The 288,358-nt window shown below is 37.6% G+C and overlaps 2 protein-coding genes and 1 long non-coding RNA gene across 11 annotated transcripts; 2 read left to right on the top strand and 1 right to left on the bottom strand.

Moving 5' to 3' along the window:
* Positions 1 to 33,942: 33,942 nt before the first annotated feature.
* Positions 33,943 to 35,055, top strand: LOC108138433. Its single transcript, XR_001774108.1, has 2 exons — positions 33,943 to 34,071; positions 34,131 to 35,055. It is a non-coding gene; the product is annotated as an uncharacterized LOC108138433 (long non-coding RNA).
* Positions 35,056 to 74,628: 39,573 nt separating this feature from the next.
* On the top strand, positions 74,629 to 237,099 carry LOC108148487 (gamma-interferon-inducible lysosomal thiol reductase). 9 transcript variants are annotated; one of them, XM_041708891.1, is made up of 4 exons: positions 74,629 to 74,941; positions 122,362 to 122,709; positions 193,344 to 193,431; positions 197,485 to 199,316. In XM_041708891.1, the coding sequence occupies exons 1-3, from the start codon at positions 74,837 to 74,839 to the stop codon at positions 193,395 to 193,397; spliced, it is 507 nt and encodes a 168-aa protein (XP_041564825.1). In that variant the 5' UTR covers positions 74,629 to 74,836; the 3' UTR covers positions 193,398 to 193,431; positions 197,485 to 199,316. The 9 variants fall into 9 exon arrangements, with proteins under 9 accessions (XP_041564825.1, XP_041564821.1, XP_041564824.1 ...); XM_041708887.1 differs by lacking the exons at positions 193,344 to 193,431; positions 197,485 to 199,316 and adding an exon at positions 236,774 to 237,099; XM_041708890.1 differs by lacking the exons at positions 193,344 to 193,431; positions 197,485 to 199,316 and adding an exon at positions 234,190 to 234,295.
* A 19,857-nt stretch (positions 237,100 to 256,956) lies between these two features.
* Positions 256,957 to 260,013, bottom strand: LOC108150555 (meiosis regulator and mRNA stability factor 1). The gene is given in 7 exon segments (XM_041708898.1): positions 256,957 to 258,226; positions 258,228 to 258,626; positions 258,628 to 258,780; positions 258,782 to 258,938; positions 258,941 to 259,003; positions 259,006 to 259,638; positions 259,641 to 260,013. Coding segments are annotated over 7 exon segments (1,608 nt in total). The 5' UTR covers positions 259,753 to 260,013; the 3' UTR covers positions 256,957 to 258,135.
* Positions 260,014 to 288,358: the final 28,345 nt, after the last annotated feature.

Here is a 288,358-nt window from a genome sequence, read left to right on the forward strand (position 1 = left end):
GCATCCTTTTCTGATTCTCTCTCTCCAATCGCTGAGTTACTAGTCCGACATTTTCATGTGATGTACCTACACACTGGAGTAGATGTTACGTTCACAAAACTTCGTCAACAGTAATGGATTCTGGGTTGGGCAATCGGAAAGGTATGGTTCGCAATATTCGTTTTCCTAGTAACTAAGGCACTAGAAGCTGTGAATGACCTAACTACCAAGGCATTTACCGAAGCGTTTCAACGATTTATAGCCCGCTGATTTAAACCAACTGATCTCTACTCATACAACGGCACCACATTTCATGGCAGCAGACGATCGTTGAAATAAGGTTACTGGCCATGGAGCAAAGCAAGGAGGAAATGTAAGCTAATTTCTTTGCCACCAAAAAAATCATCTGGCACTCCATACCGCTTCTACGCCACACTTCGGGGGAATATGAGAAACAGTAGTTCGATCTATCAAGTTGCACATGAAGCGAATAATGGGATCGTCAGCCTTAACCTTCAAGCAACTGTCAACAGTTTTAATACAGGGTGGCTTACGAAAGATTTACGTTTTAAAATCGCTATAAAAAAACAACGATGAAATATTTTTCAAAATTTGTATTTTGTTTGGATAGCTTCATAATTGTGGTTTATGAATAAAACACCACATCGTTCATATGGGTGCCTCGGCTGGTTTTACAGTAGCCCATTCGGTCGACCCAATTTTTAAACACCTTTTCACCGAAAAATTGTGTTTTCAGATGAGGCCCATATGGTTCCAGCAGGACACAGCCAACGTCACAATCGATCTTTTGCGCGGTACGTTCGAAAATTGCAAATCAGCCGAAACGGCGATGTCAACTGGCAGCCTCGCAGCTGAGATTTGACCACGTTGGACTATTTTTTGGGGGCGCCGTCAGGGATAGCTGTTACGTCAACCTCCCAAAGACGATTGACAACCTAAAGTACGAGATTGAAGTCGCCATCAGGGGCATTCAGGGCCATACCATCGGAAATGTGATTAAAATTTGTACTGCCAAATCCGTCGAATTTGCGTTTGTCAACCCTAAGTGAGAGCTTTTCCCAAAACAATTGCTGAATTTGTTTTTTTTCGTTCATACACCACCACTTTCTTAATATAGATTTGTAGCCTGCGTGTAAAACAATCTTGGTTAAAAACTTTTCGCATCTGAAATTTTTGTTGTTGCTCCGCAAATTGAACATGTTTGGGTTGACCTAGTGTCAGTCAAGGCTTTAAGCACTTTGCCGCCGATCACTGTAAGGTACAAATGGAACTTTTTATATACAAACTTTCCGATCTCCAAAAAAACGTTGCATATTTTTAAAAATTGTATCTTGCCTGATGTGGCTATATTCGGCAATGTTTTATTCCCTCGTCCTTTAATAAACTTTAACTTTAGGGGTCGACAAAATCGAATGGGCGTTCAGTTGTGCCATATAACATTGCCAGACGAATCTACAAATCTTAACGGAGTTACGGTCGGGGCAAAGTTGCAACCTTTTCGTAAGAAGGATACACATTGCAATGCTATTCGACTGTTCCCTTATGGCACAATATTGATCTTTGGTAAGGCTTTGAGAGAGAAGCTACCTTTGGTGTTACTTTGTGTTCAATTAATGCCCTACGCATTGTTTTATCCTTTTCCGGGCTAATCGATAATAGATTTAACAAGGATGCAAGATCAGCTTTTAAACCATTCGTGCAGCTACACTAGCAGCTTGGACCAATAAAGTAACGTTTCCGCCTTCAGATACAGCTAAATTTGCAGTTTGCCTTCTGCGGGATATAGTTCTGCTTGTCGGGTATCTAAGTTGTGGACTGCCCACTGATGCTGCAGTTTTAGGAAGTACTATAACCATTTCTGGATTAGGCCAATTTTTATGATTTTTTTAAATAGTTTTAAATTTGACTTTCATTTGATCCAAATTTTGTGTAAGCAATAGCAAAATTTTCTGCACGCTCTTACCAAAGTCTTCTGCCGTTTGTTTGGGTCAGAACTCCTTGAAGCTTTTTGTTGCCTGTTCTTTCCATATGGAAAACAACTCAACGTTGCAAAACTTGAGGTTATTATTATTCTGAACCGTAGCATTGCACGTTGGTCTTTTGTTTGTGCATTATAAGAGAACATTTTTTTTGGAATTTTCTTGTATTGCTTTCGCAACCTTCTTGCTGCGCCTACAAAATTTGCTCCGTTGTCAGAATAAATAGCAGCCCACTTTCCTCTTCTTGCGATAAACCTTTTTAGCGCCTTCTTTCCCAGCCGTACCAATGCTTGTGGCTTTGAACCCCCTAAGGATGTATCGTTTAAATGGAATACTAACAATATACTACCACTTGAATTAACAGGGGTAATTTAATAATATTGCTTTAAGAAATTACAGTTTTTATGTCATTCCCAGAATCGTTCATACCTTTCTTTAAAATATGTGTAAGTAAAGCTTCTACATAAAAGGTGCTGCCAGGGGACCTTTTCATCACGGCTGCTGTCCGACTCCAGTCAGGGTATGGACCAACTTGCCAGCTCCTGCAAGGGAATTGCCGGGGTATCCACTGTCGAAGCCGCTCCAGTTGTGGAGCAAGCAAATGAAGATTAGGTTGGGTATCTGGGTACCAGTTACTAGCCTTGTGGCTTAGCAACAATAAATAAGAAGATCAGCTATAGCTGGTGTACAAGTTTATTTCAAGCTTCTGCTTGCTTAACGTGCCAAGTTCAACTAAAACTAGGTTACAAAAATAAGTATACTTAAACTATGCTATGAAGGGAGATTATGCTAAGAGAGAGAGAGAGAGAGAGAGAGAGATAAAGATATGAGCATAAGCTACCAAGTGTAGTCGGCCAGCCGACTTAGCATACGTGATAATAGCTGGTGTACAAGTTTATTTCAAGCTTCTGCTTGCTTAACGTGCCAAGTACAACTAAAACTAGGTTACAAAAATAAGTATACTTAAACTATGCTATGAAGGGAGATTATGCTAAGAGAGAGAGAGAGAGAGAGAGAGAGATAAAGATATGAGCATAAGCTACCAAGTGTAGTCGGCCAGCCGACTTAGCTCACAATGCTGCTCTCGCATTGGGAGCGAGCAACAGTATATCACAGCAATTCACCTGCTAGCTCAGCGCAAGGGTAACTTGTTTACTATTCCCCCCTTAAGTTTAGAAAACTTATCGATGCATGTCAAAAAAGCTTTTTATCAGTAGAAAAGACATCGATGTGGAGAATCTCACCAGCATAAGATGGTATTGAGGTTACACCTAGCTCCTGTTTTTTAGGATGTCTGTCGTATTTGGCTCTATTGCAGACATTACAGTTCGATATTACCTCTGTGACCAGCTTAGCCATTTTTGGGAAATAGTAATCGCCGAGAATTTGCTTAACATTTTCTTGTGCCGCTCTATGAGCGCGACTGTGTTCGGCTATAACTATCTCTTTTTGTTCGGTCCTGTCAGTTATATCGGTCACCATTGTCTTACAGTACCAAAATTTTGTTCCCGGAAAGGTTTTTACGAGCTCATGCTGTAAATAAGCCAAAATGTGCAGATTGCAACGAATCGCGTTTACGAGGTTTGGCTGAACCACCTTTTTTGCCTCTTGAAGTGCTTCATCATCGTGAGTGAAATATATGTGATGTCGCACCTTTTCGCGAAAGAGTACAAACGTGCGCTTCAGAGGAAACTGCGCTTCCTCCAGAATTATTTGGTTTCTGAAGCAATTGAGCGGCTTATCTGTAGTCTCGATGGTATAGGTCTGAGACACTTCGCTATGTACAGTAGCGGCATCAGATTGAACCTCATTTTGTAGGGCATTCAGGTTTTGCGAGACATGGCATCAGCTACGGTATCTGGGTACCAGTTACTAGCCTTGTGGCTTAGCAACAATAAATAAGAAGATCAGCTATAGCTGGTGTAGAAGTTTATTTCAAGCTTCTGCTTGCTTTACGTGCCAAGTTCAACTAAAACTAGGTTACAAAAATAAGTATACTTAAACTATGCTATGAAGGGAGATTATGCTAAGAGAGAGAGAGAGAGAGAGAGAGATAAAGATATGAGCATAAGCTACCAAGTGTAGTCGGCCAGCCGACTTAGCATACGTGATAATGCTGCTCTCGCATTGGGAGCGAGCAACAGTATATCACAGCAATTCACTTGCTAGCTCAGCGCAAGGGTAACTTGTTTACTATTCCCCCCTTAAGTTTAGAAAAGTTATCGATGCATGTCAAAAAAGCTTTTTATCAGTAGAAAAGACATCGATGTGGAGAATCTCACCAGCATAAGATGGTATTGAGGTTACACCTAGCTCCTGTTTTTTAGGATGTCTGTCGTATTTGGCTCTATTGCAGACATTACAGTTCACTATTACCTCTGTGACCAGCTTAGCCATTTTTGGCAAATAGTAATCGCCGAGAATTTGCTTAACATTTTCTTGTGCCGCTCTATGAGCGCGACTGTGTTCGGCTATAACTATCTCTTTTTGTTCGGTCCTGTCAGTTATATCGGTCACCATTGTCTTACAGTACCAAAATTTTGTTCCCGGAAAGGTTTTTACGAGCTCATGCTGTAAATAAGCCAAAATGTGCAGATTGCAACGAATCGCGTTTACGAGGTTTGGCTGAACCACCTTTTTTGCCTCTTGAAGTGCTTCATCATCGTGAGTGAAATATATGTGATGTCGCACCTTTTCGCGAAAGAGTACAAACGTGCGCTTCAAAGGAAACTGCGCTTCCTCCAGAATTATTTGGTTTCTGAAGCAATTGAGCGGCTTATCTGTAGTCTCGATGGTATAGGTCTGAGACACTTCGCTATGTACAGTAGCGGCATCAGATTGAACCTCATTTTGTAGGGCATTCAGGTTTTGCGAGACATGGCATCAGCTACGGTATCTGGGTACCAGTTACTAGCCTTGTGGCTTAGCAACAATAAATAAGAAGATCAGCTATAGCTGGTGTAGAAGTTTATTTCAAGCTTCTGCTTGCTTTACGTGCCAAGTTCAACTAAAACTAGGTTACAAAAATAAGTATACTTAAACTATGCTATGAAGGGAGATTATGCTAAGAGAGAGAGAGAGAGAGAGAGAGATAAAGATATGAGCATAAGCTACCAAGTGTAGTCGGCCAGCCGACTTAGCATACGTGATAATGCTGCTCTCGCATTGGGAGCGAGCGACAGTATATCACAGCAATTCACCTGCTAGCTCAGCGCAAGGATAACTTGTTTACTATTCCCCCCTTAAGTTTGACCGTCCCGGGCAATGCCAACCATTATCGGCCATCTGGATCTCCGTTGCAGTTCGTTTCCATCTTATTCATGGGTAAAGGAGGTTTGAGCCTTTGAAGACCAGGAGCCACTGCAATAGCCACAACTGATTCTTATATGACTCGTCAACTTTCGTCAGTATTTATATTCGACGTCTTGGAGGACCTTTTATTTCATTCGTGGGCATCCTTGCTGCGTAGACGTAATGCCGAGTCATGTGCAATGATATTGTTAATGGAGAGACGACAGATCCTCAAATTTATGCAGACACTTCACGAAGACATAAATATCTTGGTGCTGATAGCTATTCCCGATCGTTTAAAGATATTGAAAGGCAGATCGCTCGCACATCTTCTCGGTCCTTCATAGGTTTTATGTCTTGCCAGTTTTTCTTGTAACAGGATCGCTCTCTCTTCACCATTGTAATCGATGTGATATTATTTGGATACATGTAGGATTCGGTCAAACTCCGGCATACAGTCGACGAGTGGAAACGTTTTGCGATATAGCTAAGTATGCAATTAGTGGTTCGCCAGTCTCTTACGGCCAGAGTTCCGTTGACGCATTCAGCTACAGTGTCGCCTATTTGTTGCAGCACGGAGCTCTTATGTGCCACCAGCAGATTTGCACCCTTTAACGGACAGACTAAAAAATTACTGTGAAATGTTCTGTAAATTATAACTTTAAATCGCTTTGGCTAAAAATAAGCATTTGATTCTGTGAGAGTAAGCATTAGAAACCGCATTCAATTCTTGGCCAACAGCGTTTCACGTAAGAGTCATTTGCATCGAGTATGCCATTCCTCCTTTTCCCTTAAATTCTTTCATAAGCTTCATTCAGTGTTTCTGTGTTCAAGTTTACTAATTTATCCTAACTTTCAATAGATATGCGATTATATTAAATTGTCCTTGTGGACCACCCTCCCCTTTATTAGAACAGACGTTCCCAGGTCTGCCTGAACTTTCTCTTCAGAAAATAAAGGTGTTAGCTTGTTGCCTAATCTCTAGTTGTTTTTTAGGAACACCTTTTCCCCTACCTCGAATATCCTGTTTTGTCGGGAAGGGTTATTTCTTTCTAGTTGAGCTTGCTGAGCGTTTATTAACCTGTTCTTGATGTTTTCTTTAAACTCTTCACTCGAAGCGTGAATTGCGTCTATAGGCTTTATTCCAGTAACCGAATGAATAGTCCTATTATATTCTACAGTCGCTTGCATAATACTCTCAATTGTATCTTCAAACTTCTTTTCCAACTTTAGGCACCTTGCGATCTCTAGTAAAGTGCTGTGGAGGCGTTCCACTTGCCCATTTGACGAACTATGCAGTGGAGGTGCGTTGACAACGTCGATACCAAACTGATTTTTTAAGAGCGACCTAATAGTTTCAGAGTTAAACGCTGCTTCATTGTCACAGTAGATTACTTTGGTTTTGGGAAAGACGTTTACAAGCTGAACAATAGGGATCTTAATATCCGTTATTGACCGAGATACTATTGGCTGAGTAATAGCAAATTTAGAAAACTTATCGATGCATGTCAAAAAAGCTTTTTATCAGTAGAAAAGACATCGATGTGGAGAATCTCACCAGCATAAGATGGTATTGAGGTTACACCTAGCTCCTGTTTTTTAGGATGTCTGTCGTATTTGGCTCTATTGCAGACATTACAGTTCACTATTACCTCTGTGACCAGCTTAGCCATTTTTGGGAAATAGTAATCGCCGAGAATTTGCTTAACATTTTCTTGTGCCGCTCTATGAGCGCGACTGTGTTCGGCTATAACTATCTCTTTTTGTTCGGTCCTGTCAGTTATATCGGTCACCATTGTCTTACAGTACCAAAATTTTGTTCCCGGAAAGGTTTTTACGAGCTCATGCTGTAAATAAGCCAAAATGTGCAGAATGCAACGAATCGCGTTTACGAGGTTTGGCTGAACCACCTTTTTTGCCTCTTGAAGTGCTTCATCATCGTGAGTGAAATATATGTGATGTCGCACCTTTTCGCGAAAGAGTACAAACGTGCGCTTCAAAGGAAACTGCGCTTCCTCCAGAATTAGTTGGTTTCTGAAGCAATTGAGCGGCTTATCTGTAGTCTCGATGGTATAGGTCTGAGACACTTCGCTATGTACAGTAGCGGCATCAGATTGAACCTCATTTTGTAAGGCATTCAGGTTTTGCGAGACAAGGCATCAACTACGAAATTTTCCTTTCCTGGCTTATAGAAAACTTTGGCATTATGCTCATCAATAAAAGCTTTCCATCGCTTAATTTTTGCGTTCGTGTTTCTATCTGAGACCGCAAAGGTAAGCGGTTGATGGTCGGTGAAAATGTTTATATCCTTGGTGCCGTACAAAAAATTCTGCAATTTCCCCAACGCCCACACGATTGCCAAAAGTTCTCTTTCATTAGTAGCGAAGAGTGACTCGCTTTGTTTAAGAGTTCGGGAAATCATAGTGATCGGCCTACCTCCTTGGTATAAAACAGCACCAATACCATTTGGAGAAGCGTCAGTGGTAAGGTCAAAAGGCCGTTTAAAATCGGGGTACATAAGAATTACATCCTCAGACGCTAAAATGTTTCTCAAGCGCTCGAATGCGTCACGGTGTATTTCATTAAATTCAATTTTGACGTTTTTCGAGACATGTTTGCTAACCGTACCGTTTTCGCCTTTAAGCAAGTCTGTCAATGGTCTTGCGATTGATGCGAAATCTTTGACGAATATTCTATAATAGCTAGCGAGGCCAAGAAAAGATTTAAGGCTAAAGAGATTTTTTGGTTCGGGGAACTCTTGTATGCACCTAACCTTTTCGGGGTCTGACTTTGTGCCTGCCCTAGTTACTATAAAGCCCAAATATTCGACGCTTTCTTAAAAAAATTTTGTCTTCTCGCGTGATACTCGCATGTTAGCGTCACAGAGGCATTTTAATACCGTGTATATGGTCTTAACGTGATCGAGCTCATCCTCAGAGAAAATGATAACGTCATCCTTATAGACGTAGCAGATTTTTCCTATCTGGTCCCTTAAAACGTCATCTATTGCTCTCTGAAAGATGCTTCCCGCATTCTTTAAGCCGAAGGGTAGACGACAATACTCATACTTCACGCCGTTAACTGAAAAGGATGTCTTCTCACGGTCCTGTTCCGCAAGGTAAATTTGATGGTACCCTGACCAAAAGTCTAGGGTGGTGAAAAACTTGGCCTTTCCCAGGTTTGCAAGAATCATGGGAATACTTGGCATTGGGTAGCGATCAGCACTGGTTCGCTCATTTAATTTGCGAAAATCAATTACCAGCCGCTTATTTCTGTTGCCACTGGCATCAGTTCCTTTATTGTCTACAACCCATACAGGGCTGTTATATGGGGATCTTGATGGCCTAATGATGCCATCTTTCAGCAATTGCTTAATTTCGTTATTCACGAAGTGCGCAACTCCCATAGGGTAAGGGTATAATTTTGAATAAATTGGCTGGCTGTCTTCTGTGCGAATTGTAGCTACTATCGATGTGTTGAAAGGCAGTGCCTCATTGGGGCTCGAAAAAACTTTGATTCTGTTAAGAACTACGCTTCTGAACTCCTTACGCACGGTGTCTGGCACAACTATGTCATCGACATGGGTAAAATTGACATTGTCGCAGCTCTGATACTGTAACTTTTCTGCTACATCCCCATATACTATTAAATCTTGCTTCAAATCCAGCGTTGCCCCCACCTGTGTTAACAGATCAAGGCCTATTATCTCATCAAACGCTGTTAACGAATTTAATAAAAAGAAAGGAGTTTTAAGTCCAAAAATATGCATCTGACACTTTTGCCGGATAGCGTTAGAACCGTGTATTGAACTAACGGTAAATGGAGAGTCGACTTGAACTATACCTTTAAGGCCACTATAGGCTTAATATAGTTTTTCACCGCTCCAGTGTCAATCAGTATTCTTAATTTCCTCCCAGCCAGTTGCCTCTCGACAAAAGGCAACCGGGAGCGTGCACTAAAAAATTAAGTGAGTCACGTTCACTATCCGACTCAAGGTCGTCAACAATAGCTGCAGCTGCCGCTGAAGCCACCTCCCCGTACTTCTGGGTGTCCTGCTCTTGGGCTTGTTGATTGATATTATTCAATCTCTGACGCGTTTGATCAGTCACACGCTCGGAGGAGTTTCGTCTCTTGTAGGTTTGTACAGCATTAGACTGAGGTTTCCCGAAATCAGTGCGCTGCCTAAATTTGGAGGACAAGTCTATGTCCATTGGCTCTGGGCTTTGAACTTGGGTAACCACAACATTTTTTTCTTGTTCATCGCTGCCTTGCTGCTGTTTCTTGACAAAATGAGGGTTTCTTTCATGGCCATGACCCCGTTCATCCCTGAAGTTTTTGCCATGCCTAGCCTGTGAACGACTTTTTTCAATCCCTTGAGCCTTTTCCTCTATAGCTTTGGCGTACGAAGCCGAAAATACGCTACGCTCAATACTGGCTTCTGCTTCTCTAGCCAATGCCAAAGCGGTTGGCAAGTCTTTTGGCTGAGCTGGAAATACTACCGATTTTAAAGACTTTTTTAATCCTGATATAAACGCGTGCAGCGCATCGACTCTGACCTCTTGGTTGAGCAATGCTGCTGCCTGAGGCTCGTGGGACATAACGATTTTATTGGTTACGAGAGTCAACTTCCTTTCCACCTCATCATAGTACTGCATTAGGCTCGAATCGCCTTGCCTTACCATGTCTAATCCCTGCCACAGAAGACGCAAGGAAGTCTTATCTGCATACGTGCAGTCCAATCTGGCTATAATAGCATCGAAATTGAGCACGGTGTTGTGTGACACCAACAATGCTCTTGCCGGACCCTTAATTTTATTCCTAATAAACGTAACTGCCTGATAATGTGCACAGCTACCACTAAAAGGTGCGAAGAGTTCGTATGCGTCTGTGGCTGATTGCCTCCACGCCACATACTCATCTTGCACGCCACTAAAGTCTGGGATAGATTTGATAATGTCAAGCGAGATGTCGCACCTCACCGCTGGGTCTACTGAAATCCGTTGGTATGTTTCAACGTGTGGCGCCTCCACACGTAATTCATTCAATTGCCTTTGCATTTCATTTAAACGCGCCTGAAAGATTGCCTCTTGATCGGCTAAGGCATTGTCCAAAAGCGCTTTCACCTCGTTAGCGTTCATGTTGGCTTTTTTTTCCAAATATTTATTAACTTCCAATTCAACACTATCGCCACTTTCGTACTCGCTCCTAACCTCTCTATACGAATCAGCCCAGCTCATGAAAATCACTGTTTCTTTAACATAAAAAAAGAGAACGAAGCAAATTAAAGATAAGGGGAAAGAGCGGCGAATTGCAAGAGCTTTTCGAACTGCCTCGAAGACACTAAACTGTACGTTTCCACGCTGCTGCTTTAAACAAAAAAAAATGTGATCCACGCATGCGTACGACGATTTGTGCTTTTATGTGACCATTATTGAAAATTTGAGCGATTAAAAGTTTTGTTTCAGAACAAATCACGTACAATTTCTTCTCTAGGTGTGGGTAATAAGTGTTGGGCGCCAGTAAAGCTTCTACATATAAGGTGCTGCCAGGGGACCTTTTCGTTACGGCTGCTGTCCGACTCCAGTCAGGGTATGGACCAACTTGCCAGCTCCTGCAAGGGAATTGCCGGGGTATCCACTGTCGAAGCCGCTCCAGTTGTGGAGCAAGGAAATGAAGATTAGGTTGGGTATCTGGGTACCAGTTACTAGCCTTGTGGCTTAGCAGCAATAAATAAGAAGATCAGCTATAGCTGGTGTAGAAGTTTATTTCAAGCTTCTGCTTGCTTTACGTGCCAAGTACAACTAAAACTAGGTTACAAAAATAAGTATACTTAAACTATGCTATGAAGGGAGATTATGCTAAGAGAGAGAGAGAGAGGGAGAGAGAGAGATAAAGAAATGAGCATAATCTACCAAGTGTAGTCGGCCAGCCGACTTAGCATACTTGATAATGCTGCTCTCGCATTGGGAGCGAGCGACAGTATATCACAGCAATTCACCTGCTAGCTCAGCGCGAGGATAAATTGTTTACTTGTATATAAATCTGCTCCAATACATACAACAGCACGGCATGGCTTATTAAAGTTCAGGTCAGCTAATGAAAAATGTTGCCATATTGATTTATATATATTTATTTCTCTATTTTTGTATTAATTTTGGCAATATGTTTGCATCGGTGACAAATGGCTCTTTAGAAATAGGGGATTTAATTACCATTTTTATTCTTTATTTTGATACACATGTACCTTCAGAAGATATCCCACTAATCTCAGTATTTGCGCTGCCACTTCTGAAATGATAGTGCCAATCAGCGCTCTTAAGCTTTCAAAATCGACTTTGACAGATTTAACTTTCATACTTGCTGTTGCTGAGTTGCTGTTTTTTTTTTTTTTTGGCTATTATTTTATTTTAGACGCCACACAAGGGTGGTCTTTGTTTTCGTGTATGCGTAGGGTATTAAGTGCAGGGCAGGTAAAAGCTTGTCAGTATTCTTGTGTTGTTATAAGAGGCGCCCGTGTCTATCACGACCAATAATCCACAGGACCGCTGGATGCTGTCTGCGAAGACGTCGTCTACCCAATGGTGTAGCAAGTCGTCTAGCCAGACGGTTCGTGTGATCCAGCAAGCGACCGTCGGCACTCCCGTGCCCTGAAACAACATATGATTTTCGAAATAATGGTGATATTTCACACCCAGTATCCTCCTAATCGGCTTTGATATGCACGTTTTTACCCTTTTAAGGGATGAAACACAGGCAGTGCCCCTGCAAGTTATTCCCCAATTTAACGTTGGCAGGACAACAGCCTTGGAAGATCCGACGTGTAAACTGTATACAGGACTGCCCCAAGGACGCTTCCTTGCGGGACCCCAGCACGAATTGATCGTAGTCCAGAACGATGTCTTTTTATCCAAGAATGACACGATATTTTCCATAATACCTAAGGCAAAAGTGGCATTAGTCGATGGCCTGGGGAGTACAGGTCCGATAGGAATCTGGGTAGTACAGGTCATTTAATTTTTTTGGTACCACAATGACGTTGAGCTCACTATTGAGAAGCTGCAGCATTTAAAGTCCTGCTTGAAGGACACGCTATGGATACAGTGCGCTCATTAGAAATTTGTTATGGCAACTATGCTGTAGCCTAGGATTTGTTGAACAACCGTTTCAATAATAAGCGTCTAAATTTCCAATATCATATAATGGCAATTTTGGGTCTTCCTAAAGTGGACATGCGGTTCGCAACGAAGCTGAGAGATATATCCGATAAAATAAATGCTAATCTACGAGCTCTTCAGTCAATGGGTTCTGGTAAGCAAATTTAAAATTGTTTTCTTGTTCATGTATTACTCCAAAGATTATTTATTTATTTATTTATTTATTTATTTATTTATTTATTTATTTATTTATTTATTTATTTATTTATTTATTTATTTATTTATTTATTTATTTATTTATTTATTTATTTATTTATTTATTTATTTATTTATTTATTTATTTATTTATTTATTTATTTATTTATTTATTTATTTATTTATTTATTTATTTATTTATTTATTTATTTATTTATTTATTTATTTATTTATTTATTTATTTATTTATTTATTTATTTATTTATTTATTTATTTATTTATTTATTTATTTATTTATTTATTTATTTATTTATTTATTTATTTATTTATTTATTTATTTATTTATTGGCGAATAAATAAATAAATAAAGATTAGATAGCAAAACTCAGGCCAATTGGGAAGAATCAGGAGCTATTTATGAAATTCTTTCAATTGATAAATTTACTACAAGCTTTGTCAAAAATTGGAAAATGTGGAGCACACTGCAGCATCGTACTCAAATAATTCACAATCAGGAAGAAGCCGCAACAAAAGCGTTTTAATTATAATAAACACTTTGGGAAATGGATGCGTTGTGTGTGTCAACAGTGACCTTGCAATTTATAGCTGTGGTCAATACGCCAATCTGTCAGTACTAAAGTGTTTTCGAAAGGTAAAGGAATAAGCGGTCTGTTTTAATTGCCTAAAGAAGGGGCATCAAATGCGCAATTGTAAGTCTAGTTGCTGTCGAACTTGCAGGTCCAAGCATCACACCCTTTTGCATCTTGGCACTCAGTCTTCGACCCAGGTTCTGCGAGCTCCCGCTGAAGAACAAAGCACGCCAATTGCAATTACTTCAAGCCTTTCTATCTCTTTGCTGGATCCTGACATTGTCTTCTGCAACTGCAGTCATAAACGTTCAAGATCGATAAGGTGCTTGGATCCCATGCTGTGCCCTGCTAGACTCGGGATCTCGAGTCCACATTATGACTTCCCGACACGCTCACCAGTTGCAATTGCATAAAACGAAGTCTCCCGTATCAGTTGCTGGTCTTGGAGATGCTCGAATTGACTCTAAAGGAGTCTCCGTTTGCATTAAGTTAAAGTCGCGTACCTCTGATTACTTCGCTTGCCTATCTGCTCTTGTTGCCCCAACGATTACTAACAATCAACCCAGATTGACCGTTAAACCGGATGATTGGAAAATTCCCTCGAATATTCAGTTAGCCGATCCTGAATTCTATAGATCTCAGCGAATAGATCTTCTTATTGGCGCAATCATGTTTTTGAACTATTATCAGTAGGGAAGATTAATTTAACTGCTGGACTACCCCTATTGCAGAAAACGAGGCTTGGTAGGATCGATACAGGATGATCATTGCAACTGCAATACATGGTCAAGCTGTGCAGCGTGAGTTAGTTGCTGCTGAAGTTCATATTGATGAACTAGTCTGTCGCTATTGGAAAGTTGACAGCTGTGGTAACAGCCACCAAAGATCAACTGGCTTGTGAGGCTCAGCTCAAGAATTACTTTCGTCGATTAGACTCTGGTGAATATTCCGTACGATTGCCTGAAAAGAACACTCTAGAATTACTGGGTGAATAGTACAATGAAGCTTATCGTTGGTTTCTCAATTAAAGAGAAAAAGCTAGAGCGCAAGCCAGAAATCAAGGTCCCATATTCGGCATTCATTCGTCAATATTTGAATTTGAATCACATGTCCGTCGTGCCCAGAGTCTCCTTGAGTCTTTGCTAATATTTTCTGCCCCACCACTGCGTTTTCAAGGAGCACAGCACCACGACTAAATTGCGAATCGTTTTTGATGGGTCTACCAAAACCTCAAACCACATTCGTTGAACGAGGTTCTCATGGCAGGATCTACCATTCAACAGAAGCTGTTCAGTTGCGTACTATCCCTGTTGAGTTGACTGGTGACGTCTGCAAGATGTATCGGTGTGTTCGCGTGGCTGAATCCGATAGCTATCTTCAATATATTCTTTGGCGTGACTCACCGGACGAGGAAGTGCAGGTATTCAAGCTTGATACCGTGACTTAAGGCGCTAAGCTAGCAACCATTTTATCCGTTCGAACGATTCATCAATTGGCCATTGATGATAAGAGCACATTTCCAATCGTTGCTCTACGTTGTTGATGAGAAAACTAAAAAAAAATTTAGATATAACATTTATTTTGTTTAATATATTGATTACATCTGGGGACTTCACTGTTATACAGATACTTGCAGTGATTAAGCAAAGTGCGGCTAGCTCAGAGTGTGATCGTTCCACCAAATTTATATTGGGTGATGTCTTTGTCTAAAAGATAACGCAGGGGTTGTGTTGGGATGGTAAAGGTTTTATTTGTCTCCTTAAACATAGTCTCTCGGCCCTTTCGCTTCTGCTACTGCTGTTCCTTTGTCGCTGTCTGGCTTGAGACGACTCCACCGAGACTCTGGAGGTTATGCGAACCTCACTGTCGGGACCTGCGATGTGTTTCGCCCAGGCACCTTTATCGCAGGCTCTCTAAGATCGGTCTGGATTGTGTCGGCAAGGTGTTTCGCCTAGCAGGTAGAACTAGGTTCTGGCTCTTTGCCCAGCCACCTTTATCGCAGACTCCACGCAAGGGCTCCAAGACCCACATTTAACCACGACTTAGCACCCGTTGGATCTCAGCATTGAAGTCTCAGCCTGTTGGACTCGTCATCGTTCGGCGTCTCGACTTTGCGATCTTGATCTGGCACTTGGCACTTGATAAAATTGCTTACTGGTCTCGCCGACACGCACTTGCTTTGATTCTCGCACAATTATTTCGGTAGCCTGTGATGTGTGTGTCCACGTTAGTTCACGGTGCGTTCTCTTTGTGCAGTTCCGAAGTCCGACAATTCTCCGTTCGACCTTGTTGCCCTTGTCGTGTGAGGGTCCAATGTCCAGCGTGATATCGTTAGTTCACGGTGTCTCCACCTTGCCTGTGTCTAAGTTCCGTTGTTCACAGTTTGACGTTGCTGCCCTTAACTCCTCGGGCATTCTCAGCTCCTTCAGCAATGCAGCTCTCATGCATCGGGATTTGTGGCGAGTTTTAAGACTCCTCACAAGTTTCGAGCAAAAAAATGTTTTGTCCGAATTAAGCTTCCTTTATATGAACAACAGAGCAGATAAATATTCGTCTGCATTCAATGAACGTTTTCCGATGTAGCCATAATAATCGAAGTCAGATAAGAATATTCTGATCTTAAAAAATGATAAAGTAATCAAAAGGTCAAATTTTTATAAGAGTTTGCGGGTACTAAGAGTTTTAGAAAATCATTTGGTTTCAGAAAAATGAGGGTGAAAGTTCAAAAAAAATTTTGTATTTTACTGGAGCTGTTGGGGCCGGTGGAGCAAAAAGTCTTACTTATATGACATGACACCGAAATTATCTCAATCGGATACTCCGTTAAAAAGATATTCAATAAGCAAGACAAATACAGCATTTTCCAAATGAGAACGTTTTCCCGTTATTGGTCCGTGCGTATCAAAGCGATGTTTTAGTAAACAATTTTACTGTATTAAGCACTCGAGCTGAAAAACTTTTGTTCTATCATTTTTTGGAAAGCCCGCTTTTTCAGCGGAAAAACCAATAAAAATAAATAGATTTTACGCCCACAACTTCCAAACGACTTAAGCTACGGTTACGTGCAATATCTCGTTAAAAAGGTAAACGGTATCTTAATATTTTTTCTTCAAGTAAAATAATTACGGAATTATAGCCAAAATTATGTTTTTGTGTTTACATTTTAACGATATATTTGAAAACGCAAATATAGATTTTTTTTTATTTCCGAGTCCTTATAGCTTTTGAGAATACTCAACTTTGGATATATATTACATATTTCTCTTAAAATTCGCTTTTGGGAGTTATTCAGCGTTTAAAAATGCAATCCAATTCATATCTGTCTTATCTCGGTATTGTATGGCACCAAGTTATAATATTAATTAAATTCCATTTCGACGCTGCGATGTCCATCAGTCCAAGATTTTCAATGTTTACCATCGTATTATTTTTCAATGGTGCATATTTGTTTTTCCGCTATCCGATTTTGTTAATTTAATAAGAGATAACATTAAAAGACAATTTATTAAAGCTGATGATTTGTTGTCAGGTCTCCTTCTATCTACCTTTTGATCCGTTTCCAATGGACATAGTTTTACAATGGGTCTTTTAATAACTCCACTTTGAGTTTTAACAGAAACGACTCTGACCTTTCCATCGTCTCCAGGATGAGTTTCTACTATCCTTCCAAGCGCCCATTTAGTTGGACTTGTACTTTCATTTTTTTATAAGTACCACTTGCCCTTCTTTCAAATTAATTTCTTCACCCTCCCATTTTGGTCGTTTCTAAAGCGTAACGAGATATTCGTCCTTTCATTTCTGCCAGAAATGAGTCTTCATTTTTGGTTAACAGCTTCCATCTATCAAGATGTGCCAGTTAAAAAATGCCCTGGTGTCAAAATCTCTTCAAGATTGTTTCCATCGTCAATCGGATACAATGGTCTGGAATTCAATACAGCTTCAATTTCTGCTAATAATGTGCTCATTTCTTCATAAATAAGTGTGCTATCTCCAATGGTAAAATAATTAATTATATTGTTTCGTTTAATAGCTTCTATGAGGTACATATTTAATTTTCTTTCTGCACCAACAAAGTTAGTACCATTGTCGGAATATATATGTCTGCATCGTCCTTTTCTTGCTATATAAAGATAAAAGCTTCGGTAGTAAACTAAACGTATCTACTACAAAGCAAGACCAACGATTAACAATTTTTAACTGATGTCAACTAAATTAACTAAGTTTAATACAAACATTAAATTTCTTCTAAAATGTAGGAAGACAAAAATAATACCCAAATTCATAAGAGACAGCACTTGGAGCAACAAGTTATTTACAGATGATAAAGACATACATTTTGAAATAAACAAATTACTGGACAAACACACACATTACTACCATATGAAAATATTAAGCTTGCTAATAAATCATAAACATCATAAACAAAAAAGACTAATCAAAACGAGAGAGATTAAGAGAACGATGTTACAAAAAGAACTAGACCCGAACGACTTCACATCATTTATGGAGAGCGAGCAGAACATTGCCAAAAAACTAACAAAACAACCAAGATGAGACAAATAATGAAACTAGAGAGACTGCAGATGGAACGGAGCAATGTTCTAACAGACAACAAAAAACAGCTGATTGGTTTGTAAACAAAACGGAACCGAGTTCCCGCCAGCAATAAAGTCACTATTGGCGAAGGGTCTAAAGTTCGCTCTCAAAAAAGAGAAGAAGAAATGCCCTCTCTTAAAATACATTGCGGACGGAGTGGAAATCCTCAAAACTATAATTGACAAAGAGAAAAAAGAAGAGGCGCGAACCCAATTCTCTTTACTTATCAAAGACCATAAAACATCAAACAAAGAAAGTGTATTTGATCGTGCAATACTAGACACAGTGGGACAAACAAGGAGATTTCTTAAAGAAAATGACATTTTAATATTGACCTCAGACAAAGGTAACAAGAAAGTAGCTATGAACAAAAGATGACTACAACCAAAAAATTAAGGACATATTAAAGGATATGAACATAAACAGGACATTAAGGAAAAACCCCACCTCGAGACTACAAACAAAAAATAACGAAATAGTGGACAAACTATTAAAAATGGAACGATCGAAAGAAATAAGTTGACAACCACCACAGCAATACCACCACAGCAATACCACCACAAATATATGGACTACCCAAAATTCATAAAGAAGGAACACCTCTACGACCATCCTTTGCACTATGCAAATACATAATTGACACATTAAAAAACATAACAACAGACTACAAACATAACATTTCATTTGACGTAATTTCATTATTTCCGAGTATACCGACAGATCTAGCCCTGGATATAATTAAAAACAAATGGTCAATAATACAAAAACACAGTAAAATACCGCAAACAACATTTATGGACATAATAAAATTTGTATTCAAGAAAACAGATATTTCATATTTGAAAACAATTTTTACACACAATTAAAAGGAATGCCTATGGGATCGCCAGCCTCGCCGGTTATTTCAGATATTGTAATAGAAACTCTCCTGGACAACACGTTAGAAAAACTAAGACGACCTCCAAGATTACTGACAAAATACGTAGATGACCTGTTTGCAATCATTCAAGAGGATGACATTAAAACTACACTGACCATGCTCAACTCTTTCGCCAATAATATAAAATTTACAATGGAACTAGAAAAAGACGATCAATTAGCTTATTTGGACTCAGTAATAATTAGACGTGGAAACCGATTAAATTAAAATGGTATAAGAAACCAATTACGTCCGGACAAATCATCAATTGTAACTCCAAACACCCAAAAAAAATGATAATAAGTACAGCTAGAAGCTGTATACAGAGAATGCTCAAAATTTCAGACACGGATTTCCACGAAGAGACTCAGGTGATAAAATCAATGTTGACAGACATTGAATTCCCAAAACACATAATAAAAACATTATTATCGGAACACAAAACAACAAAACAAAATAGCGTTAAAAACAATAAAAAACATTATCCGAACGTGTAGCGAAATCGGAATGCTACGACAAAGAAAACATAAGTATCGCATATAAACCGGACCACACATTAAAATCAATATACAACAGAACAAAATCAAAGATAAATGAAACTGAAAAAAAAGACGTGATATATAAAATACCGGGCAACGGCAATAGCAACGAAATATGCAACATGATATATATAGGAACAACAAAATCGAAACTAAAAACTAGAACTAGAACTAGAACTAGAACAGCATAAAACGGACTTCAAAGCTAGACACCATACGAACGCGCAAAAAAAAGCACTCATGTCCACTGTGCCAAGAGTAATCACTCACCGAACTTCGAAGAGGCGAGTATTTTATCACAAGAACAACACTATGCCAAACGATTCACCATAGAAATGCTACATATCATAAAAACACCTACAGACATACGGATGAACTACACTGACAATTGCGCTCATTAATATAGACATTTACTAGGGAAAGAAAAATTAGTTAACAACTCCACTTCACCGGACGCAGACGTGTAAATTAAATGTAAATTATAAAACCGTCTGGTATTAATTTTATATTTTTATTTATTTCCATACGCCCGTAAGGGCATAGGTAGAGTTAGTTCTCTGGAGTACAATTTTTGTCTAAACTAAAGAACCTATCCAACTGCAGCTTGAGACCTTTGCCTGACTGCAGCGCTGTCGCCAAGGTGCCGGGTCAGCGTTTTGTCCCTGCTCGTGGCGATCACTCGCTCCGCGAGTGCTCTGTTCTGACTCCGGGCACTTGCACCCGGAACGCGCGGTCAGCGGTTTCTTCGCTGCGCGTGCAGGCCACCGAATATGGTCTGCAACTCGGCAGTTTCTTCTCTTGGGAACTGCCTGTGTTAACTTCTCCCCCCTTCAAGTGGTCGACGTCCCGGGGACCCGCTCGTTCCACATCGTTGTCAGTCCCTGGTTTGGTGTGACTTCTGGCCCTTAGATAGCGATAGCCGAGCCAAATGGTGGAACACAGAAAGAAGGTAGCAAGTAGGGCAAAGGAGTTGCTGAGGAAGGACCCCAGTGTAAGTTCTTCTCTGAGGGTCCCGATGTGGTGGAGATTGCTCAGACTCCGCTCGTGAAGAAATGGGAGACTCAGTCGGTTCTGGTGGGCCGTGATGTTGACTATGGCCATGGCCGACACAGCAGGTTTTCTCATTGAACTTCCCAATTGATTTACGAACCAAGTTCCGTTGACGGCTACCTTGTCAGAATAGGTTACCAGGTAGGTTCCGGATATTTTTTTCTCTCGCCCTTGGTTATCGGTTATGGTCACATTGGCATCGTTCACGATGAGGGTGCCATGATCCACAATGGTAACCGGATCCAGGTGACCTGGGAGTGTGGAGCAGTGCGCAATAGCCCCAGAAACCATTTTGCAGCTCCCTGCAGAAGGTGGCGCCGACCGTCGTTTTGCAATGACCGATGTTAAGGTTTCGCGCTGGGCATTCGGCGACAAGGTTCCCATCTTCAAAGTCCAGGATTTTTTTCTGGTGCTGAACTGGATAGACTGTTATCTTCTTACATATTAATTTAGGGCTAGGGAGTTTAATGAGAAAATTTAGAATTTCAGAATTTTGAAAAACACTAATACTAGATACCTCTAATAATTCTATCAAACTAACGTTAATAAGCTGCCTGTCCTTGAATTCGCCAATATCGGAACTATCCAAAATTGCTGGACTTACGATGTTTAATTTTGCCAGGGTATACGTAGGACTCCCAGATGACAACTTCGTTGTCTTCTATCGGGATGTAGTCTGCGATCGTGTAGTCATTAAGTTTTACTGTCGCGTCCGTCTTGACAGCCGTAAGTACAAAAACTAAGACGAATTTTCCTAACCTAGAAAAATATAAAACTAATAGAAAAAGGGGTTCAGTAATCTCGCGAAGATGGTTAGCGTAGATTGTCCTTGTGGACCACCCTCCCCTCAATTTGGGCCGTGGTCCCCAGGTCTGTTTCAATGATTTTTTCCGAACATAGTGGGGAGAGTTTGTTTCCTATGCGTTTGTTTGCCTTTAAGAAAACTTTTTCACCAGCTTGATAGCCCCTTTGGATCCTATCTCTGTTTACCTGGTCAAGGGATTTTTCTTGAGCCTGTTGGATTCTCTTTCTAATTCTGCTTTCGAAATCCGCGGGTTTTGAGTGAACAATCTCTATGGGTTTTTTGTTGGTTACCGAGTGGATAGAATTGTTGTATTTGTTTGTTGCCAAAAGAATTAGTTCGGTCGTATCGCTTAAGTTGCCCTCTATTTTCAAGCATCTGGCTATTTCCGCCAGGGTGCTATGAAACCTTTATACTTGACCGTTTGAGGTGCTATGTAGGGGCGCGGCGTTGGCGATGGTGATATTGAAATGATTCATGAGTATCGACTTAATTGCTTCGGAGTTGAACGACATTTCGTTATCACAATAAATGGTTTTGATTTTTGGGAAGAAATTTATTATGTGCAGTATAGGGGATTTTACGCCCTCGATGCGATAGCCTGCACCGTGGCGAATTTTGAAAATTTATCAATGCATGTTAGACAAAGGGTTCCATCTGTTGAAAAAATGTCGATGTGGAGAATTTCCCCCACAAAAGAAGGTATCGGTGTTTCTGCTACCACTTGCTTAGATGAATGGCGTTTGTATTTTGCCATTGAACAGGTCTTGCAATTCAAAGTTGTTTCTGTTGCTAACCGAAGTATTTTAGGGAAAAAATAGTCCCTCAAGATTTGCTTTACATTTTCTTGTGCTGCTCGGTGAGCCCTGTTGTGTTCTGCTATGACAATTTCCCTTTGCTCAGTTGTATCCGTTATGTCCTGCACGAAGCTTTTCGTATATTTGAATGACGTGCTGGGGAACAATTCGACTAGTCGATGTTGAATAAATGCCAAGATCGGTAGGGAGCAATATATTGCGTTTACCACTTCAGCATTAACTAAATCTTGTAAAGTGTTAAGCAGATTTTCTCGGTTAGAAATTTTTATTACGTGTCGCACCTTGCTTTTAAACAAGATGAATGTGTCAACAGAGGAGCTGTTTCCTTCCTCAATTACTATTTGGTTCCGGAAACAGTGTACTGGGTTGGCCGTTGTGTCTATGGTGTATGTCAGTGATTGTTCGCTGTGTATGGTTGCTACGTCTGATTCTATTTCGTCTTCTAAGACGTTTATTTTCTGGCGAAACAGCGCGTCTGCCACAAGGTTTTCTTTGCCAGGTTTATAAACTAAGTTCATAAGTATTTTATGAAGCACCTATAATAGCTTGCTAGTCCCAGGAAAGATCTGAGTTCGTATAACGTTCTAGGCGGGGGGAATTATTTTATTGCTGTGATCTTCTCAGGTGAAGTTCGTAGCCCTGTTTGAGACACTATGAATCCCAAGTATTCGACGCTTTTCTTGAAGAACTCTGACTTTTCTTGGGACACTCTCATGCCCGCCTCTAAGAGTTTCGGTAAGACCCAATCCACGTCCTCTTTTGTTTTGGAAAATTTTATAGCGTCATCGACATACACATAGCATATCTTTGAAATTCCTTCCCGGAAGACATCGTCGATGGCCCTCTGGAAAATGCTCGGGGCATTTTTAAGTCCAAATGGCAGTCTACAGAATTCGTATTTGCCGTCGTTGATTGAAAAGGTTGTCTTTTCCCTGTCCTTTTCTGCCAGCTCTATCTGATGAAAGCCTGAATTGAGGTCGAGTGTCGTAAAAAATTTCGACTCGCCCATATTCGACAGTATTGTCGAGATGGTAGGGATAGGGTATCTATCGTCTACGGTTTTTTGGTTGAGTTTCCTAAAGTCGATAACCAATCGCTTCTTTTTAACCCCATTTTGGTCAGTATCTTTTTTGTCCACAACCCAGTTAGGGTTATTATATGGGGACTTGGATGGCCTTATTACGCCGTAATAAGAAGTTGTTTAACCTCTGCATTGACAAATTCGGTTACACCCATGGGGTGCGGGTATGACTTAGAGTATACCGGTTCCCCATCCGTTTTAATCGTTGCCAATCTGTTTATGTTGAAAGGCAGCGCTTCGTCCGGATCGGCGAAGGCTTTATGATTTTCTTACAATCATTTTATCGAAGGTGGCTTTAATTGCCAGAGGAACGTCCTCGTCATCGATTTTTATGAAGTTAACGTTTTCCACTGTAGCAAACTGGATCTTTTCAGTTCCATTGCTAGTGTGCAGAACATTTTTAGTAAAATCGAGCTTCGCATTCACTTGTTTAAGTAAGTCGAGTCCGATAATGCCGTTAAAATCCTTAAGGTCGTTAAGAATGAAAAAGGGTGTTTTTACGTTGAACACTGAAACTAGACATTTTTTATCTATTTTAGTAAAGCCATGGATCGACTTTACTGTGAAGGGTTTATCCGCTGCCACGATGCCTTTCAGCCCCGGGAGTGGAGTAATGTAATTTTTAGAGGTGCCTGTGTCGATTAATAGTTTTATTTCTTTTCCTGCTACCGTACGTGTAATGTAAGGAAACAGGGATTTTATTCTAAAAAATTGCACGAGTCTTCTCCAGCTAACTCGTCCTCTATCTCCGTGGTGCTTGCTTGCGCAACGAAGTCATATTCCTCATCGTCGGTTTTTTCTTCCGGCATGAAGTTTATTTTGTGTTGGGATCGTGTCGACTCCCTTTGCCACGCCGTGGGCTGCTTGAACCTGGAGGAGGTGTCGACCTCCATTGGTTCTGGTGCTGGTTGGCTTGGTTCCTCCTGCGCTATTATATGGTTTTTGTTTAAAAGAACCGCTCTGATTAGTTGCTCCCTTTTGGGTCCTGACAAAGTGAGGATTCTTTTTTATCGCCCCATGGCTTTGGCTCTGTTCATAGTTTTTCCACCCCGCTTGTCTCTGGTTGCTCGGCCTAAATATCTTTTCCTCGCTGTGGCGGGCGAAAGTGGTACTTTCCTCAGCTTCTTGAGCTAGTGCCAAGGCAGATGGTAAGTCTCTTGGTTGTGCCGGAAAAACGGCTATTTTCAATGACTTTTTTAAGCCAGATATGAACGCATGTAAAGCGTCATCTCTGTGCTGTTCATTTAGGACTGCCGCCGCGGTGGCGTCGTGAGTCATGATTGTTTTGTTGGTAAGAAGCGTTAGCTTTCGTTCGATCTCGTCATAGTATTTAAGACGGCAGTTCTTCCTGTCTTGATAGACTTAACTCTTGTTTAATTACGTGTGCTGGAGTTTTGTCCGCATACGTAAAATCCAACCTTGCCAGTATGGCATGAAAGTTAAACACTGTGTTAAATGAGGCTAATACAGCCGCTGCCGCGCCCCGTACCTTATTTTTAAGTATTCCTACAGCCTGGTAATGTCGGCTGCTGCCTTTGTATGGCTCAAATACCCTATATGCTGCAGTAGCAGCCTGCCTCCAGGAAACATAGTTTTCCTGCTTCCCGTCGAACTCCGGGACAGATTTTACCATGTCCAGGGGTTCGTTACATTCTTTTCCCGGTTCTATTTCTATTTTCAGAAAAGTCTGAATTTTCGGAGTTTTATCCTTTAATGAGCATAACTCCCCCATAATTTTGGCTAATTTTTCATCAAATAATTCCTGTTGCCTTTGGAGCGCGCAGGCTATGGCAGCTTCCATGCTCGCAATTTGTTCAGCCTGCATTTCTTCTGTGTTCTGGGTTCGTGCGTTTTTAAAGTCAAGAACACTGTCTCGGATGTGTGGTACCCTGCTGGTCGATGGGTGACAATCTCTTTCAGATTGATTCTGTTCTGATTTCTGCCTTTCTACTCCTGTCTTCAAAAGTTTTTTGTATTCTTCTAGAACTTCTTCGTCTGATGAGACGTTGTCGCTATTTCTATACATGAGTCAGAATAAAAAAAAATATCGTGGGTGCCACAAAATTCAATCAATTGTTAAAAAAATATTTTTGCACCTATTATTTTTTGCAACAAAATTTAAATATCAAAAAGAACGTTTTATTAAAAAAATGTTTTGTATTTTTTTGTGACGGAAATCAATCATCAAAAATAAAAATTTTTATTACTAAAAATTCTCCAAAAAATATAACTGGTTTATTTTATTATAGGAAAATTTGAAATTTATTCGTTTTTAAGTGTCAATGAGATTTATTTTTGAAATCTTTGCATTAGCGAACACTTTGGACAAAAACCCTACTCAGATGTTCTTATATTTAATTCGTCTCCGAGTTCTATTTTAGATTTTGGATTGCAGATTTTGAGTTTCTTCCACTTAGATTTGGGTTGCAGATTTTAGATTTCTTCCACTTGTTTAGATTTTGGGTTGCAGACTTTGGGTTTCTTTCAGTTGTTAAGAGGAATTTTTTTCAGTTTTCCTTCACTTTGTTAAAAGTTTTGGGAAATGTTATGGTTTGATTTTCGTAATTATTTTTCTAGTGCCAGTTCTTGACCGCACTTTAAATTTTACTTGCACTTATTGCACTGAATCGCATGTGTCGTTGATTTTAATTTTACTTTTTACTTTCACTTGCAATTTCTTGCACTTGGATCGCGTGAGTGTCGTTGAGTTGGGCGACAATTATAAAACCGTTGGGTATTTATTTTATATTTTTATTTATTTCCATACGCCCGTAAGGGCATAGGTAGAGTTAGTTCTCTGGAGTACAATTTTTGACTAAACTAAAGAACCTATCCAACTGCAGCTTGAGACCTTTGCCTGACTGCAGCGCTGTCGCCAAGGTGCCGGGTCAGCGTTTTGTCCCTGCTCGTGGCGATCACTCGCTTCGCGAGTGCTCTGTTCTGACTCCGGGCACTTGCACCCGGAACGCGCGGTCAGCGGTTTCTTCGCTGCGCGTGCAGGCCACCGGATATGGTCTGCAACTCGGCAGTTTCTTCTCTTGGGAACCGCCTGTGTTAACTTGTATGTCAAATGTAAATTGTTTTCTGTTTGTAAAGAATATTAAAATCGTTGTTTTTATTTTATAGTTGTCCTGAAGACGGTTCCCGAAACATCCAAAATATATTGACAAATAACAAAAATTAAAAAAATTGTGTAAAATTTTCAACATCCTGACCTCGAGCCGACTAACAATTAATATTGCTGAATTTATATTCCATATAATGCAGAACATTTTCCTATTTTACCGTGCTCAAATTTTGTAGTACTGTATCCTCTTTTTCCAAGGGCCAGTCTTTCTTTTCTTTACTAAGCCACTTCGGTCCTTTCCACCAGAGTTCAGAGTTTCCAAGCTTGTCCAATTGTATGCCTCTCGTTCCGAAATCAGCAGGATTTTTCTTTGGCCCTATGTAAGTTGCTTGATTTGTTCTACTTTTGATCGTAAAATCCAACTTAACGCAATTGTTGAATCACTCCAAGCATAAACATCAGTTTTCGTCGCTATGGTCGCAGTAACTAAATTCAACAATTTTGCTAGCAGAGTTTTCAATTTTTTATTGGATTAACTTTTGTTTTGCTTGCAATTATGCTATTTCCACTTGATGTATTCCCATATACTACTGATGCATATGCTAGCTCCGATGCGTCTGCAAACCCATGTATTTCTATAAGCTCATTTCCGTTGAATCTCCAGTTAATCGTTGAATCCTTATGTTTTCTATTGCTTTTCATTTTGCATTAAATTTTATCCATTCACCTTTGGATAAATAATTTTGCTATGATTGACGATGGTGCCAACCATCTCATTGGATCAAAAATTCTTGCTAGGGTCGATACAGTTCTTTTTGTTATAATCCTTTCTTTTGTCATATTGATTTTAACCCCAATGATTAGTTTCTGAATTATTTCTTTTATTCTTTCGTCGTTACATCTTTTTCCAAAATCTAATAGAGTTCTCGTTGCTAAAAATGAAGCAGATGCAGTTCCATATGTTACCGTTTTTAGCTTAAATTTCTTTATGTTTTCATTTGATTTCCTCCTCATCAATATTCGTAAGTAGTCTTGATCGTCTTTATGTGCCCTTATTTGTCTGTACATTTTTTCAACATCAGCTGTTATAACATAGTTCCAATTTCTCCATTTCATAATTATTTCCAATATATTTAGTCTTCTGAATGTGTGGTCCAGTCAATTTAATATCATTTAAACTTTTTCCATCTGTCGTTTTTGACGATGCGTCAAACACCACTCGAAGTTTAGTAGTAAGACTATCCTCTCTTATAACTGGTTGATGGGGAATATAATATTTTCCTACATCATCGACCTCTGCTTCCTCCATGTGTCCTTGTCGTATATAGTCATCCATTAATTCCGAATATTGTTGCCTTAATTTTGTATCTTTTCCAAACTTCTTTTCCAAATTTATTAACCGTGCCATTGTTTTTTTCCGGGATCCTGCCAACTCTTTATTTTCCACCAAGGGCATTTTGAAGACAAAAAGCGCGTCGACATCAATCATCGTCGTTTTTTCGTATAATTTCATACATTTCTCATTATCTGTTGTTATTGTTTCAGGAACTTCTTCCAATTCCCAAAATTTCTCCAAATTGACTGCCGGGTGAATGCGCTTACTACCTGGTATTTGCACCATTCCTGATAAAATTCATTCCTAGTTTAGTACATTGACCAATCATGGTTTCTTCCTGCTTCAATCCCTGAGAAGTAATTTCGGCTAAGAGATCTCCTCCTGTCAGCACATCAATCCTGCTACGCTTGTTAAAAGACGGGTCCGCTAAGGTTGTATCTTCCCATTTTCGCATATCGTACTCAAATGACTGCGCGGTTGTGGGCTTAATAACTTCGTTAAAACCACTGCTTCGGTCTATAATCGATCATTGCTGGAAAATCTGAAACGAATTTTTAGCTGGATCTACGCTTAGGATAGCCCAACCAAACTTTCTCCTAGTCCATGTATTTGGGGTCTCTTTTTCTTTTTGGGTACTTTTAACATTTGAACTGCTTCTTCAGAAACGTCAGTAATTTGAGATCCTTGGTCCACTAATGCTCGAAGGTTTATCCATGCTCCACTCGCATCTTGGACCTCAATCTGCGCTGTGGCCCACAAGGTTGTTTTTCCCGTTTTTGATATTAGAGTTGCTTTAATTTCTTCTTGCCCATGTAACAACTCGTGATAGGGTCTACCACTCTGCGAACAACCTTGTTCCACTTGACAGACGAACAAAATTCCACTTCTCCGTAATAGCCAGTTGACATTATTTAATGCAATCTTGTAATTTATGCCCTGGAGTTTTACAGTATGGGCAGTTGCCGCTCATAACCGCAGCCAATACTCTCGGAGTTTCTCGAGTCATGTGTCTGGGCTGCCTTACTGCTTTTATGGCTTACAGATGTTTCCCCAAAAATTCCAACACATCTTTAAGCGTCTGAACCTCTTTTGTTGTTTTCGAAGAATGTTCGTATTGTTGTTGTTCTTGTCGATCAAATTTCCTTAGTAATATTCCAGCGATGAAAACATCGGTGTCATCTAATGCGATACCCATGCTCTTGATGGCATGAGTGCATTTTTGCGCTGTGTCCAGCTGATTCGCTGTTCATCATAGGCAAATCAAGAATTTGATGAAAATTTGTTCATAAACAACTGATTTCTGTTCTCGTATCTATTTTTTAAAATATCCAAAGCTATTTCATAATTTTCATCACATATCAGCAGATGCTTTATCAAATATGATGCTTCACCCTTTACAACTTCCTTCAGTCGCATTAGTTTCATCCTAGGCTACATCATTTCATCGCTGTCAACCATTTCCTTAAACATGTCAACATATCCAGATCTCCCTAATAGAAACTCGACGTTCTTCGAATTAATTCTGTTGCATCCAAATTTCTTTATTTTTTTTCCTCTTTTATCTTCTCATACCCCTCTAAAATCGTTGGGATAATTTGTCCATTTAATTTTATTTCTTTTAGATTTTCAGTAAACCGCTAAAAACCTTCAAAACACAACAGTATTTCGTTAGGAACTGATCTTTATTTGGCGCTCATCGTGTCTTTTATACCCTACTCCACTTATGTACTAGTTACAGTGTTCTTATGTATAACCGATTCTAGGGGTTAATTCTAGGAGTTTATATGTATGCTCTATTTCGAGGACAAGTGTATGTCATAAATGTTAATTCCTTGAGTTATCCCATCCTATTTATGTGGGAAGGGAAACATGCTTCTCAGGTCCCAAATGTAATCTGAAGTGGTGTTGCACCAACAACCTAACCTGTTCAAACGTGAACATTGATTGTTTGCATTTTAGATATAAAAAATATTCGTCAGATTTCAATCAAATTTAAACATAATTAACAAAACAATTTTAAAACAGCAAAGTTATAATATTCTTTCCTTTTTTATCAAGATTTTTCCAATGGGAGCTACATGAAATAGACGTCCAATAGATACTTTTGTGAAAATTTCCGGCAGATAGATTTAAAACTTAGAGACAAATTGAGGAAATGATAACACAAGGTATTATAAGAAAATCTCCTTATTGTAGCCCTATTTGAAAAGTACCAAAAAAAGAAGGATACATCGGGCATTCCCAAATTTTGTATGGCCATTGATTATAGAGGACTCAATGAATTAACTATTAATGATAAATTTCCTAATCCAAACATGGATGAAATATTAGATAAGGTATAAGTCAATACTTTTCAACATTAGACCTGTCTAAAGGATTCAATCATATTGAAATGGACCCGGACTCTTTACAAAAAACTGAATTCTCCACTAAGAAAGGACAATATGAATATACTAGAATGCCACTTGGTCTTAAAAATGCCTCCACAACATTTTAGCGTTAATAAAACTTAGAGAGTTTGATTACAAAAAGCTTTGTCAATAATTACAAAAAAGGAAACCAATGATAACAAAGTTTAAGAAATTTTTCAAAATGAAGATGAATTAGAAACTACAGCAGCAACAGTGCATAGTGCACAAGAAAATAATGGTAATTGCATATAGATAACTGAATGATCCAATTACGTTTTTAATCACCAACTAATATTTGAAAAAGGAAATCAGAACATGAACGAACTTACTCATTACTTTAACAACATTATTAACAAAATAATTTAAAGCAACATGAGCTTAGCAAAAGTTATAACTGTTTTCATATATGTGGACACAATATATCATGTACATTAATAAGGACTAAGACTTTGCTATTTTTCAACAAGCTTATATGGACTTAGTTAAACCAAACCCCGCTACAAAATTAATGAAAACTTAAGCAATACTTTCAAGCTTGCCACATATGCAGACTTTCCCCAAACCATATTAGAAATGCACGAAAAGACTATAATTCAAGTCATTAAAAAGTCGCATGACGACTTAAAAACTAAATACTATTTCCCAGACGCACAATAACTTATTCAAAACATTATAAATAACTGTGAGGTCTGTAACTTATGCAAAGCAGAGCACAGATAAGTTGCACTCCGTTTTGAAAAGATACCTGAAATAAAAAATCTTCGTGATAAACATGTTATTGGCTATTATTTCATTGACTAACTTAAATTTTAGACATGTATCGACATTCACTCAAAATTCATTACTATTATAAAAAAAAATAATAATTAATTACACAATTAATCTAAACAATTAAGTTCCTAACTGACAATTAATTCGACGGATTTCAAATCAAATTAAGCTTTTAGGTGGGAGAAATAAGTTCCCCGGATATTGGATGAAGTGTGTGCTACGAAAAAAAAAACAAATAAACCAGAACAACCACATTGCTCTTTAGCATTCCCACTAGCATACAATTTAAGAAAAGCCAATGCCAAAGCAACGTCGTATGAACCAGCGTTTGAATAGCTACGTTTCTCCCGTAGCATTACGTTTTGCTATTGCTACCGCTCTCACTTTGACGACAGCCGTAGCAGAGCCATGCAACACAACGAAAATGTAAGTGCTCTTTTCTGTTCGTCGCATAAAAACTATAAAAAAAGCAAAAAAATTAGAGCGAGATGAGAGCAAGTGATATTTTTCTTGTGCTACGGCTGTTTTTGCATTTTTCTACTTTTTATGTTTCTTGTCCACCGTTATTTTAAACTGTCGAAAATAGCAATCACAACTAAACCTCTAACCAAACACAGAAAAGACAAACCAAGAAAGCTCACAATTATGTACTAAATACAACAAAACACAAGACATATTACATATACTTTTCGTTGTAAAGAGGAAGTTAATACCTTTATTTAAAATATTAAGCACTTCCATTGCACAAACACTTGTTTTTAATATGCTTAAAAAAATGAGCTTCCCTTGCACGTTGCTTACGCTGAAATACCCAATACCCAATATCATGCTCTCTCTATCGATGCTATTCTAAACAATGAGAGTGTGATGAGAGCAGAGCAAGTGATATTTTTCTTGTGCTACGGCTGCCGCATGTGATTGTTTTTCTGTTTCTTATCCACCGTTATTTTAGACTGTCGCTTGCTGTAAGAAACAAGCAATAATGAGGTAATTTTAAGAAAGCTATTCTCAAGCGATTTTGATTCAACATTTTTTACCAAAACATACACTATAAGAAACTTCGACTTTTTTATATTACAAATCACAGGGTACGAACCATTCGTTTTATTTTGATATATATAAAAATCCGTGAATAAGGGGAGCTTAAGAATGCTGTTCTCAAGCGATTTTGAACCTTTTTTTACAAAGACATACACTGTAAGAAATGTCGATTTTACATTTATTTTTAATTAACAGGGTATGAACAATTCGTCTTCTTTTGATAAATATAAAAATCCTGGAACGAGGTCAGCTTAACAATGCTGTTCTCAACCGATTTTGATGGTGTAACGACATAATTCCACCGACATAATTCAGCCGTTTTAAAACGACATAATTTCGCTCGATCTAATGACGTTTGAGAACGCCATAAGTCCGCCGTAGAAAAAACGACATAATTTCGGTAGCCGCAGAATAAACTGCTAAGCGACATAAGTTCGCGCGAAATTATGTCGTTTTAAAACTATTTGTGCCGGACTTATGTCGTTTTAAAGTGACCTAATTTCGCGGGGAAAAACGACATAATTTCACCGGCCTCGAAACTATAAATATATATAAGTGACGTATTACCAAAAACTCTAGACATCAAGCCTAACACCCAGCCTGTATATCCCGAGATACCAATTACTTCATTTCTCAAACATAACTTTAACACCCAGCCTGTATATCCCTAGATACCAATTACTTAATTTGTCAAACATAACATAACAGAGCCTACTATAGGAGTTATTCAAGTTAATCAGACATAACATTAGATATAAATTTTTCCCACGTCTGTTATCAACAGTCCCCTTATTATAAACATTTCACGCGCCGTTACCGACGACAACAGACATAAGCAAATTATAAATTTTAAACAAAGGGTCCAGCATGAGAACCCATTCATCAGCATAAAAGCTTTGACCAATCAAAATTTAATAAACAAAAGATGCAGCCTGACAATCCACTCAACCCAACCAATCGAAATCTTCTGATCGAAGTCCACTTTCGCTGCTAGCGTCGCTGTCACCGATAAAAGTCATAGTTATAAGAATAATGCAATTGTAAAAACAGTTCAATTTTGGGAATCTAATTATAAAGACATTACCAATAAAACACCACAGTATATTAAAATAATATTATATCTCAAAGTGAAAAATCTAATTGGCGTAGCCGGTAGGATACAAGTAATATCCTCGCGAGTGACTACCTAAAAAGGACTTCAAAAATCACTTCGTGAAAAAAAAAATACTTGTATCCGCAAAACGAACTTACTTAAAATCATAGTGAAAAAATAAAAACATTACTCAAATCACGAATGAGAATTTCTAGTGTCTAATTCAGCGATAATAATCTAATAACTGAAATATCAACATCAGCAATTCTCTTCTGGAACTAAAACAAATAAACAAATTAAATGGAGACCCACTCTACTTGGCTCTCTTCATAAAGAAAGTCGACGAATTAGTTTACCATTACCCGACAACATCCGAAACCTTCTAATAGGACGAGTCCGAAAATTATTAATGAGAAATGTAACAAAGGAATTAAGGACTTAACTAATCAGCGAATACAACAGCGGAACCCCTCCACATCGAATGATTATGGAATTACGTGAGACTAAATATAAAAATAATTTACGTATACACGGTATTAGTTTCAAGAACTTTGAACGATACATTACAAACATAAATTACGTTGAGCAAATTTGATATATCAACTCATCTTAAATTAAAGCAAGCTGCCCAAGCTGTAGGATTGTTTGATGATAAACCCTTAAATACCTGCTCGCATACGTCCCAAAACTCTAATGATGACGACGAATATCCACATTGTAAATCATCAAAAAACTTAAACCCAAATAATCAGTCAGCTAACAGTCTAGGAGATAGATTCCAAAATACTAACTACTAAAGTCGATATAATAACAATCAACAGAGACAGACTCTAATAGGGGTAAAAATAGCAGTTATAATAATAATTCGTCTGGTAATCAATATTATCCTAGATCCTTCCAAAATAATCAAATAAAAAATACCCAGACTATTCAGAGTATTTATATTCCCCAAAAACGTGCCGAACCTCAGATTCATGTCAACAACGTAAGACTGAGCCAATGTACACAGTTGAAAATTTTCAGACAACAGCCTCGGAGGAAACACCACCGCAATAAAAATTAAAATTGATAACAAGCTATGCCTCGGTCTTATTGATACAGGCTGAAGCATAAATTTAATAAACGAATACTTTTTAAAATATCCTGCTAAAATATTTTGACATAAGTCCAAACGATAGGAGAATCAGTAACTTTAGAAAAATCTATCGAATTTAGTATTCCAAAATTATTTTCATCTAAACAAACATTTTTCTTAAAATACTTTTCAAATTATTATGATATTCTTATAGGAAGAAAAATCCCAAAAGAAAGGAACGTAAGCAAACTTTTTCAAGTAAAGTAAGTGATGACTAATATATTTATGCCACGCAAACTGACTTGACGAATAATTATTTAAGAGACGATCACTTAAATAATGAACTATAAACTGAACTTTGTTGGACACATAATTACAACTGAAGGAATCAAGGCAAATCCAAATGAAATAAAATCTATTCAATATTTTAAAATTTCAAACTCTCCGAAATAAATTAAATCGTTTTAAGACCTTTGCCGATTTTATCGCAAACTTAGAAAAAACTTCGCAAAAATCGCAAAACCAGTGAGTCTTTTTGTTTAAAGGAAGGAGCCAAAATAAAAATTAAAGATCCCAGTTATAACGAAGCGTTTGAAAAATTAAAAACTTTAATAAGTAAATACTACCCGGATTTCGAAAAAAAAAAGTTTGATTTAACTACAGATGCAAGCAATTATGAATTAGGTGCTGTGTTATCACAAGAAGATAAGCCTATTTGTTACGCCAGTAGAACTTTAAATGAACATGAATTACGCAACTATTGAAAAAGAATTACTAGCTATAGTATGGGCACCAAATATCTCTTTGGAAGACGTTTTAAAGCTCAGACCATTCGCCGCTTGTTTGGTTACATAACAAACAACAACCTAAAATGAAGTTACAACGTTGGATAAAAAAAGTTAGAGAGTTTGATTATGAAATAAAAAAAATTAAAGGAAAGAATAACCACGTAGCAGATGCTTTATCAAGAATTACAAAAAAGGAAAGTAAAGACAACAATCTTAAAGAAGTTTTTCAAAATGATGATGATTTAGAAACTACAGCAGCAACAGTGCAAAGTGCACAAGAAGATAATGGCAATTGCATACAGATCACTGAACGACCTATTAACGTTTTTAATCACGAACTAATATTTGAAAAAAGGAATCAAGACACTAACGAACTTACTACTTAAAAACAAACTAATAACAAAATAATTTACAGTGACATGACTGACCTTTTAGCAAAATATATAACAATAAAATTCATATGTGGACACCATTTTTATTATGTTCATTAATAATGACGAAGACTTTGCTATCTTTCAACGGGCTTATATGGACTTAATCAAACCAAACACTGGTACAAAATTAATGAAAACTTCAGTAATACTTCCAAACTTGCCCACATATGCAGACTTCCACGAAAAAAATAAAAATACGTTTGACGACTTAAAAACTAAATATTATTTTCCAGACGCACAAAAACTTATTCAAAACATTATAGATAAACACGAGGTCTGTAATTTATGCAAAGCAGAGCACAGAAAAGTTGAAAAGACTCCTTAAACCGAAAATATTCGTGATAAATATGTTATTAACTATTATTTTATTGACCAACATAATTTTTGACATGTTTTGACATTTATTCAAAATTCATTTCTATTATAGAAACAAAATCCTCAGACTGGATTGCAAATAAATAAGAAAGGAAGCAAATTTTGGCAAGCCGAAGTTCATATACTCTTGCAGCTATTGCAAAAATTAAATATTCTTAAAGACATTACAATTATGATAACTAACGTACATGCTTAAAAGCATTGAAGCTATGATGATTTCAGCTCAATTATTTAAGTGCGTATGGCAGCTATATGATATCGTTTTCCGATATTAATAAAATTAAAAGCGTAATTCTGAACTGTCAAATAATTAAATAATCAAAAAGAATTTCTAAAAAAAATTACAAAATAAAAAAGTTACATTTTTAAAAAAAAATGTTTAATATTATTATTGCTCCCATGGGATTTTAATAGTTTTCGGTTTTTTAATCACACATCAATATATCTCTCAAGTTACGATACTGGGAAACAACATAAAACATTAAAGTAACATTTAGAAATAAATAGAAATATAAAATGTACAACTTCAACAACTTTTGAATGGTAGCATTTTTTTTTTAAGTGTAAGTAACGTATTTAAGCTGTTTTCATTCCAATTATATTTTTTTCTCCAGGTCTGAAACCGAAAATAATTGTATCACTTTTTCTTGAAGATGGAACATTCAACCAGCTATTAACTTCAACAATCCGGTAAACCTATTTTATACAGATTTTGTCGTCTGCGAAAAGGAGGAAATGCGGAGTAAAAGGAATATTGTCGTCTGTGCGACACATATGACCTAAGAAGATGTACTCTTCCATAAAATTTTCTTTAGATCAGGGTTTCGCGACAAACTTCTTTAAGATGACAAAAACAGACGTTTTTAAACTTTTCAAATAAATTACCTACCCCATTGGGATAAGATTTAAACGGCAGTTTTACTTCAAACCAACCTGATCGTACTGCATGAGTAGTTTTTTGGAAATGTTCTCATGCTCAGGTGACCAAATTTTTAGTGGCGATGTTGTTTCCTCTAGTGATACTTGCTGTCAGAAAATGGAATCGAAAGACCTTCTCAAAGTGTTTTTATGTTCAAAGTGTTTTGCTCAGAGACTGAGCATTTCGGTTTGCTTTGTTTAGGAGCCTGTTTTTTCTGGGACACTTTGCTTTTCAGATTCTGAGAAAAGTGTTTTTTGTTCCTTAAATTATTTTAGCTTAGTATTAAAATGAGTTCGCAACTGAAAGTACATTTGTTTTTCCAATTTGAAAGAGAGGACAATAAGTCGATATGTTACTTATGCGGCTAACACCTTTCTGGCCGCCAAATTACAAACCTCAGGCGGAATTATGTGGACAAACACTGTGACGTATACGATGCTTTATACAAAGAAAAAAGTGAAAGCATCAATTCAGAAAATTTAGGCGCCAACAATTGCATCTCTTGTAAAAATAGTCCCTTTCACTTTGGAAAGGAAGGCTGTTGCGAAATTATAAATCCAATTTACTCCGCCCTTGATATGACACCCATTACTTCCCGAAACATCATGAACCATGCCCGAAAAAAGGAATGTTAATAAGGGAAGAAATAAGAACTTTGGTAAAGTGCAAGCTTTTGTCTTTGAAAAGCGATGTGGTGACAAGATTAGAACAATCTATATTGGTAGTTAACCTGCATATGTTCACCGAGAAAATTTGAGAACGAAAAAAACCAGAGCAAATCTGCTCTATTTCAGTATTTTTACTTCTCACTTTATCGAGGAGAAATTGTTCTTTTTGTTCTAGATTCTGCTGATCGAGAAGAAAAGATCTTGAACTCGAGAATAAAAGACCTTCAACCTGGGAAGAAAATAGTCTAAGACTTTATTGAAAGAAATAAAAATTGTGAGAGAAATCCTCTCTCAAATTGTTCGGAAAGTTACCGAAGTATACTTGAGTGTTGAAAAGTGGAAGGATGGAGACGGAGATCGCAATAGATGACCGGTTGTTAGACCTATTAGTTTCATTTGATTTGTTTGAGGCCCAGCGATACTTGCACGGTAAGTATTTAATATTTTGTAAAATTAAAAGTAAGTATATAATTATTATTATTTACATATATGTAGAAAAAATATTTTATATAATTTAAAAAAGTGACGCTGCTGCAGTTCATGTATGTATGTGTTTTTTTGTTTCCTTTGATTCTTATTCTTGTTCGACTTGTAAATGCTCGCACGTCACAGTCGTAAAAGAGTTAGAATCAAAAGAGACAAAAAAAAAACATACATATGTACATAGACTGCAGCAGCGTCACTTGCGGTTAGCAGAACCACGCTTCAAATTTTTTTAACCAGTTTTTTTCAGACAATTTAGTTTTGAAATTCGAATATTTAAATTGTTACACTGTTTAATCATTTTTCTTTTAGGGCCGGAGTTTATTTTGAGTGCCTTGAATTCATCACAGCAGAGGAGATAAAAGAAACTATTTCGCCCCCATTCATATGAATGTTTTAATTATTGATAAGAAAATTATAAGATTAAAATACATTTAGCTATATAATTTCAAATGTAAAATGTATAAAAAAAAATAAATAAAAGAAAATAAAAAAAACACTATATTAAACCAGTTAAATGGCATTTCTGGCATTTCTACTAAAAAAAAACGTTCTCAACAGTCTCGGTTTCAGTATTTGCGTGCTCAATAGTGAGCCAAGAACGGATTTTTTATTCTTGCTTAGAGAAAAGGTCTTCTTGGTTCTAAGAACCAAAAGGCCGAACGTTTTACTCTCGAGGCCGAAAAGACATATTCCGAATTCGAGTATGTTCAGTCTTAAAAAAGCATTCTTGATCTAAGAAAATGTTTTCTTGATTTCAGTAAATCCGTTCTTGGCTCACTATTGAGCATGGAAATACTGAAATCGAAACTGTTGAGAACGGTTTTTTTTCTCGGTGTTTGATTCGTCAGTGTCATAAACGGAGCTCTTCGCAAGGGTTAAATGAAAAGGATATATCATGTTATTACATGGCTTAAGCCATTTATTTTTGTGTAGCATTACATCGGACAACGGGAAAAACATGGCAAAGTCTATTGAGTTGCTTAATGATAAGAAATGATAGACATGGATTTTATGGATTTCCGGATATACAGCATGTGCGTTGTACAGACCACACACTCCAACTGTGTGTGTATGATGTCAATAGACATTGCGAAATTATTAAAAAAAAAACATGTTCTTGTCGTAAAATGTGCAAAAATGTACGTAATTACAAAATTCAATATATCTGATATTACGCAGACGTACGTTGATGAAAAACCACAAAAACGTACCAAATCTCGATGCCATCACAAGGTGGAATTGTACTTGTATAATGCTTCAAAAGTTATATGACTTAAAAGAATATATTTCAAGTAGCATGGTGGTTGAAAACGATTGGAAATGTGTTGAGCTGTATATTGACTATTTAAAAGATACTTCTGAAGCTTCGCTGACCCTGCAGCAGAAGCAAATTGTGTTTTCGGAATTCTTTATATTGTGGATGGAGCTCCGGCTAAACTGTGAAAAAAGGCAGAAAGAAATTAACAAAAAGCTTTTAACATTTCTTAAAATTCGTGAACGCAAGCTGGTCGAAAAAGATGCATTGCTGTCAGCGATTAAGATGGACCCACAAATTAAACTGATTTTAACTGACCAACAAAAACTGTTGGCAAAACAAAATTAAAAAAAAAATGGTATCGCATATTTAATTTAAATCAATTGAACCAGGTAAGTATTAAAAATCTTTTTTGTTATGTATATTATAATACACATCTTATATTTAAATAAAGGTTAAATCAATTTTTGGAGCAGATGACATTTCTATTACAGATGTACCTGGCCGATCGAGTAGTATGGACGCTAGCAAGGACGATTCATTGTTATCATCACTTTTGGGTAACATAGATAAAATCCCTCGAGTACAAGATGAAGATGTTTCAGAGTATCAGGCAAAATTGTTTGTGGAAATTGACTATTTTCACTATGTAACATATATGGCCGTTTTGCCTTAAATCGTGATATTCAACAATGAAGTTCAAGTCCCCAAAGCAATGCGAGCTCACTCCGGTCATGTTGGCCACACCGGCCAACCAAGTGTCGGAGGAGAGAGCCTTCTCAGCCCTGAACTAAATTTTAAATAAGAATAGGTTCTCCTTGACAATGTTAATTCTTTGTTAAAAGTAAAACTTAATAAAAAAGGGCAACAACCTATATTGGTAGTTAACCTGCATATGTTCACCGAGAAAATTTGAGAACGAAAAAAACCAGAGCAAATCTGCTCTATTTCAGTATTTTTACTTCTCACTTTATCGAGGAGAAATTGTTCTTTTTGTTCTAGATTCTGCTGATCGAGAAGAAAAGATCTTGAACTCGAGAGAAAAAGACCTTCAACCTGGGAAGAAAATAGTCTAAGACTTTATTGAAAGAAATAAAAATTGTGAGAGAAATCCTCTCTCAAATTGTTCGGAAAGTTACCGAAGTATACTTGAGTGTTGAAAAGTGGAAGGATGGAGACGGAGATCGCAATAGATGACCGGTTGTTAGACCTATTAGTTTCATTTGATTTGTTTGAGGCCCAGCGATACTTGCACGGTAAGTATTTAATATTTTGTAAAATTAAAAGTAAGTATATAATTATTATTATTTACATATATGTAGAAAAAATATTTTATATAATTTAAAAAAGTGACGCTGCTGCAGTTCATGTATGTATGTGTTTTTTTGTTTCCTTTGATTCTTATTCTTGTTCGACTTGTAAATGCTCGCACGTCACAGTCGTAAAAGAGTTAGAATCAAAAGAGACAAAAAAACATACATATGTACATAGACTGCAGCAGCGTCACTTGCGGTTAGCAGAACCACGCTTCAAATTTTTTTAACCAGTTTTTTTCAGACAATTTAGTTTTGAAATTCGAATATTTAAATTGTTACACTGTTTAATCATTTTTCTTTTAGGGCCGGAGTTTATTTTGAGTGCCTTGAATTCATCACAGCAGAGGAGATAAAAGAAACTATTTCGCCCCCATTCATATGAATGTTTTAATTATTGATAAGAAAATTATAAGATTAAAATACATTTAGCTATATAATTTCAAATGTAAAATGTATAAAAAAAAATAAATAAAAGAAAATAAAAAAAAACACTATATTAAACCAGTTAAATGGCATTTCTGGCATTTCTACTAAAAAAAAACGTTCTCAACAGTCTCGGTTTCAGTATTTGCGTGCTCAATAGTGAGCCAAAAACGGATTTTTTATTCTTGCTTAGAGAAAAGGTCTTCTTGGTTCTAAGAACCAAAAGGCCGAACGTTTTACTCTCGAGGCCGAAAAGACATATTCCGAATTCGAGTATGTTCAGTCTTAAAAAAGCATTCTTGATCTAAGAAAATGTTTTCTTGATTTCAGTAAATCCGTTCTTGGCTCACTATTGAGCATGGAAATACTGAAATCGAAACTGTTGAGAACGGTTTTTTTCTCGGTGTTTGATTCGTCAGTGTCATAAACGGAGCTCTTCGCAAGGGTTAAATGAAAAGGATATATCATGTTATTACATGGCTTAAGCCATTTATTTTTGTGTAGCATTACATCGGACAACGGGAAAAACATGGCAAAGTCTATTGAGTTGCTTAATGATAAGAAATGATAGACATGGATTTTATGGATTTCCGGATATACAGCATGTGCGTTGTACAGACCACACACTCCAACTGTGTGTGTATGATGTCAATAGACATTGCGAAATTATTAAAAAAAAAACATGTTCTTGTCGTAAAATGTGCAAAAATGTACGTAATTACAAAATTCAATATATCTGATATTACGCAGACGTACGTTGATGAAAAACCACAAAAACGTACCAAATCTCGATGCCATCACAAGGTGGAATTGTACTTGTATAATGCTTCAAAAGTTATATGACTTAAAAGAATATATTTCAAGTAGCATGGTGGTTGAAAACGATTGGAAATGTGTTGAGCTGTATATTGACTATTTAAAAGATACTTCTGAAGCTTCGCTGACCCTGCAGCAGAAGCAAATTGTGTTTTCGGAATTCTTTATATTATGGATGGAGCTCCGGCTAAACTGTGAAAAAAGGCAGAAAGAAATTAACAAAAAGCTTTTAACATTTCTTAAAATTCGTGAACGCAAGCTGGTCGAAAAAGATGCATTGCTGTCAGCGATTAAGATGGACCCACAAATTAAACTGATTTTAACTGACCAACAAAAACTGTTGGCAAAACAAAATTAAAAAAAAAATGGTATCGCATATTTAATTTAAATCAATTGAACCAGGTAAGTATTAAAAATCTTTTTTGTTATGTATATTATAATACACATCTTATATTTAAATAAAGGTTAAATCAATTTTTGGAGCAGATGACATTTCTATTACAGATGTACCTGGCCGATCGAGTAGTATGGACGCTAGCAAGGACGATTCATTGTTATCATCACTTTTGGGTAACATAGATAAAATCCCTCGAGTACAAGATGAAGATGTTTCAGAGTATCAGGCAAAATTGTTTGTGGAAATTGACTATTTTCACTATGTAACATATATGGCCGTTTTGCCTTAAATCGTGATATTCAACAATGAAGTTCAAGTCCCCAAAGCAATGCGAGCTCACTCCGGTCATGTTGGCCACACCGGCCAACCAAGTGTCGGAGGAGAGAGCCTTCTCAGCCCTGAACTAAATTTTAAATAAGAATAGGTTCTCCTTGACAATGTTAATTCTTTGTTAAAAGTAAAACTTAATAAAAAAGGGCAATAAAACAATAACACAAATTTCAGTCAAAAGGGAAACAATAAAGGGACGTATTAAACCTTTTTGAATAGAACTACATTACGGTTATGTTCTTAGGAATTCACGATCTTTGCTTATGCTTGTGTTACTATTCAGGACAAACGAGCAACAGTTAAAGTGCTTCATCATGTGACGCAAATTCTTTAAAACATGATGACCGTAATGTACTCGTATATACAGGGTCCGGCACTCGAACTGTAACCATATTTCAGACCGCTCGTGTATCGGCATCAGCTGACAGTAAGTTTGTCAAATGACAGTTGAAGGTATTGTTTACCAACACTTGAAAGCATTTTATCGTGAGTGAACTCGAAAATAATATATTCGCTATGGAATTCAAACGTAATAGTGTAATTGTATTATATTTAGTTGGAAAATCACAACCTGAAGTTGTTCGTGAGCTCAAACAGCTTAATGTGAATAACGTTTTCGTTTATCGCATCACAACCCGTTACAATGATATTGCTAGCATCGCTAAACGCCATGGAGGTGGTCATCAAAAAACTGCAACGTCACGTAAGATGGTTCAAAAGTGAAGAAGCGACTTGAACGAAGACCCCGACGAAGTGCCATTCATTTGGCAAAAGAACTAAAAGTATCTGACCGTAGCTTCTGCCGCATACTGAAAAATGATTTTGAGGTTAAGCTTTATAAGATCATAAAGGCTCATGATCTTACACCGAAGCAAAAACAAGTCAGACTTAAGAGAGCAGAGGAGTTGCTTCGCTTGGCTGCAAGAGAGAAATTTTTACAATTGAGCAATTCGTAAACAATACTTGACAAACCGTTCGTACGAGAATTGGAGCCATCGATTGGCAACCAGGAGCCACCACCCGCCACAGGTAATGGTTTGGGCCGCTGTAACTCTAGATGGGCGCTCTCCAATCGTTTTTATCGAGCCTGGCGTCAAGGTAAATGCAAAATATTATTAGGAAAGTATTCTGAAGGTTGCCTTGAAGCCGTGGGTTGAAAAACATTTCGGTGGCAGACCATGGCCATTTCAACAGGACTCAGCACCGGCTCATAAAGCCAGAGTGAACCAAGAATGGCTGGAAAACAATGTTCCGAACTTCATTGCGTCCACACTATGGCGCTCGAATTCACCAGATGCGAATCCGCTGGATTATTCTCTTTGGGCCATTTTGGATAGCAAGGTCCGAGTTAAAAAATACACCAGTCTCGAGGCGTTGAAAAAAGGCATTGTCCGCGAGTGGGTCAAAATTCAAAATACAAAATACATTCTTCGACTGTCTCAAGGCTATAGTCAAGGCAAAAGGTGGTCATATCGAGCACAAATGAATGAAAATAAAATTAATTTTCCAAACTTAATTTATAACCTTTTTAATTCGTTACACTTCAAGTGTATACGGCAACAATAAAAGTTTTTTACTAAGTTTAAAAAACCGCGAAAACTTTAGAAGATGAGGGTCTATATACTGCAAAGACTTTTCATTATTTTAATGTAATCCGAAAATTTAAATTCTTGTTAGCTATAAGACTTAATTTCTATGAAAAAGTTTTATATTTTTTATTTGAGTTGAAGAAGAGAACAATATATGGAAAGACACTTAGTTATTTCATTGACACTGTGCGGACTCTGCCCAAATGCAGAGTAATCAGAGTAAAACGTCCGATTTGTTCGATCTCTAATATGCACTGACTTCAATGTTCAAGTTTGAGATTACAAAGAGCGATATGTACATGTGTGAGCTGCATGTATAAGAGCGAATTCAAAATACAAACATATGATTACAGTAAGGGGTAATTAAGTAGTAAAAGTTGGCAAAGAATTCAAATTAATCAACTGTTTTTAAACAAAGTTATTTATAAACATGTCGGCGCACACTAAGAGTGTGTGGATGTTGGTATGAGTGAATGGGTATACAGTCTCTAGAAAATTCCAGAAGACTAATTTCATCATTAAAGTAATATTGCATCAGCCTCTAACGGTGCTTTTTTGGTTGTATGCGTGTTGTCGCTTAAGAAGTACCGTTTTAGCGGGGCGACAGCGTTGTGTCGCTGTCGCCGAGTGTGGTTCGGTGGTACGCACAGAAAGAAGAAGGGATGACGCTGGTAGTTGCGTTCAGGATTTCGTGCGTGTGAAACCGAAACTCGCTGCGCTATTACAATGTCGGAAAATAATATCAATTCTGCAACATCAGAAGTGGGATCTGCCTAATGAATCAGATGGACCATGGCGAATTTTAATGGAAATTCAAAATAAAAATTTGATCGAGCTTATTAAAGCTGTACAATCATCGACACCTGAAACAACAAATAAAAAAACAATTGTGCTATCAAAATTCAACGCGGATCTTGATGGCGCTGACGCATCGGCGTGGTGTTCTACAGTTAATATTATTTTGGCAGAAAATACCGTAAAAGGCAGCGCGTTGGTGATGGCCTTGAGTGCATCGTTGGAAGGTAGTGCGTCGCAGTGGCTTGCACAAACATGTTATCCTGACATAACATGGGACGAATTTAAAGAACTCTTCATGCTGCGTTTTGGCGTATAGAAACGCCAGCGGCTATATTTCAGTCAATGTTAGCTAATTGTCCGACCGATGCCGAATTTCTCTCCAATTATGCTAGCCGTATGATGACGACACTTCTCACAAAATGGCGTGACATGAATGTGGAGGAAATTGCAGTTTCGGTGACGCTTGCCAAGATGGCTCATGTTGATAACAGATTGCAGCGCCTAACCTTTACTTCAAATATGCGCACCAGAAGTGAGTTGCAAACCGAGCTTAAAGCATTCACGTTCAACAAAAGAAAGAAAACTTAGCAAGAGGAAATATCTTCAACTGACATAAAGCGTTCGAAACTTTCAACAATCAAGTGCCATTTTTGTGGAAAATTCGGCCACAAAATGATGAAATGTCGAGCTAAACAGCAGCAAAATCATCCTTCGTCTCACGGAACATTCTGAAACAGTAGCGACCATAAAAAAGTGAACGTAACCTGCTTTAAGTGTGGTGAACTTGGCCATATTTCAACACATTGCAATAAGTTCAAGATGGATAAACACAAGGATACACACCAGATGAAAAGAGTGGAGCTATGCAAAGTGGTTGAGCACAAAGGAGAGATGGTTCATCAAGGCGAGACGTTTATAACAACTTTCGATTCTGGATCGGAATTCTCATTGATAAAGCAGAAGATAAGTGTCAAATTAGTTGGTAAAAGAATTAAAAATGTAGTGATGTTGAAGGGTATTGGTAGTGGTGGCATATGTAGCACATTACAAATACTTAGCAACATAAAAATTAACCAACACTGTATTGAAGTTTTGTTTCATGTTTTGGACAATGAGTATTTGAAGAATGATATTATTATTGGACGAGAAGTACTGTATCCTGGATTTAATGTTATAATATCACCAGGAAAATTTGAAATTGTTAGATCAAAAACTGTAAATTATTGTTCAAATGATGAGAAATTTTGTGAATTAAATACCGATCTTGTGAGAGAAGACAGAGATAAATTACAAGATATATTGGAAAAATATTCAAAAGATTTTATTAATGGAATTCCGTCGTCTAGGGTTAGTTCGGGTGAAATGAAAATTAAATTAGTAGACCCAAGAAAAATTGTTCAAAGAAGACCATATAGGCTTAGCCCAAATGAAAGAGAATTGGTACGAGACAAGATTAAGGAATTATTACAACGTAAAATCATAAAGCCAAGTTGCTCACCTTACGCCAGTCCCATAATGTTGGTTAACAAAAAGGACGGCTCTCATCGTTAGTGTGTTGATTACCGTGAATTAAATTCTAATACAGTCGCAGATATATATCCCTTGCCACTTTTATCAGATCAGATAGCCAAACTTTATGGAGCAAAATATTTTACATGTTTAGACATGGCAAGTGGGTATTATCAAATTCCCATGCACAAAGAATCGGTGGAGTGTACAGCAATCGTCACACCAGACGGGCAATATGAATTTTTGGCAATGCCTTTTGGGCTCAGAAACGCACCTTCAGTATTTCAACGCACAGTCATGCAAGCACTTGGAGACCTTGCAAATACGTTTGTTGCCGTTTATATGGATGACGTAATGGTGGCTGCTGCAACAAAAAGTGAGGCTTTGGAAAGGTTGCAAATTACTCTTAATTGTCTCACGGAGGCTGGATTCTCATTCAATGTAAAAAAATGTTCTTTTCTCAAGTCAACAGTTCAATATCTGGGGTATGAAGTGAGTGCAGGTGAAATCCGCCTGAATTCGCTTAAAGTTACAGCGTTAACTACCTTGCCACCTCCTAAGACAGTCTCTGCTTTACGCCAATTTATTGGATTAGCGTCTTACTTCAGGCAACTTATGCAAGGATTTTCCTGTTTTATGAAACCGTTAAATTTCTTGACTTGGAGAGGAATGATTTTGTTTGGAGATCGGAACATGAAGAAGTTAGACAAAAAGTTATTTCTATCCTTACATAAAAGCCAGTTTTAGTAATTTTTTATCCAAACCATCCGACTGAGTTGCATACTGATGCAAGTTCTCTGGGATACGGTGCCATCATTGTCATTCAATATTTGAGTAAGGCTGCTTCTCCGGCTGAATCACGGTATCATTCTTATGAGCTAGAAATTCTTGCTGTTGTTTTGTCTATAAAACATTTTCGCCATTATCTATTGAGTAGAAATTGTGTTGTCTTCACTGATTGTAACTCACTTAAAGCATCAAGAACTCAAAAGTATCTATGTCCCAGGGTACAAAGATGGTGGGCGTATTTACAGTCCTTTACATTTGACATACAATATAAAGAAGGCAAACGAATGTCTCATGTTGACTTCTTTTCAAGAAATCCGCCTTCAGCAGAATTGACTTGCAAAACTCTAGAAAAACGAGTAAATTTGGCGGAAATATCTGACAATTGGCTTTTGGCCGAACAGCGTCAAGATTCTGAAATAGTTAATATTGTAAATAAATTGAAAGAAAATTCTCTTGCTGAGAACATTGCTAAAACTTACGAATTGAGAGCAGGAATACTTATCAATTGTTCCTCGACCGTTTAGATGGTCCGTAATAAATCAAATTCATGCCACCATCATGCATTTGGGACGGGAGAAGACTTCAGATAAGGCCTATGACTATTACTGGTTCGATAATATGTCCAAGTATATTCGGAAGTTTGTTGATAACTGCATTACATGTAAAATGTCAAAGTCTTCTTCGGGTTAAGTTCCAGTAAGTCTTCATCCAATACCAAAAGTAAATACACCTTGGCACACAATTAACATTGACATAACTGGAAAGTTGAGTGGCAAGTCTGATCAGAAGGAATATATCATTGTTCAGGTGGACGCTTTCACTAAATTTGTTTATTTAACCCATACGCTTAATATTGATGCTGAAAATTGCATAAATGCTGTCACGTCCGCTATTTCCCTGTTTGGAGTACCAAATCGCATAATAGCGGATCAGGGCAGATGTTTCGCCAGTACTAGATTTAGTAAGTTTTATTATTATTATTATTAATATCGGGGTGTTCAGTGTACCGCGACCTGTAAGATCTATTGTACCCCCATTCAGAGCCTACAGCTCAGATATCAACCCACTTCCTCGAATAAAGTCGAGGAGTTTTAGTGGGTTGATTCTTCCTAAGAGCTCAGGTGTAAGAGTTCTGGTTCCTAAGATTTTACATCTTATACTTGCTAACGCCGGACAGTCTGCATTGATGTGTCTAAAGGTTTCGTCCTCTATGTCGCAGAATCTGCAAATTCTACTACTGCTTACCTAGGTGACTTTTCAGTCTACAGTGCCCGGTTAGTAATCCGGTAACGATCCTAAGTGAATTTTTCCCTAGTTGAATAAGTTCCTTGAACCTCTTCTTGTTATAGTTATTTATTTGAGTTTTGGCTTGCCTTAGGCCTGGGGTATTTCTCCAGTGTTCTTGTCTTATGGCGCCTTCCACTTTCCTAAGGTATTCTTTTATAGTGTGCCTCCCTATGCCACAGTAGGGCTCTGGGCCTATCAGGGGCTGTTCGGCTCTTAGTTTTGCCATTTTATCGGCAAGTTCATTCCGGATATATCCTTATGTCCCGGAATCCATCTGAGGGCCAGCCTGTTTCGGCTGCCCAGTATATTTAGCTTACTCTTCACCTCTAGGACTAGCTTCGAGGTGATTGCTGCTCGGCTGTCCGAAAGGATCGATATGTCCTTTTCCTTGTATCCACGCTGTATGTTGAGCTCTGCACAACGTCCAATGGCACATACCTCAGCCTGGAATATGCTGGTGTATTGGCCAAGGGATTCGTGGTATTTTATGCGAGGCCCTGCCACTCCAAGGCCCGTGCCTTGTTGTGTCAGGGATCCATCTGTGTACCATGCAATGGTGTGTTTAGCCATCGGGTGCACTTCAGACAATGTGGTCCAACCTTTCTTATTGCCTAGGTGTGCTGTGAAGTTCTGCTCGAAGATTAGTTCGACTGTCATTTCATCCCTAGGGTAGAGTATTAGGGGCACCTCACCTAACAGATTAGTCGCATCCCTGTTATTTAGAATGCAACCATTACCTGTGCCCTCAGTGCTTATTCTGCGTTGTAGCTTTGCGTTGGATTTCAATCACATAGTGGAGTGGTGTTAGCTCCATCAAAACTTCTAAGGCAGTTGTAGGACAGGTCCTCATTGCCCCTGTCATGCATACGCAGGCAAGTATTTGTAGCTTTCCTAGCTGGTTTTGCATGCTGATGAGCTTAGCTCGTTTGCCCCATGCAAGTGCTCCGTAAGTGAGGATTGGTCTCGCTATCATTAAGTATAGCCATCGTATTATCTGAGGCCTGGTTCCCCAGGATTTCCCAGCAATTTTCCGACAGGTATAAAGTGCTCTGTAACACTTTTCCAATGTCTTTTGGACATGGGAAGCGACGGTCAGCTTACTATCCAAGGTGATTCCTAGATATTTAACCTCTCGGCTAGTTTCTATAGGAGTTCCTAGCAGTGAGATTTGTCTCATTCTCTGTAGTTTGTACTTCCCTGTGAAAGGAACGATGACTGTCTTAGCAGGATTTAAGTTGAGTCCAACCTCCCTGCACCAGTCCAGCGTTGTCCTTAGTCCGAGTTGGACGATGTCGCAGAGTGTCGCTTCAAATTTGCCTCTGGCGATTATCACGATGTCATCGGCGTATCCCTGACATTGAATTCCTTTTCCAGCAAGTTTGCTGAGAAGGTCATCTACTAGCAGACTCCATAGCAGAGGGGACAGTACTCCTCCTTGCGGGTAGCCTTTGCTGGTTGCAATTGTCACTCTTTCCGAACCCAGTGTACATGTTGCTTGCCTGGATTCAAGTAGGTTGCCAATCCATTTGCTCGTAGTAATGTCTATCTTCTTTCTGGACAGGGCAGCTCGAACTGCATCATGTGATGTGTTGTCGAAGGCTCCCTCTATGTCTAGAAAGGATAGCTATTTCTTTGCTGTCAATTGCCCCTGCTAGGGTGCGACATAGTTGATAAAGTGCAGTGTCTGTTGAACGGCCTGCTCTGTATGCATGCTGTGTGTTTTGCAGCGGACAGTCTCTGAGAGCTGTTCTTCTGATATTGTAGTCTACTAGTTTTTCCAGCGTTTTAAGACAAAACGAAGTTAAGCTGATAGGTCTGAAGGACTTTGGGCTGGTGATGTCTTTCTTCCCGATCTTGGGGATGAAGACCACCCTAGCGCTGCACCATGCACTTGGGATATACCCAAGGGCTAGACTGCTCACCATTAGTCTTCTTAGGCGGGTTAGGAGTAGTTTCTGCCCCTGCTGTAAGAAAGCTGGAGAGATCATGTCTAATCCCGGTGATTTAAATGGTTGGAAGGTTCCAATAGACCATTTGAGTTTCTTGGGCGTAACTATAGATTTGGCTGCTGCCTAGTCACTGGCTACTGTCCTAGGGGTTCTATGTTGATCACGCCTTACGTTTCCCATAGTGGGAGTACTCCCCGGGAAATGCGTGTCAAATAGCAATTCTAATTTCTCCCGATCCGTGGAGGTGAAGGTGTTATTCCCTTTTCTCAGGGCTAAATTACTATCCGTTGCACTTTTAGCCATTGCTTTGTGCTGTCTCGCGCTCTCGTTGAAGTTACTTATTGCCTCACAGAAGTTCCTATAGTTTTTCCGTTTGGCCTTCCTGATCTCTTTGTTGTATAACGTCAGGCTTTGCCTGTATAGTTCGCAGTTCCTATCAGTTTTTGGTTTGTTGAAGAGCTTCCGAGTGGTTACTCGTAGTCGTTCAAGACTAGCATTCCACCATGGTGCGTCTGTTTCCCGCTTCTGTCTGCCTAGAGGACAACTGTCTTCAAAGGCATTTACTATCTTGTGGCCCAGGTTGTCTACCGCTCTATCTAATTCCAATGGATGTCTAGGGTATCCTGACGGTTCGTTGGAAAGATTGAGCTCTAGAGTTGACCTGAATTTGTCCCAGTTTGTTTTTCTGGGGTTTCTTTTAGGGTTACATCTTTTTGTTTTGAAGGCTACTTCAAACAAGATTGTCCTGTGGTCGGACATTGATTCTTCTGGTGGCCACTTGCCTGAACCCTCCGTTTGCGACTAGGCTATTTGTTAACTCGGGCCCCCAGCCAGGCTGACTATCGGCACGGGTCGATTGACACCTTAGTCCGGCACCGAGGTGAGATGTGGGGGATAGGATGGAGGTAGGTAGTTGTGAGGGAGGGGTGTGTAAGGCTACGGTGTTAAGACGGCCAAACAAGCGTCTTGTCGGTATACCTCCATCGGTATACCCGCTGTTTGTCCGGGGTTGCTTATTTGCTTGCGCTTATTCGCAACTAACCTTCCCAGAAGGTCGTTCGCTATCCGCAACCTGCGACCCGCCTGGTGGCCTCAGCTAAGCCTCCCTTCGAACCACCCCACTAGTTCTTGAGGACCAAGGTTAGTAAGTTTTGTTCACAACAAACAATTAATTTACATTTGATTGCGACAGGTGCAAGTAGAGCTAATGGTCAAGTTGAACGCATTATGAGTACCTTAAAGAATTTATTAACGGCCGTTGAAACTAGCAATCGATCTTGGCAAGATGCATTAGGAGAGGTTCAACTAGCCTTAAACTGTACGGTTAGTCGAGTGACAAAAGTAAGCCCCTTGGAATTGTTTATCAGCAAAGTTGCTCGCCCGTTGGGGTTGCTTCCACCCTGCGATATGGTAGAAGAGGTCGACTTGGCAGAAGTAAGAACACGCGCAGGTCAAAATATTTCAGCTGCAGCAACATATAACAAGGAGCAATTTGATAAAAACAAGGCTAAAATTGTTGGATGCAAGGTTGGAGATTTCGTATTGTTAAAAAATGAAGAGAGGCATCAAACAAAGTTAAGTCCAAAGTTTAGGGGGCCGTTTCAAATAACTGAATTATTAGAGGGGGATAGGTATATGCTCAGGTCTTTGACAAATAATAGAAAATATAAATATGCTCATGATGACATAATAAAAATGCCAAATGCTCAAATACCAGTTGAATTTGAAAGTTGTAATAAGGATTTAAATGTAATTGAAACAGAAACTGTTGAAAGAGACAGTAATAAAAAAGTTGAATCAGAAACTGTTGAAAGAGACAGTAATGTAATAGTTGAAAAAGAATCTGTTGAAAGAGACATCAATGTAGTAGTTGAAAACGACTCTGTTGAAAGAGACAGTACTGAAATAATGTAAAAATAAACTGTTGAAAGGGACAGTAATAAAGAAAAAGAATTGAATCAGAAACTGTTGAAAGAGACAGTAATGAAGTAGTTGAAAAGGACACTGGCCCAGGTTGTCTACCGCTCTATCTAATTCCAATGGATGTCTAGGGTATCCTGACGGTTCGTTGGAAAGATTGAGCTCTAGAGTTGACCTGAATTTGTCCCAGTTTGTTTTTCTGGGGTTTCTTTTAGGGTTACATCTTTTTGTTTTGAAGGCTACTTCAAACAAGATTGTCCTGTGGTCGGACATTGATTCTTCTGGTGACACATGCCAGTTCTTAATGTGGGGTTTAAATGAATTGGTTACTAGAGTTATGTCTAGCACCTCTTCCCGTACCCCAGTAACAAATTGAGGCCTGGCGCCGACATTACAGATCTCTAGGTTATTGTCTAAAATAAATTCAAGTAATTGCTCACCTCTGTTGTTGACATCCGTGCTACCCCAGATCACGTGATGTGCGTTGGCATCACATCCTATGATGAGGGGGATCTTGTTCGTCCGGCAGTGGTCCACTAGCCCGGGTATTCCTGGTGGTGGACAGGCCTCCTCCCCGGCAAAGTAGGCGGAGGCCACTGCTAGCTTTGGTGCAGCTTCTGTGCCGTTGATGGTTACGGCGACGCAGTCTCTGCTCATGAACTCTGAAAAGATACTATAATTGATATCTTTCCTTATAACGATGCATGATCTGGGAGGTGATCCTCCTGGATCGCATATTACCTTAGTGTCCTTCGTGTACAGGCCTTTTATGCCATGGTGCCACCATGGCTCCTGTACAAGGGCTAGCCCGAAGTGTTGGGAGGTGAACATCCCCGCCAAGACAGCAGATGCTGCTTTGGCCCGATGGATGTTTACCTGGGCTAGCCGAGTGCTGCTTGTTGCAGCCATCACTCCGAGGTTTGGTGCTCCGTGATGTCTGGTGAAGAGAGAGAGCAAGTTTCTCCACCACCGTCTATCACGGTAACCTCGGCTTCTTCGCAGCTATCGTCCAGGAGGAGCTCCTGGGCCAGCTCTTGGGATGACATAGGGTGTCCATCCCCTTGGTCGTCCCCAATGTCCATGCTGGTGATGGATTGTCCATCCCGCTCCCCAATCTGCAACTTCGGCCCCACATTCAGTGGTTCGAGGGTATCCTCGACAGCCTTGCATATGCCGTCATTGGGCGTCTCTTCCGGAGCTCTCTTGGTCTTTTTCAGACCGCTCACGGTGACGTGGCCAAACCGGAAGTTGAGTTTGTGGTCACGCTCCACTATCTCGTCCCTTCCGGTCTGGTCCATCCCTACGACCAGGAGTGCACCAGCTCCGTCGTTCTTCCTGGAGATAACCTTCCAGGCGTCCGTCTCGACCCGGTTTTGGAAACCAATGAAGGCCAATATCTCCTCATTGGTCCGGTCGGAGCTCCTCGGGCAGAACAACGTGGCGTTGTACGCTGCCGGAATGTCTGCTCCCGTGCGGGTTTCTAGGGGTACTCCCTTCCACGTCCGCAGCTGAGGTACGGCAATCTTGAGCCAATCAGCAATCATATAGGCATTCGATAATCAGGTAACCCACCCTGAAGTGGATTCCCCTGAACACGACGGGACCGCTCCACGCTGACGTGAGTATCTCGTCCATGACCGACTCCTGGAGCCCGGATAGTTCCTCTGCGGTCAGGCTGGCCGCCGGAACACCCTCCGGGAGTATGGCCACCCTGATGAGCGTGGCTTTCTTGGCAGCCTCCGCGTAAATCGAACGGGGTCCGATGACCGATGGTGCCGAGCTAGAGGAAGGTATCTTCCTGGCCTGCACCTTTGCCTTTTCTGCCGCTGCTGCTGATGTGCTAGGCCCCTCTTGCTCAGGGACCCGTGAGGACGTCTCACTAGCCCCTGGGCCGTACCTAGTCCTTTTGGGGGTTTCCGTTGGTGGTGTGCGGCTGGTGTTCAGCCGTTTGCCAGCCGGTGCTGTCCCCAATGCCGGCTGCTCCCTCGGCTCCTTTGCCTTCATCAAGGCCTCCTCCGGTGTCATGCCCTGCATGAGATACCTCAGGTACCACTTTACCTTTGACCCTGGCAGGCCACGCCTGTTGGGGTCGTCCAGTCCTCCGGGCTGTCCCAGGGCTGGAAGGGCGTCCTGCTTCTTCAGCTGTCTGATAGAGGTTGGCCTATCAGATGCGAGAGGTGGGCGTGCTGGCAGGGTAGCTCCTGCTGGCACCCCACGCTCCCTGGCTGGGAATGTCTGGGCTGCTGGTGTAGTCCTAGGCGGGTGCGCTGCCGCCTGGGGTCTGTCGCCTTCGAGGGATTTTTCCTCGAAGTGTCTTGCGACACCGGTTGCAGGGATATCCTGCGGGATTTTTATTGTTTTGTTTTTCTTCATGGGGTCCCACGAGTTGCGGAGAAGTATGTGGTCCGCCCGGGCAGAGATCCGCCGTACCCGGGTAAGGCGTAGTTAGGACAGACGGTCGCCACTTGCCTGAACCCTCCGTTTGCGACTGGGCTATTTGTTAACTCGGGCCCCCAGCCAGGCTGACTATCGGCACGGGTCGATTGACACCTTAGTCCGGCACCGAGGTGAGATGTGGGGGATAGGATGGAGGTAGGTAGTTGTGAGGGAGGGGTGTGTAAGGCTACGGTGTTAAGACGGCCAAACAAGCGTCTTGTCGGTATACCTCCATCGGTATACCCGCTGTTTGTCCGGGGTTGCTTATTTGCTTGCGCTTATTCGCAACTAACCTTCCCAGAAGGTCGTTCGCTATCCGCAACCTGCGACCCGCCTGGTGGCCTCAGCTAAGCCTCCCTTCGAACCACCCCACTAGTTCTTGAGGACCAAGGTTAGTAAGTTTTGTTCACAACAAACAATTAATTTACATTTGATTGCGACAGGTGCAAGTAGAGCTAATGGTCAAGTTGAACGCATTATGAGTACCTTAAAGAATTTATTAACGGCCGTTGAAACTAGCAATCGATCTTGGCAAGATGCATTAGGAGAGGTTCAACTAGCCTTAAACTGTACGGTTAGTCGAGTGACAAAAGTAAGCCCCTTGGAATTGTTTATCAGCAAAGTTGCTCGCCCGTTAGGGTTGCTTCCACCCTGCAATATGGTAGAAGAGGTCGACTTGGCAGAAGTAAGAACACGCGCAGGTCAAAATATTTCAGCTGCAGCAACATATAACAAGGAGCAATTTGATAAAAACAAGGCTAAAATTGTTGGATGCAAGGTTGGAGATTTCGTATTGTTAAAAAATGAAGAGAGGCATCAAACAAAGTTAAGTCCAAAGTTTAGGGGGCCGTTTCAAATAACTGAATTATTAGAGGGGGATAGGTATATGCTCAGGTCTTTGACAAATAATAGAAAATATAAATATGCTCATGATGACATAATAAAAATGCCAAATGCTCAAATACCAGTTGAATTTGAAAGTTGTAATAAGGATTTAAATGTAATTGAAACAGAAACTGTTGAAAGAGACAGTAATAAAAAAGTTGAATCAGAAACTGTTGAAAGAGACAGTAATGTAATAGTTGAAAAAGAATCTGTTGAAAGAGACATCAATGTAGTAGTTGAAAACGACTCTGTTGAAAGAGACAGTACTGAAATAATGTAAAAATAAACTGTTGAAAGGGACAGTAATAAAGAAAAAGAATTGAATCAGAAACTGTTGAAAGAGACAGTAATGAAGTAGTTGAAAAGGACACTGTTGAAAGAGACAGTACTGAATAATGTAAAAATAAACTGCTGAAAGAGACAGTACAGTTGTTTTTAAGAGTAAAGAATAAAAGCTGTAATAATAATGTGCAAAACAATTGTTTTGATCATGGCGTGTGGCGCATCAGATAATATTGTGAGAAACCTGAATGGTTAATGATAATGTAAAAATGAGCTGTATCAATAGGAAGATGTTATTTGTAATGGTTGTTTGTTTGTTTGGTTGTATGCGTGTTGTCGCTTAAGAAGTACCGTTTTAGCGGGGCGACAGCGTTGTGTCGCTGTCGCCGAGTGTGGTTCGGTGGTAAGCACAGAAAGAAGAAGGGATGACGCTGGTAGTTGCGTTCAGGATTTCGTGCGTGTGAAACCGAAACTCGCTGCGCTATTACAATGTCGGAAAATAATATCAATGCTGCAACAAACACATAATAACAAATGAAAATTGGCATTCAGCTATGATGTCATCGAACATTCTCCTCCCGTTGAATGATCCAAGGAGTATTCAAGCACCAATTTACTCAGGCAGGGGCGCTATCTTGCTGATGGGTCTACGAATGGTTTCACTTTTCACCTTGATCTCGGTCACTTTTACTGGTCCATCAGCTCCAAAATGCGTGTTGGTGATGCGACCCAGGATCCACTCCTGGGGAAGTGCATTATCCTCGTGAATTATTACAATTTGGCCAATTTGAATGTTGGCATCGGGTTTGAGCCATTTGGAGCGCGTCTGAAGTGTGTGTAAATAATCCATAGCTCTCAGAACTGCTGCTTCAAGCACGTTACGCGCTGCCACCGCGTAAGACAAGATGGTCTGCTCTCGTCAATTGAAGGTTCCGGTACGGACATCAAAGAGGCCTCTCCATCGTTTAGGTCTTCGGATAGGGGTACCATTGGTCTTGAGTTTCAGACTGCCTCCGACTCAATTGCAATAGTTTGAAGCTCTTCGTACGTTAGCCCAGTGTTGCCCAAGTTTTTGATCATCATGGTCTTCATGGACTTCACTGCGGCCTCCCACAAGCCGCCAAAGTGGGGAGCTCGCGGAGGGATGAACCTAATCTCAAATCCCACGATACTGCTGAAGTTATGCACATTCAATGTGTTGGCTTCGTCAAACAGCTGCTGCTTAAAGTCCTCGAGCTGAGATCGAGCTGGATGCTGGATGAAACGGTGCTGTGGTAATATGCTTTATACCGTGCAGTTTGCCGAATTCCTCAAAGGCGTCAGCTGTAAGATGAGATCCGTTGTCGCTAACCATGGTTTTCGGGTATCCTTCGATGGCTAAAATCGAAGACTGTGCAGCGATCGTGTTGGCGGTTGTTGTAGACGACATTTGGATGACAAATGGGAACTGCAGTACGCGTTTACGCATATGGGCCACATAGCTTCAAGGATTGGACCGGCGAAGTCGATATGAATTCGCCCCCATGCTGTTGTTGCTGCTGGCCAATTTTGGTACTCTCTTGGTGGTGCAGGATTGTTTGACTTGCAGATGTTACAAGACTGAGCAGGGCTTTTGATGTCATCGTCTATGGTAGGCCATCATTGCGTCTGTGTGTAGGCAAAGCAATTGTTTGCTGATTGTGACAGCAAACTTTCGGTTTAAGTAAGGCAATAGGGCTTCGTTGCCTGGCTGGAGTTTTTCTGGCCATCCCACAGATACGTACTGTAGGACCTGCTTGAGAACTTTGTTTTGTACATGTGGTTGCGAATGAGGTCAGAATTTATCGGTGGTGACTTCGACTACAGTGTGGCAAGCTTCCTCTTCTATGTCGAAGTCTGGATCTGTACCCACTGGAAGGCGTGAAAGAGCATCTGCAGATGTGGATCGATACTGGATATCGAAATTGTAGCATGTTTGACGTCATCAACGGGAGATGCTTGCCTGGATTAAAAATGGTAACAAGCGGCTTGTGGTCTATGATCAGGATAAACTTTCTGCCATAAAGGTTTTGGTGAATACGCTTTACTCCAAATATTATGGAAAGTCCTTCCTTTTCGATTTGGCTGTATTTAACCTGATGCTTGTCGAGCTTTTTAGATGCGAAAACAATGGTTATCTCTCCGCCATCTGGCTAAAGATGCGAAAGGACTTCTCCGATGCCAAAGGCTGAAGCATCTGTAGCGAGCACTAGAGGTAATTTTTCATCAAAGTGAGCTAGCTGCGTTGCAGGCATTTTCGCCTTTTGCATCTGATGCCGTTCTCTTGAAGAGTGCTGAGAACTCGGTCGATTCGGTTCAGATGTTCCACGCTTGTAGGTGCTGAGATGATGATGTCACCTAAATAGTTGCCACAACCTTGTATTCCCTTTAGAAGTTGCTTGAGGTATCTTTGGAAGATGGCTGGTGCGCTTGCAATCCCCTAAGGAAGACGCTTATATTGAAATAGGCCCAGTGGTGTGTTTACCACCATGATTTCCTTTGAAACCTCATCTAATTCCATCTGGAGATAGGCATCCTTGAGGTCTTTAATGCTGAACTGCTTACCATAACGAATGATGTAAAATAGAGCATTTTTTGTTGGTAACGGATATTGTTCGACGTCGATTTGTGCGTTAACTGCCTGTTTAAAATCGCCACAAATACGAATATCGCCACCTGCCTTAGGTGCGAGCACGATTGGGGATGCCCAATTGCTGAATTTTACTGGTTTCCAAGTTCCGGCTTGTGTGAGTCTGTCTGCTTCGGCTTTAAATTTGTCCATTTGAGCGAACGGAATTTGGCGGCTTTTATAAAACTTTGGTGTCGCTGAAGATTTTAAAAATACGCTAGCTTTGAAGTCTTTAATGACACCCATGGCTGGTTCAAACACTTCGCTGTACTTGTTTCAAAGGTCACTTACTTTGTCATTATGCACCTCAAAAATTTTTGATACTTGCATGATATCAAATCCAAAAACGTTAAATAGATCCATGCCGAAGAGATTAGTCGAAGTTTCTATATTTGCCACGATTATGACCACTTGTTTCTCTTTCTCTCCGCATTTTGCGACAGTCTGCAGCTCCCCTAGTAATGGCATTGTAGTATGTCCAAACGCATGTAAAACTCGGGAACACTTGAGCACTTTCGGCTTCTGCATCAAGGCGTATGTATTGGAGTTTATCACGGGTGCTGTTGCTCCGGAATCCATTTGAAATGAAATCACTTGTTTTAATATTTCGAGATAAATAACTTTTTATATTGGACTTTACTTCCCAGTTATTTACTTGACCCGGCCATTTGACATTTGACTTGACATACTTTGACATACAGACGACGGCTATATGACCTTTCCTACCGCACTTGTGACATACGGCGGTACTGAACTTCTATTATTCTCTCTGTTGAGTTTGACCACAACCAGTGCAAGATTTAAGATCACCTATAAACGATCTGTCATCGTTTCCACTGCTTGCTTGCTTTTTTGTAAATGTGTGGATCGCATTGATTGGATCCTGTTTGTATATGTTCTCTCTTAGTGCTGCAATGGCTTTTGTTGTTGTCTTATAGGCTTCTGCAACTATGAGTACATCTTTAAGAGTTTGAAGAGCAGATGCCCGGACTGCATCATACAGAGTATGTACTTTGATCTGATCTCGTATCATCTCATCTACATAATTTGACAAACAATCGTTTGCGTTGCACACAAATTGGCATTCCCGAGCGATCCCGCGCAAGTCGGCTACCCACTCTCTATGTGTTTGTGAATGCTTCATCTCTCTTTTGAAAACAGGAAATTTGGCAACGAGTGAAATAGGCGCCTTGGCTAAGCGCGGTTTGATCCGTCAGTCGCTGCTAGGAATGGATTTAGGTTTTGAAATTCGGGTTTTAAAATCTAGTTTTCCTTCAGCTGCTGGATTTCGTTGAAAAAGGTCTTCTGCTGGATATGTGATACGATGTGCTAGAACGCGTATAGCAATTCAGTTACTGATGTATGAATTACATCGACTACTTTCAATTTCCTGTTGGCTTTGATTCGATTGAAGACCAGCAACACAAAAGCTGACTCGCAAAATGCGCCGATAGGATGAGAACTTGTTGATAATGTAATCGAATACATCTTCTTCTATCGGTACATGTGAGGACTGTTGATTTTCGCAGCTCCAACTCTTCTTCGGTGTCCTGAGAATTTTACACTGGTTGAGGCCATCCAGATGACATCGGAAGCTTGGTCCACTAAACCATTTAGTTTCCATAAGCTCAGATGCTGCACAGCCCTTTGACACTATGTTCACGGGATTGTCCTTGCCCGGAACGTGCCTCCGAAAATTGTTGTAAGTGGTTGATTGCATCTCGCCTGGAGATGCATGGTAAGCCACTGTAGAAAAATTCTTAAATCTGTCCAAAAGAAAACGTTATTGATGTAATTTTCGAATTTTTCCTTAACCTTGGCCCATGTGTCAAAGCACAATAAATATGCGGCGCACAATTCTAGCCGCGGCAATGAAATTGCCTTTATTGGCGGCACTTTAGACTTGCGATAATTAATTTTGATTTAAACCCTCCATTTGTATTTGTTCGTAGATATAGGCAACAGTCATAAGCTTGCTGTGGTGCATCTGAAAATCCGTGTATTTCCGATAGATTTCTTGGGACGAGTTAATAAATCTTGGAATTTGGATGGTTTGAAGATTGTGCAAATTTTCTTCGATTCGCTTCCACTGAGATTGAAGTTTAGAGGGAAGTGGATCGTCCCAGCTTAGACGGTGCATCCACAACTTTTGGACCAATATTTTGCATCAAATAACGACTGGTGATACGAGCCCTAGCAAATCGTACAGGTGAGCCACAAATGAAACGATGCTCCGCTTGGTGATGACAGTGATTGTATATAGGTAGTGTATACCTAAAACAGACCACATCTAGTTCGGTCTGCCACGACATACCCAATGTCTTCGTTACATCTTTGGTATCAACCTTGAATTGAAACTCTGTTCCATTGCCTTCTATTTTGCTTGTGTTCCATTTTGCAAGCTCTAATTCAGCCATAGACCTCTGCAGCCTTGAGATGAAGCTCTTCGACACTGTCTGCTCCAGTAAGGAGGTCATCGACGTACATCTCTTCCCTTAGTACGGCTGCTTCGATGGGAAACTGCTTTGATAAGTGATCCGCAATATATTTCAAGCTCATGATTGCGCAGCAGAGAATTCTCTCCAGAGAAGAAGTTGATACATACGATCGTCTGGAGATACTTCTAACTGGCGATAAATCTTGCAGCTATCCGCTACAAGTGCATGACGATGTAAGCGAAAGGCTAGAAGTGTTAAGATAAGATTTTGCTGGATGCTTGGACCAATCATCAACAACTCATTCAAAGAAAGGTTCGACATTGTTTTGCACGATGCAACAAACACAACACGCAGCTTGGTAGTCGTGCTTTCTGATCTAAGGACTCCATGATGCGGGATTACATAATGGATCTTCTGCGAGTCGAAATCAGATGCCAATTGCATGTGATACAGAGCTATGTATTCCTTCATGAATTTCACGTACATCTTTCGGAACATTGCGGTTCAATTTCAAAAGACTTTCCTAGCTTGTGAGGGTTCCCTTTAAAGGGCAAGCAAACTTGGACTCGTCCAGATGTTAGAAACTTTGTGTTTGCCAAATAATGCCGTTCGGATTCCTCCTCTTCTACGGTGAAACCATTATGGTGCGAATCAATGCCAAAACATTTATAATGCATCTTGCAGCTCCGTGGAACGTGCCACGTTGCATGTGACGATTTGTGATTGCAGAATTTCAGAAACCTTTCCTCCAACGATCCAACCAAGTGCAGTATTGACCAGGAAAGGAAGGCCAGAACCCAGAGAAATTTTGCCATTTAAAAGTAAATCAAAAAAATGCTGAATGCTGATGAGTAAGTGAGGCATGTAGAATCCTGGATCTGCAAGGTCAATCTCTGTAGGTATGTTCCACTGTGAAGTTTCAACGAAACGCTCTGGCTGATTAAGCGATATTGTCTTCGCTACAGCGAATTATAAATGCCATTCATTTACTGATAGTCGTGGTCGAATAGTTGTTGAGCCAGAAAATCTCATCTGCGTTCTGACATCACCTGTGGCAGAAATGTCATACTTCTGTCTTTCGAAGCTGAAGGAGCTTGGTCAACTCTTCAGAGATGAAATTAATTTCAAAGCCTGAGTCAAGCAAAGCTCTGGCTAGCTATAATATTCCGAACTTATCCCTAATCAACACTACTGCCGTAGGAATTAAAGCGCGTGAAAACAGCATATGTGGGTTCCTGCTCCTGCTGAGAAGTGTGGGCAACAATCTGTGTTGGTTGATGTAAGCCTTGACAATCTTTTTTTTTTTTTTTTTTAATTTAATTTTTATTTACAATCTGTCTAATGAAATTAAGTAAATTGTATCACTAATATTTACATAACAGGAATAGCAGATTTCCAGTGAAACCTGCTATTTATTTAATTTCTCGTTTACTTAAATTTACCTATCAGGGAGATCAAGATCAACACTACTGCCGTAGGAATTTAAGCGCGCCTCGAATGACGCGAAAACTAGGAAACAGCATTTGTGGAATCCTGCTCCTGCTGAGAAGTGTGGGCAACAAACATTGTTGGTTGCTCTGGATGACCAGTTATATGAAGAATAGTGTGATGTAGGCCTTGACAAACGCGACATCGCGATCTACTTGGACACCTGCTCGGCAAATGGCCCGTGCGCAAACAATTTATGCACAGAGCGGATTGCTTGATGAAAATAAATTTATCCTACCAGTCTAGTGAACTAAATGAAGGGCACTGAGTGAGAGCGTGATCAGTAGCAGAACATTTTTTACATCCACCCTGTGCCGCCACAAATGCTCTCCTATTCTGTGTGGGCCTTTCTTTTGGCTTCTCGTCAGATGATCGTTTAACGTTGCTCTACAAATATTGACAGTGACGGCTTAAACTGCGGTTACAGTCCTCCCAAGTAGGCAACACCTAGTATTCTTGAACCCGATCGTAGGATAATTTTGAATCTGCATCAATTTTAGATAAAACAAGATGAATTAATATTGCGTTCATAACATCTGCTTCAGTTCCAAACTAAAACAACGATTCACGCAGCGCGGAAACGGTATCCAAGACACAACGAAGAACTGCGGGATCAGATCTTTTCATCATTTGAATATCGAATAAGCTAGAAATGTGCTCTATGAAAATCAAAACCTGTTTATCGTAGCGCTCCTTTAATTGCTTTAACGCCTTAGGATAATTGATTTCGGAAACTTGAAAGGGGCCACGACACTCAGAGCGGCTCCAGACAAACAGCTAAGCAAGTAGTTGAGTTTGTCAACAGCTGATATTGAAGAGTCATCATGTACCATGCTAGTAAAGGCAGTGATGAACTTTATATAGTCACCATAATTCCCGTCGAACTTAGGTAGCTTTAACGATGGTAATGGTGCCCAGTTGCGTAATTTACCGATGAATTAAAGAAACTTGCATCTTCTGGCCGGTCCTTTTTTGTTGCCCCAATACGAGTGATGAAAATTGCTTTGGTGTCTATGAATATGTCCTCCAATTCCTGACGGCCGTCGTCGGCCGCATCCAGCCGGTCGATCTGCGATTGAATTTGAAGAATTTGCTTAAAATACGATTCCAAAATATGTAAATGGCAATTAAGCGAAGCAAGATCGTTCTGCGGTTCGATGTGAGCTTTGAGATTAACTATGTTTCGCTGAATTGTATTCCTTTGTGGTCCTAAAAACACACGAGTTGAGTATCAGCAGGCGTAGTCATATTGCGAAGGGTTAATTAGCGAAAACTGAGTGGATTGATTGTGGAGCAATTATTGAGTGAAACAATACCTTATCGGAATATGTTGGCAATGCCCTTTGAAGAAGGCTTTGGGTGAGAAAAAGAATCACTCCAATGCGTGCGAGAGTAACTCAATTTTTGGCTCATTTATTTGCAGACCAGCTGCACAAGTATGTGTGTATATTATCAGAGTGGAATGACAAAACAGCGATTGAAATTGCGAAACTAGCTTACGAATTTTCGTCCCCTTTGTGTCGCTGTTCATTAGGCATCCACGACGAACCAGTGGCGATGATTCCGGTGATCCAACAATGCTTCCGGAGATCCAACGATGATGCCAAATGCCCTGCCAAAAGGCCGATGAAGTGCAATGCGTGCCGAAAATACACTAAGTATTCTGGCGGCCTAGCGATGCTGGAATCTATTTCTCCGCCGAATGCAGAGGGAATGATTCTGTATGCTAATAGGATTTATGTTGGGACTTGCCGAATGCAGAGTCCTGTCACGGTCGCCAAAATGTGCGGACTCCGCCCAAATGCAGAGTTATCAGAGAAAAGCGTACGAATTGTTTCGATATCTAATATGCACTGACTTTAATGTTCAAGTTTGAGATTACAAAGAGCAATATGTACATGTGTGACCTGTATGTAGCGAATTCAAAATAAAAACATATGATTACAGAGAGGGGTAATTAAGTAGTACAAGTTGGCAAAGAATTCAATTTAATCAACTGTTTTTAAACAAAGTTATTTATAAACAAATAATAATAAATGAAAATTGGCTTTCAGTTATGATGTCATCGAACAGACACTTTCATATTTTTCTCATCTAGTAATGTTAGTACACCCAACACGAAAGACATAAAAAAAATGTGTTTTTGCTCAGACAGGAACTGAATTCAAAAATTTTATCCTGTTTTGATCGAAGTCTGACAGGTTAAAAACATTGACCATATTTGGGGAGCTCTGTGCTGTACTTCTGAAAAGCCCCAACGCCCGATCATTTTCAAAATTTTCAAGATCCATGTTTTATCAATCGGTCAAAGTTTGCGACAAGACCGATTTCTTGGAAAATAACGCAAAAACCGTTATTTTTGGTATTATTTGGCAATTTCTTTCAAAATATGACCTTTATCAAAAAACACATCCTAACAAAAGTTCAAGGTCCAAGTGAAATTAACATTTTTTGTTCTGTGATTTTTTTTCGCTTAAGTTGATATTTAGCGAGATATCGACCAAAACAAGTTGCTTTTCAACAATGACGGACTGACCTTGCTACGTCACCTAGATAGGGATAAGCAAACCATCTTAACGTTTATCGATACATAATCGTGTTCATGCATGCTTTCGAAACATTATCGGTTTGTGATTTTTATCGATATGCGACATATATATCCGACTTTTCCGCTGTTATGCGTAGTACTCAGATCTACGAAATTCGTTCGCCAACTATGAGAGAGAGCGAGAGGCAAATAACCGGCGTACACTTTTTGTCAGTGCCTTTTTTCACGCCGGTCTCAGGTAGATGAAAAAATTACTAGAAAATTTCAAAGCGCTGCCAGATTTCTCTGGATGCACGTACGCCAGGCCCCGGCGCATAGAATAAAATATTTAATCTTTTGAGATTGGAGTTGGCAGTGTATAGTATTTGTCGGATCGAAAAATGGACAGAAATGACAACAAAATCTTCTCGATCCATTTATATGCCACTTTTGTTTAACGCGGTCCAAGAAATAGATGAACCATTTATAAGGATTGTAATTCATAAATTTAAATTGTTAAATAATACATATTACATACATAGTTGAAAACTGGGTTAAATTTGAATGGTTTTCCGTTTGTCAACAAGCCCAGCTGACTGACAGTAAGACCTTGAGAACAAAACTTCGTCGATCTGAGTGCTAGGCTTAAAGTGCTGGTGCTTAGAAGAGCTTAAGACTATTAAATCTGAAGTGTATCAGGTTCTTCAAATTGAAGGATTCGAATTGAAAAAATTGTTTTCTAATAAGTCACCGCATCTGAGAGCTTTGACTGTGCCTTTCTCGGATTCAGATTCAAAAGAGGTGTTAGAAATAAATTGGTTGCCTAACAAAGATGACTTAAAGATTCAAGATTGACATGAAACATACTCTCGGTGACCTCAAAATTGTTTGACCTCCTAGACTTATTCAGTTTTCTCGTAATAAAAAATAAAATATTCTTTTGCGGGAACTTTGGCTCAATAGGTTGATAAGTTAATTCCGATGCATTTGGTAAAAGCAGTTATATAATCAAAAATAGACTTAATTGGTTGACATATCTATCTATTTGTTGTTGACTTCAAATTCTAAAATAGCGCCGCTATTAATGGCCTAGTCCCACTGAGCATCAAAAGGTCTGTAAGGTTTCGCTCGTCGAAACGTAAACAATTTCAACAGGTCAACCATCTTTGGTTATGTTTCGATGAGCTACAGCTTTTAAGATCATCTGAAAACGGAAGGTGGAAGGTGGATGTGCTCTGTGAACGAGAGTTTCACTTTTATTAAAAAATCCCAAAGGTTTTTTTAGGGATGGACTGTGTGGAAAGCGGGTTGCACCGAAAAAATATCGGCTAATTATCGCATAAATTAGTCCGTCAAAGTCCTTCAAATTTTAACGGCGGACTAACTAGGAAGTTTTCGGAACATCAAAAACTAATGGACCATAACTTCAACGGGTCCATCCATCAAAAATCCCAACCGTTTTGCTTGGATGGGCACTGTGGGACTGTCCTACACGTTCAATAATTATTTGTTTCCTTTCTTCTTTTATTTTTATAAATTATTTTTACTTATTCCGAACAGTTATATTTTGTTATTTCCTTAACGACTGAATTTGTAAAATTCAGACAGCAACTGCATACAAATTCTATTGGCTGAAATTTCGGCAGTCCATCAAACCAGAGGCTGCTGAAAATTTCGTTGAATTGCTGAAAAGCAGGGTAAGTTGCTGTGTTCAACTTATATTAAACACTGAAACCAACATGAAAGTAACCAAAAAATATATGTCAATAAATCCAATAGTTCGTCTTCTTCTTTTCTCAAGCATTTTCTTAGAATTGCCTGCTGATTTTAAATCATCTCAGAGATTAAGTCGTTTATGGAATACCCAAACTGTATATTTATATACCCGTTACTCGTAGAGTAAAAGGGTGTGTTGTAATCGTACAAACTATGTTAAAGGAAGAAAAAAGCGTTTCCTAAAGTATATATATTCTTGATCAGGATCAATAACCGAGTCGATCTAGCTATAACCGTCTGTCTGTTTGTCTGTCCCTCTGTATGAACGTATTTCTTACGCAGCGCTAGTTTGTTTCAAAACGCTAGTTTGTTTCCTCGGCCCCTCTGACCTTCAACCTTTGCTGTTGTACTCTGTGTGTGTATTTTGGTCCTATCTATGGGTAGACACAAAAACCGAGCTATTATTTTAGAAGGTTTAGGGTTATTAAATCTTCTGCCGCCACACTGCCGCCCCTCTGCCACTGCTCCAGAAAAGTGTTCATCTCTTTCTAAGTGGGAATCTCGGATTTTCTGCTTAATGACTCCCATAGTGAAAGAGTGATTTTTGGAAGCTTGGATGAGCAAAGAAAAACCAAAAGACAGTCCCAATTAGAAGAGTAAACTTCAGAGTGCTCTAGAGCCAACAAACACCCTTGGATGGTGCTTTGGATTTCTTTTAAAGCTGTCCCTGATTTAATACCTATTGTTGACAGATTAAAAAGGATTTTTAACTGGCTGTTAACGAGAAGTCGTTTGTTCTCAAAACGTTCTATAAGCGCCCCTCCTGCGGATTCAAAGCCATCATTAGTAAGTGGAGATTTGGCAACAATGGCTTTGGCTTCACCACTGGTCTAATCATTTAAGTGAAATAATTTTTCAACTTTAGTAAACCTGGAGTTGTCGACATAAATAGCTGTGAACAGGTCACGGAATGTTGGCCAACGCAAATAATCACCGTCAAACACCTGTGTATCGCATGGTGGAAGATTATAGCCTTTGGAACTAAAATCAGGACCCCCGGATTGGGGCGTGACAGTGCTGTAGAAGCAGAAATCTGAGCGATTTTCTCACTAAATTTCGATACACATCTCTCGTAAGCTGAGTAGCAATTGTCGTATTTGCTTTGCAACGACGGTCTGCTGCCGCCGCCTTCCTGAATGCTCAACCTGGAACATAAATCAAATTCCTTCTCTACCCTTTCCCATAGGGATTGAATTTGGTCGAGCCGGACCTTTAAAGTAAACGATGTTGGTTCGATAGTTGACGGCGCAAAAATGTGTGCCTCATATCTGCTTAATCGATCACTTGTGACAATAAATTTCATCATTGCTATGTCTCGAGTGCTCTTTACGTTGGATCTTAGATTGCCAGAAGGCCCTGCACTATCATTTTTCTTTCCTTCTTTGGCTAGTTGATATCCGACACCGTCTGGCATGCCTGGTGTTTGCCTTTTATTTACGCAAATGAAACTTGAGTTTTAATGTTAATCAAGATAAATAGAAGTAGATGCTGGAATTTATGGAAGAAAAGAACCAAGAAGTAGAAGTGGGACCGCACTATTTTGAAAACTAATAATTCCACTGTAAAGGCGTACAAGCCAAAAAAGCGTTTTTCTCACTGGCAACTTGCTATAAACCCAAATATTAGAAAATATATGTAGAGTAGTATGGTTGGATATGGTCAATAGATAAAATTGGATGGTATATTTTAGTTCCTTTAAGCTGTTGATTTTCTTTTTAATTATTAATTAATTAGTTGAAAAAATGTGAATATGGTATTTCTAGTTCGACGCTACCTTAACGGATGCCCTGAAGATTAGGAAACGACAGGAAATGTAATGTATATATATAAACAAATGTACAAACATATGTTGAAATGTGTAATTTATTTGTACAGCAATTTCACAGAAATATAGAATCGAATTATGCAATATATTTAACAAAAGTACAATGATATGTACATATGAATGGGGATTGCACTGTATGTGTGTATATGTATATGTTCAAATGTATGTTGAAAATATAGAATTTATTTATTAAGCAACTTCACACAAATACGGAATCGAACTATGCACGCACACAGGATATAAGTATATTTAACAAATGTACAATGAAATGTACATATGAATGCGAATGGCACTGTGTGTGTATATACTTAGCTGGAAAATCCGGCTCGAAGGACCAAAAAGTGTATTGATGTGATGAATTCCTTGGATGATGAGAATTGCACAAATGAAACGAATGACTGCGTTGATGGTATTATAGGATAATTCTCCAGTTGATTTTGTCGTAGGATTTTCAGCAAAAATTGATGCGTGAGTGCTTTTACAAAAACGTATATATATATATATATATATTAAGTGACGATCATGGTCCATGATAAGACCAGATCCGATCTTACCGAAAAAGCTTAAATATATCGATACTTGGGAGAAGGAGAACATACTAAAAACTAGATCAGGCGTGGACACAATTAAATCTTAAGCGCATACTATATATATTATAATTGGAGTTTTCAAGGAACACAAAAAGCTTAAATAAATTATTTAATGATCATCGAAGTAAATTTTTTTTTTATATTTTAGAATTAGTAAAAAAATTGGGTAAACTATATAAACTTTTTCCAATATCTATATCGATTATCTTAGTTGATAAAGCTTTTCTTTATTTCACCACGAACAATAACTGCTTGATGACTGTATTTCTCTAGCTGACCAATCCAATCCATTTATATTTCGCTGATTTAGGTGTTGTTGCTAAGAGTCTCATTATCCAATTCTATGATGTTAAACGGCGGTTTAAAATGAAAAAAATTAGGTAGCATAGTTCCAAACGGCATGAATGATAGTTCCTTAACCAAAACTTGTTTATTGTTAACGACTAAATATTGAAAATCTACTATACTGGTTGAATTTCGACCTGCAGTGTTCATGGTTTGATGAGTTTTTTAATCAACAGAGAATGAGTTTGCAAGGGCTTCGGCCATTATATACCCGCAAGACTAGAGCCAATTTTTAGTTTAAATAAAAATTTCTTGAAATATTATAAAGACGAATGGATGCAATTGCTAACATATAAGGAAATTATTCAATTTAAGCCTGACCAGTATGACTTTTTGATGTCGGATTCGATTATTGATCATCCACGCATGTTTTCAATAATTGTACTTTTAGATTTGGCAAATCATATAAGCAGTACGTTTTTGTAATTAATCAGTATGGTAACAAAATTGAGTTCGATTCGGATTCATGGAGATTTTTACTACGATTGGTTATATTTGGTACAACCTTTTAGTGTTGGATACCATATTACGGCAGCAAGTTGAATATCTTTATCGGATTCATGATTATTTCGTTTTTATATCATGCTCGTATTTTCCCCCTTGTTCTGATCTTAGCCTCTACTTTTAGCATTTGGCTCATATACAGAGTATACATTCAACCATCGGCTATAACGATCATCTTATTGTTATGGGCGACTTTAACCTCCCTGCCATATCTTGAATGCCATCAACTGATTCAATTGCTCTCGTTTAGGTACGCCGATTAATTCAATTGACGATTTTATAGCATCAATGCAACTGTTTGCATCTAATTTGAAAGTATGATACAGGTAAACATATTTTGAAAAGCCATCAATCCACGGCCAATGGGTTTGTTCACGGTCTTATTGATCTTTCATTAGGACAACTTAACTCAGTCTTGAACTGCTCCAGAAATGTTTTAGACCTTATTTTTGTCTTGCCAATGCATACGTAACTCGAATTAGCCCTCTCTCCAATCCTGAAGACGCCTACCATCCTACACTTGAGGTTACTTTTGAAGCATCAGCTCCATTACTGTCACGTCCCGAAATCGAACCAGCATCTTTTCGCTGTTTTTGTTGAATAGAGATTTATCGGAACTCCATTGGTCTTTTATGGATTCAAAAGATGACCTCTTACACATTGTATTGTATTGTTTTATGGTATACTTTATTCAGTTTTCGATACGTTCGTTCCCTCATTTCCCTCTGCAAATGCGTCTCATAAGCCCCCGTGGTTCTCTCGTAGACTCCCTTTCCTGAAAACTCCATGTCCAGACTTCTTAAGAAATATAAGAGAACTTAGTCCACAATTCCGAATGTTACAATAGTTATCTAAACCATTGCACAATATAATTCCAATACAACCACAAGCAGTTCTACGCATTTGTTAATTCGAAACGAAAATAGAAACAATTTCCATTTTATTTTCACCTTGATACGACATCCGCCTCTACTGACTCCGGTATTGCGAACTTATTTGCAAAATTTTTCCAGAGTACATACTCGTCTTTTAGTTACGATAACACTTCATCCTACCCATACCCTCTTCCTCACTCCAACTGTATTTTTACGCCCCTAATTCGTGAGGATGATGTTTTACAAAATCTGCCAACAATCAAGACGTCTTTCTCTTCGGGCCTTGTCTTTAAATAACTGTGTTATAAAAAAATTGAAGGAATCTTTTATCATTCCACTTCGTTAAAAGGGAAGCAAATCGGACATTAAAAATTACCGCGGTGTTGCAAAACTGAGCGCGATCCCCAAGTTTTTTGAACAGCTTATTACAGCTTAGCTACAGCACCAATGCAGCTCAGTAATGTCCCCAACTCAGCATGGCTTTATGAAACCAAGGTCAACGACAACAAATCTGTTTGAATTTACCTCAGTCATCAGAAGCGCTTTTAAAAATAACTATCAATCTTATGTTATTTATACAAACTTCAGTAAGGCTTTCGATTCCGTGAACCATCAGTAATATTAAAAAAATTAATACTCTTAGAATTCCCGATCCTGTTGACAAAGTGGATTTCAACACACCTGTCGAACCGGACTCAGAGAGTAGCTTTTAAAAGCACATTCTCTAACTTTGTTCACGTGACCTCAGGTGTTCCGCAAGAGAGCCACCTAGGCTCTGTTTGGAATTTTCATAAATGACTTACCTCAAGTAGTTCTCTCTTCTCATGTTATGATGCATCCAGAATTTTCTGTTTTTAAAAAAATCGAAATTTAACTTAATGTCCTTTTATCGGAAGAGGCTTCTCCTCACTTCATATTCTATTGGTCTGAATGATCTTGAACGCATAAATTTCGTAACAGACCTTAGAGTGTTATTCAACCACTATATCCCCTATACCACAAAACATTTCCTTGGTTCGTCCAATTCTTGAATACTGCTCGTGTGTTTGGTCTTCTTAATATACCAATTATCAGTACCTTATAGAATCGGTACAGAAACAGTTCCTTTTATTTGCTTTACGTAGTTCAAACTGAGATACACATCGTCACCTAACATCTTACGTGGATAGACTTCATCTACAGAACCTGTCCTCCCTCAAGGATCGTCGGACCTGCCATGGTGTCATGTTCCTTTAAAAATTAATAACTGGAATTTACATTTAAGCTACCAACTGGGTCAAATACGGTTCTTCATCCCTGTAAGGTCTACTCGTCGATATTTGTAGGAAGAATTTCGAGGTCATGATCCTTTTCGCGTTTTATGTTCGCATTATTTTCTGAATGCTCTGTTAATTTAATTGTAACAAACATCTTAACTTACCTGTCCTTAACCCCTCCCACTTGATGTGAGTCGGGTATTATGTTTATTTTGGCATTAAAAGAAAAATAAAAAAATAAATAAATAATCACATAATTCCTTAGTGTGCATCTTTGGAAATATTATATATTCAACTATCTGATTCAGATAGTTCCTATGATACAGATCTGCAAATAGATTTAACTCGATTAGGTTTTGAAATTTAAAAAAAAAATAATAGGAGATGTTCAGGTATATAAAACTATTAACTAGGCAATCATTGTCTTCTGATTAAAAAATACGTTTTCAAAGTATGCGATCGCCGAACTAGTTAAGACAAGGTCTTGACCGGATGTAGCAGATGCAATGAGAACTGTTTTTATAAATAGTAAATTTACAGCAAAAATCATTCATTTTGATCAAGGAAAAGAATTTCATTATTCCATTTTTGGGGAATTAATGAAATAATTTCATATAAATCATTATCATATACAATATATACACATATGTGAGCGTTTTAATAGAACCCTAAAAAATCGTATGTGGAAAATGTTTAGTATGTAGGGTAAATACTAACGGATTCATGAAATCAAATTTCGTTAGTATTTATGAAGGTATATGAACCCAATTGGACCATCGAAGTTTTTTAAGATATAAAAGTTAAGTCAACAGACCCAGTAACTTACGATATAGAAGATTATATGAGTGTTCCTATTGAAGGGTAGTTTTATGAAATATGAAAATCATGCCTACACAGAAAGAAAATAGAAAAGGTTCTTACTCATTCCGATGTAATTCATGACGTTTCAGTTTGATATCGTCCAAATGTAAAAACAGTACCAAATTATTAAGAAAAATGTTTATATCAAAATGTAGAATCGATGCTGTTGTAAATTTCATATTTTAATATAACAACTTTATTATTGCATATTTGTTATTAAAAATAAACAAATTGACATTATTGTATATTTCATATTTAATTATTATTATTATGTACGTTTTAGAATAATTTAAAACATATAACAAAAGTTTACTAAGTAATTTCTTTTATGAAACTGAGTTTTCAAGATGTTGTTGTGGTTGAATCGTATATGCGGTTCCTGCTAATACTTCTTAAGCATAGACACATACACACATATACAGTCACATTTTGCCGGCCAGCATAGACACTCATACACACAAAACAAAAGACTTATGAAATTTTAAATACTAAAATTATAAAGTTAGTTACAACCATAACTTATCATCCACTTACATTTCAATTATTTATAAAGTTATAAAAACACTACTTACCTTTTCTTGCACTCCACTTGTAAATCACACTTGTCTTCTCACATTAAATTCAAATACCCGAAAAACAAGCAATGCGAAAGCCATTTAAGCGGGACAACACGTTTAGAATTTCGGAGTTTGAATTTCGTAAATGTACTTTTCCTCTAACTTATTCGATTTTTGTCGAAATCTTGCATGATTCTCTCTTTTTCAACTTGAGAGAGCTTTCAAAGAGAGAGAGAAATTTAAAATTTACCATTTTCCAACATGAACTGAACCTTTTTCAATGGTAAAAATTAAAATCTCTTGTAAATATCAAATGGACCACTCGTTATCGAATTGAACTATACGATTATTTTTATACCTTTCTCGAAGAGTAATAGGTTATATTGTATTCGTTAAAAAGTATGTAACAGGTAGAAGGAAGCGTTTCCCACCAGATAAAGTATATATATTACTGAACAGGATCAATATCCGAGTCGATCTAGCCATATCCGTCTGTCTGTCCGTCTGTATGAACGTCGAGATCTCGGAAACTATAAATTCTAGAAATTTGGCAAGAGCAAGTTTATTTCAAAACGCCGACAAATCGTGAAATTATATACTGTCACTCTGAGACATGTTAGATCTATCGGCAGTCCCATACAATTTTGAAATCGAGCTATTATGTAAAAGTTAGAGGGCTTATAAAGTTAGAAGTTATGGAGCTTATAAAGTACTCTGTCTTTCCTCTGCCCCTGCTTAGCCACTGATCGGCCGCTGCTAGCAGATGGGAGAGAGAGAGAGAGAGAGAGAGAGAGAACTACAGAACTATTGGCGGGGGGAGGTGGTGCTGCACGCTGTTAGCTTCTAGTGTTGGCTATGCAGTTCGACACATGGCGCCACCTAAACTCCGATTGTTCTGTGGGGGAATATTTAGTTTGAAGTTTTTTGGCTGAGTAAAGGATGTCTAATAGTCGTGGAACTCGACTATATCGCTCTTTCATGTTTTGAAATCAGATCTCCGTTTCACAACACTACATCATTACATCATCGAATTATTCCTTGCAGGACTACTGTTCTAAGTGCATCTTGTGCATGATTCTCTGTCCCTCTTTTTGTATCTTTTTTGAGTTTTTTGAGCTAGAGTTTAATTTAACATTTTAATTAAGGGTTTCAAGTCCTGCAAGACTACTGTTCTAAAGCGCATCCTGTGCGCGATTCTCTCTCCTTTTATTTGTGTCTTTTTTGATTTGTTTGAGCTAGAGTTTAATTTAACATTTTTATTAAACTTTAGGGTTTCAAGTTATTTTTAAGTATTTTTAAGTAAGCCGGGTTTTTGCCTCTTGCTCTCTTATATCTGACGAACGATTTAAAATAGTCGCAGGGTTCCATATTTCACCGTTTCATATTCGGCGATAAGTCACCGACGCTTGTTTGACACACATCATTTTTGATAGTGAACCTTTTCTTATAAGACTCTTTGCGGTCACACTGGCAGATACAACAGATCTGAGATATAACATGTATGTTTCAGGGAAAAGAAACAGAAAACAAACAAATCGAATACCTAGTTCAACTATCTTTGATGAATGATTAACACTTTATATTATATAAGTGGAGTTTCGGAAAGCAATTGTTAAGTTAGTTGGGTGTTTAATAACTTTTTTGACTTCGGTCCATTTAAAATACTTGCAGCAAAATAAATTGTTGATATGGTTTCGACACGGAAGCGTATTGCTATTATAATATGTGTGATCGTTCTATTAGTTTGTTTATTGAGAATATTTTTCTGGAATTCACCTATACCAATTTTGACAGTAAGTACTTAGTTGTATCATGCACATTTGTTAATGGATATACACGTTGAATGTGGAAACCGGAAATTAATGTGATACACATGCCATTTTCAGCTTGCTTTCGACGGAAAATTAACTCAATGAAGCTTCGCTGCTAAAAGGTACAGGGTAGCCTACAAAAATTTGAGTTTTGAGAAAAAAAAGGGTGGATATTCTTCAAATCTGTTTTTTAATGAATAGCTCCAGCTTTGCGGTTTATTTGTGGAAGATCCCTTCATTCACATGGTTGTCCTGGGAGGCCTTGCAGTAGGTCATTCGATCGACCCATTTTTACATTTTCGTAACTATTGTCCTTAATGGAGACTTTTATCTTGTGCTTTAAGTCGTCATTCATTTTTGGATCATAGAGTAAGAACTATAAAGAGGCACCATTTGCTCTACCCGAACCTCTACCCAAGCTCTACTGAGAGCTATGTATGTATGTTCGAGGCTAAATTTGATTTCCCACCCCACTTTTCAGTTTTTGGTTCGAACTTGGTATTCGGTCCCGTGGCGAACTTGCAACGGTACTTTTCGCCCCAGCCCTTAACAATAAGCGAGCAGTTCAGCCGCAGAAACTCACCGCGGGGCCAAATTACAAGTTCGAATCGAACGGTGAGAAACTATAAATTTCCCCTTTTTTAGTCTTGGTGGCAACACTGGGAATGTCACTCGGGAGAGCGGCAGAGCAAATGGTGCCTCTATACAGTTTCTTACCCTATGTCTGGATGGTTGGTATAGCACTTATCCTAAACTGCCACCACAAAAATTGTCCAAACGAAGCTATGAGCGGCCAGATGACATCGCTTTTCCGGCAGATTTTTGTTGGAAATCATCGAAGCTTAAAATAACATTTTTTTGTTACAAAACTTGTATATATACTAATTTATTTAATTGTTAGTTGGCTATCCTACCTGAACGTTAGTGTTGGTAAGTACCTAGGTTTGAACCTATGTACAACTTATCGGTATCTTGTACCATAACTAGGTAAAAAAAATGTTAGGCTACATTTTACCTAGGCTCAGATGTTATTTAAACTGAAGAATATGCAATTAAATTTTGTGGTATCAAGCTTTGATAACACAAAATCAAATTAGCTTGATACCAATAATTTCCATTTTGTATTATTTTTGCAAGTATGCTAATAAAAATAGCGTTATTTCACTGCACCTTGGAGAAAAGTTAATTTCATCGCAAATGCAAGATAGACACATGTTTCTTTTTAAAATGTTTCTACAACCAGACTGAATTGGCGGAGCGGTTCCGATTTCCAAAAAACACATCCACCTTCCGATTACAGCTGATCTGATCAGCAACGGGTCAACCATATTTGTTTATGTATCGATAAGCCACAAGTGTTCAAATCAGCTGTTATAGTGGATAGTGCATTCTAGGGTTATGAAAATATACAAAAATATCGTATCAAAGTTAATTATTTTTTAAAAATCTGTTAAATTGATAAAATATTTATTACCCGAAAAAATCAATATATCGGGAACTTTTGATATATTTTTTTTATTACATAAATTTATTTGAATCGCCAAAAAAAGCTTGTTTTGTTTTATTTTTCACATTTTTATATTTCTTTATTTCATTAAAGAAGAAAAAACAAACATTTAAAGTTACTTCTTTCTTTTTTATTAAATTCCTTATTAAATTACTCAATAAATATAAATTATGATCCCTAGGCCTAGTATTAAGAACGACAAAAAGCTATGGGAGCGAGCGAGATTCGTAATTTGCCACTCACTCAATTCCATATCTCAAAATAGGTTTTTTTTTTAATGAAGTCAAATAAGATCGAAAGACATCAAAGTTGCAATCGAACCATCACAGAAGATTTTCAATTCTGCGGCTATACATAGTAGTCTCCTATGCACATGCTCTTGGTGCGCATCGTCAGTACATGTAATGCCGCCAATAGTGATATATTTTTTAGAGACGCTTTAAAACTAAAGGAATCGTGACAAAATTAGAGATTTTTACTTTGACGTAATATTTAATATATATAGATAATGGTTAAAGCCGGTGAATTTTAATAATGCGATGGTTTATTAAGAGTGTTTGTCAGCAATACAATGGTAAATAGGATTTTCATATTCTTAGCTTTACTGCGGAACCCTTAGCTGGAGGAACATAAGTTTATATGGAACTTTTACTCAGGAACACCCAATTATTATGGTACAATTGGCCTGTGGAAATTTGGAAATTTCAATTTTGTGTTTCTGTGTTACTGGTTATTTTTTTTTTGGTAAAATTTAAAAAGTAAAATTCAATTTAAGTATCCTTGGAACCGAAGGATTCTTCATTCGTACGCGAATTTTTGAATAATGTATCATGGGTATTGGGTATAATAATTTCAGTCCGAAGTGTGCAATGCAGTGTTGGATACATTTCCGACCCTATAAAGTGTATATATTCTTGATCAGCATCACTAAGTGAGTTGATCTGATCCGTCCGTTTTTACACAAAGTAGTCTCTCATTTTTAAAGCTATCTGCATGAAACTTTCCCAAAACTTGTTTTCAGAACGGTCTAAAAATGTATGAGCGCTTTCCTGGCGTTGAAAGTTCCGCCTTTCGTCTGTTGCTAGTTTATCCCCTTAAATAAGTCTAATGTAGCCTAAGAAGAAGCTGCGCTCCTTACATTTTATCCTACGAGATCTAAAATACATTCAAAAATATATATTGCGTATTTTACGATCGCCAGCGCTGAGCGTTCGATAATTTATACAAATTAATGGTGAAGTAATTAATAATGGTGAAGTAAAGATGTAGACAAGAAAAGTCTTTTTGTTGAAATTTTTTTGTTATCATTGGCGACGCGGGGCCAGAAGGTACCGTATTCAAAGGTTGGCAAGTCGTAACCCAATTAATATGTTTAGGGGGTTTTCAATTTGATTGAAACGAAATTAATTGAATTCGTTTCCTTCATTTTAATAAATTTGCAAACATTAGAAATATTTTCAGACTATTAATTAACAAACAATATCTTAAAAATATCCTAAGTAGAGTACTGTATTGTATGGTAAGTAAGGATTATGTCAACTCCCACAAATCCCCAATAAAGAAGGACTTTAGACTCCCACCACGAAGCCAAGTTTTTATTGATATGATTTCAAATGGCTATACACAAATTACACTAGCTTACAGTCAAAATACGACTGCTGGATTACGTATATAGTATATACTATATACCACTAAAATTATTTTCTTTGGGACAGTTTTTGTAAAAGATTTTTTTAAGTTTTTGTCAGTTGTCTTTTCCAGTTTTGTTTTATATTTCGAGTTGTGGCCAACCGATCTTTGTGTGTTTTATAAAATGTTGCTGTCAATAGACCAATCTTAAGCATTGGCATACTGAATAGTTGGATTGGATACGTCGTTTAGTGAATTAGTGTGACATGAGGTGCTGTTTGGTTTATAAACGCAATCATTTGATATATTGTAATGTGCTTGGTTAAGTTTTGGGTGATCTACTAGTGTCATGAGACCCAGGGGTTGAACTCCTGCATAAATTAAACATATTAATCAATAATTTCTTGCATTTGACTTAACCGTCGTTTGAGGGCACGAAAGTGCTTGCTGGCTGTATCGATTGATTCTCCTAATAGACTTTAGTTGTTTTTAAACGGAAGGCGGACAACAACACGACCGTATATGTCCCAACGAACTGTATCCAGAAATATCTATTCGCACATGCGCTGTTCTGACAAGACTTCAAAAAACGTTTCTGTCCGAAGAAGTAAATCGGTACGCCGAGATTCATTAAAATATTGATCCATGCTGGTTCAATGTCATTGGAGCGAGACTTGATTGTAGAGGTAGTTCACTGCTTAATTTGGGTACGCGAATCACCTATGATACGAATTTATCGGTAATAAAATTCATCTGAGAACAGGAGTCTAATGAAGCCCGTCCTATTCTGAAGCAGCCGCTGGCATCCTTGATCAAGTTTGCTATATTGATGGGTGTGCGTTACTGCCTCAAAGATCTGTGGCGGATTTGATCGAGCTTGTGAGCCAACTGCGACTGATGAATCTGGACGGCTGCATCTCCATGAAATAAAGTGTGATGTGCGACATCTTTGCGTAGACGGGCACCTGTATACTTAATAACCCTTGCAAAGACAGTTGTGACAAAGACCTAGTCTTTTCACCCGGTTGAAGTGATGTTCAAACGATAGATCGAAAGGTTTTGTGGTCTCCGCAATAATATGTATTATAAGTTTGAGCTGTTCAACTAAAGAATACATTTTATCGGTACCGTTGGGGGCGTTGCCTGATTGAGTTAGATGTGTACGGATTTCCTGGATATTAAGTACCGACAATGACGCTCAGTCAATGACAAAGTTATTCCAAGTTGGAAGGTTGATGTAGTCTTAGGGATTCATTACACATTCGCTTTGTTTCTTGATCTACCTTGCTACTGATAATTAAGTGTGCATTAATTGGGTGATTTTGTGTTCATTGCCCATAAGTGCCATTGCGTTATCAATAAGACTACGTAGTTGTTTGTTGTGAATACGATTTGTGTAGCGACAGCTAGACAAATGTTCCAGTTATTAATGTATGCGTAGATTAATTAAGTACACATAATCGTGCGAATAGACGATTTGCTACTTTACTAATTATCAAGTCACTGCCCCAAGTTGGGCGCCAAAATGAATGGTCAGAAGGTTTTTCCTGGTCTTGTTTATTTATAAATTCAAATTTTTAAAAGTTCTGCTGCTGTCGTGGTCTTTATACAAGTGTGTATGTTTCCTGACAACGAAGATTATCGAAACGTAATGTTAGCTATGCCGTTTAACAAGATAGGATATTAATTATTATTAATATTTCTTCTTCTTATTCATGACGCGACATTTAAATTACCAATATTTTCAATAGACCCGGTACATTCTGAAGGATATTTTCTATGCAACTCTAAAATATTTCGGTGGCTGATGATATCCCGAATTGCAGCCTGGTTACCATAAATGCGGCCATGTGTGTGGAGTCCGCATCAACAGCTGTTGATTAGGTTGCGCTAGATCGATTTTGGCGAATATTGACCGGCCTTCTATTGATGTGGTTGGACTGCTCTGCTCGATTTTAATCCAGAAAAAATGAGAATTGATCTGCCCCTTTTAACGGTGTGGCATATTGAAAATTTAATACTGTTTTGAATTAACAACGCGAAAATATGTGACTGCAGTAGTTCGAGACGATTTATTTTGCATTATTTGTGAAGAAACTATTTCGAAAGCACGACGACTACGATGACGTTCGATTGATCACTATCGTCGCAAGCAGGTCAGGCTGATCTGGTCCGGGAGCGCCGCTGATGGAGAAGAAGAGAAGAGGGCCGCCGATGAGCAGATGTCCGGGGGTCAGGGCCTCGCCGTCGTTCGGGTCACTGCTTAGAGCGCCGAGGGGCCTGGAGTTGAGCACGACCTCCACGCTGGTGAGCAGAGTTCCGAGCTCCTCCGCGGTCAAGAGGTCTTGGCCTACCGTCCGAAGGAACAGGTGCTTTGCAGACTTCACACCTGCCTCCCATAGTCCGCCGAAGTGCGGTGTTCTGGGCGGTGTAAACGCAAACTCGCATCCTTTTTTTGATGCGAATGTTTCGGTACCGCCCCCCTGCTCCTCCAGGCGGGCTCGGAACTCTCTCATGTGGCGATCTGCGCCGACGAAGTTGGTGGCGTTGTCGCACCACAACTTCTCCGGAATCCCGCGACGACTCACGAACCTTTGAAATGCCAACAAGAACGCATCAGTGGTTAGGTCAGACACTAATTCTAAGTGGACCGCTTTGGACGCGGATACGATACGTTGTGCTGAAGGGACCACAAAAATCAACGCCACAAATATTGAATGGGCGGAGAACTCGAAGTCTATCAACTGTTACCCATAATTTGCGTCAAGACTTGCGGTTTGCAGCGAAAGCAGCGCATGCACGACCGAACTGTTCGTCGGCAGACTTCTTGAGCATTAACTAGCCATATTTTTTCGCAACTACGGGAATTTGGCTTCGTACGGTATAGGAGCATTCAATAACCGACCCCCAACTCGTAGCAATGTCGAGGAGCATCAATCTAATTAATTTTCCTGAAGAAAAGAGTTTAAATTTTTGCTACCGGTTTATTTTTCCGAATTTTACTTATGTCGTCCCTGAATTCGTGAAATTGGATAACTTCGACAATTTTCTCAAAAACGAAATCCAGTTCTCTTGGCGAAATACGGCTTCGACACCTTTTTACACCTTTGAATAAAACGAAAAACCCACGAGAACACTCTCAGAAGCTTCAGGTGCGACGAAAAGGACTCTAATTTTTGAAGCACATAATTTGGCTATTGCCGATTTGCGTAGCTCCATCGACATTACATCAACCGGCAGTTCGAAATGTTTATTTACAGGCCAATTATTTTCTGAGTCTAGCAAGAACGAAGGCCCACCGAACCAAATGGACGTTATAAGCTCCTCCACGTCATATCCTCGGGACACTATGTCTGCTGGGTTGACTTTCGTGGGAACGTGTCTCCAAATTGCTTTCTCCGACCACTCCTGAATTTCTGCAACCCGGTTCGAAATAAAAACCGACAACGACGAGGGATGGGTTTTAATCCAGTGTAAAGCAGTCACCGACAAAATATTTCGCTTTGTCGCGCGAAGATCCAGGAAAGAGTCATCCAACCGAAATTGAAAGTAATCTTTAACCGGTAACCGAACCATGCCAAGGGTCTTAGTTACGTCTGAGTCTGCCATAAGTGGCATTTCTGCGCTATCAGATTCGGATAACTCTGTGCAGTCTGAAAACCACTTTGCCAATTCAAAGCCTGTCTCTTGCAAGACCTGAGAAACTTCGTCTCGAAAGCTTTGCAGGACCTCAACGCATCCGGCGCCAGTCAACAAATCGTCAACATAAAAATCATTCTGAATAACATTTGCGGCTTTTGGATGAGTTGCTTGCGCCATCTCTCCTAGCCGCATTAAACACCGAATCGCCAAAAAGGGTGCTGGCGAAGTTCCATATGTAACGGTGTTTAACTTAAAGATTTTCAGGGACTCAGAAGGATCTTGTCTCCATACTATGAGCTGGAAGTTTCGGTCAGCTTCGTCCACCATCACTTGGCGATACATCTTTTTCACGTCGGCCGCAAGGGCAAACTTGTGCAATTTAAACCGAAGGAGAGTCGAGTACAGCTCCTCTTGGATAGTTGGGCCTACCATCAAGATGTCATTCATCGCTACCTGCGTGGAAGTACGGCTCGATGCTTCGAAAACTACTCTCAACTAACTTTGTGGCCGTAGAACGCATTGGTGCGGAATGAAATAGTGCGGAGAATTCGGAATTTTGTCATTGGTGGAGGACATGTTGCCCAGTGAAACATATTCCTCCATGAATTCAATATACATCTTCTTCAGCGAAGGGTCCTTTGACAATTTCCTTTCTTGCGACAAAAATCTACGTTTCGCAACTTCGTATGACGAACCAAGAGTATTTGGGTCAGATTTAAACGGCAAACGAACCGAAAATCTACCGGACGACAATCTTTGAGTATTTTCTCAAAGTGTTGTTGACAGAGTTGTTGCTCAGGAGTATGGACTTTAGCCTCGGGCGGCAAGTACTCCACAGACCAGGGTTGTGACAATTGACTCCAACGCTTCCTCCTGGCAGCTGAGATGTACCATTTTTTCAGCCCTTACATTATTTTCAGAGGCACATCTCCCTGACACCATCCAGCCGAGAACTGTCTTTCGTAAGATGGGGAATTCAGGCCCCTGCTTTATCTGGCCAATAGATAAAAGTTCAAAGAATGTATCAGCGCCGATAAGCATATCTATTTCTTCTTGAAGAAGAATGGATCTGCCAACTGAATATTTTCAGGCACCCTCCACCCGCCGGTGTTCACCACTTGATCCGGATGATAACCAGAAATATTTTTCATAATACAAAAATCTGACGACAACTGGCTGTTCCCTGTGATGTCAGGAATTGCACACTCTACATCTGTTCGATTTGCATTTTTTTACCGTGTGACCCTTTCTTAAGCAGTTAATGCATAAGGTGAACTGTTAGGGCTGCGAAGGAAGCGCAGTTTCCAATCTGATGTTCAGCTGAGTTGCAATACACGCATTGAACAGAGTCGTTCCTGGCAGCGACAAACGAAAAACTCCTATTTCCATTCTTCTTAGGGTTAGAGTGGGTCTGCTGAACAGTTTTGGGCTTGGAAGCCTCTTCCGCTACCATGTGTTGGTATCGCCTGTTGAGGGCCGCCTCACATTCGCTCCAAAGTGGAAGTATAATCTAACTGTTCTTCCAATTTACTTTTTGTTCCTGCATCGACCTTCCTCATTACAAGATGTATTAAATGACAGCAAGGAGTCATACAAGGCTGTGACGGTGTCGATGAGGGTTCTCAAGCTGTAGCTGAAGGCTGGGAAACTTTTTGTAGCTTAAACAGTGTCGATATGTTGTCAAAAAAAATAAGCAATCATTATCGTACACCCGCCTCAGGGTAGCAAGGGTTGGGATAATTTTATGCAGTGACTTGAAAGGCCCTAACTGTTCCTAAAGCATCTCCAGCTAAACACGAAATTAAATGATTGAAATTTTCAATTTCGTGTAAAGTGTCGTCTTTGTCAACGAAAGTTTCGAAAAGGCTTATACAATTTTTAAATTCTCTAATCGACACTCAAGCTCAACCGGGTTCACTGATAATTTAGCTTCTTTTAAGTGGCGATACGTTCGGTTAATACTTATCAAGCAAACATCTCGTTGGTTGGTTGGTTGGTTGCTCTTCGATCTCCTTGGTTGCTATTGCGTTAATTTGTATTTATTGTTGTTGGTATCGAAAAGGTTTTAAATATTTATTTTTATTAATATTATTTATTTGTTAAATAATAATTAAATAAAAAAAAATCAACGAGTAATATACCGACCGCACGCAGTGTAGGGGAGCTAAGTGCCGAGAGAGCACAGAAAACCATATTTAAATAGGGTTTTTATATTTTTTATATAAGCCCTGCGACAGTAATATGCCGCACGCACGAACTGTAGGGGTGCTAACGCTTAAGTTCAAGCGTACCGAAAAAAACGAACCAACGTTTAAGCACTGAAAATTGCACTGCTGCAGCGATAGAGAACGAAAACGAACAAAGATAACTCGAAATAGCGGCAGCGGTGTCGGTGTGCGTGTGTGTACACGGCTAGCGGCTCTTCCTAGGCAAATGCTAACGGAGAATGATACACTGACCGATAACTAAGGGCAACGAATATATAAGCCTGATGCCGAAAGGCGCTCAAAAATTATGAAAACCGCGGGAAAATTGGAAAACTCGGGAAAATTCTGAAAAGCGCAAGAAAATGTTTGGACAAGCTGCGGCGAAAGTTTTTGCCGCTAATTTTTGAGAACTATACTTTCCACATTTTGCACTTTTTTCCAGCTGTTTTATTTATACCCTAAATTGGTGCTCACTACGACGAAAATTGGGGGAATTAAGTTTGCACTAATTGGGTCGACGACGAATATTTTATTTGCTTGTTAATGGGCCCAAGCGATTTACATACAATAAAAAATATATTATTGTTAGTACATGCAAATTTTTATTTCTTGGTTAGAATTCTCACTATCTACCGATTTTTACACGAATGCAAAAAGTTGAAAGATGGGCCACAATTGACAAAACGCCACAGATTAACTTTCAACTCTTAGCACTCTATACCTGGATGGCCGACTTGATAATGGCAACTTCCTTTTTTACTTCCATTTGGCGGCAGCAGCAAATTAAGTTATTAAATTTGCAGAAACGTCTGGGGCAACTCAAGGAACGGCAGAAAATTTCCAGCGACGAAATATTGGTGAATTTCATTTTTATTTTTTTTGGCCGAGCCGACACGAATAAATTGCTTTGTGTTTTTGTTGGTATTTTTTATAGTTTTCAACCGAAAAAATTAAAACAACTCGCGAACTCTACTGCTATCACGTCGGGGTCACCATGAAAATTAAATATTGTTTTGTATTAACAACGCGAAAACTTGTGACTGCAGTAGTTCAAGACGATTTATTTGGCGTTATTTGTGAAGAAACTATTTCGAAAGCACGACGACCAAAAAGAGTGGCTACGATGACGTTCGATTGATCACTAACTTTAATATTTCAATAATTTTTCTTAGATCCTAACTAATGCTACGGTGGCGAAAGACGGGGCTAATTCGCAAGAGCGAACGGACGAAAGCTTTATTGGCTCCCGCTCTGCCCTACAACTAGTGATTTAAAATACAAGCGCCAAGTGCGCAAACACATATATTCTACAGGATCTAAAATACCTTGTGTGCACAGATGATCGAGTTCATCTTTATATGTTTTTAAAGGTAAATGGGATGCCACGTGGAGGCAATTCCTTCGATTCGAAATCCCAGAGGCTCGAACCAGTTACAGATGCTACAGATAGTGTATAGTTGTGTCAGCTATCCCCTTGACCAGGATCGGGTTCTTCTGGTTATCATCAAGTTTTAAATGACACCGTATGGCTTCCCGCCTGTCCAGATATACCTGAACGTAAACACCATCATAATGGACACTGTTGACCCAGAGTTCACTTCAATTAAGCATGTGCGGCCGTCGATTGCGTTTGATACCGATTTCTTTTGATTGACCTGCGGCAATACCTGGTTTACTCGAGATGACCTGATTTGGTTTGATCGGGAACTTGGCGTTGGAGACCCGGAAGTCGAAGACCTTGATTGAGTCCGCAGTGGGACACTTTTTGATATGACCGGTGCGACAACAACTGTGCCTGGTTGTTTAGAGGAAAGTGTTGTCTGTGGCCTAAAGTAATGTCCTGTCGAATGTCTTGACTGGGCTCAGATTTAAAGGCTTAATTTACTTAGCTTCCGCATAGATAAGGCGCATCACACGTTACAGCTACAAAACTGCACAGTTTCCTTTGTCTCGCCTGAATGCCGGTCCCGCTTAAGCAAATGATAGAACGCAGCCATTTCAAAAGGCGGAGAGGGCAAGAGACTAGTCAAGACTTGGTATATCTCTGACAACTTCAACTCGCTAACCTGCCTTGGTGACGCTAGTGACGCAAGCAGATAGTACAATGCTCCATCCCCAGCCAACGAGAGAAATGCAGCCTTCTTCCGCTTCGTTATTGTTGTTCAGTAGATAAAGTTCGAATCATTCCTTATAGGCAATTCATTTGGATGATTTGTTTAAATCAAACGGTTCCGGACAACCAATTCAGTCCTTTGGTCTAATGTACTTGCCGATTCTGAATTACTTTATTAATTTACTTTTATTAAAATATCAGCTTAAATTATATTTTACAATTGTCTCTATAAGTTTGATATTAAGCATACCGCTAGGTAGGCTATGGCTTGCAATTGCCTTCGCATGTTTATTTTTCTTATAAAATATACAGCTAAATTTATTATAATTATAATTGCTAACATTAAGGATGTAAGCCCAGTAAAATTATAAAAATCTAGCTCCTGTTATTTTAACATATGTGTTATCAAATCATTTGTTTCGTTTGATATGTTTAAATAGTTTTAATATCTAATGTATGATTAATTATTGGTGTACCTGACGAGTTCCAATTTTATATATGACAATGATAGTGTCCCTTGCTCTTCTATCTGAATACTTTGATGAGCAAACAATTATGTCATTATCTGTTCAAGCAGTGCCATCGGATCTAATGGTGAAAACTTCCTGTTCTGATAAATTGATTAGTTTTAAATTGGAGACGCCGCATTGAACTCGAGCCTTGGTGTTGTTCTGAACGCTAAACAGCCAACTACTTTTTCTGGGTAACTCAGCCCAATACGACTTATTCTCAATAATAGACTTATATCTAGAGTTTGAAGCTCCACTTGGTTTAAGAAGCCTAAGCGCACAACTGTTATCGTTGGCACTCCTCCAATGTCAATTATTATTACAAACTCTTTTGTTTGTTTACATCCTTTGCCACTTGTTAAGAATCGATTCCGCAATTAGATGATAAGCATCGATTTCAAAATTGTAGACTATTTATTTCTTCCAATTTAACCGGTACTGGAATAATTTTATAAAGCCCTGCAGCTTGTCTAACTAACAAACTAATTTGCGCATTGATTATTAATTTTTTATCCACAAATAGGCCCATAGCCGTTAGTAAACTATAAACCTCTTTTAATACTGTACCAGTTCTTTTCCCTGGCAGAACTAAATTTTCAAACAAACTTTCCAATAAGTTGGAAATATCACTTTTTATCGGACTAGGTTACAAAATGTCGGCAATGATTGATGTCTATTAATAGGCTTATGACTTCGGATTGAATTTTTTTGCATTAATTTTAAATACTCAATTGTTTGTTAAAAAAATTTCATAATTTTTTTATTTTCAAAATTTGGTTCTTATTCATATTTTTATAAGTTATATTAAACACGCTTTCAAAAATGGTTTTCTTTCAGTTTTACCCCAGCGTTCCATATACCTAAGAAGGTAGGTCCTGCCGGAGGAATAAAAAAAAAATAAAATAAACTGTATAATGTAATGTTATTGTTGCTGGTTCGTTAGAATTCAAAATTGTTGCCATGCCTCATCTCTAGCTTATTAGCCCACTATCGATATTTCTTAAGCAATGAATCACGAGATCGCGTCGCCCATCACTAGAAAGCAGTCTATGTGAGATTAGCGGCACGACAACACAATTTAATTTTTTTTTTATTTTTTGTATTCTATATGAAAATTGCCTATTGTCCATCGCCAAATTAAAACTTTATCTGGAAAGCAAAGAAGTTGTAATTCTATTTAGTGTTCTTGTTGTCTATTTGCCACATGGTGTGGCAACAGTTATGTTCATTTTAATCTGTAATATTAAATAAATCTTCCATGTTGTTCTTTTTCAATGTAAATACAGAACCACTTCTTAGTTCCTTTCTTGCTGCCAATTGACTATTTCTCTTATTGCTCTGCTTGTTCAGCGTTTATCGCTAACCCTAAAGTTTGGTGCTGTTAGTGACACTGCGCTCTTAGTGCTCACTGTGTACATTCACACAAAGCTGCATGCGTTGCACTTGCTTCGATCGGTTTCTCCACGCTTACATCCGACCGCTCCCTGTACCGCTGCTGCTGCTCTTCAACGCCTACACGCTCTCTGCCCTGCTGCTGCTCTGTCCGCTGCTGTTAGGCTGATACTGATGCTCACAAACTACACCCGTACTCCCCTCTTCTTTTGTGCACGGTGACCTGATTCTTAACCAAAATGACCATCGCTTGCACTGCTAATAAATGCGAGTATAATGACATTATAAGCGGCGATACCTACCTCGTCTTGCCGCGAGATGACTGATGAAATGCGTACGTTCATGAGGCAAACTAGGACTGGACTTATTGCAGTTCGTAAACTCATCAACCCTATGAATAAGAAATTCCTGGCAGTGGAATCTCAGTTTCTTGGACCTAAGATCCTTAGCACGTCACCGAAAAGAAAAATCCCAAACAACAATCTTCAACTTCCTATTTATGATTTACCATCCATCTCGACGCCAACTAACGCAAATTATATGGAACTTTTGCCGAACTATTTAACACCGTCTCTGCCACCGGCTCACACTACTCCTTCTGGACCTTCTTCTGTTCCCTCTCGTGCTTCATTGGCTGCGGAATCACTTAGTAATGTTCTACCGGAAGAAAGCATTACCTCTCTTGAATTGCAAACTTCATGCACGGACCACGCTATTTCTGTACATAAGTTCATTTTTAAGCAAAAGCGCAATATTTCTTCTTTTAAAATTCGTATCACTAATTCCTATTTCTCTAAGGCACTTGATTCTACAATTTGGCCAGTAAATACTTTAGTACATGAGTATCTTCAGAAAAACCTGCCTCGTCGGCTCAGCTGCTTCAAAAAACTAAGAAAAACAAATCTGTCAATTTTATACCAAAATGTGCGAAAATGGGTAAACTGAGTAAGGTGTATGTTAATAGTCTTACCACCGACGTCGACATCATTGCTTTAACTGAAATATGACCAAACTATTCGGTTTCCGATCGAAAAATATTCGTTGATAAATTTGTTACTTTTAGAACTGACCGCATCTCCCTGGGCGGTGGCGTATTAAATTAAGTTCACAACTCACTTTCATCGGAGATTTTTCCTTTTAAAAACCCTCTTTCCATTGAATTCGTTGCAGTTAAAATTAATATCAATAACACTAATATTTATATAACTTGCTCTTACATTCCACCTAGATCTGATACTTCTCTCTATTTAATACACCTGTCTGGCATTCAATTAGTATCCTCTTCTATTGCCGATAAGGACCACCTTATTATAATGGGTGATTTAAACTTATCTAACGTGACTTGGATTTTTTTATTGGACTCCAATCTCCTTTTTGCCGAAAGACAGCAAAACCCTGTCGTTTGTTGTCCTCAGAAGCCCTCCCTTTCTCTGCCGAAGACCCCTATCATCCAACCTTGTTGTTGAACGTTGAGATCGTTGCAGAAATTCAGACTAAGGCGGCCTTACGTGTAAAATGTTTCCGCAATGCCAATTTTGTTGGTTTACACCAGCATTTGAGTGCTATTGATTGTTAATCCTTAAAATCAATAATGACCTAGAGGCTGCAGTTTCATCCTTTAATTTGACATTGCAGTCGTCGATCAATCTTTTCGTTCCTGAGGTAACGGTAGGTGTCACATCTAAGCCCCCATGGTTCAATAGGCACTTGTCTTACCTAAAAAAAAAAAATCGAGGTTGTATAAAAAATACTTATAATCCAATTCTGCGGTGGATTTTTCCAATTATGTCACGAACCGTGTGCTGTTTATTAATGCTTCCAAACTTCAAAAGAAAATTAAATGCGTATCCCTAACTATGTATTTACACAACTTAACTGAACTCTACAATCCTAATACTTCTCCACTCCCTACCCTTATGATCTGCCCGGTTATAATAATATTTTCTTAAAGCCCTTCTGTCGCTGGAAACGTCCTATTCTGCGGGCCCTAATAACTTTCCTAGGTGTATACTAAGAAACTGTGCCGAAGCTCTGTCTTGGCCAATCACTTTTCTATTTAACTTATCTTTATTACCTTCAGAGTTCCCGAGAATTTGGAATGAATCTTTTATTATTTCTGCCTATCTTTCAAAAAGAACTCAACGCGTTCTCTTCAATAATCAACTTTCCTCCGTCGTAAATGCTTTTTCTGGTTTCCCCCAAGGAAGTCATCTGGGGCCACTACTTTTCGTTCTTTTTATACCCTTGAAGAGGGTATTATAATTTCAGTCAGAAGTTTGCAACGCAGTGAAGGAGACGTTTCCGACCCTATAAAGTATATATATTCTTGATCAGCATCACTAGTAGAGTCGATCTAGCCATGTCCGTCTGTCCGTCCGTCTGTCCGTCCGTTTATATGCAAACTAGTCTCTCAGTTTTAAAGCTATCTGCATGAAACTTTCCCAAAAGTTGTCTTTCTATTGCAGGTAGTATATAAGTCGGAACGAGCCGGATCGGACGACTGTAGCATATAGCTCCCATAGGAACAATCGGAAAAATAATTGAAAAAAAATTATAACTTTGCTGTTTTTTAATTTTTTGTTTAGTTCTTCGACATATAGCAATGGTTAAATATTTCAGAATTATTGTTAAAATTTCATCAAAATCGGACGACTATAGAATATAGCTCCCATAGGAACAATCGGAAATATAATTGAAAAAAAATTATAACTTTGCTGTTTTTTAATTTTTTGTTTTGTTCTTCGACATAAAGCAATGGTTAAATATTTCAGAATTATGGTTAAAATTTCATCAAAATCGGACGACTATAGCATATAGCTCCCATAGGAACAATCGGAAAAATAATTGAAAAAAAATTGTAACTTTGCTGTTTTTTAATTTTTTGTTTAGTTCTTCGACATACAGCAATGGTTAAATATTTCAGAATTATGGTTAAAATTTCATCAAAATCGGACGACTATATCATATAGCTCCCATAGGAACAATCGGAAAAATAATTTAAAAAAAATTATAACTTTGCTGTTTTTTAATTTTTTTTTTAGTTCTTCGACATATAGCAATGGTTAAATATTTCAGAATTATGGTTTAAATTTCATCAAAATCGGACGACTATATCATATAGCTCCCATACAAATAATAAAAATATATAAAAGAACAATCAAATAATTAAGCTGCAAATCGTCATAGCTTCAATGTTTTTAAACATATACGCAAGTAAATCATAATTTTAATGTTTTCAAGAATATTTAATTCTTGCGATAGCTGCAATGTTTTTTAATTTCAATCGAGGCACTTAAAGAAAGAACTGAGTTCTTTAATGCAAGTGCAGTGCTATTTTCCCTTGTTTTTTGCTGCAACTGATGCGGTATGAACCAGGAGATTTGTGTTGTTGAAATTCTGCCAGTTCGATGCTATTTTCCTTTTTTCTTCAAGGGCTATAATAACATAACGCAGTAAAGGAGACATTTCCGACATTACAAAGTGTATATTTATCATGCTGATCATTACTAGGAGAGTCGGTCTAGCCATGTCCGTCTGTCGTTCTGTCTGTCTGTCCGTTTCTACCCGAACTCGTCTCTCAGTGTTCAGACGAACACTGATAAATATTATGTCTAAGATTTAATGAGCTCTGCACATGTCATGTAGAACTGTGTAATTCGATCAAGAGCCATAATTTACGATCTGGGACCCGACAAGGGTTCAGTTTTTCAAATGCACTTGTAATCTGTAACAGCAGGACACTTGAGCTATTTAATACCGAGAGTTCTTGTGCGGGGGGCAAAATAAATAACTCCCCCGCCCAGACTAAAATATTAGGTCTCTACGTAGACCATAGCTAAGATTAGAATAAGATTTTCACATAAGTTTCTTGTCAAGAAGTTTTAAATAAAATGAAACAGTTTCAATACAGAACTCAAACAAAAAGATTGTATTTATTTACTATCCTTAACATTTTGGTCCTACGAGCAACTCTACAGTTTTCTCCCACCAGAGGTAAGAGACTTAGAGGAAAGCCAGCACCTTAATTGACTCTTGTTTTCCCCTTTATGGTAAGAAACAGAGTATAAATTTAAAAGCAAAAGGACAAATAAGAGTCCTTATTGTTTAAAACAATTTTCAAAAATAATAAAAAAAATAAAAAAAATTTTGTGAAATTGTGGTCGAGAAATCGACAAGTTAAATTAAAAAAAATATAATAAATTGTCTTCGAACAATTTTATTTTGAGGCGTTTTCGTGGCCTTACAAAAAAAAAAGTGATTAATTAAAATCAGGCGTATTCGAGGCCACACATCGAAAAAGTGAAAAAAAAGTATATATATATATATATATATTTAAACTATCAGTGACAAAAAACAAATATTAAAAAAAAAAAGAAAACCCAATATTAACTGTTCAAAAATAAATAAATAAAAAAGATTAAAAAAAAAATTTAAATCATCTTTAAAAACAACAACAAAGACCCTCAAAGAGACGACAACTGAAGGAAGGCCAGCAGGATCAACAACAAGAGCGGCAACAGAGACCAGGACAACGGCAGCAGCAGCAACAACGACCATCAGCAACAACAGCCCCAACAACAAGCGCATCAGCAACAACAGCATCAGCTAAAACAACTACAACGGCGACAACGGCAGTGACGACAACAAATACACCAGCTAAGTTAATCTTAAAATTTATTTTTTATTTATTTTTTATAAGTTACGAGCATTTTAATATTAAGAAAAGATAAATCCGTTCAGACGCTCTCGAGTTTTAACGAACAGCAATTTATGTTTATATATATACATATACAAAACTTAAGTCAAAACCATGTTGTCCGCTGAAACTATTGCCTTAATAAAAAGGCAAGTAGAAATTACAAAACTAATTCATACCCTTAGAGAGCTACCTAGTCTATCATTCGAATATTTAAAACAGTATGAGGAATTAAGGTCCGAATGTGTTCAAAATCATTCGGTTTTGGTTCAAATTGGAGTAGTCGAACATGACTACTTCAAGAAGAATCATTATGAGAAAATGATGATAGATCTCTCAAATATAAAAGATAGGATAAATAGGGTTTTAAACAAAGCTGACGAAGTTGACTTAGAGGCCAGTAGTTCTAAAGTTGTCAATAAATTAGATAGGGCAATAGTACAGGTACGGGAATACTTAAAAGAAACTTTTGAAGACATTAAGCTAGACAATGTTTCAACTTTTGAGATTAGAGTCCAGAAATTAGAATTTTATTGGACAAAAATAGTAGGTCTTAAACAAGTCGACCAAGTAGATGTCACTGATAGAAGTTATGACGAGGAGTTGAACGAGTTAGAGTTCGACATCTCGTCAATAACCAACACAATAAAAATGATATCGAATCTGAAATATGTGAAAATAATTTCAAAAAAACTACAAAGATAGATTGAGATGGGCGATACATTGTGTCAATTCCATTTAAAGATGATGTCACCTTAGGGGATTCAAAAAAACAAGCGATGGTTCGTTTCATGAATCTGGAGAAAAAATTAAAAAAAAACGAGAAACTAAGGGCAGACTACACTAATTTCATTAATGAATATATGAATTTAGGACATATGGTCGAAGTGCAGAATGAAGGTAAGTATTTCTTACCGCACCAAGCCGTGATCAGAGATTCGAGCTTGACGAGCAAATTAAGAGTAGTTTTTGACGCTTCAGCAAAAACTACTAATAACAAAAGCTTAAACGATATAATGTGGGTTGGTCCACGAGTTCAAAAGGATATTTTTGTCATAATCGTTAAATGGAGAAAATGGGAATATGTAGTATCCGCGGATGTTGAAAAAATGTATCGTCAAATAAAGATTGATGATGAGGATCAGAAATACCAGTAAATTTTATGGAGAAACTCTCCAGATGAAAAAATAAAAAATTATAAATTGGCAACAGTCACATATGGAACTGCATCCGCACCATATTTAGCTACCAGAGTTCTGGTAGATATTGCTGATAAATGTAATAATAATATTTATTCGGATAACGGAAATAATTTCGTAGGAGCCTCAAGAAAATTAGATCAAGATTTAGTTAAAGCAATCAAGGAAAATACAATGATTGCCGCGCAGCTCGAAAAAGATAGAATTGATTGCCATTTTATCCCCCCGGCAGGACCTCACTTCGGAGGTATTTGGGAAGCTGGAGTTAAATCCATGAAATACCATCTGAAACGGGTAATCGGGGAAAATAGTCTGACATACGAAGAAATGTCAACACTTTTATGTCAGATAGAAGCATGCTTAAATTCAAGACCATTGTATACCCATGAAAATGAAATTGATCAAGATGAAGTCCTAACACCAGGACATTTCTTGATTGGTAGACCACCGCTAGAAATAGTTGAACCAATTGAAAATGAGAGAATTGGGAATTTAGACAGGTGGAAACTAATCCAGAAAATTAAAAGAGATTTCTGGGTTAAGTGGAAAGAGGAGTATTTACATACTCTGCAACAGAGGCACAAGTGGAAGAGAGACAGTCCTAATATAGAAGAGGGACAAATTGTGTTATTAAAAGATGAGAATACTCATCCAGTCAGATGGCCAATAGGCAAAGTAGAAAGGATCCACAAGGGCAAAGATGAAAAGGTCAGAGTGGTAGAAATAAAAATAAAAGATGGATTTGTAACTAGACCAATCACTAAAATTTGTCCTTTAGAAGGAATTAAGTCTGTGGACAAAGTTAAATCTGACCCTGAAGAAACAAAACCTGAAAGACGAACAAGAGGTACATCGACAATATCGAAACTTTCTTTTATAATGGCTTTGTTATTATGTATATTGTGTCAATTATCTTACGCTTCAGCTAAAGTTGATCAGCCAATGGGAGACGTAGAGATTGTAGCCCCCTCTTGGAATTTAATTATATTTTATAATATGGACGCTTATTTCGAGATGATTAAAAAGGGTAAAGATTTAATCCCAAAAATGAGAGTAATTTGCGAAAGGCTTCTTAGTTTTGAGGATCAGTGTGTTTTAGTTCTCAATAACACAGAAAGGCAGATCTCAGACTTAGAAGAAAATAATAAACTTTTTATGGCTCAGGTGAAATCAAGAAATAAACGAGCTCCGTTTGGATTTATGGGATCGCTTTATCACATTTTATTTGGGATAATGGATGAAGACGACATAATACAAATGGAGGACAATATGAAAAACTTATTAAGCAATCAACATAATCTTAATGAGTTAAGTAGGAAACAAACTTCCTTAGTTGATTCTACGACTAATATTTTGAAAAGAACTACTGAAGAAGTTAATTTAAACTTCAAAGGAATGAATAAAAGAATTGAGAACATGACGGCGGTATTGCAGGAATCTTATTATGTGTACAAGGAGTCCATCAACTTCTTCATGATAACAAAACAATTAAGTAACATTATAGATGAATGCGAAAAGATTCAATCCGGAGTCATAAGCCTGTTAATTGACATCAATCATGGTCGACTTAATACCAATATATTGAAACCTAGTCAGTTGGAAAGTGAGATTTCTCAAATAAAAGACAGTTTGTCAGAGAATTTAATTCTGCCAGGAAAAAGAACAGGTACAGAATTAAAAGAGGTTTATACTTTACTCACGGCTAGGGGGTTATTTGTAGATAAAAAGTTAATTATCAATGCAAAAATACCTTAGTTTGGAAGACATGCTTCGGTGCTTTATAAAATTATCCCAGTACCAGTTAGGCTAGATGAACGTATGATTACAGTACATGTCGATTCTCAGTACTTAGTTTACAATTTTGAAATAGATGCTTATCACTTCATGACAGAACCAACCATTAATAAGTGTCAAAGATGGCAATCTAATAAAAGGGTTTGTGAAGGAAGTTGGCCTTGGAGTAGTGCTAACGATAATAGTTGTGAGCTTAAGCCTCTCAAACCAAATAAGCAATCAGATTGCAAATATAAATCAGATTGAGAGTAAATCATATTGGGTCGAGTTAGAAAGGAAGAGCAGTTGGCTTTTTAAAGTTCAGAACCATTCTAAGGCTAGAATTCAGTGCAGCAACTCGAAAATAGAAATAGTGTATTTACCTGAGCAAGGAATATTAACGCTAAGGTCAGATTGTACTGCTCGAACTGATGACAAAATATTAGTTGCCCGACACAGTATTCAGCTAGAAGATCAGGGAACATTTTCTGTGTCTTATATTGGAGAGGTTAATGATGTACCGAAGATAGTTTGGAACCAGCTCGATTTGCCCTTAATAAATCATACTTATAAAATCAATCGATTAACACAAGAAATACAATATTTAAAGACTCGCAAGTTAGAATTAAAAGAATTAGACTTCCATCATGTAACTGGACATGCTTCTTTAATTTTGGCAATTATTATAATACTTGTATTAACTGTATATTTTATAAGAAAAATACATGTACGAAGGCAATTACAAGCCATTGCCATACCAAACGGTATAATTAATATTTAATCAATTTATGTTATAAATAAATTATGTTAAAGAATGTTTTGATTAAAAATAAATAAATTAAATATTCAAATTTTGTAATCCTAAAACATAAGTCATTTCAAGCCGTGCAAGGTGTTAAATTTATAATGCAAAATAAAATATATCGAATAAATACAGTCCACTAATTTTATATTGCAATTGAATCAATTATGTAATTACAACACATACACCACAGTTTGCCGGCCCTTGCCAGAATGTTCAGACGAACACTGATAAATATTATGTCTAAGATTTAATGAGCTCTGCACATGTCATGTAGAACTGTGTAATTCGATCAAGAGCCATAATTTACGATCTGGGACCCGACAAGGGTTCAGTTTTTCAAATGCACTTGTAATCTGTAACAGCAGGACACTTGAGCTATCTAATACCGAGAGTTCTTGTGCGGGGGGCAAAATAAATAACTTCCCCGCCCAGACTAAAATATTAGGTCTCTGCGTAGACCATAGCTAAGAGATTAGAATAAGATTTTCACATAAGTTTCTTGTGAAGAAGTTTTAAATAAAATGAAACAGTTTCAATACAGAACTCAAACAAAAAGGTTGTATTTATTTACTATCCTTAACATTTTGGTCCTACGAGCAACTCTACAGTTTTCTCCCACCAGAGGTAAGAGACTTAGAGGAAAGCCAGCACCTTAATTGACTCTTGTTTTCCCCTTTATGGTAAGAAACAGAGTATAAATTTAAAAGCAAAAGGACAAATAAGAGTCCTTATTGTTTAAAACAATTTTCAAAAATAATAAAAAAAATAAAAAAATTTTTGTGAAATTGTGGTCGAGAAATCGACAAGTTAAATTAAAAAAAATATAATAAATTGTCTTCGAACAATTTTATTTTGAGGCGTTTTCGTGGCCTTACAAAAAAAAAAAGTGATTAATTAAAATCAGGCGTATTCGAGGCCACACATCGAAAAAGTGAAAAAAAAGTATATATATATATATATATATTTAAACTATCAGTGACAAAAAACAAATATTAAAAAAAAAAGAAAACCCAACTGTTCAAAAATAAATAAATAAAAAAGATTTAAAAAAAAATTTAAATCATCTTTAAAAACAACAACGAAGACCCTCAAAGAGACGACAACTGAAGGAAGGCCAGCAGGATCAACAACAAGAGCGGCAACAGAGACCAGGACAACGGCAGCAGCAGCAACAACGACCATCAGCAACAACAGCCCCAACAACAAGCGCATCAGCAACAACAGCATCAGCTAAAACAACTACAACGGCGACAACGGCAGTGACGACAACAAATACACCAGCTAAGTTAATCTTAAAATTTATTTTTTATTTATTTTTTATAAGTTACGAGCATTTTAATATTAAGAAAAGATAAATCCGTTCAGACGCTCTCGAGTTTTAACGAACAGCAATTTATTTTTATATATATACATATACAAAACTTAAGTCAAAACCATGTTGTCCGCTGAAACTATTGCCTTAATAAAAAGGCAAGTAGAAATTACAAAACTAATTCATACCCTTAGAGAGCTACCTAGTCTATCATTCGAATATTTAAAACAGTATGAGGAATTAAGGTCCGAATGTGTTCAAAATCATTCGGTTTTAAACAAAGCTGACGAAGTTGACTTAGAGGCCAGTAGTTCTAAAGTTGTCAATAAATTAGATAGGGCAATAGTACAGGTACGGGAATACTTAAAAGAAACTTTTGAAGACATTAAGCTAGACAATGTTTCAACTTTTGAGATTAGAGTCCAGAAATTAGAATTTGATTGGACAAAAATAGTAGGTCTTAAACAAGTCGACCAAGTAGATGTCACTGATAGAAGTTATGACGAGGAGTTGAACGAGTTAGAGTTCGACATCTCGTCAATAACCAACACAATAAAAATGATATCGAATCTGAAATATGTGAAAATAATTTCAAAAAAACTACAAAGATAGATTGAGATGGGCGATACATTGTGTCAATTCCATTTAAAGATGATGTCACCTTAGGGGATTCAAAAAAACAAGCGATGGTTCGTTTCATGAATCTGGAGAAAAAATTAAAAAAAAACGAGAAACTAAGGGCAGACTACACTAATTTCATTAATGAATATATGAATTTAGGACATATGGTCGAAGTGCAGAATGAAGGTAAGTATTTCTTACCGCACCAAGCCGCGATCAGAGATTCGAGCTTGACGAGCAAATTAAGAGTAGTTTTTGACGCTTCAGCAAAAACTACTAATAACAAAAGCTTAAACGATATAATGTGGGTTGGTCCACGAGTTCAAAAGGATATTTTTGTCATAATCGTTAAATGGAGAAAATGGGAATATGTGTTATCCGCGGATGTTGAAAAAATGTATCGTCAAATAAAGATTGATGATGAGGATCAGCAATACCAGTAAATTTTATGGAGAAACTCTCCAGATGAAAAAATAAAAAATTATAAATTGGCAACAGTCACATATGGAACTGCATCCGCACCATATTTAGCTACCAGAGTTCTGGTAGATATTGCTGATAAATGTAATAATAATATTTATTCGGATAACGGAACTAATTTAATAGGAGCCTCAAGAAAATTAGATCAAGATTTAGTTAAAGCAATCAAGGAAAATACAATGATTGCCGCGCAGCTCGAAAAAGATAGAATTGATTGGCATTTTATCCCCCCGGCAGGACCTCACTTCGGAGGTATTTGGGAAGCTGGAGTTAAATCCATGAAATACCATCTGAAACGGGTAATCGGGGAAAATAGTCTGACATACGAAGAAATGTCAACACTTTTATGTCAGATAGAAGCATGCTTAAATTCAAGACCATTGTATACCCATGAAAATGAAATTGATCAAGATGAAGTCCTAACACCAGGACATTTCTTGATTGGTAGACCACCGCTAGAAATAGTTGAACCAATTGAAAATGAGAGAATTGGGAATTTAGACAGGTGGAAACTAATCCAGAAAATTAAAAGAGATTTCTGGGTTAAGTGGAAAGAGGAGTATTTACATACTCTGCAACAGAGGCACAAGTGGAAGAGAGACAGTCCTAATATAGAAGAGGGACAAATTGTGTTATTAAAAGATGAGAATACTCATCCAGTCAGATGGCCAATAGGCAAAGTAGAAAGGATCCACAAGGGCAAAGATGAAAAGGTCAGAGTGGTAGAAATAAAAATAAAAGATGGATTTGTAACTAGACCAATCACTAAAATTTGTCCTTTAGAAGGAATTAAGTCTGTGGACAAAGTTGAATCTGACCCTGAAGAAACAAAACCTGAAAGACGAACAAGAGGTACATCGACAATATCGAAACTTTCTTTTATAATGGCTTTGTTATTATGTATATTGTGTCAATTATCTTACGCTTCAGCTAAAGTTGATCAGCCAAAAAATACGATTGAGAAAATAAACAAAACTTCGGCTATATATCTAGATCCAATGGGAGACGTAGAGATTGTAGCCCCCTCTTGGAATTTAATTATATTTTATAATATGGACGCTTATTTCGAGATGATTAAAAAGGGTAAAGATTTAATCCCAAAAATGAGAGTAATTTGCGAAAGGCTTCTTAGTTTTGAGGATCAGTGTGTTTTAGTTCTCAATAACACAGAAAGGCAGATCTCAGACTTAGAAGAAAATAATAAACTTTTTATGGCTCAGGGGAAATCAAGAAATAAACGAGCTCCGTTTGGATTTATGGGATCGCTTTATCACATTTTATTTGGGATAATGGATGAAGACGACATAATACAAATGGAGGACAATATGAAAAACTTATTAAGCAATCAACATAATCTTAATGAGTTAAGTAGGAAACAAACTTCCTTAGTTGATTCTACGACTAATATTTTGAACAGAACTACTGAAGAAGTTAATTTAAACTTCAAAGGAATGAATAAAAGAATTGAGAACATGACGGCGGTATTGCAGGAATCTTATTATGTGTACAAGGAGTCCATCAACTTCTTCATGATAACAAAACAATTAAGTAACATTATAGATGAATGCGAAAAGATTCAATCCGGAGTCATAAGCCTGTTAATTGACATCAATCATGGTCGACTTAATACCAATATATTGAAACCTAGTCAGTTGAAAAGTGAGATTTCCCAAATAAAAGACAGTTTGTCAGAGAATTTAATTCTGCCAGGAAAAAGAACAGGTACAGAATTAAAAGAGGTTTATACTTTACTCACGGCTAGGGGGTTATTTGTAGATAAAAAGTTAATTATCAATGCAAAAATACCTTAGTTTGGAAGACATGCTTCGGTGCTTTATAAAATTATCCCAGTACCAGTTAGGCTAGATGAACGTATGATTACAGTACATGTCGATTCTCAGTACTTAGTTTACAATTTTGAAATAGATGCTTATCACTTCATGACAGAACCAACCATTAATAAGTGTCAAAGATGGCAATCTAATAAAAGGGTTTGTGAAGGAAGTTGGCCTTGGAGTAGTGCTAACGATAATAGTTGTGAGCTTAAGCCTCTCAAACCAAAAAAGCAATCAGATTGCAAATATAAATCAGATTGAGAGTAAATCATATTGGGTCGAGTTAGAAAGGAAGAGCAGTTGGCTTTTTAAAGTTCAGAACCATTCTAAGGCTAGAATTCAGTGCAGCAACTCGAAAATAGAAATAGTGTATTTACCTGAGCAAGGAATATTAACGCTAAGGTCAGATTGTACTGCTCGAACTGATGACAAAATATTAGTTGCCCGACACAGTATTCAGCTAGAAGATCAGGGAACATTTTCTGTGTCTTATATTGGAGAGGTTAATGATGCACCGAAGATAGTTTGGAACCAGCTCGATTTGCCCTTAATAAATCATACTGATAAAATCAATCGATTAACACAAGAAATACAATATTTAAAGACTCGCAAGTTAGAATTAAAAGAATTAGACTTCCATCATGTAACTGGACATGCTTCTTTAATTTTGGCAATTATTATAATACTTGTATTAACTGTATATTTTATAAGAAAAATACATGTACGAAGGCAATTACAAGCCATTGCCATACCAAACGGTATAATTAATATTTAATCAATTTATGTTATAAATAAATTATGTTAAAGAATGTTTTGATTAAAAATAAATAAATTAAAAATTCAAATTTTGTAATCCTAAAACATAAGTCATTTCAAGCCGTGCAAGGTGTTAAATTTATAATGCAAAATAAAATATATCGAATAAATACAGTCCACTAATTTTATATTGCAATTGAATCAATTATGTAATTACAACACATACACCACAGTTTGCCGGCCCTTGCCAGAATGTTCAGACGAACACTGATAAATATTATGTCTAAGATTTAATGAGCTCTGCACATGTCATGTAGAACTGTGTAATTCGATCAAGAGCCATAATTTACGATCTGGGACTCGACAAGGGTTCAGTTTTTCAAATGCACTTGTAATCTGTAACAGCAGGACACTTGAGCTATCTAATACCGAGAGTTCTTGTGCGGGGGGCAAAATAAATAACTTCCCCGCCCAGACTAAAATATTAGGTCTCTGCGTAGACCATAGCTAAGATTAGAATAAGATTTTCACATAAGTTTCTTGTCAAGAAGTTTTAAATAAAATGAAACAGTTTCAATACAGAACTCAAACAAAAAGGTTGTATTTATTTACTATCCTTAACACTCAGTTTTAAAAAAAATAGTAGTTAACATTTTTTTTTTCATTTATTTGTTTAGTATTCCGGTTGTTACCATGTGATTTATATTATATAATTTTAATTTAATTTTTTATTTTATTGATTTTATAGTTAACAATGAACTGCTAACTTAAAACTATATGCTAAAATAAGTCTAACTTAAATAACTAAATATTACATAACTCGAGAAAAGCATAAATGTTTGATGATAACCGATCAATAGAATTTTCCAAAGATATTACAGGATATACTGCATTATAATTTGAACAAAGCACACGAAATGCCTCATGAAGGGCAAAGTTGGATCTAAAAATTGGCAAGTGAATAGGGCAAAAAGTACGAGTAAATCTTGATGGAACAGCGATGTTAATATAACTAAGGAGGAGGCCAGAGTTCACCTCACCTATGAGAAGCTTATGCAAAAAAATTACTCCGTTGCACATTCTACGATGTTTTAAAGACTTTAGATCAATTAACATTAACCTTGAAGAGTAAGGTGGCAAACACCTCACCGGGTCCCAATTCAGCTGTCGGAGAGCAAATAATAAAAATTGCTTTTGGGCTGACTCGATTAATTTTTTTGCTCAATAAATTGAGGGCTCCAAACACATGAGCAGTATTCCAAAATGGGGCGAACAATGGAAATCTAAAGAGTCTTTGTTGTATACGTGTCGTCAAACTCCTTGGCCCAACGTTTTATAAAGGGTAAAACACCCTTAGCTTTACCAATAATGACAGAAATATGGCTTTTGAAACATAACTTGCTATCAAATAGGACACCTAGATCAGTTACTTGCGTAATACGTTCTAAAGTAGAGTTGGGCTGTAGTCCGGTAAAAGGACATACATTTGCATTTAGTGTGATTAAGAAGCAACAAATTGTTGGAACACCATAATTGTAATTGATCAATGTCCAACTGTAGGCGAAGGTATGACATTTGGTCAGAGAATGATAGGCAAATTTTTACATCGTCCGCATACATTAGAGTAGAGGCAAATGACACTACCTTTGGAAGATCATTAATAACAAGAAAGAAAGCAAACTTCGGCAAGCCGAAGTTCATATACCCTTGCAGCTATCGCAAGAATTAAATATTTTTGAAAACATTAAAATTATGATTTACTTGCGTATATGTTTAAAAACATTGAAGCTATGACGATTTGCAGCTTAATTATTTGATTGTTCTTTTATATATTTTTATTATTTGTATGGGAGCTATATGATATAGTCGTCCGATTTTGATGAAATTTAAACCATAATTCTGAAATATTTAACCATTGCTATATGTCGAAGAACTAAAAAAAAAATTAAAAAAACAGCAAAGTTATAATTTTTTTCAATTATTTTTCCGATTGTTTCTATGGGAGCTATATGCTATAGTCGTCCGATTTTGATGAAATTTTAACCATAATTCTGAAATATTTAACCATTGCTTTATGTCGAAGAACAAAACAAAAAATTAAAAAAAAGAAAAGTTATAATTTTTTTTCAATTATTTTTCCGATTGTTCCTATGGGAGCTATATTCTATTGTCGTCCGATTTTGATGAAAGTTAAACAATAATTCTGATATATTTAACCATTGCTATATGTCGAAGAACTAAACAAAAAATTAAAAAACAGCAAAGTTATAATTTTTTTTCAATTATTTTTCCGATTGTTCCTATGGGAGCTATATTCTATAGTCGTCCGATTTTGATGAAAGTTAAACAATAATTCTGAAATATTTAACCATTGCTATATGTCGAAGAACTAACCAAACAAGAAAGAAAGCAAACTTCGGCAAGCCGAAGTTCATATACCCTTGCAGCTATCGCAAGAATTAAATATTTTTGAAAACATTAAAATTATGATTTACTTGCGTATATGTTTAAAAACATTGAAGCTATGACGATTTGCAGCTTAATTATTTGATTGTTCTTTTATATATTTTTATTATTTGTATGGGAGCTATATGATATAGTCGTCCGATTTTGATGAAATTTAAACCATAATTCTGAAATATTTAACCATTGCTATATGTCGAAGAACTAAAAAAAAAAATTAAAAAACAGCAAAGTTATAATTTTTTTTCAATTATTTTTCCGATTGTTCCTATGGGAGCTATATGCTATAGTCGTCCGATTTTGATGAAATTTTAACCATAATTCTGAAATATTTAACCATTGCTTTATGTCGAAGAACAAAACAAAAAATTAAAAAACAGCAAAGTTATAATTTTTGTTCAATTATTTTTCCGATTGTTCCTATGGGAGCTATATTCTATTGTCGTCCGATTTTGATGAAAGTTAAACAATAATTCTGATATATTTAACCATTGCTATATGTCGAAGAACTAAACAAAAAATTAAAAAACAGCAAAGTTATAATTTTTTTCAATTATTTTTCCGATTGTTCCTATGGGAGCTATATTCTATAGTCGTCCGATTTTGATGAAAGTTAAACAATAATTCTGAAATATTTAACCATTGCTATATGTCGAAGAACTAAACAAACAAGAAAGAAAGCAAACTTCGGCAAGCCGAAGTTCATATACCCTTGCAGCTATCGCAAGAATTAAATATTTTTAAAAACATTAAAATTATGATTTACTTGCGTATATGCTTAAAAACATTGAAGCTATGACGATTTGCAGCTTAATTATTTGATTGTTCTTTTATATATTTTTATTATTTGTATAGGAGCTATATGATATAGTCGTCCGATTTTGATGAAATTTAAACCATAATTCTAAAATATTTAACCATTGCTATATGTCGAAGAACTAAAAAAAAAATTAAAAAACAGCAAAGTTATAATTTTTTTTCAATTATTTTTCCGATTGTTCCTATGGGAGCTATATGCTATAGTCGTCCGATTTTGATGAAATTTTAACCATAATTCTGAAATATTTACCCATTGCTATATGTCGAAGAACTAAACAAAAAATTAAAAAACAGCAAAGTAACAATTTTTTTCAATTATTTTTCCGATTGTTCCTATGGGAGCTATATGCTATAGTCGTCCGATTTTGATGAAATTTTTACCATAATTCTGAAATATTTAACCATTGCTTTATGTCAAAGAACAAAACAAAAAATTAAACAAGAAAGAAAGCAAACTTCGGCAAGCCGAAGTTCATATACCCTTGCAGCTATCGCAAGAATTAAATATTTTTGAAAACATTAAAATTATGATTTACTTGCGTATATGTTTAAAAACATTGAAGCTATGACGATTTGCAGCTTAATTATTTGATTGTTCTTTTATATATTTTTATTATTTGTATGGGAGCTATATGATATAGTCGTCCGATTTTGATGAAATTTAAACCATAATTCTGAAATATTTAACCATTGCTATATGTCGAAGAACTAAAAAAAAATTAAAAAACAGCAAAGTTATAATTTTTTTTCAATTATTTTTCCGATTGTTCCTATGGGAGCTATATGCTATAGTCGTCCGATTTTGATGAAATTTTAACCATAATTCTGAAATATTTAACCATTGCTTTATGTCGAAGAACAAAACAAAAAATTAAAAAACAGCAAAGTTATAATTTTTTTTCAATTATTTTTCCGATTGTTCCTATGGGAGCTATATTCTATTGTCGTCCGATTTTGATGAAAGTTAAACAATAATTCTGATATATTTAACCATTGCTATATGTCGAAGAACTAAACAAAAAATTAAAAAACAGCAAAGTTATAATTTTTTTTCAATTATTTTTCCGATTGTTCCTATGGGAGCTATATTCTATAGTCGTCCGATTTTGATGAAAGTTAAACAATAATTCTGAAATATTTAACCATTGCTATATGTCGAAGAACTAAACAAACAAGAAAGAAAGCAAACTTCGGCAAGCCGAAGTTCATATACCCTTGCAGCTATCGCAAGAATTAAATATTTTTAAAAACATTAAAATTATGATTTACTTGCGTATATGCTTAAAAACATTGAAGCTATGACGATTTGCAGCTTAATTATTTGATTGTTCTTTTATATATTTTTATTATTTGTATAGGAGCTATATGATATAGTCGTCCGATTTTGATGAAATTTTAACCATAATTCTAAAATATTTAACCATTGCTATATGTCGAAGAACTAAAAAAAAAATTAAAAAACAGCAAAGTTATAATTTTTTTTCAATTATTTTTCCGATTGTTCCTATGGGAGCTATATGCTATAGTCGTCCGATTTTGATGAAAGTTAAACAATAATTCTGAAATATTTACCCATTGCTATATGTCGAAGAACTAAACAAAAAATTAAAAAACAGCAAAGTTACAATTTTTTTCAATTATTTTTCCGATTGTTCCTATGGGAGCTATATGCTATAGTCGTCCGATTTTGATGAAAGTTAAACAATAATTCTGAAATATTTAACCATTGCTATATGTCGAAGAACTAAACAAACAAGAAAGAAAGCAAACTTCGGCAAGCCGAAGTTCATATACCCTTGCAGCTATCGCAAGAATTAAATATTTTTAAAAACATTAAAATTATGATTTACTTGCGTATATGCTTAAAAACATTGAAGCTATGACGATTTGCAGCTTAATTATTTGATTGTTCTTTTATATATTTTTATTATTTGTATAGGAGCTATATGATATAGTCGTCCGATTTTGATGAAATTTAAACCATAATTCTAAAATATTTAACCATTGCTATATGTCGAAGAACTAAAAAAAAATTAAAAAACAGCAAAGTTATAATTTTTTTTCAATTATTTTTCCGATTGTTCCTATGGGAGCTATATGCTATAGTCGTCCGATTTTGATGAAATTTTAACCATAATTCTGAAATATTTACCCATTGCTATATGTCGAAGAACTAAACAAAAAATTAAAAAACAGCAAAGTTACAATTTTTTTCAATTATTTTTCCGATTGTTCCTATGGGAGCTATATGCTATAGTCGTCCGATTTTGATGAAATTTTTACCATAATTCTGAAATATTTAACCATTGCTTTATGTCGAAGAACAAAACAAAAAATTAAAAAACAGCAAAGTTATAATTTTTTTTCAATTATTTTTCCGATTGTTCCTATGGGAGCTATATGCTATAGTCGTCCGATTTTGATGAAATTTTAACCATAATTCTGAAATATTTACCCATTGCTATATGTCGAAGAACTAAACAAAAAATTAAAAAACAGCAAAGTTACAATTTTTTCAATTATTTTTCCGATTGTTCCTATGGGAGCTATATGCTATAGTCGTCCGATTTTGATGAAATTTTTACCATAATTCTGAAATATTTAACCATTGCTTTATGTCGAAGAACTAAACAAAAAATTAAAAAACAGCAAAGCTATAATTTTTTTTCATTTATTTTTCCGATTGTTCCTATGGGAGCTATATGCTATAGTCGTCCGATCCGGCTCGTTCCGACTTATATACTACCTGCAATAGAAAGACAACTTTTGGGAAAGTTTCATGCAGATAGCTTTAAAACTGAGAGACTAGTTGGCATATAAACGGACGGACAGACGGACAGACGGACAGACGGACATGGCTAGATCGACTCGCCTAGTGATGCTGATCAAGAATATATATACTTTATAGGGTCGGAGATGTCTCCTTCACTGCGTTGCAAACTTCTGACTGAAATTATAATACCCTCTGCAAGGGTATAAAAATTAAAAAACAGCAAAGTTATAATTTTTTTTCAATTATTTTTCCGATTGTTCCTATGGGAGCTATATGCTATAGTCGTCCGATTTTAATGAAATTTTAACCATAATTCTGAAATATTTAACCATTGCTTTATGTCGAAGAACAAAACAAAAAATTAAAAAACAGCAAAGTTATAATTTTTTTTCAATTATTTTTCCGATTGTTCCTATGGGAGCTATATTCTATAGTCGTCCGATTTTGATGAAAGTTAAACAATAATTCTGAAATATTTAAACATTGCTATATGTCGAAGAACTAAACAAAAAATTAAAAAACAGCAAAGTTATAATTTTTTTTCAATTATTTTTCCGATTGTTCCTATGGGAGCTATATGCTATAGTCGTCCGATCCGGCTCGTTTTAATCGTTGCCAATGTGTTTATGCAGAAAGGCAGTACTTCGTCCGGATCGGCGAAGGCTTTATGATTTTTTACGATCATTTTATCGAAGGTGGTTTTAATTGCCAGAGGAACGTCCTCGTCATCGATTTTTATGAAGTTAACGTTTTCCGCTTTAGCAAACTGGATCTTTTCAGTTCCATTGCTAATGTGCAGAACATTTTTGGTAAAATCGAGCTTCGCATTCACTTGTTTAAGTAAGTCGAGTCCGATAATGCCGGTAAAATCCTTAAGGTCGTTAAGAATGAAAAAGGGTGTTTTTACGTTGAACACTGAAACTAGACATTTTTTATCTATTTTAGTAAAGCCATGGATCGACTTTACTGTGAAGGGCTTATCCGCTGCCACGATGCCTTTCAGCCCCGGGAGTGGAGTAATGTAATTTTTAGAGGTGCCTGTGTCGATTAATAGTTTTATTTCTTTTTCTGCTACCGTACTTGTAACGTAAGGAAGCAGGGATTTTATTCTAAAAAATTGCAGGAGTCTTCTCCAGCTAACTCGTCCTCTATCTCCGTGGTGCTTGCTTGCGCAACGAAGTCATATTCCTCATCGTCGGTTTTTTCTTCCGGCATTAAGTTTATTATTTGTTGGGATCGTGTCGACCCCTTTTGCCACGCCGTGGGCTGCTTGAACCTGGAGGAGGAGTCTACTTCCATTGGTTCTGGCGCTGGTTGGCTTGGACCTGCGCTATTATATGGTTTTTGTTTAAAAGATCCGCTCTGATTAGTTGCTCTCTTTTGGGTCCTGACAAAGTGAGGGTTCTTTTTTATCGCCCCTGGTTTTGATTCTGTTCATTGTTTTTCCACCCTGTTTGTCGCTGGTTGCTAGGCCTTAATTTCTTTTCCTCGCTATGGCGGGCGAAGGTGGCTGCGAAAGCGCTTCTGTCATTACTTGCCTCAGCTTCTTGAGCTAATGCCAAGGCTGATGGTAAGTGTCTTGGTTGCGCCGGAAAAACGGCTATTTTCATTGACTTTTTAAGCCAGATATGATATAAAGCGTCATCTCTGTGCTGTTCATTTAGGACTGCCGCCGCGATTGCGTCGTGAGTCATGATTGTTTTGTTGGTAAGAAGCGTTAGCTTCCGTTCTATCTCGTCATAGTATTAAAGAAGGAGCAGTTCTCCCTGTCTTGATAGACTTAACTCTTGTTTAATTACGTGTGCTGAAGTTTTGTCCGCATACGTAAAACCCAACCTTGCCAGTATGGCATGAAAGCTAAACACGGTGTTAAATGAGGCTAATACAGCCGCTGCCGCGCCCCGCACCTTATTTTTAGGTATTCCTACAGCCTGGTAATGTCGGCTGCTGCCTTTGTATGGCTCAAAAACCCTATATGCTGCAGTAGCAGCCTGCCTCCAGGAAACATAATTTTTCATCGAATAACTCCTGTTGCCTTTGGAGCGCGCATGCTATGGCAGCTTCTGGGTTCGTGCGTTTTTAAAGTCAAGAACACTGTCTCGGATGTGTGGTACCCTGCTGGTCGATGGGTGACAATCTCTTTCAGATTGATTCTGTTCTGATTTCTGCCTTTCTACTCTTGTCTTCAAAAGTTTTTTGTATTCTTCTAGAACTTCTTCGTCTGATGAGACTTTGTCGCTATTTCTATATATGAGTCAGAATAAAAAAAATATCGTGGGTGCCACAAAATTCAATCAAGGGTTTGTTAAAAAAATATTTTTGCACCTATTATTTTTTGCAACAAAATTTGTTGTCGCTGCTGCTGCCATTATCGCTGCCGCTGCTGTTGTCTTCTTAGGGAGTAATATTTTGCAATTCCCGTTGCAGACTTCGGGTTTTTTCCATGGATCGCATGAGTCGTTGATTTTAAATTTTACTTTTTACTTTCACTTGCAATTTCTTGCACTTGGATCGCGTGAGTGTCGTTGAGTTGGGCGACAATTGTAAAACCGTTAGGTATTTATTTTATATTTTTATTTATTTCCATACGCCCGTAAGGGCATATGTATTTTATACTGAGTTAATTCTCTGGAGTACAATTTTTGACTAAACTAAAGAACCTATCCAACTGCAGCTTGAGGCCTTGGCCTGGCTGCAGCGCTGTCGCCAAGGTGCCGGGTCAGCGTTTTGTCCCTGCCCGTGAAGATCACTCGATCCGCGAGTGCTCTGGTCTGACTCCGGGCACTTGCACCCGGAACGCGCGGTCAGCGGTTTCTTCGCTGCGCGTGCAGGCCACCGGATATGGTCTGCAACTCGGCAGTTTCTTCTCTTGGCAACTGCCAGTGTTAACTTATATATACTTTATAGGGTCGGAAACGTCTCCTTCACTGCGTTGCAAACTTGTGACTGAAATTATAATACACTCTGCAAGGGTATAAATAAAAAAAAATACTTTTTAATTCTAACTGTATATTACGCCTTAATATTTTTGTAAATAAGGTCTATTCCACCATATTTTAGCCCTCTAGCCTTTATATTTTATTTTATGACAAAAATTAGTTAAAATTGGCCAGTGCGCATTGTCAGTGTTGTCAATATATTTAGGTAATATAAATGGTAAGTTTAGTTGCAGGTAGTTTCCCATATGTCAATATACATAAGCAAACTGTTTACTATTTTTCAACCCCAAATTTGCGACGCAATCAGTTGCTCTTGCTTTTTTTTGGGATGTTGTTTGTTTTTCGTAATTTCTGTTTTAAAAAAAAAATTGAAAGTTGAATACTTTTTTGTAATAGGCGAATTATTAGCGAAAGGGAGATGCTTTGATGGAGATCAATTGATCACTAACTTCAATCTTCAAACAATTTTTTTTAGGACCTTACTGGCTCCCGCTCTCGCCTTACAAACTTGAGAATTCAAATAAAAGCGCCAAGTGCGCAAACAGTGCGCCCTCACAAATGAACGCAAACTCGCATCCTTTCTTTTATGCTTATGTTCCTATTTCGCCCCCTCCTCCTCCACTCATGCGCCGATCGGCACCGACGATGTTGGTCGTCGTTGACGCACCACACCTCCAAAATTTGACATAATATCTTATATATTATGTGTTTTTAATAATGCTCTCTCTGGCCATATTTTCTCGCGACAATTCGTAACGTGCAGGTAGCAACGTCGAAAAAAACCTATCTAATTTATAATCCTAAATAAAGCGGTTTAATTCGAATATTCGATGATACTGTTTTATTTTTCCGAATTTTACTTATATCGTCACTGAATTCCTGAAATTGGACAACTTCAACAATTTTCTCAAAATCGATACTCAGTTTTTCTGCACCTTTGAATAAAGCGAAAAAACCCGCACGTAAACTTTCAGAAGTTTCAGGTGTGACGAAAAGTATTATTTTTTAAAACATATAATTTCGCTCTGGGCTGAGCTAGTGCCGATTTGCTTAATTAAATCGATACTACTTCAAATGTAAACCAAATGGGCGTTGTAAGCTTCTCAACGTAACATCCAAGTGACACTATGTCAGCCACGCCAAGGGTCTTAGTTACTTCATTATAGCGCTATTAAATGCGGATAACTCTAGGCAGTTCAAAAACCACTTTGTCAATTTAAATCATGCCTCTTGCAAAACCTAAGAAACTTCGCCTCGAAGACCTCGCAGGTCCTCAACGCACCCGGCGCTAGTCAACAAATCGTCAACATAAAAATCATTCTGAATAACCTTTGTGGCTTTTGGATAAGTTGCTTGCGCCACCTTTCCTAGCCGCATAAAATACTTGGTTGCCTGCTAGCGAAGTTCCATATGTAATATTTTGTCATTCGTGGAGGCCCATTTGGCCCATTGAAACATATTCCTCCATGAATTCAAGATACATCTTCTTCAGCGAAGGGTCCTTTGACAATTTCCTTTCTAGCGACAAAAATCTACGTTTCGCAACTTCGTATGACGAACCAAGAGTATTTGGGTCAGATTTAAACGACAAACGAACCGAAAATCTACCGGACGACAATCTTTGAGTATTTTTCTAAAAGTGTTGTTGACAGAGTTGTTGCTCAGGAGTATAGACTTTAGCTTTGGGCAGCAAGTCCTTCACAGACCAAAATTTCCAACGCTTCCTCCTGGCAGCTGAGATGTACCACCTTTTCAGCCTTTACTTTATTTTCAGGGGCCCCTGCTTTATTTGGCCAAACAATAAAGGTTCAAAAATCGTATCTGCGCCGATAAGCATATCTATTATTTGGGGCTTGAATAAGAATGGATCTGCCAACTAATATTTTCAGGCACCCTCCACCCGCTGGTGTTCACCGGTTGATCCGGATGATAACCAGAAATATTTTTCAGGATCCAAAAATCGGACGAAAACTGGATATTCCCTACTCGCGACTTCACAATCGTGTGACGCTCGAGCTAAAACAAACTCGCCACTTTTGTTTTGAATGCTAACAACAGCAGTTGCAAGAATGACTCGATCTGATGCAGTCGCATGCAAAACATGCGAAGTGGATGAAGTCTTCTGCATGAGCGTGGGCTGAGAAGGGGGTGGCAACGCAAGATTTGTTTTTGGGGAATATAGTGTAGCAACGTGTGATATGAGGAATTGCACACTCTACATCTGTTCGACTTGCATTTTTTGATCGTGTGACCCTTTCTTAAGCAGTTAATGCATAAGGGTGCTCAAATCGAATATTTGCTGAACTGTTAGGGCTGCGAAAGAAGCGCAGTTTCCAATTTGATGTTCAGCTGAACAAGGTCGTTCCTGTATTTGCGTGTTTATGGGCCAAAGCGAGTCACATTTAATTCGAAATATATTATGTTTATTGCAGAATTTTGATTGTTACATTCTAATTTTTATTTCTTGGTTTGAATGCTCACTATCTACCGATTTTTACACGAATGCAAAAAGTTGTAAGAGGGACCAAAACACAATTAACGAAACGCCACAGATTAACTTTCAACTTTTAGCACTCTATACTTGTATGGCCGATTCGACAATTGCAACTTCCTTTTTTAAAACCATATTCCAGCAACAAAAAGAACGGCAGAAAAATTCCATCGACGAAATTTATTTCGGAAGTATTAGCTTGGTAATTTTTTAGCCGAAACGACACGAATAATTTGCTTGTGTGAGTTTGTTTAGTAATTATTTTAATTTTTCACCGAAAACAATTGGTAAAAAAATCGCGAACTATACTGCGATCACGTCGGGGTCACCATGAAAATTTAATATTAGTTTGTATTAACGAAACGCGAACTTGTGTGACTGTATCAGGATTCGGCGGACTTAAATTGCAAAAAATAACTGTTGTAAAATTTGGCGAAATTGCGACGTCGAAAAGGAGTGGTTTCGATGGAGTTAAAATGATCACTGAATTTAATGTTCCAATAACTTCTCTTAGAGCCTAACTTATGCTAAGGTGTCCTGAGACGGGGCGAATTCGCAAGAGCGAACGAACGAAAGCTATATTGGCTCCCGCCCTCGCCCTACTACATACTAGTAACTTCAATTTAAATAACAGCGCCAAGTACGCAATTTGGGAAAATTAAGTATGCACTTATTGGATCAACGAAGAGTATTTTATTTGCGTGTTTATGGGCCAAATCGATTCAAATATAATTCGAAATATATTATCTATATTGCAGAATTTTGATTGTTAGTCAATTTTTTGGCAAGTTTTTTGGCTGCTTAAGATGCATTTTTGCCATTGTCGTAGTAGTATTATCAAATATTCCGGATTTTCTCTTCATTTTGATCCATGTTTGCGACGCTATAACTCACGAACGACCGAACCAAACAACTTAAACAACATTTTGTTAAAAATTTATTTGAAAAGAAAAGAATTTCGTAAATATAAAAATTTTGATTCAAAAACGAAAGTTTCACCAATTCTTTAAAAAAAATAGTTTTTGAGAAGCAAAAATGCATTTTAGCTCCTCTAATGAAAATGAAAACGAAAAATTTTGGGTGCAAATATAGGGTCAAAACTTTTAAAAAGGAAAATACTCCAAACAAATTTTCCAATTGGCGCAATAATTGTGTAGCACCAGACCCCAGAAAACGGAGTCGTTTCCGTAGAGGATGGATCCTTCGGCAGACTTGGCATTGGTAGGAAGAAGTACCTCGGGAACATCTGCCATCCGAATCGTGGTATTGAACCCAATGATCGGAAAGGAAACTGGCGCGGATAAAGATGAAATTTTATTTTTGAATGAGGCGCATGCGGGCCTTAGAGACATGGATGTAGTTGGAGTCCTGGAAGAAATATTGCTGCAACAAAGTGTGGGCTTGTGCAAGTTTGTTGCCGCTGACGAAACAATTTGTGCCCTACTGTTTCCTTGACATATAGCTTAGACGATCGCCAATTGCTGAAAGCGCAAAAATTTACGAACTGGATGGTTCTCACTAGGACTCAAATCGCAACCTTAGGGTATTGGAATTTTACTCGGATGCCACCTACCGCATTTAGGGTTTGATGGCACTCAGTCCGGAATGAATTAAGCTCGAACCAACTAGGAATTTCGGCTTTCTTGTGTCAAGATTGCTCCCATAAGGAGAGCGTGAACTTTGAAAGTTTTGTGGAACACATGTAAACTAGAATAGGGCCCCAATTCTCAATTTTAATGTCGGAAATTTTTTATGATGTTAAACAACCTTGGATGCTGTTTTGAAGACTTTTCAAGGCTGCAGCAGATTCATGAGTGTTGGATTCGAAGTGGAATAATGTTTTTAAGTTACTATTGACCTGCATTCGCTTATTTTTGAAACTCTCAGTAAGGTGATCCCAAGCTGAGCGGAAGCTGATCGTAAGTGCCGAATCCGAAACTATGGCCTGAGCTTTTGGCATTTAAACGAAACAGCTTTTTAACATACGTACGAATCAGATTGTCTATTTATATAGCCGTAAAAAGGTCTGGAAAGTTTAATGTGGATGCATTTTTACGGAATCGTAATTTTAAGTTTTGGAAAAATTTCTCACAGAAATTTGCGGACCCAAAAATAAATAATAAATTAATTAATGGGGAACTAAACAGTATATATGGTCACACTGACGAACGGATAAATTTTTTACCGTTATCTGACTATACCAGTAGGAATTTTTCGGAAAATATTATCGAATATATTTCGAATATTGGAAACTCAATATGTCGCTCTACACTTGCAGAAAATACCAACGCCTACTTGCCTTACCACAGCTATTGCAAAGATTAAATAATTCTTAAAACATCTAAATTTCGATGTATATGCGAGTATGCTGAAAAACATTGAAATCATGACGATTTGTGGCTCAATTATTTGATCGTTCCTATGGCAGCTATATGAAATCATTTTCCGATTAAAAAAAAAATGAAGAAGCGGAATTTCAAAATTCAAAAATATTATCTAACGATTTTATGACCATTTACCTGATATGCTCCAATAAAATTTGTTGTTTTTTTTTGGACATAGGAATGGTTTAAAAATTCAGAATTACGCTTGTATTTTTATTCAAATCGGAAAAACATTTTATATACCTGCCATTAGAACAATCAAATAATTGAGCCCAAAATTTTCATAGCATGAATGTTTTTAAACATATACGCATTTAACTCAAAACCTAAATGTTTTAAATATTTTTTTTTGCAGCAGCAGCTGCAAAGTTATATATTAACCTGGGTTTGCCAAAGTTTCCCTATTTTCTTGTTTTGTATATATATACACGGAGGCTAGTCGAAAAGAAATTTTTTAAAATCAAGTGCGCAGAACTTTGTTTTTTTTCTTCTCATGCCTCCATCAAATTGTATCGCCTTTCGGTATATATAAAGCATAGTTGAAAGCTTCGGGTTCGTTACAGAAATATCTATTTGATTTGGTTCCTCTTCAGATCAGATACCTCTCTTTCCCCAATAAAGACACTGATGAGAGCGCTTTGGAATGTGCTTATATTTAGAATTATGTTATAACTTAGACAGTAGTTAATTTCTATACAAAGTCCTCGATCTCTAGGCTGTCGGCGCTTCGGTGTAGGCCGTTCACTCTACACGATGTGTTCTCCCCAGGACTTCGGCTCCCTGATGCTGATGTCTACGGAGTGTCGTGATTCGTCTGTAGGTCGTCGCGAAGATGGTGGGTTAAATGGGATTCCCCGAATTCCCCGAGGAGGGCATCGTTAGTTCGACGTACCGGGCATCGTTAGTTTTCGAGCTGCCGTTACTTCGTATCGTTTCGGCGTCTGAAGCCGGGAACATCACTTCTGGGAGGAACTCACTGAGATGGGCCTGAATTCCAAACGGGCCGGGCCCAGTGATAGTGATCTTCACCGGGCTCAACCTGAATCGCAAAACCTCACCGGGCGTCGTTGATACTCACCCGGTCCTAGAGTGGATTCAGTCAATCCGAACTCTTACGGCCACCACCGCTACCAAAACCAGCTACCAAAACACTTACCCGCTTATTTCTCCTCTGCTGGTGTTTCATCGAAGTCCTTTGGAACGCAAGTGACTGGTCTATGGCTGCGTCTCTCCTTATATAGGCGTTTGTTAGTGAGACCAGTGTGAGAGATTGGGATAATTCCGCTTCCATTAGCTTGTTGTCGGAGTTTTGTGATGGCTCTGCCGATGATTGTTGGCTATCGATATCACCGCCGGATTTGTGTGACCCAGCGTTGTCGCGTTTTAAATAGTTGAGCGGGTTCTGTATTGGTGTTTGATTTTTAAAATGAAAGTGCTATGTTTTGGATTTTCTTAATTTAGTTTTTATATTATTTTTTTTTTTTTATGTCATGGCGGTTGTCAGGAGTTTCTCTCTTAACCATTTGTCTTCCTCGATTTCCGATCCATGTATTTCCTCCTCATCTGCCACGACATTAAGTTTGCCCTTGCGGTACCGGACCTCGAAGTATGGCTGCATTGCAAATGGTGGTATCCCTCCAAGTAAGTTCTCATGTTCTGGATTCCCCAGTGGATTGCCAAGCACTTTTTATAGGTGGCCGAGTATTTCTGTTCCGTCTTCGTAAGTTTCCGGCTAGCGTAAGAGATATCGTGCTCGCCGTTTTCTTCCTCTTACGCTAGAACCGCTCCTTACCCGCAATCGCTGGCGTCAGTCTTTAGAACGAAACTTTTTGTAAATTCCGCGCACGTTCAGACTGGGGTACGTTTCAAGGCGATCGTTGCCTTTTCCTTTTGATGATCCGGACGTTTGCGCATTACTTCCTGAATCTTCTACAGATGTTTCCGTTTCGCTGCACCAATGACCACAAAGTCGTCCATATCTGGTCCGCTCTTTGGAAGGTTTATTTTTTGTATTCTTTTATTATCTTAAAGCTATATCAACAGAAAAAAGTAACAGAACGGGGGGTCGAAATTCACGCGGGACTGCCCCTAAGAATCTATTCCATCTGCTGCCCCCTCTGCCTCTCCAGGTTTCGCAGAGTCTCTGGCTAGCTAGCATCGCTACCTAGTGCTGCCGCACTCGGGCCAGCCATTCTCCGAGGCGTGCCCGAACCTCTTAAGGTAGCTGCGAAAGCACCCCTGTCTGCAGAGCACCTGGTTAAGGTAGAAGTTTACCTCCTCATGTTTCCGCTTAATCCAGGGTTATATCTTCGGAATGAGTCGATGCGTCCAGCGGCCTTTGGTGGGGTTGTCACACCTGATTTGCCACCTTTTGAGTCTCATTTCTATAGGTCGTACCTTTGCTTCAGCCTTTACGCTAGATCGCTCCATGGAATTTGGCTTGCCATGACATGCCCCTGTTTAGTGCTTGTGGCGGCATTTGGGGTCTCCGTTAGTTTCCAAGTGGTCTCCAGTAATTCTGATGCGGTTGTTGTTGTCTCCAGTAATTCTGTTGTGGTTGTTGTAATTCTCAGATGGTTGTTGTAGTCCCCATTGTGCTGTGTGTTCTTGTGTTTATTTTATTTCTTGTGATTCCGTTGCTCGGAGAGCCTCGAACTTCTATGCTTATCGAAGGTTCTAAGTTAATTTTCGGGATTCTCCACGCTTCGCGTACCATTTGAATTCCACGCGACTGTTTCGGCAAATCCACTATAATTTCTTCTCTTCTGTGAGACTAGTTAATCTAGTGATTTTGAAGAGTTCTCGGGTGTATTTCTTTGCTGGCTCATCCTTGCCCTAAAATCTACGTGTGATCCTTTCCGTTGCCTTTTCCCCGTGTTCTGCTGGACTGTAACACTTCTGAAATTCTTTTCTAAAGACTTTCCATGACGGCATGGGTGTGACACTAGTCCAATGCACAGCTTTTAAGTAGGATTACCATGTCTCTTCTGCGTGATCCGGCTCTCTCCTCTCTCCTCTCTCCTCTCTTCTTTTATTTGCTCGGGCGCCACTGGAACGACCCTTTTTCGGGAAGCTGTATAGCTCACTGTGGGACAGAAATTTATATTTGATTTGGTTCCTCTTCAGATCGGTTCACCTCCCTTTGGAATGTGGAATGTGCTTGTATATTAAGTTTTCGTTCTCCAAGGTGTCGGCGCTTCGGTGTAGGCCGTTCTCCCTGCTCGATGTGTAGTCGCTCGATGATGTCCCTATGACATCGGCTCTCGGGTGGGTCGCTGATGCTGATGTCTACGAAGACTCGGCGCTGCGGAAGGGCTGTGCTCTCACGATCTGTGATTTGACCATAGCTTCGTCACGAGGAACGATCTACTTCGGCTTAGTGGGATTTGGGAGTGGAGGGCATCCTTAGTTTTTGACCTGCCTTTACTCCATGTCGCTTCCGGGTCGTGACTTCTGGGAGAAACTTATATAGGCGACTGTAAGTGAGACCAGTGTGAGCGATTGGGGCAATTCCGCTTCCGATAGCTTGCTTTGGGGGTTTTGTGATGGCTCTACCGATGATTGTTGGCTATCGATATCTCCGCCATATCGGTGTGTTGGAGCGTTTTGTGTGTTGCAGCTTGCGATTTAAAAAATTGCGCGGGTTCTGTATTGGCATTGAATTTTTGAATTAAAAGTGCTGTGATTTGGAAAACTCTTAGTTTTGTTTTTATTTCTTTTATTTTGTTTTTAGTTAATAACCAGTAAACCAGTCTTAATTTTAGTTTCCCAAAATATTTTATTTCGCTATACTGTTAATTGCGTTTCTTGTGATCGGTTGTGTATATCTTGTGCTCTGTGATTTTTGAAAAACTTGATAAATTTTTGAAAGTACTGGTGTTTTTTCTTTATCCAACGACATTGTATATGCTTGGAAATAGGCCTTTCTTATAAATCTGTATTAACTATTAGAGTTTTAATTATTTTATTTTAAATTGTTTAATCACTGTTTGTTGTTTCATTTGATCCCAGTATCAAATTGTCGAGGTATTTATTTGTTATTCTATTTTTTTTGCGTTATAAATTACTTTTTCGCTTCTTTACATGTTATAAATAAAGCAAATATATATGATTATATCTGTTACCTGTGCAATGAAAGGTTGCCAGTTTCCATTTACATCAAAAGATAAAATTATCTTCTGCTGGCTCTGCGATACAATCATGCATGCTAAATGTGCAGGATATGTTGGCAGAGTTAGAGATCTGCGGTCTGTAATCCACTCACTGAAGAGATTAACACGGTAAGTGAACAGTTTAGTAGTAAAAAACTGCTAAATGAGTCACCGCTTCTTTAAATTCAGTTTTAGAAAAGGAGTCTTCCTCAATTTCAATTCAAATACTTTTAATAAGTCTTTACCGGCACCTAGCTGATCAGCCCTTGTCACTGGAGAAGTTGTAAAGCAGCCCAGTGGATCAAAAGCTTTACAGCCACCTGTACCTAATGGTACTGCGTGTTCTGAAGTACTCCCTTCCTAAGAAAGGCGGAGTAAAAATGTTCAAAGTGTTCAAGGTGTTTAGTGGTGGTGAAAAGAAACTTTCTGTTGTTCTCTATTAGTCTTCACAGAAACTTGGCTGAAACCGTAGATTTCCAACTCGGAAGTTTTTCCAACAACTTTAACACATATAAAACTGACCGCGTTTCTCTTAGGGAAGGTGGAGTGCTTATTGTTGTTAACTCCAGTCTTACATCGGAGATAATTCAGACTGATTACCCCAATGAAATAGGGTTTGTTAGTGTAAAAGTGTCCTTACATGCCTCATCTATTTTTGTTTTTTCTTGGTCATCTCCTACTGACTCCTTAATTACACGCCTTTGTCGGATCAGACTTTGTTGATGGACTTTTAGACCTATTATTGAACAAATTAACTTTATCCATAACTCTTTAAATGGGAAATTAGATCTTGTATTTGTTTTGGGTCCGTCCGAGGTCGTTGTACATATATAGAATTGATCCTCTTGTTATCCCAGAGGACCGATACCATCCCAGAATGGAATTGTCAATTCCCTGCCTTGCCCTGATAACTGTGTCTATTTAGTTTGTGAAACTAAAACGAAATGCTTCCGTAAATGTGACTATATAAGCTAAACTAATTGACTCCCGAATACAACTGGACAAACGTATACAGTTGCATGGATATTGAAAGTGTCACTGACTCTGAAATTGCTGATTTATTTGCCAAGTTCTTCCAAACTTCCTAAAGTGCGGATTCTTGTCTAAATTCTGTTTACCTTTACAATTTAAAATAGTCAAATTGTTTTTTTCCCGGTAATAACAGAAAGTTCTCTTCTAAGGGATTTGGAGACCACAACACCGGACGGGCTTCCTGGGTGCGTGCTTACGTTTTGTGCCTAACTATTTGTAAGTCAATTGTCTACCTCAACATCAGTTTTTCTTACTATCTGGAAAGATTCTTTTATTAATCCACTCCAAAAAATAGGAGGAAGAAAGTCGAATGTTCAAAATTATAGAGGTATTTCTAAGTTTTCTGCAATACCTAAAGCATTTGAGCGCACTATTACTTCTCATTTGCAACATTTGTGTTCCTCGCTAATATCACCTTATCAACTTCATTTTGTTTAGCGAAGATCAACTTCCACGAACCTACTTTAATTGACATCTATTGTAGCTAAAGGATTTAATAATAAATTGCAGACTGATGTTATATATACAGATTTTAATTTTATTTAAATTAGATCAGCTTGGGTTTCGAATAATCTATTAACTTATATTTCAAGATATTTGAATAAAAGAAATCAGAAAGTTTTTTTTTAGAAACGCAGTTTCCAATTGCCTAATTTATACATCAATGATTTTCCTTCTGTCATAACACATTCTCAAGTATTAATGTATGCTAATGATGTTAAGCTTTGTTTGTCCTATATTAATTTGCAATCGGGTTTCGGTTTACAGCCTGATATTGGTTGTTTTCAGAGATGGTGTCAATCTAGCCTCTTAAATATGAATTGCCTTAAATGTAACATAATGACTTTTTATAGGGGTACGCCTTCATTTATAAGGTATTTTCTTCTTCTTGACCGAAAATTAAAGTTCGACTGTCACATCAAGTCTTCTGTTTACAAGACTATGAGTGTTCTTGGGTTTATTAAGCGGTGGTCAAAAGAATTTGACGATCCTTTTGATCGTTGGAGTCCCCAATATCAAATACACATTGATCATATTGAGTCGGTACAAAAAAATTTCTTCTTGTGGTTTGAACTGGGATCAAAACATAAAGTTGACTTCTTACTCTGGTAGATTTTTATTACTTAATATACATACTCTCGTAGAATCATGCTTGCAACTATTTTTATGCACAATCTTAACAAAGGTGATATTGACTTCATCGAATTGGTAAGCCGTCTAACTTTTAATGTGCCTTTTAGACCAACCCAAAACTACCATCCTCCTAACTTGCCAAGATGTACTTCAAATTGTAATAATTATAATAATTATAAACACTCTCGTGTTCTTTGTTATAATTATAATAATCTATAAATTCATATTTGCATTTCAACCTCTTCCGTCCTTAGTTTTAGTTTTTTTATAAATGTCTCTAGGATTTTGGAAACTTTTTAATACTTTTTAACATAAGATTATGTGCCCGCAGCAACGGTTGCGACGATCTATATCCCCAAGCTATAATAGGATTTTGGAAAACTTTTTAATACTTTTTAACATAACATAATTTTATGTTAAAAAGTATTAAAAAGTTTAAGATTATGTTATGTTAAAAAGTATTAAAAAGTTTTCCAAAATCCTATTATAGCTTTGGGATATAGATAGTCGCAACCGTAGCTGCGGGCACCCTGCAAGTCTATATATAAAACGAGAATAGCCTTCAAATATAGAAATCGTGCTCTCTGCTTGTTACGGTATTCATTGCTATTAAATCAAATCTGAGTTTTTTGGCACCCAAATAATTTTTTCGCGCAATGGATTTCCGCTAACTCGCCGAGATATATTTTATGGCCCCCTAAAAAATCTTCAATTTTGACCTCTTCTTTTTTTAATTCCAGACCCAGCGGTACAACGAAAGCAATGGAAGGCCTCCAGTACCCGTGGTTGTAATGGTGTTTTATGAGGCTTTGTGTCCGGACTCAAAGTATTTCCTCACCAAGCAGCTGCTCCCAACTTTCAAGGTTGCTGCATCAATTATGGAGGTGAAACTTGCGCCTTATGGCAAGGCACGGACAAACGAATTTGATGACAAAGTATCTTTTGAATGTCAGCACGGACCTGCGGAGTGCCAAGCAAACATTTACCATGCATGTACCGCGAAGATAATAAAAGACCCGTTCCTGCGGCTACAAGTTGCCACATGTATGATTAGAGATAATCGTTTACCTCAAGATGCTATGCATAAGGTAAGTAGACTTTCCATGTATAACTTCAATAAAGAACATCTTTCCCAAGCTCTCATAGCTTTGCGAACACCAAATGCGTTTTAAATTTTATTTCGCTTGAAGGTTTTTAAGAAACTTAACTAATGGGGCCCACTCAAAACGGTAAGGTAAAACTCAAATGATTAAGTCTTAGGTCGCTACTCTAAATAAAATATGAAATTTATTAAGTTTAAAAGTTGCGGCTGTCATTATTTTACATTCGCTTTTAATATAATGCCGTTTTAATTAAAGACAGATGTCTGTGCTCATAGTAAATAGAAACGTTTATTAAAAACATGAAAAATGAAAAGGTTGTACAGTTTCAAAAACAAAATTAATTCATTTTCATTTTATCGAAACTAAATAAGTTTAGCAAGCCCTAAAAGCTTACTTAAACATTATAAAGTTTTTTTTTTATTTTTTTGTAACGCTTCTGTGCTTTGCCTGAATTTTATATACCCTTGGAGCTATTACAAAAGTAGATAATTCTTTACAACACTAAATTTCAATTTATAAGCGTATATATTGAAAAACATTAGGGGTATTATGATTTTCAGCTCAACTATAAGATGATTCCTATGGCAGCTATATGATATATGAATAATTAATTACTATGTCCAAAAGAATTTGTTGAAAAAAATACAAAATTTAAATGATACATTTTTAAAATTTTTTTTTTTTTATTTCGATTCCATGGGAGCTATATGTTACAGTGGGCCGATTTTAATAAAATTAAAGCCGTAATTCTGAAATATTAAACCAACACTATTTGTCAAAGAATTAAAAACAAAATATAAATAAAAAACTGCAAGGATTTTTTTTTAACTTTTTCAACCCCCACCCACTTGTGCGTCCTCCCGACTGTTTGTGAGCAGTCATCAGGACACACAACAGGGTTGGGGTTGAAATTAGAGTTCGTGGGTATGCGCGTTCGCTTTCTCGTACATTTTCTCAATCGATAACGATCGGTCCGCAAATTTGGCGAGAGTGTTAAGAAAGCAAATAAAACGAATGGATTCCATCGGATATCATGTACACTGATTATGAAATTTGTTTGTAAATGCAATTGGAAAAAATTTAACTGACTATAAAACCGTTAAATACCCCCGCTCCCGTATATTCCAGCTACTATTAGCTTAAGGCTTCAGGAAATTCTGTTGAATTGCAACATCTTAAGCATCTTGACCCTAAGCCAATGACAAGGTTGATATACCATCAATATTTACCTACTTCCTGAACCCTCCTACACCACGTTCACCACCCGGTAACTTGTTATCCATCCTTATATTGATTTGACTTCTGATAACCATTAGAGAGGTGTTTGGTGCGGTTTTCTATATTTAAGAACCAATCGGGTTGGGTTTAGGAGTAAAACATACCTGTATGCACTCCCTGTATATGTCAAACTATAAAGTGAAAATGCTAGAATAATAAAATGACACCACTCAAATTGCTAAGAATCAGTTCTTTAAAGGCCTCAGTACTGCATTCTTTAAGAATAATTTCATCCGGAACGGTTCGAGATAACGCGTGTACCAGTAAGATTTATTTTATAAGGGCCAACCCTTATCCGCGAAAAAATACATCGTTTAAAAAAATAGAAATATATAAATATGTTGCAGCATTGATATTATTTTCCGACATTGTAATAGCGCAGCGAGTTTCGGTTTTACACACACGAAATCCTAAACGCAACTACTGGCGTCATCCCTTCTTCTTTCTGTGCTTTCCACCGAACCACACTCGGCGACAGCGACACAGCGCTGTCGCCCCGCTAAAACGGTACTTCTTATTCAAATATAATTTTTAATTTTTCATCTAAATCTATTATTTTCATTACAAATAACATCTTCCTATTGATACAGCTCATTTTTACATTATCATTAACCACTCAGGTTTCTCAAAATATTATCTAATGCGCCACACGGCATGATCAAAACAATTGTTTTGCACTTGTGCTTACATTATTATAACAGATTTTATTATTAACTCTTAAAAACAAATGTACTGTCTCTTTCAACAGTTTATCTTTACATTATTTCAGTACTGTCTCTGTAAAATGTACTGTCTCTTTCAACAGTTTATCTTTACATTATTTCAGTACTGTCTCTTTCAACAGTTTATTTTTACATTATTCAGTACTGTCTCTTTCAACAGTGTCCTTTTCAACTACTTCGTTACTGTCTCTTTCAACAGTTTATGTTTACATTATTTCAGTACTGTCTCTTTCAACAGTGTCTTTTTCAACTACTACGTTACTGTCTCTTTCAACAGTGTCTTTTTCAACTACTACATTACTGTCTCTTTCAACAGTGTCTTTTTCAACTATTACATTACTGTCTCTTTCAACAGTTTCTGATTCAACTTTTTTTATTACTGTCTCTTTCAACAGTTTCAGTTTCAATTACATTTAAATCCTTATTACAACTTTCAAATTCAACAGGTATTTGAGCATTTGACATTTTTATACCCTTGCAGAGGGTATTATAATTTCAGTCAGAAGTTTGCAACGCAGTGAAGGAGACGTTTCCGACCCTATAAAGTATATATATTCTTGATCAGCATCACTAGTAGAGTCGATCTAGCCATGTCCGTCTGTCCGTCCGTCTGTCCGTCCGTCTGTCCGTCCGTTTATATGCAAACTAGTCTCTCAGTTTTAAAGCTATCTGCATGAAACTTTCCCAAAAGTTGTCTTTCTATTGCAGGTAGTATATAAGTCGGAACGAGCCGGATCGGACGACTATAGCATATAGCTCCCATAGGAACAATCGGAAAAATAAATGAAAAAAAATTATAACTTTGCTGTTTTTTAATTTTTTGTTTAGTTCTTCGACATATAGTAATGGTTAAATATTTCCGATTTACGGTTTAAATTTCATCAAAATCGGTCGAATATAGCATATAGCTGCCATAGGAACAATCGGAAAAATAAATGAAAAAAAATTATAACTTTGCTGTTTTTTAATTTTTTGTTTAGTTCTTCGAGATATAGTAATGGTTAAATATTTCAGAATTATGTTTTAAATTTCATCAAAATCGGACGACTATAGCATATAGCTCCCATAGGAACAATCGGAAAAATAAATGAAAAAAAATTATAACTTTTCTGTTTTTTAATTTTTTGTTTAGTTCTTCGACATATGGCAATGTTTAATTATTTCAGAATTATGGTTTAAATTTTATCAAAATCGGACGTCTATAGCATATAGCTCCGATAGAAATAATAAAAATATATAAAATAACTATCTAATAATTGAGCTGCAAATCATTATAGTTTCAATGTTTTTCAGCATATACTCAAGTAAATCATAATTTAAATGTTTTCAAAAGTATTTAATTCATGCAATAGCTGCAAGGGTATATGAACTTCGGCTTGCCGAAGTTTGCTTTCTTTCTTGTTTTCTTATGTCATCGTCATCATGAGCATATTTATATTTTCTATTATTTGTCAAAGACCTGAGCATATACCTATCCCCCTCTAATAGTTCAGTTATTTGAAACGGCCCCCTAAACTTTGGACTTAACTTTGTCTGATGCCTTTCTTCATTTTTTAACAATACGAAATCTCCAACCTTGCATCCAACAATTTTAGCCTTGTTTTTATCAAATTGCTCCTTTTTATATGTTGCTGCAGCTGAAATATTTTGACCTGCGCCAAGTCGACCTCTTCTACCATATCGCAGGGTGGAAGCAACCCCAACGGGCGAGCAACTTTGCCTATAAACAATTCCAAGGGGCTTGCTTTTGTCACTCGACTAACCGTACAGTTTAAGGCTAATTGAACTTCTCCCAATGCATCTTGCCAAGATCGATTGCTTGTTTCAACGGCCGTTAATAAATTCTTTATTCAAATGTAAATTAATTTTTTGTTGTGAACAAAACTCACTAAATCTAGTACTGGCGAAACATCTGCCCTGATCCGCTATTATGCGATTTGGTACTCCATATAGAGAAATAGCGGACGTGACAGCATTTATGCAATTTTCAGCATCAATTTTAAGCGTATGGGTTAAATAAACAAATTTAGTGAAAGCGTCCACCTGAACAATGATATATTCCTTCTGATCAGACTTCCCACTCAACTTTCCAGTGAATTGTGTGCCAAGGTGTATTTACTTTTGGTATTGGATGAAGACTTACTTGAACTTTACCCGAAGAAGACTTCGACATTTTACATGTAATGCAGTTATCAACAAACTTCCGAATATACTTGGACATATTATCGAACCAGTAATAATCATAGGCCTTATCTAAAGTCTTCTCCCATCCCAAATGCATGATGGACTCATGAACTTGATTTATTACGGACCATCTAAATGGTCGAGGAACAATTGATAAGGTTCGAGTTCTACCATTTCGCTGAATTTTTCGATAAAGTATTCCTGCTCTCAATTCGTAAGTTTTAGCAATGTCCTCAGCAAGAGAATTTTCTTTCAATTTATTTACAATATTAACTATTTCAGAATCTTGACGCTGTTCGGCCAAAAGCCAATTGTCAGATATTTCCGCCAAATTTACTCGTTTTTCTAGAGTTTTGCAAGTCAATTCTGCTGAAGGCGGATTTCTTGAAAAGAAGTCAACATGAGACATTCGTTTGCCTTCTTTATATTGTATGTCAAATGTAAAGGACTGTAAATACGCCCACCATCTTTGTACCCTGGGACATAGATACTTTTGAGTTCTTGATGCTTTAAGTGAGTTACAATCAGTGAAGACAACACAATTTCTACTCAATAGATAATGGCGAAAATGATTTATAGACAAAACAACAGCAAGAGTTTCTAACTCATAAGAATGATACGTGATTCAGCCGGAGAAGCAGCCTTACTAAAATATTCAATGACATGAGACTTGTTATTGATTTTGTGTAACAAGATGGCACCGTATCCCCGAGAACTTGCATCAGTATGCAACTCGATCGGATGGTTCGGATCAAAAATTACTAAAACTGGCTTTTGTGTAAGGATAGTAATAACTTTTTGTCTAATTTCTTCATGTTCCGATCTCCAAACAAATCATTCTTCTCCGAAGTTAAAAAATATAACGGTTTGCATAAATTGCCTAAAGTAAGACGCTAATCCAATAAATTGGCGTAAAGCAGAGACTGTCTTAACGCTGTAACTTTAAGCGAATTCGGGCGGATTTCACCTGCACTCACTTCATACCCCAGATATTGAACTGTTGACTTGAGAAAAGAACATTTTTTTACATTGAATGAGAATCCAGCCTCCGTGAGACAATTAAGAGTAATTTGCAACCTTTCCAAAGCATCACTTTTTGTTGCAGCAGCCACCATTACGTCATCCATATAAACGACAACAAACGTATTTGCAAGGTCTCCAAGAGCTTGCATGACTGTGCGTTGAAATACTGAAGTTGCGTTTCTGAGCCCAAAAGGCATTGCCAAAAATTCATATTGCCCGTCTGGTGTGACGAATGCTGTACACTCTACCGATTCTTTGTGCATGGGAATTTGATAATACCCACTTGCCATGTCTAAACATGTAAAATATTTTGCTCCATAAAGTCTGGCTATCTGATCTGATATAAGTGGCAAGGGATATCTATCTGCGACTGTATTAGAATTTAATTCGCGGTAATCAACACACAAACGATGAGTGCCGTCTTTTTTGTTAACCAACATTATGGGACTGGCGTAACGTGAGCAACTTGGTTTTATGATTTTATGTTGTAATAATTCCTTAATCTTGTCTCGTACCAATTCTCTTTCATTTGGGCTAAGCCTATATGGTCTTCTTTGAACAATTTTTCTTGTGTCTACTAATTCAATTTTCATTTCACCCGAACTAACTCTAGACGACGGAATTCCATTAATAAAAGCTTTTGAATATTTTTTCAATATAGCTTGTAATTTATCTCTATCTTCTCCCACAAGATCGGTATTTAATTCACAAAATTTCTCATCATTTGAACAATAATTTACAGTTTTTGATCTAACAATTTCAAATTTTCCTGGTGATATTATAACATTAAATCCAGGATACAGTACTTCTCGACCAATAACAATATCATTCTTCAAATACTCATTGTCCAAAACATGAAACAAAACTTCAATACAGTGTTGGTTAATTTTTACGTTGCTAAGTATTTGTAATGTGCTACATATGCCACCACTACCAATACCCTTCAACATCACTACATGGTTAATTCTTTTACCAACTAATTTGACACTTATCTTCTGCTTTATCAATGAGCATTCCGATCCAGAATCGAAAGTTGTTATGAACGTCTCGCCTTGATGAACCATCTCTCCTTTGGGCTCAACCACTTCGCATAGCTCCACTCTTTTCATCTGGTGTGTATCCTTGTGTTTATCCATCTTGAACTTATTGCAATGTGTTGAAATATGGCCAAGTTCACCACACTTAAAGCAGGTTACGTTCACTTTTTTATGGTGAGCAAGTGCGCTCCTGTCGCTATTGTTCCAGAATGTTCCGTGAGACGAAGGATGATTTTGCTGCTGTTTAGCTCGACATTCCATCATTTTGTGGCCTAATTTTCCACAAAAATGGCACTTGATTGTTGAAAGTTTCGGACGCTTTATGTCAGTTGAAGATATTTCCTCTTGCAAAGTTTTCTTTCTTTTGTTGAACGTGAATGCTTTAAGCTCGGTTTGCAACTCACTTCTGGTGCGCATATTTGAAGTAAGGGTTAGGCGCTGCAATCTATTATCAACATGAGCCATCTTGGCAAGCGTTACCGAAACTGCAATTTCCTCCACATTCATGTGACGCCATTTTGTGAAAAGTGTCGTCATCATACGGCTAGCATAATTAGAGAGACATTCGCCATCGGCCGGAGAATTAGCTAACATTGACAGAAACATAGCCGCTGGCGTTTCTACACTGCCAAAACGCTGCATGAAGAGTTCTTTAAATTCGTCCCATGTTATGTCAGGATAACATGTTTGTGCAAGCCACTGCGACGCACTACCTTCCAACGATGCACTCAAGGCCATCACCAACGCGCTGCCTTTTATGGTATTTTCTGTCAAAATTATATTCACTGTAGAACACCACGCCGATGCGTCGGCGCCATCAAGATCCGCGTTAAATTTTGGTAGCACAATTGTTTTTTTATTTGTTGTTTCAGGTGTCGATCAAATTTTTATTTTGCATTACCATTAAAGTTCGCCATGGTCCATCTGATTAATTTAGGTAGCGAGCCAGATCCCACTTCTGATGTTGCAGCATTGTTATTATTTTCCGCCATTGTAATAGCGCAGCGAGTTTCGGTTTCACACGCACGAAATCCTGAACGCAACTTCCAGCGTCATCCCTTCTTCTTTCTGTGCTTACCACCGAACCACACTCGGCGACAGCGACACAACGCTGTCGCCCCGCTAAAACGGTACTTCTTAAGCGACAACACGCATACAACCAAACAAAGCACCGTTAGAGGCTGATGCAATATTACTTTAATGATGAAATTAGTCTTCTGGAATTTTCTAGAGACTGTATACCCATACACTCATACCAACATCCACACACTCTTAGTGTGCGCCGACAAATATATGTATATTACAAATAATCAAAAACAAAAAAAAAACAAAATGGAATTATCAGTTGATTGTGATTTGTGTACCAATAAAAATTGAGCTTAGTGAGTTTGAAGCTCATTATGGCAAGTGTTCAAAGCCTCGGAATAAATATCGAATACGAAAATACCGAGGTGTGAATTGTGCTCTACCATTGTAAAAAATTATGAATTTGACGCTCACTACCGAAATTGTAAAGGACTGCGAAATGCTTTCAACATTTTAGTGGCTGGAGGGAACCGGAAAGAACACCAAAAACGATCAAACCAGCAACTTGAAAACCGATCTAAAACTCCAGCTATATTATAGAAAACACACCCGCAACTCCGGATAATGCTACCAGAAAAGTAAAAAATAATGTAAATATTATTTTACTCACAGCAGAGACTACATTTCCCGTAAAGTCATATCGAATTGATAGTGCAGTCAAGGATATGATAGACTTAAAATAAGTAATGTCAAAAAAAAAATAATTGAATTCATAAAGCATTGTATGATAGATTATCGAGCCATTAAATTCAATTAAGGTGTATTGGTACTTATGTAAAACAAAGAAACGAATCTTTACTAACATTGGGCAGTGAATTCCAAGAAAAAAACTCTAGCTGGGCTATTCAAAATTTTGACTATTTTGAAACCACCATTATAAAACTCGAAAATATTCCTGCTAGAGGTTACATACAGGCTCCTAAAAAATAAGAACTTAAAATGCGCTTATAAACGTTCAAAATACTGACGTATTTTGTTTTAAGTGGTGCATACTAGCATCCATAGCAAAGAAAGCTCATGATAATGCTAGTTTCTCAACACCACAACAAAGGAAATATTCAAGAGAAAAAATTACAAATCCAAAAAACTATAACATTAAATAAATAAATAACTATAACATCAAGGATGAAATTATTATATATGACGGAATAACGTTGAATTTTTTGGGAATTATATTTCCAATCGACAAACTTGGTGTCCGACATTTTGAGAAAAATAATGTGGACTTCAGCATAAACATTTATGAAATTGATGAAGCTGGCGAAAAAAATATTGGACCAACTGGTCAAACAATAGAAAGAAGACACATAAATACAAATGTGTTTACATTATGTTCATCACAATTTTCCAAAGGTATCGGGAGGATACTTTTGTGAAAATTGTCTTCAGTGTTATCACGTTAAAAACACTACTCACAACAAATTGGAATGCGGAAAAGTGGCGTAGTTTTATCCAGAGCCTAGTACAAATACGTCGTTTAAAGGATACCACAAGAAATTATCTCCTCCGGTGGTGATATATGCCGATATTGAGGCTGTTCTGGAAAGTTACAGAGCATGCCTAAATTCACCATCTTCTTCGCCAACAACAAAACTGCAGAAGCATACTGCCTGTGCAGTATCATTTTATGTTGTACACAAATATAATCGTAGTCAAAACGAGTTGTGGACATACGATGGTAAATAGAAAAAATTATATTACAAATTAATAAACTATTAGATTTTTTAAAATTATTTATTTATTTAAAGTTTATCAAAATTTCAGGTGATGAAGACATGAAGACATTGTAAATGAGCTGAATTTTGCAATAGAATGTATACTAACATTAATTTATTTATTCTCGAAAACAATGTTTACTGGCTTCATCTATATATATCTTAAAACTAAACATAACAAGTTAAAAAATATTCAAGTAAAGATTAACGCACTAATTGATTGTTGGAACTGAAGTCGAACCGCATGCTCGATGGTAAAGCATTATATAATTGAAGAGCCCGACAAATAGGCTCATTAAGAGCATAATTAGTCCTACAATGCTTAATAAAAAATGGTTCGTGAGAACGTAAAGACCTGCATGGCACACAAAAGTCTTGGAAAGCAACACAGGGCAATCTAGGCAGCCAGCAAGAAGGTCTTCAAAGATAAGTAAAGCTTGTATTTTCCTATAGTATTCAAGGCTAGAAGGATGAACAAGACGACAGATGCTAGAATAAGATGACAAAAGGTCAGCAAAATTAATTGAAGAAAGAGCATTTTTTTGAATGCATCATAATCTCATATGGAGCGCACAAATGCTGAATAGAGTGTAAGTTTAGTATAAGTATAAGTATTTCGCCTTACAAACCCAAACATAGCAAAGGCTTTTGGTATAATATATCTAAGGTGCTCAGCAAAACGAAATTTACAATTAGAGAAGACCCCAAGGTCTGAAGACTCACTTTGGTGTGTCAAAAGCTGTTAGTAGTCAAAAGTGCGTTTACTATACCTGACGAAATAGCATTTATTTAAGTTAAGTGGGAGCAAATTATCGACACAGCACGAACTAACGAGATTCAGGTCAACTTGAAGCAGGCTAGTGTCAGCAACTGAACGGATAGATCTAAAGATCTTATATACTGATGATAATAAAAGATATTCTGAGTTCATAAAACAGCAGGAATGTCATTAATAAATATGACAGAAAGAAGATGCCAAGGGCACTATTTTGGGGAAGGTCCGAAGTTGCAATAAATGGGCAAGAAAGATTACCATTAATGTATTAATGTTGAACCGAAAGGTCCTCCGACCCAAATATGATACAATCAATTTAAACAACGAGGGATAAAATCCGAATTGCTTTATGAAACACTTTATCAAATGCTTGTGCAAAACCTGACACTGACGTTGAAATTCACTGAGACAATAATTACTAAAAAAGGTAAATTTGAGGTAGTAGACCTACTGCTAAGGAAAGATGCTTGGTGATAACCCGCTCAAAAATTTTTAGATATGATACTTAATTTTTCTATGGGTCGTTAGTTAATGATAGAACATTTACTACCCGATTTATGGATTGGTGTAACAGTGACTTCTTTCCATTTAGTAATAAAAAGCCCCTTGGAAAGTGACAAGTGTAAAATTAATTTTAGAGGCAGAAAAAGTGCTGAGACACAATTTTTAAGAAGCAGGGAGAAATCCCATCAAGGTCAGGCTTATTATTGTCATCAAAAACGTCTACCGCTTGATGAATATCATCGAAAGACACTAAAAAAATTCCAACATTACGAAGAAACGAAATATTATTCAACGTCTCTAGCTGGTTCCAATCACTAGGAGTTTCGAAGTTTGAATTAAAAAATGTTTAAAAAAGATTTGCCACACCCAACTCAGAGGAAACAGTAATGTTATCCATAGTCATAGACGAAAATGTAAAGGACAATTTTTTTTTTTAATTAACAAACTTCCAGGAAGTTTTTGGGTTTTGTTTAAGACAATTCTCAACATTGATAATGTACTGGTTGTACAGAAATGTATTTGTCGGCGCACACTAAGAGTGCGTGGATGTTGGTATGAGTGTATAGGTATACAGTGTCTGAAGTTTCACCAGAAATAACATAAAACATTAAAGTAACATTTAGAAATAAGAAATATAAAATTTCGGTTTGCTTTGTTTAGGAGCCTGTTTTTTCTGGGACACTTTGCTTTTCAGATTCTGAGAAAAGTGTTTTTTGTTCCTTAAATTATTTTAGCTTAGTATTAAAATGAGTTCCCAACTGAAAGTACATTTGTTTTTCCAATTTGAAAGAGAGCACAATAAGTAGATATGTTACTTATGCGGCTAACACCTATCTGGCCGCCAAATTACAAACCTCAGGCGGAATTATGTGGACAAACACTGTGACGTATACGATGCTTTATACAAAGAAAAAAGTGAAAGCATCAATTCAGAAAATTTAGGCGTCAACAATTGCATCTTTTGTAAAAATAGTCCCTTACATTTTGGACAGGAAGGCTGTTGCGAAATTATAAATCCAATTTAGTCCGCCCTTGATATGACACCCATTACTTCCCGAAACATCATGGACCATGCCCGAAAAAAGGAAATGTTAATAAGGGAAGAAATAAGAACTTTGGTAAAGTGAAAACTTTTGTCTTTGAAAAGCGATGTGGCGACAAGATTAGAACAATCTATATTGGTAGTTAACCTGCATATGTTCACCGAGAAAATTTGAGAACGAAAAAACTAAGAGCAAATCTGCTCTATTTCAGTATTTTTACTTCTCACTTTATCGAGAAAAAACGTTCTTGAAATTGGTCTTTTTGTTCTAGATTCTGCTGATCGAGAAGAAAAGATCTTGAACTCGAGAATAAAAGACCTTCAACCTGGGAAGAAAATAGTCTAAGACTTTATTGAAAGAAATAAAAATTGTGAGAGAAATCCTCTCTCAAATTGTTCGGAAAGTTACCGAAGTATACTTGAGTGTTGAAAAGTGGAAGCATAGAGACGGAGATCGCAATAGATGACCGGTCGTTAGACCTATTAGTTTCATTTGATTTGTTTGAGGCCCAGCGATACTTGCACGGTAAGTATTTAATATTTTGTAAAATTAAAAGTAAGTATATAATTATTATTATTTACATATATGTAGAAAAAATATTTTATATAATTTAAAAAAGTGTGTTGTATTAATTTATTTGTGAACAAAAAAACGTGTTTCGAATGTTTAAATTAACTATTTAACACGTGCTTAAGTAAAACGAAGGATTTAACACGAGTTTACCGCAAGTGACGCTGCTGCAGTTCATGTATGTATGTGTTTTTTTGTTTCCTTTGATTCTTATTCTTGTTCGACTTGTAAATGCTCGCACGTCACAGTAGTAAAAGAGTTAGAATCAAAAGAGACAAAAAAACACATACATATGTACATAGACTGCAGCAGCGTCACTTGCGGGAAGCAGAACCACGCTTCAAATTATTTTAACCAGTTTTTTTCAGACAATTTAGTTTTAAATTCGAATATTTAAATTGTTACACTGTTTAATCATTTTTCTTTTAGGGTCGGAGTTTATTTTGAGTGCCTTGAATTCATCACAGCAGAGGAGATAAAAGAAACTATTTTGCTCCCCTTCATATGAATGTTTTAATTATTGATAAGAAAATTATAAGATTAAAATATAGCTAAATATATAATATATAATATATATAATATATATAATATAATTTCAAATGTAAAATGTATAAAAAAAAATAAATAAAAGAAAATAAAAAAAAACACTAAATTAAACCAGTTTTTGGGATCTGGCATTTCTACTGAAAAAAACCGTTCTCAACAGTCTCGGTTTCAATATTTGCGTGCTCAATAGTGAGCCAAGAACGGATTTTTTATTCTTGCCTAGAGAATAGGTCTTCTTGGTTCTAAGAACCAATAGGCCGAACGTTTTACTCTCGAGGCCGAGAAAACATATTCCGAATTCGAGTATGTTCAGTCTTAAAAAAGCATTCTTGATCTAAGAAAATGTTTTCTTGATTTCAGTAAATCCGTTCTTGGCTCATTATTGAGCATGGAAATACTGAAATCGAAACTGTTGAGAACGGTTTTTTTTCTCGGTGTTTGATTCGTCAGTGTCATAAACGGAGCTCTTCGCAAGGGTTAAATGAAAAGGATATATCATGTTATTACATGGCTTAAGCCATTTATTTTTGTGTAGCATTACATCGGACAACGGGAAAAACATGGCAAAGTCTATTGAGTTGCTTAATGATAAGAAATGATAAACAAGGAAGACGATTTTATGGACATGGATTTTATGGATTTCCGGATATACAGCATGTGCGTTGTGCAGACCACACACTCCAACTGTGTGTGTATGATGTCAATAGACATTGCGAAATTATTAAAAAAAAAAAAACATGTTCTTGTCGTCAAATGTGCAAAAATGTACGTACTGGAGAACATAGGTATGATGATTTAACGTTTTTTAATTACAAAAATCAATATATTTGATATTACGCAGACGTACGTTGATGAAAAACCACAAAAACGTACCAAATCTTGATGCCATCACAAGGTGGAATTGTACTTGTATAATGCTTCAAAAGTTATATGACTTAAAAGAATATATTTCAAGTAGCATGGTGGTTGAAAACGATTGAAAATTTGTTGAGCTGTATATTGACTATTTAAAAGATACTTCTGAAGCTTCGCTGACGCTGCAGCAGAAGCAAATTGTGTTTTCGGAATTCTTGATATTGTGGATGGAGCTCCGGCTAAACTGTGAAAAAAGTCAGAAAGAAATTAACAAAAAGCTTTTAACATTTCTTAAAATTCGTGAACGCAAGCTGCTCGAAAAAAATGCATTGCTGTCAGCGATTTAGATGGACCCACAAATTAAACTGATTTTAACTGACCAACAAAAACTGTTGGCAAAACAAAATTAAAAAAAAATTGCGTATCGCATATTTAATTTAAATCAATTGAACCAGGTAAGTATTAAAAATCTTTTTTGTTATGTATATTATAATACACATCTTATATTTAAATAAAGGTTAAATCAATATCTGGAGCAGATGACATTTCTATTACAGATGTACCTGGCCGATCGAGTAGTATGGACGCTAGCAAGGACGATTCATTGTTATCATCACTTTTGGGTAACATAGATAAAATCCCTCGAGTACAAGATGAAGATGTTTCAGAGTATCAGGCAAAATTGTTTGTGGAAATTGACTATTTTCACTATGTAACATATATGGCCGTTTTGCCTTAAATCGTGATATTCAACAATGAAGTTCAAGTCCCCAAAGCAATGCGAGCTCACTCCGGTCATGTTGGCCACATCGGCCAACCAAGTGTCGGAGGAGAGAGCCTTCTCAGCCCTGAACTAAATTTTAAATAAGAATAGGTTCTCCTTGACAATGTTAATTCTTTGTTAAAAGTAAAACTTAATAAAAAAGGGCAATAAAACAATAACACAAATTTCAGTCAAAAGGGAAACAATAAAGGGACGTATTAAACCTTTTTGAATAGAACTACATTACGGTTATGTTCTTAGGAATTCACGATCTTTGCTTATGCTTGTGTTACTATTCAGGACAAACGAGCAACAGTTAAAGTGCTTCATCATGTGACGCAAATTCTTCAAAACATGATGAGCGTAATGTTCTCGTATATACAGGGTCCGGCACTCGAACTGTAACCATATTTCAGACCGCTCGTGTATCGGCATCAGCTGACAGTAAGTTTGTCAAATGACAGTTGAAGGTATTGTTTACCAACACTTGAAAGCATTTTATCGTGAGTGAACTCGAAAATAATATATTCGCTATGGAATTCGAACGCAATAGTGTAATTGTATTATATTTAGTTGGAAAATCACAACCTGAAGTTGTTCGTGAGCTCAAACAGCTTAATGTGAATAACGTTTTTGTTTATCGCATTACAACCCGTTACAATGATATTGCTAGCATCGCTAAACGCCATGGAGGTGGTCATCAAAAAACTGCAACGTCACGTAAGATGGTTCAAAAGTGAAGAAGCGACTTGAAAGAAGACCCCGACGAAGTGCCATTCATTTGGCAAAAGAACTAAAAGTATCTGACCGTAGCTTCTGCCGCATACTGAAAAATGATTTTAAGGTTAAGCCTTATAAGATCATAAAGGCTCATGATCTTACACCGAAGCAAAAACAAGTCAGACTTAAGAGAGCAGAGGAGTTGCTTCGCTTGGCTGCAAGAGAGAAATTTTTACAATTGAGCAATTTGCAATTTGTAAACAATACTTGACAAACCGTTCGTACGAGAATTGGAGCCATCGATTGGCAACCAGGAGCCACCACCCGCCACAGGTAATGGTTTGGGCCGCTGTAACTCCAGATGGGCGCTCTCCAATCGTTTTTATCGAGCCTGGCGTCAAGGTAAATGCAAAATATTATCAGGAAAGTATTCTGAAGGTTGCCTTGAAGCCGTGGGTTGAAAAACATTTCGGTGGCAGACCATGGTCATTTCAACAGGACTCAGCACCGGCTCATAAAGCCAGAGTGAACCAAGAATGGCTGGAAAACAATGTTCCGAACATCATTGCGTCCACACTATGGCCCTCGAATTCACCAGATGCGAATCCGCTGGATTATTCTCTTTGGGCCATTTTGGATAGCAAGGTCCGAATTAAAAAATACACCAGTCTCGAGGCGTTGAAAAAAGCCATTGTCCGCGAGTGGGTCAAAATTCAAAATACAAAATACATTCTTCGACCGTCTCAAGGCTATAGTCAAGGCAAAAGGTGGTCATATCGAGCACAAATGAATGAAAATAAAATTAATTTTCCAAACTTAATTTATAACCTTTTTAATTCGTTACACTTCAAGTGTATACGGCAACAATAAAAGTTTTTTACTAAGTTTAAAAAACCGCGAAAACTTTAGAAGATGAGGGTCTATATACTGCAAAGACTTTTCATTATTTTAATGTAATCCGAAAATCTAAATTCTTGTTAGCTATAAGACTTAATTTCTATGAAAAAGTTTTATATTTTTTATTTGAGTTGAAGAAGAGAACAATATATGGAAAGACACTTAGTTATTCCATTGACACTGTGCGGACTCTGCCCAAATGCAGAGTAATCAGAGTAAAACGTCCGATTTGTTCGATCTCTAATATGCACTGACTTCAATGTTCAAGTTTGAGATTACAAAGAGCGATATGTACATGTGTGAGCTGCATGTATAAGAGCGAATTCAAAATACAAACATATGATTACAGTAAGGGGTAATTAAGTAGTACAAGTTGGCAAAGAATTCAAATTAATCAACTGTTTTTAAACAAAGTTATTTATAAACATGTCGGCGCACACTAAGAGTGTGTGGATGTTGGTATGAGTGTATGGGTATACAGTCTCTAGAAAATTCCAGAAGACTAATTTCATCATTAAAGTAATATTGCATCAGCCTCTAACGGTGCTTTGTTTGGTTGTATGCGTGTTGTCGCTTAAGAAGTACCGTTTTAGCGGGGCGACAGCGTTGTGTCGCTGTCGCCGAGTGTGGTTCGGTGGTAAGCACAGAAAGATGAAGGGATGACGCTGGAAGTTGCGTTCAGGATTTCGTGCGTGTGAAACCGAAACTCGCTGCGCTATTACAATGGCGGAAAATAATAACAATGCTGCAACATCAGAAGTGGGATCTGGCTCGCTACCTAAATTAATCAGATGGACCATGGCGAACTTTAATGGTAATGCAAAATAAAAATTTGATCGAGCTTATCAAAGCTGTACAATCAGCGACACCTGAAACAACAAATAAAAAAGCAATTGTGCTACCAAAATTCAACGCGGACCTTGATGGCGCCGACGCATCGGTGTGGTGTTCTACAGTAAATATAATTTTGGCAGAAAATACCGTAAAAGGCAGCCCGTTTGTGATGGCTTTGAGTGCATTGTTGGAAGGTAGTGCGTCGCAGTGGCTTCCACAAACATGTTATCCAGACATAACTTGGGACGAATTTAAATAACGAATAGAAACGCCAGCGGCTATGTTTCTGTCAATGTTAGCTAATTGTCCGACCGATGGCGAATGTCTCTCCAATTATGCTAGTCGAATGATGACGTCACTTCTCACGAAATGGTTTGTCATGAATGTGGAGGAAATTACAGTTTCGGTGACGCTTGTCAAGATGGCTCATGTTGATAACAGATTGCAGCGCCTAACCTTTACTTCAAGTATGGGCACTAGAAGTGAATTGCAAACCGAGCTTTAATCATTCACGTTCAACAAAAGAAAGAAAACTTTGCAAGAGGAAATATCTTCAACTGACATAAAGCGTCCGAAACTTTCAACAATCAAGTGCCATTTTTGTGGAAAATTCGGCCACAAAATGATGAAATGTCGAGCTAAACAGCAGCAAAATCATCCTTCGTCTCACGGAACATTCTGAAACAGTAGCGACAGGAGCGCACATGCTCTCCATAAAAAAGTGAACGTAACCTGCTTTAAGTGTGGTGAACTTGGCCATATTTCAACACATTGCAATAAGTTCCAGATGGATAAACGCAAGGATACACACCAGATGAAAAAAGTGGAGCTATGCGAAGTGGTTGAGCCCAAAGGAGAGATGGTTCATCAAGGCGAGACGTTCATAACAACTTTCGATTCTGGATCGGAATGCTCATTGACAAAGCAGAAGATAAGTGTCAAATTAGTTGGTAAAAGAATTAACCATGTAGTGATGTTGAAGGGTATTGCTAGTGGTGGCATATGTAGCACATTACAAATACTTAGCAACGTAAAAATTAACCAACACTGCAGTGCACTGTATTGAAGTTTTGTTTCATGTTTTGGACAATGAGTATGAGTTAAATCCCTGGATTTCATGTTATAATATCACCAGGAAAATTCGAAATTATTAGATTAAAAACTGTAAGCTATTGTTAAAATGATGAGGAATTTTGTGAATTAAATACCGAGAAAATAAAGATAAATAACAAGATCTATTGGAAAAATATTCAAAAGCTTTTATTAATGGAATTCCTTCGACTAGAGTTAGTTCGGGTGAAATGAATATTAAATTAGTAGACCCAAGAAAAGTTGTTCAAAGAAGACCATATAGGCTTAGCCCAAATGAAAGAGAATTGGTACGAGACATCTTGTTACACAAAGTCACCAACAAGTCTCATGTCATTGAATATTTTAGTAAGGCTGCCTCTCCGGCTGAATCACGGTATCGTTCTTATGAACTAGAAACTCTTGCTGTTGTTTTGTCTATAAAACATTTTCGTCATTATCTATTGGGTAGAAATTTTGTTGTCTTCACTGATTGTAACTCACTTAAAGTATCAAGAACTAAAAAGGATCTATGTCCCAGGGTGCAAAGATGGAGGGCGAAATTACAGTCCTTTACATTTGACATACAATATAAAGAAGGCAAACGAATGTCTCATTATGACTTCTTTTCAAGAAAACGTGGGTGGCAAGTCCTCCTCCCCATTCGTGGCAAAATACAAAAAGTTGGACAGCCTAGGGTTGTGCTGTTCTATTGCGACCAGTTCCAGAGTGTTCGCTGACGCTGATAAGGTGTATAATAACTCAGGCACTTATGAGCTATAATCCAAAGAGTAAGAAAGCAGCCTTGCAGATACTTGCTTATGCAAATATTGATCTGAGAACAGTACGAGTAACTGAAGAGATGTTCCCACGAGCTCCAAAACGTCAGATATCCGGAGAGCATGGTCAACGGCCGGCAACAATGAGAATGATTCGAAAATGCGCTTTAAGAGTTCGATGTCAACAAACCCAGCATGCGATGAAAAGTTCCAGGTCGGAAGAGCGACGAGTACTGAAGAGAGGCCAACTCCAAAGAGCACACTTAGAACGGCATCATATCCAGCGCTTGAGCGATGATCATGTAAAGTGGACAGCGATGAGAACTCCCGACGAAGCTGTTGGTGCATCGAAGCGTTGCAAGAAGAAAGCGCACCGAAGAGCGCGTTCAGCATTATTGTCAAAGCCGAACCAAATATTTGTCGCGAAGTGCACAAAACAGACAACAAATGCGTATCCAAATGTTGTTGTTTGTACGTTTGAAGAGCGCGATCTGAGCATCGAGAAATTGGTAAACATCGAACAAAGCGGGCGGAGAAAAATGCAGATGTTCTTGTTGGTCCAGCTGGAGAACAACGGAATGAGAGGATAGCGCCCCTCTGAGAAATGCACTGCAAGCCGAAGTCATAGCAAACAGTTGTTGTTGTTGCAAGGGAAGAGTAGGCAGATTAAGAGTTGGCTGTAAAAATTGTCCCGCAACAAAATCAGTAACGCCAAATACTGGGGGTTTTTTGAAGCTGCCGTAGGTGTTGATGTACGTGAAAGTTCTCCAATAGGTGCGTTATCCACAACACTTACTTCAACTGGTCTGTCCCTAAAAAACGGCCTACCTTAACCGATTGTTGCTAAAATTCGCAACTAACAACAGTGGAAAAATCCTGCTCCGGAACTCCCGGCTTAAAGCTTAGTGACGAAATGTCCACATCCTTCTTTAGAAAGCTGTTGCAAGATATGGTATTAGCTTCGATATGCAGCTTTTTGGACACATATTTGCACAACGGCTCTGGATTCGTGGTAACAGCAAACTTTCCAATGTGAAGATAACTTCTGCTTGGCAGAGCTTGAAATGCACACAGCTAGGGGCCAGTCCAACTAGGCGTTTCTTATTGGTTTTATGAATCTTCTTCACACTGTTAAAGTAGGTTTGGCAGGATCGTTACAAGCAATGTGAAAAGCGCGGCGGCAAAGAGAAAAACACCGAATCGCATCGAAACGAAGAAGCTGCGCGGCGGTAACTTCGGAATTGCATTCGGAACAGATTGACATAGCGAAGAATAAAACACGTCCGATCGCAATGAGAGCTGATTGATACTGATATCCTGATATAGTTCGGTATACTGCATGCTTATAAGCGCATGTCGGACTCTTATTGTTTTAGGAGCCTATATGTACCCGCTATCAGGAATGTTTCAAGTTTAATTATGGTGGTTTCAAAATAGTAAAAAATTTTGAACAGCCGAACCATAGTCCAATGAAGTATTAGTGTCCGTACACATACTCGGTGAGCTGCATTATTCTCATGCGATTGATTTCGGTCCAACGCGTTTTTCTGATCAGAAAGTCCAGTTTGAAAGTGTGACGGTTTTGGTCTTCACCAAAAAGGATACATGGAAAACAGTATGTTTTTCCAGTAGACGGAGAATATATAAGCCACTCCCGTTTGATTTTACCGTCACTTATGTGTTTATGAAGAAACATAGACTGAGAAAAAATCTTTTACTGTCGTCGTACTGTCGACTTGAAGCAGAAAAATCACACTCAAATAGTTGACAACCGTTAGGGTCGCTAGTACACCAAATATCTTTTATTTCGTTGATGACATTTTGCCATAAGTCTATGCCATATTTCCCCTACAAAACAAACGAAGTTTAATTGGCGCCATCTGTCGAACTGAATAATCAACACAAGAAGCTAAGAGCGTGCGGCACCCCTAACCCCCCTCTAACAGTTCTGTAGTTCTCTCTCTCTCTCTCATCTGCTAGCAGCGGCCGATCAGTGGCTAAGCAGGGGCAGAGGACCGACAGAGAACTTTATAAGCTCCATAACTTCTAACTTTATAAGCCGACTGCCGATATATCTAACATGTCTTAGAGTGACGGTACATACTTTCACTATTTGTCGGCGTTTTGAAATAAACTTGCTCTTGCCAAATTTCTAGAATGTATAGTTTCCGAGATCTCGACGTTCATACAGACGGACAGACAGACGGACATATTGATATCGACTCGGATATTGATCCGGATCAGGAATATATATACTTTATCTGGTGGGAAAGGCTTCCTTCTACCTGTTACATACTTTTTAACGAATACAATATACCCTATTACTCTTCGAGAAAGGTATAAAAATAATCGTATAGTTCAATTCGATAACGAGTGGTCCATTTGATATTTACAAGAGATTTTAATTTTTACCATTGAAAAAGGTTCAGTTCATATTGGAAAATGGTAAATTTTAAATTTCTCTCTTTGAAAGCTCTCTCAAGTCGAAAAAGAGAGAATCATGCAAGATTCAAACTCCGAAATTCTAAACGTGTTGTCCCGCTTACATGGCTTTCGCATTGCTTGTTTTTCGGGTATTTGAATTTAATGTGTGTGATTTACAAGTGGAATGCAAGAAAAGGTAAGTAGTGTTTTTATAACTTTATAAATAACTGAAATGTAAGTGGATGATAAGTTATGATTGTAACTAACTTTATCGTTTTAATATTTAAAATTTCATAAGTCTTTTGTTTTGTGTGTGTGAGTGTCTATGCTGGCCAGCAAAATGTGACTGTATATGTGTGTATGTGTCTATGCCATTTGCCTGCAATAAAAATGCACAATTACATAAAATTATTAAAATTCGTTCCAGAAATTTCGAAAAAATTTTTATTCATTAAGTGCAGCGTTCATATTTCGTTTTCCACGTTGACCATTAGAATCCCAGAATCCGAAACAGAAGGGCTTTTGGCAAAGACTTTGTATTCAGAAAAAAACTTCATAAAAAACAGAGACAAACATTTTAGGCCGTGTTTTGGGAAAAATTTTGGAAGCCTGAATAACAAGCCATAGACACACACACCAGAAGCTTAAGTATTAGCAGGAACCGCATATACGATTCAACCACAACAACATCTTGGAAAACTCAGTTTCATAAAAGAAATTTTTTATTAAATTTTTGTTATATATTTTAAATTGTTCTTAAACGTACATAATAATAATAATAAAATATAAAATATACAATAATGTCAATTTGTTTTATTTTAATAATAAATATTGAATAATAAAGTTGTTATATTAAAATATGAAATTTACAACAGCATCGATTCTACATTTTGATATAAACATTTTTTTAATAATTTGGCACTGTTTTTACATTTCGACGATATTAAACTGATACGTCATGAATTTCATCGGAATGAGTATGCCCCTTATCAATTTTTTTTCTGTGTAGGCATGATTTTCATAGCGTTGAAATATTCGACTCAGATTTATCAGCAATTGAATCAATACCATCAAAAAAAAAGTTATTCTACGAACATAATATATATGGTTATTATATTATTGTCTTCTAAAGAAGATTTTTACCTAACTATAAGGGAAAATCCCGACCGCCTTGATACCTCTAACTATAGCAAAAAAAAAAAAAACAATTCAATGAAGTTCTGGCTAATAATAAAGAACCAGGAAAAATGAAGGACGAACATGTCGGTAAGATTATGACTTCTTTTGCTGGGCTTACGGCTAAGACATACTCTTGCTTAGCTGAGGGAGAAGGAAATTATATAGAATGCATTTAAAAATTAAAGGTGTAACAAACTCAGTTATTAAAAAACTAAATCATGAAAATTATATCGAATATTTTAGGCCTAAAAAACATGTTATGGTATAAATAATTGAAATCAATTTTTTTTTGTTTTATTACTTAAGCAGATCATTTACAGATATCCACTTTGTTCATTTTTCTTGTAAGGATTTTCTTTACCTGGAAAGCGTTCTTGTCTTTTACTTTTTGAAGTTCCACTTCATAAAACTACCCTTCAATAGGAACACTCATATAATTTTCTATATCGTAAGTTACTGGGTCTGTTGACTTAACTTTTATATCTTAAAAAACTTCGATGGTCCAATTGGGTTCATATACCTTCATAAATACTAACGAAATTTGATTTCATGAATCCGTTAGTATTTACCCTACATACTAAACATTTTCCACATACGATTTTTTTGGGGTTCTATTAAACCGCTCACATATGTGTATATATTGTATATGATAATGATTTATATGAAATTATTTCATTAATTCCACAAAAAAGGAATAATGTAATTCTTTTCCTTGATCAAAATGAATGTTTTTGGTGTAGATTTACTATTTATAAAAACAGTTCTCATTGCATCTGCTTAATCCGGTGCAGACCTTGTCTTAACTAGTTCGGCGATCGCATACTTTGAAAACGTATTTTTTAATCAGAAGACAATGATTGCCTAGTTAATAGTTTTATATACCTGAACATCTCCTTTTATTTTTTTTTAATTTCAAAACACAATCGAGTTAAATCGAGTTAATCGAGTCGTATCAAGGTGAAAGCAAGATGGAAATGGTTTCGATTTTCGTTTCGAATTAATTGTCTTGGATTTATATTGTGCAATGGTTTAGTAACTATTGTAACATTCGGAATTGTAGACTAAGAAATTTGAACGAGCAATTAGATACCTTGAAAGGTCAACTTGCATCCCGGTTCTCTTATATTTCTTAAGAAGTCTGGACATGGAGTTTTCAGGAAAGGGAGTCTACGAGAGAACCACGGGGGCTTATGAGACGCATTTGCAGAGGGAAATGAGGGAACGAACGTATCGAAAGCTGAATAAAGTATACCATAAAACTGTTCTACAATGTGTAAGAGGTCATCGTTTGAATTCATAAAAGACCAATCGAGTTCCGATTCGGGACGTGACAGTAATGGAGCTGATGCTTCTAAAGTAACCTCAAGTGTAGGATGATAGGCGTCTTCAGGATTGGAGAGAGGGCTAATTCGAGTTACGTATGCATTAGGGAACTCCGAGACAAAAATAAGGTCCAAAACATTTCTGGAGCAGTTCAAGACTGAGTTAAGTTGTCCTAATGAAAGATCAATAAGACCGTGAACAAACTCATGGGCCATGGATTGATGGCTTTTTAAAATATGTTTACCTGTATCATACTTTCAAATTAGATGCAAACAGTTGCATTGATGCTATAAATTCGTCCATTGCATTGTTCGGCGTACCTAAACGAGAGCAATTGAATCAGTTGATGGCATTCAAGATATGGCAGGGAGGTTAAAGTCGCCCATAACAATGAGATGATCGTTGAGGGTTGAATGTATACTCTGTATATGAGCCGAATGCTAAATGTAGAGGCTAAGATCAGAACAAGGGGGAAAATACGAGCATGATATAAAAACGAAATAATTATGAATCCGATAAAGATATTTAACTTGCTGCCGTAATATGGTATCCAACACTAAAAGGTTGTACCAAATATAACCAATCGTAGTAAAAATCTCTATGAACCCGAATCGAACTCAATTTTGTTACCATAATGATTAATTACAAAAACGTACTGCTTATATGATTTGCCAAATCTAAAAGTACAATTATTGAAAACATGCGTGGATGATCAATAATCTAATCCGACATCAAAAAGTCATACTGGTCAGGCTTAAATTGAATAATTTCCTTATATGTTAGCAATTGCATCCATTCGTCTTTATAATATTTCAAGAAATTTTTATTTAAACTAAAAATTGGCTCTATTCTTGCGGGTATACTATGGCGGAAGCCCTTTCTTTCATTTTAAACCGCCGTTTAACATCAAATAATTGGATAATGAGACTCTTAGCAACAACACCTAAATCAGCGAAATGTAAATGGATTGGATTGGTCAGCTAGAGAAATACAATTATCAAACAGTTATTGTTCGTGGTGAAATAAAGAAAAGCTTTATTAACTAAGATTTATCGAGTATCTCTATCAATATTGGAAAAAGTTTAACTAGTTCACCCAATTTTTTTACTAATTGTCGAATATAAAAAAAAAAATTTTGCTTCGATGATCATTAAATAATTTGTTTAAGCTTTTTGTATTCCTTGAAAACTGTATATTGTATTGGTATTGGTGACACATGCGCTTAAGATTTAGTTGTGTCCACGCCTGATCTAGTTTTTAGTATTTCCTCTTTCTCCCAAGTATCGATATATTCAAGCTTTTTCGGTAAGATCGGATCTGGTCTCATCATGGACCATGATCGTCACTTTATATAATATACGTTTTTGTAAAAGCACACACGCATGAATTTTTGCTGAAAATCCTACAACAAAATAACCTGGATAATTATCCTATAATACCATCAACGCAGTAATTCTTTTCATTTGTGCAATTCTCATCATCCAAGGAATTCATCAATACACTTTTTGGTCCTTCGAGCCGGAATTTCCAGCTAAGTATATACACACACAGTGCCATCCGCATTCATATGTACATTTCATTATACATTTGTTAAATATACTTATATCCTGTGTGCGTGCATAGTTCGATTCCATATTTGTGTGAAGTTGCTTAATAAACGAATTCTATATTTTCAACATACATTTGAACATATACATATACACACATACAGTGCAATCCACATTTGTTAAATAAACATATATCCTGTGTGCTTGCATAATTCGATTCCATATTTCTCTGAAATTGCTGTACAAATAAATTACACATTTCAACATATGTTTGTACATTTGTTTATATATATACATTACATTTCCTGTCGTTTCCTAATCTACAGGGCATCCGTTAAGGTAGCGTCGAACTGGAAATACCATATTCACATTTTTTTTAACTAATTAATTAATAATTAAAAAGGAAATCAACAGCTAAAAGGAACTAAAATATTTCATCCAATTTTATCTATTTACCATATCCAACCATACTACTCTACATATATTTTCTAATATTTAGGTTTGTAGCAAGTTGCCAGTGAAAACAACGCTTTTTTGGCTGTGTGCGCATTTACAGTGGAATTATTTGTTTTCAAAATAGTGCGTTCCCACTTCCTCTTCTTGGTTCCACACTTCCATAAATTCCTGCATCTACTTCTATTTTTCTTGATTAACATCAAAACTCAAGTTTCATTTGCGTAAATATAAGGCAATCACCAGACATGCCAGACGGTGCCGGAAATCAACTAGCCAAAGAAGAAAAGAAAGATGATAGTGCAGGGCCTTCTGGCAATCTAAGATCCAACGTAAAGAGCACTCGAGACATAGCAATGATGGCCACAAGCGATAGATTAAGCAGATATGAGACACACATTTTTGCACCGTCAACTATCGAACAAACCTCGTTTCCTTTAAAGGTGCGGCTCGACCAAATTCAATCCCTATGGGAAAGGGTAGAGAACGCATTCAGGAAGGCGGCGGCAGCAGTCCGTCGTTGCAAAGCAAATACGACAATTGCTACTCCGTTTACGAGAGATGTGCATCGAAATTTAGTGAGCAAATCGCTCAAATTTTCTACTTCTACAGCACTGTCACGCCTCAATCCGGGGCTTGATTTTAGTTCCAAAGGCTATAATCTTCCACCATGCGATACAGAGGTGTTTGACGGTGATTATTTGCGTTGGCCAACATTCCGTGACCTGTTCACAGCTATTTATGTCGACAACTCCAGGTTTACTAAAGTTGAAAAATTATTTCATTTGAATGCTAAGACCAGTGGTGAAGCCAAAGCCATTGTTGCCAAATCTCTACTTACTAATGATGGCTTTGAATCCGCAGGAGGGGCGCTTATAGAACGTTTTGAGAACAAACGACTTCTCGTTAACAGCCAGTTAAAAATCCTTTTTAATCTGTCAACAATAGGTATTAAATCAGGGACAGCTTTAAAAGAAATCCAAAGCACCATCCAAGGGTGTTTGTTGGCGCTAGAGCACTCTGAAGTTTACACTTCTAATTGGGACTGTCTTTTGGTCTTTCTTTGCTCATCCAAGCTTCCAAAAATCACTCTTTCACTATGGGAGCAGTCATTAAGCAGAAAATCCGAGATTCCCACTTGGAAATAGATGAACACTTTTCTGGAGAAAAGGTATCGCACATTAGAGGCGATTGAGGACGTAATAGTGAATTCGTGTGCTCCTACTCATTCCAAGAACCACAAAACCGGTGCCGCACCCAAAAGAGTGAACTCTTTCGAGACCCAGCGTGCGCCAAAGGTGCGTAGCTGTGGTCTCTGCTCAAAGAGGCCCATCCAGCTCGACTTTATCCTCGCTTCCTCCAGATGTCTCAACCAGAGCGAGAAACTTATATTAAAGAAAGGCGATTGTGTTTAAATTGCTTCGCTAGAGGACATCATCTACGTGAGTGCAAAAGTAGGCACATCTGTATTACCTGCAAGGGACGCCTACATAAAGACGTCCTAGTAACCATAATAACTATGCACAGGATCAAGCAACTTTGCAAGAAGCCCAATACAGTCCACTTCTGTCCACTTTGTTTCCAATCAACGAGGAGTCCTTTTAGGCACAGCCATTGTCCATGTGTGTCATTTAGGAAAAAACTTCCCAGCCCGAGCCCTGATCGATTCAGGTTCAGAAGGGACCTTTATTTCCATTTCAATCCGTGAGGACTAAAGTTACAGGGCTTAACCAAGCCAGTTCTGGAGTCTCTCAAAAGCTATGCCATTTCCAGATTGGCAACCCTTCCAAACCAATGCTTAAAGTTGATACGACTGCACTAGTCTTGCCACAGTTGGCTGGAAATCTTCAGACGAGCACAATTGATCGCAGTATTCTCAGAGAGCTACCAAATATTCAGTTAGCTGACCCTCTATTTTTCCAACCTTCGCAAAATATTTTATTAATAGGTGCGGATATTCTTCCGTCAGTACTTCTCTTAGGTTCTAAACCTATCCTGTGTGGCTCGCTACTGGACCAAGAAACGATTTTCGGGTGGATTTTGACCGGCCCAATTTCTTTAGCCAAAGGAAAAAGTGTTTTTTCCTTCACAACAAAGGTGTCCATAGAATATGAGCCTACTATGGAGACATTACTCGCAATGTTTTGGGAGGTGGAGGATCTCCCAGGTCAGGTTGTGAAAGTATCCTATAGTTTTTGTAAACAACATTTCGTCTAGACAACTTCCAGATCGGCAGAGGGGAAATATGTTGTATCCATACCCTCTAAAAATGCGGAACGTGTGAGTCTGGTGCACTCAAGGTCTTTCGCTTTCGCACAGTTTCTACGAAACGAATACCGTTTAAAAAAATGTGCTGTTTTAAAAAATATTTTTGACTCAGTCATCAAAGAATATTTGGATCTTGGCCATATGAAGCAGGTCTCCTCAAACACGGACAGTACCAATTTTTATTTACCCCACGACGCGGTTTCTACGACCGAGAGTGCCACTACTCAGGTAGTTTTCAATGCTTCAAGGCGTCATCAAATGGGAATAGTTTAAACGACATTCTGTATCCAGGTCCAATACTACAATCTGATCTGACCCTTCAAATCCTTAAATGGCGTATATTTCAATTCGTATTCAACGCCGATATTACAAAAATGTACCGCCAAATGGAAGTAACCCCCTCACGCACTCCGTTTCGAAGAATCCTCTTTCGAAATGATCAAGGGAATATCGCTGATTACGAATTTCAGACGGTCACTTTTGGAGTAAATTGTACTTCTTTTTTGGCCTTACGCACCCTACAGCAGCTATCCCGTGACGTCGAAGCACAGAATCCCCGTGCTTCTGACATTATTTCTAATTATATGTATGTCGATAATGTGCTTGCAGGAGCACACTCAAAGTCCGAAGCCATTTTAGCTATTTCGCAATTACGATCAGCGCTCAGTTCAGCTGGTTTTCCCTTTCGTAAATGGACATCCAATGAGAGAGACCTTCTCAAATCTCTCCTCTCAACTTTCTCGAGATTGATGAAGTCAGCACCACAAAAACGCTGGGAGTGCAATGGAATGCAACAGCAGATTAGTTTTATTTCGTTGCGACTCAAGTAGAGTTAACATCGAAGTTTTAAAGACTAGAAATTCTGTCCCAGATTGCTAGACTTTTCGATCCAGTCGACTGGCTATCACCTTTTATAATCCAAGCAAAAATATTGATGCAGGACATTTGGCTAGCGATAATTGGTTGGGACGATTTTCTTCCCGCAGATTTACTTCAAAGGTGGCTCGATTTCCTTCGCAGCTACAACTTCCTGCTGAAAGTGCTCGTTCCGCGCTGGATGCAAACAGGCGCAAGGGTCCAAGTTCATGGGTTTTGCGATGCTTCCCAAAAGGCGATATATATATACGAGTTCAACGCTTCCTCTGAGCTTCTGACAGCTAAACTAAGGTTGCGCCAGTGAAATCAGTGTCGCTGCCTAGGCTCGAGCTTTGTGGAGCTGTGCTTCTGGCAGAACATTGGGCCGGAGTCCTTTCTCAAATCCCACTTGGCGTTTCGGACACTTACTTTTGGACTGATTCCACTATTGTTTTGGCCTGGCTGAATAAACCATCGTGCCAATGCACAACATTTGTGGCTAATCGAGTGACCAAGATCACATTAAATACGCAAGAAAGCAAATGCTCTCATGTGCGTTCAGAACACAATCCAGCAGACCTAGCTAGTCGAGGAGTATCATCTGAAGAACTGGCTGACAGTGACCTATGGGGGCATGGATCCTCATGGCTAGTTCGCCCACAGCAAGAATGGCCTAAGCCTTGTGACGCAGTTGCTGAAACTGATCTTGAGAAAAAGGCAGTGCGTTGCCACTTCGCATGTCCATTTTCGGACATTCTTGATAGATTCTCCGAATTCAACCGCATGTTAAGGGTTATGGCGTTCGTGCAGCGTTTTATAAATCGATGCCGACGTTTTCGCAGCACCTATCCACCAGAATTGGGCGCAGATAAAATATCCAATTATTCAACGAATTCTAATCATTCAGACCCAACGAAATGAGTATCAAGAGGAACTTCTTAAATCCAAGCAAAAAATGAATCCGTTTCTTTATTCCGATGGCGTCATCCGATCATGTGGTCGTTTGACGGCATATGACTCGCTGTCATACGACGAGAGTCATCCGATTCTTTTGCCATATTACTGCCGAATGGCTGAGCTTTTGGTCCGTTTTACAAACCGTTTTTCTCTTCACGTTGGTAACCAAATCATTTTGCGTCTTATTCGAACGAAGTTCTGGATTCCAAAACTTAGGAACCTTACTAAGAAGGTGACGACCAGAATCCAGAAGCACATTCTCACGGCCCCTTTACGCACACTGACCTTGATTTCGCTGGGTCATTTGAGGTGAAGAGTTACACTGGCCGACCAGAGTCCAGAAGCCCATTCTCACGGCCCTTTACGCACACTGCCCTTAAATTCGCTGGGCCATTCGAAGTGAAGAGTAACACTGTGCGAGCCTGCCGCATCACTAAGGGATATGTCAGTGTCCTCGTGTGTTTCTCTACGATAGCAAAAGATTTGGAAGCTACTTCAGATTTGACAACTGAGAAATTTCTTGGTTCGTTCTCCAGATTCGCGTCAAGGCGAGGCTGCCCCATTCACCTTTACTCCGATAATTGAAGTTGTCGGAGTTGAAAAGGTATTGAACAAAGAGTTCCTTGAAAACCTGAAGGCAAAGGTCACTTCGACCTTTGACCATCAAAGCCTGTCCTGGCATTTCAATCCCCCAGGTGCGCCTCATATGGGAGGTTTGTGGGAAGCGGGAGTTAAGAGTTTCAAAACCCATTTCTATAAGACGACGGGAAATTGTAAATACACGTTCGAAGAGTTATCAACTCTCTTGTGTCGCATCGCAGCATGTCTAAATTCGAGACCTATATCAGCAATGTCTGATACTCCTGGGCATTTCCTAACAGGTGGACCATTACTAGCGGTCGCCGAACCACCTGTGACCGGCGAAGCCAGTTCTATTCTAAACAGATGGCAGCGAGTTAAGGCTCTGACCCAACTGTTTTCGAGGAGATGGAAAAGAGAATACCTCCAAGAGTTCCACAAAAAGAGCAAATGGCAGATTCCAACAAAAAACTTGACAGAAGGTGACTTGGTCGTTGTTAAGGAGGAAAACACGCCGTTATGTGACTGGAGACTTGGTCGCATTCAGAAGGTCTATACTGGCTCTGATAACAACGTTCGCGTCGTGCATATTCGCACTATTCGCGGACTCCATAAAAGACCTATTAGTAAAGTGGTGTTCCTCTTCGTAGACAACAACGTGCAGAGTCTATGTGTTCAATGTCAATAACTATATCTTTTTTTTTCCTTGTGTCTTCAGTATTTTTTTTTTCTTCACTACTCTTTCTTTTCGACATCCGATATTGCCGTCCCACCGAAGCGCCCAATCAACGGAAAACAGATTTTCTCGAGGAACTAAATCGTTCCGATGCCGGGTCTGTACAGGGATACATCCTCTACGGACTTGCCCTCGTTTCCCACGCTTGAATGCGGAGCGTCGTATGCGGGCAGTCTTGATCAATAAATACTGTTGCCTGGCACATCAACATTCAGATGGAACGTGTCAAAGCGAGTGCCGTTGCCAAGTGCGTGGCAGTGATCACCACACTCTGCTCCACCTTTATCGCAGGAAGAACCGACGTCAACGTTCCCAACTCCGCCTCAAGCTGCTGAAATGCCTCGGCTTTCAACCGTTCTCGCGCACACCTCGACAGCTATCCTTTCCATGGCTATTTTACGGTTCGACGTAGGCTCAAAGAAATTTGATGTCAGAGTCATGGTGGACGCCTGTTCAGGCGTCAGCCGAATTGACAATTCGTTGACCGAAGCCATGAATCTCCCAATCCTGGCTTCTCTTATCCCTATTAATGCTGAGACGCCTAGGATGGAAGTGGTTTTCAGCGTGGAAGACCAGCTGCGGATGCGTACTCCTGCGAGGAAATTGTCGGCCACGGTTCGGGCACAATTTGCCAAAAAAATTTTAAAATTATCCCCGTAAGGAGGGATATTTTGTAACTATTGCGGATCTGATACTCATTTCGAGAAGAACTGGACCAAGAAACGCGTTCAAGAAAAGCATAAAAAACCTTAATGCAATTTGTTAAGGATAGTAAATAAATACAACCTTTTTGTTTGAGTTCTGTATTGAAACTGTTTCATTTTATTTAAAACTTCTTGACAAGAAACTTATGTGAAAATCTTATTCTAATCTTAGCTATGGTCTACGCAGAGACCTAATCTTTTAGTCTGGGCGGGGGAGTTATTTATTTTGCCCCCCGCACAAGAACTCTCGGTATTAGATATCTCAAGTGTCCTGCTGTTACAGATTACAAGTGCATTTGAAAAACTGAACCCTTGTCGGGTCCCAGATCGTAAATTATGGCTCTTGATCGAATTACACAGTTCTACATGACATGTGCAGAGCTCATTAAATCTTAGACATAATATTTATCAGTGTTCGTCTGAACATTCTGGCAAGGGCCGGCAAACTGTGGTGTATGTGTTGTAATTACATAATTGATTCAATTGCAATATAAAATTAGTGGACTGTATTTATTCGATATATTTTATTTTGCATTATAAATTTAACACCTTGCACGGCTTGAAATGACTTATATTTTAGGATTACAAAATTTGTATTTTTAATTTATTTATTTTTAATCAAAACATTCTTTAACATAATTTATTTATAACATAAATTGATTAAATATTAATTATACCGTTTGGTATGGCAATGGCTTGTAATTGCCTTCGTACATTTATTTTTCTTATAAAATATACAGTTAATATAAGTATTATAATAATTGCCAAAATTAAAGAAGCATGTCCAGTTACATGATGGAAGTCTAATTCTTTTTATTCTAACTTGTGAGTCTTTAAATATTGTATTTCTTGTGTTAATCTATTGATTTTATCACTATGATTTATTAAGGGCAAATCGAGCTGGTTCCAAACAATCTTCGGTACATCATTAACCTCTCCAATATAAGACGCAGAAAATGTTCCCTGATCTTCTAGCTGAATACTGTGTTGGGCAACTAATATTTTGTCAAAAGTTCGAGCAGTACAATCTGACCTTAGCGTTAATATTCCTTGCTCAGGTAAATCCACTATTTCTATTTTCGAGTTGCTGCACTGAATTCTAGCCTTAAAATGGTTCTGAACCTTAAAAAGCCAACTGCTCTTCCTTTCTAACTCGACCCAATATGATTTACTCTCAATCACTGATTTATATTTGCAATCTGATTGCTTATTTGGTTTGAGGGGCTTAAGCTCACAACTATTATCGTTAGCACTACTCCAAGGCCAACTTCCTTCACAAACCCTTTTATTAGATTGCCATCTTTGACACTTATTAATGGTTGGTTCTGTCATGAGGTGATAAGCATCTATTTCAAAATTGTAAACTAAGTACTGAGAATCGACATGTACTGTAATCATACGTTCATCTAGCCTAACTGGTACTGGGATAATTTTATAAAGCACCGAAGCATGTCTTCCAAACAAAGGTATTTTTGCATTGATAATTAACTTTTTATCTACAAATAACCCCCTAGCCGTGAGTAAAGTATAAACCTCTTTTAATTCTGTACCTGTTCTTTTTCCTGGCAGAATTAAATTCTCTGACAAACTGTCTTTTATTTGGGAAATCTCACTTTTCAACTGACTAGGTTTCAATATATTGGTATTAAGTCGACCATGATTGATGTCAATTAACAGGCTTATGACTCCGGATTGAATCTTTTCGCATTCATCTATAATGTTACTTAATTGTTTTGTTATCATGAAGAAGTTGATGGACTCCTTGTACACATAATAAGATTCCTGCAATACCGCCGTCATGTTCTCAATTCTTTTATTCATTCCTTTGAAGTTTAAATTAACTTCTTCAGTAGTTCTTTTCAAAATATTGGTCGTAGAATCAACTAAGGAAGTTTGTTTCCTACTTCACTCATTAAGATTATGTTGATTGCTTAATAAGTTTTTCATATTGTCCTCCATTTGTATCCTGTTGTCTTCATCCATTATCCCAAATAAAATGTGATAAAGCGATCCCATAAATCCAAACGGAGCTCGTTTATTTCTTGATTTCCCCTGAGCCATAAAAAGTTTATTATTTTCTTCTAAGTCTGAGATCTGCCTTTCTGTGTTATTGAAAACTAAAACACACTGATCCTCAAAACTAAGAAGTCTTTCGCAAATTACTCTCTCTCAAATTACCCTGTAAAAATGCGGAACGTGTGAGTCTGGTGCACTCAAGGTCTTTCGCTTTCGCACAGTTTCTACGAAACGAATACCGTTTAAAAAAATGTGCTGTTTTAAAAAATATTTTTGACTCAGTCATCAAAGAATATTTGGATCTTGGCCATATGAAGCAGGTCTCCTCAAACACGGACAGTACCAATTTTTATTTACCCCACGACGCGGTTTCTACGACCGAGAGTGCCACTACTCAGGTAGTTTTCAATGCTTCAAGGCGTCATCAAATGGGAATAGTTTAAACGACATTCTGTATCCAGGTCCAATACTACAATCTGATCTGACCCTTCAAATCCTTAAATGGCGTATATTTCAATTCGTATTCAACGCCGATATTACAAAAATGTACCGCCAAATGGAAGTAACCCCCTCACGCACTCCGTTTCGAAGAATCCTCTTTCGAAATGATCAAGGGAATATCGCTGATTACGAATTTCAGACGGTCACTTTTGGAGTAAATTGTACTTCTTTTTTGGCCTTACGCACCCTACAGCAGCTATCCCGTGACGTCGAAGCACAGAATCCCCGTGCTTCTGACATTATTTCTAATTATATGTATGTCGATAATGTGCTTGCAGGAGCACACTCAAAGTCCGAAGCCATTTTAGCTATTTCGCAATTACGATCAGCGCTCAGTTCAGCTGGTTTTCCCTTTCGTAAATGGACATCCAATGAGAGAGACCTTCTCAAATCTCTCCTCTCAACTTTCTCGAGATTGATGAAGTCAGCACCACAAAAACGCTGGGAGTGCAATGGAATGCAACAGCAGATTAGTTTTATTTCGTTGCGACTCAAGTAGAGTTAACATCGAAGTTTTAAAGACTAGAAATTCTGTCCCAGATTGCTAGACTTTTCGATCCAGTCGACTGGCTATCACCATTTATAATCCAAGCAAAAATATTGATGCAGGACATTTGGCTAGCGATAATTGGTTGGGACGATTTTCTTCCCGCAGATTTACTTCAAAGGTGGCTCGATTTCCTTCGCAGCTACAACTTCCTGCTGAAAGTGCTCGTTCCGCGCTGGATGCAAACAGGCGCAAGGGTCCAAGTTCATGGGTTTTGCGATGCTTCCCAAAAGGCGATATATATATACGAGTTCAACGCTTCCTCTGAGCTTCTGACAGCTAAACTAAGGTTGCGCCAGTGAAATCAGTGTCGCTGCCTAGGCTCGAGCTTTGTGGAGCTGTGCTTCTGGCAGAACATTGGGCCGGAGTCCTTTCTCAAATCCCACTTGGCGTTTCGGACACTTACTTTTGGACTGATTCCACTATTGTTTTGGCCTGGCTGAATAAACCATCGTGCCAATGCACAACATTTGTGGCTAATCGAGTGACCAAGATCACATTAAATACGCAAGAAAGCAAATGCTCTCATGTGCGTTCAGAACACAATCCAGCAGACCTAGCTAGTCGAGGAGTATCATCTGAAGAACTGGCTGACAGTGACCTATGGGGGCATGGATCCTCATGGTTAGTTCGCCCACAGCAAGAATGGCCTAAGCCTTGTGACGCAGTTGCTGAAACTGATCTTGAGAAAAAGGCAGTGCGTTGCCACTTCGCATGTCCATTTTCGGACATTCTTGATAGATTCTCCGAATTCAACCACATGTTAAGGGTTATGGCGTTCGTGCAGCGTTTTATAAATCGATGCCGACGTTTTCGCAGCACCTATCCACCAGAATTGGGCGCAGATAAAATATCCAATTATTCAACGAATTCTAATCATTCAGACCCAACGAAATGAGTATCAAGAGGAACTTCTTAAATCCAAGCAAAAAATGAATCCGTTTCTTTATTCCGATGGCGTCATCCGATCATGTGGTCGTTTGACGGCATATGACTCGCTGTCATACGACGAGAGTCATCCGATTCTTTTGCCATATTACTGCCGAATGGCTGAGCTTTTGGTCCGTTTTACAAACCGTTTTTCTCTTCACGTTGGTAACCAAATCATTTTGCGTCTTATTCGAACGAAGTTCTGGATTCCAAAACTTAGGAACCTTACTAAGAAGGTGACGACCAGAATCCAGAAGCACATTCTCACGGCCCCTTTACGCACACTGGCCTTGATTTCGCTGGGTCATTTGAGGTGAAGAGTTACACTGGCCGACCAGAGTCCAGAAGCCCATTCTCACGGCCCTTTACGCACACTGCCCTTAAATTCGCTGGGCCATTCGAAGTGAAGAGTAACACTGTGCGAGCCTGCCGCATCACTAAGGGATATGTCAGTGTCCTCGTGTGTTTCTCTACGATAGCAAAAGATTTGGAAGCTACTTCAGATTTGACAACTGAGAAATTTCTTGGTTCGTTCTCCAGATTCGCGTCAAGGCGAGGCTGCCCCATTCACCTTTACTCCGATAATTGAAGTTGTCGGAGTTGAAAAGGTATTGAACAAAGAGTTCCTTGAAAACCTGAAGGCAAAGGTCACTTCGACCTTTGACCATCAAAGCCTGTCCTGGCATTTCAATCCCCCAGGTGCGCCTCATATGGGAGGTTTGTGGGAAGCGGGAGTTAAGAGTTTCAAAACCCATTTCTATAAGACGACGGGAAATTGTAAATACACGTTCGAAGAGTTATCAACTCTCTTGTGTCGCATCGCAGCATGTCTAAATTCGAGACCTATATCAGCAATGTCTGATACTCCTGGGCATTTCCTAACAGGTAGACCATTACTAGCGGTCGCCGAACCACCTGTGACCGGCGAAGCCAGTTCTATTCTAAACAGATGGCAGCGAGTTAAGGCTCTGACCCAACTGTTTTCGAGGAGATGGAAAAGAGAATACCTCCAAGAGTTCCACAAAAAGAGCAAATGGCAGATTCCAACAAAAAACTTGACAGAAGGTGACTTGGTCGTTGTTAAGGAGGAAAACACGCCGTTATGTGACTGGAGACTTGGTCGCATTCAGAAGGTCTATACTGGCTCTGATAACAACGTTCGCGTCGTGCATATTCGCACTATTCGCGGACTCCATAAAAGACCTATTAGTAAAGTGGTGTTCCTCCTCGTAGACAACAACGTGCAGAGTCTATGTGTTCAATGTCAATAACTATATCTTTTTTTTTCCTTGTGTCTTCAGTATTTTTTTTTCTTCACTACTCTTTCTTTTCGACATCCGATATTGCCGTCCCACCGAAGCGCCCAATCAACGGAAAACAGATTTTCTCGAGGAACTAAATCGTTCCGATGCCGGGTCTGTACAGGGATACATCCTCTACGGACTTGCCCTCGTTTCCCACGCTTGAATGCGGAGCGTCGTATGCGGGCAGTCTTGATCAATAAATACTGTTGCCTGGCACATCAACATTCAGATGGAACGTGTCAAAGCGAGTGCCGTTGCCAAGTGCGTGGCAGTGATCACCACACTCTGCTCCACCTTTATCGCAGGAAGAACCGACGTCAACGTTCCCAACTCCGCCTCAAGCTGCTGAAATGCCTCGGCTTTCAACCGTTCTCGCGCACACCTCGACAGCTATCCTTTCCATGGCTATTTTACGGTTCGACGTAGGCTCAAAGAAATTTGATGTCAGAGTCATGGTGGACGCCTGTTCAGGCGTCAGCCGAATTGACAATTCGTTGACCGAAGCCATGAATCTCCCAATCCTGGCTTCTCTTATCCCTATTAATGCTGAGACGCCTAGGATGGAAGTGGTTTTCAGCGTGGAAGACCAGCTGCGGATGCGTACTCCTGCGAGGAAATTGTCGGCCACGGTTCGGGCACAATTTGCCAAAAAAATTTTAAAATTATCCCCGTAAGGAGGGATATTTTGTAACTATTGCGGATCTGATACTCATTTCGAGAAGAACTGGACCAAGAAACGCGTTCAAGAAAAGCATAAAAAACCTTAATGCAATTTGTTAAGGATAGTAAATAAATACAACCTTTTTGTTTGAGTTCTGTATTGAAACTGTTTCATTTTAATTAAAACTTCTTGACAAGAAACTTATGTGAAAATCTTATTCTAATCTTAGCTATGGTCTACGCAGAGACCTAATCTTTTAGTCTGGGCGGGGGAGTTATTTATTTTGCCCCCCGCACAAGAACTCTCGGTATTAGATAGCTCAAGTGTCCTGCTGTTACAGATTACAAGTGCATTTGAAAAACTGAACCCTTGTCGGGTCCCAGATCGTAAATTATGGCTCTTGATCGAATAACACAGTTCTACATGACATGTGCAGAGCTCATTAAATCTTAGACATAATATTTATCAGTGTTCGTCTGAACATTCTGGCAAGGGCCGGCAAACTGTGGTGTATGTGTTGTAATTACATAATTGATTCAATTGCAATATAAAATTAGTGGACTGTATTTATTCGATATATTTTATTTTGCATTATAAATTTAACACCTTGCACGGCTTGAAATGACTTATATTTTAGGATTACAAAATTTGTATTTTTAATTTATTTATTTTTAATCAAAACATTCTTTAACATAATTTATTTATAACATAAATTGATTAAATATTAATTATACCGTTTGGTATGGCAATGGCTTGTAATTGCCTTCGTACATTTATTTTTCTTATAAAATATACAGTTAATATAAGTATTATAATAATTGCCAAAATTAAAGAAGCATGTCCAGTTACATGATGGAAGTCTAATTCTTTTTATTCTAACTTGTGAGTCTTTAAATATTGTATTTCTTGTGTTAATCGATTGATTTTATCACTATGATTTATTAAGGGCAAATCGAGCTGGTTCCAAACTATCTTCGGTACATCATTAACCTCTCCAATATAAGACACAGAAAATGTTCCCTGATCTTCTAGCTGAATACTGTGTTGGGCAACTAATATTTTGTCAAAAGTTCGAGCAGTACAATCTGACCTTAGCGTTAATATTCCTTGCTCAGGTAAATCCACTATTTCTATTTTCGAGTTGCTGCACTGAATTCTAGCCTTAAAATGGTTCTGAACCTTAAAAAGGCAACTGCTCTTCCTTTCTAACTCGACCCAATATGATTTACTCTCAATCACTGATTTATATTTGCAATCTGATTGCTTATTTGGTTTGAGGGGCTTAAGCTCACAACTATTATCGTTAGCACTACTCCAAGGCCAACTTCCTTCACAAACCCTTTTATTTGATTGCCATCTTTGACACTTATTAATGGTTGGTTCTGTCATGAGGTGATAAGCATCTATTTCAAAATTGTAAACTAAGTACTGAAAATCGACATGTACTGTAATCATACGTTCATCTAGCCTAACTGGTACTGGGATAATTTTATAAAGCACCGAAGCATGTCTTCCAAACAAAGGTATTTTTGCATTGATAATTAACTTTTTATCTACAAATAACCCCCTAGCCGTGAGTAAAGTATAAACCTCTTTTAATTCTGTACCTGTTTTTTTTCCTGGCAGAATTAAATTCTCTGACAAACTGTCTTTTATTTGGGAAATCTCACTTTTCAACTGACTAGGTTTCAATATATTGGTATTAAGTCGACCATGATTGATGTCAATTAACAGGCTTATGACTCCGGATTGAAGCTTTTCGCATTTATCTATAATGTTACTTAATTGTTTTGTTATCATGAAGAAGTTGATGGACTCCTTGTACACATAATAAGATTCCTGCAATACCGCCGTCATGTTCTCAATTCTTTTATTCATTCCTTTGAAGTTTAAATTAACTTCTTCAGTAGTTCTTTTCAAAATATTGGTCGTAGAATCAACTAAGGAAGTTTGTTTCCTACTTAACTCATTAAGATTATGTTGATTGCTTAATAAGTTTTTCATATTGTCCTCCATTTGTATCCTGTTGTCTTCATCCATTATCCCAAATAAAATGTGATAAAGCGATCCCATAAATCCAAACGGAGCTCGTTTATTTCTTGATTTCCCCTGAGCCATAAAAAGTTTATTATTTTCTTCTAAGTCTGAGATCTGCCTTTCTGTGTTATTGAAAACTAAAACACACTGATCCTCAAAACTAAGAAGTCTTTCGCAAATTACTCTCATTTTTGGGATTAAATCTTTACCCTTTTTAATCATCTCGAAATAGTTACAAATCTTTTATATTTATTTCTACCACTCTGACCTTTTCATCTTTGCCCTTGTGGATCCTTTCTACTTTGCCTATTGGCCATCTGGCTGGATGAGTATTCTCATCTTTTAATAACACAATTTGTCCCTCTTCTATATTAGGATCTCTCTTCCACTTGTGCCTCTGTTGCATAGTATGTAAATACTCCTCTTTCCACTTAACCCAGAAATCTCTTTTAATTTTCTGGATTAGTTTCCACCTGTCTAAATTCCCAATTCTCTAATTTTCAATTGGTTCAACTATTTCTAGCAGTGGTCTACCAATCAAGAAATGTCCTGGTGTTAGGACTTCATCTTGATCAATTTCATTTTCATGGGTATACAATGGTCTTGAATTTAAGCATGCTTCTATCTGACATAAAAGTGTTGACATTTCTTCGTATGTCAGACTATTTTCCCCGATTACCCGTTTCAGATGGTATTTCATGGATTTAACTCCAGCTTCCCAAATACCTCCGAAGTGAGGTCCTGCCGGGGGGATAAAATGCCAATCAATTCTATCTTTTTCGAGCTGCGCGGCAATCATTGTATTTTCCTTGATTGCTTTAACTAAATCTTGATCTAATTTTCTTGAGGCTCCTACGAAATTATTTCCGTTATCCGAATAAATATTATTATTACATTTATCAGCAATATCTACCAGAACTCTGGTAGCTAAACATGGTGCGGATGCAGTACCATATGTGACTGTTGCCAATTTATAATTTTTTATTTTTTCATCTGGAGAGTTTCTCCATAAAATTTACTGGTATTGCTGATCCTCATAATCAATTTTTATTTGACGATACATTTTTTCAACTTCCGCGGATACCACATATTCCCATTTTCTCCATTTAACGATAATGTCAAAAATATCCTTTTGAACTCGTGGACCAACCCACATTATATCGTTCAAACTTTTGTTATTAGTAGTTTTTGCAGAAGCGTCAAAAACTACTATTAATTTGGTCGTCAAGCTCGAATCTCTGATCACGGCTTGGTGCGGTAAGAAATACTTACCTTCATTCTGCACTTCGACCATATGTCCTAAATTCATATATTCATTAATGAAATTAGTGTAGTCTGCCCTTAGTTTCTCGTTTCTTTTTAATTTTTTCTCCAGATTCATGAAACGAGCCATCGCTTGTTTCTTTGAATCCCCTAAGGTGACATCATCTTTAAATGGAATTGACACAATGTATCGCCCATCTGAATCTATCTTTGTAGTTTTTGTGAAATTATTTTCACATATTTCAGATTCGATATCATTTTTATCTTCATCCTCTACTTCCCAATACCGATCCATATCTTTTAATTCTATGGTGGTTGCTACAATTGTCTTCTGTCCCTTTGATTTTTTACAACCAGAGATAATCCACCCGAAATCGGTTTTTTGGCCGAGGAGGCCATTTATTTTGACCACTCCACTCTGTAGAATGTCAGTATATAGATCTGCTCCAATAATTAGATCTACACGCCCCGGCTTATTAAAGTCGGGGTCGGCCAAATTATATTTTTCTCATTTTGTTTTGTCAACATTAACTTTGTGGGCTGGGAGAGCCCTCATAAGTTTTGGGAGTACTAATGCTTCAACTTTTAAAATTTTTTGGGAAGCATTACATTTAATTGAAAGATGAATTTTGTGCTTCGAGATGCACTTTCCTGTGGAGGATACTCCACTGATCTCTGTTTGAGATCGAATTTTTTGTAATTTTAGAATCTGCACAGATTCTTCAGAAATTATGGTGCTTTGAGAACCACTGTCAATCAAAGCTCTGAAATTTTCAAACCCTCCATTCGAGGATTTTATTTGAACGCGTGCTGTAGCAAGCAACGCCTGTTCGGATGTCCTGCAAGTGTTAACCTTTTCTAATTTTTTGGTTAACGTTATAATTTATATGTAGCATGCTGTGGTGATTTTTCTTGCAAATAGAACATGAAATGTCGCTTTGACATTTTTTATTAAATGAGTGTTTCAGACATTTGAAACACAAATGGGCATTTTTTACTTTTTCCATCCTTTTTGATGGATTTAAAGCCTTAAATTTCTGACACTGGAATATAAAATGTCCCGAAATTTTACATATGGGACAATTATTAGTAGCTAATTCTCTTATATTGCTACTATATATATTTTTTTACTGGTTTTTCATCCTGAACTGAGCTTATCGATCTTAGCCGTTGCTCTAAAAATTCAATGACGTCCGATAACGCTTGAATCTCTTTAGTTTTTTTAACATGGCTCTCATATAGTTGAAGAGCTTCTTTGTTAAACTTCCTAAATATTATGTGTGCAAACATAATATCCACTTCATCAGAAAGTTGTGCCTTCAATTTTATCATATGTATTGACTCGTTAATCGTGTCAATAAATATTTATAGTTGCCTAACTGAATCAACATTTACGATTTGAAGATCCAGAAGGCGGTTTAATTGATCGGAAAAAATTTTCCTTTTATTTTCGTACCGCTTGGTTAATAACTCCCAAGCGGCCTCATAGTTCTCCCCAGATCCCAACAATAAGTGAGAAACCATATTTCTGGCTTCTCCATTAAGTGAGATCTTAAGGTAACTGAATTTAAAAGAAGGACTTAGATCCTCTCTTAAATGAATGAGTTCATTAAACAACTCATAAAACAGGTCCCAGTCTTTGGAATCTCCATAGAACGTGGGTACCTGAATTTTAGGTAACGTTGGCAAATCATCAATTTTATGATTTCCAACGTTAACCTTTCCGGGCACAATTTGTTCGATTTTTTTTTCATTGTGTTGGTTATTGACGAGATGTCGAACTCTAACTCGTTCAACTCCTCGTCATAACCCCTATCAGTGACATCTACTTGGCCGACTTGTTTTAGACCTACTATTTTCGTCCAATAAAATTCTAATTTCTGGACTCTAATCTTAAAAGTTGAAACATTGTCTAGCTTAATGTCTTCAAAAGTTTCTTTTAAGTATTCCCGTACCTGTACTATTGCCCTATCTAATTTATTGACAACTTTAGAACTACTGGCCTCTAAGTCAACTTCGTCAGCTTTGTTTAAAACCCTATTTATCCTATCTTTTATATTTGAGAGATCTATCATCATTTTCTCATAATGATTCTTCTTGAAGTAGTCATGTTCGACTACTCCAATTTGAACCAAAACCGAATGATTTTGAACACATTCGGACCTTAATTCCTCATACTGTTTTAAATATTCGAATGATAGACTAGGTAGCTCTCTAAGGGTATGAATTAGTTTTGTAATTTCTACTTGCCTTTTTATTAAGGCAATAGTTTCAGCGGACATGGTTTTGACTTAAGTTTTGTATATGTATATATATAAAAATAAATTGCTGTTCGTTAAAACTCGAGAGCGTCTGAACGGATTTATCTTTTCTTAATATTAAAATGCTCGTAACTTATAAAAATAAATTTTAAGATTAACTTAGCTGGTGTATTTGTTGTCGTCACTGCCGTTGTCGCCGTTGTAGTTGTTTTAGCTGATGCTGTTGTTGCTGATGCGCTTGTTGTTGGGGCTGTTGTTGCTGATGGTCGTTGTTGCTGCTGCTGCCGTTGTCCTTGTCTCTGTTGCCGCTCTTGTTGTTGATCCTGCTGGCCTTCCTTCAGTTGTCGTCTCTTTGAGGGTCTTCGTTGTTGTTTTTAAAGATGATTTAAATTTTTTTTTTTAATCTTTTTTATTTATTTATTTTTGAACAGTTAATATTGGGTTTTCTTTTTTTTTTTAATATTTGTTTTTTGTCACTGATAGTTTAAATATATATATATATATATACTTTTTTTTCACTTTTTCGATGTGTGGCCTCGAATACGCCTGATTTTAATTAATCACTTTTTTTTTTGTTAGGCCACGAAAACGTCTCAAAATAAAATTGTTCGAAGACAATTTATTATATTTTTTTTTAATTTAACTTGTCGATTTCTCGACCACAATTTCACAACAATTTTTTATTTTTTTATAATTTTTGAAAATTGCTTTAAACAATAAGGACTCTTATTTGTTCTTTTGCTTTAAAATTTATACTCTGTTTCTTACCATAAAGGGGAAAACAAGAGTCAATTAAGGTGCTGGCTTTCCTCTAAGTCTCTTACCACTGGTGGGGGAAAACTGTAGAGTTGCTCGTAGGACCAAAATGTTAAGGATAGTAAATAAATACAACCTTTTTGTTTGAGTTCTGTATTGAAACTGTTTCATTTTATTTAAAACTTCTTGACAAGAAACTTATGTGAAAATCTTATTCTAATCTTAGCTATGGTCTACGCAGAGACCTAATCTTTTAGTCTGGGCGGGGGAGTTATTTATTTTGCCCCCCGCACAAGAACTCTCGGTATTAGATAGCTCAAGTGGCCTGCTGTTACAGATTACAAGTGCATTTGAAAAACTGAACCCTTGTCGGTTCCCAGATAGTAAATTATGGCTCTTGATCGAATTACACAGTTCTACATGACATGTGCAGAGCTCATTAAATCTTAGACATAATATTTATCAGTGTTCGTCTGAACACAATTAAAAAATAATAAAATTCTAATATAAAAAAAAATTAAGTAAGACACCAAAATTAATCTTGAATAAAATAATTTTTTTTAATATATTATACAAAAACTTAAAAAAAATACTTATTTTATTTAAAATGTATTTACGAAAGGATCACACCACCCGAATTTATCAAATGTTGTGGCTACTCAAAATAAATAATCGCATAGGATTAATTTATACTAAATACCAAATATATAATAGCTTTTAAAAATCCCCGAGATAAGTTTTAATTTTCAATAATAAGCAATAGCGATAGTTAACAGTTAAAAACAAAAGTGGAAGAGGTTTGAACACATTTTATGGAAATAATAATGTTACTAAAAAGCATCTAAATTCTAAATAAAAGTGCCTGCACTATCTCTTATGTCCAAAGCGCTCATTAAACTATAAGAGAGAAGTTCTTATTCAAAAATATGAATTTTTAGTTCATTGCTTTCAGAAATTTTTGGTAACATTTTAAAAAATCAAACATAGTTTAAAAAAAGTTATTTCAATGCACCCCCACCACCTTTCAAAAATTGATAATCCACTTTCGAGGAAATTAATTTATACATATAAAAAACATTTTTATCCATTTTATGTAATAACAAAATTAGAGATTTTGATAAATGGCTGAAAATTAGACAAGAACTGAGTTTATATCAAATTAAAAAACGTAATAAATCATGGAATTGTTAGCAGTATATTGGAAGCTTTATAGATCAAGTGGATATAAGATGTGACTATTTAATAATTTGATAATAATAACACTTATTTTTCATTCCGATGTTCCAATAATGTAGAATAAGTAGTAAGGACTATGTGAAGATCAGAATAGGGTAACACTTGAATTAAGAGAGACAATTGGAAGCAGACGTGAAAAAGCTAAGCTGAACAGCAATTAAATAAAATAAAAACTCAAGAATTGAAATAAATAATATAAACCTGCGTCAGCAACTTCAGAAGTGGGATAGTCCCATTAATACATTCGCCTACATAGCCATACCTGAGAGCACACATTTTTTTTCCGCTTTTATAATTACGACGCCATTCTGAAATGGACAAGACACAAATTGGTGAGTGGCTACAAGCCAACGAAATCGAGTTCCCTGCAAGTGCAACTTTAAGGCAATTGCGCAAGCTCGCTTTGGATGCTGGATACCAAGAAGTGGCTGAAATCCCAGAAAGCATATTGGAGGAGGAGAACTCCAAAATGGAAGTATTAAGCCAAGGAGCCGCTACCGAAGGCATCCAGACATTGGAAGAAGAAAAAGCACTGCTTGACGCCGCCATAAGGGTTGGTGAGAAGAAGAAAATATTGGCCGGATTGATGAAAAACGTCGACAAAACGACAGATGACCTCCAAATGGTGAAGCACCTCTTGAGCCCGTTTTCTGCCACTGAAAATGAGGAAGCCCTTAAGTGGATTTTGAATTTTGAGAGAGTCTGCAGAGATATCAACACATGTACAAATTTTCAACTGCGCTGCGTACGAATGTTGATGAAATCGGGTACAGATGCCGACTTGTTTGTGAGTGTTGATCGATCGAACACTTACGACGAATTTAAGACAAATTTCATAAAAACATTCGGTCGTGGAAGCTCAACTGCTGATATTGTATTGCTACTTAAGGAAACCATGTTCAACCCCGCGAAGAACACCGTTATGGGATACATACTTCTGATGGAGGAAATTGCTATGCGTGCAAATATTGACGAAAAATTGACAGTGCAGTTCGTCATTGATGGTTTTCGCGATCGTTCAGCCAATATCGCTATATTGTGAATTGGCTTGGAAGTATGGCAATCTAAGGAAGAAGTCACACAATTTTCCTCAGCGCATGGAAAATACTGGAGGAGATCGGAAAACAGTCCGGTGCTACAATTGCTCTGCTTATGGGCACTACGCTTCGTCGTGCACTGCGCCGAAACGCGAGAAGGGAACTTGTTTCCGTTGTGGATCCCTCCAACATATGCTAAAGGATTGTCAGCAGAAGCCAGCAAGTGATCCGAGAGTGGTGGGAGCAGCCAACAACCAGACGATACGAGATGACGAAGAGGAGCCTAATATGTTTATTCCGATTTTTAACCAGGTAGGAGTATATTTTTACACTGATTGCCAACATAAGCCTAACGTAACTCTTCTGTCTGCCATGTTCGATACGGGAAGCGCCATTAATTTAATTCAGCACTCTGCGATTCCTTATAAAAACTTTAGCAATATACTGGTCCCGACGAATTACTATGGAGTTAATGGATTTAAAATTAAAACATTCGGAAAAATTTTTGTCAGGCTCGTTTTTCAAAACATAGAAGAAGAAATTTCATTTTTTGTTGTACCCAATAATTATGTTTCAACTAATGTTCTGTTAGGCCGTAAGTTTTTTGAGAAATTTGGAATAAAATTGATTTCTAAGGATAAGGTAAAAGAAATTGTAGAAGTGAATTTATTTAAGGATAGTGAACCATTGAAAATAGTGAGTATTGAACCAATAAATAGACTTCAGAATAGTGAAACATATAGAGACAGTGACCATTTAGAAAGCAGTAGAGATTTTGAAGAGTTGTGTATAGAAAATGAAATAGTTAGTGACGACAGCATTCCGTATATATATAGTATTGATGTATTTCAGGATGATGAAAGTTTTGACATAGACCCGAAGTTAAGTGATGAAGATCGAAGCGAACTCAGTGAAATAATAAGATTGAATTACTTATGTTTATCTAACATCCCAGCGATCCAACATAGTTATGAAATGAGGCTAAGACTTAAGTCTGAAGAACCGGTACGCACTGTACCAAGAAGACTGTCGTATCAGGAGAAGAAAGAAGTAGATTCAAAAATTGATGAGTTATTGAAAAAAGGATTCATAAGAGAAAGCAGTTCACCCTATAGTTCCGCTATCGTTCTTGTTAAGAAAAAATCTGGAGAAAAGCGTATGTGTGTAGATTATAGACAACTTAATAAGATAACCGTTCGAGACGGATACCCCCTTCCCCTCATAGATGACTGCTTAGAGAGATTAGAAGGAAATAAGTATTATACATTGTTAGATTTGAAAAATGGATACCATCAAGTGAAAGTAGCAGAAAGTTCCGTGCAGTATACAGCATTTGTAACACCTTCCGGTCAATATGAATATACAAGAATGCCTTTCGGACTCATGAATGCACCCGCAGTATTTATGAGATTTATTAACTTTATTCTACAACCTTTGATTCGCGAAGGAAATGTAGTAGTTTATGTAGACGATATTGCTATAGGCTCGAAAACATTGAACGAACATTTTAAGATTGTAGGAAGAGTATTAAGAATTTTAGCAGAGTACCGATTGGAAATTAAAATAAATAAGTGCCAGTTCGCTTACAAAAGCATTGAATTTTTTGGGTATACACTGAGTGAAAAAGGAATAAGTCCGAATTATGAGCACACATCAACTATTAAACATCTTCCGATACCAAAAGATCGCCATGGAATGCAGAAATGTTTAGGACTATTTTCTTACTTTAGGAGGTTTATTCCGGCATACTCAAAAATAGCAAAGCCATTGCAAGAGCTCACAAAATCAGGTGTTAAGTATGAACTTAGTGAGGATTGTATAAAAACTTTTGAATATCTTCATGACAAATTAATTTCATCTCCCATATTACCCTTGTACAACCCAAATCGAGAGACTGAATTGCATTGCGACGCAAGTAGCGAGGGATTTGGAGGAATTTTGTTGCAAAAGCAGGATGATAATAAGTTTCACCCAATAGCCTATTTTTCACAAAGAGCAACAAAACTAGAAGCTAGATATGAAAGCTTTAAATTGGAAACATTAGCTGTAGTTTATTCATTACGAAAATTCAGAATATATTTAGAAGGAATTCCGTTTAACATAGTAACAGATTGTAATGCAGTAGTTTTGTGCCTAGGGAAAGGACGCCTTAACTCGAGCATTGCCAGATGGGCTTTAGAATTGGCTAATTACAATTATACCCTTAAGCATCGTAGTGGAAAATATATGACTCATGTTGATTCATTAAGTAGATACCCTTCAGCCTTAAATGAGAGTTTTGAATATGAACCAGTAGTGAATATCCAAAATAGTGACAACAAAGATCAAATAGTTTCAGTAATTGACAGTGACGACATCAACCTTCAGCTTCAGATAACGCAAAATAGAGATAGTATTATAGTGAAATTGAAAGAACAATTAGAACAAGGAAGTGTGAAGAACTTTATATTAAGCGATGGAATTGTTTATAGATTAGGTGAGAATGATATTGAATTGCTATATGTACCAGCTGAAATGAAATCCCATATAATTAGGAGGGTTCATGAAAATTTATGTCATTTAGGTTCCGAGAAGTGCTTAAAAGAAAAAATGAGACACTATTGGTTTCCGAACATGAAAGCTAAAATAGATGCATTTATTGGAAATTGCTTAAAGTGTATCATGTTTACGGTACCCACACATGCGAATAATCGAACACTTCATAATATACCTAAGCGACCAATTCCGTTTGATACATTACACATAGACCATTTTGGACCATTTTTATATCGAAAAAGAAACATTTGCTAGTAATTATTGATGGATTTACCAAATTTGTTAAGTTGTATCCAGTGAATCCAACGAGTACAAAAGAAGTCAACATGTGTTTTTCGAAATATTTTCAATACTATAGTCGACCACGTAGAGTTGTAAGTGATAGAGGTACATGTTTTACGTCATTAGAATTTGCCAAATTTTTATTAGAAAATAATATCGAACACGTTAAGGTAGCAACTGCGTCACCTCAAGCGAACGGACAGGTGGAGAGAGTAAATAGGACAATAAAAGCGATGCTGGCCAAGATAACTGAACCAATTAAGCATGAAGACTGGAGCAAACTTTTAGATAGGGCCGAATATGCCATTAATAATTCAATGCATTCAACTACAAAGGAATTACCCTCAGTATTATTATTTGGAGTTCAGCAGAGAGGTTGCAATATTGACGCATTAACAGAATACTTAGATGATAGAAATGATATACCACAGAGTGATTTAGAAAATGTGCGTAAGAATTCTTCAGATAAAATAGAACAGTGCCAGAAAAGGAGCAAAGAATATTTTCAGAAAAATCATAAAGATCATATAGAATTTGAGGAAGGCGATTTTGTTGTAATGCGAAACATTGACACCACAATTGGTACAAACAAAAAGTTTGTACCAAAGTACAAAGGACCATATATCGTTAAAAAGATATTGCCAAACGATAGATATGTCTTAAGTGATATTGAAAATTGTCAAATTAGTCAAATTCCCTATGTAGGAATTGTAGAAGCATGTCGGATACGAAAATGGGCAGATTGGCGTAATCAGTGTGAAATTAACTCCTAATATATGCTAAATTAATTTAATTATATATCATAACTAGTCAAAATTATTACTAACTAAAACATATAATATTAAGAAAAACTTTTATAATATTAAAAACCCACGATCGAGGACGATCTAATTGTCAGGATGGCCGAGCTGTCAGCAGTATATTGGAAGCTGTATAGATCAAGTGGATATAAGATGTGACTATTTAATAATTTAATAATAATAACACTTATGTTCCATTCCGATGTTCCAATAATGTAGAATAAGACTATGTGAAGATCAGAATAGGGTAACACTTGAATTAAGAGAGACAATTGGAAGCAGACGTGAAAAAGTTAAGCTGAACAGCAATTAAATAAAATAAAAACTCAAGAATTGAAATAAATAATATAAACCTGCGTCAACAGAATATTAAATATGAAAAAAAAGAGATTGGGTATATATAAAACCGAACTCTTCTAAATTAAAACCAAAGTCTGATCAGCACTTTGAAAACAGTTCCCCGATTCGCCCCTGAAAGTGATGACGAACATTTTAAATCAAACGAAATTCCTAATTTCATCAACGTTCAACAAAGATTTATGTCTGATGTAATACTTTCAAAAAACTTTGTGTTTTTGGACATACCTACCGAGAGTGATGGAGAACATTTGAAATCAACTAAAATTTAATTAAATATTTAATTAAATTTTTTGAACGTTAAACAAAAAATAAGAGACACTTCGTTTAAAGACGTAGAAATGGATATCAAAAAGCTAGCAGTATCAAAAAAAAGCTTAGTAATCAACAACGCAAATTGAGAGTTAAGCCAAAAAAATTAAAATCCATTACCACTTCAAGATTTCAAATATATAACAGGATGAGAAAAGTTGTATAGATCGGTTCGAACTAAGCCCGTGCAAAAAAAGGAAAAACAAAATTAATTGGATATTTTATCAATAAATGAAATCTCAATATAAAGATGTCTTGTTCAAATGAGTTGTTTGTCACATTGCTTAGTAATGATACAATGAATGTATTTCCTGATAATGTAAAGTGTGCATTTACAAACATTGTAAATATCCCTCAAGACATGAATACTGGGATGTAGTCGTTACGGACATATATCTGAATAATTACATTTACAAAAGAACTTCTTAAGAAAGAAATCTAACCGAAGAAATAGAACTTGTTAGCTTGGTAAAAGCTAACATTTAGGTATTTAAATGTCTGTGCTGAATTTAAAATACCTGAAAATGGATTATAGGCCTGTAGGGTGTAAAAGACCTCGATGACTTCGTGTAATGCATAATAACGGAAAAGAAAGAAATATTCAACATACAAATATTGAATACTATCCTTTAGATATATAGTATCCAAACAAAATCTCAATACTAATTACTGATTCAAATGTATATAAGATTCCTTTGAAACTTAAGCTGTTGGGTTTTTTTAACTTTACACCAACAATGTTTATTTAGAACATGAATAGTCATCATTGTTAAATCTTATGACGAATATTACGTGAATCAGTGCGGTGAACAGAGCAAAATAGCGTTTCAAAATCTCTCAAATAAAGCAATATATAAAATGACACGCTCTCAAAATGGTGGTGGAAAAAGAAATAAAAAACGAGGGTCGAGAAAAAAGCGAAATCATTTAACTTTTGAACGAAAAAGTAAACATAACCACCTCCATAAAAAAAGAAAAAATTATCAAGGAAATTTAACATTAGTGATATTTTTTCTAATGCGAAATGAGATACCATATGGAAAGTATGAAAAGCAAATGAGGTTTGTTTACACCATACCCTAAGCAAACGATAATTATACCCTTGCAGAGGGTATTATAATTTCAGTCAGAAGTTTGCAACGCAGTGAAGGAGACGTCTCCGACCCTATAAAGTATATATATTCTTGATCAGCATCACTAGGCGAGTCGATCTAGCCATGTCCGTCTGACCGTCCGTTTCTACGCAAACTAGTCTCTCAGTTTTAAAGCTATCTGCATGAAACTTTCCCAAAAGTTGTCTTTCTATTGCAGGTAGTATATAAGTCGGATCGAGCCGGATCGGACGACTATAGCATATAGCTCCCATAGGAACAATAGGAAAAAAAAAATAAAAAAAAATTATAACTTTGCTGTTTTTAAATTTCTATTAGTTCTTCGACATATAGTAATGGTTAAATATTTCAGAATTACGTTTTAAATTTCATCAAAATCGGACGCGTATATCATATAGCTCCCATAGAAATAATAAAAATATATAAAATAACTATATAATATTTGAGCTGCAAATCATCATAGCTTCAATGTTTTTAGACATATACGCAAGTAAATCATAATTTTAATGTTTTAAAAAATATTTAATTTTTGCAATAGCTGCAAGGGTATATAAACTTCGGCTTGCCGAAGTTTGCTTCCTTTCTTGTTAAACAATATTCTTACTGTAAATTACTATTTCTTTTGATATAAAATTGAGTTAAGTTAGAGAGAGTTTGTGTTAAAGTATACGGTTAAGTTAATTTGTATGTTTGGGCGCTTTTGATTTTATTGGGGTGCAAGAAGTGTTAAGTGCTTAGCCTGGCTATTATTCATTTTTTATCTGATATCATCTGAAATCTTTATTGTGGCTGTTATGCTTCTGAAGGGGCGAAAAGCATATTGTAAATTGTAAATAATAATTGTTTTGCTGGATAAATTAATTGTTTTATCTGGGATGCCAATATTTGCTCAAAGGTTTTAGAGAGATATGGAAGAATTGCTTTCGGTCTATATTTATTCATTCCCTTAGGTGTTGGAATTATTTTCCTAATTTTCCATAGTTCAGGGAAGGTTAAAATGTAATTGCAGAGATAAATATATGTGTTATTAGTGGTAATATTTGAGGCAGTAGAATTTCAAGAAATTTTGGATTGATGTCGTCCAAGGCTGCGGCGTTAGATTTCACTTTTAATATTGCCTCAAGGATTGGGTAACACACATAAAGCTAACCTATTAACACAGTTGTCCAAAGTAGTCATATTCAGGTACGAGTTAGAGACTTATTCAGGTACTGGTACATTAACGAAGATATTATTGAGGCGGTCGATATCAATGAAAGGTCATTATACTGAATGTCAAGATTGTAGGTTAGAAATATTGGGTCATGTTTTGAGAATACCGGAACTGAAATTTGGTCATGTAAAAGGATCTTGGAGTTGTCATTAACAAAGAATACGTCCAATAGTGTTTCAGTGGTACTTGAGAAATGGGTCGCGTGTCTGGAGTTAACTAATTAACATGGCGGTACAAGGACACTGCCATGTTATCCGAGACGTGATGCTCGACTAACATGTTGCTGTTTAAGTCACCTGCTAGAATTATGTTATGGAATTGTGGACATAAACTTGCCAACAGATCAATTTCATCAGAGTAGGGTACAGTTCTATTTGTTCTGTACAGACAGCCACTTAGGATTTTTGATGGAATTTTAGCTCTTGTAATTTGAAGGAATATGTACTCGACTTTGTGTTCAGTATTTTATGAATATAAATTGGAACTCCCCCTCCTTGGCCATCCATGACATATTGCATCCTTGGACGGCGCCTCCTCAGTCGAATAGGTTTGTTTAAAAATTGGTGAAACATTTCGAGACTTATGAAGTGTTTACTTACGGCTTGTGGTGTAACTCAGAAAAAAATGATAACAACGTTTTAGTAAACAATATTTTACATTCAATGTTTAGAAGTTCTTTACATTATTTAAATAACATATTAGTGCCGCAGAGTGATAATTATTATAATTATAGAGCGTATTCGCAAACAAATTTAAACTATGGGAGTGATGCATCAGAAAGCCACTTTGCTTCCCAGAAAAATATATTTCAAAATAATAATAGGGTTGAATTATTCGGAAAAGTTCATGGTAATATTTTTAGCCAAAGAAAACTGCTTCTTATTAATATGGATCTAATAATTAATTTTAATATTTAAAAAACTGCATTTCGTTTATTGGAAAGTGGCACTAAATCAAGATTTAAGAAACACAACTCATTTTAAATCATATAACATTTAACCCAAGTTCCTTTCCAGGCTCTAGAATTTGATTACTCGAATGCTGAAAATGTTTAAAGCTTTAGTTGATATAATATGCTATGATCGAGTGGAATAAACCAAGGAACTGTTTGATACTAACAGTTTCATATTAGCCTTTTACTTAACTACTGATCATTTAAATTCCACTGTATGCTCAAATTTGATGTCACAAGGATTTTTAAAGCTTTTACTTGTCTGGTATACTGTGAGTATGATTCGATTATTGATATTGATAGACATATAAATATTTGGACGCTTTTTTAAAATGAATACTTTACAAATTCAACAATTGCTTTCCAAACATGCAAAAATATAATCAAATTTTAAAGGAGTTTTCCCTTCTGACCAGCTACCCAAAACCATTTTTGAATGTCCTGCTCTAATTATTGCGAAAACCGACACTTCAGATCAGCCCGGGACTCAATGGATTGCAATTTATTTAATAGTCGCAGATCAGCAGAATTTTTCGATTCATATGGACAATATCCCCAGAAAGAAGAATTCGTAACATTCGCAACAATGAGTCCTACCTTGCTTTTGAAGACTATATGTTGTTTAGAGCTGATTGCGTAGAACATGAAGGTGGAGTTGCAAATTATATACGAAAAATCTTAGTTGTAAGCTTGTGTGCAAGCATCCTTATGAAAGCCAAGTTGAATATATTTTTCTAGAAGTAGTTAACACCAAACCAGGAAAAGAACTCTGGTCGGCCACACAAAAACATTAACTGCTCATAACTACTTTAGCTAATTTCAGAGAATTCTTCAGCCTATTCTGATGTGATTTTAGCCTGCTTTCTAACTGCATGATGTCACTTGGCTTTAATGCAGTGAACAATGCAGAACCCACTCATTTTTCAAATACCTGTGATAAGTTACTTGACTTGTTTTTTTTAGTGATGACTCAAATATTACTCATTATGACCAGGATTCTTACCTTCTAAAGAAAATGGAGTAGAGATAAATCTTACCATGTCCAAAAGCATGGTTATAAAAAAAGATATTTACATGCAAGACAGCTGCCATCAACTATTATACATACATAGATGGTTCAGTAATATGTTGTGCTGATCAAGCAACCAATTTAGGGATAATCTTCAACAAATCACATTCTTGGCATCATCACATAATCATGGCCTCCGGCAGAACGTACGGCATTTTGAGGCACTTAGCGTACACGAAAGCGAAACCAATATTAGTAACGTATTACCAAATACTATAGACATCAAGCCTAGCACCCAGCCTGTATATCCCGAGATACCCATTACTTCATTTGTCAAACATAACATTAATACCCAACCTGTATATCCTGAGATACCCATTACTTCATTTGTCAAACATTACATTTCAGAGCCTACTATAGGAGCCAAATTAATCAGACATATACGTTTCCCATTAGACATAAACATTTCCCACGCCTGTTATCAACAGTCGCCTTATTATAAACAGCAGACATAAACAAATTATAAACTTTTAAACAAAGGGTCCAGTATGAGAACCCATTCATCAGCAAAAGCTTTGACCAATCCAAATTTAATAAATAAAAGATGCAGTCTGACAACCCATTCATCAGGCCACCATTTCAACCAATCGAAATCTTCTGATCGGAGTCCACTTTCGCTGCTAGCGTCGCTGTCACCGATAAATTATAACCTATATATTATAAGAATAATGCAATTATAAAATCAGTTCAATTTCGGCAATCTAAATATGAAGACGTTACCAATAAAACTCCACTGTATACTAAAATAAAAATCGCTTTTTTTTAATATATCTAAAAGTGAATAATCTAATTGGTGCAGCCGTTGGGATACAAGTAATATCCTCGCGAGTGACTATCTAAAAAGAATTTCAAAAATCACTTAATTAAAATTATTGTGAAAAAAACAACATTAGTCAAATCACAAATGAGGATTTCTAGTGTCTAATTCAGCGATAACAATCTAATAACTGATATTTTTCACTTAAACAAATATTTAAATATTTTAAATATAAAAAAAAAAATTAAAGTGTATAAATGGAACTGGCATCAACATCAGCCGCAGCCAATGCCGCAAAAGCAACACAAAATCTTACAGACGTGGCCATGAACCATTTTCTTCTGCAACTTAAACAGATAAATAAGGAAGTCGACGAATTAGTTTACCATTATCCGACAACATCAGAAGCCCAACACCAAATTGTACAAGCAGCCATCCGAAACCTTCTAATAGGACCAGCCCGAACATTGTTAATGAGAAATGTACCACAGGACTGGAAGGAATTAAGGACTTTACTAATCAGCGAATACAACAGCGCAACACCTCCACATCTTATGATTATGGAATTACGTGAAACTAAATATAAAAATAATTTACGTAGATTTGTTGAAGAATTAGAAGAACAAACAAATAGAATATGTTGTAATCTCAGCTTAGATAACAATCCATCAAACACGGTTTTAGATTTAAGAGCTTTGAATGATACATTAGCTGAAGTGATTCGCGAAAAATTGCCAGTAAAAACATATGTATATTACGTTGAGCTAATTTGAAATATCAACTCCTCTTAAATTAAAGCAGGTTGCCCAATCTGCCCAATGATGACGACGAATATATATTTTACATCAATAAACCCAAATAATCAGTCAGATAATAGTCAAGGAAACAGACTCCAAAATAATAACTCCCAAAGTCGATATAATGAAAATCAACAGAGACAGAACAAGTTCGACGCTAATAGGAATTGTGGTATTAATAGCAGTTATAATAATAATTTTTCTGGCAATCAATATTATCCTAGATCTTTTCAAAATAATCAAGTATAGAATACCCAGACTACTCAAAGTACTAATATTCCCCAAAAACGTGCGAGTGACGTATTACCAAATACTCTAGACATCAAGCCTAACAGGCTGGGTGTATAACCCGAGATACCGACTACTTACCCACTATAGGAGTTATTTCAATTAATCAGACAACAGTCCCCTTATTAGAAACTTTTCACACGCTTTTATAGACGACAGCAGAAATAAACTAATTATAAACTTTTAAGCAAAGGGTCCAGCAGGACAACCCAGTCATCAGCATAAAAAAATATAGTAAGAAATATACAGACAGACTTCACAATCATGTAAACAATTTAGCCCTAGGTCTAGTAGACAATAGCTTATCATTCAGAAGACTCAAAAGATTCCACATTCTTGATCTCCCTTATAGGTAAATTTAAGTAAACGAGAAATTAAATTAATAGCAGGTTTCACTGGAAATCTGCTATTCCTGTTATGTAAATATTAGTGATACAATTTACTTTTTGTCATTAGACAGATTTTAAATAAAAATTAAATTAAAAAAAAAAAAATATATATATATATTATCCTAGATCCTTTCAAAATAATCAAGTACAAAATACACAGACTACTCATAGTACTAATAATCCCCAAAAACGTGCCCCAACCTCAGATTCAGGTCAACAACGTAAGACTGAGCCAATGTACACAATTGAAAATTTTCAGACAACAGCCTCGGAAGAAACACCACCGCAATAAAAATTAAAATTGATAACAAACTATGCCTCGGTCTTATTGATACAGGTTCAAGCATAAATTTAATAAACGAAAACTTTTTAAAATATACAGCTAAAAATATTTTGACTAAAGTACAAACGATTGGAGAACTTTAGATAAACATATCGAGTTTAGTATTCCAAAATTATTTTCATCTAAACAAACATTTTTCTTAAAAAACTTTTCAAATCATTATGATATTCTTATAGGAAGAAAAATTGTAAAAGAAACAGCCAAAATTGATTTTATGAGAAACAAAAAAATTAAAGTGTATAAATGGAACTGCCATCAACACCAGCCGCAGCCATGAACCATTTTCTTCTGCAACTAAAAAAGATAAACAAATTTAATGGAGACCCACTCTACTATGAAGAAAAGAAAAATTCTAAGAGAAACCTCAGCCAAAATTGATTTTATGAGAAACACTATTAATCTAAATAATTGCGAATTCCCAATGGTAAATATAACAGAGGAACGTAATCAAACTTGTTCAGTAAAATAAATGAAGACTTTTGCATTTATGCCATGCAAACTGACTTAACGAATACTTATTTAAGAGACGATCACTTAAATAATGAAGAACAAGAAAGCAAGCAAACTTCCGCAAGCCGAAGTTAATATACCCTTTCAGCTATTTTAAAAACTAAATACTCTTGAAAACGTTAAAATTATGATTTACTTGCGTATATGTTTAAAAACATTAAAGCTATGATGATTTGCAGCTTAATTATTCGATAGTTCCTATGGCAGTTATACGATTGTTCCTATGGGAGCTATATGCTATAGTCGTCCGATTTTGATGAAATTTAAATCGTAATTCTGAAATATTTAACTATTACTATATCTCGAAGAACTAAAAAAAAAGATTAAAAAACATCAAAGGTATAATTTTTTTTTTATTTATTTTTATGATTGTTCCTATGGGAGCTATATGCTATAGTCGTCCGATTGTGTTGAAATTTAAACCGTAATTCTGAAGTTATTAACCATTATTATATCTCGAAGAACTAAAAAACAAATTAAAAAACACCAAAGTTATAATTTTTTTTATTTATTTTTATAATTGTTCCTATGGAAGCTATATGCTATAGTCGTCCGATTTTGATGAAATTTAAACCGTAATTCTGAAATATTTAAGCTTTACTATAACTCGAAGAACTAAAAAAAAAAAATAAAAAAAACCAAAGTTATAATTTTTTTTATTTATATTTCCGATTTTTCCTATGGGAGCTATATGCTATAGTCGTCCGATCCGGCTCGATCCGACTTATATACTACCTGCAATAGAAAGACAACTTTTGGGAAAGTTTCATGCAGATAGCTTTAAAAGTGAGAGACTAGTTTGCGTAGAAACGGACGGACAGACGGACAGAAGGACATGGCTAGATCGACTCTCCTAGTGATGCTGATCAAGAATATATATACGTTATAGGGTCGGAGATGTCTCCTTTACTGCGTTGCAAACTTCTGACTGAAATTATAATACCCTCTGCAAGGGTATAAAAAGCTGAACTAAATTATTTAATGTCCAAGTATTTTGATATTCAGTATCGCGAAGGTGACAATTTGACTTTCACGAACGAAAACAAACACGTAATAAAAACAAGACACGAAGAACAAATATATAGGAGACCATATAGTTATCCCTACATTTATGACACAGAAGTAAAAATACAATTTGAGGAAATAATAAATCAAGGTATTATCAGAAAATCAAAATCTTCGTATTGTAGTCCTATTGTAATGGTACCAAAGAAAAAGGATGCATCGGGCATTCCCAAATTTCGTATGGTCATTGATTACAGAGGACTCAATGAAATAACTATAAATGATAAATTTCCTATTCTGATCAGCTTTCGTTGCGAGCAGACGAGTCTTTCATTTCGTTATGACCCCATTTACGTGCTCTGAGTGCAATGTTGTCGTTACGCATGCGCAACTTCGCGGTTTTGAGGCGGTTCGATGGTCATCGCTTTGTCATCGCACTTTCCACACTTCTTGTGTTAATTTGCCTGAAGAGGCAATAAAATTGCTAACCATTATGCCGAATCTGTTATGGCAATGTGATAGCTGCGTAGTGAGCAATGATTCGCACTCAAAAACAGACGAAATCATTGAAGAACTTCGTGAACTTAAAAGCCTATACTTGCACTTAAATACAAAGTTTCAAATCGCTTTTCCCGAATCTGTGGAGGCCCCGGCTAATGTTAACACCAACAAGCGGAAGAAGGAAAAAGTTGCCAATAAACCTCCGTATTCATCTAGTTCCCATTATACTAATCCCTTTTACCATAACCCTCCCACAGAGGGCTTTATGATTGTCTCCAAGAAAAATAAAAAGAATCGTAACAACAAGAAGCAAGGTTCGACGCTCGCTTGTGATCAACTTGCAGTATTGCTGTAAACTCAAAGCCAGAGGCGTTGTGCAAGTTTGTTTCTGACAAGTTAAAAGTAAATTCTAACAGCATATCATGCTATTCATTAACAAAAAAAGAGGTAGATCTTAGCGCACTGAAGTTCATTAAATTTAAGCTTGGAGTCCCGGAGCAGTATTATTAGACTGTCTTCAGCGGTGATTTCTGGCCACAATCAATTAAGGTGAGCTGATTCATTCACAGGGAGAGAGAGCACTTGGAGTCTACCGTGGTGGACACATTGGGTGGAGAACCATTGCGTACATCTACCCCTGCCAAGCTTCCATCAAAAAACCCCCAGTAATCGACGTCACTGGCTCTGACGTCATTACCGGTTCACTTTCGTGCAGCATTTAAAACTGCAGTTCTCAACTTCATCACCAATAACAAATGCATTAGATGGTGCTTAGGCCGCTCGCCCTCTACATCGTTCTTTCGAATCAAGGCGCGCAGCCGCTGCTGTTTTCGCTTAAGCAAGAATACAGCGCTCTCTTCGGAGTTTCGCTCTCTCATCAGGATGCAGCTTCATACACTCAGTCGCTCTTGACGGCTGTTTTTTCTGATGTATCCAGTGCATAAGATAGTAGCGCGTTCCTTATATTGGAGCTCTATCCATCTCCTGTTGCCTCGCTGCTTCGCTTTACTCGTGGATGGCTGAGCGATTGCGTTGAATTATCACTCTCTTCGCACCTATATTTGCAACAACAACGAAATCGGATGACTTTGCCCTTTTCTTAATGCAGCTCCTTACTTGAAAAGGGTCCGCTTCTATACAGCGCTCTCTTCCGAGTTGCGCTTCTTTCACCTCCCGCTGCATCGGCACTTCGGCCGACGTTTGGATGGCTTACCGGTGTTTTTGGAGTTCCGCTCAACGGGGGATTGTAAAATATTACTTTTTTACGGACGCTTGCTCTCTCCGCAAGTTTCTCTTCTGTTGCCTCTCTTTGATGATGAGCTTTCTGCATTGCGCTCCCAAGGGCTGTAACGAACAACGTTGAGCTGATGGTATTGCAAACTGTTGGCCCTGCACTCGTTTAAATCCAGCTCTAACTCGTCAGCGAATGTCGTGGTGCAGCTTACGGGTGCTCTTGAATATCTTTAACAATTAAAATGTATCGCGCGCAAACAGGCAACGAGCCAATATCTGCCGGAAAAGAGATAGCATAACAAACAGACAGACAGACAGATAGAAATAGCACTTTTCACATTACACGCCCCTAGATGTAAATGGGGTGTTATCAGCCCACCCTACCATGGCCAATGCTCTTCCAATAAAATACTACTGCATCAGGCCCCTTTGAATAATTTATTCTACGACGGCTCTCGGGTCAGCATGGAGTAAAAAATATGATTGTTTTTTCAGACACTATAATCATTGTTTATTTACTAAATATAAAAGGGAAAGATATGAAATATGAAAATAAAATTAGATGTTTTTGTACACAGGTATTGTTTAAAACTAGCATGCATAATCCTTAATAAAACTTTAAATTTTCATAACATCGTGCGATTTCAATTACAGTAACTAAAGAATAATAAAATGTAATGTAATGTAATGTAAAATGTAAATTACAAATTTACTCTTTTTTTTTTGCACTGGTTGTTTCATTAGAAAAATAAGAAAGCAAGCAAACTTCGGCAAGCCGAAGTTCATATACCCTTGGAGCTATTTTAAAAACTAAATACTCTTAAAAACGTTAAAATTATGATTTACTTGCGTGTATGTTTAAAAACATTGAAGCTATAATGATTTGCAGCTTAATTATTCGATAGTTCCTATGGCGGCTATACGATTGTTCCTATGGGAGCTATATGCTATAGTCGTCCGATTTTGATGAAATTTAAATCGTAATTCTAAAATATTTAACTATTACTATATCTCGAAGAACTAAAAAAAAATTAAAAAACACCAAAGTTATAATTTTTTTTAATTTATTTTTATGATTGTTCCTATGGGAGTTATATGCTATAGTCGTCCGATTTTGTTGAAATTTAAAGCGTAATTCTGAAATTATTAACCATTATTATATCTCGAAGAACTAAAAAAAAAATTAAAAAACACCAAAGTTATAATTTTTTTATATATTTTTATGATTGTTTCTATGGAAGCTATATGCTATAGTCGTCCGATTTTGATGAAATTTAAACCGTAATTCTGAAATATTTAAGCAATACTATATCTCAAAGAACTAAAAAAAAATTAAAAAACACCAAAGTTATAATTTTTTTAAATTTATTTTTCCGATTGTTCCTATGAGAGCTATATGCTATAGTCGTCCGATTCGGCTCGTTCCGACTTAGAAAGACAACTTTTGGGAAAGTTTCATGCAGATAGCTTTAAAACTAGTTTGCGTAGAAACGGACGGACAGACGGACACGGCTAGATCGACTCTCCTAGTGATGCTGATCAAGAATATATAGGGTCGGAGATGTCTCCTTCACTGCGTTGCAAACTTCTGACTGAAATTATAATACCCTCTGCAAGGGTATTAAAATTATCGTTAGCATTCAGACATTTTATTTAGTATTTATTAACTTTACGTTTTATTAAGTATTACTTTACACTCGATCACTTAATTGCGGAATAAAATTTCGGATAACTTTCAAGACCTTTAAATTTGCCGCAGGGTATAAAATTGTCAAACTTGGCTCACCTGAGATATCCCACTGATGGAAGTGCTTCCATATGTTGGTGGTGTTGCATTGTAAGCAAATGCAAGTCAAAGAAGTTCGGTAATTATAACCTTATCGGCTCATACAACTGCATATATTTAACGTGACCGAAATTTGCTTACACATCTCTTGAATTTTACATGTTCCTACTTTTTGCCTATACTCGCATCTTTTTACTCTATTTATAACTAACGATAAAAAAAACTTTCGAACTTCTTGTTCTCTCCTTATGTTCAACTAAATCTCATTTTTATATTAACATTTCGTTTAACATTTTAACTTATTCATATTTTTATTGATTTTACTTAATACAACTTAGGCTTATCTTATACGATTTCTATATCTTCATTGGGTTTTATATATTTACTTGGCGATTTCAAATTTAGTACATTTTATTTGCGTAAACAACTGGGATTACTCTTACTTTTGTGTTTACTTTTACATGCATTCATCATTGCGCTCACTTTACCCGTGTATATTTTGTTTATATGTGCATATAGCTTGCGTTTACTTTTATATATGCATTTTGCTTTGCGTTTACTTCACTACTACTTTTGGGCACTATTCTGACCTAGTTAAGACACTTCACTATGGGAATTACTGGGATTTATCTACATTAGGTCATAGCTGTTGATTAGCAGAGCACAGACGAATTTATAAACACTTTTTGGTATGCAATTGAATTACTTCGACAGACGTATGATACCAAAAAAAAAATGCACTGTACACTATTGTGGCATGCTGCTGGCGCTGGTTATGTTTAGCTCCTGATGGGCTTTCCTTATCCTAGTTGCACCGGGGCTTAGTTGAAGACGTTGACGAACTGAACTGCCTTTTTGGGGCAGAAATGACTGATGATACGATCGCCGGCGGTACTCGGCGACGAAAGGGCATGTAAGAATACCGTCCCCTATAACAAATAAAACGCCTGAATGAGGCATATTCACTAGCACCGGTTATAGGTTATAACTTAACCGTGAGGGTGAGGTAATTAACAGTTTTGACCACAATCTGGCCAAGAATTGGTTCACCGCCACTGCAGCACCTTATGCCGTGCAAAAATTTTTGTGCAGTGGTGAGCTGCGAACGTTTTGATCGGCCACAACCTCTTTTACTTTTAGTTGTGTTATCGCTGTTCTTAACATACAGCTATACAACCGCTCAGGTCGAGACTCAGATTAAGAAGAAATCATGAGGTTTTCGAGAGCGGATATTACAAGATGGGTTACAACCGGGATTAGAGTTGGGCTTTCGCTAAAAACGTTAACACTAATGCAGTCCTACCTATTGACGATTAATCTTCCACTTTAAGGTTGCCATTTTCAGCCTATACCGCCCGCTAGGTGGCGCAACTAAACATACGATATGCGGTTCTATTCTCCACTACGACTTAGAATGCGGTCAATTTGTGGCAGTGGATACGCATCTTTGACGGTAACTGCATTCACATCCCTGCTATCTAGGCAAAGCCTAACCTTTCCAGGTTTCTGCACCAAGACCACTGGCGAGAAGCAAGCGCTATCAGATCTACTTCTCCATACAACAGCTTCTCCACGGCTGATGACACGGGAAAATGGCACTGCTTTATGGGCTTAGCGTCACCCATATCTATGTGGTGTGAAAGAAGACTTGTTTTACCCAAACCAGCGGTTGCAAATGATGGGAACTGGTCTACTACTTTCTGGAGGGTTTTCTTCTGTTCCTCTGTCAGATTATGAGCGCTTAGCTCAGAAATCTGAATATCTGGAGGTAACAAATCGAAAAGTTGCCAAAAGTCAACGCCTAGATAAAGGTTCTGCTTCAGAGATGGAACTATGTGAATATTAATCGCCTTTATCTGACCATTATATTCTATATCTGAGCTTAATCGACCCACAATATTTTAATTGCTCCCATCTGCAGTACAAATATTATTAATGACTCTGCGAATGGGGACTTCACTACCAAGAATTTCCTGTGCGAACTGACCGCCGATACAACTCCGGCTCCGGTATAAACCCTTTAATTTTGCGATCAAGGATTTTGACCACTGTGTATGGACGCTGGTCGACACAAGTATTGCGAAGCGCACTTAAGTCTTTAGTAACTTTCCAGAACCTTTTTAGTCTATTTGTATTTCGTGAACTATTTTAAATTTTAGGGTTATTAAGAAAAGAAGATTGGTTACTACTAATTACTTACTAATTACTAACTCTCTGATGCCATCCATCCAAAGGAGCATCATCAGGAGTAAGAGAGTCCTTTTCGGGACGGTTCCTAATGGGACTTATAAGTGCTCATTTTCGGTGTTTGTTAACTGTGACTTGGGTGTTCTGCTGAAGGTTTTTTTTACATCTTTGGCAATTAGAGATATTGCTTCAACTGCACCATCATCGTCTTCAAATAACTCTGATTAACAAACTTTATGCTGTTCCTCTAGAAGTTCTGAGACATGGCTTTTAAATAGAGAATCCTTTTTATATATTTGCTTCCGCTTTATTTCATCAAGGAAACATTCTCGTCTTCTACATATTTCGCGAAGTTTTGAGATTGTTTCCGTGGGAATATTTAAGATTTCGTGTCTTATTTCTGATCTCAGATTGCGCCTAAGAATCTCTATCAAAGCTTTTTCATTCAAGAGGCAGTTTAGGCTATCAGTCAACTGAACTATGGCATCATAAAACGAATCGAAATTCTCTTTTTCTTTTTGTTTAATCTAATCTAATCTCTAATGAACTCTCGAATATCGACATCTGTCCTAGTATCCCTGATTTGACGACGAAGTGCGGCACACAGTTTGCTTCACTTTACGGATTGCACTGATTTATGAAAGCGCCAGTAAAAGTCACTTGCCTTACTCTAAAACAAAGCACTTGCGTTGCTACACATTACATCGAATTTTGAATACAGTGTTTGACCGGTTAGAGCTTGTACCCTGTATATGAAATTATCTACGCTTATGCCGCCTGTGTCTCCGGTAAAACGGAGTTTCCATCAATTCATTATATGTGCCACCTTATCTGGACTGTAAAAAGTTCTGTGGCTGTTGATCTAGGTGAGATGTTAGCCTGCGATAGATTTTGTCCTGCATTCGATTGCCTTGCATCTATGCCAAGAAGCTGATCAAGTGAGGACCCTATATTGGTAGCGCTATGAAGTGTCGGTTGGGAATTCTGGCCGCTAGATTGGATTGAATCATGTTGGACATTTTTTTTTCTGATAGTTGCGTAAGCAACTCTTGTTGCATAGCTTTTACTGCATCTAACACCATACTTTGTAGGTCCTCGCCCCCACGTTCTAGACTCTGACTTTCTTTCTCCATAATCCCTGACTTTCGCCCTCTGCTTGTGAACTTAAAAGTTTTTGACTTCTTGTTTTTGTGCGATAAAACTGTCGGATCTTGCAGTAAGTTCTCCAGAGCCAGCAGCTTTGCAGGTTTGGCAGGTTTTTTTGCTCTTCAAATGTGTACTTATACACTTTCTATGAAACTCGTGACCGAATTTTGTCTTGTATAAATCTATTTCATGAATGCGTGAATTACATAAGACACAAAAATCGGACGATCTACCGGCTTCTTCGCTATCTGAATGGTTACTCCCATAGTTTATCAATTTCCTGCTGACACAACAGTTGGCTGGTTTGTAAATCAAATTTGAATATCGAAATGGAACGCTGAAGAAAAATTCGGAATAATCGAAAATGTAAGATCATAAGCAACTAGCTTATGTTAATAAGAAAATTTATGACGGTAAAACAATTAACTCCATGCGTACCCAAGAGCTCATCGACAAAGCTCTTATTTAAAACGATGTGAGAAGTTTAAAAAAAAAAAGGAGAAAAGGTAAAGCTGAGAATGAATGCACAAAAAGAGAATACTGGCTATTTTGATGATTTGACCTTTGTATCAAGCGTGGCCAACCTAAACTACGAATACTTCTTTTTAGGATTGTAGCTCCAAGCACTTCACACTCTGCCTGAAATAAAATTCCCTGGTAACAATTGCTCAAACCCGCAGTGCCGAATTACTAGACTTTAGCTAAATTCCACATGTATCGCTGCGTCAAGTGTGGTTAGCCAAAATAATTAGTTAATTGTAATTGACCAAAATCCAAAGCACTTGACCATTGTGATTTAACACAAATAAAGGAGACGGATGTGTCAAAACTTTCCTCGTGGTGAGTTTTTACTATTTCTGAAAATATAAGCACTTCTTTCCAATGCGATCGAAAAGTTGACACGGCTGGCTAGGAAAATTATAGAAATATAACCGAAAGGAAAAGGTATAAGTATTTGTATGCTATTTAGTGGGTTTTACTGTACAGTAAAGCCAATACGTTGGGCGCCAAATTATTCAGATATTACTTATTATTATTCCTGTAACGAACAACGTTGAGCTGATGGTATTGCAAACTGTTAGCCCTGCACTCGTTTAAATCCGGCTCTAACTCGTCAGCGAATGTCGTGGTGTTCTTAAGAGGCTGCAGCTTACGGGTGCTCTTGAATATCTTTAACAATTAAAATGTATCGCGTGCAAACAGGCAACGAGCCAATATCGGCCGGAAAAGAGATAGCATAACAAACAGACAGACAGATAGAAATAGCACTTCTCACATTACACGCCCCAGATGTAAATGGGGTGTTATCAGCCCACCCTACCTTGGCCAATGCTCTTCCAATAAAATACTGCATCAGGCCCCTTTAAATAATTGATTCTACGACGGCTCTTGGGTCAGCATGGAGTTAAAAATATGATTGTTTACTCAGACTTTAAAATCGTTGTTTATTTACTAAATATAAAAGGGAAAGATATGAACTTCATTTAAAATAAGATATTTTTGTACACAGGTATTGTTTAAAACTAGCATGCATAATCCTTAATAAAACTTTAAATTTTCATAACATTATATATCGTGCGATCTCAATTACAGTAACTTAAGAATAATAAATATATTTAAATTCAATATTACAATAGTTTGCATTCAGACATTTTATATAGTATTTATTTACTTTACATTTTATTTAGTATTACTTTACACTCGATCACTTAATTGCGGAATAAAATTTCGTATAACTCTCAAGACCATTAAATTTGCCGCAGGGTATAAAATTGTCAATCTTGGCTCACCTGAGATATCCCACTGATGGAAGCGCTTCCATATGTTGGTGGTTTTGCTGAAAATTGTAAACAAATGCAAGTCAAAGAAGTTCGGTAATTATAACCTTATCGGCTGCATATATTTAACGTGACCGAAATTTGCTTACACATCTCTTGAATTTTACATGTTCCTACTCTTTGCCTATATTCGCATCTTTTTACTCTATTTATAACTAACGATAAAAAAAACTTTCGAACTTCTTGTTCTCTCCTTATGTTCAACTAAATCTCATTTTTATATTAACATTTCGTTTAACATTTTAACTTATTCATATTTTTATTGATTTTACTTAATAGAACTTAGCCTTATCTTATACGATTTCTATGTCTTCATTGGGTTTTATGTATTTACTTGGCGATTTCAAATTTAGTACATTTTATTTGCGTAAACAACTGGGATTGCTTTTACTTTTGTGTTTACATTTAGGTTTGCGTTTACTTTTACATGCATTCAGCATTGCGCTCACTTTTACCCGTGTATATTTTGTTTACTTTTATATGTGCATATAGCTGCGTTTACTTTTATATATGCATTTTGCTTTGCGTTTACTTCACTACTACTTTTGGGCACTATTCTGACCTAGTTAAGACACTTCACTATGGGAATTACTGTGATTTATCTACATTAGGTCATAGCTGTTGATTAGCAGAGCACAGACGAATTTTTAAACACTTTCGACAGACGCATGATACCAAAAAAAAAATGCACTGTACACTATTGCGGCATGCTGCTGGCGCTGGTTATGTTTAGCTCCTGATGAAGCTGCATCAAAGGCAGAACCCGGATATCCCAACGGCAGACTGAAAGGTCCTGCACATTGCGTGCCCACGACCCAACGAGGATGGTCCGAGTGCAGTCCGCCAAATAAGCAAGGAGGCAGAGAATGGATAGTGTCTACGTGCGTAACACCACGGCAGACGAGGAGAAGAAGGTCCAGGGTCTTGATAGTGTGATGGAGGCCACCCAAGACCTGAAGCTGGAAGAGTCGGATGAGAAGGAGGACGGGGACGTGACAGAGATGGTCAACTCTCATGGTACCCATGACACTAAAGGTCCTGCAGCTCAACCTCCATAAGAGCTTTGTTCCAGGAGCCATGGATCGACCTAGGCAGTTTCGTGGCCTGACTAAAGTCCTCAAATTACAACCTATTCTACTCAACACTGGTAAGCAGGAACAGGACCGCCAGTCTAGTGCGGAAGGGTATCTACGCTAAGCGTACAGCTCCGATTTCTTAACTGTCGTGAAGTACGAGGGCACAAAGGAACTCGTGGAGAAACGTCTGCTCCAGTATCGAGAAAAGACCAGAAAAATCTAGACTCCGGAAGCTGCTATTGAAGCAACCTACCGTACAGGTTCAGCTCAAACGTTACGACGGATTGTGAACTTAGGGTAATATAGAAGTCCTTGCAGCACTAATACAAGCTCACTTCCGGGGATGCTCAGAAGTTCCGGATGCTAACGTATATCAAGACCTGAAAGCCTGCGAAATAAGCCCCCCAGCTGGTATAGTATCCCCTAGAGGAATCAAATGAGCTATAGACTCCTTCGTGGAGTTTAAAGCACCTGGACTATATGAAATATTTTCAGCCATGCTACAGATGACCAAGGAAGAGATCACCCCATTTCTTTACAATCTACTCAGCGTGCGTGTGCACTTTCCTTCCGAAAGCAGCAAGGAGCAGCCTCACATTGCTTATACTAAAAACACTAGAACTGTTTGACTTACACATCAGAAACGATGTGGGGAGACTAATGTCAACCAACCAGCATGCATTTACCAAAAGGAAATCGGTGGAGACGGCACTACACTCGCTAGTAGCTACCATCGAGAAGGCACTCTATAACAAGGAATATGGCTTAGGAGTGTTTGTGGACAGGGCATTCAACAACGTAAGCATCTTGTGCTCTTAATTAAAAAAATCGTATTTACTTTACTAAAGGAAAAATCGTCGCCAAACTGTTGTGTCATCAAATTTTAATTATTTTAAGTTCACTTATCTTAGGAGTATGCCTGGCTGCATCTGTACAAAGTTCCTTGATTCTTTCTTTTTCTTTTCTTTTGGTCTAATATTGTTAGTGCTGAATTCAGAACTTTCCTCGCTTCCTCGACATCGATTAAAATCTTCTTGCCATTGTACAAACAAAACAGTTCCCTGACTAATATATAGTCGTTACTCAGCTAACAAATATTAAGCAAAATATTCCAAGTCAGTAAAAGCCAGGCTAAACTGCCAACGCTTCTTGATTTAAGCAAAGCGTTCGATACAGTTGACCACGCAATTCTCTGCAGTAAATTGAAAAACTTATTAAATATTTCCGACACACCTATTAAATTAGTTTGGGTAGAAACGGCAAGGCGGCTAGATAAACTCTCCTAATGATGCTGATCAAGAAAATATATACTTATCTCCTTAACTGCGTTTGAATCTTAAAATTTGCCGCCGAAATTAGATTTCCCCGCCAATAAAATGAATAGTAATGCATCTCATTCTCTCGAACCTCCGCCTGAGGCTCGAATTTAAATTTGACTTCTACCCCAATTCTCAGTTTTTGGTTCAAACTTGTAATTCTGTCCCATTATGAATTGCATGCTGCACTGCTCGCTCTCAGTATTAGGAGCGGGTGGAAGACAGAGAACTAGGGTGGGAAATCAAGTTGAACTTAGAACATGGCTCTTAGCCAGAGAATGGGCAGAGGTTTCTGCAGAGCAAATGGTGTCTGTATGTTTCTTAGGGTTGGTACTCAGACTACCAAAACTACCCCCAAAACAAAAAACTTCATATAAAAAACGGCACAAAATATTTTATTGGCAAATTTTTGTTTTGGTCTTTGGAGAGCGGTACTCAGCGATAAGCTAAGATCAAGAGTGAGAACTGCGTGAGTTACCACACCGGTACCATCGACTACGCCACCGCCTAAACTCCCTTGCTACCCTCTTCCAATTGGACAGCGACCGGCAGCTAGCCGTTTGTTGTCCCACATAGGATTGACATGAGAAATGCAACATCAGCACATAGCAGGTTGTTGCTAAACGACACCCACTCAGCAGAGCTCTAGAAAATACTTTGTTAGTATTTATACACCCACACATACATAATTGTAAACACATAAAATTCTTTGGCGAAGGTTCGGCTTGAATCTCAAGCCACAATAAAGATTATTCCGTTTTGAACAACCTAACCGAACACATCAACTGTTTATTAAAATCCTCTCTGAATAATAATAACTACAACTTACTATACTGGCGCAGACGGACCTATCAGCCGGAAGGAGGAAAAAGGACATACCATACCCGGAGAACTGAGAAGGACCGAAGTGATGAGAACGATTATGCAACAGTAAGTTAAAATAGTGATGTGATGGAAGTGAGGTGTGTGATGTAAATACTAAAAAGAAAGGTTGCACATATATATTAACGATCAAATTGATAAAGGCATGAAATGAGTAAAAAAGGAAAAAGGAAAAAAACAAAGAACATTGGCAAAGAAAAAATTAATTGTTGACTGTGAATATCGTTGCAATGCAACCTGGCGACCCGCAACGTCATCGAACCATATAGTTCGACGGAGTGAGTTGCGAGTATGACGTTCGAGGTTCGATGTTGGACGCGAACGTCAATCATGCAGCTTGGGGAAAGAAACCCAGGTCGCTGGTTGGATACTCTGCCTGCCAATAAATGAAAAAAATAATAATATTAAAAAGAAAATATCTATTGCAAGTGACTGTCCGCTCGTGGCTGGAATAAATGCATCGCGCAGGAATTCCAGTTAGCTTCAGCACGGTGCAAAAAAAAAGAAAGTGTAGAAACAAAAAAAATAAAATTTATTAGTTGCTGCCATTAGTACCATTGCATCGCGCAAGGGTAACTGATGGAGAACATCACAGAAAAAAATAAACAGACAAGGAAATCCCAAAGACCACTGCATCGCGCAAGGGTATTTGGTGAATCTTAAAGTTAAATAAAAGAAGGAATAAATCATAACGCATACAAGAAGAAACCACCATCGGAAACCACTGCATCGCGCAAGGGTGATGGTTAAACAATAATAATAGAAAAAAAAGAAAGAAAAATATAAAAATAATATTTATGTAGGTTACAAAAGAAAAAAATATATGGGAACCCGATACCACTGCATTGCGCAAGGGTATAGAAGGGTATGTAAAGAAAGGTAACAAAAAACATATAAACAACACTTCCAACACAATACATTCTTAGAAAATAATACAACAAATTGAACAAATGAAAATAACAAAATTTTACAGATAAAAGACAAGCATAAAAGATAAGCATAAGCAAAAATAATAATTTAAGGAGCAACCAAAGAAAATTGTAAATGTCAAAAATTTGCAAAGTCAAAGAGTCACTTAGGCCTCTGACTAGAAGTAAAGTTTTCAAAAAGGCTACCAGTTTGCCAACGATAGTGGAAAAATTAAATTTTGAGCCCTCAACTTCTAGAGCAATACAGAATAGGGAAGCTAATACAATGACGCATCAGGAACATTTAGGAATGCAACAGGTAACGTTTGAGATGTTAGGCACGGTAAAAATTTCCGATGTGATCCGGTCGATGCACGTTTAAATGGGGGAAAAAGAAAGTTTAAACGAGTTTATTTTAAACGCAGAAGCGATCCTTTTAATGATTAGGGGAATGGACCAAACACCATGGGACTGATGGTCCTTAGGCAAATACGGAATAAAATCCAAGGAAAAGCAGATGACATTTTTGTAAAATCAAATTGTGGATTAAATTGGGATGAAATTAAAAGAATTTTGATAGCCCATTTCATAGTCAGAATCCGATTTACTGAGGGAATTAAATCAGTTGGAAAATAAAAGACTAACAGTAGAATTATTTTACTCGGAGGTATCTGATGTGCATTGTGTAATGTTATAGACAGGACAGATACAAACCCCATCGCAATTCAGGCAAAGAAGAAATTATATGAGGAAATGTGTCTGGAGGCGTTTGTAAAAGGTCTAAAAGGCTATTATGGTAGTGCTGTCAGGGGAAGAGTTCCAAAGACGCTCTTGGAAGCATACGAGATAGCGATTAAAGAAAGAGAGAGAGACATTTATTACCGATCTAAGGAGGTTCCCAGCAACAATAGTTTCAATACTGCAGGGGATTTAAGAGGCAGAACTTTGGTTATAATAGAAACAGAAACATAATGGAGGATATAGGTAACAAGGAGGAAATAATAGGAACCTCAGGTGGAATAGGGAAGAAAACAGGAATAGAGGATATGATGATCCGTCGACCTCTAATTCTTCAGGTTATAATAGAAAGGCAATTATGCCAAAACAGGAGGTTGCAGAATATTCATCAACTGGGCCTAGAAGTGCCAAGCGATGGCAGTCAGGACAATTTAATACATTAGAAAAAGAAGAGAGGTAATCGTTTGATTTCCTTCTATTTAATTTCCATTCCTGGTTTGATGGATTATTGGGAATGAACATATTAATTAAGTTAGGTGCAAGTTTAGATTTAGAAAATCTCGTATTAAGAACTAAGACAGGTACAGTTAAGGTCCATTTAAAGCCCAATAGGGTCACTGACATACATTTCCTGGAGGAAGCGACTAGAACAATTGTTACCTTACCAGTTTCAATAAACAATGGTTCATTTTTGATACAAACAACACTATAGAAGAAGGGTTAAAAAGTAGGAAGTTGTTAATTTCACAGGAAAAGAGAAGAAATTATACTTTGAAAAACCCTTTTAGACTTGGCTAGCGGACACCAACAGATTGAGATGGAAAAACAAGACATTCTAAAAACAGCATTTACAGCAGATAACGGACACTTTGAATATGTAAGGATGCCATTTGGCTTGACAAATGCTCCAGCGACGTTTCAAAAAGTGATGAATAACCTGATGGGAGAGTTGGTAGGCAAGATTTGTCTGGTCTACATGGATGATATAATTGTGTATTCCCCGTCTTTGCAAAGTAACATGCAAGACTTGAGCACAGTTTTTAAAAGGATAAGTGGAGCAAATTTTAAACTTCAAACAGATAAATCAGAACTTTTAAAGAAAGAAATAGAGTATTTAGGACATGTAGTGACACAAGAAGGAGTCAGACCAAACCCAAATACGATTGAGGCCATAAACCTTTTTCCTTTTCCCAAGACACTTAAGGAAATAAAGTCGTTTCTTGGACAAATTGTGTATTACATGAAATTCATAAAGGATTTTGCAAAAATAACCAAACCATTAACTAAGAGACTAAAAGGGAAACACCAAATAATCATAGATCTTCATATACAAAAACTTTTGAATATTGCAAGACCTTGTTGTGCAATGATCTATTGTTGAGATATCCAGATTTTACAAAGCCCTTTATTTTAACCACAGATGCTAGCAATTTTGCTATTGGTGCGGTGTTATCACAAGGAACGATGGGAAGTGGTCGCCTAATCGCATTTGCGAGTAGAACGTTAAATGAGATTGATGTCAATTATTCCACAGTAGAGAAGGAAATGCTTGCCATAGTTTGGGGTATAAAACACTTCAGACCATACTTGTTCGGTCATAAATTCACAATAGTCACAGATCACCGCCCACTAACTTGGCTCATGAGATTTAAAGAACCCAAGTTGGTGAGGTGGAAGCTGCAACTATTGGACTATAGGTGACTCCGTTCAAGCCACTTGACATCGTTCGTACGGATTTATACACAATCAACAAAAACCACGTTATAATAATAATAGACAAGTTTTCCAGGTTTACTATGGGGTACACCATACCATCAAGTGATAGTTAAAATATTGTTAAATCAATAAAGAATTCAGTACGGTGTCCCCAAAAAATATCGTATGTGACCAAAGTATATCTCGGTATTATTCAGGGATTTCTGTAGGCCACACGGAATTAACTTGCATGTGACGTCGTTTCAACAATCGTCCAGCAACTCACCGGTTGAAAGGCTTCATTTAACGCTGACAGAAATTTATTGAATAATTATGAAAACAAGGAAGGACTTAAAAAATGAGCATGAGGAAGATTTCCTAACATATAATAACTATATACACTTCAGTACAAAATTGAAGCCATTCGAATTGTTCTCGGGGAGAACACACGTTTTTGAGAACTTAAGGAAGTTAAATGCTTATCAGGAGGAAGTGTATAAGGAAGTTAAGGACAGGTTAGAAAGACAAAAACAAGAAAGGACGCGAAAACTAAACGAGGGAAGAGAAGAACCCATGGAGTTGGAAAAAGGAGATGTAGTTCATAGGAAGGAGAATAGAAGAAATAAACTAACACCTAGGTTAGCACACAGTAGATGAGGATAATGGGGTTACATTCGTTACAAAAAGGAAACAAATAATACATAAATCCAAAATTAAAAAAGAATTAAACAAAATTAAAACTAATCAAACACGGTTACAGGTGCATATTAGTCCATGGACAGGCAATGGACGTGCAAACACTAAAACGAGAAGAAGCGATCGTAAAAATGGAACTGGGAAAGGCAAGAGTAATGGTCGGAGCGAAAACGTTTGACCATATAATAAACTTTAAGGACAACGAAGGTAATATTGTACAGATCGAAAATGCGTTGTTAGACATAGCGAATGTTAGGTTCTCAGGTAAGGCCGTCTAGGTGGTTAAGGAAAAATTTTACCAGGTGAAGGAAAGGTTAGAAACACTTAGATCAAAAGGGGAATTTTAATGGATAAGGAAGCATGATAAAAATAGTTTCGGGAAATATGGACGCGTATGATGAGGAGAAAATAGGAAATAGAATAAAAGAAATAAGAAACGAAACAAGGTTTCTTACAGGAGGAGCGAACAAGCAAAGAACCTTTTATCAGGAAACCTTGAATAGGTTTACGAAAATTACTAAGCATATAAGCAAGGAGCAGGAAGATATAAATTTGTTTATAAAAAATTATAAAAATAACGTATTTAAGGAATTAACACAAGAGCACAACGAAATACATATGCTCCAGCATTTGAATACGATTAGTTACAGTGTTGATTGGTTAGCAGTGCACTTGAACAATATTGCGGAGAGCGAAACTTCGGATTGTGCCTAAATTCATTTTAGCAGAGACTGAATTAGATAGAATTATACAGTTTGTCGAGAGTCAAGGGCTCAAAATTGTTTCAAATGAACAAGTATATGAATTAATAAATATACAGGCACAAATAAATGAAACAGACATAATATTTAGGGTAAGAGATCCAATTTTTGAGCCAACTGTCTATCAATTCATGTTATACCAATTGCAATTAATGGGACACATTTATTAGTAATTCCAAATTATGTAGCAATTAATATGTATAAAATAAGCTTCTTTAACAAACAATGTTGAAAAGTTCATGAAACTTTTATTTACGAGAGCAAAGAGTTGGTTGTTGAGATAAAAGGAAAGGAGTGTTTGAGGAAGATTTTAACGAACAAACCACCAATATACGATTCAGTAAATCTAAAGGGGAGAGAAATGGTTTTGGCACCTGAGGATGGACACATATTCATTTTAAATGCCTTGGACTTACCTGTAAACAACACGTGTGGAGAAGATATGACAGTATCGGGGGCGCTAGCAATCAAATATGCAACTGTTCGATCAAAATAAGTGGCATAAATTAAAATGCCCAAGTTATGGAACATAAAGAGGACCATATAGTACTTACCACTACAAAAGGTAAGCAGATACTTATAAATAACACCAAACAGAATTTAAACCTAGAAGTTTTACATCTCGAAGATATGAGAAACCTCAAAAAGTAGTGTCCATAGGAACAGTACAGGAGAAATATTTTTCCGTAATATACGTTGATGCTTCTAACGATAACGGTACTGGCAATATGGAGAATTAGAAAAACAAAAACAATCTTCACCCCCACCCCCTTTCCTGCACAATGTCGCTCTGGATATACCACAGATGTGGCCATCGCTCCAATCGGGGGGGAGGAGTTACCATACCGGAACCATCGACTACGACACCGCCTAAACCCCCTTGCTACCCTCTTCCAATTGGACAGCGACCGGCAGCTAGCCGTTCGTTATCCCACACAGGATTGACATGAGAAATGCAACATCAGCACAAGGCAGGTTGTTGCTAAACGACACCCACTCAGCAGAGCTCTAGAAAATACTTTGTTAGTATTTATACACCCACACATACATAATTGTAAACACATAAAATTCTTTGGCGAAGGTTCGGCTTGAATCTCAAGCCACAATAAAGATTATTCCGTTTGGAACAACCTAACCGAACACATCAACTGTTTATTAAAATCCTTTCTGAATATTGGATGAGTATCAGGAGCACTAACTACAACTTACTATAACTCGTGCTCTGTTTTTTTCAACAGCCAAGTCATACAAGGATAACTCATGATTGTGTTATTCAGGTACTCTTTTATTGTAACTAGGGTTTGGAGCTTTGCAGTATTAAGTGTCTGTTCATCCTAGTCTGGGAACGGTGACGCATCCTTAAGCCCTGCTATACCGCCGAGCCAAAGGCAGCAGAAAGCATCACAAGCATAGCAGGCGACGGATCACTCCGCAGCAGTCATAATCAGCGAGTCGTTCAATGTGGGAAGGAACCGACGGCGGAGCATATTTCTACACTGTCAATACAAAACCTAGGCCGAGAGTCAAGTCGGTGAATAAAAATCCTTGTATACTCCTAATCTCTCTGTGCGTTTTCACTGATCAATAGGGTGGTCACGTTCATATAAATTTGGTGGGACGAACACATACACTTGTACATCTTCTGAGCTAGCCGCACGATATTCTTAGCGAGCAGATAATCAAGAAAATCAGTTCGTTACAATATATTGGGTGGAGAGCCATTACATACATCTACCCCTATCGCTTAGCGATGTTGTTGGTGTTCCGCTCACTTCCTCATGGTTGCCAACGATTGTATAATTTTACTTTATTACGGACGCTTGCTTTCTCCACATGTTTCTCCTCTATTGCCTCTCTTTGATGATGAGCTTTCTGCATCGCGCTCCCAAGGGCACTCGCCGACTCTGGAAGTATCTGCAAGTAGGTCTTCTACAATTGTGCGAATGGATTGCAACTATAACTTTGTAATGATAATCCCCCCTACCAATACGTATCCGGACTAAAGTATTGCGTACGGCTCTGAATGTCATTTTTGGTCTTGCGACTGTGGATTTTACTATACCACTTCATGACGACCGTCATGAAGCTATGGCAACGGTTTCAGAGAATTCATCAGACAAAAGAATAGGAAGTTATTGTCTTAAAATTTTTTTTTAAAACATATCTGGAATGAGAACCAAAACTCAGTTCGTCTTCATGAGCACATCCAACAGCGGTTATGACATAATAACATTGGTTGAAACCTGGCTCAAACCTAACTTCAACTCCAATGAGCTTTTTAAAACAAACTTATTCCATGTCTATCGCAAGGATAGAGACTTCAGCAGAATGCAGTGCGAGAGAGGTGAAGGTGTCATCGTGGCTTTCCGCCATACCTTCTGCTGCTGCATGGCTGTACTTTTAAACGAGGACTTTCTTCTAGACCAGTTGGCTGTCGAGGTATCTGAATTGTCCGGGAAGACTGTAATAGTTGCTTCTTATATTCCCCCTGGAAGTGACTTTACGCTTTATCACTCTGTTGGTCTCGTTGAGACGGGAGATTTGGGATTTGTTGTATGGTCCTGTTATCCGCAATCCCATGCTATGGTGCCTGGCAATGTACACCAGCCACATGAATTTATTGTCATTGATGATTGTTATAGTATGGGCCTCACCCAAAAAAATTATATTTATAATGATTTGCATAGGCTTCTAGATTTAATATTATTATTTCTATTTGTGAAGTTCATTATTAACCCTTCTCCTTTAGTATTGAATTTAACAATTTTTACCAGTCATGCCAGCTTGGTTGTCGTAATAGATTGCCTCACGTCTATGGATTGGGTTTCCTTGCTATCAAATGCTAGCATTGAAACCAACTACAAAAACTTTCTTGTCGCTTTAAAAAATACGGGGTTCCTTTAGGCTTCCTTGGTATACTAAAGGCCTTCAGAAATATTAAAATTTAAGAAACACGTTCTACAAAAGCTTCAATAGATGGGGTAATCCAGTCGATGGTGATAGATATAGACAACATAAGCGGGAATTTGAGTTTCTAAAATAAATTGTATATAACCAATTCCAACTCTGGGACGAATATTCCAACCTTATTTGCTTTCTTTTTCTCGGCTTATTTTGAGCCTGCTTGTGACTGGAATGACCACCAAATTGTAAATAATTTTCCTGAAAATTGTAATATTGGTAAGGGAACCAAGGGAAAAAACTGATGAAGACATTTATGAAGCTATATCTCATTGTGACGACTTCACAAAGCCGGACATTGATGGAATTTCTTAATTTTTTTTTTTGCTAAATGCTATCTTCTTCAACCCCTATAAGATGATCTTCTCTTCCTCGCTATCTCAGGGTAAATTGATAACTAGATGTAAAATTGCCAAAATTCTACCGGTTCATAAAGGCGGAAGCAAGTCTGAGGTTTCTAATTACAGGCCTATTGCTAAAATAAGCAATATTACAAAGCTATTCGAGAGAATTGTAGTTAAAAAATTATCCTTCCTGTTCTTATATTGACCCTAATCAGCACGGGTTTTAGATATTTTCGCGAAACATTGCATTCAAGCTGGAATCAGCGGGTTTGTTTCTAACTCCTATGAAGCAACCTCTGGTCTTCCTCAGAATAGTTCTCTTGGTCCTTTGCTTTAATTATTATATCATTATTTTCATTAATGATATTTGTTTCTGCATTCAATCTGCCAAGTATCTTCTTTATGCGGAAGACCTTAAAATGTGCAAGCCAGTGAATTCCATAAATGACAGTTATTTGCCACAATCTGAACAAAATCAGTTTATGGTGTATTCAGAACAATTTGCCTCTCAACCTAAATAAATGTTTTGTTGTTCGCTATAGTAAATTTATCTTAAATATTCTTTCAAATATGTTATTAATAACCACTTACTCTTTGCACTTATCGAGATTTGTTTATTAATCATATTGACCATATTCTGCCGAAGGCATATGCAATGTTCGGATTTGTCAAAAGCAACACTGTACTGAGCCAATTTTAAGAGCTTTAAGACTGTTTAACTCCTTACGAGCGAGTATTCGATTGGGTTAGGGATCCAAGAAAGATGTGCTTAGGCAATTGCTTAGGGAATAATTTTAAATTTATAATTAGTTTTAGCTTGTAAGCCAGATAAGGATTAATCTATTGACGAATAAATAAATAAAGAAATAAATAAACATCCGGTGTAGCTAAGAGTTCTATAGGTCTCGAGAAGTGATTACCTTGTTGGCTCGGTAGTGCCTCATAAACCACCTCTTGAATAGCTCCGATTGTGAGGCTAAAACCAAATTGTCTTGAAGATAGTTCTCCCGCTCTTTTGACTGCCATTGCTAGTCGCGGCTTGATCATCTTCTCCAGAAACTTTCCTGACGTATTTTACATACGCAAAGGTCGATATACTGATGGGGCTGAGGGATCTCCTTTGCCCTTGCTTATCAGAACCAAATGTTTTTGTTTCCACTGCAACATATCTAGCAAAGCAAGGGTGGGCGTTTTGTGATTGGTATGTTATCAGGCCTCAGGGTTCTCCTCCTTTTTAACCCTTTTGTGGCCCTGTCAATATTTTACTATTTTAGCCACTTGTTATTCTTGACCTAAGTTTCTTCGTTACAATTTTATATCCCAGTCCCCACGGATCAGAATCGTCGCTGCAGAGGGAATTCCACTTACTAATTTTAAACTTCCTGATAGCAACATTCATTTCCTTCATAGCTCTTTTGTACTCTTGCTCCTGGTTGGAAAAGATTCCTCTACGTTTGTTTTGAGGCATTTCTCTCTTAAAGTTTTTATTTCGTTTGTCCACCAGTATACGTCTTGCGTGGGTTTTCATTGATTAGGGCAGTTTTATTTAACCGCGTTTCCTATTCACCTTAATGTAGCGATTGAGCCTGTGTTTGCAACTACCATCCCCAGTCTCGCCGCCATGTCTAGAACTCTTTTTCCTTGGAGCGCCTTCAATATCGTCAAACTTGCTTTGGAAGGTCTGTATGTCATCAAAGGGTGACAAGTAAGTACTTATTACGGTTTAGTCCGCAACTAGCGCTGATAACTAACGCCTTCTATTGACGTTTTTTCCATTGTGAAGTGGTAAGTTAGTAGTTAAGTTAGGTGTTCTCATCTTTATTTAATGTACAGTCGTCCAGTATGTCCCCATGGGTCCAGATGCAAGCAGTAAGGTCCATGCGAGGGTTGACAGAAGGTCTCATGGGCTGTTGTGTTCAGAGCCAGGATGGGCGTTAAGCAGGAATCATTTTAAGTCGAAAAGCATTGGCAAGAAACTAATAGGGGTCATAAAGTAATAAAGAACATAACATAAGTTAACTTAAAAAAGCTTATGCGCTAAATCTCTTTAATCATTCCAGGGAATCTGACAATACTGACTCTGATCTTCAAAATGATCTTGATAATGACGTGGACGAATGTAACATCCACAACAGCTCAACAAATAAGTATTACACCTATCACTTCAAATAACAGCTATTTACTTCTGAACACAGGGATTGTAAAAATACCTTTATATTACGAACATCATATGATACAGATTAATCAAACAAAAATATTAGAAACATACCAGGACTTTATGAAATACGAAAACAAGTTTAATTACGTACCAGATATTGCTTAGCACTAAAACAACTAAAACATGAAATCAAGGGAATTATTTCTACACAAAGACAAAAACGAGGATTAATTATTATTGTAGGAACTGCTTATAAATACTTATTTGGAACATTAACAGAAGGCGATAAAAAAGAGCTAAAAGATAAATTATAAAATTTACAAGATCAAGTAATTGAAAATAAAGATTTCAATGAAATAGTTACAGTAATAAATAAACAATCCGAAGACATAAAAAGACTTGTGAAAGATGAAGAAGAAATAGATGCATTACACATTTTTAGATATTCATTATACATTTTCCTTGAGTATATTGAAGATTTACAAATGGGATTACAATTAACAAGAATAGGAATATTCAATCCTAAAATATTGAAACATGAAGAGTTGGATGACATAGACGAAGAAAAACTCTTATCAATCAAAACTTCAGCTTGGATAAGTAGTCAGACACCAACTTTAGTTAAAGAAACCCAAAAGTATAGAATTATAAAATTCACAGATATTAACATAAATTGACATAAATGATAACTTTAAATAACTTTTTATTGTTAAAAACAATGTTTTTTTTTTGAAAAATACACCAATTTTAATTAAAAATATATTAGACCAAGAATTTATAATAACTAATCAATATATTTCTCAAACTCTTACTAATCAATTGGATAATTGTCAACACACATTTGTATCAGAGAGTGAATCTATGAAATATATTGTATATAACATTATTATAAACGAATATAAAATTATATAATCTAGCACGAATGTATCATTATATGAACCCATTCCATTGTTCAAAATTAAGAAATCAATCAATTAAGAAACAGTTCTCAAGTGGATTGTATTCGCAATATTGATGATTATAGTTTTAACCATCACTGCTTACAGCATATTTACCTCCAGGCGCCTAGCCAGCAAAAACGAAATTTTTGTTAGATTCAACAAGGATGTTGAGGAACGAGTGACGTATTACCAAATAATCTAGACATCAAGCCTAACACCCAGCCTGTATATCCCGAGATACCCATTACTTCATTTGTCAAACATAACATTAAAACTCAGTCTGTATATCCCGAGATACCCATTACTTCATTGGTCAAACATAACATTTCAGAGCCTACTATGGGAGTAATTCAAATTAATCAGACATAAACATTTGCCATTAGACATAAACAATTGCCATTAGACATAAACATTTGCCATTAGACATAAACATTTCCCTGTTATCAACAGGCCCCTTAAACAAAGGGTCCGGCATGAGAACCCATTCATCTGCATAAAAGCTTTGCCCAATCCAAATTTTATAAACAAAAGATGCAGTCTGACAACCCATTCATCAGGTCACCATTTCAACCAATCGAAATCTTCTGATCGAAGCTATAGTTATAAGAATAATGCAATTATAAAATCAGTTCAATTTTGGGAATCTTACTATAAAGACTTTACCAATAAAACTCCACTGTATATTAAAATAAAAATCGCTTTTTTTAATATAGTTTAAAGCAAAAATTCTAATTTATATATAAAATTTTTAATAGCCATTGCCATTCCACTGACCAGACAAAGTTGTTGGATGCCTTTGACGCTGTAGCCAGATATGTGTATTATCGAAATAACAAGGACCACATTTCAGCATTCTCACTTTTTTATACCCTTGCAGAGGGTATTATAATTTCAGTCAGAAGTTTGCAACGCAGTGAAGGAGACATCTCCGACCCTATAAAGTATATATATTCTTGATCAACATCACTAGACGAGTCGATCTAGCCATGTCCGTCTGTCCGTCTGTCCTTCTGTCCGTCTGTCCGTCCGTCTGTCCGTCCGTTTCTACGCAAACTAGTCTCTCAGTTTTAAAGCTATCTGCATTGAACTTGCCCAAAAGTTGTCTTTCTATTGCAGATAGTATATAAGTCGGAACGAGCCGGATCGGACGACTATAGCATATAAAAAAAAATAAATCAAAAAAAATTATAACTTTGCTGTTTTTCATTTTTGTTTTTTTAGTTCTTCGACAAATAATAATGGTTAATTATTTCAGAATTACGGTTTAAATTTAATCAAAATCGGATGACTATATCATATAGCTCCCATAGAAACAATCGGAAAAAAAATGAAAAAAAATTATAACTTAATTGTTTTTAATTTTATTCTTAGTTCTTCGACATATAGTATTGGTTAATTATTTCAGAATTACGGTTTAAATTTCATCAAAATCGGACGACTATATCATAAAGCTCCCATAGGAACAATCGGAAAAAAAATTTTAAAAAAATTATAATTTAGCTGTTTTTTAATTTTTTTCTTAGTTCTTCGACATATAGTATTGGGTAATTATTTAAGAATTATGGTTAAAATTTTATCAAAATCGGACGACTATATCATAAGCTCCCATAGTAATAATAAAAATATATAAAATAACTATCAAATAATTGAGCTGCAAATCATCATAGCTTTAATGTTTTTAAACATATACGCAAGTAAATCAAAATTTTAATGTTTTCAAAAATTTTTAATTCTTGCAATAGCTGCAAGGGTATATCAACTTCGCCCTGCCGAAGTTTGCTTTCTTTCTTGTTTTATTTTGATCTTACTAATATCATTAAATATCGCTCATTAATAAAAGCAATAACCAACGCAACGCGATTAAAAATTAAGTTACTAATTCACCTTAACCGAATCTATGTTTTGACTAATAATAATCAAACATTCGTATTAAGCATTCAAATAGACTTTATTTTCAAATTCATTGTGGTTAGTGCATTAATTAAAAGTGAATATACAGGGGGGCCCACAAAAGATTTGCGGTTTAAAATCGCTACAAAAAAACAACGAGTATATATTTTTCAAATTTTTTTTTTATGTATAGCTTCAACGTTGCGGTTTATGTATGAAACACCAATTTGTTCATATGGCTGCCTCGGCTGGCTTTACAGTAACCATTCCGTCGACCCAATATTTTAAACACATTTTTACCGCAAAATCGTGTGTTCTGATGAGTCCCATTTCCTCCTCGGTGGTTATGTTAATAAGCAAACTATCGCATTTGAGGTTCACAAAATCCACACGTCGTCATGGAGAAGCCAATGCATCCACGAGTGACTGTTTGGTGCGGTATGTGGTCGGGGGGCATCATTGGGTCGTTTTTCATTGAAAACGAGGAAGGCGACGCCATAACCGTTAATTGTGTCCGCTATAGCGGCATGTTGGAAGACTCTTTTCTTCCCCCGCAAAGAAGCGCATTTTGAAGAATGTTGCCCTGCGCTTGAATTGGTCTTTGTATGTAGGCGTCATCATGTGGGCCGGGGGCCTGCCGATAAAAAGGTTTGTGTCCAAATTCGTTGTATGAAATGACCAGTCTATATGTTGTATGGTTAGTGGTGCCACACAGCCAACGTCACAATCAATCTTTTACGCGGTACGTTCAAAAATCGAATAATCAGCCGAAACGTCGATGTCAAAACGGAAATCTTTCGTGGGTCACCCTGTACTTGTAGCACTATGATAACATTAAAGTTAATAATAAAAACTATTTGAAAATTTTTCTAATAGCTGCCGTCATTATTGCATGCTGTATGGTCTTTTTAAAAGTAAAAACAATCACTTAAAAATTTGTCAAATATTTCAAGAAAGATGACTTCTTATACACTGACACAATAATACTTAAAAGCTTAAGTCCAATTAAAAAAAATGCTAGTTTTTAATAGATAATTAATTTAGTTTATAAAATGTTTTAGTACGATACAATCGTCGGCTTAGCTTAAAATATTTAAGCAAAAGACTAAGTGCTTTTTTTATTAGTACAGGCAGCATATGACACTTGCATGTCTTTGGTCCAGACGTGTCCTCATAATCACTCCAGGAACAAAATTTGTAATGGAATCCAAATTTAAAATGAATTAGCTCCTTTTCCTCCAAATCCTCCAGACTAGCCTTTAGGTATTTAAGCCTCTCCAAGAGTTGTTCGAAAAGCATGTCTTCAAATTGCATCAAGAAGACTTCAATTTGTTAAAGGAGAAACTCAGGCTTTTATATTGGAAAAATTCATTTACTTCTCATTCTTATTTACTGATAAAAATTCTATTTGCGCACAACTATATTTTTTCCTTTATATATCATATGAATTATTCTCATTTAATTTCCTATAAGGGTTATTAGTACAAGATTTGTTTACATAACATTTAGATGGAAATAGCCCAACATCTTTGTTGTCCTTGACTGTTAAATAAAGAGCTACTTTGGTTCCATAAGGTGTCTTTTTTAACTTTCATTTAGTGATCTTATACTCGAATCCAATACATATATTTTTATTTTTTTTATAACCAATCACAGGCTCACGTAAAAACAGCAAAACCCTTTTATAATAATCAAATTGGTTACCGTCCGATAGAAAATCCCTGTACTACCATCGATAGAGTCTTATAGGCTAGCGAAAAAGCAGTTGATGGGCTTTGAGTCAATCATTATTTCATTTTCAAATAAGCAATGCGCCTACAAAAAACTACAAACGCTTTAAGCCGTATTTTCTCGTGGAGGCTGTACTGTACTGGTGGAGAGCTTACAGTGCTAGTTCAAGAACACAAAGTCGGGACTCACAACTCTCTTTTCGAAGCTTAGTTTTACTCTTATTATTCTTCGCTTATACATACTATGTTTATTTGTATTCTCCCTCTCTCTATATTTTCTTTACGTGTTGGTTTTGAGTCGTATTTTTGAAATGCTTGTGAAAGAAAACCGAGAAACTTTTGCTGGCTGTGAAAACGACAAAGATTGACGAAAAGACATGCGAACGATATATATAAAAGGGCACAGCTTAAAGAAGGTTGGTAAAGGCGGTAAACTATCTAACAGTAAACTTCATGTAAAGCGTCGTCAAATGACTTAAAAAAACTTTAATAAAAAATTTTGCCTTGGCACCGTTCAAACAGTTCGCTAAATTAAAACTAGCTTAACGCAAGGAATTCGCAAATAGACCACTACCTTGTTTAAACTGTAAGGTAAGCCAGTCAACGCACCATACTCTTCTTCATGAATTCTCCCCAAGTCAAGGTCATATCCCATCTAACTAAGGCTCAGCAACTGGTTCATTTCAAAATCTGGTTGCATCGGTTCACCCAAAAACAACCCAGGTATCTCTTCTAGCGCGTACCGCCGTCTTATACCAACAGCGGTAGTCCAAATCAAAGATGGAAGTTCGAGCACTATTAGACTCAAACTAAACTTGATAACCGAGGACACTGCCAGTGTTTAATGGAAGCAAACATGTCAATGCTCATCAACACGAGCTTTGGCTGGGTAATGAGTTGCAGCACGACTGATTACTGAGGCAGCGCGATTTAATTGTAACCTTGTACAGGCTCAACCATCTCTTAACAAAATCGTTTCACACTTCTGGGAAGTACGGAACGCCCCGAGAAACACTTACCGTGGAAGAAGTGTGGACAATCGCATTACAGTTCGTTTTCCATTCAAGGAATCGACGCAAACTTAAAGCCAATCGATCGATACAGCCGCCAACATTACGACAGGTCACATGACAACCGTAACGGGCATTGACAAAGGTGAACCGCATTTCTTTATTCCGCATCATTGTGTTGTACGGCCACAAAGCGTAACCACAAAATTTCGAGTCCTTTTTAATCAGTGTTACAAACTGATCTATATGTCGATGATCTGTTGGAAGGCACAGAAGAACTGGAAGTTGCGATACAAAAGAAAATTGAATTATCGGAACTGCTAAACAAAGATGGGTTGACCATGACTAAATTCAAAAACAACTCAACCGTCCTTGGAAAATCATCTGACGACAAGATTTCGATCCAGTTGGAAGTATTAAAATCAATGAAAATGCTTGGACTACAAGACAACCATCAGACGATGTATTTGTTTTTCAGTTCAAATTCCCTGATACTCCAACTACACGGACCGTTCTATCTGACTCGCTTGGACTAATAGCGCCCTTTGTTATGAATTGCAAAACATTCATTCAGGATTTAGTGATCAGAATGCTTTCGTGGGATGAGCCATTTCCCAACGGTATCGCCATCGTGTGGGATAACTCAAAAGCTGACTTTCTCAATCTCTCAACGGTGAAACTTAAACGTTTTGTATTCACATCACAGCAACACGAGAGCGTGCTTTACGGATTTCCAGACGCTTGCAAGTTTCTAGTTGCAAAATCGAGAGTGGCACCTATTAAGTCTTTATCGATTCCAAAGCTGGAACTCTGTGCAGCTGTGCTCAACAGAACTTATCGCAAATTCCTGCATAAGCTCAAGCCATACATATCAAAGTATTACTTTTGGACTGATGCAAAAACCGTTCAACAGTGGCCAATGTTTGAGTCCCAAAGGATTTCCGAATTTATGAATTTAGCTCAAAAGAGGTCGAATAACGATACGTATCAAAAATCCTGCAGACATCATATCCAGAGGTTGCAGCGTATAAGATCTGCAACACAACATGTGGTTTACTGGGCCCGAATTCCTGAAAGGGTCCACCCCTTTAGATGCCGATCGAGGCACATCAATGTTACTCAATGTAATGTTACGCAACCCAGCATTTTAGAAATATAACTGCTCAAGATATAGTACACGAGCTTATGGCGAATCATAGTACATGCTTGCGCACTTGGCGCTTGTATTTAAATCACTAGTTGTAGGGCGAGAGCGGGAGCCAATAAAGCTTTCGCCCGTTCGTTCTTGCGAATTCGCCCCGTCTCTCGCCACCGTAGCATAAATTAGGTTCTAAGAGAAATTATTGAAATATAATAGTCAGTGATCAATCGAACGTCATCGTAGCCACTCCTTTTCGTCGTGCTTTCGAAATAGTTCTTCACAAGTTTCGCAAATCAAAATCGTCTCGAACTACTGCAGTCACAAGTTTTCGCGTTGTTAATACAAAACAGTATTAAGTTTTCATGGTGACCCCGACGTGATTAGCACAACTATATTATATATAGAGTTCGCGAGTTGTTTAATTTTTTTCGGTGAATAACTATAAACATTACCAACAAAAACCAAAACCAATTTATTCGTGTTGGTTCGGCCAATAAATTAAATTCAACAATATTTCGCCGCTGGAAATTTTCTGCCGTTCCTTGAGTTGCCCCAGACGTTTCTGCAAACTTAATTGCTTAATTTGCTGCTGCCGCCAAATGGAAGTAACAAAGGAAGTTGCAATTATCAAGTCGGCCATACAGGTATAGAGTGCCAAAAGTTAAAAGTTAATCTGTGGCGTTTTGTCAATTGTGTTTTGGCCCATCTTTCAACTTTTTGCATTCGTGTAAAAATCGGTAGATAGTGAGCATTCTAACCAAGAAATAAAAATTAGCATGTACTAACAACCAAAAATCTGCAATAAAATATAAACATAATATATTTCGAAATATATGTGAATCACTTTGGCCCATAAACAAGCAAATAAAATACTCGTCGTCGACCCAATTAGTGCGAACTTAATTCCCCCAACTTTGGTCGTAGTGAGCACTAACTTAGGGTATAATTAAAACAGCTGAAAAAATGTGCAAATTGTGAAAAGTGTAGCTCTCAAAAATTATCGGCAATAACTTTCGCCGCAGTTTGTCTGAACATTTTCCCGCGCTTTTCAGAAGTTTCCCGCGCTTTTCCAATTTTCCCGCGCTTTCATAATTTTGCGCGCATTTCGGCGTCAGGCTTATATATTTGTCGGAGAGTATGTAGTGCAGCATTTCGACAGGTATGACCATGGGTTGTGCTGGTATACTAGATATACTAGATATTAGTTTTGGTAGAATGGGGACTCAGTTTGCGAGCTGAGGCCGAGTGTGGCTTCGTATGCGTTGCTAGGTCTGGTCTCTCTTCTTCTTCTGGTTTGTAGTGTGACGTGAGATAGACACGTGTTTTGGTCCTTAAGAGAGAATTATGAGCAACAAAGGCATCGAAGACTCGCTGCATTTGCCAGAATTAAGTTCAGGCAATCAAGAACCAAACGATCAATTCACCAGCAATGACGACTTACAAGGGGATGAATTTAGTTCTCCGACATCAGAAGTGGGATTCGGCCCTAACCAAACTTTGTCAAGGGATGTCTTCGCGTTGTTGGAGCAACAAAACCGGAATTTTCTGGAACTGGTTAAGAAACTACAGATGCCGGCGAGCACAGTACAACAGACTGGCGAGATTTGCTTGCCGAAATATAATCCGGACATTGCTGGGGTGGATGCCACGCAGTGGTGCGCTACGGTCGACATAATTTTACGAACGAAACCGCTAAGTGACAGCGCTCTTATATTAGCGCTGAGTAAGGCCTTGGAAGGCACAGCGGCCCAGTGGTTGTCACAAATATGCTACCCAGGAATAACTTGGCAACAGTTCCGGCAATTATTTGAGCAGCGTTTCGAGTCTTCAGAGACGCCAGCCGCTGTTATTTTTAATCTTCTAAATAGTCGCCCAAGGAACGGTGAGAGCTTGCCTGTTTTTGCGAGCCGCAGCGTGACGTCACTGTGCACAAAATTGCGTAATTTAAATTGTGAACAAATTTCCATCGCTTTGATTCTTGGGCATATGGCTAATTTCGACCGGCGTTTACAACGAATGATACACACAACGCATATCAGCAATCGACGTGAGCTGCAAGCGGAGCTGCAAGTATTTTCTGCACTGAAGGAGCGTCCTATTGCACCAAACTGGGAACCGGAGACTAAGCGGGCTAAAACTGCTGATCTAAAATGTTATCAGTGTGGAAAACCAGGACATAAAAAGCAAGACTGCAGATCTGGACTAGGATTTCAGTTCTCGTCAACTGAAAAGGAGCGGCGTTCTGGGAAGTCTCATCAGGAAAGGCCAATTGTAACTTGTTACAGATGCCAGGAGCCGGGACACATTGCCACTAATTGTCAAAAAAAGTGCAGAATACCGGATTAGGAGTAAGATCGGAAGAGAGTGGAGCTGTGCACTATGGTGGAGCCTAAATTGAGTATGCTGGTTAATGGTGAGAGATTTCCAATAACATTTGATCCGGAAGCTAAGTGTTCATTAATTAAAGAAAGTACAGTACTACAGTACTTCGAAAATCAAGATTTATATCATTGTTGGTGGAAATTCTTTGGTAGTTTTGTTTCACATAGTACCAAATTGTGGAATCAAAAAAAAAAATATTGTCATTGGCAGACAAATATTGGTTCAATGTTTTTGGTATAGTTTTTGTTTTATTTTTTTGCATTTGACTGGTTGAATCAACTAAGACTCTTCAAAAGCGACCATATAGATTTGGTTCAAGTGCGAGGGCGCTAGTTCGTGGCAAAAATAGAGAATTAATTGAGTATAAAGTTATCAGACCTAGTAAAAATAGAGAATTAATTGAGTATAAAGTTATCAGACCAAGTAAATCTCCATTTGTTATTTGTAATTATAAAATAAATGGTTCAGCAAAACTTTGAGTTGATTATCGGGAATTAAATAAAAATACAGTAGCTGATAAAATTTCATTACCTCTGATATCAGATAAAGTAGCTAGACTTTGGGGAGCAAATTATTTCACTTCTCTTGTCATGTCTAGTGGATATCATTAGATTCCAATGCACTCGGAACAATTAAATACTGCTTTTGTTACACCTGATCGGAAGAATGAATTTCTATCGATGCCATTTAGATTAAAGATTGCTTTCTCTGTGTTTCAAAGAACAGTTGGAAATTGTTATAGAAATTTTAGTGAAAGATGAATTTTTAATTAACATTTCAAAATGTTTCTTTCTGAAAACAATAGTTCGGTACATTGGTTATGAGGTTAACGCGGCGAAAAATTAAAGCAACATCGAAATCAATCGCTACATTACGACAGCTCATCGGTTTGATGTCGTATTTTCGCAATTTTTGCACAATTTTTGAACCCTTTGTATTTTCTCACATTTGAAAATAATAGCTTGTTTTGGAGTGTAGAGCACTAAGAAATTAGCAAAAGAATAATCACTGTATTAACGAACAAGCCAGTGTTGATTATATTTGATCCTTAGTTTCCAATTAATGCTTTTACTAAGTTTGCTTATTTGTTTTGCACCTTCTCTAATGATGCTTATACTTGTATTAACCCACTGAAATCTACGACAGTCATTTAAGGTGTGACAACACGTCTAATTGCCGATCAGCGGCGAAGCTTGACTGGTTCAAAGTTTATGAAATTTTGTTCTTATCAATAGATAGATCTACATTTAATTGCCACAGGTGTAAGTCGAGTCAACGGTCAAGTTGAAAGGGTTATGAGAACCCTTAAGAATCTATTGACGGCTGTTGAGACAAGCTCTATGTCGTGGCAAGAAGCACTAGTGGAGGTACAGCTGGCCCTTGATTTCGCAGTGAATCGTAGTACTAAATGTAGTCCATTAGATTTGATTTTTGATTGGTGTAAATGCTATGCCTCTGGGGCTAATCTTAGAAGTGATACTGAAACTGAAATTGACAAGATATAAGAAAACAAAATTTTACGAAAGCAAGGCTAAGGTAATTGGATTCAGTATGGGTTACTTTGTGCTGGAAAACAGTGCGAAACAGCAAACGAAATCGGATCCAAAGTTTAGAGGTTCTTTCGTTGAGGCATTGAAGGGAGACAGCATGTTAAAAAAAAAAAAAAAAAAAAAAAACAAACAAACACGAAAGTTTGAGAAAGTTACAGGATGTGTAAATTTCAGAGAGCCTGATGCAAATTTTAAAGAACAAAGTCTGTTAGAAAAGTCTTTTGAAACAGAAGAGTGTCGTGAAGCCATGTGATTGGCGATGATCGAAGGTTGCTTTAGAAATGTGGTTGATGAATTCGTGAAGCCAAGTATTGGGCGATGAACGAGCGATGTGGTTGATGAATTCGTGAAGCCAAGTATTGGGCGATGAACGAGCGATGTGGTTGATGAATTCGTGAAGCCAAGTATTGGGCGATGAACGAGCGATGTGGTTGATGAATTCGTGAAGCCAAGTATTGGGCGATGAACGAGCGATGTGGTTGATGAATTCGTGAAGCCAAGTATTGGGCGATGGACGAGCGATGTGGTTGATGAATTCGTGAAGCCAAGTATTGGGCGATGAACGAGCGATGTGGTTGATGAATTCGTGAAGCCAAGTATTGGGCGATGAACGAGCGATGTGGTTGATGAATTCGTGAAGCCAAGTATTGGGCGATGAACGAGCGATGTGGTTGATGAATTCGTGAAGCCAAGTATTGGGCGATGGACGAGCGATGTGGTTGATGAATTCGTGAAGCCAAGTATTGGGCGATGGACGAGCTGAGAGCATAATAAAATGCGTGAGCCAATGTGTTTGGCGATTGATGAATATTCAAAAGTTGGCTAGTATAAGACAAGATATGTTTCATGGATTATGACTTAATGATTTGTAATGATTAATTTATAATTTGATAATGTTTAAACGATCTTTTGACTGGAAATGTAAATGAAAGAAATGGTTTATAAGAAAACGTAATGATTTGAAATATTCTATGAAATTGAGATTACTTGGTTAAGTTTTTCTGAAGTATTCAATAGTAATATAATGTTGGAATGAAACTAAGAGGTTTTTTGTAGACACGAGGACGTGTCTATGTCAGAATGGCCGTGTCGGAGAGTATGTAGTGCAGCATTTCGACAGGTATGACCATGGGTTGTGCTGGTATACTAGATATACTAGATATTAGTTTTGGTAGAATGGGGACTCAGTTTGCGAGCTGAGGCCGAGTGTGGCTTCGTATGCGTTGCTAGGTCTGGTCTCTCTTCTTCTTCTGGTTTGTAGTGTGACGTGAGATAGACACGTGTTTTGGTCCTTAAGAGAGAATTATGAGCAACAAAGGCATCGAAGACTCGCTGCATTTGCCAGAATTAAGTTCAGGCAATCAAGAACCAAACGATCAATTCACCAGCAATGACGACTTACAAGGGGATGAATTTAGTTCTCCGACATATTCGTTGCCCTTAGTTATCGGTCAGGTTATCATTCTCCGTTAGCATTTTCCTAGGAAGAGCCGCTAGCCGCGTACACATACACACGCAAACCGACACCGCTGCCGCTATTTCGAGTTATCTTTGGTCGTTTTCGTTCTCGATCGCTGCAGCAGTGCAATTTTCGGTCTGCTTGGTTGGTTTGTTTTTTTCGGTACGCTTGAGCTTGAGCGTTAGCTCCCCTACAGTGCGTGCGTGCGGCACATACTGTCGCAGGGTTTGTATAAAAAATATTAAAACACTATTTAGATATTTTTCGCTGTAATTCTCTCGGCACTTAGCTCCCTTACACCGTGTGCGATCGATATATTTCTCGTTGATTTTTTATTATATTATTTAACAAATAAATAATTTAATAAAAATAAATTTTTAACACCTCTTCGATACCAACAAAATAAATACAAATAAACGCAATGGCAACTAAGTATATCGAAGAGCTTAAACACCAACGAGATGTTTGCATGAAAAGTATTAACCGAACTTATCGCCACTTAAAAGAAGCTAAATTATCAGTAAATCCGGTCGAGCTTGAGTGTCGATTAGAGATTCTAAATACGCACATTGAAAATGCTTCACTTTTGCAAAAACAAATAGAAGTGAAATATACAAAAGATGTATACCGAGAAGAGTTGGAAGAGGGGGCCGTGATGACAAAATCATTGCTGATTTCAATTTTAAATAAGTGCAAACAAAATAATATCGAGAAATCCACTCCGCCAGCAAATCACCCGCCTCAATGCCGTCTACCGAGCGTTGCTCTCCCAACTTTTAGCGGAAAACACTCCGAATTTAAACATTTTATAAGCCTTTTCGAAACTTTCGTTGACAAAGATGACACTTTACACGATATTGAAAAATTCAATCATTTAATTTCGTGTTTAGCTGGAGACGCTTTAGGAACAGTTAGGGCCTTTCAAGTCACTGCGGAAAATTATCCCAAAGCCCTTGCTAGCCTGAAGCGGGTGTACGATAATGATTGTCTTATTTTTTCTGACAACATATCGACACTTTTGAATTTGCAATAAATTCCCCAGCCTTCAGCTAAAGCCTTGAGAACCTTCATCGACACGGTCACAGGCTTGTATAACTCCTTGCTTTCTATTGGGGATGATAGACACATTACTAATGCTATTTTAATACATCTGGTAATGAGCAAGGTCGATGCAGGAACTTAAAGAAAATGGGAAGAACAGTTAGATTATACTTCGCTTCCACTTTGGAGCGAATGTGAGGCGGCCCTCAACAGGCGATACCAAAACATGGTAGCGGAAGAGGCTTCCAAGCCCAAAACTGTTCAGCAGACCCAATCTAACCCTAAGAAGAATGGATATAGGAGTTTTTCGTTTGTCGCTGCCAGGAACGACTCTGTTCAATGCATGTATTGCAACTCAGCTGAACATCAGATTGGAAACTGCGCTTCCTTCGCAGCCCTAACAAATAAACTTTGTAACCGATGAGCTCGCTCAGAGGCTTAAAATTACAAGAGAGGACGTGTGCATGAGCTTGCGAGGCATTGGTGGAACTAATGCCCAAGCTACAAAAAAAATACACACGATTGTGAGGTCGCGAGTTGGGAACAGCCAATTGTCGTCAGATTTTTGGATTATGAAAAATATTTGTGGTTATCATCCGGATCAAGCGGTGAACACCAGCGGGTGGAGGGTGCCTGAAAATATTCAGTTGGCAGATCCATTCTTCTTCAAGCCCCAAAAAATAGATATGCTTATCGGCGCTGATACATTCTTTGAACTTTTATCTATTGGCCAGATAAAGCAGGGGCCTGAATTCCCATTTTACAAAAGACAGTTCTTGGCTGGATAGTGTCAGGGAGATATGCCTCTGAAAATAATAAAAACGCTGAAAAAATGGTACATCTCAGCTGCCAGGAGGAAGCGTTGAAGTCAATTGACACAACCCTGCAGAAATTTTGGTCTGTAGAGGACTTGCCGCCCAAGGCTAAAGTCCATACTCGTGAGCAACAACTCTGTCAACAACACTTTGTGAAAAATACTCAAAGATTGTCGTCCGGTAGATTTTCGGTTCGTTTGCCGTTTAAATCTGACCAAAATACTCTTGGTTCGTCATACGAAGTTGCGAATTTTTGTCGCTAGAAGGAAATTGTCAAAGGACCCTTCGCTGAAGAAGATGTATATTGAATTCATGGAGGAATATGTTTCTTTGGGCCTCTTGTCCTCCACCAATGATAAAATTCCGAATACTGCGCACTATTTCATTCCGCACCAATGCGTTTTACGGCCACAAAGTGGCATCGAGCCGTACTTCTACGCAGGTAGCGTTGAACGACATCTTGATGGTAGGCCCAACTATTCAAGAGGAGCTGTACTCGACTGTGCTTCGGTTTAGATTGCATAAGTTTGTCCTTGCGGCCGACGTGAAAAAGATGTATCGCCAAGTGATGGTGGACGAAGCTGATCGAAACTTCCAGCTCATAGTATGGAGACGAGATCCTTCTGAGTCTCTGAAAATCTTTAAGTTAAACACCGTTACATATGGAACTTCGCCAGCACCCTTTTTGGCGATTCGGTGTTTAATGCGGCTAGGAGAGATGGCGCAAGCAACTCATCCAAAAGCCGCAAGGGTTTTTCAGAATGATTTTTATGTTGACGATTTGTTGACTGGCGCCGGATGCGTTGAGGACCTGCAAAGTCTTCGAGACGAAGTTTCTCAGGTCTTGCCAGAGGCAGGCTTTGAATTGGCAAAGTAGTTTTCAAACTGCCCAGAGTTATCCGCATCTGATAGCGCTGTAATGTCACTTATGGCAGACTCTGACGTAACCAAGACCCTTGGCGTGGTTTGGTTACCGGTTAAAGATTACTTTCAATTTCGGTTGGATGACTTTCCTGGATCTTGGCGCGACAAAACGAAATATTTTGTCGGTGACTGCTCGAGTTTTCGACCAACTTGGCCTCTTGTGTCCTTTGGTCACAAAAGCAAAGATGTTGTTGCAGGAACTGTGGCTTCGAAAATTAGATTGGGACGAGTCGCTACCGATGCAGTTGCTCACGTCGTGGGAGATGTTTAAAGCGACGCTTCTGCAGCTGCCTAAAATTAAGGTATCGCGATTCGTCAACACGGATCCACAAGTCCCGATTCAAATACATGGTTTCGCTGACGCTTCCATGCGAGCGTATGGAGCGTGCATCTTCGTTCGGACTCAAACTGCTGAAGGTTTGAAAGTGTCTTTATTGACCGCCAAATCGAAAGTAGCTAAATTCTCCCATTGAGAATGTTTTCCTGTGGACAGACTCCGAGATCACTTTACACTGGATTAAAACCCATCCCTCGTCGTTGTCGGTTTTTGTTTCGAAACGGGTTGCAGAAATTCAGCTGTGGTCGGAGAAAGCAATTTGGAAACACGTTCTTACGAAAGTCAACCCAGCAGACATAGTGTCCCGAGGATGTGACGTAGAGGAGCTTACAACGTCCATTTGGTTTGGTGGGCCTTCGTTCTTGCTAGACTCAGAAAATAATTGGCCTGTAAATAAACATTTCGAACTGCCGGCTGATGTAATGTCGATGGAGCTTCGCAAACCGGCAATAGCTCTCGTAGCAATAGCAATAGCTCTCGTAGCTCTCCCAGAGCCAAATTATGTGCTTCAGAAAATAGAGTCCTTTTCGTCGCACCTGAAGCTTCCAAAAGTGTTCGTGTGGGTTTTTCGTTTTATTCAAAGGTGCAGAAAGGTGTCGAAGCCCTTTAAAAAAGTATTTCGCCAAGAGAACTGGATTTCGCTTTTGATAAAATTGTCGAAGTTGTCCAATGTCACGAATTCAGGAACGACATATCTAAAACTCGGAAAAATAAACCGGTAGCAACGAATATTCAAAAGTTAAACCCTTTTCTTCAGGAAAATAAATTAGATTGGGGCTCGGTTATTGAATGCTCCTATCCCGTACGAAGCCAAATTTCCGTAGTTGCTGTCTAAAAGCTCACAGTTCGTCAGATCCTATGTGTCATACCTGCACGTTACGAACTGTCACGCTGGCCCACGAGCTCTCGTAAGTCGTCTGCGCGAGAAAATCTGGCTAATTAATGCTCAAGAAGTCTGCCGACGAACAGTTCGGTCGTGCATGCGCTGCTTTCGCTGTAAGCCGCAACTCTTGACTCAAATTATGGGAAACTTGCCAGCAGATAGACTTCGAGCTCTCCGCCCGTTCAATATTTGTGGCGTTGATTTTTGTGGTCCCTTCAGCACAACGTATCGTATCCGTGGTAAGCCACCGTACAAGTCGTACGTGGCCTTGTTCGTCTGTTTTGCGTCCAAAGCGGTCCACTTAAAATTAGTGTCTGACCTTACCACTGATGCGTTCTTGTTGGCATTTCAAAGGTTCGTGAGTCGTCGCGGGATTCCGGAGAAGGTGTGGTGCGACAACGCCTACAATTTCGTCGGCGCAGATCGCACATGAGAGAGTTCCGGGCCCGTATAGAAGAGCAGGGAGGCGGTATCGAAACATTCGCATCAAAAAAAGGATGCGAGTTTGCGTTCATACCGCCCAGAGCACCGCACTTCGGCGGACTATGGGAGGCAGGTGTGAAGTCTGCAAAGCACCTGTTCCTTTGGACGGTAGGCCAAGACCTCTTGACCGCGGAGGAGCTCGGAAGTCTGCTCACCAGCGTGGAGGCCGTGCTCAACTCCAGGCCCCTCGGAGCTCTAAGCAGCGACCCGAACGACGGCGAGGCCCTGACCCCCGGGCATCTGCTCATCGGCGGCCCTCTTCTGGCCCCACCATCAGCGGCGCTCCCGGACCAGATCAGCCTGACCTGCTTGCGACGATGGCGAGGTGTCTCGTCTCTCAGGCACAGGTTTTGGCTACGATGGTCCCGGGAGTACATCTCCAGCCTCCATCAGCGGTCCAAGTGGCACCAGGGGGAGCCCAACCTCGTTGTGGGAGCGCTCGTCGTCGTCGCAGAAGACAACCTTCCGCCCCAGCAGTGGAGGATTGGACGAGTGGTAGCGGTGCACGCCGGCGCCGATAGCAAGGTTCGCATGGCGGACGTCAGGACGCAGGACGGGGAATATAGGCGAGCTGTCCACCGACTGTCCCTGTTGCCCGTTCTGAGCTGAAGGACGTCGTCCCTTCAGAGGGGGCGGTGTTTGCGCACTTGGCGCTTGTATTTAAATCACTAGTTGTAGGGCGAGAGCGGGAGTCAATAAAGCTTTCGTCCGTTCGTTCTTGCGAATTGCTAGCATAAGTTAGGTTCTAAGAGAAATTATTGAAATATAATAGTCAGTGATCAATCGAACGTCATCGTAGCCACTCCTTTTCGTCGTGCTTTCGAAATAGTTCTTCACAAGTTTCGCAAATCAAAATCGTCTCGAACTACTGCAGTCACAAGTTTTCGCGTTGTTAATACAAAACAGTGTTAAATTTTCAGTACAAACTAAGCAAACGGTATTTAGCAAGGAGGTCAAATTGTTACTGAAAGAAAAGCCTTTAACCCAGATGCAATCCTGATCGCAATGAGAGGGGCAAGATTGGCTTATTCCGATCTTCCATTTGACGCCAAATATCAAGCCATTTTACCTAAATAGCATCGATTCACAAAACTCTACTCTGAGTTTATACATTAATCGAATTTCGATTTCGAATCATGACCTCGTTCAAAATTCGAAGCAAGTCACCGTATAAAACTTACTCATCAGTCTACGTTTGCCTCGTCTCGTAGGAGACCCACATATAATTAGTTTTCGATATTACAACTAATGAATTCAAATGTTCATCGCACGGCGTGGGTTACCGCAACGCATCTACAGCGATAACGCATGTTAGAGCCGCCAACAAAATTACTGAATTTAAGATTGCACTTCATTCTGTTTCATACAGTCCAGAGCGCCCCATTTTTGCAGCCTTTGGGAGGCAGCGAATCGAATTGTTACTGAAAGAAAAGCCTTTAAAATCTAGCATTCAGGGACTCGCAACTTTAAATGAAAAAATGCGTAGAGACAATGCATCCTGATCGTGATGAGAGGAAGAAGATTGGCTTATCTGATCTTCCATTTGACGCCAAATATAACTCGATTCACAAAACTATACTCTGAGAAGTAGGCACCGACGATGGAAATGTTATCAATGCCTGATTCCTAATTTATAACTGTAGCCTGCAAAAAGTTTGATGCATACCTTTCTTGTAAGCGGTATCTGATGCGCTCCCTGATTAAGATTCTGGTTCTTCCGTGATCTTGTAATTTTTTTCAGTAGTAGGCTAGGTTAGGTGAGGTTAAAGCGGCTGCCAAACGTAGTCATAGGTAGGTCCGTTGTGATACCGCATGACTTTTTTTCCCCTTGACCAAGTGTCTGCTGCTCCGTTACAGCTGATTTAGCATAGCTCCCATCCGGTTGCTTTCATGAACGTTATTATTCTTGTTAGGCTTGAGTTAGATTTATCATGAAGGGATTGCCTAATTGAGTTAATCTTAATCTGCATAGGTCCGGATAGGAACCAAACAGGTGTTCCACCGTTTCCTCTATATGCTCGTTTTGGTATGCGCCCAGTCCGCTGGCATGTGAGTACCCGTGTTATCATTCCGCTCTCGGTACGATTGAATCTTAATAGTTTCGACCATGCTTGGCGTGAATTGCGGTGGTGTCTTACTATCTACCAAGATAGATTCGCTAGTTTCTTATATTGTTTTTTTATACTTAGCTAACAGGTAGCCATCGGCATACCAATGTTCTCCTTCTTTGACAGTTGGTGTTACTTACATGCACAAGTGCTTCTCCTGTGGCATATACTTCCGCTGGGAAGACGCTGCAGGGATCAGGAAGTCTTCCTTGGGGAGTACCCCTATTACGAACCTAGTTTGTGTTGATATTCCAAATGAGGAGTTTACCATTCTGCTTATCAACGATTTATGGAATAATTCCACGATTGGGGTCTCAACACCTAGGTCAGCGAGGGATTCGGTTATGGCTATGGGAAAAACATTGTTGAAGGCGCCTTCTATGTCTAGGAATGCAACCAGTGCAAGTTCCTGGAAACGGAAAGCTTTTTCGATTTGGCTGACTAGAGCGGCCTCAGTTGTTTCCTTTATATTCAAACAGAAGATCTGCCAAGCAGATCTGCCTTTCTATTTTAAGCCAATTCAAGTTTGTATTGCTGCCATTTCGCATGCTCGTATCAAGTCTTTGCGCTATTGAAGTGGGCGCTGCTGCTGGATCTGTGTTCCGATAGGTTTTGGGTCGACCAAGGAGGTTTTTTACCTCCCCTTGGATTAATTTTGGGTAGGCTATTCTAAAAGCCGTATTTCAAGCTTCAGTAAATTTTCCTACTAGGATGTCTAGGTTAAGTAGTTTGTTTTGTTCATTTGGGGGCTCCATGGGAAGAATACCAATTAGAGCTTCTTTGCAGATACGCCAATTTGCTCGTCTTAGGTAACGAACTCATCTGGAATGAGAGGGTCTATTGATAGCGTGGTTTCTATAAATCTGTGGTCAGAGAAGAAGTGTTTGAGACTTTACATTTTCTGACTGTGTAGAGTAGAGGACCCGGTACAAAGGTAAGGTCAAATGACCGTTTGACTAGTTTTTGGTATAAAGGTTGGTGTATTACCCCTGGTTCAATAGTATAACTTTGAGCCAAGGAATAAATTAAAAAAGGCTCACCCCTGTTGTTGCTTGAAGGGTTTTTCCACTTAGTGTAGTGAGCGTTTGCGTCGCAGCCGATTGTCCTATTTTGAGGGCCTCGCTCTCTTAGGCCCTGGTCCAAAAGTACAAGCAGGGCACTGCCATCGTAATGTCCGCAAATGACAGGGCTGTTTGGACTTTTGATCTTTTTGCCGCAGGTCCAGGCCATTCTAAAGATCGCTGCCCATTTTGCTGTACGTTCTCAGAATTCGGCCGTTCTTGGTCATAATTTGGGAGCACCTTCTTTGCTCAGTTCACCCACTTCAACCATTTGGCTGAGGGGTTGGCAATGTTGCTCCATATATGGGATCGTAGTGTCTGCGCGACAGTCCGCTTCTCCGCATATGTGAATTTTGGTTGCTCGGCAGGCGGAGCGACGGTCTTGGCGGGTGTTGGCGCCGACGCACATTTAGCAGACGTACTGGCGGCCGACTGTCTGCCATCTATCATTCCTAGTTTGGGATGGGGCCCTTTTCAGGAAAAACCCACGAGCTGATGACAGCGCAGGTGAAGCCAACGCCCGCTATACCTGCAGCTGTTACAGCACCCTTTTATATCGACTATTCGGGTTTTTTGGGAGCGCCCGACAATTGTCGTTTCAGTTTGTTTCCGACTCCATAATTGGTCCCGCGAGTTGCGGAGAAGGGAAAAAATCCACCCGAGCAGAGATCCGCGAGAGGTTTCTGTCTGATGGAATCCGTTTGACTTCGCCTGCTGCTATTCACAGCTGACCTTGTAGGGCCGTTCGCTATCCGCAACCCGCACGTTCGCCTTCAGCTGGGCTCCCTCAGAACCATCTCACTAGTTCTTTGGACCAAGTAATCAGTAGTAAATTTCACAATATTCCTTTTGTGGTGTCTAGGTTACGCTTAATTTTATGTAGAGCGCTTTAGTTTGCTTACGTTACTCCAAGAAATGGGAGATGATTCCAATATAACAATAGCAGAGACTAGCAGCAGCCATGGTATAATTGTCATTCTTAGCAATCGCCAAACGGGTCTTAAAGTATGTCACATCAATGCCCAAAGTTAAAAAAAGAAAACTGAAAAAAAGCTGAAATTTATTAATTTGTTTGTCCAATCTAATTTGGATATCATTTGTGTTTCAGAAGCATGTCTCGTGGTGTCCATGGAGGCGATAGCCAATATGATGGCAGCGCTATCGAGGACATATGTATTCCTAAAAATTAAAAGTGCTAAAATTGCATCAAAAGTCTTCATTGGTTGTCTGAACAGACCAAATAGAAATGTTCCCTACTCTGATAAAATTGATCTGTTGGCAAGTTTATGTCTACAATTCCATAATATAATTCTAGCAGGTGACGTAAACAGCAACAAGTTAGTCGAGAATCACGTCTCGGATAACATGGTAGTACAAGGACTTCAATTAGTTAACTCCAGACCCATTTCTCAAGTACCACTGAAACACTATTGGACGTATTCTTTGTTAATGACAACTCCAAGATCCTTTTACATGACCAAATTTCAGTTCCGGTATTCTCAAAACATGACCTAATATTTCTAACCTACAATCTTGACATTCAGTATAATGACCTTTCATTGATATCGACCGCCTCAATAATATCTTCGTTAATGTACCAGTACCTGAATAAGTCTCTAACTCGTACCTGAATATGACTACTTTGGACAACTGTGTTAATAGGTTAGCTTTATGTGTGTTACCCAATGTTATGTCCTTGAGGCAATATTAAAAGCAAAATCTAACGCCGCAGCCTTGGACGACATCAATCCAAAATTTCTTGAAATTCTACTGCCTCAAATATTACCACTAATAACACATATATTTATCTCTGCAATTACATTTTAACCTTCCCTGAACTATGGAAAATTAGGAAAATAATTCCAACACCTAAGGGAATGAATAAATATAGACCGAAAGCAATTCTTCCATATCTCTCTAAAACCTTTGAGCAAATATTGGCATCCCAGATAAAACAATTAATTTATCCAGCAAAACAATTATTATTTACAATTTACAATATGCTTTTCGCCCCTTCAGAAGCATAACAGCCACAATAAAGATTTCAGATGATATCAGATAAAAAATGGATAATAGCCAGGCTAAACACTTAACACTTCTTGATTTTAGCAAAGCGTTCGATACTGTTAGCCACACGATTCTCTGCAGTAAATTGACGAACTTTTTTAATTTTTCCGATCAATGTGTAGTGTCAGCGTCTATTTCGTCTTCGTTTTTACGGACTACGAGGTGTGTACCGCAGGGATCTGTTCTGGGACCAACCTTGTTTTCAATGTATATAAATGATCTTCCGACTGTAGTGTCCTATTGTAAAGTTCACATCTAATCTAATCTAATCTAATCTAATCTAATCTAATCTAATCTAATCTAATCTAATCTAATCTAATCTAATCTAATCTAATCTAATCTAATCTAATCTAATCTAATCTAATCTAATCTAATCTAATCTAATCTAATCTAATCTAATCTAATCTAATCTAATCTAATCTAATCTAATCTAATCTAATCTAATCTAATCTAATCTAATCTAATCTAATCTAATCTAATCTAATCTAATCTAATCTAATCTAATCTAATCTTATCTAATCTAATCTAATCTAATCTAATCTAATCTAATCTAATCTAATCTAATCTAACCTAATCTAATCTAATCTAATCTAATCTAATCTAATCTAATCTAATCTAATCTAATCTAATCTAATCTAATCTAATCTAATCTAATCTAATCTAATCTAATCTAATCTAATCTAATCTAATCTAATCTAATCTAATCCTAATCTAATCTAATCTAATCTAATCTAATCTAATCTAATCTAATCTAATCTAATCTAATCTAATCTAATCTAATCTAATCTAATCTAATCTAATCTAATCTAATCTAATCTAATCTAATCTAATCTAATCTAATCTAATCTAATCTAATCTAATCTAATCTAATCTAATCTAATCTAATCTAATCTAATCTAATCTAATCTAATCTAATCTAATCTAATCTAATCTAATCTAATCTAATCTAATCTAATCTAATCTAATCTAATCTAATCTAATCTAATCGAATCGAATCGAATCGAATCGAATCGAATCGAATCGAATCGAATCGAATCGAATCGAATCGAATCGAATCGAATCGAATCGAATCGAATCGAATCGAATCGAATCGAATCGAATCGAATCGAATCGAATCGAATCGAATCGAATCGAATCGAATCGAATCGAATCGAATCGAATCGAATCGAATCGAATCGAATCGAATCGAATCGAATCGAATCGAATCGAATCGAATCGAATCGAATCGAATCGAATCGAATCGAATCGAATCGAATCGAATCGAATCGAATCGAATCGAATCGAATCGAATCGAATCGAATCGAATCGAATCGAATCGAATCGAATCGAATCGAATCGAATCGAATCGAATCGAATCGAATCGAATCGAATCGAATCGAATCGAATCGAATCGAATCGAATCGAATCGAATCGAATCGAATCGAATCGAATCGAATCGAATCGAATCGAATCGAATCGAATCGAATCGAATCGAATCGAATCGAATCGAATCTAATCTAATCTAAGCCGGACCAAGTTGTCCTGTTCAGCAAATCAATTTTTTGTTAATTCTGCTCGTTTCTGGAATCTACTCCCGCACCCCAATAAAATCAAAAGCGCCCAAACATACAAATTAACTTAACCGTATACTTTAACACAAACTCTCTCTAACCTAACTCAATTTTATATCAAAAGAAATAGTAATTTACAGTAAGAATATTGTTTAACAAAAAAGGAAGCAAACTTCGGCAAGCTGAAGTTCATATACCCTTGCAGCTATTGCAAAAATTAAATATTTTTTAAAACAATAAAATTATGATTTACTTGCGTATATGTCTAAAAACATTGAAGCTATGATGATTTGCAGCTCAAATATTATATAGTTATTTTATATATTTTTATTATTTCTATGGGAGCTATATGATATACGCGTCCGATTTTGATGAAATTTAAAACGTAATTCTGAAATATTTAACCATTACTATATGTCGAAGAACTAATAGAAAAATTTAAAAACAGCAAAGTTATAATTTTTTTTTATTTATTTTTTCGATTGTTCCTATGGGAGCTATATGCTATAGTCGTCCGATTTTGATGAAATTTAAAACGTAATTCTGAAATATTTAACCATTACTATATGTCGAAGAACTAAAAAAAAATTAAAAAACAGCAAAGTTATAATTTTTTTTTTATTTATTTTTATGATTGTTCCTATGGGAGCTATATGCTATAGTCGTCCGATTTTGTTGAAATTTAAAGCGTAATTCTGAAATTATTAAACATTATTATATCTCGAAGAACTAAAAAAAAAATTAAAAAACACCAAAGTTATAATTTTTTTATATATTTTTATGATTGTTCCTATGGAAGCTATATGCTATAGTCGTCCGATTTTGATGAAATTTAAACCGTAATTCTGAAATAATTAAGCATTACTATATCTCAAAGAACTAAAAAAAAATTAAAAAACACCAAAGTTATAATTTTTTTAAATTTATTTTTCCGATTGTTCCTATGGGAGCTATATGCTATAGTCGTCCGATTTTGATGAAATTTTAACCATAATTCTGAAATATTTAACCATTGCTTTATGTCGAAGGACAAAACAAAAAATTAAAAAACAGCAAAGTTATAATTTTTTTCAATTATTTTTCCGATTGTTCCTATGGAAGCTATATGCTATAGTCGTCCGATTTTGATGAAATTTAAAACGTAATTCTGAAATATTTAACCATTACTATATGTCGAAGAACTAAAAAAATATTAAAAAACAGCAAAATTATAATTTTTTTTTTTATTTTCTTGTTCCTATGGGAGCTATATGCTTTAGTAGTCCGATTTTGATGAAATTTAAACTGTAATTCTGAAATATTTAACCATTACTATATGTCAAAAACCTAAAAATAAAATTAAGAAACAGCAAAGTTATAATTTTTTTTTATTTTTTTGTCGATCGTTCCTATGGGAGCTATATGCTATAGTCGTCCGATCCGGCTCGTTCCGACTTATATACTACCTGCAATAGAAAGACAACTTTTGGGAAAGTTTCATGCAGATAACTTTAAAACTGAGAGACTAGTTTGCGTAGAAACGGACGGACAGGCGGACATGGCTAGATCGACTCGCCTAGTGAGAGAACGGTTGAAAGCCGAGGCATTTCAGCAGCTTGAGGCGGAGTTGGGAACGTTGACGTCGGTTCTTCATGCGATAAAGGTGGAGCAGAGTGTGGTGATCACTGCCACGCACTTGGCAACGGCACTCGCTTTGACACAAACCTTATTTGATTTTCATACTTTCCATATGGTAACTCATTTCCCATTAGAAAAAATATCGCTAATGTTAAATTTCCTTGATAATTTTTTATTTTTTTATGGAGGTGGGTATGTTTACTTTTTCGTTCAAAAGTTAAATGATTTCGCTTTTTTCTCGACCCTCGCTTTTTATTTCTTTTTCCACCACCATTTTGAGAGCGTGTCATTTTATTTATTGCTTTATTTGAGAGATTTTTAAACGCTATTTTGCTCTGTTCTTGAATAATATTTCTTAAAGGCTTTCGGCAAAATTCATTTATTACTGCTTTACCAGTCTCTGCAGCCTGATTTTGTATAGCAGTTATACCCGAAAGGAAACGGGGTTTTATAGAGACTCATACAGACTGCCAATATAATTCTAGCCGGCATCGCACTGATTCACGTAATATTCGTCATAAGATTTAATAATGATGACTATTCATGTTCTAAATAAACATTGTTGGTGTAAAGTTAAAAAAACCGCAACAGCTGAAGTTTCAAAGGAATCTTATATACATTTGAATCAGTAATTAGTATTGAGATTTTGTTTGGATACTATATATCTAAAGGATAGTATTCAATATTTGTATGTTGAATATTTCTTTCTTTTTCGTTATTATGCATTACACGAAAGCATCGAAGTCTTTTACATCCTACAGGCCTACAATCCATTTTCAGGTATTTAAAATTCAGCACAGACATTTAAATACCTAAATGTTTCAGCTTTTACCAAGCTAACAAGTTCTATTTCTTCGGTTATATTTCTTTCTTTAGAAGTTCTTTTGTAAATGTAATTATTCAGATATATGTCCGTAATGACTACATCCCAGTATTCATGTCTTGAGGGATATTTACAATGTTTGTAAATGCACATTTTATATTATCAGGAAATACATTCATTGTATCATTACTAAGCAATGTGACAAACAACTCATTTGAATAAGACATCTTTATATTGAGATTTCAGTTGTTGATAAGATATCCAATTAATATCGTTTTTCCCTTTTTTTCTTTTCGCGCGGGCTTAGTTCGAGCCGATACATACAACTTTTCTCACTAAAATTACTTTTTTTAAAATGTGTTTATTTTCAATGATTTTTTAAAATGTTACCAAAAATTTCTAAAAGCAATGAACTAAAAATTCACCTTCTTGAATAAAAACTTTTCTCTTATAGTTTAATGAGCGCTTTGGACATAAGGGATAGCGCATTCACTTTTATTTAGAATTTAGATGATTTTTAGTAACATTATAATTTGCTCAAAATGTGTTCAAAACTATTTCCACAGCTATATATCGCCATTGCTTATTATTGCATTTCGTAGTGAATTGCTAGAGATTTTGAGCACATATTTAAATTGTTTTTGTAAACTATTTTCTTCAGAATAGCACACCGTATACTGATCTGAGCCGTAAGAGATCTTTAATTCCCTGAGTGAGATCAATATGTAAATATCCGTGGGGTTGCTCTGTTACTTCTTTATAAATTCTAAATAAGTCTGTTGGGTTTTTTGTGATTAATTTGTCTTGCCTAACATTAAAATTTTAGCTTATTTTGGGGATTTTAAAAGCTATTATATATTAGTGAAATTTCACGGGTATGCGATGATTTATGAAATATATTTTGAGAAGCCACAACATCTGATTAATTCCGGTGGTGTGTTCCTTTCGAAAATACATTTTAGTTAAAATAAGTATTAAATAGATCATTAAAAAGATCTTTCTTTTTGGTAATCATATTTACTAAAGGTGTTTTTTTTCCTGATCCAGAATGCCTGCAAGTTATCATTGTGAATGGATGTGTGAATTGTGTAAACATTTTTTTAGTTTTTGTATAATAAATTAAAAAAAAAATATTTTATTAAAGATTAATTGAAATGAAATGAGTATCAGATCCGCAATAGTTAGAATATATAAGCTGCATGTATCCCTTCTTACGGGGACCATTTCCAAATTTTTTTTAATGAATCCATAGTTAACGATCATGTTGGGTCCACTAAATATTTTCTACTGAATCTTAAACAAATTATTTAATGAACATCGAATCAAATTTTTTTTTTTAAGTATTTATCAATTAGCAAAAAAAACTGGGTAAATTAGTTAAACCTTTTTCAATATCTATATCGATTATGTTAGTTGACAAAGCTTTTCTTTATTTTACCACGAACAATAACTGTTTAATACTTGTATTTCACCAGCTAACCAATCCAATCCATTTATATTTCGCTGATTTAGGTGTTTTTGCTTAGGATTATCATTATCCAATTCTTTGATGTTAAACGGCAGTCTATAATGAGAGATATTAGGTAAACAAAACTTGTTTAGTGTTTACGAGTAAATATCGAAAATCTACTATAATGCTTGAATTTCGACCTGCATTGTTCATGGTTGGATGTGTTTTTTAATCAACAGAGAGTGAGTTTGCACGGGCTTCCGCCTTTATATACCCGCAAGAAAAGAGACAATTTTAAGTTTAAATAAAGTGCTCTAGGCCAATGAACATGTGTCTTTCTAAAGACGCAAAACCATGACGTTATTTTAAAGTTGAAATTAGGTTTGTCAACTACCAACAATATTTTTTTTATGGTTTGGATGCAGCAAAGTATAAATAATTTGTGGAATTTTATAAAGACGATTGGATGCAACTGCTAACATATAAGTATGACTTTTTGATGTCGGATTCGATTATTGATCACCCACGTTTTTGTAATTAATCAGTATGGTAACAAAATTGAGTTCTATTCGGAGTCACGGCGATTTTTACTACGATTGGTTATATTTGGTTCAACCTTTTAATGTTGGATACCATATTACGACAGCAAGTTAAATATCTTTATCGGAATAAGCTTCATGATTATTTCGTTTTTATATCATGCTCGAATATTCCCTTGTTCTGAACTTAGCCTCTACCTTCAGCATTTGGCTCAAATACAGAGAATACATTCAGCTCTTGGCTATAACGATCAACTTATTGTTATGGGCGACTTTAACCTTCCTGCCATATCTTGGATGCCATCAACTGATTCAACTGCTCTCGTTCCCACCACGACCCATGAGTTTGTTCACGGTCTTATTGGTCTTTTATTGGGACAACTTATCTCAGTCTTGAACTGCTCCAGAAAAGTTTTAAACCTTGGAGTTCGCCAATGCATACGTAACTCGAACTAGTCTTCTCTCCAATCTCGAAGACGCTTACCATCCTACTCTTGAGGTTACTTTAAAAGCATCAGCTCTAGTACTGTCATATCGCTGTTTTCGAAGAGTTAAATTCCCAGAAATGAATGGCATTTATCGGAGCTCGATTAGTCTTTTATGGATTCAAACGATGATCTCTTACACATTGTAGAACATTGCATACTCTATACAGCTTTTGATGCGTTTTTTCCCTCATTTCCATTCCAATGTTGACCATTCGAGGTATCTAATTGTTCGTTCAAATTTCTTAGTCCACTATTCCGAATGTTACAATAGTTATCTGAACCGTTGCAGAATAGAATTCCAAGACAACCCCAAGCAGCTCAACGATTTGTTAATTCGAAACGATAATCGCAACAATTTCCATCTTGCCATCACCTTGATACGACATCCGCCTCTTGTGACTCCGATATTGCGAACTTATTTGCAAAATTTTTCCAGTCTACATACTAGTCTTTTAGTTACGAAGATTTGATTCTGAAATGAACCAGTTGCTGAATCTAAATTAGATGGGATATGCCCTTGACTTCGGGAGAATTCAGGAATAAGAGTATGGTACGTTGACTGGCTTACCCTACCCCTTGAATACGGTTGGCACTCGGCTACAGTGTTCGTTTTTCGTAAGCAGTTTAAACAAGGTTGTGGCCTTATTGCGAAATCCTTGCGTTAAGCTAGTTTTAATTTAGCGAAGGACGACTTACTGTGGTTAGGCCCCAAACTAACATTTTGAGCTACCCTAAGAAGGAGGCAAGAAAGACTGACAACCTCATCAAGACATTTTCGTTAATAAAACTGGTAAGGGTGTTCATTTATGAGTTCCGCTCCATAAGAATATGCAAAGTCAAGTATGAAAGACAGAACTCTGTCACCGACCGAATAATATGATGCCTTTAAAAATATTGTCGAGATAATTCAAAAACACAAGTATCAAGAAGAAATCGAAAAACTTCGTAAAGGCTTCAGATTCGGCCGAAGTCTTCATAGATTGAACCCATTCATTCATAAATACTTGGTGTATCTTTTCGTTGTTGCGAGTTGGGAGTGACTTGTTAACGCTATAATATCATACCATGCCAAGTTTCCAAGCTAAGCATCTGTACACAAACACTCGTGAGTATCCCTCGACAGCGTGTTTGGATCGTTATCGCTCAGGCGGTCTGCAAAATGACAGTTCGATCGTGTGTACTCTGCTTTTAACGTAAGCCTCGACTCCTGACTCAAATTATGGGAAAATTGCCACTAGACCGACTTCATGCTCTCCGTCCATATGCAATATGTTGATTTGTAGCCCAGTTTATCAGACGCAATAATTCCCCTGCAGTTTCGACTTGTTCTTCAGCTAGGCAAATGTTTAGGCTGGGATGACATGTGCTAGGACTTTAGGTTCGAGGCAAGTGGCACCAGGAGCAGCTCAACATCGTGGAAGGGTATCTAGTCATCGTGCCGGAAGACAACCTGCCACCTTAACAGTGGCTCCCAGGACGAGTCGGCTCGACGATGAAGGCGTTTATCCACAAGCTAGTGCCGCTCCCAGTAGCTTGAAGTCTTACAGGCCTTCAACTGGGCCGGTATTTGCTCATTTGAGCTTTTGTTTTTTATTAAAGTTTTTTCTAGTCATTTGAAGACGCTTTACATGAAGTTTACTGTTAGATAGTTTATGGCGAAAGCGGGAGCAAAAAAAACTCTCTCGTTTTTTGCGATTTTGCCCCGTCTTTACCAACCTTCTTTAAGCTGTGCCCTTTAATATATATCGTTCGCATGTCTTTTCGTCAATCTGTGTCGTGAAATCGACCAAAAGTTTTTCGGTTTTCTTTTACAAGCATTTCAAAAATACGACTCAAAACCAACACGTAAAGAAAATAAAGAGAGAGAGAATACAAGAGAAACTAAAATAAACTTAGTATGTATAAACGAAGAATAATAAGAGTAAAAACAAGCTTCGAAAAGAGAGTTGTGAGTCCCACTTTGTGTTCTTGAACGAGCACTGTAAGCTCTCCACCAGTACAGTACAGCCTCCACGAGTAAATACGGCTTAAAACGAAAATGAAATAATGATTACTCAAAAGTTTTTGTTTACGTACACCGCAGATCTTGACTCAAAGCCCATCATCTATAAGTTAAGTTACTGCTTTTTCGGTCGCCTATAACACTCTACCGATGGTAGTACAGGGATTTTCTACCGGACGGTAACCTATCTGATTATTATAACATGGTTTTGCTGTTTTTACATAATAATAATAACGGAAAGTTCTCTTTTAAAGGATTTCGAGACCACAACACCAACATACTCTCCAGGGCCGAACGAGCTGTCTGGTGCGTGCTTAAGTTTTGTGCCTTAACTATTTATAAATCGCTCCGAAAACTGTATCTGGGAAGATTCTATTATTATTCCACTCCATAAAAAAGGAGGAAAGTCGGATGTTCAGAATTATAGAGGTATTTCTAAATTGTCTGCATTGAGCGCATTAGTACTTCTCATTTGCAACATTTGTGTCAATAACTAATAAATTTGCTAAGCGAAGATCTACTAAAACGAATTTACTTCAATTGACATCTTATATATTTAAAGAATGTAATAATAAGATGCAGAATAATGTTATATATACAGATTTAAGTAAGGATTTTGATTCTGTTTATCATTCTCTTCTTTTATTAAAATTATGTCAGCTCGGGTTTTCGAAGAATATTTTAACTTGGACTTCAAGTTATTTGAATGGAAGAACTCAGAGGGTTATTTTTAAAAACGCAGTTTCCAATATGATTAACGTAATATCTTGAGTGCTTCAGGGTAGTCGGTTGGGCCCATTGCTATTTAAATTAAACATCAGTGATCTTCCTTCTGTCATAAAACATTTTCAAGTATCAATGTATGCCGATGATGTTTGTTTTATAAAAATGTACAATCGGGTTTCGGCTTACAGTCTTATATTGATTGTTTTCAGAGATGGTGACAATCTAAGCTCTTAAATCTGAATTGCATTAAATGTAACTTAATGTTTTGTTTTAGAAATTCTTCTTGACCCAAAATTAAAATTCGACTGTCACATAAAGTCTACTGTTAACAAGGCTATGAGTGTTCCTGGATTTATTAAGCGATGGTCAAAAGAATTTGACGACCCTTATACAATTCAATTATTATTCACTTCTCTTGTCCGTCCTAATTTAGAGCACCCCGTTTGAAGTCCCCAATATCAAGTACACATTGATAGTATTGAATCGGTACAAAAAAATTTCTGTTTTCCTCGCGAACTCGATAACTGCCCACTATGCTTATAGGTCGCGCGTAACAAGCTCGTGCTTGGTTTTGTTGGGCCACTTGTTTGTACTGTTTATAGTTCATCAACGTTCAACAATATATCAGGAAAAAACTCAGTAACAGCCAGATTACACTGACAACGCTTCTTGATTTAAGCAAAGCGTTCGATACAGTTGACCACTAATTCTCTGTATTAAATTGAAGAACTTATTAAATATTTCCGACACCCCTATTAAATTAGTTTGGGTAGAAACGGCAAGGCGGCTGATCAAGAAAATATATACTTATCTCCTTAACTGCGTTTGAAACTTAAAATTCGCCGTCGAAATTAAATTTCCCCGCCAATTAAATGAATACTTATGCATCTCATTCTCTCGAACCTCAGCCTCAGGCTCGAATTTAAATTTTACTTCTCACCCCAATTTTTGGTTCAAACTTGTAATTCTGTCCCATTATGAATAGCATGCTGCACTGCACGCTCTCAGTTCAATCAGAGTTGGTGGGAGACTGAGAACTAGGGTGGGAAATCAAGTTGAACTTAGAACATGGCTCTTAGCAGGCAGAGAACGGGCAGAGCAAATGGTGTCTTTATGTTTCTTAGGTTTGGTACTAAGGCTACCAAAACTGCCCCCAAAACAAAAAACATCATTAAAAAAAAACGGCAAAAAATATTTTGGTTGCAAATTTTTTTTTTGGTCTTTACACAGCGGTTCTCAGCGATCAGCTAAGATCAAGAGTCAGAACTGTGTGCTCCGGTTTTTTTCAATAGCCTACTCATACAAGGATGACTTATGGTCATGGTATTGAGGTACCCTTTTATTGTAACCAACTTTGTAGTAATAAGACTCTTGTTTCAAACAAAAACTTCTGATACCGAACGAAAACACCTCTTGACGGTGTAAAATTAACGTAACAACTTCGATATCACATTTCATGACGACTATATTTATTCTGAGAAAAAATATTTATTTGGCTACAGCTAATTTCCGGGCCAATATTTCGGTCTTAAATGGCTATAAGAAATAAAATATTTGTTGGGAAAAAAAATCTTAGAATAATTACTAAGAAATACCTTTACGAAGCTCGAGTTACAGTTTGAGTCTAATTAGTTTATCCGTTTTCGAGTAAAGTTGGGCACCGACTTTGAAAACATCATTTTGAGTAAAACGCGTTTAAAGTTTGTACGCTTTTTAAAATTTGGGTGCAATTTTGAAAAAATTTATATGAAATAAAATTAAAAAAAATTAATTTTTCAACAGCCTCTATTTTTACTAAATATTTATGTGCCAATAACATCGAACAGTTTTGAAAGCTCCACAGTTCTCATTTTTATGTTTATGGTAACATTTCTTGATTTTGTTGTACCCTTTTTTTAGTTGGCAAGTGCATTAATTGTTTTGTATTTATTTGTAATATAAATAGGTTGAGTTGCTTAGAATTTATTTATATCAAAAATAAATTAATTCGAAAAAGTTTAGGTATTATTTTTATTATCTAAGGGTAGTCAAAGAAAGACCTAAACTCTACCAGAGACGGACAATTATATTCTGATCTTCTACACCTTAGAAATAATTTTTTTTTTTTTTCAGTGCTCAAAACAACACAATTTCGAAAACGTTGAACTTATTCAAAATTGCTTTGACAGTGACCATGGCGTGGAACTGCTTAAACGGAATGGAGAAGCCACTCACGCACTGAGACCTTCTGTAACTTTCATCCCAACAATCACTATTGATGGCTCTCAAGGTAGACAAGCGTCTATTTTAAAAGACTTGTTCTCTGAAGTTTGCAAGGCAGCTGGAGAATCAGAGGAAGCCAAAAGTGTATGCATAAACAATAAATCTAACTAATTAAGCTTTAACATCAAGATTGTAAAATATTTTCTGTACCTATACATCTGACACGTGTAACAAAATCTGCAAGTTTGTGGTTTTTTTATTTACGGTATTTCCTATAAGTAAAACAAAGTATTCGGACATGTTGAAACGCCAAGAACATAAAGGGATTAAGCCGTTACCTAACAACATGTGTTCTTCAGAAAAAATGTGAAGTCATTAAATAAAAAACAAAATGGATTCAGATAATAGACCAAAATTCAACCGTAGTCGTAATTCCTTGTTGTGCCGTTTTGAGAAAAGCATATTATCAATCAATAAACGGTTTAAGCAAAATTTTCTTTTTCTAACCAACAGCGCTTACAGCCTTAGAATCACCGTAAATTGTTGAGATAAAGCGATACAATTAGTTTTGCATAAAAAAATGGATTAAAAAGTAAGTGTCTTTTTCTGAATCAATGAGTCCAACCACACTAAACCACTGTTTCAAAAATATTTATGTCGATATAATTTTGTATACCACTATTATTAATATTTTTATATTTGGCAGTCTACTGTAGCTATGGCTTGTAATTGCCTACGTGTTTTCATTTGCCTTATAAAATACACAGTTAAAATATTTATTATTATAATCGAAAATATTAAAAAAGCATTTCCGGATGAGTGATATTAGCCTTATTCTTTAAATTTAATTAATTTAATCAGTCGCACAGTTAATTTAGTCGCTTCTTGTGTAGTCAATATAATTTCATCGTCGCAAAGCGGACCGGTCTTATTTTTATTCGCAGTGGAAGAACGTCTTAATCATTTGGAAGCAATCCGTTAAATCGAAAAGTTTTGACAGATCTTCTGTTCCCATCTTGACGTTTATGGTTTGATTTTGCTGTGCGTTTTTTTTTTAATTGGCCAGGGCATTGATAGTTATACATATTTGTAAGAAAAAAGGTTGATTTAATTATACCGAAAAAAACTTCTGCGCATCCTTGCAAAGCAGAGACCTGGTCTCAAGATTTATCATACAAATGCTCAAAGTCTGCCATGGAAAATTGATGTATAGTACATTTTGTATCTGTCTCTAAAACCTGGTTTGGCCCAAGTCTATATGAAGTTTTATATCGTGGTAGGCCTAAGCCAACAAGAAAAAGAGAGCCTTCTCCGCTCAGCCGAACCAGGCACCAGCTCCCTGCGCAGGGTCGGGCCAAAGCGTTCCAGCGAGAGGATGAAAGCCAAAGCTTAATACACGGTGGCCCTCAAGATCAAGAGCAGGCTTCAGGACAAGGCGGACCTCTCCCAGGAGGAGAAGTCGAAGCTGGCCTAGGCCGAGTAGAAGATCGAGAAAGGCAGGCCGCACTACGCCAAACTGCCTCAAATCAAATCGATGAGCGGATTCGCTAACAAGGTGGCGGAGATGCGGGCCAACAAAAGGCAACGCTTAGGCGAGATCACCGCTAAGGATGCTCCGATGAGCAAGCGGCAACGCGTTCCCAAGGAGGCAGACCCCCCAAGGAGGCAGACCCCCACGGAAATTAGCGAAGAAGACGCTCAGAAGGCGAAGGTCAGTGAAGTGACCAAACGACGTTTGATCGTGACCCTCATCGACCGGAGCGATTAGAAAGGGAAGAAGACGGAAGCGTGGCGAAAGACGGTGCGACGGCTCGAAAACTTCTTCGCGCGGATGGAGGAAGATCGCAACACCCTCACGCAAATATTCGATGGTGCAGAGTCGCTGAACGTGGTAAAAATCTTCAAATGTAACGACGAGCCTACCTTGAAGTGGCAGACGCAAACGGTCCGCCAGATGGAAGCTTTGTGGGAGGGGGCCAAGCAGGAGGTCGTCGACTGGGAACTGATTCCGCCCAAACCGATGGCGAAAGTGGTCTTCCCCATCGCAATCCAAGGAGACCGAGCGCTGAAGCTGCATCAAAGGCAGAACCCGGATATCCCAACGGCAGACTGAAAGGTCCTGCACATTGCGTGCCCACGACCCAACGAGGATGGTCAGAGTGCAGTCCGCCAAATAAGCAAGGAGGCAGAGAATGGATAGTGTCTACGTGCGTAACACCACGGCAGACGAGGAGAAGAAGGTCCAGGGTCTTGATAGTGTGATGGAGGCCACCCAAGACCTGAAGCTGGAAGAGTCGGATGAGAAGGAGGACGGGGACGTGACAGAGATGGTCAACTCTCATGGTACCCATGACACTAAAGGTCCTGCAGCTCAACCTCCATAAGAGCTTTGTTCCAGGAGCCATGGATCGACCTAGGCAGTTTCGTGGCCTGACTAAAGTCCTCAAATTACAACCTATTCTACTCAACACTGGTAAGCAGGAACAGGACCGCCAGTCTAGTGCGGAAGGGTATCTACGCTAAGCGTACAGCTCCGATTTCTTAACTGTCGTGAAGTACGAGGGCACAAAGGAACTCGTGGAGAAACGTCTGCTCCAGTATCGAGAAAAGACCAGAAAAATCTAGACTCCGGAAGCTGCTATTGAAGCAACCTACCGTACAGGTTCAGCTCAAACGTTACGACGGATTGTGGACTGAGGGTAATATAGAAGTCCTTGCAGCACTAATACAAGCTCACTTCCGGGGATGCTCAGAAGTTCCGGATGCTAACGTATATCAAGACCTGAAAGCCTGCGAAATAAGCCCCCCAGCTGGTATAGTATCCCCTAGAGGAATCAAATGAGCTATAGACTCCTTCGTGGAGTTTAAAGCACCTGGACTATATGAAATATTTTCAGCCATGCTACAGATGACCAAGGAAGAGATCACCCCATTTCTTTACAATCTACTCAGCGTGCGTGTGCACTTTCCTTCCGAAAGCAGCAAGGAGCAGCCTCACATTGCTTATACTAAAAACACTAGAACTGTTTGACTTACACATCAGAAACGATGTGGGGAGACTAATGTCAACCAACCAGCATGCATTTACCAAAAGGAAATCGGTGGAGACGGCACTACACTCGCTAGTAGCTACCATCGAGAAGGCACTCTATAACAAGGAATATGGCTTAGGAGTGTTTGTGGACAGGGCATTCAACAACGTAAGCATCTTGTGCTCTTAATTAAAAAAATCGTATTTACTTTACTAAAGGAAAAATCGTCGCCAAACTGTTGTGTCATCAAATTTTAATTATTTTAAGTTCACTTATCTTAGGAGTATGCCTGGCTGCATCTGTACAAAGTTCCTTGATTCTTTCTTTTTCTTTTCTTTTGGTCTAATATTGTTAGTGCTGAATTCAGAACTTTCCTAGCTTCCTCGACATCGATTAAAATCTTCTTGCCATTGTACAAACAAAACAGTTCCCTGACTAATATATAGTCGTTACTCAGCTAACAAATATTAAGCAAAATATTCCAAGTCAGTAAAAGCCAGGCTAAACTGCCAACGCTTCTTGATTTAAGCAAAGCGTTCGATACAGTTGACCACGCAATTCTCTGCAGTAAATTGAAAAACTTATTAAATATTTCCGACACACCTATTTAATTAGTTTGGGTAGAAACGGCAAGGCGGCTAGATAAACTCTCCTAATGATGCTGATCAAGAAAATATATACTTATCTCCTTAACTGCGTTTGAATCTTAAAATTTGCCGCCGAAATTAGATTTCCCCGCCAATAAAATGAATACTTATGCATCTCATTCTCTCGAACCTCCGCCTGAGGCTCGAATTTAAATTTGACTTCTACCCCAATTCTCAGTTTTTGGTTCAAACTTGTAATTCTGTCCCATTATGAATTGCATGCTGCACTGCTCGCTCTCAGTATTAGGAGCGGGTGGAAGACAGAGAACTAGGGTGGGAAATCAAGTTGAACTTAGAACATGGCTCTTAGCCAGAGAATGGGCAGAGGTTTCTGCAGAGCAAATGGTGTCTGTATGTTTCTTAGGGTTGGTACTCAGACTACCAAAACTACCCCCAAAACAAAAAACTTCATATAAAAAACGGCACAAAATATTTTATTGGCAAATTTTTGTTTTGGTCTTTGGAGAGCGGTACTCAGCGATAAGCTAAGATCAAGAGTGAGAACTGCGTGAGTTACCACACCGGTACCATCGACTACGCCACCGCCTAAACTCCCTTTCTACCCTCTTCCAATTGGACAGCGACCGGCAGCTAGCCGTTTGTTGTCCCACATAGGATTGACATAAGAAATGCAACATCAGCACAAGGCAGGTTGTTGCTAAACGACACCCACTCAGCAGAGCTCTAGAAAATACTTTGTTAGTATTTATACACCCACACATACATAATTGTAAACACATAAAATTCTTTGGCGAAGGTTCGGCTTGAATCTCAAGCCACAATAAAGATTATTCCGTTTTGAACAACCTAACCGAACACATCAACTGTTTATTAAAATCCTCTCTGAATAATAATAACTACAACTTACTATACTGGCGCAGACGGACTTATCAGCCGGAAGGAGGAAAAAGGACATACCATACCCGGAGAACTGAGAAGGACCGAAGTGATGAGAACGATTATGCAACAGTAAGTTAAAATAGTGATGTGATGGAAGTGAGGTGTGTGATGTAAATACTAAAAAGAAAGGTTGCACATATATATTAACGATCAAATTGATAAAGGCATGAAATGAGTAAAAAAGGAAAAAGGAAAAAAACAAAGAACATTGGCAAAGAAAAAATTAATTGTTGACTGTGAATATCGTTGCAATGCAACCTGGCGACCCGCAACGAAATCGAACCATATAGTTCGACGGAGTGAGTTGCGAGTATGACGTTCGAGGTTCGATGTTGGACGCGAACGTCAATCATGCAGCTTGGGGAAAGAAACCCAGGTCGCTGGTTGGATACTCTGCCTGCCAATAAATGAAAAAATAATAATATTAAAAAGAAAATATCTATTGCAAGTGACTGTCCGCTCGTGGCTGGAATAAATGCATCGCGCAGGAATTCCAGTTAGCTTCAGCACGGTGCAAAAAAAAGAAAGTGTAGAAACAAAAAAATAAAATTTATTAGTTGCTGCCATTAGTACCATTGCATCGCGCAAGGGTAACTGATGGAGAACATCACAGAAAAAAATAAACAGACAAGGAAATCCCAAAGACCACTGCATCGCGCAAGGGTATTTGGTGAATCTTAAAGTTAAATAAAAGAAGGAATAAATCATAACGCATACAAGAAGAAACCACCATCGGAAACCACTGCATCGCGCAAGGGTGACGGTTAAACAATAATAATAGAAAAAAAAGAAAGAAAAATATAAAAATAATATGTATGTAGGTTACAAAAGAAAAATATATATGGGAACCCGATACCACTGCATTGCGCAAGGGTATAGAAGGGTATGTAAAGAAAGGTAACAAAAAACATATAAACAACACTTCCAACACAATACATTCTTAGAAAATAATACAACAAATTGAACAAATGATAATAACAAAATTTTACAGATAAAAGGCAAGCATAAAAGATAAGCATAAGCAAAAATAATAATTTAAGGAGCAAACAAAAGAAAATTGTAAATGTCAAAAATTTGCAAAGTCAAAGAGTCACTTAGGCCTCTGACTAGAAGTAAAGTTTTCAAAAAGGCTACCAGTTTGCCAACGATAGTGGAAAAATTAAATTTTGAGCCCTCAACTTCTAGAGCAATACAGAATAGGGAAGCTTATACAATGACGCATCAGGAACATTTAGGAATGCAACAGGTAACGTTTGAGATGTTAGGCACGGTAAAAATTTCCGATGTGATCCGGTCGATGCACGTTTAAATGGGGGAAAAAGAAAGTTTAAACGAGTTTATTTTAAACGCAGAAGCGATCCTTTTAATGATTAGGGGAATGGACCAAACACCTATGGGACTGATGGTCCTTAGGCAAATACGGAATAAAATCCAAGGAAAAGCAGATGACATTTTTGTAAAATCAAATTGTGGATTAAATTGGGATGAAATTAAAAGAATTTTGATAGCCCATTTCATAGTCAGAATCCGATTTACTGAGGGAATTAAATCAGTTGGAAAATAAAAGACTAACAGTAGAATTATTTTACTCGGAGGTATCTGATGTGCATTGTGTAATGTTATAGACAGGACAGATACAAACCCCATCGCAATTCAGGCAAAGAAGAAATTATATGAGGAAATGTGTCTGGAGGCGTTTGTAAAAGGTCTAAAAGGCTATTATGGTAGTGCTGTCAGGGGAAGAGTTCCAAAGACGCTCTTGGAAGCATACGAGATAGCGATTAAAGAGAGAGATAGAGACATTTATTACCGATCTAAGGAGGTTCCCAGCAACAATAGTTTCAATACTGCAGGGGATTTAAGAGGCAGAACTTTGGTTATAATAGAAACAGAAACATAATGGAGGATATAGGTAACAAGGAGGAAATAATAGGAACCTCAGGTGGAATAGGGAAGAAAACAGGAATAGAGGATATGATGATCCGTCGACCTCTAATTCTTCAGGTTATAATAGAAAGGCAATTATGCCAAAACAGGAGGTTGCAGAATATTCATCAACTGGGCCTAGAAGTGCCAAGCGATGGCAGTCAGGACAATTAAATACAGTAGAAAAAGAAGAGAGGTAATCGTTTGATTTCCTTCTATTTAATTTCCATTCCTGGTTTGATGGATTATTGGGAATGAACATATTAATTAAGTTAGGTGCAAGTTTAGATTTAGAAAATCTCGTATTAAGAACTAAGACAGGTACAGTTAAGGTCCATTTAAAGCCCAATAGGGTCACTGACATACATTTCCTGGAGGAAGCGACTAGAACAATTGTTACCTTACCAGTTTCAATAAACAATGGTTCATTTTTGATACAAACAACACTATAGAAGAAGGGTTAAAAAGTAGGAAGTTGTTAATTTCACAGGAAAAGAGAAGAAATTATACTTTGAAAAACCCTTTTAGACTTGGCTAGCGGACACCAACAGATTGAGATGGAAAAACAAGACATTCTAAAAACAGCATTTACAACAGATAACGGACACTTTGAATATGTAAGGATGCCATTTGGCTTGACAAATGCTCCAGCGACGTTTCAAAAAGTGATGAATAACCTGATGGGAGAGTTGGTAGGCAAGATTTGTCTGGTCTACATGGATGATATAATTGTGTATTCCCCGTCTTTGCAAAGTAACATGCAAGACTTGAGCACAGTTTTTAAAAGGATAAGTGGAGCAAATTTTAAACTTCAAACAGATAAATCAGAACTTTTAAAGAAAGAAATAGAGTATTTAGGACATGTAGTGACACAAGAAGGAGTCAGACCAAACCCAAATACGATTGAGGCCATAAACCTTTTTCCTTTTCCCAAGACACTTAAGGAAATAAAGTCGTTTCTTGGACAAATTGTGTATTACATGAAATTCATAAAGGATTTTGCAAAAATAACCAAACCATTAACTAAGAGACTAAAAGGGAAACACCAAATAATCATAGATCTTCATATACAAAAACTTTTGAATATTGCAAGACCTTGTTGTGCAATGATCTATTGTTGAGATATCCAGATTTTACAAAGCCCTTTATTTTAACCACAGATGCTAGCAATTTTGCTATTGGTGCGGTGTTATCACAAGGAACGATGGGAAGTGATCGCCTAATCGCATTTGCGAGTAGAACGTTAAATGAGATTGATGTCAATTATTCCACAGTAGAGAAGGAAATGCTTGCCATAGTTTGGGGTATAAAACACTTCAGACCATACTTGTTCGGTCATAAATTCACAATAGTCACAGATCACCGCCCACTAACTTGGCTCATGAGATTTAAAGAACCCAAGTTGGTGAGGTGGAAGCTGCAACTATTGGAATATAGGTGACTCCGTTCAAGCCACTTGACATCGTTCGTACGGATTTATACACAATCAACAAAAACCACGTTATAATAATAATAGACAAGTTTTCCAGGTTTACTATGGGGTACACCATACCATCAAGTGATAGTTAAAATATTGTTAAATCAATAAAGAATTCAGTACGGTGTCCCCAAAAATATCGTATGTGACCAAAGTATATCTCGGTATTATTCAGGGATTTCTGTAGGCCACACGGAATTAACTTGCATGTGACGTCGTTTCAACAATCGTCCAGCAACTCACCGGTTGAAAGGCTTCATTTAACGCTGACAGAAATTTATTGAATAATTATGAAAACAAGGAAGGACTTAAAAAATGAGCATGAGGAAGATTTCCTAACATATAATAACTATATACACTTCAGTACAAAATTGAAGCCATTCGAATTGTTCTCGGGGAGAACACACGTTTTTGAGAACTTAAGGAAGTTAAATGCTTATCAGGAGGAAGTGTATAAGGAAGTTAAGGACAGGTTAGAAAGACAAAAACAAGAAAGGACGCGAAAACTAAACGAGGGAAGAGAAGAACCCATGGAGTTGGAAAAAGGAGATGTAGTTCATAGGAAGGAGAATAGAAGAAATAAACTAACACCTAGGTTAGCACACAGTAGATGAGGATAATGGGGTTACATTCGTTACAAAAAGGAAACAAATAATACATAAATCCAAAATTAAAAAAGAATTAAACAAAATTAAAACTAATCAAACACGGTTACAGGTGCATATTAGTCCATGGAAAGGCAATGGACGTGCAAACACTAAAACGAGAAGAAGCGATCGTAAAAATGGAACTGGGAAAGGCAAGAGTAATGGTCGGAGCGAAAACGTTTGACCATATAATAAACTTTAAGGACAACGAAGGTAATATTGTACAGATCGAAAATGCGTTGTTAGACATAGCGAATGTTAGGTTCTCAGGTAAGGCCGTCTAGGTGGTTAAGGAAAAATTTTACCAGGTGAAGGAAAGGTTAGAAACACTTAGATCAAGAAGTAGGGTCAAAAGGGGAATTTTAATGGATTAGGAAGCATGATAAAAATAGTTTCGGGAAATATGGACGCGTATGATGAGGAGAAAATAGGAAATAGAATAAAAGAAATAAGAAACGAAACAAGGTTTCTTACAGGAGGAGCGAACAAGCAAAGAACCTTTTATCAGGAAACCTTGAATAGGTTTACGAAAATTACTAAGCATATAAGCAAGGAGCAGGAAGATATAAATTTGTTTATAAAAAATTATAAAAATAACGTATTTAAGGAATTAACACAAGAGCACAACGAAATACATATGCTCCAGCATTTGAATACGATTAGTTACAGTATTGATTTGTTAGCAGTGCACTTGAACAATATTGCGGAGAGCGAAACTTCGGATTGTGCCTAAATTCATTTTAGCAGAGACTGAATTAGATAGAATTATACAGTTTGTCGAGAGTCAAGGGCTCAAAATTGTTTCAAATGAACAAGTATATGAATTAATAAATATACAGGCACAAATAAATGAAACAGACATAATATTTAGGGTAAGAGATCCAATTTTTGAGCCAACTGTCTATCAATTCATGTTATACCAATTGCAATTAATGGGACACATTTATTAGTAATTCCAAATTATGTAGCAATTAATATGTATAAAATAAGCTTCTTTAACAAACAATGTTGAAAAGTTCATGAAACTTTTATTTACGAGAGCAAAGAGTTGGTTGTTGAGATAAAAGGAAAGGAGTGTTTGAGGAAGATTTTAACGAACAAACCACCAATATACGATTCAGTAAATCTAAAGGGGAGAGAAATGGTTTTGGCACCTGAGGATGGACACATATTCATTTTAAATGCCTTGGACTTACCTGTAAACAACACGTGTGGAGAAGATATGACAGTATCGGGGGCGCTAGCAATCAAATATGCAACTGTTCGATCAAAATAAGTGGCATAAAGTAAAATGCCCAAGTTATGGAACATAAAGAGGACCATATAGTACTTACCACTACAAAAGGTAAGCAGATACTTATAAATAACACCAAACAGAATTTAAACCTAGAAGTTTTACATCTCGAAGATATGAGAAACCTCAAAAAGTAGTGTCCATAGGAACAGTACAGGAGAAATATTTTTCCGTAATATACGTTGATGCTTCTAACGATAACGGTACTGGCAATATGGAGAATTAGAAAAAAAAAAACAATCTTCACCCCCACCCCCTTTTCTGCACAATGTCGCTCTGGATATACCACAGATGTGGCCATCGCTCCAATCGGGGGGAGGAGTTACCATACCGGAACCATCGACTACGACACCGCCTAAACCCCCTTGCTACCCTCTTCCAATTGGACAGCGACCGGCAGCTAGCCGTTCGTTATCCCACACAGGATTGACATGAGAAATGCAACATCAGCACAAGGCAGGTTGTTGCTAAACGACACCCACTCAGCAGAGCTCTAGAAAATACTTTGTTAGTATTTATACACCCACACATACATAATTGTAAACACATAAAATTCTTTGGCGAAGGTTCGGCTTGAATCTCAAGCCACAATAAAGATTATTCCGTTTGGAAAAACCTAACCGAACACATCAACTGTTTATTAAAATCCTTTCTGAATATTGGATGAGTATCAGGAGCACTAACTACAACTTACTATAACTCGTGCTCTGTTTTTTTCAACAGCCAAGTCATACAAGGATAACTCATGATTGTGTTATTCAGGTACTCTTTTATTGTAACTAGGGTTTGGAGCTTTGCAGTATTAAGTGTCTGTTCATCCTAGTCTGGGAACGGTGACGCATCCTTAAGCCCTGCTATACCGCCGAGCCAAAGGCAGCAGAAAGCATCACAAGCATAGCAGGCGACGGATCACTCCGCAGCAGTCATAATCAGCGAGTCGTTCAATGTGGGAAGGAACCGACGGCGGAGCATATTTCTACACTGTCAATACAAAACCTAGGCCGAGAGTCAAGTCGGTGAATAAAAATCCTTGTATACTCCTAATCTCTCTGTGCGTTTTCACTGATCAATAGGGTGGTCACGTTCATATAAATTTGGTGGGACGAACACATACACTTGTACATCTTCTGAGCTAGCCGCACGATATTCTTAGCGAGCAGATAATCAAGAAAATCAGTTCGTTACAATATATTGGGTGGAGAGCCATTACATACATCTACCCCTATCGCTTAGCGATGTTGTTGGTGTTCCGCTCACTTCCTCATGGTTGCCAACGATTGTATAATTTTACTTTATTACGGACGCTTGCTTTCTCCACATGTTTCTCCTCTATTGCCTCTCTTTGATGATGAGCTTTCTGCATCGCGCTCCCAAGGGCACTCGCCGACTCTGGAAGTATCTGCAAGTAGGTCTTCTACAATTGTGCGAATGGATTGCAACTATAACTTTGTAATGATAATCCCCCCTACCAATACGTATCCGGACTAAAGTATTGCGTACGGCTCTGAATGTCATTTTTGGTCTTGCGACTGTGGATTTTACTATACCACTTCATGACGACCGTCATGAAGCTATGGCAACGGTTTCAGAGAATTCATCAGACAAAAGAATAGGAAGTTATTGTCTTAAAATTTTTTTTTAAAACATATCTGGAATGAGAACCAAAACTCAGTTCGTCTTCATGAGCACATCCAACAGCGGTTATGACATAATAACATTGGTTGAAACCTGGCTCAAACCTAACTTCAACTCCAATGAGCTTTTTAAAACAAACTTATTCCATGTCTATCGCAAGGATAGAGACTTCAGCAGAATGCAGTGCGAGAGAGGTGAAGGTGTCATCGTGGCTTTCCGCCGTACCTTCTGCTGCTGCATGGCTGTACTTTTAAACGAGGACTTTCTTCTAGACCAGTTGGCTGTCGAGGTATCTGAATTGTCCGGGAAGACTGTAATAGTTGCTTCTTATATTCCCCCTGGAAGTGACTTTACGCTTTATCACTCTGTTGGTCTCGTTGAGACGGGAGATTTGGGATTTGTTGTATGGTCCTGTTATCCGCAATCCCATGCTATGGTGCCTGGCAATGTACACCAGCCACATGAATTTATTGTCATTGATGATTGTTATAGTATGGGCCTCACCCAAAAAAATTATATTTATAATGATTTGCATAGGCTTCTAGATTTAATATTATTATTTCTATTTGTGAAGTTCATTATTAACCCTTCTCCTTTAGTATTGAATTTAACAATTTTTACCAGTCCTTCCAGCTTGGTTGTCGTAATAGATTGCCTCACGTCTATGGATTGGGTTTCCTTGCTATCAAATGCTAGCATTGAAACCAACTACAAAAACTTTCTTGTCGCTTTAAAAAATACGGGGTTCCTTTAGGCTTCCTTGGTATACTAAAGGCCTTCAGAAATATTAAAATTTAAGAAACACGTTCTACAAAAGCTTCAATAGATGGGGTAATCCAGTCGATGGTGATAGATATAGACAACATAAGCGGGAATTTGAGTTTCTAAAATAAATTGTATATAACCAATTCCAACTCTGGGACGAATATTCCAACCTTATTTGCTTTCTTTTTCTCGGCTTATTTTGAGCCTGCTTGTGACTGGAATGACCACCAAATTGTAAATAATTTTCCTGAAAATTGTAATATTGGTAAGGGAACCAAGGGAAAAAACTGATGAAGACATTTATGAAGCTATATCTCATTGTGACGACTTCACAAAGCCGGACATTGATGGAGTTTCTTAATTTTTTTTTTTGCTAAATGCTATCTTCTTCAACCCCTATAAGATGATCTTCTCTTCCTCGCTATCTCAGGGTAAATTGATAACTAGATGTAAAATTGCCAAAATTCTACCGGTTCATAAAGGCGGAAGCAAGTCTGAGGTTTCTAATTACAGGCCTATTGCTAAAATAAGCAATATTACAAAGCTATTCGAGAGAATTGTAGTTAAAAAATTATCCTTCCTGTTCTTATATTGACCCTAATCAGCACGGGTTTTAGATATTTTCGCGAAACATTGCATTCAAGCTGGAATCAGCGGGTTTGTTTCTAACTCCTATGAAGCAACCTCTGGTCTTCCTCAGAATAGTTCTCTTGGTCCTTTGCTTTAATTATTATATCATTATTTTCATTAATGATATTTGTTTCTGCATTCAATCTGCCAAGTATCTTCTTTATGCGGAAGACCTTAAAATGTGCAAGCCAGTGAATTCCATAAATGACAGTTATTTGCCACAATCTGAACAAAATCAGTTTATGGTGTATTCAGAACAATTTGCCTCTCAACCTAAATAAATGTTTTGTTGTTCGCTATAGTAAATTTATCTTAAATATTCTTTCAAATATGTTATTAATAACCACTTACTCTTTGCACTTATCGAGATTTGTTTATTAATCATATTGACCATATAAATAAATAAACATCCGGTGTAGCTAAGAGTTCTATAGGTCTCGAGAAGTGATTACCTTGTTGGCTCGGTAGTGCCTCATAAACCACCTCTTGAATAGCTCCGATTGTGAGGCTAAAACCAAATTGTCTTGAAGATAGTTCTCCCGCTCTTTTGACTGCCATTGCTAGTCGCGGCTTGATCATCTTCTCCAGAAACTTTCCTGACGTATTTTACATACGCAAAGGTCGATATACTGATGGGGCTGAGGGATCTCCTTTGCCCTTGCTTATCAGAACCAAATGTTTTTGTTTCCACTGCAACATATCTAGCAAAGCAAGGGTGGGCGTTTTGTGATTGGTATGTTATCAGGCCTCAGGGTTCTCCTCCTTTTTAACCCTTTTGTGGCCCTGTCAATATTTTACTATTTTAGCCACTTGTTATTCTTGACCTAAGTTTCTTCGTTACAATTTTATATCCCAGTCCCCACGGATCAGAATCGTCGCTGCAGAGGGAATTCCACTTACTAATTTTAAACTTCCTGATAGCAACATTCATTTCCTTCATAGCTCTTTTGTACTCTTGCTCCTGGTTGGAAAAGATTCCTCTACGTTTGTTTTGAGGCATTTCTCTCTTAAAGTTTTTATTTCGTTTGTCCACCAGTATACGTCTTGCGTGGGTTTTCATTGATTAGGGCAGTTTTATTTAACCGCGTTTCCTATTCACCTTAATGTAGCGATTGAGCCTGTGTTTGCAACTACCATCCCCAGTCTCGCCGCCATGTCTAGAACTCTTTTTCCTTGGAGCGCCTTCAATATCGTCAAACTTGCTTTGGAAGGTCTGTATGTCATCAAAGGGTGACAAGTAAGTACTTATTACGGTTTAGTCCGCAACTAGCGCTGATAACTAACGCCTTCTATTGACGTTTTTTCCATTGTGAAGTGGTAAGTTAGTAGTTAAGTTAGGTGTTCTCATCTTTATTTAATGTACAGTCGTCCAGTATGTCCCCAGGGGTCCAGATGCAAGCAGTAAGGTCCACGCGAGGGTTGACAGAAGGTCTCATGGGCTGTTGTGTTCAGAGCCAGGATGGGCGTTAAGCAGGAATCATTTTAACTGCACCTGTACCGCCAAATAAACGGTGATATGGTTTGAAAGTAATTAAAGACTTCCCAGGTTTTAACTGGATACATGCGAAAGTAACATTATCCGAAAGCCGTTTCTGCAAGATGTCACAAGATGTCAGGCCCGACGTCGTAAAATTCTAAAATGTGGGCGCAATCGTTGGTCCAGTTTTATATCCAGTGCCTTGCCGTGACTAGGGAACGCGGGTGTGTCAATCCCGTCACTCATCTGTGGGTGCCCCTGCGGGGATAATACTAATAATCATTTAATTTAATTTTAGCTCTATGTAATATTTTATTCCAGCGCTACAAGCATATGCTTATTGTTAATCATTATACTATGAAAAAATTAAATATAACATTATAGACTTAAGACTAACACTTATAAACTATCTTTCTTTAAAGAATTTTATAATATTTTAATGTATATGTTTATTTTTCAAATAATATTTATTATTTGTAAATTTCTTTTACTTTAATTTTAAATAGAGTTGTGCTCCTAATTCTTTTTATTTCGTGTGGTAGACTGTTCCATAATCTGTTCATATATCGCGAGTCGCACTGACCAAATATTTAAACACCGTATAATAGTGTAGGAACGAGAATGGCTTTGGCGATTAGCAGGTTTGTATCTTCTGGCAGGAATAATTTTGGATCGCACGCCATATGCTCGCCGGGTGGCTGTTCCTATGCGCATACTCCACAATAATGTGCTACTGAATGTAATTCCCAAATTTACTGTTCAACGTATTCAATAGGTGTATTGCTTATTAATAAATTCTGTAGAGTTGAAGTAACAACGGGTCTTTTGCCGATGCCAATGCTCTTCACATTCGGACAGGACACTGGGTAAATCGTTTACATAGATTGCGAACAACAGAGGGCCTAGTAAGGATCCTTGTGGAGCTCCTCTTTACACATGCTTAAAATTGGAAATATTATTTCCCGCGGATTCGGCTTCAAGTCTGTTGGACAAATAAGAACTACTCAAACTGACTGAAGTGCTTGAAAAATTTAAAAGATTTCTTAGATTAGTACTAAGAATGTTGTGGTTCACAGAATCGAAGGCCTTGCTATGATCAAGAAGAGTCAGGAGAGTGACGTAATTTTGATCGATTTGCTGGCGAATATCATCTACAATGTGAGTTATGGCCGTGATACACCTTCTTCTTTTACGAAACTCTGACTGTTTATTTGTGCTGTAAATATTGCATTCTAGGAAACATTGAATCTGTACAGAATAAGGTTTTCAACAACATTGGAAAGAAAAGGTAGGACTGAAATTGGTCTATAGTCATTGTTGGCCTTTGGTATCGGATTTATTTGTGCTCTTTTCCAAACCGTCAGAAAAGAAGAAGTAGTTAAAGAAGTATTAAAGATGAAGGTTATATATTGCAAAATAAACGGTAGTAATATTTTTAAAAACTTTGGGCTAAGATTGTCTAGACTTTCAGCGCTGGACTTTACTTTAGGAATACAAGCAAGGACATCATATAGACTTACTCACATGAACCACATGAAACTATTATCACAGTGTGTTCTGGAATTCATGTTACAAGAAGCCTCAGGTACATTGATGAATAAAGACTTTTGGTTAAGTTTTTCAACATTGACGGTTTGGTCAGGTTTTTTCTAAGCTATTCAATTCTTTCCACTTATATTTCAGACAGTTGTTAAATTTGTAATACACTTGCAGAGGGTATTATAATTTCAGTCAGAAGTTTGCAACGAGGTGAAGGAGACGTTTCCGACCCTATAAAATATATATATACTTGATCAGCATCACTAGGAGAGTCGATGTAGCCATGTCCGTCTGTCCGTCCGTCTGTCCGTCCGTCTGTCCGTCCGTTTTTACGCAAACTAGTCTCTTAGTTTAAAAGATATCTGCATGAAACTAATCCAAAAGTTTTCTTCCTATTGCAGGTAGTATATAAGTCGGAATGAGCCGAATCGGAGAAATAATTTTAAAAAAATTATAACTTTGCTGTTTTTCATTTTTTTAGTACTTAGACATATAGTAATGGTTAAATATTTCAAAATAACGGTTTAAATTTCATCAAAATAGGACGACTATATCATATAGCTCCTATAGAAATAATAAAAATATATAAAATAACTATCCAATAATTGAGCTGCAAATCATCATAGCCTTAATTTTTTTTAACCTATACGCAAGTAAATCAGAATTTGAATGTTTTAAAAAATATTTAATTCTTGCAATAGCTGCAAGGGTATATGAACTTCGGCTTGCCGAAGATTTCTTTCTTCCTTTTTTTTTATAATGATCCCTTTAAGCGGAGCGTATCTTCTTGGTTACCATTTCTCTAGCCATCTTAAATTATTTATGAAAGTCGTCAGTACGGTGTTGCTTTCACTTAATATATATATATATATAAATAATAAATCGATCCTATCTGTAACAAAATATAGACCCATAGACATATTTTTCAGAAGCACAATCTTTAGTTCAGCAGAAGACATAGAAAAAATACAAGAAAGAAAGCCAACTTCGGCAAGCCGAAGTTCATATACCCTTGCAGCTATTGCAAGAATTAAACATTTTTGAAAACATTAAAATTATGATTTACTTTCGTATATGTTTAAAAACATTGAAGCTATGATGATTTGCAGCTCAATTATTTGATAGTTATTTTATATATTTTTATTATTTCTAAGGGAGCTATATGACATAGACGTCCGATTTTGATAAAATTTAAACCATAATTCTGAAATATTTAACCATTGCTATATGTCGAAGAACTAAACAAAAAATTAAAAAACAGAAAAGTTATAATTTTTTTTCATTTATTTTTCCGATTGTTCCTATGGGAGCTATATGATATAGTCGTCCGACTTTGATGAAATTTAAACCGTAAGTCGGAAATATGTAACCATTACTAAATCTCGAAGAACTAAACAAAAAATTAAAAAACAGCAAAGTTATAATTTTTTTCATTTATTTTTCCGATTGTTCCTATGGGAGCTATATGCTATAGTCGTCCGATTTTGATGAAATTTAAACCATAATTCTGAATTATTTAACCATTGCTATATGTCGAAGAACTAAACAAAAAATTGAAAAACAGCAAAGTTATAATTTTTTTCATTTATTTTTCCGATTGTTCCTATGGGAGCTATATGCTATAGTCGTCCGATCCGGCTCGTTCCGACTTATATACTACCTGCAATAGAAAGACAACTTTTGGGAAAGTTTCATGCAGATAGCTTTAAAACTGAGAGACTAGTTTGCATATAACCGGACGGACAGACGGACAGACGGACATGGCTAGATCGACTCGCCTAGTGATGCTGATCAAGAATATATATACTTTATAGGGTCGGAGATGTCTCCTTCACTGCGTTGCAAACTTCTGACTGAAATTATAATACCCTCTGCAAGGGTATAACGAGAAGAAATAAAACAGAAAATTGAAAATAAACAAAATAATCAAGGAAAAATCCTACTAAAACCTTTTAAACCAGGCGCAACTGTCCCCGTTAAAATAGATAAAAGGTTACGAACCAATCTTACACCTAGATACAAAGGCGAGAAGGTAGCGAAAAATAAAACGACCACCGCTAAAATACAAACCGGAAAAATAATTCATAAAAATAATATAAGGACATAATTTCGACTATCCAATTCACAAATCATCTCACTCGAAACCGGATTAGCGGCTAAGCAAGACGGAACATTTAAAATCATCCACGTCTTTAACATACAAAGCTATGAAGAAACTCTGGCAAAGTTAGAAGAATTATTTCATTCACTCATCTCATCTCATCTCATCTCATCATCTCATCTCATCTCATCTCATCTCATCTCATCTCATCTCATCTCATCTCATCTCATCTCATCTCATCTCATCTCATCTCATCCATTACACCCATATCTTTCCTATGAACTAAAACAGATCCAAACTGATTTACGCATACTCCAAACTCAAAAAAGACCAAAAAGGGCAATAAAAGCAAATCACCACGACTGTCAGATCTTAGAAGATAAGATAAATGAGCAGCTAGAAAACAACAATAGACAAGTAGTGGTTAACAGATTTATTTATAAAAAAAAAACCAACTTACTAATGCTACTAATGCAATATTGAAAGTTACCCACAGCTATGACAAAATCGTAAATCAGAAAGCAAATATTTTAAAGTATAAAAGTTAATTAATAAAAGATGAAATAACCAACATAATATACGCAATTATGTTACATGAGCCCAATCTAACACAATAAATTCGCTTGTATTTACGAACACAGAAACCAAAAAAGTGGAGAAAATTATTAAAAAAGAAAACAACTTATTTTTTAACATAGAAGAATTATTGGAATTTGCTCGAATCAAGTTAGCCAAAAATGGCAAAGACCTTATCTACATTATTAGCCTCCCAACCATTAATTTAAAGCAATAAAAAAGCACAAATAATCAATGATATAAAATATGTCAATTTTTTAGAACATAAGAGACAATTATTTGCAATAATTAAACCTTGTGAATCCTATAATGATAAGACAATTTGTAATTCAGAAAATTTTTTAGATTTAAGCATTGATACTTGCGTAAACGCTCTCTTAAACCTTCGAGAACCAGAATGTAAGATGATCAACAATCAACATATACAACATGAACAACTTCAATAGATCAGTCTCACTAGATAAAAAAATTCTACAACTGCAAGGCTCTTTCATAAAACAATACCGTAATTCGACGGTAACAATTGGCGAAACCATCTTCAAGTCAAGGGAAATCAACGTAGTCGAACCCGAACCTCCGTTATTTCAACTATTGGGAGAAAAGACTAAGTTAGAGGAAGTTCTCTCACTACAAATAGTCAAGGAACTTAATATTAACAACACAAAAGCGCTGAAAAGATTAGGAAGCAAGGCAACCATAGAATTTCCGTTAGCTACGGATCGATCACGGAACTCCTACGAAGGTGTAGGTCAACGGAAAGTACACCAGCTTCCGTGCCAGAAACGCAAGAAAAGCCCACGCATTCCGGACCTGTACTCTTACTACGTTGCGACCAAGCACAGTCGCGTTTAAGGAGGGAAGGGTTTACACCCAAAATAATACAATTTTTCAGACAGAAGAAAAGAGTAAGCATCGATTGCACAACAAACAGCAAATATAATAATAATACAATTTCAAACGAACTTAGCCACGTGCGCTGAGCTTGCACCTTTCCAAAGTTGATCGAACTTAACTAAGTGCATACAATAAATACAATAATTAAAATGGACCGGCCAATTACAATTAAGTTTGGCCAACGGAGACGGCGACCAAGAGCAGCAACCAATAATATGAAAGAACGTCATCAGAAACAGCAACAGCGGCAGTGTCGGCGGCAGCAATAGAGCGACGCGTAGCTATAAAAAACAATTGTTTAACTTAAGTAAATAAGTTCTTAATCCAACTCAATAAAGATAAGTTTGATTTATTTTTTATATATCAAAATCATAATCAATCTTTTAACTTTATAATAACAATAGTCTTCTAAGCACACGCTCTTTGTGCGCATCTTCAGTACATGTGTTGAGTTATGTCACATAACGTTAGGGCTTAGGTCAACTAATGTTTTTACTTCAATTAATGCTATTATTAATAGAATTTGCTTACAAAAATAAAATGTATAATTTTACGAACATGATTTTCAAAATTAAACAGCTGCCTCTTTAAGTTCTCGTTTTTTGAAATGGTATAGGGGGAAAGCAGTATAGGGAAGATATTATTTGTTTTAAGCTCAGGTAGTCGATCGTGCGCTCCAAATGGGATCATTCCAAAAAGATAGTTTCTGTTGGTGAAAAAAATTGTATGACTCCACGAAATTAAGAACAACTTAGTTTGTATCGTATTTATTTTTATTCTTACCTTTGTTGTTGGCGTTTCATTTTTCAGAGGCTCATAAATAGATCATATTGACGGTCCGCTGACCAAATTGCAGGTTTCATCAGTGTCACTATCCACATGAATCGGCATGTTTTTACAAAGCTTATTAAAGCATGCATTACGTCTATTACAAAGTTTGAACGATGAGTGATCATATAAAGTATCCGATGAAATGGCTGTACTGGAGGTTATAATAGCCAAATTTCCTGCTCCGAAACTGACATTCAGCTCTTTAGACGAGTTTAATGAACTGTTTAATAATTGACTCGATGAGTTCATCCAGTTCTCTTTGTTGCAGAAACTTTTATACAAATTACCGCTTTCAAGAGCTGACCCGAAGCTATTGAGCAATGATGAGTCAATAAAATAATTGGCCAGCGGTGGAATGATGTAATTATCCGTCGCAAAGAGATCGTCATAAGATTAAAAGTTATTAAACTTAAAATTGCACGCATTGACAACGGTCTTCGCATAATGGTTGGCTATTGATAGGCTACTTTGTGGGGACTGAGTAGGTAGGAGGTTGATATGCTCGTCTATGGGAGTACGGAATCTGCTTTGTGCCATGTGCTTTACATTTAACATCTTTGCGAGGCCACCCAAGTGTTGATTTATTAATGAAATCTGACGCACTTTCGAAGAGACAAAATCAAAATTAAGATTATTTAAATCAACTAGGGTATTTGGTGATACCCACACTCGCAGTTAGGATTCATAGAAACATAGCATCGTTCCTGGGTTCGTCCACTGTTTACCGAATAGAGATTTGGGAATCCAAACTCAAAAATAGAAGCGAAGTCACTGTCCAAAGCGTTTTTGATGTCGCATAGATACATGCTTGGCCACTGTTCTAGCATAGACAATGGCAATAAACAGCTTCATGAATCCGGTTAGGCGAACATACTGTACGCCGGCGCTATTATAAATCTATTTAAAAATAATTCATTGGGTTTAAGGCCGATATAAATATAAATAAGCTAACCTCAATTGCATGTCGCATGGCTAAAAGTGCCTGCTCCGTGATCGCTTATAAATTGAGTCTTCTGAGAAGCTCCTGGTAATAATGAAGATTGAGCTCCTAAATTGGCATAATTTGTTGCTGGTGACAGAACCGATGCCGAAAGGTGCTTACATGCTCTATAGCAAAGAAGGCAAAACTCTACGTCGTTATTGTGACAGATAAGCCAAATTGTCTGGTCTTTATGCTTTAACTCAACGTAGGGCAACAGCTTAGCTGCCGTAGCCATATCCGAGATTCTCAGAGTCTTAGGTTGAATCTGGTAGCCATATTTCTTTTTGTGTAGCTTTAACACCTGATCTAGCTTCGTACAGAGTGTTGCATTGCCAGTAACGCTACGTATAAGATCCTCACATTGCTCACCAAACACACGTCTAGCCACTTTTGGTGAGAGTATTATTTTCCATCTCGACTAAGACGTGAATAGCATCCATAAGGTCTGCCATCTTATGGAAGCCGTAGTCACTGAGACGAAATTGGTAGGCGAAGTGATAATGGTAGGATCTTACAAACTTTTGAAACTGAACAGAGTACTGAAGGGAATTCTTTAAGAGCTCCACCGGCAAACACACTTGTTTTCTCCAATTCACTGCTAGTCATTTTGCGTTTTGGCATTGATTTAGGAATATCTTTTCCGTGCTGTACATTGCTTAGAACAAAGATGTTCAAGCTCACCAGGCCATCTAGGATGTCTGCCATGTCACACTCCCTAATCCGCGATAAGTCAGCGTGATCTGTCGATTTTCGTCGTCTCCCATGATGTACACCACAGAAGACAATGCTTTGTATATCCGTAGTCTGAAACTCTACATTGTTTTACAAAGTGATTGTGATAGGCCGGAATAAAGCGATTAAACTTCATAGTTGATTTTGGCGACATCTTAACTAACTCGATTACCTCGCGGGAGATTTGAAAGAGCGGATCGGCAACAGAATTTTTGAAGTAGCTCCCTTCCGAACAATTAGCACGGTCACTGACGTTCAGGCTATTTGCATTTGAGCTGCCAGTAGCTTGCAAGGGCATATCCTTGCTTAGCTCCAACCAGCCTAGAATTTTAATACCAAAGTTATTCATCTGGATCTGAATTCCTTGGACACAGAAAACCAAATGCTCCAAGTTGACACCGCTTTCATTCGGCATTATTGAAGCTTTAAGTTGCCCTTTAATGCAGTGAAGTAGGGTAGTCACTGGAATGTCTCCCGGATGCACCCTCAGCAGCGGGTAGATCAGTTTCTGAATCTCCGAAATGGTCATGTGGACATTTGGCAACGGTTCGATTTCCTGCTCAGCCCATCCCTTGTGTTGCTCTCTCTTAAGATGAATACTACAGTAGGGAACGCTGTGTTGAAGACCTTCCATTAAAGGTGAGCTCTCGAGGGTGTTCACTATGTCTGAATTAATTGATGTCTGAATTATATTTTATACAAGTCCAGAACACTGATTAAGGTTTTAAAGCGGGACTGAAAGAACTCTCTGAACTTATACATGGGGAGTGCATAGTAGGGGACATTATAAAAAGTAAACTTCATAAGAAAGTAAGTTGGGAAAACGAAATCATGTTTACCTTTAGGAGCCCCGCGACCTGGCAACGAAGCAACTTGAAGCTTAGTGTTTTGCACCGTCACGTAAACTAATATAGTGGACAGAGAGGGTCTAGAGAACTATTGCTTCACCAGACAAAGCCCAAAAAAAGTATTATTTAAAATAAGTGGTGAAAATTATATGTTGTTTAATTCCACACCTTTTATAACCTGCTTGATGGCCCTATACCCTAGCTTAAATACTCTTTCGTTTCTATGGCAACTACATAAAATCATTTTCCGATTTTTATAAAATTAAAAGCGTTATTCTGAAAAGAGTTTTAAAAAAAATGTAATATAGAGAAGTTAATTTGTATTTTTCAGTATGGGCCACCACACCTAAAAAAATCCGTTCGGCTTTCTGTAGCGATAGCCGCACAAAGCAAAGATTCGTTACAAATTATATAAACACAAAAAAATTTTATATGTAAAAACCAACTTTGTAAAACTGTTACTTTTATATTATATTTTTTTATATATTTTGTTGTTGGCTTTCAGTCCAATAATCCTTATGTATTTGGTTATTGTTTCTCCAAACTTTAATAAAACTAATATTGAAATTATTAACAAATAATTTAATTTTCTTCTTTAGTTTGTTGTTGCAATACCTACGATTTTTATTTGTTTTTATATCCAAGTTAATAGAAACATGAAAACATAAATATAAATAATAACCTTTAAATTTTTGTCTTATATATTGTTTCTCCAATAGCTAGTTTTGTTGACTTCATCGGCTGTCAATTTTAATGAGTTGTTAATTTAACAACTTGCAAGTGACTACGCTTTGCTTAAAATGACTGGTCATGAAAAAGTCTTTAAATTAGACATGACTTACATAATTGCCAGCATAGCGTAGTGTTACGCTGCTCAACTCTCAACCCCGGCCACAATAAAAATGTAAGTATTTTTTCAGATTGAAGTTTACAGAATTTACTAATTATCAGCAAATTTACTTAGTTTTAATTATAAAATTATAAATCTCCGTCTCTACCCTCTCAGAGACACCTCCATTTCAAGAACGTAATTAAATATAAGGCGGGAACAGTGGTCGACTCGCAAACTATTGAACTGCTCTGTCGCTGCTACTCTGTGTACAATTTTTATGGTTATGCAATCATTTTAGAGTCAGTGGCGGTCCCACTATTTTATAGTAATGTAACAACTTTTCATGGGAAATTAACAATTTTGCATAGGTTGGGACAGTTTTAGAAATTAAATCGTTGGTTATACATATTTTTTTGTGTTTAAATGTAAATGTCTCATTTACTGCGTTGCAAACTTCTGACTGAAATTATAATACCCTCAGCAAGGGTTTTATAAATCTTACAAACGAAAAGACGCTTTAGGCAATGCCAAATGGCAGGGGCACTATTGTCCTGAAAATCTAAAACCCGGAAATAACTAATACAATAATATTTGACCTAATGCCGGCAATGAAACCAATAGAAAGTGCACTCGGTAAACCTATGATTAAAAGTCGGTAAAAGCAGTAACAGAAACAGGACGAGTGCCAACTCTCCGTGGCTCAAAATAATGCTTATTTATCGTTGAAATCACCGGAAACAAAATGCAACGCAATGTCGCGGACCGCTCCGATCTTTGTCGTCCCGACTTCTATACCCAAGAAGCGCCGCCGCTGCTCAGTCACCTCCCCTCCCACGAATCCATGCTCTCACTACGTCAGCATGGGCAACTATTACTCAGTAACTGCCGTTGCACCAATTGCAAAAACAGGTACATCAACGTCGTCGTCGACTCTCCAGCCAACTCCGTCATCGCAAGCTAATATTGGCTCTGCTGCACCTCTCCCAAAAACTGCACTCGTACAGACCAGAATCGATCGGTATGTAAGCTAAACCCAGAATGCTTATATCCAAGTATTATTTGGAGTATAGCCACACGCAAAATTGAATATCAGTTAGCAGAATATCAGTTAACGCATAATTTTGTGCTGATTTGCTGCTCCTGAAATCTGAAATCACGACATTCGTTCTCAACAGGAAATTTTTTTTTAATTTCGAAAATTCGTTGTGGAGCCCGTAGTCGCACTCTATATTATTATTATTATTATTAATATCGGGGTGTCCAGTGTACCGCGACCTATAAGATCTATTGTACCCCCATTCAGAGCCTACAGCTCAGATATCAACTCACTTCCTCGAATAAAGTCGAGGAGTTTTAGTGGGTTGATTCTTACTAGGAGCTCAGGTGTAAGAGTTCTGGTTCCTAAGATTTTACATCTTATGCTTGCTAACGCCGGACAGTCTGCAATGATGTGTCTAGAGGTTTCGTCCTCTATGTCGCAGAATCTGCAAGTTCCACTGCTGGTTATTCCCATCTTACCTAGGTGACTTTTCAGTCTACAGTGCCCGGTTAGTAATCCGGTAACGATCCTAAGTGAGTTTTTCCCCAGTTGAATAAGTTCCTTGAACCTCTTCTTGTTATAGTTATTTATTTGAGTTTTGGCTTGCCTTAGACCTGGGGTATTTCTCCAGTGTTCTTGTCTCATGGCGCCTTCCGCTTTCCTAAGGTATTCTTTTATAGTGTGCCTCCCTATGCCACAGTAGGGCTCTGGGCCTACCAGGGGCTGTTCGGCTCCTAGTTTTGCCATTTTATCGGCAAGTTCATTTCCGGATATATCCTTATGTCCCGGAATCCATCTGAGGGCCAGCCTGTTTCGGCTGCCCAGTATATTTAGCTTACTCTTCACCTCTAGGACTAGCTTCGAGGTGATTTTGTTGCTATGTAAAGCAGTAATTGCTGCTCGGCTGTCCGAGAGGATCGATATGTCCTTTTCCTTGTATCCACGCTGTATGTTGAGCTCTGCACAACGTCCAATAGCACATACCTCAGCCTGGAATATGCTGGTGTATTGGCCAAGGGATTCGTGGTATTTTATGCGAGGCCCTACCACTCCAAGGCCCGTGCCTTGTTGTGTCAGGGATCCATCTGTGTACCATGCAATGGTGTGTTTAGCCATCGGATGCACTTCAGACAGTGTGGTCCAATCTTTCTTATTGCCTAGGTGTGCTGTGAAGTTCTGCTCGAAGATTAGTTCGGCTGTCATTTCATCCCTAGGGTGGAGTATTAGGGGCACCTCACCTAACAAATTAGTCGCATCCCTGTTATTTAGAATGCAACCACTACCTGTGCCCTCAGTGCTTATTCTCAGGAGTGTAGCTTTGCGTTGGATATCAATCACATAGTGGAGTGGTGTTAGCTCCATCAGAACTTCTAAGGCAGCTGTAGGACAGGTTCTCATTGCCCCTGTCATGCATACGCAGGCAAGTCTTTGTAGTTTTCCTAGCTGGTTTTGCATGATGATGAGCTTAGCTCGTTTGCCCCATGCAAGTGCTCCGTAAGTGAGGATTGGTCTCACGATCATTAAGTGTAGCCATCGTATTATCTGAGGCCTGGTTCCCCAGGATTTCCCAGCAATTTTCCGACAGGTATAGAGTGCTCTGTAACACTTTTCCAATGTCTTTTGGACATAGGAAGCGAAAGTCAGTTTGCTATCTAACGTGATTCCTAGATATTTAACCTCTCGGCTAGTTTCTATAGGAGTTCCTAGCAGTGAGATTTGTCTCATTCTCTGTAGTTTGTACTTCTTTGTGAAAGGAACGATGACTGTTTTAGCAGGATTTAAGTTGAGTCCAACCTCCCTGCACCAGTCTAGCGTTGTCCTTAGTCCGAGTTGGACGATGTCGCAGAGTGTCGCTTCAAATTTGCCTCTGGCGATTATCACGATGTCATCGGCGTATCCCTGACATTGAATTCCTTTTCCAGCAAGCTTGCTGAGAAGGTCATCTACTAGCAGGCTCCATAGCAGAGGGGACAGTACTCCTCCTTGCGGGCAGCCTTTGCTGGTAGCAATTGTCACTCTTTCCGAACCCAGTGTACATGTTGCTTGCCTGGATTCAAGTAGGTTGCCAATCCATTTGCTTGTAGTAGTGTCTATGTTCCTTCTGGACAGGGCAGCTCGAACTGCATCATGTGATGTGTTGTCGAAGGCTCCCTCTATGTCTAGAAAGGCACAGATAGCTATTTCTTTGCTGTCAATTGCCCCTTCTAGGGTGCGACATAGTTGATAAAGTGCAGTGTCTGTTGAACGGCCTGCTCTATATGCATGCTGTGTGTTTTGCAGCGGACAGTCTCTGAGAGCTGTTCTTCTGATGTTGTAGTCTACCAGTTTTTCCAGCGTTTTAAGACAAAACGAAGTTAAGCTGATAGGTCTGAAGGACTTTGGGCTGGTGATGTCTTTCTTCCCGATCTTGGGGATGAAGACCACCCTAGCGCTGCACCATGCACTTGGGATATACCCAAGGGCTAGGCTGCTCACCATTAGTCTTCTTAGGCGGGTTAGGAGTAGTTCCTGCCCCTGCTGTAAGAAAGCTGGAGAGATCATGTCTAATCCCGGTGATTTAAATGGTTGGAAGGTTCCAATAGCCCATTTGAGTTTCTCGGGCGTAACTATAGATTTGGCTGTTGCCCAGTCACTGGCTACTGTCCTAGGGGTTCTATGTTGATCACGCCTTGCGTTTCCCATAGTGGGAGTATTCCCCGGGAAATGCGTGTCAAATAGCAATTCTAATTTCTCCCGATCCGTGGAGGTGAAGGTGTTATTCCCTTTCCTCAGGGCTAAATTACTATCCGCTGCACTTTTAGCCATTGCTTTTTGCAGTCTCGCGCCCTCGTTGACGTTACTTATTGCCTCACAGAAGTTCCTATAGTTTTTCCGTTTGGCCTTCCTGATCTCTTTGTTGTAGAGCGTCAGGCTTTGCCTGTATAGTTCCCAGTTTCTATCAGTTTTTGGTTTGTTGAAAAGCTTCCGAGTGGTTACTCGTAGTCGTTCAAGACTAGCATTCCACCATGGTGCGTCTGTTTCCCGCCTCTGTCTACCTAGAGGACAACTGTCTTCAAAGGCATTTACTATCTTGTGGCCCAGGTTGTCTACCGCTCTGTCTAATTCCAAGGGATGTCTAGGGTATCCTGACGGTTCGTTGGAAAGATTGAGCTCTAGAGTTGACCTGAATTTGTCCCAGTTTGTTTTTCTGGGGTTTCTTTTAGGGTTACATCTTTTTGTTTTGAAGGCTACTTCAAACAAAATTGTCCTGTGGTCTGACATTGATTCTTCTGGTGACACATGCCAGTTCTTAATGTGGGGTTTAAAAGAATTGGTTACTAGAGTTATGTCTAGCACCTCTTCTCGTACCCTAGTAACAAATGTCGGGCTGGCGCCGATATTACAGATCTCTAGGTTATTGTTTAAAATAAATTATAGTAATTGCTCACCTCTGTTGTTGACATCCGTGCTACCCCAGATCACGTGATGTGCGTTGGCATCACATCCTATGATGAGGGGGATCTTGTTCGTCCGGCAGTGGTCTACTAGCCCGGGTATTCCTGGCGGTGGACAGGCCTCCTCCCCGGCAAAGTAGGCGGAGGCCACTGCTAGTTTCGGTGCAGCTTCTGTGCCGTTGATGGTTACGGCGACGCAGTCTCTGCTCATGAACTCTGAAAAGATACTATAGTTGATATCTTTTCTTATAACGATGCATGATCTGGGAGGTGATCCTCCTGGATCGCATATTACCTTAGTGTCCTTCGTGTACAGGCCTTTTATGCCATGGTGCCACCATGGCTCCTGTACAAGGGCTAGCCCGAGGTGTTGGGAGGTGAACATCCTCGCCAAGACAGCAGATGCTGCTTTGGCCCGATGGATGTTTACCTGGGCTAGCCGAGTGCTGCTTGTTGCAGCCATCACTCCGAGGTTTGATGCTCCGTGAGGTCTGGTGAAGAGAGAGAGCAAGTCTCTCCACCACCGGCTATCACGGTAACCTCGGCTTCTTCGCAGCTTTCGTCCAGGAGGAGCTCCTGGGCCAGCTCTTGGGATGACATAGGGTGTCCATCCCCTTGGTCGTCCCCAATGTCCATGCTGGTGATGGATTGTTCATCCTGTTCACCACGCTGTGACTTCGGCTCCACATTCGGTTGTTCGAGGGTATCCTCGACAGCCTTGCATGTGCCGTCATTGGGCGTCTCTTCCGGAGCTCTCTTGGTCTTTTTCAGACCGCTCACGGTGACGTGGCCAAACCGGAAGTTGAGTTTGTGGTCACGCTCCACTATCTCATCCCTTCCGGTCTGGTCCATCCCTACGACCAGGAGTGCACCAGCTCCGTCGTTCTTCCTGGAGATGACCTTCCAGGCGTCCGTCTCGACCCGGTTTTGGAAACCAATGAAGGCCAATATTTCCTCATTGGTCCGGTCGGAGCTCCTCGGGCAGAACAACGTGGCGTTGTATGCTGCCGGGATGTCTGCTCCCGTGCGGGTCTCTAGGGGTACTCCCTTCCACGTCCGCAGCTGAGGTACGGCAATCTTGAGCCACTCAGCTGAGCCTTCATCCAGGCAGTCGATAATCAGGTAACCCACCCTGAAGTGGATTCCCCTGAACACGACGGGACCGCTCCACGCTGACGTGAGCATCTCGTCCATGACCGACTCCTGAAGCCCGGATAGTTCCTCTGCGGTCAGGCTGGCCGCCGGGAAACCCTGCGGGAGTATAGCCACCCTGATGAGGGTGGCTTTCTTGGCAGCCTCCGCGTAAGTCGGACGGGGTCCGATGACCGGCGGTGCCGAGCTAGAGGGTCTTCCTCCAGCGGTTGTCGGCTTCTGGTTTTGATGGGGCTGGGAAGGTATCTTCCTGGCCCGCACTTTTGCCTTTTCTGCCGCTGCTGCTGATGTGCTAGGCCCCTCTTGCTCAGGGACCCGTGAGGACGTCTCACTAGCCCCCGGGCCGTGCCTAGACCTTTTGGGGGTGTCCGTCGGTGGTGTGCGGCTGGTGTTCAGCCGTTTACCAACCGGTGCTGTCCCCAATGCCGGCTGCTCCCTCGGCTCCTTTGCCTTCTTCAAGGCCTCCTCTGGTGTCATGCCCTGCATGAGGTACCTCAGGTACCACTTTACCTTTGACCCTGGCAGGCCACGCCTGTTGGGGTCGTCCAGTCCTCCGGGCTGTCCCAGGGCTGGAAGAGCGTCCTGCTTCTTCAGCTGCCTGATAGAGGTTGGCCTATCAGATGCGAGAGGTGGGCGTGCTGGCAGGGTAGCTCCTGCTGCCACCCCACGCTCCCTGGCTGGGAATGTCTGGGCTGCTGGTGTAGTCCTAGGCGGGTGCGCTGCCGCCTGGGGTCTGTCGCCTTCGAGGGATCTTTCCTCAAAGTGTCTTGCGACACCGGTTGCAGGGATATCCTGCGGGATTTTTATTGCTTTGTTTCTTTTCATGGGGTCCCACGAGAAGTATGTGGTCCGCCCGGGCAGAGATCCGCTGTACCCGGGTAAGGCGTATTTAGGACAGACGGTCGCCACTTGCCTGAACCCTCCGTTTGCGACTGGGCTATTTGTTAACTCGGGCCCCCAGCCAGGCTGACTATCGGCACGGGTCGAATGACACCTTAGTTCGGCACCGAGGTTAGATGTGGGGGGATAGGATGGAGGTAGGTAGTCGTGAGGGAGGGGGTGTGTAAGGCTACGGTGTTAAGACGGCCAAACAAGCGTCTTGTCGGTATACCTCCATCGGTATACCCGCTGTTTGTCCGGGGTTGCTTATTTGCTTACGCTTATTCGCAACTAACCTTCCCAGAAGGTCGTTCGCTATCCGCAACCTGCGACCCGCCTGGTGGCCTCAGCTAAGCCTCCCTTCGAACCATCCCACTAGTTCTTGAGGAAGCACTCTATATTGCTTCTGGAAAAAAAGAGAAAAAAAAGTATCGCATAATGGGAAATTTTTTTTTTTTTTAATATGCAAATCCACCTTTGAGAAACGCGTCGCAATGGGCACGAGTTGAAAGCGAATTGACGTGGTGCTTCTTTTTTTCTCTTTAGCGTTCTCGCCGGGTGCCTGTTCAGAAGAACACGAATTATCATAGGGAATACGATTTTATGAGCTCTGGGCATGTCATGTTAATCGATCTAGAGCCATAATTTGTGATCTGTTACTCAATAAAGACAAGGAGTCAGTTCTTAGCACTTGTACTCTTTAAGTGCAGGGAACTGGATTTATCAAATGTTATCGCTTAAGATGTGTCTCTCACAATGCACCAGGGGCCCCTGTGCTGGGGACAAAAGACATCTCTCCCGCTTAGGCAAGCATATGCGGTCTCTGCGTAGGCCATAAATAAGTCTAGAATAAGAATCTTGGAAAGAATATTTGAAAGAATTCTTGTAAATTATAACAGTTTTAGTTCAAAACTCCATGTTGAAGGTTGACTTATTTACTTGGCATCCCTAACATTTTGGTCCTCCGACAACTCTGCAGTTTTACCCCACAATGCTAAGAGACTCAGAGCTAAATACAGCACTTAAAATATTGTAAAATAAAAATAAGTGACTCTTGTTTATTATATATTTGACTAAGAAAATAAGAGACAGAGTATAAACTTAAAAATAAAGCAAAAGGATAAAAAGAACATTTTCTGTTTTTTAAAACAAAAAATAGTGCAAAAATTTTTATGAAATAAATAAATAAAAATAAATTTTGCCATCGAGCACTTATTTGTGGGTTCAAAACAGTAGCGTGGCAAAAACATTGAAAAAGTTATTGAAAGTTGCAAAATAAATAAACACAACTCTTGCAAACCAAATAAAATAGTGTAAGAAAAAATCCATGAATTAAAATTAAAAACAAACCCCCAACTAGTTTTATAAATTGAAATTTAAAGAAAAACAAGAAAGGAAGCAAATTTCGGCAAGCCGAAATTTATATACTTTTGCTGCTATTGGAAAAATAAATATTCCTGAAAACATTTGTAGTATGCTCACATATAGGGTACACACTGTACCGCTTATATCACTGCAACATTGTGGCATTTGCTTATGTCCAAATATGCCCAGCACTTCAAGTGCAAAGCAATTCGACCCACACAACAGTGTTATGCACATCCTAAATGCTGAGCCGGCATGTCTTTATGCGCGGCCGACCACTCTCTCTCTCATGCGCGGCCGCTGCTTGCGCCGCCTATATACACTTACGTATACATTAACATATATATTTAGATACATAAGCGATGGCCGCGGCGCTGCTCGTGCAGCTATATGAATTGTAGGCCAAGCCAACTTTATTCTTAAGTCAAGAGACATTCAATGAATAAAGCTCGATCTAAGCAGACGTATTTAAAAAGACTAAAAAAATGTAAAACTATTTCTTACATGGCGACCGTGACAGGACCGCTAGTAAAGTGAACAAACATGTACGAAATAAATATCAAAAAAAAAAAATTATTAAGGAAACAAACATGCACGAAATAAATATCTAAACAAAAAGGTTATTAAGAAAACAAACATGTACAAAATAAATATGAAAAAAAAAAGAAAAGTTATTAAGAAATCAATTTATTACATGGCAGTTTACAGTTTATGGTAGTGGCAGTGGCATACGTCTAGGGGCACCTTTACAAATCAAAATTTATAAATCAAAATTAATCAGCCTGTGAGATGACCAGCACCGCCGCCTGAGCCCAAAAGGCCAGGACAAAATAATAATACAAAACCAACACAAAAAAAAGAAGGAAGAAAAAGAAAGAATAGTTGACCAGGACATGTGTGGACGGAATGGCAAATCCTTCTACACCAACGATGGAAACTGAAGTGTGGTAGGCAGACCGCCGGCTACACCAACGAAGGAGGAAAAGAAAATATATGTAAACACACATCCACACACACACACACACACACATATTAAACAACAACATATATGAGAAATACAAGAAAAACATGAAAAGCGCTAGAGCGCGAAAATCTTATGAAGCATATTGATGAAAAAGGGCGACAAACCCCAGGGCAAATAAAATGCAAGCAGGATTTTTATGATCACTAAAAGAATGAGGGCAAGAAATTTATTACAATTTGCAAAAAAAAAAAAAAAAAATATATATATATATATATATATATTTAATGAGAACTCGTAAGCGAACGCCGCCGCGATTTCAATTGCGTTCTGACTTTGTTACAAAGAGAATCGAGAATATTACCAGTAAATAATGTTTTTTCATATTTTTTTTTTAAACAAAATACAAAACCAAGCGAAAATTAATGCAAACATTTCCTTTTTAAAAACAGATCACAGACCGTTAACATACTTGTTCTCAATGACTAACCCAAGTTCCAAACTGTCACGTATGAGGCTAGAATTAGAAGAATACAACTTCACATTTGAATATTTAAAGGGAAAAGGCAATTACGTAGCTGATGCGTTATCAAGAATAACCATCAAAGAACTACAAAATATAACCGGAAATATACATAAAGTCATTACAAGATACCAAAGTAGACAGAAATCCTGCGCAGGAGAAAAAGAAATAGACTTGCCTAGGCAATCTATAGAAAAAGCTTCAAAGCCCAGCGTATACGGAGTCATAAACAATGACGAAGTACGTAAAGTAGTGACCTTGCACGTAAAAAATATGTTATGTCTATTTAAACATGGGAAAAAATTACTGCAAGATATGATGTTAGCGATTTATATACCAATGGAGTCTTTGACTTAGGTCAGTTGTTCCAAAGGCTTGAGAAGCAAGCCGGTATACATCATCAAATCAGCCAATTCAAAGAGGCACCGTGGCAAAATATCTTTGAATACGTTTCAATAGATAATTTCAAGAAAATGGGCAATAAAACATTAAAATCATTGAGAGTAGCGCTACTCAACCCGGTGACCCTAATAAATGCTGAAAAAGAAAAAGAAGCAATTATGTCTACATACCATGATGAACCAATTCAAGGAGGTCATACCGGCATTTGTTTAAACTTGGTCAAGGTCAAAAGCCATTACTTTTGGAAAGGTATTACTCGATATATTACAGAGTACATACAAAAATGCCTAAAATGCCAAAAAGCGAAAATAACCACGCATACGAAAACCCCATTATTCATTACGGAAACACCACAAACTGCTTTCGAAAGGGTAATCGTGGACACGATTGGTCCACTACCTAAGTCTGAACAAGGAAATGAATACGCAGTTACTTTAATCTGTGACTTAACAAAATACCTTGTAGCAATACCAATTCCAAATAAAAGTGCAAAACCAATAGCAAAAGCTATATTTGAAGATTTTATTCTGAAGTACGGTCCAATGAAGACGTTCATTACGGACATGGGAACAGAATATAAAAATTCAATGATTAAAAATTTATGTAAAAATTTAAATATCAAAAACATAAATTCTACTGCCCACCATCACCAGACTGTCGGAACAGTGGAGCGAAGCCACAGAACACTTAACGAGTTCATACGCTCATACATCTCAGTTGATAAAACAGATTGGGATGTATGGCTACAATACTTCGTATACTGCTTTAACACAACCCCCTCTGTGGCACATGATTATTGTCCATACGAACTAGTTTTTGGGAAAACTCCAAACTTACCAAAACATTTCAATAGCATAGATAGAATAGAACCATTATATAATATAGAAGATTATGCTAAGGAATCTAAATTTAGATTAGAACAGCCATATAAAAGAGTCAGAATAATGCTAGAAACTAATAAGCAAAAACAAAAATATAGATACGACAAAAATAGCTTAGACTTTGAATTAAAAATAGGAGACCAGGTTTTATTAAAAAATTAAACTGGCCATAAGCTAGACTTTAAATATACAGGACCATATATGGTAAAGAAGATAGAACCCAATAATAATATAACAATTTTAACTGCAAAAAACAAAACCCAGACAGTTCATAAGGTTAGACTAAAAAGTTTTATAGAATAGATTTTGTAGGATGGCCATTCAAAAGAAAAAAAATAAAATTACATCAACATTTTCTCTTCAAAAACAATTTTTTAATTACTTTACTATAATAAAAATATAAGAATAGAAATACACAAAAAAAATTTATAATAATAAATAATAAGAAATAGTCACATAAATTTTCCAAGTTTCGACTTCACTAAGTTTTCCAATATTTACTATATTAACCAAAAAAAAAAAAAATAATAATAACAAAAACAAAATGTTTTTCTAATATGCTAATTTTTATAAACTTATATATATATATATATATATATATATTCTTATATACATATATATATATATATATTTACTTAACACAATAATTAACAAAATAACTCCATAGATTACGTCATTTTTCAAAAGGATGGAGATGTAGTATGCTCACACTGTACACACTTTGCTTATGTCCAAATATTCCCAGCACTTCAAGTGCAAAGCAATTCGACCCACACAACAATGTTATGCACATCCTAAATGCTGAGCCGGCATGCCTGCATGCGCGGCCGACCATTCGGTTACCATGTGAGCATAACACTCTCTCTCATGCGCGGCCGCTGCTTGCGCCGCCTATATACACTTACGTATACATTAACATATATATTTAGATACATAAGCGTTGGCCGCAGCTACATGAATTGTAAGCCAAGCCAACTTTATTCTTAAGTCAAGAGACATTCAATGAATAAAGCTCGATATAAGCAGACCTATTTAAAAAGACTAAAAAGATTTAAGACTATTTATTACACATTAAAATTATGATTTATTTGCGTACATATTTAAAAACATTGAATTTATGATGATTTGCAGCTTAATTATTCGATAATTCCTATGGCAGCTATATGATATCGTCTTCCGATTTTAATAAAACTAAAAGCGTTTTTCTAAACTGTCAAATTATTAATAATTTCGCTTTGTAGCGCGAAGATACAGGAAAAAGTTATCCAACCGAAATTGAAAGTAATCTTTAACCGGTAACCAAACCACGCCAAGGGTCTTAGTTACTTCTGAGTCTGCCATAAGTGGCATTACAGCGTTATCAGATGCGGATAACTCTGGGTAGTTTGAAAACCACTTCGCCAATTCAAAGCCTGCCTCTTGCAAGACCTGAGAAACTTCGTCTCGAAAACTTTGCAGGTCCTCAACGCATCCGCCAGTCAACAAATCGTCAACACAAAAATCATTCTGAATAACCTTTGCGGCTTTTGGATGAGTTGCTTGCGCCATCTCTCCTAGCCGCATTAAACACCGAATCGCCAAAAGGGTGCAGGCGAGGTTCCATATATAACGGTGTTTAACTTAATGATTTTCAGGGTGTCGAAAGGATCTCGTCTCCATACTATGAGCTGGAAGTTTCGGTCAGCTTCGTCCACCATCACTTGGCGATACATCTTTTTTACGTCGGCCGCGAGGGCAAACTTATGCATTCTAAACCGAAGCAGAGTAGAGTACAGCTTCTCTTGAATAGTTGGGCCTACCATCAAGATGTAATTCAACGCTACCTTCTTTAGCGAAGGGTCATTTGACAATTTCCTTTCCAGCGACAAACATCTACGTTTCGCAACTTCCTATGATGAACCAAGAGTCAGATTTGAACGGCAAACGAACCTAAAATCTACCGGACGACAATCTTTGAGTATTTTCGCAAAGTGTTGTTGACAGCGTTGTGGCAAGTCCTCCAAAGACCAAATTTTCTGCAGGGTTGTGTACAATACAACAAACTGGCTAAAGTATAAAAAATATATAAGCTCACACTTTGAAATCGAACTTAAATTCTCCTGTGAGCCTGATATTGAAGACTCACTTTAGAATATAACGGATGTAATGTCATCTGCTGCCAAACACTCTACACCCGAACTTTCAGCCACATCCCCCCCAAAAACTACACGTACAACTACACAGATCCAGTCGCTCCTTCAAGAAAAGCGGCGACTTCGCCGAGACTGGCAGGCACACCGCTCCCCAGCTCACACTTTGAAATCGAACTTAAAATCTCCTGTGAGCCTGATATTGAAGACTCACTTTAGCATATAACGGATGTAATGTCATCTGCTGCCAAACACTCTACACCCGAACTTTCAGCCACATCCCCCCCAAAAACTACACGTACAACTACACAGATCCAGTCGCTCCTTCAAGAAAAGCGGCGACTTCGCCGAGACTGGCAGGCACACCGCTCCCCAGTCACTAAACAAAGGTTTAAAGAAGCTTGTCGGAAGTTGTCTAATGCTTTACTTACTGAAAAGAATCAGAGTCAACGTGCCTATATAGCGCAACTTTTGCCCACCAGCAACAAATTTCCACTCTGGAGAGCGCACCCAAACATTCAACCACCAATAGAACCCGATTTTCCAATTCGATCACCAAAAGGTGGGTGGGCCAGTAGTGACGAGGAAAAAGCCAACATATTCGCCTCTACTTAAAAAATGTCTTCCAACCTCATCCGCCGACAAACCAATTCACTTTACCAAACATCTCACCAGCGAAGCCTTCCTCCACAATAATTCTTGAAACAAGCACAATCATAAAAGTCATTGCAGAACAGATGAATCCAAAAGAAGCCCTGGCCATGATTTAATTTCACCTAAAAGGATAATTGAATTGCCTCTATGCGCAGTCAAAAGCATAACCACCATATTCAACTCAATTCTTAAATGGGGCTATTTTCCCACACAATGGAACAAGTCTGTTATTACAATGATACCAAAACCAGGCAAAGACAAATCCCAACCTTAGTCCTACAGACCCATCAGCCTTCTTCCGTATCAAAGCTATTTGAAAAACTGCTTTTGTGCCACCTCAGAACACACCTCCAAAATGATAGAGCGATCACTCTACATCAGTTCGGCTTCAGGGAAAAGCACGGAACTACCGAACAGGTAAATCGCATAACAGCTGAAATACGCACAGCGTTTGAATGCAGGGAATACTGCAGTGTCTTATTCCTAGACGTATCTCAAGCCTTCGACCGCGTTTGGATTGACGGTCTGGTTCATAAAATCAAGACTGTCTTACCACAAAACTCCCACAAATTACTTGAATCTTACCTTAAGGACAGAGTATTTACTGTCAGATGCAAACATTTCTTCTCCGCCAACCACAAAATCGAAGCTGGAGTACCCCAAGGAAGTGTGCTCGGACCGATCTTGTATGTCCTATACATGGCTGACATTCCCACAAGCAGTCAGACAACTCCACCTTTGCTGATGACAGCGTATTTAAAAAACCACCTGGGGGTCGTAGCAAAATGGCTAGCAGATTGGCGCATACAAGTCAACGAAAAAAAATGCAAACATATTACTTTTACACTCAATCGGGCAAACTGTCCACCATTGGCCGTAAACAAAAAACAAATCCCCCAAGTCGACGAAGTCACATACCTGGGCATCCACTTAGACAGGCGGCTTACCTGGAGAAAGCGAAGAAAATTTCCCTAAAACTCAAGGCCAACAGTTTTCACTGGCTCATCAATTCCCGCTCACCCCTGCCACTGGAACTCAAAGTAGTTATTTACAACTCAAGCAGTAGGAACATAGAAATTATTCAACGAATACAGTCGAAGATACTGCGAACAATAACTGGGGCCCCCTGGTCCCCTGGTATATTCGCAACGCAAATATCCACAGGGACCTGGATATAAAACCCGTTAAAAAAGAAATTGATAGTAAAGTCTCAAAGTACGACGCTAGACTATCAATACATCCAAACCAACTAGCCAGTCAGCTCAGACGGCTCAGTAACCACTCTCGGTTACAGCGCAACGACCGCCCACTCCTTCCCAACTTAGGGCCATTAACCAATTAACAATTATAATACAGTATAGGTTGAGATTTGAATACTTACAGTAAGTCTCTTCTAGAGAAGATTCAATAAACAAATAGAACGTAAAAAAAAGGGTTGTGTCAATGGAAACCAACGCTTCCTCCTATCAGCTGAGATGTACCATTTTTTCAGCCTTTGCTTTATTTTCAGAGGCACATCTCATATTACTGAAACAATATAAAAACCCTTTTTAATTTTTTTTGCTGTACTTCCTTCGGCACTTAGCTCCCCTACACTGCGTGCGTTCGGTATTACAACCTACCATTTGTTTTTTTTTAGATTATTAAACAAATAAATAATTAATAAAAATAAATGTTTAAACGCAATGGCAACTAAGGATATCGAAGAGCTTAAACACCAACGAGATGTTTGCATAAAAATTATTAACCGAACGTATCGCCATTAAAGAGATTTTAAATTATTTGTAAATCCGGTTGAGCTTGAGTGTCGATTAGGGATTCTAAATACGCACATTGAAAATACTTCACTTTTGCAAAAACAAATAGAAGTGAAAGATACAAAAGATGTATACCGCGAAGAGTTGGAAGAGAGGCCCGTAATGACAAAGTCATTACTGAATTTCAATTTTAAATAAGTGCAAACAAAATAATATCGAGAAATCCACTCCGCCAGCAAAACACCCGCCTCAATGCCGTCTACCGAGTGTTGCTCTCCCAACTTTTAGCGGAAAACACTCCGAATTTAAAAATTTTATAAGCCTTCTCGAAACGTTCGTTGACAAAGATGACACTTTACACAATATTGAAAAATTCAATCATTTAATTTCGTGTTTAGCTGGAGACGCTTTAGGAACAGTTAGGGCCTTTGCTAGCCTGAAGCGGGTGTACGAAAATGATTGTCTTATTTTTTTTGACAACATATCGACACTTTTGAATTTGCAAAAAATTCCTCAGCCTTCAGCTACAGCCTTGAGAACCTTCATCACAGCCTTGTATGACTCCATGCTGTCTATTGGGGATGATAGACGCATCACTAATGCTATTTTAATACATCTGGTAATGAGCAAGGTCGATGCAGGAACTAAAAGAAAATGGGAAGAACACTTAGATTACACTTAGATATATCGCCTTCTACAGGCGATACCAACATGTGGTAGCGGAAGAGGCTTCCAAGCCTATAACTGTTCAGCAGACCCAATCTAGCCCTAAGAAGAATGGAAATAGGAGTTTTTCGTTTGTCGCTGCCAGGAACAACCCTGTTCAATGCGTGTATTACAATTCAACTGAACATCAGATTGAAAACTGCGCTTCCTTCGTAGCCCTAAGATTCGATTTTGCTCACACACACTCACAAATAAATCTTGTGACCGATTGGCTCGCTCAAAGGCTCAATATAACAAGAGAGGACTTGTGCATGAGCTTGCGAGGCATTGGTGGGACTAATGCCCAAGCCACAAAAAAAAATAAACACGATTGTGAAGTCGCGAGTAGGGAACAGTCAGTTGTCGTCTGCAGTGACTTGAAAGGGCCTAACTGTTCCTAAAGCGTCTTCAGCTAAACACAAAATGAAATGATTGAATTTTTTTGTCAACGAAAGTTTCCAAAAAGCTTATACAATTTTTAAGTTCGGAGTGTTTTTCGCTAAAAGTTGGAAGAGCGACGCTCGGCAGGCGGCATTAAGGTGGGCGATTTGCTGGCGGAGCGGCTATCTCGATATTATTTTGTTTGCATTTATTTCAAATCGAAATCAGCAACTTCTATTTGGTTTTGAAAAAGTGAAGCATTTTCAATGTGCGTACTTAGAATCTCTAATCGACACTCAAGCTCAACAGGATTCACAGATAATTTAGCATATTTTAAATGGCGATACGTTCGGTTAATACTTTTCATGCAAACATCTTGTTGGTGTTTAAGCTCTTCGATATCCTACGTTTTTTATTTATTTTTGTTGGTATCGAAGAGGTGTTAAATATTTATTTATATTATTTATTTATTTGATTAATAATCTAAAAAAAAACCAAGGTGTAATATACCGAACGCACGCAGTGTAGGGGAGCTAAGTGCCGAGAGAAATACAGCAAAAAAATCTAAATATTTTATATTTTTTATATAAACCCTGCGACAGAAATATGTCGCACGCTCGCACTGTAAAGGAGCTAACGCTCAAGTTCAAGCGTACCGAAAAAACGAACAGACCGAAAATTGCACTGCTGCAGCGATCGAGAACGAAAACGACCATAGATAACTCGAAATAGCGGCAGCGGTGTCGGTGTGCGTGTGTATGTACGGAGAATAATACACTAACCGATAACTAAGGGCAGCGATGATATATAAGCCTGATGCCGAAAGGCGCGGGAAAATTATGAAAACCGCGGGAAAAGCGAGGGAAAATTTTGAAAAGCGCGGGAAAATGGTCGGACAAACTGCTGCTGAGGTTTTTTGCTGCTAATTTTTGAGAACTTCACTTTCACTTTTCAGTTATGCCTTTTTTTAAGATTTTTTATTTATACCCTAAGTTGGTGCTTACTACTACGAAAATTGGGGGAATTATTTTATTTGTGTGTTTATGAGCCAAAGCGATTCTCATATAGTTCGAAATTAGTTGTAAGTATATGCAAATATTTATTTTTTGGTTCGAATGCTCACTATCTACCGATTTTTACACGAAATCAAAAAGCTGAGAGATGGGCCAAAACACAATTAAAAAAACGCCACAGATTAACTTTCAACTTTTAGCACTCTTACACCTGGTTGGTCGACTCGACAATTGCAACTTCCTTTTTTTCATCCATGTTCCAGCGGCAGCAGCAAATTAAACAATTAAATTTGCAGCGGCGGAAGAAACGACTTGGGCAACAACCAAAGAAACGGCAGAAAATTTCAAGCGACGAAATTTATTTTGGAATTTAATTTTTTAGCCTTTTGTCTGTTTGTTTTTGTGTGTTTGTTGGTAATTATTCTAGTTTTTCACCGCAAAAAAATTGGTAAAAAAATAGCGAACTCTACTGCGTTCAAGTCGGGGCCACAATGAAAATTTAATACTAGTTTGTATTAACGAACTCGAACTTGTGTGACTGCAGTAGGATTCAGCTGATTTATTTGCGATAATTACTTATGTAAAAGTTATCGAAAATGCGACGACGAAAAAGTGTGCTTTCGATGGGTTCATATGATCACTAAATTTAATGTTCCAATAATTTCCTAAGAACCTAACGTATGCTGTGAATTCGCAAGAGCGAACGTACGAAAGCTTAATTGGCTTCCGCTCTCGCCCTACAACTAGTGACTTTAATTGAAATAAAAGCGACAAACACCATTGGTCCAAATCAGTGAAAGGAACATTGCATTTAGAGTGGTTTAAGTTAAGAATTAGTACCGCACAAGGATTGAAGAATATTTTAGTCGTTTTGTCATCAAAATTGACAATCAGTTTTTACCCCAACAGCATACATCAGAGTAGTAGACTCAAGTAATGCTGGTAAATCGTTAATAAATAAGACGAAAAAAAGTGAAACCAAGTGACTATCTTGCGGAACTCCGAAGAACCCGAGAATATTTTTGGAGAGACAACTGTTAAATAAGACTTTTTGGGTGCGGTTGGAAAAGTAATTTTCAATCCATAGGGTAGTAGGAATCCATAGAGTAGGGAAACCGAGTAGAGATAGCTTTTTTAACAGCAGAAGGTAGTTAACTAAGCCAAAAGCTATACTAAAATCCGTATAGACGATATCAACTTGGTGTTTATTTTTTGAACTATTTCTTATAAAAGACGTCAATTCTAGACGTTTGTTGTTGTGGACCGACGCTTGATAAAACCATGCTGAGATGGGGTCATTAATGAACAGCATTGATGTTGTAAAGGATTCCTTCCATATTGAAGGTAAATAATTTTATTGAAGTGATAGATTTAAAAATTTGGCAACTAAACATTTGATCAGGATCAGGTTTTCAAATACTATTTCTTCATTTATAATTGACATACAAATACTTTCCGAGTGAGGCAAAGAGTAAGGATAAGGGGTTAAATTGATATTGAGGTTAGAACAATAGATAGTTTGAAAAAACTCTGAAAATAGATTGGCGATATCGGCGTCATTACTAGCAACGGAATAATTATAGTGAAAAGATGTTGACAAAGATGAGGTCTTAAGTTTAAAATTAACAAACGAGTAGAATTAATTAGGATTTTCTTTAAATAAATTCTTGCAACGTGTCCTCTTATATTTTTTAAAACGCCCATTCTTGATGTTTTTTAGGTAGGAAAGCCGGCGAGTAAGCCAGAAGGGTTTCCGAGAAGTTACAAAGAATAACACAGTGGGAACAAACAGGTCAAGAGATGAGTTGACCAAGCTATAAAAGTTATCTATTAAAAGCGAAGTTTCGTTATCCCGATCAAGAAACGACCAATCTGATTCCAAGAGGCATTGATTTGTTCAAAGCTAGCTTTTTTAAATAAACGATTCGATCTTGGCCCATACTTTAATGGAGGCAAAGAGAAACTGGATGTTTCTAAAACATTTTCAAGAGTATGATGATGCCAATCTTCAGGGGTTGAAAGAGGGTTGATTCTTAATACAGAAGAGTTTGAAAACTCAGTAGAGAATACTATATCGAGTAGATGAAGAAAATAAACTGATTTGACTTAAAGAAATGACAACAATACCGTGAGCAAATTCAAGTTCACTAGTCGATATGAAATCAAAACCCAAACCAGAAAGGAAATATTAAAATTACCCAAAACAACTAGTTGATCATTATCCCTAGGATAGGACTGAATAGTATAAATTTCCGATAGATGTTGCATATAAACAGAAATGTCAGATCGGGGTTGTATGTATGAGCAAGAAATGTAAACAAAGGCATTATTAAAAGTTATGCGGACGGAGATTGTCCGTAATGATATCAATGTAATGTAATGATATCAAAATCAGACTCAGACGAATTTAACCAAGTTTTAGTAAAAGCGAGTACACTCGCATCAAACGAAACACTATTTGCATACAACGAAGTTAGTTTTTTGGAACAGTTTTTTCAACAGTTGGAACTTGTGTATTAGGTTTGTTATTAAACTCATGAGCAATTATATGGTCAGACCAAATGGAAGGATCAAGGGCTCTTCAAAAAGGGTGTCAGAAAGGGCCACCTTAAAGGATGAGATGTCTCTCACTTGCTTAAAGTGGAACTTGGTGACAGCAAAATCAGACTAAGAAGCATTTAAAATGTTACTCAAGTGTGATTTAACATCATAAGTAGTAGAACACGGGTTCAAGCGTGAGATGAATACGGCTTTATGTCGGGTAACACCAAAAATTGCACTGGGCTTTCGTGGTGCAACGCCCGAGATGGTGATTGCTGACTGACACTTTTACATTATTGGAAGGTGAAGTTTGGGATTTTAATGGCCTAGTTTACACGGTTATGGCGATATCAACAGTGGCAGTGGTTTGATTAGGAGCTTGTAAGATGAAAGTTGAAAATTTAAAGTTTGTGTCCACAGTTACGGCGATATCAGCAGTGGCAATGAGATGCTTAGGCGCGGAGTTCAGTGGTTCTTTCAGGGCGGAAGGGATAACCTTGTGGGCGCTCGCTACTGAACTAAGTTCCGCCAAAGAAGCAGTGGTAGTACAGTCAGTTTGAGGATCGTCTTCGTTGCTGACATGGTCAATATTCCCGCTGACATCGGAAACGTGGTTCCTTTGGGGGTCAGCTTAGGACTGAATTGCATCAATGACTGGTTATCTGGAAAAGTAATAGCGATAGTATTAATTTGCGGATTGCACGTTTTACGTTTAGAATTTTAAGGCTTTTAAAACGTGTTCTTATAGTTTAAAACTGGGCTAGGATATCCATAAATGTTGTGTGCAGATCCTGAAACTCCAGATCTGTTTGGCGCATAAGTGCTGGCATCTCTACTACCAGATGTCTGCACCTTGGACACGTCCAGAGTAAACCAATGTTATGATTTAAACGGTCACAAATTTGGACACCAATACGGCCAAAGTCCATACAGCCTGGATGAGCGACGTTATCGCAAAAGACAGCAAAAGGCCAAAGACTGTCGCGATGTAATTCTGTTATGGTATGTGCATTTATAGGCACAGCAGGAGTACATAGTTATTGTAATATAAGGTTGGCAATCTGGGTTTAAGTAAATTTAAATTTAAAAGAGATGTTAAAGATGATGTTACGACGGACAAGGCAAGTAAATAATAATTTAGTTGTATAAGGATCGTCAAATTATTTCGACCATCGCTTAATAAGCCCAAGAACACTCATAGCCTTGGTAAGAGTAGACTTTATGTGACTGTCGAATTTTAATTTTGGGTCAAGAAGAACTTTTATATATAACATATTATAGAGAATAGCTTAAAAATGAAGGCGTACCCCTATCAAAAGTCATTACGTTACACTTAAGGTAATTCAAATTTAAGAGGTAAGATGGACACCATCTCTGAAAACAATCAATGATAAGCTGTAAACCGAAACCCCATTGCAAATTATTATAGGACAAACAAAGTTTAACATCATCAGCATACAAATTAAATTTATCACTAGTAATATTGTTAAAAAAATATATTTTTTATTTTTAGTAACTTGGTGTTAAACCTTTTTATTTAATTTCATAAGTACAATACACTTAATTTTTCACAATCGAATTTCTTACTTCCGAACTGTTTCTTGATCAAAGATGGACTGCCGGCTTAATTCTAAAATCTTATCCAACGAACCTCGGCCAGAAGCTTTTCTTTGAGCTTCTCGAACTTTTCCTTTTGTTTAGAATATAAGCTTAGGATGAAATCATGGCATCCTATTGTGAAATTCAAATATGCTGACCGATGCAATTTGTTTGGGCTTGGATCGCAATAGTTTGAACTTAGAACGCAATTGATTGGGCTTCGAGTGGAAACTTATGTTTACTTTAGGATTTGTTTGTTTATCTTGGCAGGGAAATCAAGAGCGGACCCCAAAGCCAAAGGCATGGGCAAAGACAAAGGCAAATGCAAAGGCATAGGCAAAGATTGTTTAAATTGAATTTTGAAAAAATTGTTTATTAATTCCATAAGCGGCCCGGTTTCACGGGTTGGTCGTAGCATAAACCGGATCACACATTAACATCTATATACAACAGAACAAAATCAAAGATAAATGAAATTGACAAAAAAGACGTAATATATAAAATACCGTGCAACGGCAACAACAACGAAACATGCAACATGATATATATAGGAACAACAAAATATAAACTAAAAACTAGACTAGCACTACAAAAATCGGACTTCAAAGCTAGACATCATACGAACGCGCAAAAAACAGCACTAATGTCCCACTGTGCCAAGAGTAATCACTCACCGAACTTCGAAGAGGCGAGTATTTTATCACAAGAACAACACTATGCCAAACGATTCACCATAGAAATGCTACATATCATAAAAACACCTACAGACATACGGATGAACTACAAAACGGACACTGACAATTGCGCTCATTAATATAGACACTTACTAGGGAAATAAAAATTTGTTAACAACTCCACGTCACCGGACGCAGACGTGTAAATTAAATGTAGGTCAAATGTTAATGGTTTTCTGTTTGTTAAAATATTAAAATCGTTGTTATTATTTTATAGTTGTCCTGAAGACGGTATATTGACGAATTACCAAAATTGAAATAATTTTGTGTTTTTTTTTCAACGTCCTGACCTCGAGCCGGCTAACAATTAATATAAAAATTAATAATATAAAGGAAACTGATATTTTGGTATTATTAATTTTTACAAATGGATTGATAATGTTTATATTGTCAAGAGTTAGCTCCGAATTATTTGAAGCAATATATTCGGAAATGTCATAATTTATGAATTTATGCTGAGCTATATAGTTTAATATTTTGTTTTCGCTGTTAATGTAGGTGCTGTTATTAATGATAATTGAGTCATTGAACAAAATTAAACATGAAAATTTTAATTGAGTGTTGTTTACTATATTTGTTCCAGTTATTAAAATGGCACCATCCTGTAAGATATCTATTTTCTTATTAATTTCTCTTATTTTAGAGCAATTGGCTTTTTCGCCGTTTAATAATTTAATAAAACAATTTACAATAGTTGTTAAACATTTCTTTCTTAAAATAAGTCATTAGGTAATATTTATTTTTGCAATTGGCAACTTCATTATTTATTAATAATTTTCCATCGGATTTTGCAATAGCTCTTGTTTTGTAAAGGTCACATTTAGCGTTAATCATGGGATATTTTATGTAAACTACAAGTAAATCATTATTTAATAAAATTTTAAAAGTTGATATGTCCATTAGGTCAGATAATACTACAGATTGTTTTTCATGATTGTAAAATTCCTTAATTTCATTCTCGTTTAAAATTTTTGTATTAAAAATGTTTGCTTTTGCTAAGATAATAGTATCTAATAAATTTTGTAAGTCAAATGTGAGTAACCGCAAACGATGTTTTCGTAAAATTGTTTCCTCGTTGAAAACTACATTTTTTAAACTTTCAGTAAGATATTTTACTTCATTAAATAATTTTGAATTTATTGTGAATTGCTTGTTGTTGTTATCAATTAGGCTGTCTATTTTGTTCTGAACCGTTATGAAATCATCATGATCAGGAGAACCTGCTATCCATTTCCATAAAGTTCCTATTTTATTAATTCCTCTTTTTTGTCTTTTTGGCATTATTTCTGATAAAGTTAATTTAATGAGTTCCAAGTCCATTGAAATTTCCCATTCTATGTCTGTTTTTGATGTTTTGGTCAAAGATCTGGTTTCCGTGTTAATTATTTCTTCATAAAAACTTAAATTAGTTATGTGAAATAAACTGCGTATGAATCGTACGTCAATACGTCTTTATTGTCCTTAAATAATAAATATTTGTGACTTGTATAGTCAATTATTTCAGAACTTGTTAAAAGTAATAGGTTGAGTATAAGTACTGAAAAAAACATTTTTCTGAAAATAAAATATTGTTGTTTATATTATAATTTAATATTATCTTTATGAATAATCCTATTTCTATTGTTGATTATTATTTTGTTAGGCAAATTTTCCTTTACAACTTGTTTTTTATATCTGGATTTAAGTTTGTTTCGTTCCCCATGTTTCTTTTTCTTTTCTGTTCTCATTATGTGTTTCTAACATTCTAGATTGTGTATTCTTCAAGATGATGGGAATATTATCATGATCAATTTTATTATATAGGATATCAAATGGTTTTTCGTTTGTTGTGGAATGAATGCTCTAATTATATTTTTGAGCGGCTCTAATAACTATTTCGGAAAAATTAGTTAAATTAAACTCCTATTTTATGCAGCGAGCTATTTCTGTTAATATTGAGTGTGCTCTTTCTACTTGTCCGTTTGAAGTACTGTGTCTTGGGTCTGCGTAATGCAAAGTAATTCCACACCTTTGTGCAAATGATTTAAAATCGTGCCGAGGTAAAACTATGTTCGTTATCGGTCATAATTACTTTTGCTTGGGGAAATTGTCATAATTACTTTTGCTTGGGGAAATTACTTTTGCTTGGGGAAATTGTTGAAGTAGTTCCATTACCTTAATTTCAATGTTTAACTTATTTTGAATTTCTTTTACAACAAGGTATTTTGAATACGCGTCTATACAAGTAATAAATGTTAAGTTTTGCGCGTAGTATATATCTATATGTAAATTTTCTCCTTCTTTAGTTGGAATAGGGGCTTTCCCGATTGGAATTTTTATTGGGTGCCTGTTATATTTATTTTCATTACAAATCACACCATTTTTTATATATTCTTTCAATTTTTTAAATAAGTTTGGCCAATAATATAACCTACTGATTTATTTATAATTTTCATCTAGACCCCTATGAGCTCGACTGTGTGTTTCTTCTATAATTATTGCTTTATCTTCATCGTTTTCTATGCCTTGAAGAAAGATTCTCGTAAAAAGAAGTGGGTTAGTGAAATTATTTTTTAAGGGTAATTGAATGTGATATAAGTCCTCTAATGTACAATGAATTCCTACCGTAATGTTTGGGGGAATATACTCTTTTAATATAGATATTAAATTTTCTGGTGTATCGTATTCAATTATGTGTCGTGTCCTGCCAAAAACTTCCAGTGACTCATGTATTGTAAACCTCCCCGTTGTTAATAACAGTTGTTGTTTAAACTGATTTAACGGTTTACGGGTCTCTTGTATTACATTTTCAAAACTACTGTCAGCAGAATGCTGTGTGTTTTGATCTGAGTCTGACTGTTCTGTTTGTTCTACATCACTGTTTGTAATGTTATTTATTTATATTCGAGATAATGCATCGGGTACAACATTTGTTGTACCGGGTTTATATATTATTTTTTGGGGTAAAGCTTTCTATGAAAGAATTCCATCTTTTCATTTCTACGTTGGGATTTTTGTCCGAAATCGTGAATGACAAAGATTGATGGTCCGTTTGGATTTCTATACCAACTACTCCGTACAAATAATTTCTCAAATTTTTTAAGGCCCATACTATTGCTAGCAGTTCCTTTTTGTTTGTGGCATAAAGTTGCTCGGTTTTATTAAGTGTCTTAGAAATGAAAGTAATTGGTTTGTTATCCTGTGATAATACCGCCCCAATAGCTACGTCTGATGCGTCTGTTGTCAGACGCATTGTCTTGTCTGATTCCAAGAGGCATTGATTTAATTGTTCAAAGCTAGCTTTTTTAAATAAACGATTCGATCTTGGCCCATACTTTAATGGAGGCAAAGAGAAACTGGATGTTTCTAAAACATTTTCAAGAGTATGATAATGCCAATCTTCAGGGGTTGAAAGAGGGTTGATTCTTAATACAGAAGAGTTTGAAAATTCAGTAGAGAATACTATATCGAGTAGATGAAGAAAATAAACTGATTTGACTTAAGGAAATTACAACAATACCGTGAGCAAATTCAAGTTCACTAGTCGATATGAAATCAAAACCCAAACCAGAAAGGGAATATTAAAATTACCCAAAACAACTAATTGATCATTATCCCTAGGCTAGGACTGAATAGTATAAATTTCCGATAGATGTTGCATATAAACAGAAATGTCAGATCGGGGTGGTATGTATGAGCAAGAAATGTAAACAAAGGCATTATTAAAAGTTATGCGGACGGAGACAAACTCTAATGTTATTGCCGACTTCAAGAGGGATGAGATCTGAAGGAAGCGTAGAACGGTCCGAAATGAGAACACCACCACCAAGGCGGCCGGTCACACCGATATACAAAATAATTGTTTGTAATGATATCAAAATCAGATTCAGACGAATTTAACCAAGTTTTAGTAAAAGCGAGTACACTCGCATCAAACAAAACACTATTTGCATACAACGATGTTAGTTTTTTGAGCGTGTGGTGGCGGGAGCATTTTCAACAGTTGGAACTTGTGTATTAGGTTTGTTATTAAACTCATGAGCAATTATATGGTCAGACCAAATGGAAGGATCAAGGGCTCTTCAAAAAGGGTGTCAGAAAGGGCCACTCTAAAGGATGAGATGTCTCTCACTTGCTTAAAGTGGAACTTGGTGACAGCAAAATCAGACTAAGAAGCATTTAAAATGTTACTCAAGTGGGATTAAACATCATAAGTAGTAGAACACGGGTTCAAGCGTGAGATGAATACGGCTTTATGTCGGGTAACACCAAAAATTGCACTAGGCTTTCGTGGTGCAACGCCCGAGATGGTGATTGCTGACTGACACTTTAACATTATTGGAAGGTGAAGTTTGGGATTTTAATGGCCTAGTTTACCCGGTGTATTAGGTTTGTTATTAAACTCTTGAGCAATTATATGGTCAGGCCAAATGGAAGGATCAAGGGCTCTTCAAAAAGGGTGCCAGAAAGGGCCACCTTAAAGGATGAGATGTCTCTCACTTGCTTAAAGTGGAACTTGGTGACAGCAAAATCAGACTAAGAAGCATTTAAAATGTTACTCAAGTGGGATTTAACATCATAAGTAGTAGAACACGGGTTCAAGCGTGAGATGAATACGGCTTTATGTCAGGTAACACCAAAAATTGCACTGGGCTTTCGTGGTGCAACGCCCGAGATGGTGATTGCTGACTGACACTTTTACATTATTGGAAGGTGAAGTTTGGGATTTTAATGGCCTAGTTTACACGGTTATGGCGATATCAACAGTGGCAGTGGTTTGATTAGGAGCTTGTAAGATGAAAGTTGAAAATTTAAAGTTTGTGTCCACAGTTACGGCGATATCAGCAGTGGCAATGAGATGCTTAGGCGCGGAGTTCAGTGGTTCTTTCAGGGCGGAAGGGATAACCTTGTGGGCGCTCGCTACTGAACTAAGTTCCGCCAAAGAAGCAGTGGTAGTACAGTCAGTTTGAGGATCGTCTTCGTTGCTGACATGGTCAATATTCCCGCTGACATCGGAAACGTGGTTCCTTTGGGGGTCAGCTTAGGACTGAATTGCATCAATGACTGGTTATCTGGAGAAGTAATAGCGATAGTATTAATTTGCGGATTGCACGTTTTACGTTTAGGTGATACTGAAAGAATTTTAAGGCTTTTAAAACGTGTTCTTATAGTTTAAAACTGGGCTAGGATATCCATAAAGTTTGTGTGCAGATCCTGAAACTCCAGATCTGTTTGGCGCATAAGTGCTGGCATCTCTACTACCAGATGTCTGCACCTTGGACACGTCCAGAGTAAACCAATGTTATGATTTAAACGGTCACAAATTTGGACACCAATACGGCCAAAGTCCATACAGCCTGGATGAGCGACGTTATCGCAAAAGACAGCAAAAGGCCAAAGACTGTCGCGATGTAATTCTGTTATGGTATGTGCATTTATAGGCACAGCAGGAGTACATAGTTATTGTAATATAAGGTTGGCAATCTGGGTTTAAGTAAATTTAAATTTAAAAGAGATGTTAATGATGATGTTACGACGGACAAGGCAAGTAAATAATAATTTAGTTGTATAAGGATCGTCAAATTATTTCGACCATCGCTTA

The sequence above is a fragment of the Drosophila elegans genome, unplaced genomic scaffold (assembly GCF_018152505.1).
Source record: "Drosophila elegans isolate 14027-0461.03 unplaced genomic scaffold, ASM1815250v1 contig_409, whole genome shotgun sequence".
NCBI classification, from domain to species: Eukaryota; Metazoa; Arthropoda; class Insecta; order Diptera; family Drosophilidae; genus Drosophila; species Drosophila elegans.

Bases quoted from the DNA above. Each gene is read 5' to 3' on its own strand.
- LOC108148487 (XM_041708887.1), top strand. From the start codon at position 74,837: ATGGTTTCGACACGGAAGCGTATTGCTATTATAATATGTGTGATCGTT. The intron at 74,942-122,361 runs GTAAGTACTTAG...TTTTAATTCCAG, and splicing joins CACCTATACCAATTTTGACA to ACCCAGCGGTACAACGAAAG. The intron at 122,710-236,773 runs GTAAGTAGACTT...TTTTTTTTTCAG, and splicing joins CTCAAGATGCTATGCATAAG to TGCTCAAAACAACACAATTT.